Below are 241,423 nucleotides of genomic sequence, written 5' to 3' on the forward strand. Positions count from 1 at the left end.
TGGCCCATGGCCCAACAGGACTGTGCTAAATCCTTGGTTTCTCAGTTGACTTCCCTGGATGCTTGCCATGGGGAGAGAGGGGCATTTCAGAGGATGGAGCAAAGCATTTCCCAAAATCTTATTGCGACGTTTCAGAACAATCTGCCTGTTTGTGTCTGCTGAGCCAAATAGGGACAAAAAGAAGGTGACGTGATGGATTTGTCTGCTCTGCTGACCACTACCATGGTCCCACACCACTTTTGATGTTAAGGTCTGGAAGCACATCACCAACATTTTCTAAATAATCCTCTCATCACCCTTGTAAAGGAATCTTTATCCCTTTCAATTTACAGATTAAACATGGAGCAAAAAACTGCCAAACCCCCCAGGTTAACCCCATAACCCTAAAAACTTAGTTTTGCAACTTTGTAGTGGTTGTGAAATTTGTTCTCCTTGAATAAGGTTTATTTGAGGAATCAAGTACAAGAGTGTTTTCCAGGTTTTGAGTGTTAACAGGTTCCAGTAGTGATTAGTTAAATTTCAATGTTTATGGGAAAAGTGGCACTTCTGCAATAGAAATATTTAAATTGTGCTATTCTCTGTGGCTGTGCCAATTTTCCAGTACTATCAAAATTCACTAATCAAAAACTCTCCTAGGATGACAGCTCATTTGAGAGGTTTCTGTAGACTTTTAGGTTTCCTTTCAATCAGAAGAGCTTTGCAAGATGTAAGATTGACAAAGATCTTTAAAAGCACATTGTAACACCTGGGGTAAATGTGGCAGAGATCCAGGGATGGAGGTGGCATCAGACTGACCATTCCCATATCACATGCCCTGGAAAACAGGCCAAGGGCACCAGGGAACATCTTACACCTGCCAGCAGACACAACCCTAAACTCCTCTTTGCTTTCCCAACCAACAGCCCATGGCAGAGATGGAGAGAGAATGTGGATCTTCAGGCACCATGACTTTCTAAATAAATTCAAAAATATTCACACCACAGGAAGGGCATTTCCTTGCAATCAGAAAGTCATTCAAAGCCTCCAGAATATAGAGCCTTCCTGTGATAATTCTGGTTTCAGGAAAACAGCTCCACCATAAAGCATGCTGTCAGATTCCCAAAGACAGATTCCTTGTTCTTATTAGTCTGGAACAAGGAACACACAGGAAACCAGGCAAGAATGTCACCCCACCTGTTAATCTCATACGCTTTTCATAATGGGTGGCCATATCAGATTTAGTGGAATGGTCCAAACTTGGCCCAGTGACAGGAGTCACCAAAATGAGCTGTGAAATAGTCCTTCCCTGAGTAAATAAAACACTTTTAAAATGAATTCCCATTACTCATTGGGAAAAAAGGCTGGAATGGTAAAAGTTTGCAGAGCAGAAACAGTAGCCAGAACGATTGTTTTTTTTCTGGTAGGAAAATATTTTCCATGGAAACTCCCTCAAGTTTTAGATCCATTTTGGGAAGGGACATATTTTGTAGCTAAGGGAAAATTTTGATATTCAAGATAAAATCTCTTCCCTCTCACTCTCCCTACAAAGAAAAGATAGGAGACAAAGGGATTTGGCTGTGATACTTGTTTAGACCCTCCTTCAGAAAACATGCATCACAGCTCTCCTCCAAATGACTGCAATTACATCTCATTTAAGGCTTGTTTAATTGCTTGAGTAGTTCTGGAAAGTCTATGGATAAGTGCAAACCAGTCCACTTTCCCTACTACTTATCCATCACGAATTTGTTGGCTGATACTGAGATTTTAATGATTATTGAAAAAAAACAAAACAAAACAACAGGTTATAGGGGTATGGTTTGAAATTGAAATAATTTGAGGGGGTTGCTTGGGGAGCGCTTTGTAGTTTCTCCCACAATGTCAGCTCATAGAATCACAGTATATCCTGAGCTGGAAGGGATCCACAAGGATCATGGAAGTCCAACTCCTGGCTCTGCATGGGACAACCCCAAGAATCACCCAGCTGAAGTCAAGAGGCTGCTGAAATTCCTGCGGGTGTGTGTCCCTGAGTGCACTTGCATGCCCTCAGAAACTGAAACCAACCCCTCAAGAGAACAGATTGCAGGTGTAATCAGCTGGCATTTGTCCTGGATTTTCCCTAGTTAGGAAGGAACAGTGTTTGGTTTTAGAGTGGAAGAAGGAGAGGAAAGGCGGGGGCGGCATGCAGGTGGCGTTCAGCTGGGGCTGAGGGAGGAGGTTCTGGCACTGGCAGCAAGTTTTATTGGTAAATACAGCTAGAAAGGAAAATATGAGCTGCTTGTCCTTGTGACTGATGAATGGGAATGACATCTGGAGGCAAAACAATAATCATTGCCTTTGAGTGGCATTTGGCATTTGAATTTAAAGGGCTTGAAATCAGATTTGGAGGGTTTACTCCCTGCAAAGGAGGGCCCTGTTTGCTGCATGTGTTGACAGGGCTGTTCTCATTGCAGTGCTGATACTGGTGAAAGGAGAAACCATCTCTTCTTCAGCTAATGCCAGGGACTACAAAGCCCCCATAGAGAGCAGGGGTAGGCTAGACTCAGATGGCTCCTCTTGGAGAGATACTCCTGCTTTTGCCCAAGTTTTACCTGGGTTTTGACAAACTCTGCAAGCTCAAACATGAAATCTATTGTCACAGTTGAAGGAAAAGACCGATAGGGCCCTGTTTGGGCTCCCCATACCAGCAGAAATTAGTGTTTTTAGCATAGATAGTGTAAGGAGGCACCTGGCCATCAGTGGAGCTCTACTGATTTATCCTGATGCTGAGTTTGGCCCTCATGTTTTGTCAAATTTTGCTTCCAAATCTCTTAAGAAGTGGAAGATAGGTGGGACAGCATTTCCTCAGGACCTTAAGCTTCTGATGGTCTTTTAATTAAATAAAAGGAAAAAAAAACCTACAAGGAATGTTTATTTCAACCCTGCTTGCAAATCCCAAATTGCTAGCACCTCTCACCAGGAATGACCTTCCTCATCTCAAAAAAGCCCTTTGGAATTCACAATGTGTTCATATATATTAAAACATATATACTGCTGCAGTAACATGGCATGTATGCTCTCCTATATTTCCACGGGACTCGGGATATAGACTCAGACATACATGTTGATTAATCCCTTTAATCCTGAAAATTTATAGACACCCACTTCACTTCAGGCTTAATATATAGTAGGAAGAATTCTCTCTCTTCCTGCTGTTTTACTCTCACTGCCAAAGTAGGTCGTACCAAAACAACAGGGTGCAAGAACAACCAGGTGGTTTCCCTGTTAAACAGCACAAGTTCAGGAGAATTAAAGGGTGATTTATCAATAATGTGAACTTCTTGTCTTTTTTTTTTAAATATATATATATATTATAATGCCCTCAATACCTTATAGGCTATATCCTATTTAATTCCACAAGGTGGGCGACAATGAGCTTTGAAAGCAGTCTGCACCTACATCTTTTCACTCTACCAGATACACATGAGACTTTAATTGCTTTCAAAACCACACTTGCCCTCTCTCAGCCCTCTCAGTCCATCCCTGTTCAAGACACAGATGTGTGGTGCTTTTTAGGACAAAGAGGGAATATTTGTTTGTTGGCCAGCGTTTGGTTGGGTCAAACAAAGCAGTTAGCATAGCACCGAAGGAGTTACATTGCTGTTTTTTTCCCAACGTCAATCTTTTTTTTTTTTTTTTTTTGAACAGAAGAAGTAAAAAGAACCCAGATGCACCAAACTGAGTGCTTAAAACAGGGCAAAGAAACAGCTGGGGAGAAGGACGGGGAAGAAGCAGACCCAAAGCCGATGCGGATGAGCGGCGGCCCATCTGCAGGAGTGGGGTTTCTAAATTTGCTCTGTCCCAGCAGGAAGATGTGCAGCTGCCTGGAAATTCAGGTGGAAGAGCCTGGCCCCTGTAGCCAGAAGATTTTGAACTCCCTCCCCATGGTGGATACAGAGAAGGGACAGGAAAGGTACGTGGCAGACCAGACCAGAGCTTCCTTCTTGCTTCATTCAAGGCAAGTCTTGGGCTAGAGAAGACAATGGCCACCTGAAACACCTCCCAGCAATCCCAAACAGACCAGACTCCACAGTCCTTACTCAGGACACAAAAGGAGACCCAACAACAAAACCCAGGAGATTTGCCTGAGTAAGGAGTGCATGAGCAGGCCTCACAAAGCTTCTCCAAAGGGAGCAGGGAGTCCTGTCTGGCATTGCATTCCCACAAGAGACATCATACAATGGTCAGGACATTTAGACAATAAAAGAAGACAAAAAAAACCCCTAAACCCCAGGCTTTCTATCACATGTTTTTCCCTTCTGAATCATCTGACCAGTGGTGACATTTGGAGCAATGAACTGGATCCCTTCCCTCGTTCTAAAGAAAGTTATCCTGGCTTTCACCCACGTGGCTTGGGGCTCAGCCAGGGACGAATCCACCTCGATGGACATGGAACCAACAGCCAAAACTCTCACAGGTGGCAAGGGAAGTTTTGCCTGCAGGAGGATGGTGAAGGCAGCCTGGTCTGGTCTCTCTAGGTCTGGCACAGGTTTTTTCTCCAGGAAAGCAGGGACTTCGGGAAGAGTTGCACGGGAGCAGCGTTGGGTCTATTTTATCCTTTCATATCCCACCTTCGCCCTTTGCATAAGGAAACAGTTCAAAAACCAAAAAAAAAAAAAAAAAGCTACTGTACAACCAAGTAAACTGCAATTATTGTGCTGTCTTAGGCAGTCAAAGAACTTAAAAGGCAAAAACAGAAAGAAAAAAAGATATTTTTTCACATGTTTATCAGTTGAGACACTAGTTTTCCCATGCCTACAAGAGTCCTCAGCAATACCAGCCTCCCAAATAAGGTCCAGGCTATTCCAAAACAGCGTGAGCAAATTTTTCACTGTATTCAGATGGAAGCTGATGACTGAAAGATTAGTGCACATTTAACCGTGGCTGATGAGAGCAACTTTTAAAGAAATTCAAGTATTCATCAGTAATCTGTTCGGTTCAGAAATACTTTTGTCATCTTTAGTTTCAAGTTTTCAGAAACAGCAAGGAAAAGGGAAAGGTCACCTGTTGTGTAAGAAAATAATATTGCAAATAGTGCTGTTACATTTGACCAGGAAAGCAAGGCTGTTCAGTTGGCGCACAATTTTCTCCGTTCCTTGCTTTTGGGGAGAGAAAAGACTTCAAACCACTTTCTCAAGACATGGACCAGCAGTTTTTCCTTCTGCATGTTGTAACCCACCCCTTGACTGCTCATCCCCCACAACAGCACAAACCCAGCAAGAATCAAATTTTCATGGCGCACTTCCAGCACCTCTCACACGCGTTAACTTAAGCCTCACAACACCCCTGTGAGGTAGGTAAATATTATTATACCCATGTACAGATGGGTAAACTGTAGGCACAGAAAGGTTAAATCACTTGCCCAAGGTTACACAGCAACTTCGTGGCAGAGCTGGGGTCGAAACCCAGGAGTACTGTCACCCAAAAATCTGCAATGACTTTTAGACCGTGGCCACTTCCTACGCTCTCTGTAAGAGACCATCTGACAAGCACAGCATTGCACAAATCCAATTAACTCCGCGGATTACAAAGTGCCTGGCTTTCAAACAGTTGCCTTGCTGCATGTGTCCCAAAGGAATGGGGAGGGCACAGGAAGGTTTCTGCTGTCAAATAATTTTTTTCCATTTGCAGGGCTTGGTTTTGGTTCGGTTTGGTTTTTAGGTTCTTAATATAGGACAGGAAAAGCTATCCACATTATTTTATCAACATCATCACTTTCCAATTGGGTTCTGTGCATGTCTGAATATACATTGAGGTCCAGATGGTTTATGCAGATTTATTTTAATAGTCACCAGTTGCCTCCCTCCTCATCAGTGAAGAGCCAATGGAACATATGCAGCGATCTGTCATCTCATTTTCCCATTTTTCTCATTATCCCACTGTCTGAGCTTCAAGTAAGGAACAAGGGTTGAACACAGGCAATACCCAGCACAGCAGGAAAACTCCTCCCTTTCTTCACATCACACCTCGACAGGAAAGAGTAACCACCATTATTCCCAAGTTCAAACACAACAGAACAATGAAGCGATTCTGAACGTGCTCATGGAGAATTAAGTGGATTGCAACAACCTCTAGCGGTACCCAAAGGTCTGGAAATGCGTTCTGCACACAGTGAAAGGTTTGCCCACGTCTATTTGGGATAGCCTCAAATCTCCTCGTTCAAACCAGGCTGAGATTCTCTGCACCAGAATACACCTGAGCTTCAAGGAAAAATAAAACCAGCAATCATAACCTGGGAAAGCACCATTCCCAAAGCCCCCAGGGCTTGAGACAACTGCCAAAAGAACAGCATGCAAAGGGTCCACAACAGAGTTCACATCATCCCTACCATCCTACATCAGCCACCTCAGCTTCTGTGGGGATTGACATAGACCTTATTTTGTCATGGTTATTTGGGTTTTTGTTTTCTGGTGGGTTTTCTTTTGCAGGACCACATTCGATCTGAGCAGAACCCAGAGAAAAACAAACCCAGTAAAAGAAGGAAAAATCCTAGGAAAGTCTGTCTCCACAAATTTCCACTGACTCCGGCAGCTTCCAAATTGTCTCCTGCCCAAGCTGCCCAGCAAGCAGGCACTAAAAGGTTTTGCAAATGCACAGTAGTAAGTTTTCCTTTTCAAAGCACCTCTGAGCTTCAATGAAATCATGCTGGACTAACCTCAGACCACATTTTCTTTAGGAGGTTTTGTCATGCTGCAGGTATGCAGGTGACAGGTGTGACATGCAGGGCCAGGGGTGGGATAAATTGTGAAGTGAATCTTGTGTGTACAAAAATATATCTAGAGAGCACGGGGTGGTTGCACTCTGAAAGTCAATAGTGATGTTCCTCTCGTGAGCCAGGTTTTAGCAGACAATTCACTAAAGCTTGGAATTAATTTTGCCATTTCATCCAGTCAGCTTGAAATAAAAATACATGCAAATGACTGCTGACTTTTGGCAGGTGCACAAAAGGATGGGGTGAAGCAGAGAAGTAGCTCCAATCCCAAACACTGAAAATATATATATTTACACTTGAAATGGGTGTCTCGCTTGCACTTTGGAGTGATAAATATTCACCATTGGCTCCTTTTCTACAGTTCAGGTTGGATTAGCTGCAGATGAAAAATGCCTCGTATGGGTGGCAAAGCATGACAAGGGCATGGGCAAGGACCTTGTAATTCCTGTGTTTCCACCGTTGATTTGCTCTGGTCTGAATGATTCCTGTCTCTGAATTAGCTGCCTATGGATGTGTAACACTATCACAGTAAACATGCCATCCATCTGACATGGATGGAGGGATGGATGGGTTGACATCCGAGCCATAAAAGTGATGCAGTTTGCAAAACAACCTCAGCAAAAGGAACAAAGTGAACTGAAAAATAACTTGTCCATTGAATCAGGCAGAAAACAGAAAAATGCCAGCTCGGAGTTGACGTACTCCACCACCTCCTGCATCCTGGTCTGTGGCATGGAGCTACATCTTTATCAGGAAATTAAGCTCTTTCAGGATCCATTCTGGCCACAAAGTCAACTGAGTAGTGCTGGCCCCATCCTGATTCCGAAAAACTTCCACCCCTGATATGGAGCAGCTGCATCCAAACTGCCGACTGGGGATGATCTCTGGCTGGTGCCAAAGCCTGGGCAAGGTGTTCCTGAGCCCAGAACTCCTTGGAGTGGATCAAAACCATGCCAGGGAAGGTTTGAGCAATAACAGTCGGGATGGTGGAGCCCTGGTGCCTTGGCATTGCCCTGGCATGGCACACTTGGCTGGTTTAGATGATCCCAGGGTGAATCCAGCACCACAAATGTGCCAGAGAACTTGCCCACCAATCTTGTGAATAGATACAGGCTCAACCTTCTCCACAGCGGTTTGAACAGCTCCTCATGCAGTATCTTCTGGCCAGAAGGTGGGATATGGCATAAAAAAGGTACCAGGCAAAAGCTGAGGAGTTAAAATCAAAGTGAAACCAAAAGAAGTTGCTGACCATCCTGCAAAAGTGCACACCAAAAATTCAAAGGGCAGAAAAATAAAATAGGAGGAGAGGATGAGACTCTTAGCACTGGGATTAGTACCAATAAAGGGCTGGGGTAGTTTTCCACCCTGAGCTTTTGGCTTGGCAAAAGGCGCTGTTTGGCAACAAGATCACAGGTAATCCCAAAAGGAAATGGTCACCACCCCAAACTGTCCACCAGGAACATGTTGGGAGTAGTGGCAGAGCACGTGCTTTATGTTAAGGCCGTAATGAAGTCCTGGAAAAAGAAATAGTTCTTCAGGGATGACAGAGGCTCTCCCTGGAAATCCTTTGCTAAATGAAGATGCTGATGGATATCATTCAAAGAAAGGAGAAGCAGAGGCAGAAAGTTTATGCAAGTAGTGAAACAGTCTTAACTCGCAGTGGAGGCACCTGCCTTTGTTGTTATCCACACTACGAGCCACGAAGGAGGAGGGCTTTGGAACAGGGACGTGTCAAGCCCTTGGTTAAGCTGGTTTGGTTGTGAGAAGTTAGCACTGCATTGAGAAGTAAGGACACTTCCAGAGTGTTTTGCCCCTCCACTCCCGGCACAGGGCGGAGGCGACGGCTGTTGGTGTGGTGGTGTGGAGTAAGATCCCGTTCCTGAGGGAAGGCAGGCTGGAGTTGCTCATGAGAGGCAACACTGAAGGGTCTCCTCCTCCTGGCACCTGGTGACTGTGCCTTGGCTCGTTGTCACTGTCCTGGTGGGAAGGGTCCGGCTGTTCAATGGAGTCAGTGATCAGCACCACATTTCCAGACCTCAGGGTTGATGAGTTTGGGGAGCAGGACCTTCTTAGGGTGCTTTTGAAAACAAGAATGCCACCTCCTGGAAAAATGGTCCCTTGGGAACAGCAGGGCTGTTTGCCATCCATTCCTTTCTCATGCTTTTGCCACGGAAATGCAAATGTGAGGAGGAGAGCTCTTCATGCAAGGACCAAGGGGAGCCTTTACATGGGGAATTAGATCAAGATAAGTCTACGTTAACATTAAAGGCAAGTCAAAAGAAAGTTCTGGAAGGAGAAATGCAGGCCTGTAGCTGGAAGATGGGCACGTCCATGTTTTTAGGACTCAGCGGGTGGGGACAGCGAGTTCACTTCACAAATTACCTCTTTTTATGGAGACAGCACACTGATCAGGGGAGAAACAGGGTGAAATGTTAGTAGAACACTTGAGAAGGAACTGGCTGTGGGGCACAGACAATGGAAAAGGGAAATGAAAGCTTTTCACAAATATATATCAGTTCATGTATATATACTATATATGTATTTATGTGCAGAGCAAACAAGGGACTGGGGAGTTAGACAGGGGATGACAAGACCAAATCCCTCCCTTTGCATGAAAATGTGACCATCACATTGGTTGTAATCAGAGCCCAGAAACATCTGCCTGAAATGGAGTTTGACTGGGAATTACAGTACCACTGACAATTTGGCTTTGTATAAACTTTGCCATGTGTCTATAGTTTGGCGTGAAGGAGCCCTGTCCTCCTTGAAGGGGACAGACACCAGTTGAAAGTTTCCTTTACAAAACAAAATGAAACAACTGAAGAAACCCCAACGTTTTCTCAGAACACTGCAAAGGATCACTGATTGAAAAAAATGTTTCTCTTCAGGTATATTCAGGCGAAGAAAGCATTCAGCTTCTTTAAACTGTTATATAAAATTGGTACTAGTTTTTTTAAACACTATCATAATTAAAAAAACCAACTGATTCCTGAAATTAAAAAAAATCATAATCATAATTAAAAAATATCCCTCCATGCTGATCTTCTCATCAGAATAGGTCAGCATGGGAGTTTTGCACCCTAGACAGTTACAGTATTTCTGGAATAAAAAATTGCAATTACACACAGAAAATACTACAGCATTCACTTAAAAATATCTCATTTTGTTGTTGTTGTTTTTCCCCTCCCAAGTAGAGGGATGGTGGGATTGAAAAGATGCCCTGAAACGGGAATATTCCTTTAAAGGAGCAATACTCTCGAAACAGAAAAAGAGTGTCAGATAGACGCAAACCCGGTGATTTAACTCGAAAAAAAAAGCCCCAAGATATTCCAGCACAGAAACAGAATCCGAGAGAGATGAGAATGTTCAGACACCGAGCGGGTTATTTGAAAATGTCAAGACAACCCCACAGCCCTCGGCAGGACCGTCTGGGCTTTGCCAACATCGGAGGTGGCAGCATCTCCTGGTGGTGGAAGGCTAAGCTAAACCACGGCGCTCTCGCTACGCTCTTGGGTTTCCTCTGGTTGTTGTTTCTCGCCATGTACTTACAGTAGAGGGTGACACGAGACAGTTTTTATCAGCAGTTCCCCACACGTAACCGAGTCGAAGAATTTTCTCAGCTAAATCACAACAACAACATCAACAGAAATACAAAGCACCAAATTCATCTCGAGACGTGAGTCAGTTTTACAGGTTATTACCGTTTGAAGAAGTTTTGTTGGTTGTTTTGTTGTTGTTTGTTTTTTGTGTTTTTTGTGTTTTTTTTAATCCCGACTTTTCATGTTTTGTTTTCCTTAAAAACAAAACAGAAACAAAACAAAAAATCAAAACCCAAAAATCCCCAAAATGGAACAAAGGATGCTTTACAATCACTTTAAGGCTCGCACTGAATGAGACATGACAGGTCTTACACGAGATTACAAATAATACATGTATGCCTTTCACAGCCTTAAAATGATACAGTAGGTCAAATTATTTTGCCAGTCACCGATCAAGTATTGTGCCTTTAAATTGACTCGCTTTTTGCTACCATGCTGAGTTTTATTATTACTGAATAATTATTAGATATGTGGAAATGTACTTTCAGATCGCATTTTTGGTTTATAACTTTGATAATTTCACATTTTCCAGAAATCAAGGTGGCAGACCTTATTCTGGGCTCACACTGTTGGTATTTGCTCCACTGGAGACAGTGGGGCTTTAGCACGAGCACTGTTGGGAACAAGATCAGATCCTGTATTTTCACACTGATATGGTACAATCCCACCTTTGTACAGGATCCATTTCCACGAGGAAAACAGTCCCAAGGTGGGGTCACCTTTATAACACGACTCGGTCAAGGCTTGGCCCAATGGTGTTATAAATTCCTTGCCAAATTATCTTACAGACCTGATTTTGTATTTCAGCTGTTGGAAAAATCAAACTCCATTGGGGTTGTCTTGGCTTTGCTTTCTTATCTTTTCTTTCTTATCTTTAGACATTTGGAGGGTTTTTTCTGCTAAATCAAATATGAGCAACAGGACTATTTTTTTTTTCATACATTTCTCTCTTTTTGTTGTTGTTGTTAATTTTTTTTTTTTTAAAATTTTAAAGTTTGCATTTCAGTTGGATGGTTGGTTTTTCTTTTGTTTTTTTTCCTGGCAGACATTTGGAGGGTTTTTTCTGCTATATCCAATATGAGCAACAGGACTATTTTTTTTTTCATACATTTCTCTCTTTTTGTTGTTGTTGTTAATTTTTTTTTTTTTTTTTTTAATTTTAAAGTTTGCATTTCAGTTGGATGGTTGGTTTTTCTTTTGTTTTTTTTCCTGGCATATAATCATCAAAGAGTTTTGCATGAGAAAGGTGACAGTACTTAATGAAACTCAGCACCTAAGGGCATAAGGCAGTTGTAGGTTTGTTTGTTTGTTTTTTTTTTTTTATTTTTCAATCAGCACCAATCCCATAAATAATGTTCTACACTTGGTGTACGGTATAAAACTGATGTGGAGATGCCTTCTTCTCCACCTGTGAATCCTAGGTGTGGAAGTTGAAATACTGTTTCTTGTGTGTAAAAAACAAAAGAAAAGTTTTTCTTTTTGTTTTTACTTACAAAACATAGAGAATATCTTTTTTTTTTATACATACAGCAACCAGAAAGAAAGCTTATCTGAAGGTTTGTGTTTGTTTCATGATCTGTGTTTACCGTAAACAAAAATAAGGTCCCCTCTTTTACTTTTGCTTTAAGGAGCTTTAAAGTGAAGATTCATATTGTAGCAACTCATATAAGAGAGGTCCATCTCTATACCTAATACCTACAGCTGTGGGGGTGACATATTGGAGGATGTTGATAGTTCTTCTTAACCTCCTGTCTACAAAATGAGCATCCCAGGCAGGATATCTTTTTCTTGGGATGTCAATCTTAATGAGAGGCCCCTCGGGGGGGTAGGGTCGCCCAGATGGAGTAGATGGTACCATTGCTCTCACCTGGAAAACGGGCAAGCAAGTGTCAGCTGTGAGTTCCTCCTGTTGCTCCGTGACCGCTCTGGTGGGCGTAGCCTGGGCCCCCCGGTACCCAGGGGTTTGGGGCGCCATGGGCTCAACATCGGGGGGCAAAGGAATGCCCCAGAGCAGCTCGGCGCAACAGGAGCTGGCAAAGATCTTAGCTCTTGGCCCCATGGGATGCAGCACACCATAATATAACAGCATCAAAGCTATCCCAGCAGCAAAGCTAAGAAAGACACAACACAGTGCTGGCACGGCATAGGAGTCAGTGGTGTCAGGATCTCTGTAAAAATACCAAAGGAGCGTCAAGGCAGCGTTCTCCGTCAGGACCACCGTGTAATACGCAAACATTCGGTATCGAGTCCGCCCTTCCTTGACATTAAACCAGCAGAAAATGTACACAATCCCTACCACCATGTTGAAGAGGATCTCCTCCCACTTAGACATGCAGAAATCTGTCCCACCATGGATGATCCAGAAAGCCATGGCACACCAATGGACCACTACAAAGATCCCAAAGTAGAGCTGGAAGATGGAAGCAAAGAGAGCAAAAGAAATAACTCGGGATGAGATGGTGAAGAGGCGCCAGAAGAGATGGATGAGGGCCCCTCTGTAGCTCATACTCTTCTTGTCGTCCCTAGAGTCCCGAAGAAGCTTGTGATAGGAGGCTAGCACCCAAGCCAGGGACATCAGGGAGGCCACAGAGGACACACCTGCCGGAAGACACACAGATCCACTGAGTTAGACAGGAGCTTTGGTGGAAAACATCATCTGCTCACTAAATTATTGCATCTGGGGCAGGCTCTGGAGCCTGAAGGTTCAACTCACGTCAGGTTGTCCTTACAGTCTGGAGGAGAGAAATACAGAGATATCAGTGTGGGAATTGGAAATGGTGCCGTATTCAGGAGTTCTCTGACTCCTTGTCCTTATCCTCTTGAGCCACTGAATTGGCCACCCCACCCTGGCAGTTCCACTAGGGAACAGCCTCTGTGCTCATTCTGACTGGATCCACATTTGAGAGTTTGAAATCCAGATCCCATCTAAATGCTGAAGCCCAAGTGTGAAAGTTGCTTTCTTGGAGAGCAGAATCTCTCTTGGAATGCACCACGGCAAGAGCAGGACACCTGTATTCCCTGCAACTGCTTGGATTCTTTTTTATTCTAAAATACTTTTATTTCAGCAACATTCCCATTGATTCTGCCTTACTCAGGAATCCCCATTTGCATTTGCCTTTTGGAAAAACATGGGTTTTGTCCCATGCAGATAAACACCTAAATCCAGGGAGCATCAAGACTCATCAATACCCTTGAAAGATTACCAAAACAAAGGATCTGATCTCTCCAGCAAATCCCCCGCTTTGTTTCTGGGATGGACCCAAGACCTCTACTGGAGATAGCTCTTCTCCAGTCTTGTCTACTGGCTGGAGCACAAATCCAAGTCACAGTCATGTCAGGGGGGGCACAGCCTGTACTGAGGTCACCTTCAGCTCCCAAAACATCCCACTGCACCCTGACATGGGGCAGAACACCTCATGATATTCCAAAGGGACCTGGGCTTATTCTCCACCCCAACCAACACTTAAGCAATTTATTTCCTCCAGAAGATAAAATAGTGGCCCCACCACACTTGAGAGGCTTTTAAAAATATAATTCCATTGATTATCACAAGGGTAGATTGAACAACTCATGGAGCAAAACATCAAAATAAAAACTAATTGACAGATTCCTAGGAAAAGAAGGAGCTGCTGGCATCTTATTCCTTTGCCCCCACTGCTGCTCACTGGACAACTGTTCTGCAGGTGAGGCAACAGATGATGGACCAAAATCCATATTTGGGAAGCTCAACAATTTGGTAGCTATGGTTGGATTGGGCCTTAGCAAAGATTTATCTGGGAACATCACCTTTAAAGTCCAAAGGCAAAACTGCTACTGGTTCCAAGCAAAAGAGTGAGAAATGCCCCTCCATCTCTGACGTGTAACAGAGTGATAGGTCCAGATCTTACTTGGCTTCTACTTTTTTAAGAAAAATCCAAGGAACATCTTGCTGCAGCCACTCAGAGTAAAAAAGGTAAAATGCCTGAAAAACCTAAATTTTTTCTTCTCCTGTTTTTAATTCTCTCTGCTCACAGGAGCCTTGCTTCCATGGGAATGCAAATAAGGTCCACTGACTCCTGAGACCTCACTCTGTAGAATTTATCTTGGTTTTGAGGAGCCCACCCCACAGTGTGGCTGGGTTAGATTTCCCTCCTTCCAACCCATCTGTGTCTGGAGGAGAGATGATGGAGAAGAAGGCCAGGAAGGATGACAGATAGTTGGAATTCTCACAGCCTGCCCTAGCTGGAATTCTCACAGCCTGCAAAGTCCACCAAAATAACACCTTTTCATCAGCTCAAGTTTACCTCTGAATCCCTTCTCTTTGGGCTCAAATATGCATTCAAATTTCAGACTGAACTTTAAAAAACAGCAAACAGCAAAGCAGTGAGAGCAGTGGCCCTATCCAAGAGGGAAGCTTTAAGAAAATCACTATTTTCCCCAAGTTCTAAGTCCTCACTAAGAAACACTTGCACATAGGACTTGGGGATTCCAGCCACAGACTCACAGAATGGCTGGAGTTGGAAGGAAGCCCTGGAGATCATCCAATCACTCTGCCAAGGTAGGATCACCTGGAGCAGGTGGCACAGGAACACATCCAGGTGGGTTTGGAATGTCTCCAGAGAGGGAAATCCATGCTCTCCCTGGGCAGCTGTTCCAGTGCTCTGCCACCCTCAGTGTAAAGAAGTTCTTTTTCATGTTCAGGTGGAACTTCTTGTGGTTTATTTTATGGCCACTGCTCCTCATCCTGTCAGTGAGCACCTCTGCAAAGAGTCTGGCACCATCCTCTGACACCCCTTGGAGGTATTCATGTAGATTATTGAGATCCCCCCTCAGTCTTCTCCAGACTGAACAGGCCCAGCTCCCCCAGTCTCTCCCTATAATGGATGGAAACTCCTAAATATGAACAGCCTCATACTCAAGCAGATGTAGATTAGATTAATTTTTAACCTACAAGATGAGTTACATTTTTGGTTAACTTTATTAACAGTTTTGGAAGGATGAGTCATGGCACAAAGTTTTGCTATGTGTATAAGTACTGTTTGTTGCACTACCTCTTGGCTATTCAGTTTTAAAACTTTCCATGATTAGCAGAAAAAAGTATGTCATTTATTGCCTTATTTTAGTGCTGTTTTGCTAGAATCTTGTACAACATTAGCTGTACCTGTATGAGGAAATTCAAGCAGCACCAACCCACAGGAGACAGATGTGTCACCCTGGATTAAAAATGTTTCTATTGGGCTCATTTATTCTAGAAAAGAGAGAGGAATAAAATACACCCAAAACAATCCCCCAGTTTGCACATAAAGGCTTTACCTAATGTTTTCAGGGCAGAACCCTCCACTAATCACAGCCTTTGCTGTAAATTGCTCAGAGTGCATGTGTTGAGTCACTCGCACGGCACCCGGGCTGCTGACAGTCATCTGAACGTCTCCTCCAGCCAGCAGAGAGAGGCAGACACCCCCAGAAAGTGATTCAGCCTGTCCTGACATCCGTGTGTGGGACAGGGAGGGGTTGACTCATGCTCCCAAGGTGTCTGACTCCATCCCTTGCCAGGGGACGTGCGAGCACCAGCAGTCAGGCGGGATGAGCCCCCCCATACAGAACAGCTCATTGTCTCTTCATCTGCACCAAGATCTGAGGGAGGCAATGAAGGATCTTTGGGCAGCTTGACATATTTTTGCTGTTGTTTAAAAGTTCACAAGCCTTGTGTTGAATGTGAATTTTGGCACCCTGGTGATGAGCAGGATCTGGACCTGGGTGTGAGGGGGGAGATCTGTGGGTGGATGTCAGCAGGAACTATGGAGTAATGTAAAGACTTTTACATCACTCTTACTGCCACAAGACTATTCCCTAGCTCTTTCATACAGACTTAAATGACACAGCACTTTTGTCATCTTGACCACAAGTTTTGCATTCCCAACATTCCCTGTGACTTCTAGTCCATGGCATCTTCATACAGTTTACAATTCTCACAGACTATGGGATAAATAATCCCTGTTGTTCCTCTCAATTTCTCCAGATATTATGTCTAATCAACTTTAGCATCTCTTCCATTATAACTAAAACAAAAAGTCCTGAAGAGTTGGATCACATGAGCAGTAATTTTTTATTTTGATTCTGACTCTTGCACGTGGTAACTGATGCACCTTCATGGAGCATGAGTAAGTTTCAATTCCCTTCCAATGTTTGTTTATCAAAGGGATGAGGTTGGATAAACACTGAAGTCACTTCCAAAAAAGCCCACTCCCACTCCTCCCACTCTGTTCTCAGCCTTGGGAGTGGAACATCCCCACATGCACAACCCCATCTCTGCAGGCATTCTTGAGGCAGGAGCAAATCAGCTCCTGTGGGGCTGGAAGCCTTGTGGCTGCAGCTCTGGATCTGTATCCCACCTGCCCACAACGAGTCAGACTGGCACAGACTGGGATTCTCCTAAAACCTCTCTGCCCTAGGAAGGCAGAGGCCAAAGTCACAGACCAAACTCAGCACCATCAAGGAGTCAAGTCCCTGTGTCTTGGATGACAGAGCACAAGAAATAACCCCCCAGATTCCTTTAGGGATGAACCCTGAAGCCCTTGTAGTGAGACATCTGCTCACCTACATTCAACATGAGAAGGCAGAGCTCTGTAATGTCCCATTTGACAGATGAAGCACCAAGATTTGAAGGATTTACCCAAGATCTCATATAAAATCCAAGCTAAACCAGGGAGTAGTTCTCCTTCACATCACAGTGTGCTTGACAAGACATTTCAGACAGGATTCAGCTCCTACTGTAGAGACTCACCCCAGGGTGTCCTTGGTTAAATGATGTCTGTTTGCTCAGAGGAGGATCAAAGCTTAGTGCAACCATCACAGGTGGGAATCCAGCAATGTTTGAGATGCTTTAGGATATTCCAGACCACCATGTGGAGCTGGAAGATGTGACAAACTTGCATGCAGAGGACAAGAACATTTCTGAACTGGGAGCTGGGGTGAAGGAAGGCACTCAGGGCATTTCAAACGACACCAGCTGAGACTCAAAAAAATGCTGCCTTTCTCAAAAGAGCTCATGATCCCTCTTCAATGATAAACCTGTGTGGCACAGAGGCTGTGCAACAGAAAACGGCACAGAGAGATGAGAAAGCAGTGGGAATTAAGGCAGGTGTATAAAAGTTAAATTTCTGAGAATGTCAGACCAAGGAATAGATTCTCTGAGAAAGGGAAACAAGAGCTTTTTCTTTGGATCATGAAAACATGAGTGGACTTGAGTACAATGCAGACAGTGATCTGATACCAGAGGAGAGAAGCCTGAACCACTCTGAGTTGAAGGGAAACTGCAGAAGCTCACAGGAACACCCTGAATTTCATTCTGGTTTGGTTTTCCTTCTCTGGTTTCTACCCATAGTCCAGAAAAAGAAAAGGTCATCTCTGATTTGTGAAAAGGCTCTTTGGAAAAAAAAAAACAAACCCATCCACATGAAAGAATCAAAGCAATGACTCCGCTGAAATTGCCATTGCTGCTTTTAAACCTGGGAACAAAAACAGTGCAAGGAAAGCCATCCCTGTCTATCTGGCCTATTCCTGCTATGAAGGGTTTTACAACCATTCTAATGGAAAAAAATCACACACACACACACACACACATGAATGAATATTTAAAATGAACAATACACCCATTTTGACCTTACTCAGTGTTGTCCAGCTGAGGAGAGAGGATTTTCACTAGGGGTAGGTACAGTTTTCTTCACAAATCCAGCTGCAGGTCGTTGGCTGCCCATAATTTGGATGCAGTTGCTGTAGCACATTCCCTGAGTATTTCCTGTGGTGCCTGCCCCTTTAACGCTGAAAATGATGCCTGAACAGTGCTCTATTTCTTTTTTGACATTAATTCTCCTTAAGACTCCACTAAAACAAAATGGGAAGATACCAACATTTCTCCCGGGTGAGCGGGATGGCAAATATTGAGCATGACACGAAACCTTCCCTCAGCCCCTGTGCAGAGGCAGCTCTTGCTTAATGCCAAGTGCCACGTCTCAGTTCATCCCCATCCCTCACTGGCTGCTCAGGCCCCTGTGCTGTGAACCCTGTTATTCTGTTTTCCCCTTTGGGTGGCACGTTCCTCCCTGAAGCTCAGTAGGAGATGAGGAACAGGCTTTCATTTTGATGCACACAGAGTGAAAATGCATTTATACACAAAAGCGATCAAGGCAGATCCTGCTTTTGTAACAACAGGGCCTGAGAGTCAATCTCCCTCATTTTTTAATCTGATTTAATTTGTTTGTGTCAGAGTAAAAGGGGTCAGAATGAGACCCCAGGTCTGATTTTCATTGTTTCCTGATGGATTTTGATGCTTGATCTGTCTTAATTCTTTCGCATCAGAGAAGGGAATGATTTGTGTCTTTTCCCCTTTATTTTTCCCTCTTTATAACATGGAAAAATATGGAACATTGCTAGTATATAAATAATAAAGGGCTGCACTGACCATCTTGCTGTTCATTTTCCTCACTGGATTTCAGGACACTTCCTTAAACAGTTTCTCCAGTGTGCCACCAGCCCAGGATGGCAGATGGGAACTATTCCACCTATTGTAAACATGATGGAAAAGTCTGACCCAGGAATGGCCTCCTCCCATTTATGTGACACCTCTGTGCTCTACTAAGAGCTGGAATTACCAGGGATGAAAATGCAGATCTTGACACTGGGGAGACTGGGAAGAGATATCACACCAGTGTCTGTCCTTTGCTCTTTTCTCACAGAAATGTTTTGGTTTCATTAGGTGAGGGGTGAGTTTCACATCCTCAGCACCTGCTCCTTGCTAGGGAGATCCTCTGGGATCTTCCTCCAAGGGCTATCACATCCCCATTCTCCAGGATCCAGCTCACCTGGACACAGCATCACCATTCCATGAGAAACAGAAAACTGCTGATGACTGGCAAAGGCAGGACACAGAGGTAACTCCTTTCAGGGACAGATTTCCAGGTAGGTCTGGATAACAAGAAAGACTTTGACCACCAAATCCAACTGGAATCCCTCACAAGGCTTGTGCTGAGTTTCTGTACAGGATAGTCCATGTCCAAGCTGGCACAAGGAGAGCTCTTGCACATTACACCAGAGGCACATCCATGTTCCCAAACCTTTCTCTGAGAGAAAATCCATGCCAAGGCAACTCCACAAAAGCTCATTCACATGGAGAGTTGCCCTCCCACCCCTCGAGAGTTAAAGTCAGGCTCATGTCCTGAAATGCTGCTTCCTGAACCCTTTTCCTTTTGCTAAATTAAGATGTCCTTGGTGACCCCAGAAAAGCTGAATCCCTCCTTAGAGGAAGAGCCCACGGGGTCACCAGGGATTGTGTTTCCAAAGGCCTTGCTTTCCTGCCCTTTCATCCTGCTGCCTTTCAGCTGTCCCCAGTGTCCCTTTTCCCTGCTGCAGGAAGAGGTGACTGGCCACACTCATCTGATCTGTGCTCTCATTATCTCTGCTGCTTCTGTCGTGTCTCCTCCTATTCATGTTCTCTGTGAACTTGGGCACTCCAAACCAGCTCCAAGCCTGCAGCCATCGAGTCTTGTATCTCCTCCTGGATGCAAGCCAGAGACTGATCCTGCTGTGGGAGGCATGAGCACCCCGGGCCAAGCAGAGATGGGATAATCCACCCTCAGTTTGGGCTTGTCCTTGAATAACCTCAGTGAAGTGTCAGCCTCCTGCTCAAAATGTTGGCCATCGCCCACCACATCAGGATTGGCAAAGCTTCCTCGCTGTTCTAAAACCCTCTGTACGAAGATGCCCTGTCCATCACGTGCCTCAGTGTTTATTTCACACCAGGAATGCTGTCTGAGACACGGGATGAGCTGTCTGGACAGCATTCTGTCTCTCCATTGACTCTTCCTGGTGAATCATGGAATGGTTTGAGAGGGAAGGATCCTTAAAGCTCATCTCATTCCAACCCCCTACCATGGATAGACATCTTTCACTCTCCCAGGTGGCTCAGATCCCATCCAGCCTGGCCCTGAGCACTTTCAGGGATGGGGTTCAAATTGAAATAACCAAAGAAGAACATGGTGAGATGAATAATAGATAACAGAGGTTTGGCATCCACCAACTCCCCACAAGAGCTCATAGGGGAACACTGAATCTCAGCGAGGAGAAGAGAGGAGAAAGGAGGATTGCTGAAACCTGTTCCTGGCTCCAGGATGAGCAGAATAGCTCACAGTGGCTCCTGCAGAGCAGAAGCTGACAGACCCAACATGATGTGGGCGTATTCAAGTGACACAACACAATGAATTTATACCACTGAAGGCCAAGCAGGAAAAACAAGCCCCCAGCCCCCTCCTGATGTGAGAAGGGTGCCATGGTCAGCCAGAGGACATCCTAGAACAGCCAGACAGAGTTACCAACATCCTCAAGGGGCAGGAGAAAGACAACATCCCTCTGTTACATCACTGAGAAGAAGGCTTGTCTCCAACAGGCCTGTGTGTGCACAGCCCTCATCAACATGAAAATTCATTCAAGATTTTTGCTTTCCATGATAGCCTTGCCCCTTTTCCAGGATGCTGACTGCAAGTATCTCAGGTTTTACCTATTTATGTAGGAAAAGAAGCTCTTCAGAGCTGTACTGACAGCAACTGGGGCAAATCTCAGTCCCTGTATAAGCAGAGGTCCACAAAAAAGCCTCAGCTCACTTGGATTCTAACTGAGGTCTTTGATGCTGTGTGGTAAATTGTTACCACAGACTGGCTCATAAAAACCAGCAGAGAGGAGAAGGATACATGGGAAGAGAACCTGGTGGTGGTATCTGAACCCCAAATGAGAAACAGAATTATTTATAGACCCTGAGTCCAGCTGGCAGAATAATCTGCCATGTCTGTCCTGTTAAAATCAATCAGGATTGTATCCACTCTGCCCAATAGGAATAGTTCCTGGACTATGTGAATTTGTTTTCTCATGCCTGAGAAAGCTTTGGGAAAGGGCTGGCAGGCAAAACTCTACCAGAGACCAATTTAACACAAACACCTGAGTGCCAGTGCTTGGCCTCCAACACAGTTTGTGTTACAGGTATAGACAAAATCTGATCACAGTCTTCTGTTTATCACAACCATGGTAGTATAATCTTTTCACCCTGTTAAAAATAATGTGGAAGACCTTTGGCTCAACTCCTCAATGCCTGGAGATAAAACTTCTTATATTATCAGATTTTTCAGGCTGGGCAGAATAAATTAGTCCAGGTGGCTGCTGTGTCTGGACAGCTCTGGGGAGCCCAGGCATGGCAGGTAGAGCTTGGGTAATGTGTAATACAGATGTGGGCACAGCTTTCTGCCAGAAAAAAATGTTGTTTTATCAGGATAGGGTAATGCTTTCAGGAATCTGGTGTCAGCTATGCTCCCAAAATTATGCCTGAGGAAAATGTCAGCCTGAATCCATTGCTAGAGACAAATCCTGCATTCTGCAGGGCAGCTTCTTCTGCAACATCTCCACCCAGCCACCAGAGCCTCTGGTGGGACTCTAATGGTAGAGTTCAAGGAAATGACAGCACACAAACTCACTTTTCAGGGGGAACAATGCATGGCAGATGTGTAAGAAATCCATTCAGGAATTTGGAGTGAGTTTGGTGATTTGGCTCAGTCCGAAAGAAGCTGGAGGCAATCAGGGAACAGAGAGACACACACAGTCTTACTTTTGGAGTTCCTGTTGGTATGGCATAAATTATATAAAAGTATTTATAACACAACACTATTTATTTTGAAATGGTCCTTCCGTTTTGATGCTTCCCCTAAATGTTAAGAAAATTAAATGGAAAAAATTAACTGTTTTCCTTTCCACAAAAGCAATTTTTTTTTCACTGAAAGAATCCCCACTTCAGCAGAGGCTGCTTTGAGGGTGTTCATGAAGAACAGTTCTTTCCTTTGTGATTTTTGGAATCAGAATTCTTATTAATCCTACTGGTTGTGTTTTCAATATCAGTGTGGGGCTGCATGGATGGTGCCTGCAATTAGAAGAGCTGCTGTTGTCACATAAATTTGGGTTCATGTGAACCAGTAACCCACATTGCAGCAGCAGGGACTCAAGTGCCAAAAACTCTCTAGGATCTTCCCACCATGCCCAAATTCACTTTTTCCCAGTGCATCCTCTGGAGATCATTAATTCCACAGATCCCTGACTCTCAGGTGGACAGGTATGGCACTGCAGCTGATAGAGACACTCAGAACCAACAACTATGTGCATCTCTGTCTTCTAATGAGCCACACACATGAAGGAGAGATAGTCTGTCCTGAGCTTGGTCTAAATCCCTCCAGGCACCAATCACCTGGGTTAATTCTGCATTAGAAATGTGCTGGGAAAGCAGCAGCCAGGATTTCCCGGGCACAGATTAGCTTGTTTGGAAATAGAGCATGAGAACTGCTCTTCGTGTCTATTTTTGTCAAAAGCTGCGTGAATTGCCATTCTTTTCAGGCCGAGGTGCCCTCTGCACAGTCATCACTGTAATTATAAAGACTTTTGAGTTAAATCCATGTTAATCTGAAGCCTTTAAGTGCTGTCTCAGAATGACACTGAAAAAGACCCCACCTGAGCCCCTAAAAGTGAACAGCCACCGACGAGAGGATGTGAAGTTCCTTGAGAGACCCCAAGAGGTTTCATTGGAAATGATCCACCAGGAGATTCTGACAACACCTCCAGCAAGGACAGGATTTAACTCTGTGCAAACAGAGCAAAATCCCTCTTTGTAGGCAGTGGAGTCACACAAACCTGTTTCAACCTGACAGGAGCACAACCATCTCTAGAAACTTCCATTGCTATTTCCTGCTGAGAACTTAGTTTTTGTCCCTTTGCTAATTAAAGTAGTCTTTCTAGAAAAACAGGTACAAAAACCCCACCCCAAACATGGTTACTTCAACTGGTAAGAATAAGATGACAAAATCCAAGAGGGATTATTCTTGGAGGAAAATAATCACATTTCACATTCAACAGCTGGTTCTTTTTGAAGGGCACTTTAGTTACAATTTCTAGTGGCCAATTCTTTGCTAAGATTTTTGAGTGTATCAAATCCAGCAGAGCTCCTTCCAGTTTGAATCCTGAAAATACCAGAAGGAGCCTCCTACACTGAGATTTTTCAGACCTAATGATATTTGAACTCTACTGTTAGGAACCCTTAGAGGAGAAACACACCTAAATGAACTACTGGAATGGTGAAAAAAATCCAAACCTGTTTTGCTGAAAAAACCCAACACATGGCTCCATTTAGCATAAAATCTTTTCCCACCCATTTCTATGAGTAGGGATGGTTGGCATGAAACAGCAGGACTCCACAAACATTTACAATGTATGTGCATTTCAACACTGCAATCTGATATCTGTTACAGCACCTCTATCCTGTCACTCCCTTTGTTTTTAATTTCTGTTTTAGTTTGGATGAGGACTGCAGCCAATGGGAAAGATGTAAACCTGCCAACCACAAGTTGAAGGGATGCTGTAATCCTGCAAGTAGGGGTTAAAATAGTCTGAAAAAGAGAGGAGCAGCACCTCAGTGCTGGAAAGGAAAGCCCAAAGAGTTCCACTGTCAGCTTTGGAGAGCGACCATGAGGATCCCATTTTCTTTAGCACAGATCTGGGGCAGCTTTGGACCCTGCACCCAGAAATCAGCAGCTAAGCCAAGCCTAATTCTGTTGACTGCTAGGTTCTGTCCCAGCCTTCAAAACAGGGTGGCCCAGAGTGCTTGGTGGGAATTGTTCTTGCCATCACCTGAGCCAAGCATGGGAATTGTTTGGGTTGGTGTTGGCTGCCAGGAGCTAAAAATGTGCCAAGGGCTGATAATTGAAGCAGAGGATGAACAAGATCTGGTGGCTGTGCTCATGTTCTGATGTGTTTTGGTTTATCAGCAGGGATGAAACCCAACAGACTTGTCCCAGGAATGGGGAAGCAACATCTCCTGCCAGGGCTTCATGAGGGAACTTCCTGCTGAAAACATCTCCCATGGGCTGTTCCTTGGGGATGAGACAACACCAAGGCAATGCTCCAAAGGGTCTGTGACAGCACCAAACAGGGATCCTGCAAACCTCCTCTGGTCTGTGGCTTGGCCTGGAGGCAGAATACCTGCAGGCAATTAGGGAAATAACTTCATCCCGGCTCTGGGAATGATTTTGGCCTGATGGGAAAGAGGAAGGGACCCAGTTCGGATCACACTCACTGGCCAAGAAAGAGGGCTCCATCCAGAGATGTGTCAGCAGTGCACATTTTGTAACCTTATGGTTTGTAAACCTGTGATATTGTGCCTTTGGTGGAAATGCCTCAGCATAATCCCAGCTGAGGGGACTGGTCTCTGGAAAAGAAGGAGCATCTCAACATTCCTGGAGAGTACACAGGGCTGGCATCAATGAGGCGAGTCTGGCAGAGTGTTCCTGTGAGGGGGAGTGACAAAGTGGCAAAAACGGATGTGGTGCAGCTGGTGCTGTCTCACTGTGGGGTACTGAAGGCAGCAGGGACACTGATTCCCAAGGATAACAGCAGGAAACTCTTTCTCCCTCTGCTTCCCACGTTTTGTACACTCTGCAAGGACCTATGTGATAGGTAGCAGGTCACAGCTTGGCGTCCACACATTAAGTCATGCTCATCCTGGCTTATCTCCTGGGTCATTTTGCCTTCTGCAAACATTTTTGGGACCTTGATGTACATCAGGAAGGGGCTCCTGTGCCTGGTGGCTGTCCCCTCAGTGACCCTCAGTGTGAAGACACGGGTGTTCTGAGGGCACTGAGAGCATGAGGCTGATAAAATGCCAATTAGGACAAAAGTAATTTCAGGAGATTTCTACTGACTCAGTAATTTTGCTGCATGCCCAGACTTAGAACTGTCACCCCAAGCTAATCATTAAAAAACAATTAATAGTTTCTGAAGTGAGACAATTCTTTCCTTCAAAACTCAACAATTTTGAGTTGCATCAACCTGAACTGCTCCACCTCCATCAGGGGTAGAAGCACAGAGTAGTCCCTGCTCAGCAGGGCATCTTTTCCATGTTTTTTTGCACATCCCAGAGCCCACGTGGCACCTTTTCTATGTTTCTTTGCACAAGCCAGAGCCTACATGGCATAATTTCCATGTTTTTCTGCACATCCCAGAGCCTATGTGCTCCCTGTTTATCCATGCTCTCCTAAATGCCTGACAAGAATCCCGCACTAGAGCAACCTGAAGCTAAAAAGAATTGAATTTCACTAACCAACAGCAGCTTTTTCTATGCTCTTATCCCAAACCTCCCATGAGAAGCGTATCTCCAGAAAGCCTGCAGCATGGAGTTACCCAAAAAAGTCTGAATTTCCTGCCTGGAATCTGCTTGACAAGATCCCAAACTTCTCTCCATGCCTCAGTTTCCTGGCTGGCCCCCAGCTCCTGGGAACAGCATGAGCTAATGCTGTTGTAGTGCTCTGATGATGTAACCCCTTCCCAGTGATTACCACAGTCTGACAAAGCCTAAAATTGGCAGCACTGGCCCCGTGCCAGCTCTGTCCCGTGAATGGTGACTCATCTTTCCTGGCTGTGCCGTGTCCTGTGTGTGACGGCGACACGTGGTACGGAACAGACGGGGTTTTTATCAGCACTCCAAAAATAAGAGCCAGAGACATGGCAAGGTGGTGGACAGAGAAGCTGCAGGTGGGGATGGGCGAAGGGATGACGTTCTCTCTTTGGGCTGGCTCCAAATCCCGTTGGAAAAAGAAAAAATAGCTGTCCCTGGCTCTGAAGGCTCCTGGATCCCACCGCACTGGGACAATACGGCTGATGATGGGACAAGCTGTCCCATGCCAGCGTTCCTTCAGGCTTGGTCTGCTCTCAGCATGCCAGAGCAAGGCGTCCTCAGTGCCACTGCCAACTGTGGAGATGGCTTTTTGATGCTGCTGGGAATTGGCCAGGGACCAGCGGCTCCTTTCCAGCAGGGCACCAAATTGCTCCCTGTCATCCGGCTTTGGTGGGAAGGAGGGGAAGGCAGGAACAGAGCCATATGCCCCAGTCTGGCAGAGCACTGGAGTCATATGAGTGGCCTCCCAGGCGAGTTGCTTATGAGTTCAGAGCTATCTGGGCCTCCTTGGGCTGATGGTGAACATTTAAAGGGAAACTGTGGTGGAGACAGGACAAATTTTCAGGGCAGGTCATCCCAGATCCTCCCTGCCCAGCAAGAACACGACTGGTGGGGTCTCTTTCCCACATGGCAAAGAGAAACTGCTTTTCTCCTTGTGCTTCTTCTGTCACAGGAAACCAGGCCTGGGTGATGGACATCTCTCACTACTTTTAATCCCCAAGGAATGACATGAGAAAAAAGGAAAAAAGAAAATCTGCCTTTGGGCAAAGTTGTAGAATCTCTTTTTCCTCATGATCTGTCTCAGAACCTGAGCCAAAGCCCAGAGTGTGGCTCTGGTAGACCTTGTCCCCACCCCATCTCCTGTTACTGAGGACTTCATAAGGCAAAGACTTCTTTAATCATACAGTGAAGTTCCCTTGGTGGATCTCAGGAAAAATGCACCAGTCAGGAAGAGGATTTCTGCTTTGCAGAAATAGGATTTTCCCACACCGAATCTGCAGATGCCATATTGAATTCTGCACTGATCCCCATGGGATCTGGTCCCTGTGTAGAACGAATTCTGGTTTATTTATCAGGTTGTGGGGCTCTGCATAAATGGGGAAAATTTTGTGTTGTGAGGTTGCAGAGATTGGGTTTGGGGTTTGGATTCCTGTTTGAACAATTTGGGCACACCTGTTTGGCCCAGGCCAGCATGAAGGGTCTTGCACTAACTTTAAGTGCTCCTTCAAGTGGTGAAAAGGATGACATTTCAACTCTCATTATGTTCAGGCCAGTGTTGATGTCACTTGAAACGAGTCTTTTTTTCACTTTCACTGGAGACCTGAGGATTTTAGTCTCCTCATTTACGTTCAGGCCAGTGTTGATGTCACTTGAAACTCACATTTTTGAACAACCACAGGCTGAGGGTCCCTTTCTAACTCAGTTGACCAGCTGAGTCTTCTAAACTAAGTGACAGGAAAAATGATCTTTAGTTTGCCCTTGCAAAAAGGAATCATAAATGATTTTAAATGGTCCCTAGACATGGCGCAGACAAGGGAGAACATGATAAAAAAAATAGGACTTCACTTTGAGAGGGACAAGATGATTTGCAAACTCCACCAGGATAACTCTGCAACCAGCACACATCTGTAGCTGAGATGGCTGAAATCCATTTTAATGCTTAATTTGTATCACTCTGCTTAAATAAAATGACCCCCCAAACTCCTAAGTTAATGTTGTTTTTCCTTAAATACATGAGCAGCTTCAGCCTACTTTTGAGGGCTGTGGAGAGTGCACACACCTCCCAAAATCCCAGAGACTCTGGAAGGACCTTGCAAAAGGGAGGCTTATGTTGCTAATCTCTCTCAGATCAGCTGTAGGGTTATCAAGGAGATGGACACAGCATCTGTGGAGAGATGTGGCTTTTTGTGGAGGGAGAGAGAGACTCTGTGCTGAAAACTGCAGCCTCATACAGGCAGAAATCTTTGTGTAAAGAACTTGTGACAAGTGGAAGGATGTTGGGGCTTCTGCTAAATCTCATTAAGTTGTAAAGAAGCCACGTAAAAAAAAAATTAAAAAATTAAGTGGAAGCAAACCTCTTTAAGAGGAGATTTATGCCAGAAAATCTGGAATCCCTCTCACCTCCCTGTCTACCTAGAGGTTGGGTATCTCCTTTAAGCTGGTTTGATCTGCTCCTTCCCACTTGGAGCAGAGGAAGTGGCACCTCTGTGGGGTGAAGGGGGTTAAGGATGGTTTGTTCTGCAAAGGAGTGACGTGGATTATCAGCTGTGAGTGATTATGGAATGAGTATCAGTGTTGCTGAGTCTTTTCTGTTGTTAATGCTATGTTTTCCCCTGCAAACACTTGATTTAAGTCCATGGGAAGTCCTCTGGCCATTGCTGCCCAGGAGTCTGAGAGATGGACACCCTTTTATCCTCTCCTAAACCTCAGACACAGTTAGGCTGACTGAGGAGCAATGCTGCATCCTCTCCAGCATCCCTTCCCCACCTTCAGCCTGACCCCAGTGGTAGGTATAAATGCATCAGATTCCCTGGAGAAAGATGCTGGTGCTGGTGCTGGTGCTGCTTGTTGAGAATCTCATCCCACCTCCTTCAGCTGCTTTGGACATGAGCTGTTCCACGTGTTGGATCCATCCTTATTCCCTCACCTTCTCTTGACTCTGTTTTGGGCCCATCCAGCTGCGGTTGTAGCAGATAAATCCTGCACAGAGGGCCTGCCTAACAACACCAGCTCCTTCCACATGGATATTCCTGATGTTGTTCCATTTGTTTGGTTTCCACCAACCAAAGAATTCCAGCTCAGGCTCTCAGCATTCACCTTCCACTGCCCAGCTGATGGAGTTCACAGAGTTCTCACCTCTTTTCTCTCTGTGCTCTTTTCTGTTGTTCCTCAGACAAGAGGAGCTAAGCTGGGATCTGCTCTGCCTTGTGCTGGGGATATGATGAAGGAATGAATCCTGACTCTCATGAAATCCCAGCTTGAGTCTTGTCCCAAGCTTTACTGAGGCTTGGCCTCAAATTCCAGCTCCAGCACTTCTGCTGCTGGACATTTTCATTTTTGGGTGAAACTCCTCTGTTCTTTGAGTGCTGAAGGAACAACAGACTCAGATCCCACCCAACCATCACATCTCACATCTCTCATGGTCAATTAGTTCTTGCAAGGCATGATGAGTTTTTTCTTTCTTTCACCCACCCAATAGATTGAAACCCAGGAAATTAAGCATTATCCTGGTTATATCACTTCCTACTCATCCTTCCAAGATCAGCCCTTTCTACTATGCTGTGTGGCAGAAATACTTTGAAGGAGATGCTCTAGGTCTGAGTAAAGACCCCCAATGTGTTCACTCTTCTTTCCTCAACAGCTCTCTTAACACAGGAATTAGGAGACAAAAGCAAAACCTCCAGCTAGCCATTCCAATAATTCCCTTTCTAAAGCTCCTTAAATAGAAGTTCACCTGTTAGGGGAGAAATGAAACCTGGGCTTGGCATTACAACCTAAAGAGCAGGGAGGGCTGGGGCTTGGAGGAGGGATGTATGCCACAGGAAATGGTGAACTGACCTTTTCTGGCACTAAATGAATCCATAGGAGTCTGTGGGGATGTATAGAAGCAGCTGGAGCCTGGACACATCAGCAGGGGCTGTACCTGGGCTTTTAAGCCTTTCCCTGGGTTGTTTTTTCAGCGTGCATCCCTCAGGGATGCAGCTGATACTTGTCCCTGCTTAAAGGCAGAACTGGCCCCTTCCTGTGACGAGCCACGCTCCCACAGACTCGATGAGCCAGGAGAGACTTGATTTGATTTTTAAACACACTGCCTTCCTAACAGTATCCATCTCCCTTTGCTTTAAGTGAAAATCTTTGATGCTCTCTTTCACAACGGCTCCTCTTCGCATTTAATTTGCTTTTATATAATTATGGACTGGCTGTGAGGAGGAGAAGAAGGAGAAGGAGAAGGAGAAGGAGAAGGAGAAGGAGAAGGAGAAGGAGAAGGAGGAGAAGGAGGAGAAGGAGGAAAAGGAGGAAAAGGAGGAGAAGGAGGAGAAGGAGGAGAAGGTGAAAGAGAGAAGCACTGAATGGGCATGGAGGAGCTCTAGGAAACCTCGCACCGGAGGAGTCAAGGAGCACTGAGCAAGCTCCGCTGCTCTCATCCATCAGCGCCCGCATCCCTGGCACAGGCGGGGAGGGAGGCAGGGAGAGGATGCTCTGGGGACCCGGCGGGCTCGGCTGCTGGAGCGTGGCGAGCAAAGAGCCCTCCAGGGCTCGGGGAGGCAGGCGGGGACGTGCGCTGCCTTGGAAGAGAGCGCAGCCGGCTCGGCGCGCTGGAGGAGCAGAGGAACTGCAAAGCCGAGGAAGGGAGGGGAGGGGGGATGCTGGAAAAATGATGCAGCTCGTTCAGTGGATTAGGCAGCCGTGCCTGGAAGTGGCAAAGTGGAAGAGCCACGGATTTGAAAGCCTGGAGGGATTATTCTCCCACGTTGTCTGACTCGCAGCGCAACAGAGGCCAACAAACTTCACCCGGCGCTTTCTGCGGCGAGTCCAACAATCTGCAGAACGCCCTGGCAAACCTCCTGGGCTGTGATTTCTGCATTTTCAGTCGGGTTAATAACGTTGGAAGCAGCAGGAAAAGGGGGCTGGCAAATGTGAGCCATTCTAGCAGGAGTTGTAGAAAGGCATATTCATCATGTCAGCACTTTGGAGGCCTGGAGAGCTCGTGATGAGAGGTTTCAAGGAAAGACTGCATAAATAGGAGGAGGGAAGCTTCTATAAACAACTGTGATGGACATGCTGGAAATACAGAGGAAAGGAAGAGTGGCTGGCCTTCCTTGATGCCGTAGGTAGTGGTGACCTTGGCAAAACCAGCAAAATTTAACCCCAAAGCAAATTCCAATTTCAGTTCCCACCTCAGCTCCAAAACCTCCTCAGAAATGACAGGCCCCAACCAGGCTGTCTTTGGGAAGCTGAGTGTCACCCATGGTGCACGAACTGAACAGGGGCTGAATAACCAAGCAGCTCCACTGCTGGTCCTTGGAAAGGATGGTTGTCCCTCAGGCTGGTCACACCCACACTGCCAGCATGGCCATGGGCTGGGAGAGCTGCTCATGCCAGGGCTGGGACAGGGCCATGTCCCTCTCAACTGGGACAGATGCCCCATGCTCAGCACATCACAGCAGTGGTGGACACCAGAACTGGCAAAATATTCCCTGTGGTGGCTTCCAAGCCTCTTCTCATAATTTAATTGCCTTTCCAATTAAACCTCCACTACATCCCTGTTCCTACACAATCCCCTCCACTGCCTTCCCCTTATCTTTTCCTGGGATTGGTGAGAACCATGGTACCAATAACAAGACCTTAACTCCTGGGCACTCATCAGAAAAGGCCCTACAGCATTTAGCTGTTGAAAACCCCCTTTTTTACACTTAACACCATCAGAGCATTGCATAGGCATTGAATCATTTGTCTTCACAACACAAACTCAAATCTGGCCAGTTTTATCAGCCTACTTATGTAAGGAGGGAAACTGAGGCAGGGAATGGTTGTGTTTGCCCAGTGCCAAGCGACAAACGAGTGGTGCCACAGCAGCAGAACCTGCTTGCCTCCTCCTGACACCACCATCATTCCTTTAGCCTGGACTGGGCATGGAAGAGCCGAATCCCATCTTTTCCTTGACACTGATTTTTTTTTTTCCTCCTCAGAGGAACAAGCAGAAATTTTACCCAGCGAACGCAGCAGAGATTTGTCCCAAAGTCGCAGCCCCCAGCCAGGGTGGGAAGTGAGCAACACATCCATCAGCTGCTGGGCACTGGGAGCAGAGACTGGGAGAGGCTGGAAAGTTGGGGAAGAGGGGGCCACTTACATGGTAATGTTTCTGCACGGTTCTTTTGGATCATTATGCAGAGCTGTAGCACCAGTTGAGGGGCGCTCTCGAGGAACGTTTCCAGGAGGCGCAGCATGTTTACGTCTGCATATTCGTACATCATAGCCCAGTAGAAACGCCGCTGGTGTTCCTTCCGCCTCTGGCTCTGGATCCCCAGGTACATTGTTCGGATATACCTGCAGGGAACAGGAGGGAAAAGCTGGGCGTGAGACGTTGGAGAGGCAGCAAAATCTGTTTGTGGGGGAATGGGGTTCTGGGAGACGTTGGGGTTTGCGCAGTTCTTCCGCTCCCTCCTGTCAGATCTGAGGAGGACTTTTAGAATCTGACTAGTCATTAATGTTGGAAAAGACCTCCAAGATCACCAAGCCCAGCCTTAAACTAGATGCCACCCTGAGAATAAGACCGTATAATGAAGTGCATTTGGTGTTACAGGGGTGGGAATACTTTAACTGGTACCACCCAAATGTGAAGCCTGGGAGTAGGAAATGCTTTTGAAACACAAGAAAACAACCCTCTCAGCTAATTTTCATCACAAGAAGAGAACCCACATGAAAAATACCGCTCCTAACGCTTGGAAGTGACTTGACAGACCATCTAAGCCCCCTCAGCACTCTGGTAAGGAGCTTCTCTCACAGACCCCAGAGCTCAAGAAGTGTTTGGACCACACTCTCAGGCTCATTGTGGGATTCTTGAAGTTGTCCAGGAATTGGAATCTGACAATCCTTGTGGGTCTCTTCCAGCTCAGAATATTCTGTGATTTTATAATTTGACCCTATTTCATCATAGGTGGAGCAACGAGACACCACCTTCACACGCAGCACATGTGTGACCCACAGATGTGAAAGGCCACAGTTTGTCACTGGTCAGCTTTGAGACTTTGGGCAATGTTGGAGTAAAAGGAGGTGTCTCGTGCATGGACAGGCACAGCTCTACCACTGCCTCTGTCTCAGGACTTGTGGCATTTAAGAAAAGACCCCAACAGAGTCCTTTCTAATGCCTGTTGATGTCACAGAATCCCAGAATGGTTTGGGTTGGAAGGGACCTTAAAAATCATCTTCTTCCAACCCCCTGCCATGGACAGGGACACCTTCCACTATTCCAGGTTGCTCCAAGCCCTGTCCAGCCCAGCCTTGGACACTTCCAGGGATTGACAATCCAACATTATGTTTTCTTCCTTCTCATCCTGAGCCGTGGCTGTAACCTCATTTGGGATGGGAACCATTTCACCTAACGCCGACCTCAAAGCTGGTCATCTGAGCCAGTCAATCGTCGGAAATATCCCCTCCCGGGACCGTTCATCTGTCCCAGCTCTGCTGCCAGCACGGCAGCGGGATGGAACGCCTTCTGGAGGCTCTGGGAGGGGCTCACGGCACAAGCTGGGGTTTGGCCAAAACGATTAGATCATCCCCTGCTACTCGGGCGAGACTGCACAGCCGGCGAGAGCAGGAGGGAAGGACGTGAGCCTGGAGAGCCTCCGGATCTCCGAGTTACACCCAGGGACGGGGAGCTGGGAGAGAAGCAGAGGCAGCTCTGCGAACCCTGTCCTTCATCCAGCATCTTGTCCTTCCTGCCCGCTCGCAGCTGACTGGCACGGGAGGCGAAAAATCCCGAAAGAGGGACTGCAAGGACACCAAAAAATGACGCAGGAAAGCCACCAGATGGGGCTCGACACTCGAGAAAATGCTACGGCGGTCATACGACACTGGTGACACTGGTGTGACATCCACAGCAGACCCCGAGTGGGACGGAAATGGCCGTGGAGCACCTGCCCTCCCAAATCCACCACCTGCACTTGGCATTTCCATGGAAGACCCCAACTCCAGGAGCTGCAGAGCGACACAGGCATCCTGCCTTCCCTTCACCCAGGAATTAAATAAATGCAGTTTAGCTGGGAAGGCAAAGTCAGGGAGAGTGTCGTGGCTCAAGGAGGAAGCAGAGAAAAAGGAGAATGCAATGGTTTTTATAATGTCAGTGACACAGGGCCAGCAAAAGCCAAGTGGTGGTGACCTTAAGGTGCTGCCCACGGGCAAAGGCACCATCACCTCTGCCAAATTCCACCAAATCTGTCCTGTAGTTCTGGATTATCTCCCCCTCCCCAGAACCTCCTGTTCCTTCTGTACACAAAACCTAAACTCCTCTTCAGAAGGTTAAACCACTCATTTCTCATCACCTCAGCCACAGACAAGAAGAATTTATTGGTTTTCATCCTGCAGCAGTCTTTTACTTGTTTGCACATAGTTGCCATGTAAACCTTTCATTTCTCGAGATTAAAAAAAAAAAAAAAAAAAAACCAAAAAAACCAAACCACAGTTCCAATGAATCATAGAATTATTAAGGTTTGAAAATACCTCTAAGATCATCAAGTTCAATCATTCTCCCAGCACTGCCAAGGCCATCATTAACCCATGTCCCCAGGTGCCACATCCACATGGCTTTTAAGTCCCTACAGAGATGAGGATTCCACTACCTCCCTGACCAGCCACTTCCAATGCCTGACAACCCTTTCCCTGAAGGAATTCTTCCTGATGTCCAACCTGAACCTTCCCTGCTGCAACTTGAGGCTGTTCCCTCTCATCCTGTCCCTTGTTCCCTGGCAGAGGAGCCCAACCCCCCCAGCTGCCCCCTCCTGTCAAGAAGACAAGAAGGTCCCCTGAACCTCTTTTTCTCCAGAAAAAAAGTTCTTTCAGTGCCTTCCCACAGTTCACATTTCCTACGCCTCTACTCCTTCCACACTGCTGTTCCCAAGAGCTGTCTCCACTTTTGGGTTATTTTTAAGGCCATCTTTACTTTTCCCAGCCCTCCAGGCTGGCTGAACCAAACTGCAACAAGGACACTGGGCCACTCAAAAAGATTAGGAAGAAATTATCAGAAGGGACACAATGTCCTGCAATGATTTCTCCTGGGTCTCTGGGATTAGGGTGAATCTCTAGGGATTCACCACCATCCACAGTTTAAGCACAGGTTTTCCTTACTGGCCATGGAAAGAGGATATGACACCAACCCATGGAGGCAGAATGCATGGGAAAATATTCAAATTCATGGGATCGACACAGCGCCCTGATCCTGTCTCCATCAGTGGCAGTGGCACAAACATCAAGTTCTCCCTGACTGCTGAGCCCACAGCCTTTGGCAAAGGTCACCTGCATTATGCCTCTTCCACAGATGGGGAAACTGAGCCAGAGAGCACCAAAAAAGTGCTCTCAAAGGTTTTTTTGCATCAAACCCCAGATCTTTTAGTGCTGTCCCCTGCCTCTAAACACCAGATGAGTGGAGCACAGCCCTGTCAGATGATTCTCTTCCATCCAGGGTGGACATAATTCCTTCATGGCATAAATCCCAGCCCTGCCCAATCTGACCCCAAAGGACAAATCTGTCCCTATCCCATGGGACTGTGACCTCAGGAACCCCTTGGCAAATGTTGGGCAGTGTGGGCAAAGCAGCTCCAAGGAACATTTGCAGCTGAAAGTAAGTTAACTTCATTTTTCTTTCTCTTCAGTCCATGAAAAAATATGGTGCTCTGTCTTCAGCATCCTTCAGACCCAAATCTGGCAAAGAGAGGAAAGGAATGACTAAGATCCCATTCCCTCTTGATGCCAGTGGATTGTGATAAAAGTAATAAAGTAATATTTCCACCTTGTGGGCTTTCAGCAAGCAATAAATACCTACTTAATTCCTACTTAATTAATCAACATAAAATGTCGCCCAGCTCCAACATTGATAATTCTTAACCCTGTTTCCAAACACCAATGTGCAGAACTGGTGTGAACAGTTTTATTACAGGTCATCTGTTTCCTTGTGTTATTTTATTTACTTATTTGAGAGTCTTTCAAACCTTTCCTAGCACTGGTTAAGTGTAGACAACTTAAGAAGAATTAAGAAAAAAAAAAATCAATGTCATTTCACCTGAAATTCATTGTTCCCGGTCAAGCTGGTGGCAAACAGGCTTCTATAATTAGACTTTAAAATCCATATTCAGGCCTGATCTTCAATCTTTAGCAACACGATGCTTCCTCTTATGTCAGTGAAAACCATTCACTGCTCCATGCTTTTGAAAATCAGGCTAATTTATTTATTTAAGAGCTTAATTTAGGATATAGGAGCCTAAATTTGAGCTTTTTTTTTTTCTTTTTGAATGCTGACTATTTTTATATAAGAGTATGTGTGTTTGTGTGTATTTTTAGTTCCAAGTCTCATCACAGCTTCAAGAGATAGAACTAATTTGGGGCTGGGAGGGGGATTGGGGTGATGTTTTTTATTTTTTTTTTTAGTGCACAAAGGATTGGCTGTCCCCTCCCTCTTGGCAGGGCTCCCAGAATTCCTGTTGGTATAATTACCCTCACGCTTATTTACTACGTATGTCACAGCAGCACACGAACTGCTTGGGTCAAAGTCACTGCTGTCCCTGCGCCAAAGTGCCTTTTTAAGGAGCCAAATCCACCAAATGTGGTCGAATAACCTTTGGAAAGAGCTTCAGAAGCCCACCAGGAGGGAAAAGAGGAGATGCTCCAGCTGTAAAAACACAACCCACCCTGAGCTCTGTGGAAAAAGCTGCTCCATGGGGATGACAGGGGGTGGATTCTGAAGGCTGAAGCTCTGGTGCTGTATCATGAGATGAAGCAGGCCCTGGCCAGCTGGCAAGGCTCAACTCTGCGTGGCTACATCCATCTAGTTGGCCCTGGCCAAAATATCCAGGGGCTGTGTTGATAATTTTACCGGGTGAACTATTGCAGGGTCGTGCCTGGGCCTTGGCACGGTTGGATTTGCTGAGGTGGCTCCCAGAGTCACCAGGAAATGCAGGAGGATGCCTCTGGCAAGGGGCTGGTTGACGGGAGGAGGATGTGGATGTGTAAAAGGGTCAGAGCTCTTTTGGGAGTCCAGAAAGGTGCATCAGGACAGGCCCTGGGCTGTGCTTTGGGAGCAGAAGAGTCCTGGTGGCCTGTCCCCCACAGCCACGAGCTGACCAAGGGCAGGAATCTCAGGCTGTAACAGTCTGATCGCTTTTCCTGAGGCCAACAGGCCAAGACACAAGAAATGAGCTCTCTCACCCTCCAAAACCAGGAAACTTCCTCCATATTCAGCATTGGGAATGATTCCTGGCCCTTGCAGATTTCTGAAACCTGCAGAGGTTGTGATGACTTGGGAGAGTCCAAATATGCCTGGAGCATTCTAATGATTATATTCAGATTTTGGCATGGAATCACAGAATATCCTGAGTTGGGAGGGACCCACAAGGATCATTGAGTCCAACCCCTGGCACTGTACAAGGTGTGGTGAAATTGCAGTGCCCATGAACAGGTCTTGAAATTACCTGGTTTATCAGTACAGGTATATGGAAAATGGATTTTTCTCGTGCCCAGCCCTCTGTTGGGGTGGAATGCTGGAAAGACAGCTCTGATGCTGTGGTAGCCAAAACATTGGGGTGTTACCAACACCTTCCCAGCTCCAAATGCAAAGCACAGCAGTGTGGGGGCTGTTGTGGGGAAAACAAACTCCGTCTCAGCCAGACCCAGGCAGAGAATCACAGAATCTCTGAGGCTGGAAAATATCTCTGAGCTCAAGTCCAACCTGCACGCCAGCACCATCATGTTCAACGCTGACCCATGGCCACAAATGCCATATCCACACTTCTTGAACACCTCCAGGGATGGTGGTTCCACAGCATGATGGTGATGCCACAATGTGGCCTAGCCTGAGGCCATTTCCTCTCCTCCTGACCCTGTTCCCTGGGAGCACAGCCCGACCCCCCTGGCTGTTCCCTCCTGTCAGGAGCTGTGCAGAGCCACAAGGTCCCCCCTGAGCCTCATTTTCTCCAGGCTGAGCCCCTTTCCCAGCTCCCTCAGCATTCCTGGTGCTCCAGCCCCTTCCTGTTCCCTTCCCTGGACATGCTCCAGTTCCTCAGTGTCCCTCTTGTCATGAGGGTCCCAGAGCTGTCCCCAGCACTGGAGGTGCCTCCACAGTGCCTGCACAGTGGACAGTCACTGTCCTGGCCCTGCTGGCCACTGTTCCTGGATATTCCAGCCAGGAAGCCCTTTGGCTTCTTGGCCAGCTGTCACTCTGCGGGGTCATGTTCAGAAATGTCCTGTGGCACTTCAGAACAGTGGTTGTGGCAGCAACACACACCACGTGGGTGTGCACCATCCCATGGCACCAACCTTCTCCCTGGTGCTCCCTCCTGGAGGAAGAGGATGGGAATGGGGGGTGTCCTTCAGCTGAGGGCTCACCCTCCTGCCACCTCATCTTCTTGCAAGGGGCCTCGTGCACTGGAGGGTGTTCCCAGATTAAAATCCCTCTCCTCGGAGGGGAGGAAAGCAGGCCATGTGGGACTGCTGGGCTGGAAGGCCGGGAGCAGAGGCTGCCTGAACATCCCCTTACAATGAGGTTACGTGAGGCCAGATCTCAGATGGAGTGAGCTGGCATCCACAGGGCTCTGGCAATTTACACCAGCTGCGGCTTTGGCCCGCTTTTTTAATTTTAATGAATTATTTTCATTCTAACTGATATAAAAGGAATAGGAGATGCAGCGCTGGAGCAACAGGGGAGTAGGAAAGTGAAACACTGTCTGTTAAAAAAATCAAACTCAAACTTAGAGTTGTCATCACCATTAACGTGCTCAATATCAACATTTGTTAGTTGTTTTCTTTGTTGTAATGTCACATGCCAGTGATAAGGATTCACAGATTGTTGTTGTCCCTAGTACAAGTATCAAAATAGGAATTACAGGGTCCCATCCAGGTGCTGATATTCTGCAACTTTTTCTGGCTTCTCCCACTCCTCCAGAAGAAGGGGCTGCATCCAAGCTGTCTCTAGGGATTTGTTCCTGATCTGGCCTGGGCCTTGAAGGATGTGCAGGATTTATTTTCACCACTGCTGGCTGTGCTGGGCCAAAATCATGCTGAACTGGAAAAGAGCACTTTTCACCTCAAAATCAAGAAATGCATCCTTATTTCTGCACAAACTCTAATGCAGCCTCCTCACAGGTCATCCCGACCACACACACCTAAATAATAATTTTGATGGCCTTCATCAGGACCCTGATCTTCAGAACTGGGGTTCTTGGTGCTTTCTGACAGCTTTGGGGGACTTCCTTATACAGTTTATACCTAAAAAAATGAATAAAATGCAACAAAAAGTTTCTTCATCAAGGGGTTTAGTCCTTCTGCCTTGCAGTTTCTGATCTAAGTCTTATCTACTTGTTTCTATCAGTTCCCGTTAAAGAATTAATAATTTGTATTACAAACTCACTTTTTGCCAAATGTGCAACTGAAATTTGTGTTTGAAGGAACGATTGTCCCAGACTTCTGCTGCACAGGAGAAACTGTTACAATTTCATATTCTAAGCCAGTCTGAAGCTGTTTTAAAGCACAGATGGCTTTACTACACACCAACCTCAAAAGATGCAACTGATTTATAAAACTTATGTTGCGAAGGATCATATCGTGGAATCACAGAAGAATTTAGGTGGGAAGGAGATTTTAGAGGTTTGTGGACCAACGCTCCCATTCAAGTGGGGACAACTTTGAAGTTAGGGAAGGTTGGTCATGGTCTGGTGCAGTTGAGTTTTGAAAATCTCCAAGGATGAGGATTCCACAGCCCCTCTGGACAACCTGTTCCAGCATTATACCCCAATCCCTGCAGAATCATGGAATCATTCAGCTTGGAGAAGACCTCTTGAGTTCAACCATCAACCCAGCGTTATGGGCATGACCAAACCATGTCCCCAAGTCCCACATCCACATGCTTTTGAACATTCCTGGGGATGGTGAAATGACTTCCAGCTCAAGATCATTTTCACCACTTGAAAAAAGTTTACATATCAGCCCCTCATTCAAAAAAGTCAATTCCATCAAACAGTTGTAATTAAAAAAAAAAAATAAAAGCATGACACTGTAGTATTTTTAGGATCTGGTTCCAACAGCTTTGGTATTTGCAGGCTGATTTAACCCCTGATAATCTGGGGGTTCTGATACACAAAACAGGGCTCTGTGATTGATGATTCCTGAGTAATGTTCCCAGCTCCTCTGAAATTATTACTTTGGTGGCAGTGCCAGGCAAAAGGGGCATAAACCTACACTCCCTCCTCTGGGGCAGCACTCCTGGTCTTGGTTCAAATCCCTTTTTACTGATGGTTTAAGTGGTTGTTTGGGACTGTGAGAGCACAGGCAGGGCTGCAGGTGTGATTTCATCCTGCTGACAGACACTGGGGTCACAACCTCCAGCAGCTGCACAGGGCAGGAAAGTGGGGCAAGGGCATCACTGCAGATAAAACTCCAGAGGCCAAAGGTGCAGGAGCTGCTCGTGCTGCTCCATCTGGGAGATGTTTCTGGGATTTGTCTCTGTGACTGCTCTCCTTCCTCAGCTGCAGAGTAATTTTCTCTGACTCACAGGCTGAAAGATCACAACCAGAAGAAGAGAAACAAATCATAAGGAAGTGCTAGCCCTAAACAACCCCACTTTTTGGCACTGATTTGTCAATCCTTCCCCAGCCTGGCTGTTACTGAACTATCCTTGCTTAGCCAGAGCCTGTCCAGTGTTTCTTTATTTGCAAAAATAGCCGTGAATGTGTTATTGACATATTCACCACAACCCCAGTTTTGGAAGCAGCCAGGCAGCTTCTCCTTGTTGCATCCCCATGGCTGAGGGGTTCCCCTGGATATCCAGGTTGCAGAATCCCCATTTCCAGGTCTCTGCTCAGTAAATCAATACAGAATCAGAGAATAGCTTTGTAGCAGCAGCTGCCATTGTTTTGACCCAGGCTCCTAGAAATCATGTTTGTGCTTTTTTTCATTTGTTATTTTCTGAGATGTAGAGCTCTAAAACAGGAATAAAAACCCTAAGACCTCTCCAGCACTATGGCATGAATGCCCTTTTTTTATTTCATTGTGGGAACCATCTCCATGCTGCATGAAGGAGGAGGCAGAGCAGCGGGGGCTGCTGGAGAGGGTATCCAAGTGATGGGTGCTGCAGAGACATGTCACAGCATCTATCACACGTGGGATGGTCCTAGCACTGAGCCAAATGCTCTCTTTTATCACGGATTCCCCCTCCAAGTTAGTGATGAATTCTTAAACCCCAGTCCCTTCCCTATTTTGCACATGCTTATTTGCTTTAAGGATACTCCAACACTTGATGCTGTCGCCTCTGGCAAAGCCTTCTGTTTTAAATCAAAGCTGTTAAACAGCTTTACACAGGGACCAGGAAGCTGGACTCACACTGAGTTTTTGCTTCAAGTATGTTTGTGAAAATAAAGTTTAGTGTCAGGACTGTCCTTGTGGAAATAAAGACAGTCCCTGTCCAGCCAGTCCTGCAGGAGCAGCTGAAAGCCTCAAAAGGAAGCAGAGGCATTCTGATTGACTTGTCTTGGTTCCAAGCAAGGGAAATTCCCTGAAATAAAAAAAAATAAAAAAAAAAAATAAAAAAAAAATCCCAAGCAAGTGCCTGAGGACACCCCAAATGTGATCTCAGAGGCACATGGGAACAGTCACCTCACCCTTTGAACAGGATGGGTCACGTTACAGTGTTTTAACCCAGATGGTCTTGAGAAGTGATTTGGCATCTTGTGGGCTCACCAGAACCATGGGATATCTCAGGGGAGGAGAAGATGGCATTGCTCTGGGATACCAGTCAGTGACAGGGACACATCTTCATCTCCTCATGAAGATCCCTTGGTGGAGGATGCAGAGCAGAAAAGGGGAAAGAGATGATTTTTGCTATCAGTGAGTCCCTTGGAGATGGAGACACTTGCGGTTTTAAGGTTTTCTCACTTCCTGAGGGTTTTAACAGTTTGGGGTATTGGGTCCAGAGATCTGAACAGAGACACTGAAGATTGTCTGTGGTCTGAACCCTCAAAAGCCAGTATGGACCCCAGGATCACAGTAACAAAACTGGGAGTTTGTTCCTTCACTCAGAGGGAGATATTTCCATTCCCACACTCTGGCTGCTGGAAAAGACGAAGGGGTCACCTCTGTGGCTGGGAGATCAGATATGGATTCTAGGAGAGCATTCCCTGAATTTACAGTATTTTCTCTCTCCCCAGCCATCAGGGTGACTGACGCTTCAGCAGGACCTGAAATCACCAGACAAGACTTTTCCATGCAGCAAAGCCTCTCCTAACCCCCATTGAGAGTGGCTTTGTAAAGCTGAGGAGGTGGACGCTCCAGGATTTTTAAACAGCATGCCAGAAAAACAGCAACCAGGAAGGGTTCAGAGGGGAAAGGATTCTGCTTAGGAAAAGGAGAGCTGGTTCTTGAGGAGCTGGTGCAGCTGCAAAGAAGCTGCTGCCTGCTGCAGAGCTGCCAGGGTCAGAGCTGTGGCTCGCTGCCAGCTGCAGCACGGTCTGCCCGCCGTTTGCATCCAGGGCTCCCAGAAAATCCTCGGGATGCTGTTCAGCATTCCTGAGCCCACCCCAGCCTCGCCAGGGACTGTCAGAGAGCCGGGACTGTGCCTTCAGCAGCACATCCTTGGCTCCCCTGTGCCGCAGGGGTCAGAGGCATCCCTGGAGCAAAGCTCCCGACGCGGCTGAGACTGTCGCCTTGGCTTTGCCATCCCTTTGAGGAGAAGGAGCTAAAAATTGGGTGAGCGCCTGTGAAATCCTGGAAGAACAGCCTCAGATCGTGGCTATTTTTAGTTCCACAGAAGCTGCGCATACATTAGTGAGGGCCTGCCTTCCTCTCCGGGCTCGAGAAATCACACGGTGTCCTCCCAGCCTGCCAGAAAGAGTTTAACCCTTGTTGTCCCACCACAGTCAGCTCCAGCCAGCTGCACCTCAGCATGGGTTGTGAGGAGGACCAGAACAAGGGGCAGGAAGGTTTTTATGGGCATTTTGGCTCTTGCAAAGTAAAGGAAGAGTGTCTTTGGCCCATGGACCTTATACCATCGTGTGTGGTGGGAGGAGCAGGGAGTAGAAGAAAATTCCAGCACAGAAATGGAAATTCCAGCACAGAAATGGTGGCATCTGACTGCCACCACCATTGGCCCTGGCTGAGGGACAGCCACACTCTGGGCTGAAAGGGGCAGAGAGCAGTTGAGTGCAGAAGCTGAGTTGATTCCTCAACTCTGATGACCTCTCATGGTAGCCAGGACAGGTGACATTCACAAACTGCCACGTGTTGTCTTGAATTCAGCCACCACAGCATTACAGACTCACAGAATGGATGGGTTGGAAGACAATTTAACCATCATCTTGCTCCACTCCCTGTGCCATGGGCAGGGACACCTTCCACTATCCCAGCTTGATCCAAGCCCTGTCTAACCTGGCCTTGGACACTTCCAGGGATGGGAAAATTAAGCACCATGAGCTACTTAATCCATATCTGCAATCTTTTAGCCACACAACCTCCTGGGAAAAAAAACCTCATCACCACACAGGATCCTTGGTGTTGCATCTCCTTCCTCCCACTGGCTGTGTCTCCGCTGCTCCAGACACATCACACCAGGAAAACCATGGCTGGGACACATAAAGGAAACGAGGCCAGGGATGAGCTCACCAGCCCGCTGGAACCATGATGCCTTTCAGCGCACAATTAACAAAAAGTAATTGCAACACTTATTCCTACACTTTTTTCTCGGAGGGATGAGGAGCAAAGCCTGATCCCTGCACTTCACACCCACAGCGCCTGTCAGCTCCGCTGCCCATGCACTTTCACATTTTCCAGCTCTTTAATATTTATTACCTCTGCTGCTTTGTATTACTCATCAGCTATTCCTGGCCAGAGGAAACGTACTGGCGGGTTCTGGAGCGTGCACGTTCCCTGTTCCTCGAGGGGGCTGTGAGTACAACAGCACCTCTCAAACTCTCACTCACTGCTGGGCCAGTGCAGCCTCCCGTGGCTTTGGAGGGAGGAGACTCAGACAAGCCTCACCATCCCATCACTGTCTTTCCAAAGGGCACCAGGATGTCTTAGACCATCAGGAGAGGAGACACAGCTTTTTTTGGAAGGTACAGCATTGTACTTGCAGGGACCCTCGTGGCAGGGAGGAATGATGAATCTGACTCCATGTTCTCAGAAGGCTAATTTATTACTTTATAATACTATTATATATTAAAGAATACTATACTAAACTATACTAAAGAATACAGAAAGGATAGTTACTGAAAGCTAAAAAGATAATAATGAAAACTCGTGACTCTTTCCAGAGTCTCAACACAGCTTGGTCCTGGTTGGCCAATGAGTCAAAACAACTCACACCAGAATCCAATGAAACAATCACCTGTGGGTAAACAATCTCCAAACACATTCCACATGAGCAAAACACAGGAGAAGCAAATGAGATAAGAATTGTTTTCCTTTTTCTGAGGCTTTTCAGCTCCCCAGGAGAAAAATCCTGGGCAAAGGGATTTTTCCAGAGAATGTGAATACCACAGTACAAAAACCCTTCCATGTATCCTACTAATCCCTGCAGAAACATCCTCAGGAAGTTCACCTGAGCATCCTTCCCTGCTTCACTTGCTGTTCTTTTCCAAGTCTCCTCCCAGCCCTGTGATTAAACATAGGTCTTCCAGCCCCTTTGCCTGCTTGCAGGATTTCTCCCAGCTGCAGGGGGCTCTAAATAAGGATATATATAATAAAACTCAGCAAGTCAGGCTGTGCAGGAGCCTGTGGGTGGCAGAACTTGCAGTTGTTCCATTTAACAGGCAACTCTGAGTTAAGACTGGTTCTAAACAATACTAGAAAGAGGACCATCTTCTAGTGGTCATGTTCAGAAGAAAAAACAGCCCAGGCATGGCTCTACCCAGTATCACAGCATTTTTATCTTTTATTTCTTCTCCTACTAATTTAAAAGGAGCTTTCTGCTTGAAGCTTAATAAAAGTGAAGCCACCTGACCACGTCCTTGCTCCACCTGCCTCCGGGTGCAGCTGAGCCTTCTCGTGCCAGCAGCCAGCTTATCCAAGTGACACAAATGAGGTCACAGGAGCTTTCTGCCAGCGAGCAGCATCTGGGAGGTGAGGTATGGAATCCTGCAGCTCAGCCCAAGGGAGGGATGTTCATGCACAGTTAGGTGCAGAAATGGAGGCAGAGAGGTTAAGTGACTTCCCCTGGGCAAGTGGTGTTTGGTGGGGTTTAATTTAGAATGGGATGGGATGGGATGGGATGAATAGAATAGAATAGAATAGAATAGAATAGAATAGAATAGAATAGAATAGAATAGAATAGAATAATTTCAGTTGTAAGGACTCTGCAATGACCATCAAGTCCAGCTTCCAGCTGGGGAGGCCCTTTTCTCTCTCTCCCTGCTGGATGGGCTCCTTTTGGAAGTGCTTAATCCAAAGGGAAGAAAGCCTTTCATTTTCACACACGTCCTTTCAACCTCCTGCTGCTCCAAATGCTTCCCCAGCCCATTTGGATGCCTCTCACACACCTGCTCCAGCCCAGGCAGCTGCCCTGCCCTGCGTGGAGGATGTTTGCATTAACATTGACTGTTGCAGCTGCTTGGACGAGATCTATCCCAGAAGCACCAATAAATTGCTGAATGCATTGATCCAGACGTGACTCAGGAGCCACCACTGAATAATCTCCCTCGGCACCCTCCCCTGGCTCAGCCCAGGCAGAGTTTCTGCTCCCCTCAGCAAGGCAGTGGAGGACTCTTCCATCTTGCATTTCTCCAGGGGCAGGCTTGCTTCAATGACACGTGGAGGCTATTGATTTCTGTAATGAATGGATGGATTTTCCCCTCCTGCACTCACACCTCCTCCCTCTCCCATGGAATAATTCAGTGCCTCTGTCATTTACTGCCCAAATGCCTCTCTGAAGTGCAAACATGCAGCCTTTCCCTGCTGGAATTGTGTGCTGCCTCCAAGGCTTCCATCCAGTGTTTTCTCCTGATCTCCTCTGATCTTGCCTCCAGGAGGGATGATTTAAACCAGTGCAGTGAGGCAAGGATCCCAAGCAAGGAGAACAGGAATGTTTTCCTCTCCAGAAGGAAGGTGTGTGGCCAGAGTGGTTGGGAAAGCTCAGGCTGCAAGTTGGAGGTTGCAGAACTGGCTGGGAAAGGTGGTGGAGATACCTGCTGGGATGGAACTCGAGGAGATTCTCACACTCTAGGGATCTCCTCTTAAACAGGAACAGAGCAGATGTTTTGGTTGTTGAGGAGATGAAGGAATTGCAGTTGTGGGAGGCTGCAGCTGTGGGTTGAAGAAAAACCCACTGGTGTCGGGGTCAGCTGAGAATTTGCTCAGAGAAGCTGTGGACTCTCCATCCCTGGAAGTGCTCAGGACATGATGGATGGAGTTTGGAGCAATCTGGGACAGTAGAAGGGGTCCCTGCCCATGGCAGGAGTTGGAACTGGATGATCTTTAAGGTTCCTTCCACCCCAAACCACTCTGGAATTCAATGAGGGTCTCACCCCTAGCCCAAAATGCCCATTCCCTGCTTCCCAGAGCTCCCCCTTGGAGAACCCCCTCCCACCACCCACTTCTCCTCAGCCAGGTCTCTGTAGCTCATCTGAAGTGCCACAACCCATCTCCTGCTTTTGGGACCCTTCTCTTCTTGTCACCCCACCTTCAAGTGACCTGTCCTGCACCCTGCTGCTGGTGGCTCTTGGCCACAGCCCAGGGGACAGCTCTGCAGAGGAGGGACATGCCAGCTCCCTGTGCACAGGTTCCAAGGAGTCTGGCACTGCCTGTCAGCCCTCCTGCCCCTACAAGTCCTGCCTGGCCCTCCACAGGAGTCGAATATCACAGGATGTGGCATTTGTCACCTCCTACGTTTGCAGAGATTTGGAAAGACCTAGAGACTCAGCTGGAAGGTCTGAGAGATGGCCTGCCCATAAACCTGGAGTTGCAGAGCATCCATGGGGAGCTGGAATTTGACATAACTTCTGCATTACAAACTCCCGGTCTTGCTCAAGTTGCCCTTTGCCTCCACAGCCTCACCAGTTAAAAATTTGCAATTGACTCTGAGCATGTCAGCCCAGGACACAAGTCCTTCCAATCCTAGTCTAAAACTTCAGGTATTTGAGCCCTAAAACTGCAAGTGTTTGAGCTCCTTTAGCAGGTAAGCCATGGCAGGCAGGCACAGGAAGGCCTGGCCAACACCAATGACTGTCCTAGAGATTCCACCAAAAGGTTCATTATTTCATCTTCCATCCTTCTCTGCCTTCAACAGACTATCCACCATCTTGGCCTAGACCTCAAGACCCAACTAGGAACAGTGTCTGAGTGCTCTCTCCTGCCACTCAGGAGAGTGTCCAGATGTGTTCAGAGCCCTTTTTTTTTTAGGTTCAAACTCCTTCTTATGGGTTCAAACTTCTTCTTGTGGATTCAAACCCTTTATTGTAGGTTAAACTCCTTTCTCCTGGGTATAGATCCCTCCTTTTGTGTTCAAATCCCTGTTTTATTGTTTCAAATCTCATCCTGTGGGTTCAAACCCCTTCCTGTATGTTCAAATCCTTTCTTATGGGTTCAAATCCTTTCTTATGGGTTCAAATCTGCTCCCTCTGTGTTCAGATCCCTCTTGTGATTTCAAATCTGCTTCCTGTAGATTCAAATCCTTTATTGTAGATTTAAACCCTTTCTTGTGGGTTCAAATCTCTTTTTGTGGGTTCAAACCCCTTTTTATTGGTACAAATGCCTTGGTACAGGTTCAAATTCCTTCTTATGGATTCAATCCCCTTCCTGTAGGCTCAAATACCTTCCTGAGGGTTCAAATCCCTTCTTATAGTTTCAAACCCCCTCCTGTAGGTTCAAATCCTTTCTTGTGGATTAAAACTCTTTCTTGTGGGTTCAAATCCTTTTTTGTGGGTTCATACCCCTTCTTGTAGGTTCAAATCCCTCCTGCTGTGTTCAAATCCCTTTTTATTGGTACAAATCCTTTCCTGTGTGTTCAAATTCCTTCTTGTGGTTTCAAACCCCTTCCTGTAGGCTCATATCCTTTCTTGCAGGTTAAAAACCTTGTGGGTTCAAATCCTTCCTGTAGGTGCAAATCCCCCCTTGCGTGTTCAAATCCCTTTTTATTGGTACAAATCCTTTCCTGCGGGTTCAAACCCCTTCATGATGGTTCAAACCCTTCTCTGTGAGTTCCAAGCCCTTCTTTGCTACACGTGAAGGCAAGGCTTGACCTTGGCCATCGAACATCCCAGACAAAGCCATCAACCCCCCCGAGCCGGCCGAGGAGACAAAGCTCTCAGGTTCCCGTGTTGGGGCTGCTGGGCAGGATATCCAACACTGGAACACCCCCTGGGACACGGCAGCGTGTCAGGAAGGCTCTCCTCTGCTGGCTCCAAGGGTGGCCTGGAGAGGATTTTGCCGGGGCTCGATTCCCTGCCGTTGGAAATGCTCCCTCAGCCGCGCGGGGTGGCCGGGCGCCAGCGGGCCGGGTTTCCACCGTGGTCTCATGAGGACACTCTGCTGGAAAGAGGATGCTGCAGGCTTGAGTCATCTCCAGGCTCTGGAGGGAATTAAAGCCTCCACCTCCCACCCCCCTGCCTGCGTGTCCTGCCACTTGAGGTGACAGCCAAAAGCAGGACACCGAGCCTGCGCATTTTAAAGTAGCTTTGGGATTGAGTCCCTTTCCTTGTGCTATCCTGGAGCAGCCTTTCTCCCTGCATGCATTGAATATTTTGTGTTCCCCCTCTGAAACCCCAAGCCCCTGGGGTGACCCTGGATGCTCCAGTTGTTCACAGCTTTTTTGTGAAGCTCAAGCTCACATGATTGGAAATCTTTCTGGAGCCACCACAGTTGTCCCAAGTCCCCTCAGATGAGATTTCCATTCTTCAGCTGCTCAAAAATGGGAAAGCTGATCCAAACTCCTCATCTTGGTTCCCTCTTTTATCAACAGAGAGAAAGAGAGAGATTTCCAGAAAGCCACTCATCCCATCTCCAGATAAGTGTCTGCAACACCTCCCACGGATTTCCTGTCTCCTTCCCTTGACTACAGAAGGGTCCAGACGACCGACTGAGAGCTGATGGCTGATACCAGATGTCTCCCATCTCCTTGGCATCATTTCCCTATCAGATGCCTCTCACCTCCTTGCTGTCATTTTGAGAAGTTGTTTTAAGGAATCACTTGTACTTCCCCCATGGAAAAGATCTGGGGGACATGACAACAGGTAGGAAAGGAATTTTCCTGTGGGAAGCAAAGTCCACGCTAAAATGGAATGCATTCCCATCTGACAGCTGGAAATAGAGCTCCCAGAGCTGGCTGGGTTTTTTTTTTTTTTGTTCCCATAATCTCTTAATTTGGGCTTTTTTCCCCTTGTGGAACAAATGCACAGCTGTGGGTAGGTGACACATGCCATGAGTAGTTCTTGTCTAGAACAGACTTTATCCCATAGTTTTTATGTCCTTCCCCACACAGGAGAGCAGTACTGCCTTTCAATGGAATCCCTGTGGAGATCAATCCTGTGCATTATCATAGAATCATGGAATGTCTGAGCTTGGAAAAGTTCTTAAAGTGATCAAGTTCAACTTTTGACCCAGCAGGGTCAAGTCTGCCACTGCCTTGTGTCCCCAAGTGCCACATCCACACATCTTCTAAATCCATCCAGGGGTGGGGAGTCCACCACTGACTGGGGCAGCTGTGCCAGGCCTGGACAGCCCTTTCAGTGAATAAATTGTTCCCAATATCCAACCTAATCCCTCTATGCCTCAAATTGAGGCCATTTCCCCTTGCCCTGTCCCTGTTCCCTGGGACCAGAGCCCGACTCCCTGGCTGTCCCCTCCTGTCAGGGAGTTGTGCAGAGCCACAAGGTCCCCCCCGAGCCTCATTTTCTCCAGGCTGAGCTCCTTTCCCAACTCCCTCAGCCACTCTTCATCAGAGCTCAGTGCTCCAGACCCTTCCCCAGCTCTGTTTCCACACTTTGGAAATGCTCCAGCATCTCCTGCTGGTTTCTTAAAGCCATCCCTGAAGAAGCTGGAGACCAGGGGCAAGACTCACAGGCACCTGGCACTGTTTCAGAGGATATCAAAGATACCCATGGGCTGATGGCAGGTGGGATAGAGGGTATGAAGAAGATCTCTACCCTTCTAGACCCACACCTGAGGGTGCACTGAGCTGCCAGGGCATCTTGAACAGTTTGGACAAGGGAATGGAGCTCCTGGGTCTCAATCCAGAAGGGGAATCTCTACAGCAACAGGCCATGGAGCCAGGCAGGACAACCACAGCATTTCCTCCTCTTCCTCACTCTAGTCATTGCTCCATCCACAGGTTTCTGTGGGAATCTTGCCCATGATGCCCAAACCAGCCATAAAAATCCCTTGCTGTGAGACTGACAGCACAGTCTGCGTGTCCCTGCAAGCCACAGCTACTGGGACCTTCTGTCCTTGCAGCCTCCAGGGCTGCTGGTCCCCCTGTCACCAGCTCAAAGATGTCACTGCTCAGTGCGTAGAGGAGGGGACAGCACCCAAAGGGGCTTTGGGAGCTCCCTTGGTAGGTTTGTAGCAGCAAAGAGCAGAACATGGACAGAATAAATCTCCCTGGACAGCTTTGCTTGCTCTGGGAGCAAATGGAGAAGGCTGGGAAGTGTGAAGGAGCAGGATAACAGTCATAGAGTGGAGCCAAGACACTTTCCACAGATCCTTTGCTCTGGTGTTGGAGCAGTCCTATGAGTAAGTGCAACCCCTACAATTTTTTCCTTTTTATCAGGGAGCCAAATCTGATTCATATTATTTATTCCCAACTGGCTTTTCAACTCTTGCACCCCATCAACCCCACATTAAAGTTAATCATAAACAGATCCTGTACTCCTCAACCTTCTGATCACTATTTCAGACAGTCTTTATTTTAGAAACGTGTCAAATAAACTCATCCCTGGCTTCAGTGCAGGGTTGAGAGACCCAGGCACAGGACCCAGGAGCTCTGGTTCCTGCGTATCAATGATATTTATGTGATGGCAATGTTAAAAGGCTTCTGCTGAGATCAGAGTTGGATTGTGCCGAGTCCGGAGCACACACAGAGTAAGAGACAGCTCTTGGCCTAAAGGATTTACAATCTAAACTGACAAGGACAGAACCACAGCAAAAGAAAGGATGTGTTATTAACAGCAGGGGACCGAGGCATTGAGGGATGCAATAAATTGCCTGCAGTCACATGGGCAGCTTGTGGAGGAGCCTAAACCTGACCCTTGGTTTCCACCAATGCTGCCTTGTCTCAGCCATCAGGGAAGGAGCACACTGGGAATCTGGGAGAGTTGGGAATTTTGCTGATAGGTCAGGTGAGGTCAAGAACCCTGACAAAAACCACAGCCCCTCACAAAGGCATTCTTGCCCCTGCCCCAGCTTTATTTTTGTGTGGCTGGAAAGGAGGAGAAAAACCCCTTCTGACACCACCACCCCCAGTGTCATCATCATCCCAACTGGTTTTTGCTCACTCAGACAGGTCCCCTCCAAACCCTGTTAGAGGGCTCAGGGCTGGGGCTGATAAACCACTCCAGGTACTTTTACAGACTGGCAGGAATCACAGAATCATGGAATCACTAAGGTTGGAAAAGATCTCTGTGGGTGTCAAGTCTAACTATTAGCCCAGGCCATGCTCACCACTAAACCATATCCTCAACAACAACATCCACACAATTTTGAACACTTCCAGGGATGGTGATTCCACCACTTCCCTGGGAAGCTTCTTCCCATACTTTACAACCCTTTCTCTCAATAAATTTTTCTTAACTTCTAATCTAGAAAGGAGAAACTGAAAGCACTTTTCCTTAGAGGAAACTTGCCTGAAAGAGTGGGCTTCAGGGGACACCTGTGTCAAAGAGTGACCTACAGCAAGTTTGCTCTGCTGGCATAAAACTGGACTGAGACTTGTTGGTAATTTCTGGGTCAGAACATCTCAAAGCACAATGAAATTGTCCCACCTGTCTGTACACACCTGCCCTGCAGCATTCCATGTCCACACACCTGAGAGAAAGCACGTGAGGAAAAATAAATTACCTCTGTCCACTTGTACAGAGGCTCCTACAACATTTGTCATGGTCTCAAGCTGTGCCAAAGGAGGTTCAGGTTGAGCATCAGGAGAAATTTCCTCATAGAAAGAGTGGTCAGACATTGGAAATGCCCAGGGAGATGCTGGAGTCTCCATTTCTGGAGGTGTCTAAGGAGTGATTGGAGGTGGCACTCAATGCTCTGGTCTGGGTCACAAGCTGGGGATCAGTCACAGGTTGGACTTGATGGTCTTGGAGGTCTTTTCCAACCTGAGTGATCCTGTGATTCCATGATCTTTGAGATTTTGTTCTGACATAATTTCCTGTGCCATTACCTAGCCTACCAAAGCTCCTTAACTCTCAGGGGTGGATTTGAACCATAGCAGTGACACAAAGGAAACTTCTCTACCATTCAGTGGAATCCTCAGATCTGAGGAGTTTAGGATTAGGTGTGACAGGGTTTGATTTCTGTTGAAAACAATCAGTAAATTTAGGTTCTTGACTCTCCACATCCAGCCATGTCTCATTTAGATGCTTGTTGTCCATCCCTGGTCCATTCCAGACATTTAATCAAGGAGACTTCTACCATTCAGTGGAATCCCCAGGTGTGGTAGGATTAGGTGTGGCAGGGTTCGATTTCAGTTGAAAACAATCAGTAAATTTACTCTCCACATCCAGCCATGTCCCATTTAGATGCTTGTTGTCCATCCCTGGTCCATTCCAGACATTTAATTGTCATGGAATCACAGAATCATTTAGGTTGGAAAATACCTCTAAGATCAGCACTAGACATTTAATTGTCATGGAGTCACAGAATCATTTAGGTTGGACAGACAGATCAGTCTGTCCAACCATCCACCCAGCACCACGTGTTCACCACTGACCCATGTCCCCAGGTGCTACATCTACACATCTTCTTCATCCATCCAGAGATGGAGACTACAAAAGTTCCCTGGGAAGCCTGTACCAAGGCCTGACAACCATTTCGGTGAATAATTTTTTTCATTATATCCAATCTAAACCTCTTCTGGCACAGCTTGAGGCTGTTCCCTCTCCTCCTGTCTCTGTTCCCTGGGTGCACAGCCTGCTAAATCCATCCAGAGATGGAGACTACAAAAGTTCCCTGGGCAGCTGTACCAAGGCCTGACAACCATTTCAGTGAAGAATTTTTTTCCTAATATCCAATCTAAACCTTCCCTGGCACAGCTTGAAGCTGCTCCCTCTCCTCCTGTCCCTGTTCCCTAGGAGCAGATGCACAGCCTGACCCCCCTGGCTATCCCCTCCTGTCAGGAGTTGTTCAGAGCCACAAGATCCCCCCTGAGCCTCCTTTTCTCCAGGCTGAGCCCCTTTCCAGCTCCCTCAGCCCCTCCTGGTGCTCCAGCCCCTTCCCTGGACATGTCATGACACTGGTTTCTGTTCTGAAGCCATATCTACCAGGACTCCACTCCTCAGACAAACATTGCCATGATTTAGGAAATCAGGATAAATTGCCCAGTGTCTTGCATAGCAAAACCCATATGTCTGAGATCACACTATCTTGATCACAGAGTCATCTTCTTGTGTAACTTCCTCCTTTTCTCCCTTTCCCAAGAAACCAAGCTGGATTAGGAATGGTTTTGATATCAATAAATACTTTCCTGCTGTGGATGCTCACAACATCTGCATGTGAACCCTCAGATGCAGCCACAGCAACAGGGAATTCAAATGATCTGTCTGATCTCATCCTGTGGATGATTCCTGTGGATTACTGGTATCAAATCCTGGAGTTCCCATGTGCTCCTGAGTGCAAACAAGCCCTTTCCTTACAGAATATTTATGGAGCAGAAGCATCAGGTGAGGAATGAGCAGTTTTAGGGCTCGTGTCATTTACTTGGCCAGGAAAAGGAATTGTTTGTGGCATTGAGCTTTGTTCCAGTCTCTAGGACCTCATATAAAGTAATTAACTGAGAATTTCAGGGTCAGTGTCTCGCCCTGAGGCCAACAGGAAGAATACGGACACATCCATGCTCCGGAACACTCCAAGCCTTCAAAACCAGGTGGGTACATCCAGATCCTGCAGGGAATGGGATGAGCAGGGTGGATGTGGACAGCAGGGCAGCTCCTCCACAGCTCTGCTCTCATCAAACAGGAGGAGGGATGGATGCAATAACGCCTTGTGTCGATTTATTGTAAACATTTCATATTGTCAGTGATCCATGGGAAAGCAGCTCTGGTGCTGTGAGCCTCAGGCAGTCTGAGAGAGCTGCTGCCTCTACAAAGCCTTAGTCCTGCACAGGACCCTGTCCCAGGGCACTGAGAGCCTGCTCATCCCTGGACACTCCCTGGAGAAGGGTAAAGCCTTCAGGATGTGACCCCACAACTCATTGCTGCGGCTTCAAGAGGTCCTTGGGTCTAGTTTTCATCACAATTAGGCTGATTATCTTGTATTTTGCTTCTGATCCATCCCAGCACCAAAAAACATCGCCTCGGCTCAAGCAGATTTTTGTGTTTGGGCTTTGCAATCTGCCCCCCTCCCTCTCCCCTGGCCTCCCTTGGTGAAAGTTAATTTAGGACAGCAGCCTTTGAGTGAAAAATGGTGTTTTTTGGGAAGCACCAACTGAGGGCAGCTGTCCATGCAGGAAGGGGCAATCCTTGTTTTTAGGAATATCAAGGACAAGTCCCCAGGAGGCAAAGTCATGCCTGAAATTCCTGCTGTTACCCTGATCCAAGTCAGGGAGCTTCTTGGTGATTGCCACAGCACCATCCCCTCCAGAATCATTTAAAGAAAAAAATCATTTAAAGAAATAAATAACCAACAGTAACACGGCTTTTCTTCATGGATCAGGTTGTTCTCAACAAGAAAACATTCCCTAATAACAGGATTCCACCATGGTTGTGTCACCAAAGCCTGGCAATGCCACTCCAGTGCCCCTTATCTTAAATAAGGTATTTTCCTTCCCAGCAGTGAAAACTGCAGTGCCTTCACCCACTCCTCTGAATAATGGGAGTGTTTCTGCAAGCTTGCCATGGTAATTTAAAATCAATTTTACTTTGGTTTCCCATTATAACTTTTGCTATAGGAAATTAACACTTTAGTAAATCACCTATCGCCTGCAAAAACAACAGAGTGCAATAAATGGTAGTGCCTGTGAGGTTTGGTTGGTTTGCAATGAAAAAAAAAATCCCAATGGATATAATAATATAATGATGTGATAATTGAAATATGTATTTTGGTAGAATCAGAGAATAGTTTGGGTTGGAAGGGGTCTTTAAACCACATCCAGTGCTATGCTCCTGATGTGGGCAGTGACATCTTCAACCCAGGTTGCTCAGGGCTCTGTCCAGCTTGGCACTGGACAGCTGCAAGATGGTCTGTACCCTTTGGATCTACCTTTGAAGGAGCCAGCATGGTGAAAGCATCACCCCTGTGTGTGCAGGATGGTCACCAGCCCCACAGACAGTGCTGGGGGAGGATAAAAGGTGATAAATAAAGCTCACTCCAGCCTGTGGCCCAGCAAATAATTTTGGAGAATATCTGAACCCAGGTCTTCTTGCTGTCTCAGTTGGCTTCACCAACTCATTACAAGGTACAGCAGAGGATCCTGTTCACCCTCCTGTTTTTGGGAAATGATGCTCAACCCCCCTGGTGAGGCTGTTGTGAAAGCAGAGCTGTATCTCCCATGGCAAATAAACTGCTCCATTGCTCCTGGAGTTATGGGGCTTATTTTCTGATGGTTTCCTGCCTGTTTTCCCAGCAGTGAGCAGGAATTACAGAATATACCAGTTAACTTCAGCTCTTCCCATGACTACCACTTCAATAAAAACCATGCAAAAGAGATTATGAAGGAAAAAAAAACCTCACAACTGTCTCTGAGTTCCCCATTTAAATTGTTACAGCCATTCAAAAGCAGGTGTTTCCTGCCATCCAAACCCCCAGATTATCCAGCCCAGCTCTTTAAATGCATAGGACAGGAAAAAAAATGTGTTAGGCTGGGCCTTCATCTCCTCTCATGATGATTCCTGCTTTCAGCCCTTGCTGTCAGCAGTCCCCTCCCAGCACCAGCAGAATCAAAGGTGGAACCAGCTCCAACAGGAGGAATAACAAAAGCGCCGGCACCGCTCGCGAGTCATTTGGAAGTTCCTGCCTCTCTCCCAGTTGCACGTTAATGAGCACAGGGAGAGCTGGGGCTGGTTTGGCTCTGTGTTTGAGAGCCTGCTCAGGAGCTGGAGCCCGTTGTTCTGTGGCTTTCACAGGAAAAAAGCTTCCCTTCCAGGCTCCAAAAATCCTCGTGAAAACTGGCATGCGCAGGCGGATCCAGAGGATGGAGATGGAGGACAGATGGGGATGGATCATGGATAGCTCCTGCAGAGCCCGGTGCAGAAAGCCCCTCTGATCTCTCCATGTGTCTACCCTCATTTCCTCTGAGGCATTTTGGGGTGGATGTGTGAATTTTAAGTGTAAAATATCTTTGGGATTAACACCAAGGGTGCAGGGTACAAACAACTAACGGAAAAGCCAAGGTGGATGTTGAGTGTGGGCTTAACAAGAACCTCCTCAAAGGTCTGGAGATCCTGGATGGGATAAACGGTCTGCTTTTCCTTTCTCAGCTTGGGACTCCTTATAAAATAAGGGCCAGAAGGTAAAACTGGGACAGAAAGGCTACACCTACACAGACAAATCTGCCTTCCAGCTCTTGTCTCCCTCTTCTCTGGACATGCCATCATGGTATGGGAGACACACACCATTCCTGATCGACATCCCCAGGCCTTGACGTCAGAAGATGGAGTATGGAGACACAAGACCATCTTGGTCCCAAAATAAAACACTTCCCATGAATCCCAGAATCACAGAATGGGTCAGGTTGGAAGGGATCACAGAGAGTCATGTGGTCCAACCTTCCTGCTCCAGCAGGGCCATCCCAGAGCCCAGAGCACAGGATCGTGTCCAGATCATTCTGGAATATCCCAAGTGAGGAGACTCCAGACAGTCTCTGGACAATCTGTTCAGTGCTCAGTCACTGCACAGGAAAGTTCTTCCTTGTGTCCAGGTGGAACTCACTGGGATCAGTCCCTGCCCGTGGCTCTGGTGCCATTGCTGGGCCCTGGAGCAGAGCCTGGGCCCTGCTCGGAGCCCTCCCTGCACACAGGGACACCCAGGGCTGAGGGCCCCTCTCAGCTGTGTCTCCTCTCCAGGCTGAACAGCCCCAGCTCCCTCAGCCTTTCCTCCTCAGGGAGATGCTCCAGTCCTTCCACTATCCTTGTTGCTGGGCCTGCTCCAGGGGCTCTGTGTCCCTCCTGTCCTGAGGAGCCCAGGGCTGGACACAGCACCCCAGATGTGCCTCACGGGGCTGAGCAAAGGGCAGGATCACTCCCTGACCTGCTGGAAATGCTCATCCTCGAGCACCCCTGGATTACTTTGGCTTTCTTGGCTCCCAGGGCACTGCTGGCTCATGGACAGCCACTTGTCCACCAGGACACCCAGATCCTTCCCCACAGAGCTGCTCCCAGCTTGTGCTGGCACCCAGGGTTGCTCCTCCCCAGGTGCAGGACCTGCATTTCCTTTAACTGAATTTCAGACAGTTCTCTACCCATTTCTCCAACACATCAAGGTCCCTCTGAAAGGCTGCACAGCCCTTTGGGTGATCAGCTGCTACTCCCAGCTTTGTGTCATCATTCAACTTCTTGAGGAAGCACTTGTCCCTTCATCCAATGTTGGTTTTCCTAGCTTTTACAGAGATGGGGTAACTGAGAGGGGTTTTAAAATATTTTATTCTCAGTCTTGATGAATAGTGAGACACAAGAGATGTAAAACTCAACGCCATTCCATCAGAAGCTAACTTATTTTTTGGTTACAATACTTCATAAATGTTTTTTACTTTATTAGCTTTTGCCACACAATGACACTATTCTAACACCAATCACCTATACTTTTTTCTCCACATTGTCTTGTTACAATGCATCTTTCACAGTTTTAATTCTCTAAAATATCTGGTCTTTTTGCAAGGCCATATTTTGAAACTTATTAAAACTTGGTTTAGTTCAATCTCTCTCTCAACAATACCATCTCTATTCCATAACCTTCTTAAGTCAACACACATTATCTCAGTATTTACATATAAATATACAAGACTATATAAACTTTCTATTAAGTTTTAAGAATTCTTTACAAATCCATTTCCCACAAGCCAAGTCATTAATGAGTTAAATGTTAAATAATTAAATAATTAAGTTAAATAAGCAAGTTAAATAGCAATATTAAGCAAGTTAAATAATCCTGAGCCCAATATTGAAACTTAGGGGACACCACAAGTGACAGACCATGTGCCACTGATCGCGACCCTCTGGGCTCTGTTGTTCAGCCAGCTGATGGAACCACAGAACCATTAAGACTGGAAAAGACCTTCAAGATCTAAGTCCAGCTAGTTAGTTAAGACAGCCAGGTCTAGCACTAAACCATGTCCCTAAGCACCACATCCATGGGAGAGTTCTCAGTCCAGCTCATTCACTCTTCAGTCCACATTTCCTGACTTTATCCAACATAAATGACAGGAGACAATGTCACAAGCCCTGCTGAAGTCCAGGTACACAAAACCACTGCTCTCCCCTCATCCATCTAGGTGATTTTCTCATCGTAGAAGGCAATTGGGTTGGTCAAACATGATTTCCCTTGAGAGAATCCATGCTGACAATTCCTGATTGCCTTTCCTGACACTGGTGTTTCCCCACTTGAAGCATTTCCTTTTGACAAATGGGCATCTCCCTTCAGGGGACAGCAAACAGAGTCACTGGAAAATGCCTCCCTTGTGTTAATGAGCATTTTGCAGATGTGTAGGGACCCCCGCCCGGTGGGGGAGAGCACAGTGATGCACTGAGAGCTCTGCAGAGCCTCCTGGGAGCTGGCAGGATGTCTCCCAGACTTCCTGGTGTGCAGCAAGTCCTGTGGGATCGCTCGTGCTATTCCACACCACTACGCAGCTGGATAGACAGGCAGGTGGAGAAGGAAAAGCAGAAATCAATTAAACCTTCCTTGCCCATCCTCTTCATACCAAATCAGTGAGAGGCTGCCAGGGCCTGGGGTGCCACGTCCAAGACAATCACAGCTGACAGTGCCTTCGAGGGACGCTGTCAAAGACTTTTAGGCTCATAATTCAGTGATGGGAAGATTTCCTGGCCAATTTCATGGGAAGGAGCCTCTTTGCAGACATGCTGGGAGTGCCACCTGCAGCCGGTGTGGCTGCAGCCCTGGTTCCCAGAGCCTGACACAGCTCCAGGATGGTGCCACAACCCCTGAAGATGAGGGTTGGGTCACAGGAGCAGGAGGAGAGGCTGGGTGAGGAGCCAGGGATGAGGAGGTCTGTGTGGGACACTTTTGATGGGTGGATGGCAGCAATACTGTGGTGCAACCACAGCTGGTGGGATGGGGAGATGCCCTTGGCTTCTCCTCCTGGTCCGTGTTTTTGTCATGGTTTGAGGACTGCAGATATCGGCAGCATCTCTGGTTTTCTGGGGAGTTGATGCTCACAGCTCCAGGTAATTCCTGACTCCAACACCAGACGTCAGATGGGAATCCTCTGCAGCCCATGGAGAGCAAGGGGCCATTGCAGAGGGTGACTCGTGTCACACAGCCAGTCTCCCACAATGTCATCCTCCGGAGGAGTTGATCTCTGGGATGGGGAGAAGGAGGATGATGTTGGACAGCTTCCACTATCCCAGGTTGCTCCAAGCCCTGTCCAGCCTGGCCTTGGACACTTCCAGGGATCCAGGGTCAGCCACAGCTTCTCTGGTTAACCTGTGCCAGGGCCTCACCACCCTCACAGGGAAGAATTCCTTCCGAGTTATCTTATATATCCCTGCTCTCTGGCAGTGGGAAGCCATTCCCTGTGTCCTGTTCCTCCATCCCTTGTAAAGGGTCTCTCCCCATCTTTCTTGTAGGCTCCTTCAGGAACTGGAAGGCCACAATCATCTCATCTTCTCCAGGCTGAACAATCCCAATTCTCTCAGCCTTTCCTCACAGCAGAGCTGCTCCATCCCTCTGCTAATCCTGGTGCCTCCTCTGGACTCTCTCCAGCAGCTCCACATCCCTCTGATGCTGGAGCCCAGGGCAGCTCTGCAGGTGGGGTCTCACCTGAGAGGGGCACAGGTTGCAGAATTCCCCCCATTCCCTGCTGCCCACACTGGGATCAGCCCAGGACATGGGCAGGTTGGGATGGGTCATGTCCAACTCTCAGACCCCTGCCTCAAGCTGAGATAAATTATGAATTAATTTATGTTAAATACCTAATTGGGAAATCTCTCCATTGCCCAAGTACCAAGTGGGGTGAACCCTGTACTTCTGGTCCAGCAATTCTCTTGTTTAGAAATTGCCTCCATATTCACCCAAATCCTCTTTCCCACACCAGACCCTCACAGCATTTTCATCTTTCCCAGGATTTTGCCCACAAACCTTTTTATCTAATGATTCTGGAATCAATTTTAAGCATTTTTTTTACATAAATGTAAAAAAATTATTTTTTTTACATAAATGTAAAAAAATTATTTTTTTTTACATTTATGACTGCCATGCTGACCAATGCATTCCAAGGAAAGATGCATAGTGAACAAACACACCATGTATATAAATTCATACCTTAAACATAGATACAGCTGCATATTCATGTGCAAACCTATATGAATCTATGGCTTATTTATTCATTTGAGGTGCATATACCTGTATATAGCATATATAAATATATATAAATAAAAGAAAAATATCTGATTTATGAGCTATATATTTATATAAGTAAACCATATATGCTTATATATATCATATATATGACCATATACAGGGTTTATTTGTTCATTTCTACATCTATGCAAACAATGTCCTGCTGGCAGAGAGTTAAAACCAGGAACTGCTGTCTGATGTAAAGATGGGAATTCAGTTTTGAGGTCAAACTGGAGTAAATAAATTAGTATTTTGATGGTTTTGTGTAAAAAACCTTTGGAATCATTTGGAAAAGCCCTTTCCAGAAATGTCACTTCTTGGTAAAATTGTTCTTCCTGGTTGTATCTCCTTTTTTTAAACTTCACATTCAGTGCCTGCCATTAGTAGTGACCCATCTGACACACTATCTGGGCACAATAAATCAAGAAATAACACAAAATAAAATAAATTAAAATAAAATAAAGTAAAATAAAATAAAGTAAAGTAAAATAAAATAAATGTAGCTTCATAGAGATGGCATTATTGCCATTGGAAAGGCAAAGGGTTTGCTCACAGATGACGCAAGGAAGCAGCTGAAGATGAGGAGAAATTTGCTCTATCAGGTTGCTGCTCCACTTGGAGGCATCAGGAGACCATGGCCAAGCTCTCACTGTCCTTTTCCCATCCCGACATTCCCAGAGACGTTATATGAGCTGAACTTCTCTCAGATTCTGGCATCACCCTCCGTGCTCCCATTCCCCCCTGCCTTTCTCTGGTTTCCCTCCCAGGCTGCAGACGGCGGGTCTGGGCAGAGTCTCCTGGAGCCACGGCAGCAGAGATTGTATCTCTGCTCCTGGATGCTGGGAGGGAGGGATGGAGGAGCCTCTGATGCCCTGGATGTGTGATGGGATTGGTGCTCCATCCCTGCATCCCATCCCTGCATCCCCTTCTCCGCCACTCCCCGCCCCCCAGCCTTCGCTCTGGGAGGAGGTGTAGCTTTTAAATTTGACCTAAAAAGAGCATTGAAGTGACTCACTGGATTATAGACAGACCCACACGTGGATCCCAGGCTGAGGGGAAGGAATCTCGTTCACATCAATTGATGAATCCAAGCTCAGACGTGGATCTGACAAACTGTGGTTGAGGAGAAGTTCCCCTTCTGCCACCCCAGCCTGGGATTTAGTTCAGATTTTGATAATCTCAAGACTAACAGGCCAGGGGGGGTTTTATTACAGCCTTGGTGTTTGGGGAAGGGGGAAAGCAACCAGAAATCACCTCCCTGGACCGAGTGCAAATCAGGGCAAAGAGGAAACCTTCTCCACCACGGAGACGTGGGAGAGCTGGGGGATGATACCACAGGAAGCAGTGAATATCCTGCTGTGGAGGAAAGGGAAGGAGCCAGGATCCAGCCCTTTGCCTCTCCTAGAAAATCACTAAAGCAAGCAATAGTAATTGGAGAGCTACTTGTAAGCCGGGCATCTTCTCCCCTGCTAAAAGCTTTGCCTGTAGCGCTGAAGGAGCGGCTTGTGATAAATATATATATATTAAAAATATCTGCTCTGACAAGCGTGAAGCTGGAGAGGCAGAGAGGCAGGGGAGGAGGTAAGGCGGGTAGGAAGCATAAATCAAAATGTTTTGCTTCTCCTAATTAAATCCATCAACCTGTTTGTAACAAAACCCACTCTGGGTCAACAGGAAGATTGGAGGACGTGGAGCTGACACTGCTTGATGGCCACGGTGGCCAACAACTCCCTGAGCCTCACGCAGGAACAGAGAGGCCTGGGAATCCTTACACTGGGATTTGAGCTTCAGGAAAACCTCCAGCCATCTGTGCCAGAGGAGGCAGAGCAGTCACAGCCAGGCAGGGGGAAAAGCAGTGCAGGGAGGGCTGGGAACCTCCTCACTGCTCCACATCCTCTGCAGCCAGACGGCTGCAATGTGCTGCTGCCAGCCCTGCAGCCACCGCGGCCTCTGCAGCTGGGAATGGGTCAGAAAGAGCAAAATTGGATAAAAGAGAGGGCTGGGGAGGGAAAGGGGTGAACAGGGAGCCAGGCTTCTGCTTCTACACTGTCCAGGGTGCTGCCTGCAGTGTGTTTGTGGCCCTCACTTGTCTCCCAAAGGAGATGCAGAGCAAGAAAATACTCAGACATGGATGGTGAAGGAGATCAGGGGGATGAAACAGTTTCTGTATATTCAGGGAATGGTTTGGGTTGGAAGGGACCTTTAAGATAATCTCATTCCATCCCCTGCCATGGGCAGGGACAACTTCCACTATCCCAGCTTGCTCCAAGCCCTGTCCAACCTGGCCTTGGACACTTCCAGGGATCCAGGGGAAACCACAGCTTCTCTGGGCACCCTGGGCCACGGCCTAACCTTCCTCACAGCCAAAAGTTCCTTCTCAATATCCCATCCATCCCTGCCCTCTGGCAGTGGGAAGCCATTCCCTGTGTCCTGTCCCTCCATTCCTTGTCCCCAGTCCCTCTCCAGCTCTCCTGGAGCCCCTTTAGGCCCTGGAAGGGGCTCTGAGCTCTCCCTGGATCCTTCTTCTCTCCAGGTGACCATCCCAAGCTCTCCCAGCCTGGCTCCAGAGCAGAGGGGCTCCAGCCCTCAGAGCATCCCCATGGCATCCTCTGGACTCATTCCAGCAGCTCCACATCCTTCATATCCTGAGGACTCCAGGCAAATGTGTCACAGAAATCAAGATTCTGCAGCCCAGAAAAGGGAGAGCTGATGTCATTCAAGACAAGGAGCTGTAAAATCCAGAGTACCCTGCAATGAAGGATTTCCCTCTGTGTGGGACAGCTGGGTGACAATTCAAACCCAGCAAAAGGAAGGCTCCTTTTTTTTCTATAAAGCACAGCTGAACTGGCCATCTCCTTCTCATAATGCCAAGGATTTAGGAAAAAAAAAAAGAATAACAGAGAAACTCAACCACCAAGGAACATTCTGTTATTAAATCAACAGCAGCACATCCATCTCAGAAGCATCCTGGGATATATCCCTGTGTGCTTGCCTTCTTCTTGCACCCACCTGTTACTCAATCTGCTTCTGGACTTTAAACCTGGCCCAGCATAACTGTTGGATTTTTTTCAGTCCCAAACGTGGCCCATTTTGAGTTTCTCAGCAAATTCCACCCAAAAGTTGAGTTGATACCTGCAAGGCAGCCTGTGCTGAGCCTGATGCTTGTGACTGCAGGAAATTACCCAGTGCCCTGAAATCCTGAACAGGGATGGCTTTGCCCTGGATTTCCCAGGGCAACATCAAAATCTGCCCCAGCTGAAGCAGTTTTGGCCACAGAATTTGTCACAATTAAATTATGTGGCATGATTTATCCCCATCCCACATCCTGCTTGCAAAGGGCATCACAGATCTGATGTGTTTTGGGGTCACCTGATGGTGGTTGGGGATGTCAAAGCCACCTGCTGTGATCTCTTCATCAAGGAGTGGTGCAGCTGCTCCAAATTCTTACAAAAAACCCACAGCTCTTCCCTCTGTCCTGACCTTGCTCTGTGCCTTGCAGTGGTGGCTTCCAAAAGGATTGGGGAATCTTTATGGGGAGTGAATCCCCTTCTAGTGCTCATATGAACTGTGAGTGGAATTCTGCTGAGCTGTTGGGAAGAGAGAGGGTAAAGGAGAAAACTCTGGAGAAACACAGAGGCTGCTCCTGCTCTTCCATCCAGCCAAAATAAACACTGTGAAGTTGCCACAGGTTGGTGGAGGTGCTAAATATTGCTGTGAAGTGGGCAAAGTGAGAGTGACAATTAGATACTTAATAAGGGTTTGTTTTGTGTTTAAGGGTTTATTTGTTTCTTCGAGGATGCATGGCGTGGGAGGTGGTGTAACAGGTCAGGAATGAGCTTTGGTGTGATTTCCCTTAGCACCTGGGATGGGAGATTTCACTTGAGAATGCCATCGGATCCCTGGATTTGGCTTCCAGAGCAATCCAAGTTTGATTTATCCACACAAATAATGGAAGAAGAAATACCCACAGTCCCTGCTGGTGATTTGTTCCCATTACTGCCTTCCCACGCTGTTGGAAGACGTGGAGCTTGTTCCAAGCTGGAATTTGACTGACATCCCACTCCAAACACTGGAGCTCACTGGGTGATTTTATCTCCTCCACAGAGCAGAGATTGCCTTGCTGAGGGTGAGTAACCAGTGGTGCCCATTGCAGGAGTGACTGTGCTTTCAGAAATCAAAGTTCACCCACTGGGCCTGTTCTGACTCGGGAGACAGGAGCCATGGGAACCATTGTTAGCATTTCACAGGAGAGTGGGTTGATATTTTTTAATCAACATTTGCATTCTTAAACTTCGCTTCTATTTTATTTTTATCCACCTCCTTTCTCCTTGTACGTTTTCCAGCGCACAAAAAAGAAAGAAAGGAAGAGAACTTTTTAATTAAACTTTTGAAGAAAACTACAGCACAAATCTGCTCTTTATATTGCAGGAGATAAATCACTGCAAACATTTGGAAAAGCCCAGGCTTTGGTGCATTGTACCAGTGAAATCACACATCAGGAATGATCTGGGGTCCAAGTTTGGCCCCTGGTTGAAGGGGCCACTAAATTATCTTGGTTGTCACTGCTTATCAGGCTAAGGGACCAAGCCAATGTGGTGCTGGACACATCTTGGCCAAGCTGGATGGGGCTTGGAACAACTTGGTCTGGTGGAAGGTGTCCCTGCCCATGGCAGGGGGTGGAACTGGATGAGATTCAAAGATTCCCTTAATTGCAAGGCACTTTTAAATAAGCAAAATGCTAAAGCTGAAAAAGCAGCAAGAAATGAATAATGCAATGAGCTGAGCTGAGCCTTAGGTGAGTAAAAAGTGCCTAGTTCTGAGGTGCTTGCCCCAGGTGCTTCCTGTGGCCAGCTGGGATAAATCCATTTGTGCTCCTTTAGGCAAAGATGTCCCTCCATTAACTGGGAAAGAACTCAAGGGAATGCTCAGAAATGTGTCTCCATTTTGGAGATTTCCTTCTGCTAAGGTGACTCTTGTTTTCCCTTGAGTCCAACCATGAACCCAGTGCTGCTGTGTTCACCACCAAGCTGTGTCCCCTTTGTGACACCTTCTGGACACTTCCAGGGATTCCAGTGGGGATTTCACCACTTCCCTGGGCAGCTGATCCAATGCCTGACCTGTCCCACTACAGTGTCACAGTAGAGCTTCTGTCTCTGCTCTGCCATCAGTGATGGACCAACTCAATCCACACAAATCAATGATGCAGGGTTATAACAGCCTTAAAGAAGGATTTTTTCAGGGGAAAACAAACAAGGGGGAAAAAAGCCTTTCACTCTAGATAAGGCTTCCTCAGCCCCTCCTGAGCTGGCTCATTTAACACAATGAACTGTCAAAATATCCCCCCTCTGGTTCCATTAAGCTCTGGTCCTGCTTCCATGGACTTTGGAGCAGCATTTTGGTCTCCAGACACAATTCCCTGAGCAGTTTGGCAGCAGTCAGTCCAGCTCATGGGCAAGAGAGGGAGGGATGTTCCCCTTCCACACTCTGGCTGGGAATATCCCCGGATTTAATGGCTCATATCCTGGCCTTGTCCCCCTTGTGCAGGGCTATCTGGCTCTCAGATGGATCATGCACCCTTGTCACCATGTGTAAGGTGAGCTGTGACAAGCCCAGGATCCCATAAAAGCTGTCCTCAGCTCTGACAGCCAGGATGATTTCCCACCCTGTCAGCAGCAAAGGAAAAGAAAGGAATGTAATGGGGCTTTCCCAAAGTGTTCCTTGGGCTGATCCTGCTGGCAGAAGGGCAAGGCAGGCCGGGGAGGGGCAGGATCAGTAACAGGGTGCAGCTTGTGATGGCATCCCTAAGTCCCCACAGCTGAACCCTCACACCTTCCTTTGCTCAGACACCAGCTTTGGTTGATGAGGGGACTGCAAAGCTCTTCTGTCACACACTGGGCTTTGTGCAGGGCAATATTCAGGTGGAAAAGCAGATATCCTGTCTGGTTGGGGTTGCAGAGAGGCACAGAAGTATTGAGAAACCTGGAGGTCTCTGTGACCACCGGTGGCCACCACCTGATGGGTCAGCCAGGGCTTGGCAACATCCACGATTCAGGGTGAGCTGCACTGGGAGGGGGGGAGTCTGCCTGCTGAACATGGAGAGAACAGCAGCACTTAAAATTGTGCAGTAAAATCAGGGATGGATCCCTCTTCCTCCAGGTTTACTCCTGGATTTCCATCCGTGCTTGAATTCAGCAAGATGTGGGTTTGCCTCTCTCCACGCTGCAGCCCAGCAGCAAACCAGGAGTTCAGAGACCACAGCAGGCATTATGTCATCCTGCGAGGAGGAGCTGGGCAATCCTGCAACGACTTCTTTCCAAACCCTTTCATGCAATCCCTCCTCTAGCAGCATTGCTGAAGAACTCGGGGGAAAAAAAAAAAAAAAAAAAAAAAAAAAAAAGGGGCCGGCCCCCGGGGGGGGGGGGGGAAAGGGGGGGAAAATGGGGAAAAAATGGGGAAAAGTTGGGAAAAAAATTTCTCAAGGCACCGCATGGACACACACACATGGACAACGCTGCCTGCTCCTGAGCCAGACCCAGCTCAGTCACCACAGTCTCAGCACTGCCAGTCAGCAGCAGGGCTGGAAGGGCACCTGTCCCCACAAGTGACAGCTGACACCTCTTGTGACAGCACCAGGAGCCTCGGGGCTGTGCTGCCTGCGAGCCACTCAGACCCAGAAAGCTCCTCTGAGACACAGCCTCCTGCTTCCCTGGGACTTCCAGTCCTGCACAGAGAGTGCAGTTAACCCCAGCTCCTGGAAAACCTTTCCCTCTGCAAATGGATGGCACTGGGAGTAATGCCATAGATTTTTTATTTAAGTTTTGAGCTCACAGGCACTACTTGAACTGCTTTTCTTAAGTGTGACGGAGAGAAACACCCCTTTAATGGAAGCAGAGAGTCTCCAATGACAATATGATTTCAGGATGCTGGAGCTTGAGAGAAAACCACAAATCCTGAGTGGTGATGACATCCCAGGAGCAGAAGTTACTGGCTGTCACTCAGCCCTGTCCCTAACCTGGATGCTGTAGCAGTACCGTGGGTGTTTCTGCCTTCAGTGCTTTGCAGAGTCAATCCTTGGTGCCTGTGCCCAGGGCACAATTAACTACTCCAATAATCTAATATCAACTTATAGATCTTTCAATAGTCATCCAGGATCACGGTCTAATTAAGACTACAAATGAGTTAATCATGTGTGATGAAGTCTTCTAAGAAAATTACACCCAAGACTTCCATTCTGCCGGAGTGGCAGATACTTCTGACAGAGCCCCAAAGCAGAGACTAAGAGAGTGATGATTAAATGGAGTGATGGGCATGAAAAAAACAAAGCTTTGTAGGTTTCAAAGAAGGAGGCTACCTATAATCTGCAGCTTGGAGTGCTGTATTATCTGAGAAAAAATTGATTTGACTGATTCTCTTGAAATATCTGATAATTTTACACACCACTCAGTGACCAGCAGTTGAAAGAGACCTATTGACTCTCTCCCACTGGAGGAAAATATCTAATTTTGAGCAGTGGGGCAGTGAACCACCCATGATCAGAACCAAGAAGGGCCAAGGAGAAGTGACAAACTTTTTGAACCTCCAAACCAGCAACGGGAGCGACCCAGGCCTGTAAATAATGCGCGCCTGACATTCCACAGGGTTTGAAAGGTCTGTGCCTTGGCTTCATCCCGTGCCATGGATGCATCATTTGCTGTGCTCTCACGCTAGAAATGACTGCAGTCATTAGGAACAATTTATGCTCAGGGAAATAATTACGGTCATTAATGGGGCTGCAAAGCAGAGGCTCTCAGGGAGCAGGAGTGGAGCGGTGGCAGTCGCCTGTGTGCGCGCCGTGACCGATGGGCACTGCAATTATGGTGTTCCCAGGACTGGGCATCCCAAATAACTCAAATCCAGGCTCAGGAGGCAGCCAGTAACTGATAAGTGCAAGAGGTGTTTGGGAAAATCCAGTGGGATCACAAGAAAAGCCACAGCAGTGCCTGGGAGAGTTGGCTGGACACAGAGCAGGGGAGAGTCCCCAGAAGTCACCACTGACCACAGCTGGCAGTTTTAAATCTGATGATAGTGATTAGTGAGTGGTGACAGTGCTGTTAATGAGGTCATGTCTGGCTTTTGGACCACAGCTTCACAGAAATAGAGCCCAATATGGAATTGGAAATGTTTGCAAATGTCTACAAAGAGGTTCTGAGCTGGATTCCCAAGTCTTTGAGGCAGCTGATGGCACAGGCAGGACTCAGCTGTGTGGAGGAGATGGCTCATCCTCTGGATGGAGGAAAATAAAGGTTGGAGGAAATCTGGAAGCATCCAATGGGAATGACATTTTCAGGGCAGGTCACCTGATGTGACCCAGGGAACAGTGATCTAAGGAAATCAATGAGAACAGGAGGAGCTGGACTCCTCCAGCTGATCCTTGTGGGTCCCTTCTAACCCAGGATATTCTGTGATTCTGTTTGTGATTTCCAGGAAAGTCCTGCCTGGATTTCCTATTTCTGTGCAAAGCACAGGATTATTGGCAGTTAGCTAATAAAGTTCATTTGGATTGTCTGGACAGTCTCCTAAAGATTTAATACGTTGCTTAAAAGAGTGGATTTGGAAAGAACACTGGTCAGTGAAATTGGCCAGTGGTTGCTTGATAAAACACAAATATGTTGATTGATAATACAAATATGTGCTATATTCACTGAGACCAACTAGGAAAGGAAGTTTAACCCAGCCCATGGCAGTTCCTATTTAAGGAAAATCTCTTCCATCTCCTAAAAAGGAGCCTGAAATCAGCCTTGCTGGGCACTCAGGCCACAGCTATGAGTTTCAAACCATCTACACCCCTTGGTGACCAAGTTACACCCTTGGGGACCAAATTCTCAGCTGCCTTTAGAGGCAGACTGAAAAATATCTTGTTTCTTCAGCAGAGAAATGACTGATCCTGTTTGTGTCCCCATGTTGCTTGCAAGTTCCTGGTCCTGCATTGACTTCCAGGCTGAATTTTGCCAACTCAGCAGCTGGGATCTTGTTGTGATTGAACTTGATAAATTAAGCAGCCTTTTTAGGGCAGGGGATGTCCCTGGTGTTTATTTAGTGAGCCAAACTAAATCAATCCACGCTGTTGTACACAAATGGGGAATTTCACTGTCCCTGCTTGCCTTGGGATTCCCCTCGGTGACAGGCAAGCTGTGACCAGAGGGGGAAGCACACGAGCAGGGGGTTGGTGGGGAAAGAAGGGGCTAAATCACCACAAAATATTATGTCCTGCTAAAATTCCCATGTGGCTGAATTAAACAAAATTAACTAACTGGTTTGAGAATGATGGTGTTGTGGCCATTTGTCTCCAAGGCTCCTTGGGTGGGAATGAAGGACCAGCAATATTGTCCCACCTTTAGTAACATCCTGAGTGCCAGGAGGATGAATATATTAATATATGTATACTAATATTAATATAAATAATACAATAATATATGCATATGACTATATTAAGTATGAAAAGTGCTCAGATGTTTCCAAAATACAAGAGGTGGTGCTTTCAGCTGCAGGATGACCAGAGAGGAGGGGAATTACCACACTGTGGTAAAACAGGACACAGAGGTTATGTGGCTTCAGCATTTCTCTAAATTGCTCATTTAATAAATAGATCTTTTGGTTCTGGAGCCCCTCCCTGCTGCATTCCAGCAGGTATTACATGGAACATGGTGGCAGGAGGCAGCATGGCCAGGCAGGCAGCACAGAAATGCCTAATTAACAGGGAAACATCCCAGCAGCCAGGAAAGGGAACCAGAAGAGGCAGCATGGGGAGATTAAGGCAGCCAGGAGACTGCCAGGGAATCAATCTATACAGGCATGGGAAGAAGAACTGAGGCCAACTGCAGAGATGAACATGGATGGTAATGATCACAGAGTGGTTACAGTTGGAAGGGACCTTAAAGATCATCTCATTCCATGGGCAGGGAACCTTCCACTGGGCCATATGTGAGGAAAACACACATATTTTTATCCCTGCATTGTTGGGGACAAAGTCACACAGGACCTGAGTAGGAGTGGTGCCAATGGCAATTCCCAAGCCACACCTATTTGGTGACTTTGAGACTGAAATTAAAAATGGGGGAGTTGATTGAACAATCTCCTGGGGGCCTTTCCAAACTGAAATCCTCCACGACTCTGGGAAATGCCTGGAGTGGGGAAGGCTGTGTCCAGTCAAAGCCATGCAGTCCAAATCCAGATGGAAATGTGGGCTCCAGGAATCCCTTGCAAAGGAAAAGGCAGGCAACCCTGCTTGGAAAGAGTGTCAAAAGTTTGACAGCAAAGATACAATGCAGAGAAATTCCACAAACTTGCTTTCCACAGGGGATTGGGCACCAGCTCAGGAGGAAGGCTGAGAAACAAGACTCTCTTTCCCCTGGAGGTTGGTCCCTTGCAATGTGGCCACAGAGCGGGACAGTCCCCAGGAGCAGGGAAGAAAAAGCCAAACCAGCCAGACTGGCATCAACAACTTCAGTCTCTCCAAGCCAGGAAAAATATCCAAATGGGAAGATAAAAATACAAAAAATCACATGAAAAGGAGAGGTGTAATAGCCCACATGGAGCAGAGGAAGCCAAGCTGCAGACGGACAAAGTATCCTAAGGCTGTTTCCCTGCCTGAGGCAGCAGAGCTGTGTTCACCCTGGCTGCCCTGCAGAGGATGAGTTTAGGGCTGAAACTGTTCCGTTTTAGGAGCATTAAAGGCTTTTGCAGTGCTGGTGCTCAGGGCAGAGCAGGTTCTGGCCCTGGGTCTGTTCATGCTCACGGGGCCAGGTGGAAGAGGCATCTCCACAATCCCTGCGGGCAGCGGGAAGTGGGTGAGGCTCCTTCCCTCTGCACTCTGCTCCTGCCACCATGCAAGGAGTGGGAGGCAGGATGACCTACTTGTGTCATGCCCTGAAAGCCTCTTTTTGCTCCAGCCAAGGCATCTCCATGCTCCGAGGCTCCTGCTCTGCCTGTTGGAGCTGTCTGAAAGGATTTTGTTACTCCCCTCTTCACTCCCCTCCTGTCCCCCTCCCGTCCCCTTGGCTCACCTGGGGCTGGGAGGGCTGCAAAAGCATTTTGAGAGATGCAGTAGGAACAGAAAGCAGAAACTGGATTGTTTTCTTCCCATGGTTTTGCTGTGGGAGGGGGAGATGTGGTGGAGGAGCATCCCTTGACATTGCATTCCAGAGAAACAGGGATCCAGGTGCTCTCCTTGATGAGAGATGTAAATCCATTGGTATCATTTGTGTCCCTCCAGGCTGAGGGCAGGATTATGGAAATCATCCTTTCCTCTCTCCCCTCAAGGAAGGATAGGAGAACTGGGCTTTTGGGGATATGGATATTTTTTTTTTTTTGTGAAGATATTTATTTATGTACCTTCTTAGCCAAAAATATGTGAGGGATGAGCATTTCCAGTGCTCTCAGAATCAGCAACTCTGCTACTTCACTGATTTTGGAGGTATAACCCTTGTAGACATCAGTGGGAGCTGAGATAGCCCAGTTTTGCAAAACTCAACACTGAAAGTGTAACTTCTATTAATCCTTATTTTTAAATATTTTTATAAAAACTATTACCACACACATTATCACAGGTTTTTGGCAGAGCCCCTACAAAACCAAAGACATTTTCACTGCACCTTGTGAGACACTCATAAAGAACCTACTGCCTCCGTTAGTGAGCTCTCAGAGATATTTCTTGGTCCTTTACCTGCAGCTGTGGCCTCAGAGATGTGACAGATTTCATTTAAGGCCCTTCATTTCCAGCTATGATGTGCTCTCATTTAATCAGCCCTGTCCACCCCATTTCCCACCTTCCATGTGGGAGGAAAGCTGCTGCTGGAGCTGGGAGACACAAATCCCACAATTAGAGAGACAGATAATGACATTTCCCCTCTCCCATGGGTGAAGAGTGGTTGTCACATTGGCTTCCCTGAGGAATAGGTTGAGGGAGCTGGGGGTGTCCAGCCTGGAGAAGAAAAGGCTTCAGGAAGAGCTTAGGGCCACTTCCAGTGCCTAAAGGGCACTTAGGAAAAAAGGGAGAGGGACTTTTTATTTGGGAAGGTAGTGATAGGATAAGGAGCAATTTAAACTGAAAGAGGAGAGATTTAGGTTAGATGTGAGGAAGAAATTGCTCCCTGTGAGGGTGGTGAGGCCCTGGCAAAGGGTGCCCAGAGAAGCTGTGGCTGCCCCTGATCCCTGGAAGTGTCTTGGGCCAGGCTGGACAGGACTTGGAGCAACCTGGGGTAGTGAAGGTTATGCCTCAGGTAGCTTTTGTATTTTTAAGGTTCTGCACTGCTTTACTGTGCAGTTCTGAGCTTCATATTAGGGGATGGTGAGCTCTCTGCACAGAATAGGGAGACAGAATAATTCCTTCTCTAGCTGGGGACCAAGGAAAAATGATCCAAATTTCAGGCCCAAGAGCATAAACAATGTGGACTGAAGAGAGAAAAACAAGAAAGATGGGACTTCATAACACAAAGCTGTAATTGGACAATTAACTCCAACATGCAAATGGACCAGAACTTATAAAAGTGAAAAAGCTCCTTGTCCACTTGTCCATTTTGTGACCATTTTGGTTCATCTTGGGTGTAGTCCTGGGCTCTTGAGCTGCCCAAGGTGGATCCATTGAGGCCTTTTAATACATCTCTGCTTTATTCTTTCACTCTGTCCAGCCTCTGTTCTAGGTCAGCCTTCACAAGGCATCAGAGGTGTTGTGGTTGGAATACATCCTTTAACTTCCCTTCCAACCCAACCATGCTGTGATCCTGTGGTTCCCTGCTGTTGAGTTTTCCCTGGACAGAAGTAGTTGAACACACTGCACACCTGCCACTTCCTCTGGAAGCTGCTCTGCCTTAGGATGGGTCAAAATGGAGATGTTGTTCAAGCTTTGTCCACTTTTTGTCCACTAAGACAAGGCCTTGTGACAAGGTCACTTGTGCTGCCCCTCAGAACACACTGGGAGAGGGGCCACGCTGCTCAGGATTGTGTCTAGATGGAATTTAATAATCTCCAGGGAAAGAGACTCCACTGAAAAACTCAAGGAAAAACCTGTGTGTGGCGCTTGAGCAGGATCACATCCCTCCTGTGCACTGATGCCTTGAGAAGGCTGCCCTAGAACAGAGGCTGGACAGAGTAAAAGAATAAAGCAGGGATTTATTAAAAGGCCTCAATGGATCCCCCTTGGGCAGCACAAGAGCCCAACCAGAGCTCCACCCAAGATGAACCAAAATGGATGAGTGGTGACAGGGTCTCTCACTTTTATAAGTTCTGGTCCATTTGCATGTTGGAGTTAATTGTCCAATTACAGCTTTAGCCCAAGAAGTCCCATCCTTTTTGTTTTTGTCTCTTCAGTCCATGTTTTTTATGCTCTTGGGCCTGAAATTTGGATCAGTTGTCCTTGGTCCCCAGCTAGAGAAGGAATTGTTTTGTCTACCTACTCTGTGAAGAGAGCTTCCCTAATACGAAGCTCAGAACTGCACAGTAAAGCAGTGCAGAATCTGAAAAATACAAAAGCTAAAACCTGAGGCATCACCACGATCACCTTGTGCTGTGAGGTGCTCAGAGACCCTTGAGGAAGAGCATCCCTCAGAGGTGGGTTCCCAGCACAGCAAGGTAAATTTGCATTTCCTGGGGAAGAGCTGTGGCCTTGCCACAACCTCGGGATGCTCCATCCACCCAACACCTCCTCCCACAAAGAGCAGAGCCCCTCTCCTCGCTGCAGACCTGGCTGAGAAAGCCTGGCCAGTGTCTCCACATTAACATCATCACCACAACCATTCCCCCTGGGAGCACATCAAGAGGAAGTTAATGTGAAGGGAAGGGCCTCACCATCATCTGTTCCAGAAGTGACAATGATGCCTGGTCAGCCTGATCTCGGGGGCACTCAGTCCCACAGCCCAAGGGTGGCTGTGCAGGAGGTCTGACCCTGCTGCACTCCAGGAGCTCCCCCCAGGCCACATTAGTGCCAGCCTCCCTGGGGACCTGAGCTGTCTCACTTGGTCACATCACAGGGGCAGCAGACAGATGATTTACAGAGAGTTCCCCTCTCTAACTTCATTTATTTTATATTTCCCTAATCCTGGTGCTGTTCCAGAGCTCTCTGAGTAGTGCAGCTCCTGCTATTTCTTAGAGCAAAGCCTGGACTGGGCTTCAAACCATGAAGAAACATTTTCCTCTTGTGTCCCAGCACTCCATCATTATCCTTGCCCTGTGCTAATTCCAAAAGTGCTCCTGGGAACCACCTGAGTCAATGCTACTGGCCCAAAATCACACCCTGGCACTGCCTAATCCATCCATACATCTGGAGTCTGCAGGTGGGCTCGAGGAAATGCTGGAACAGCTGATATCTCAAGCCACTTTCAGGCACTTTTAAGACTTTCCTCTCCCTTTTCTTTCACCTTTTTTTTCCCCTAAAAGCAGAGTGATTTTCTTAATATTACTCCAGAGCTGGAAACCTCTGGGATAGAGCAGGGAGTTCTGTGCTCCAGCACTCCAGATCAGTGACTGATGGGACCTCTCCTTTCTCCATGAACAAATCAAGACTCTGCTTTCCATCTCCACTGGGAATGTCCAAAAAGCCCCTTTCTTCAGGAATTCTCAGCAGAAAGCTCAGGCAGGAATTCTGTTTAATTCACGCCAGTGGGGAATTTCCAAAAAAAACCCCAATATCACAATCCCATCAAGCTGAAGAAAACAACAAGAAAGGGAAGACCCCCTCCCCACAGGAGTGTTGGAGACTGCAGATGATGGAGAGTACAAGGTCTCTCTGCCCAGGTCCAAGCACACCTGAGGCAGCATCAGAGAAAAGAGGGGCTCAGCACTGACATTTTGGGTTCTGTAAGTTAAATATTCCATAGAAAACATCCAGTTATCCCTCGGATACCCAACCTGTGTGCTCCCCAAACAAGAAGTGAATTATCAATGACCCAAAGAAATCCCCAAATATTCACTAACCCCAATAGAGCTCAGATACCCCAGGATCCTCAGGCAGCTTCCACAAGGAAAATGCATGAAACTGTTGGAATGAGTCCAGAGGAGGCCACAGAGCTGCTCCAAGGGCTGGAGCCCCTCTGCTCTGGAGCCAGGCTGGGAGAGCTGGTGGTGTTCACCTGGAGAACAGAAGGATCCAGGGAGTGCTCAGAGCCCCTTCCAGAACCTAAAGGGGCTCCAGGAGAGCTGGAGAGGGACTTGGGACAAAGGATGGAGGGAGAGGATACAGGGAATGGCTTCCCACTGCCAGAGGGCAGGGATGGATGGGATATTGGGAATTAATTCTCGGCTGTGAGGGTGGGGAGGCCCTGGCACAGGGTGCCCAGAGAAGCTGTGGCTGCCCATGGATCCCTGGAATTGTCCAAGGCCAGGTTGGATGGGGCTTAGAGGAGCAGCCTGGGATAGTGGAAGTTGTCCCTGACCATGGCAGGGGGTGGGACTGGATGATCTTAAAGGTCCCTTCCAACCCAAACCACTGAATCTCTGATTGTACCAATCATGGAGCATCATTCCTAAACAGGCTTCTTTATTGTATGTCTCTTTTGGTTTTTGTTATTTGGGGTATTTTTGGTCTTTTTTTTTTTTTTGCTTGTTTGGTTTTGCATTTTTCAGTTTTGTTGGTTCTTAGTGTTTCTGGTACCTCAGATGAAATTTCTTGTTTGTTTCGAATTTAAAAGTTCTTCAGCTTTAGGAAAAGAAATAAACCAGTAAAAATGAAGGAACACCAAATTAGTGATTAGTTAAAATCATACACTGAGTAGTAAAAAAATGGATAAATTTCAGCACTGTGCCCAGAACAAAGCTCTCCCAACTCCTTGTCCCAGTCAGGTTACTCATCTATGAAATCTTCTGTGCAGATTTATTTTTAGGGGAAAAAAAAATCACTCTGGTTACAGCAAGAATAGAGTTTAGACTAGAATTGCTATTTCCCAGTGGTGCTGGGGGCTCTTACACTAAATCACATTACTACAATTTATAATACAACCACACATCTGCTGAGGCTTGGGTATTGCTCACATGTGTGTTTTTCAGTCCAAGGCAGGTATTTTTACGTGGATTTTTTCCTCCTCTCTGGGATGTAAAATGAAGCTGAATTCCTTTTCATTTTCCATGGATTCTCCTGCCTATCCAGTAGGTTACCAAAAAGCTCAGCTGCTTTGTGCTAATTTCTTAACCTGGTTTTGTGGCAGGGTCCCAGGTGGATTGAACTAATTTGGAATAAGGCGTGTCTGATTCTGGAATAAGAGCATCAACACAGGGAATTAATTATGAACCACTAATGTCAGGTGCATAGTCCAGAATAAGTCCTTGGATAGATGAAGCTTAAGGCCATCATCTCTAATTTTTCTCAAAAGCAAATTATTTTTTTCCTTGTCTGTCTCTTGATCTGCCTGTCAGGAAGGAGGTTCCCTGCCCAATACCAGGGGGGTTGGAACTGGAGAATCTTTAAGGTCCCTTCCAACCCAAACCATCCGGTGGTTTTTTGGCTATGGAATGGTCACACAGATATTTTGCCCTCACCACATTCCAACCCCTGATCACTCAGCATCAGCTCTGTGATTGGGGTGCTCAGTGTGTAAAGTCCTTCCCACACTTAGGGCTTGATCTTGGCCTGGAAGTCACCAGGATTATTTGTCTAAAAACTTACTCAGATCACAGTCCCTACCTTATCAGAGTTCAGGCAAATACAGATCATAGAATTCCAGAATGGTTTGGGTTGGAAGGGACCTTAAACATCACCTCATTCCAACCCAAACTCCTTCCACTATCCCAGGGTGCTCCAAGCCCCATCCAACCTGGCCTTGGACATTTCCAGACATCCATGGGCAGCCACAGCTTCTCTGTGCCAGGACCTTACACCTTCACAGGGAAGAATTCCTTCCAAATATCCCATCTATCCCTGCCCTCTGGCAGTGGGAAGTCATTCCCTTCTTGTCCCATTTAAAGCCTTGTTTAGCTCTGGGTGCAAATTACAGCACCTCCTGTGCAGCAGCTTGAGGAGGTCAAATTTAAATCCAAAAAGCTTTCTTGTCATGAAAACCTTGGATTGTGGATGTGTTGGCTGACAGAAACCACCCTTTTATCCTGGGACCTCCATGTGCTGGATTTCCAGAAGTCTTTTCCAACTCCTTCCATCCCTTCTCAGAGCAACCTGAAAGGAATTTTCCACTCTGGTTCTCCAAAATCCTCCTTGTTCTCCTTGAGAAACTTCACACCTGCAGGTGGCTGCCATGAATGCACAAACTTGCTTTTCTCAACCTCCTCTCACCATCCCACATCAGCCCCCAGTGGCTGAAGGACAACAACCTGGGACATGGCTGTGACCTTAACCAGCCCCACTGGGCACTTCTACAAAGATGGGGACAGCAAAAATTCATCAGTCTTAGCTGAAAATCCCTGGAAACGGAGGAATCCTGAATTTGGCTGTGAATTCTCCCACCCTAAGAACTCTGCAAACTTTGGATTTTCCTTCTTTGCGTTAACCCCATCTTTTTCTGGGAACGAAAAAACTGATGGAGCTTAAAAAGATGAATTACCTGATCTGCATATTCAATGGAGCTCAAACGCTCCATAAACGCGACATGAGTTTTAACAGTATTTAATGGTTTGCATTAATTAATAAGTCTTTAAAGATGTCAGACATTTGTAGATTTAAAAACTTTATAACTCTCAATAAATTCAGTGGGACTTAATGAATTCCTGCCAATTTACACAGCTTTGGAAACACACTCCCTCTCAAACAACATCACCAGAGTCTGTGATTTTAAGAGACAGGAAGAAAGACAAGAAGGAAAAAAGAAAAAGAATGGGGAGGAAAAGGAGGCAATTTATTATGTTGTGATTTCCTATGAAACATTTTTCATTTCATTTCAATATTTTCTTACTCGATTGATTTTTTTCGAGAAATTCTCTGAAGAACTGTTGATGCAATGAGGGGTGGGGAGCTCTGCAAACCTCCGTGTCTCTGTACACAGACTCAAAGGATCATTTAGGTTTTAAAAGACCTCTGAGACCATCCAGTCAAACCTGTGACTGATCCCCACGTTGTCACCAGCCCAGAGCACTGAGACATGAACACCTCCAGGGATGGGGACTCCAACACCTCCCTGGGCAGCCCCTCCAATGCTTGGCAACCCTTATCAGGAAGAAATTCCTCCTCATGCTCAATCTGAACCTCCCCTGATGCAGTTTGAGGTTCTGTCCTCTCATCCACTCTCTGTTCTCTGGGTGCAGAGCCAGACCTGCCCTGGCTGTCCCCTCCTGTCAGGAGTTGTGCAGAGCCACCAGGTCCCCCCCTGAGCCTCCTTTTCTCCAGGCTGAGCCCCTTTCCCAGCTCCCTCAGCCTCTCCTGGTGCTCCAGCCCCTTCCCCAGCTCTGTTCCCTTCCCTGGACACTCTCCAGCCCCTCAATGTCCCTCTTGTCCTGAGGGTCCCAGAGCTGTCCCCAGCACTGGAGGTGCCCCAACAGTGCCAGCACAGGGGACAGCACTGTCCTGCTCCTGCTGCCACCCCAGAACTGGCACAGCCCAGGTGCCTTTGGCCTCTTGCCCACCTGGGCTCATGTTCAGGAATGTTGACCAGCACCACCAGCTCCTTTCCTGCTGAGCAGTTTTCCAGTCAAACATGTCCATGTCAGTATCTGGATTTGTATGCATAGCCACACAGCTGTGCACACACACACACAAACAAATATATATTTAATATCTAAATTTTGCTGGTATTTCTGAAGGAAACTACTCCAGAAATCCAATTCCACACGAGTATCCTAAAGGTCAACTTCTTACATCCATTTGGGATGAACACAAAGACTGGATATTCCAATTCCTCCCCACACCTTTGGTAATTACAGATTTCAGAGAAGCTCTTTGCCCAGAGGGAAGCAAAGTGAGAGGCAGGGGCAGGGCTGAAGGCAGAGCAGGGGGAGGAAAGAGAATATTACTCATCCTCATGGGTGGCATATGTGTATGAATGGGCTGGGATTTATCCTAAAACAACTTCCTGTGCTCATGATGGAAGAAAGACAAGAGGAATCATAAAAACAGTGAGTGCAGAGAGGGGAATGAGCCTTGGCTCTGGCTTGTACAGGGAATTCTTCTCCCAGGCATCTCACCAGCCTTCTAGTCAGGATCACTCATCCCACTCCTACACACTGGATATACAAATATCAGGAAATGGTCGTTGGAATGCTGTCCCTGCCTTTGGAAAGGCCACTCCATGAAGGATGAGCAGGGAATGCCACAGGACCTGTTGGCTGCTCTCAGGTGATGGGGCTGGGGAACAAATCACAGAGGGGAATCACTGCAGGTTCCACAGGGTTGGCACTGCCTTTTCTTAGTCATCATCACCACACAAAAATCAGAGCAGAGGCCCCACAAAGAAATGGGATGGTGCCAATGCACGTCAGGATCTTCCCACAGATTCACCAGCAGGAACATTGAACAGGTTGTCCAGAGAAACTGTGGCTTCCCCATCCCCGGAAGTGTCCAAAGCCAGGTTGGACAGGGCTTGGAATAACCTGGGATAGTGGAAGGTGTCCCTGCCCACGGCAGAGGGTGGAACTGGCTGAGCTTTAAGGTCCCTTCCCACCCACACCATTCTAGGATTCTATGATTCTTTACCAAAGATTTCTCATTTTTAATGATTTATCCACATTCTCCACCCAGCTGTGCCCAGCACCACACAATTTCAGCCAAAATGGACCACGCTGGTGCTGCTCATTTCCAGCACAAAGTGCCCCCCTGTATTCTGAAACCTCCTCCCCTCATCTCATTTATCCCCACTCCTGTTCATCCCAGCCACAACAAACAAGGATCAAAGGCGCTGCAGGGCCATTATCTCAAACTCCTTATCCTATCCTTAAACTCCCGCTCCTTATCCTCATTATCCCCGCCATGGCAGGGATGCTCTCCCCCACTCCCGGCTTTGGCAGGACCCTTTGTCCAGCAGGCAGCGGGAGGCTCGGTGCCTGTGACGGAGCTCGCAGGGATGCTGCCCATCCATATGGAGATTTGGGGACGTGCTGCTGCCTCCGCTCGTCCGACGGATCCCGGCTGTGCCTCTGGCCCCATCCCGCCGCTCATTTGCTGACACGGATCGGCTGCTTGGACTGGCAGCATCCCGGGAACTTCCTGGCTATGGGCTTGGCTGGGCAGGAGACTGACAGAGGAAGAGCGTGTAATTGCGACAGAGGGGAAAGCTGCGGGGGAGTTTGTCTCGGGATGACGAACAGGAGCTGGAAAGGCTGAGGGGAAGGGGATGAGCAGTCACGAGGGTGGCCTGGCCTGCTTTGAGGCATGGCTACAGCCAGGAGAAGGGGATACAGATCCCTCTCCTCGTCCCCGAGCTGATCCAGCAGCACCAAATGCTGCTGTGACCACCAAGTTGTTATGAATAAAAAGTTATCTATTTTTTTAAGGTTGCAGAGTTAAAAACAAGTCAGACCAGTTGCTGTTAAGTTAGCTTCATTGTTAAGAGTTCTTCTTCAATTACCTGTTAATGGTTGGTGATTAACCATTGTCCCCCTGATGCTTGCCAGGGACCCTGCAGGTACCAGGAGAATGGGAGTGGCATCAGAGCTGGTATGCAGATGAGAAATGCATTGCACCAAATTTTGCAGTTTTCCAGGAAAACCCCTAAAAATAACGAGCCAACATAGAACTAAGTGACCTAAGTGATGTCTAAGGATGGGAGTGTAGTCCAATACCTGCTTGGATCCTTTTTGCTTCTCACCCTAACCTAAAAGATGCTAACTAGAAAGAGGATCTGAGATGTTGGACCGAAAAGGTGGAATCTCCTAATCTCCCGTTAGGACGTAATCCCCAGCTCTGCCTTCAGACCAGCCGACAAAGCCTCATCACCTTCCTCCTCCTCTGTGCCACTCCTGGGAGCAATGGTGGCGTGGGCGCGACCCGTTGATTTCTCCCCACCTGAGCTGATTCTTTTTAGTAAAGGCATTAAAAAGGAGAAAGATCTCCTGCCCATTTATTTCAAAGTCATCACACCTGTGCATTTCAGAGCTGGACTTGAACTGATGTTAAAAAAGGTCTTGCCAAGGCCAGAGCAGCCTGGTGGACTCTGGTGGCTTGATAAATAAGCACTAATTAATGTCTGATCTGTGTGGCTGTATCAGAGCTGTGCACTCATGGGCTGACGTGACCTGCTGGGTCTATGAGCACTGGGAAACTGAGGCACGGAGCAGTGACCAATTCAATCACGGGATCACAGTGACCACTGCAGGACCACTGGCACCACTGCAGGTCCTCTAGACCGACACCCCTGCTCAAGTAGGGTTCCCTAGGGCAGGTTACTCAGGGCTGTGTCCAGACTGTTTTGGAATATCCCAAGTGAGGAGACTCCAGGAAAATCTGTTCAGTGCTCAGTCACTGCACAGGAAAGAAGTTCTGCCTTCTGTCCAATTAGGACCTCCTGAGCATCATTCCCTGTTCCTCTGGTGCCACTGGAGCAGAGCCTGGGCCCTGCTCTGAGCCCTCCCTTCACACAGGGACACCCAGGGATGAGGGCCCCTCTCAGCTGTGTCTCCTCTCACCCTTTCCTCATCAAGAAGATGCTCCAGTCCCTTCACCATCGCTGTAGTCCTCCACTGGACCCTCTCCAGTAGCTCCATGTCTCCCTCCATGATGAGTTCCTGAAGGAAATAATCCTTCCAGGGCGTGTGGGAAAGCACAGGACTCTCCCAATGGAAACACAGAAGTCCTGATCCCTAGAAACACCACAAACTTCACCTGCCAGCTGCAGCTGGACAGCAGACTGGCTGGTTTGGCATCACTTATCTTGCCTAAATCCAAAGGCAACATCCCAAGGCAACAGAAGTGGTTGGAAGCACCAAAAAAAGGAAAATTTGAAGAGCTTTTGGGAAAGAGATTAAAATTTTCTTTCAGCGCCGCCTTCTGCCCTGTGTCCCTGGTCCTCCTTGAAGGTTTGGGAACTCGCTGTTCTGAAGCTGGGGTGACAAAAAAAAAAAGTCTGTGCCCTTTTTGGATAATGTAATAAAGACTTAGATGCTTTTCGGACGTCAGCTGCCGCCAGTAATCAGCGCTTCGCAGCTGCTGAGTCACAAATAGCTTGAAAAATATTTCCAGTCCTTGCTCTCCTGAGAGCTAATCCCAGAATGGGCAGTCATAAAAAACCATAAATCCCCAAATTACCAGAATGGCCCCAGAAATCTCTTTTAAGGCGATTAGTTAGATGTCGGTTCTGGATTGTCTTTACCTCGTTGGTTCTCCTCTATGTTCCTCTCTCCTCTCTTTTCCCTGGACATCCCCACGTGGCTGGAAAAGGTCATTCCTCTGTCCCTCATTTTCCAAACACTCCCAAACAGCTTGGGGTCTGTTCTCTACTGGCATGGACTCTGTGCCCCCTCCCACATCTGTCCTGTCCCCTCTGTGTGTGTGTCCCTGCCAGAAGATGAGATAAAACACTAAGCACAGAGAGATTATTTTTCTGGGGGTTTTGGGGGGTTGCTTTTATCATTTATGGAGAGAACAGAGATGTCCCCTCGTGGGCTTGTCCACAGATTTTTTACCCTTCAAACCAAACATGAACCTTTGCCACAGCTTTCTGCAGGAGACCTCACCCTGCTGTCCAAAGGGCTCCTCCAAGTTTGTATATAGCTGGTTCAAAATCACTTTATCCATTATTATGAAGAAGAAAAAGAAGAAATAACCGTGTCCTTCATGGCACTTTCTTATAAGGGAATGCCAGGCACGCTGCAAGAGTCGTCACCATTAATTAAGCAGAAGAAAGGCCAGCTGAAGCCCACGTGAGCGTGTCCATGCAGCTGTTGGCATCATGTTAAATAAGTAAACATATAAATATAAAAACTACACCAATTCTGTAGAAATTTCTATTTTTTTTTATTATTTTTCAATATATATGTTTAAGTGGGTTGCAGAGGAGGCCATGGAGATGCTCCAAGGGCTGCAGCCCCTCTGCTCTGGAGCCAGGATGGGAGAGCTGGGGATGTTCCCCTGAAGGGAAGGATCCAGGGAGAGCTCAGAGCCTCTTCCAGGGCCTAAAGGGGCTTATGAAAAAGAGGAAAAGGTACTTTTTACACAGGCAGTTAATGATGGGACAAGGGGGAATGGTTTTAAACTAAAAGAGAGGATATTTGGATTAGATATTAGGAAGACATTCTTCCCTGTGAGGGTGGTGAGGCCGTGGCACAAGGTGCCCAGAGAAGCTGTGGCTGTCCCTGGATCCCTGGAAGTGTCCAAGGCCAGGATGGACAGGACTTGGAGCACCCTGGGATAGTGGAAGTTGTCCCTGCCCATGGCAAGGGGTGGAATGAGATGATCTTCAAGGTCTCTTTCTATCCAAATCATTCTCAGATGTGGCAGAGGATCAGGAAGCATCAGGTAATTCTTGTCAGATAAGTTCTTTTGTAGGACGATGATGTGGTCAGATGTTGATCCTATCAGTTTGAAGCCACTCCCCTTGCCACTCCATGTCCTTGTCCCAAGTCCTTCTCCAGCTCTCCTGGAGCCCCTTTAGGCCCTGGAAGGGGCTCTGAGCTCTCCCTGGATCCTTCTTTTCAGTTGAACCCCCCAGCTCTCCCAGCCTGGCTCCAGAGCAGAGGGGCTCCAGCCCTTGGAGCATCTCTGTGGCCTCCTCTGAAGGGAGGTGGCTGTACCCAGACATTGTGGGAGCAGTCACAGTCCCTGTGCCCTGCCTGGGCACTGCTGGGTCAATGCTGGCTGTCCTTGGCCCATCAGTGCCAGGACAAGGAGCAGTGCAGGAATGCAGACCCTGTGTCAGGGTCCCAGCACTGCTGCATTTGCTGGTGCAGACTTGCTGTGTCTCTCCCTGCTTTACCCTGGCTGCCCCACTGCTCCTCCCCTCTCTGCTGTGACCCCAGTTTGGGACATCCTCAGTTCCCTAAATCTCATTCCCCTTCCCTTCCCGAGGACTCAGTGCTTTATGTAAGAATGGGAAGACAGGATACATCCACGCTGAGACAGCCTAAGAGGAGCACAAGCCTCTATCACTCAGCAGAGAATATTTTTAACATTAACAATAATATCCGGGTGGCCTGGCCTACAAAATGCTGCTCCAGGGCATCCATCCCAACGTGGCAGCGTTCCCAAGTGGCTGCTGGGACTCTCTGAACCGAGTTTAGCCCTGAAATGAGCTCAGACCCCTGGCTGAGGTCTCTGACTCGCGGTCCCCTGGCTGAGCCCGTGGAAGGAGCTTTGCTGCTTCCCCTTCCATCCCTTGGCACCGATGGCTCCCTTGCCACGGGTGGCTCTGCCTGTGCCAGCAGAGAAGACGTAAATGCACCCGTGGGACGAGGCAGGGACACGTCACCCCCGTGGTGACAGCACCAGGCTCTTCCTGTGCTGAAGGCTCCAAGGGCTCAGCGGCTGCCCTGGGTTGCTCCCTGCTCTGGTTTTGGCTTTGCTCTCCTCCTTGCCACGTGAAACAAAACCCCAGGGACAAGGTGGGAGGGTTCCTGCCACCAAGCCTGGCAGTGTGGCCTTGCAGGACCCTGTCCCGGGGTCACAGCAGCACCCAGCCAGGAGGAGATAGCCAGGGAAGGGCTCTGATATTCCCTGGGTGCTATCCCAGCATCACCCCGGGTGTGGGGTCACCCACGCTGTGTTTGTCACCCCATGGCTGCCCTGATTGATTTTTCCCCAGGGAGCTTCCCCCCAAATCCTTCCCCTGCCGCAAATGCAATGGTCAGAGCTGAGCCTGTCCCCCCTGTGAGCTTTGCACAGACCAAGAGGCCTTCAAGGACATTTTTACGAAGTATGATGTGACATGGATAATAAGGAAATAAATAAGGAATAAACTGGGGGGAAAAGCACCCTAGGAATCTCAGAGCCACCACTAGGACTGTGCACGGGCACAGGGGAAGGAGGGGCAGCGAGGAGCCAGCTTGCTATTTTAAGGACAAGCTCCAATAGTAAAGTAATCATCTCCCGAGCAATGCTATTTTCTGGATCCGTGCCCTCGAGTCAGCACGAAGCCACCGTGCTTTCTATTCCGGTCACACCGAGTGCTTCCCACCAATCTATCCATCTTAATCCCGGCCCCGGCAGCCGCACAGCCCCACCGGGGCCGAGGGGAGCCCGGGGACGGGGGGTTTGGAGCTGGGTGCATCCGTGCCAGCCCATCCCTGGGCACAGCGGAGCATCCTCTCCATCGCCTTTCCTCCGCGGCGGGATGATCCTTTCATCTGCATCCTCGCTGCTGCTGCTGCTGGTGCTGCTGCTGGACAAAATGCCTCCCACGTAATCAGTTCCCATCCTCCCTCTCCTCCTCCTCCTCCTCCTCCCTGCTCCGTGGCTCTCCTCGCTTCATCCCCTCCTCTGGCGCACCGCGGCTACGGATAAAGGGATCGGTCCTGCGGCGCTGGGGTCATTTCAGGAGCTGTCGCCGCTGGGGCGGCGGGGCTTTGCACGCACAGAATTCCCGTCCTCACTGCAGCAGCGGCTGGGCACGGCACCGCCAGCATCCTTCACCCGAGCTGCGCACCCGCATCCCTGCTGGGGGACACCCCGACCTGTGCTCCGTGCCTGCCTTGTCCCCTCCTCATCCAAGAGGGGTGTGCTGGGCACGGAGACACCGCAAAAAAGCTCATCCATGCCCTCCAGGACCGTCGCATCCCCGCATCCCATCCCTGAATCCCATCCTCGCATCCCATCCCCGCATCCCTCCCCGCACCCAGGGCATCCAGATCACAGGATCACCTCTCTCTCTCTCTCTTTTTTTTTTTTCCTTTTATTTATTTTTTTTAATCGGTGTGATGAAGCAGGAGCTGCTCTTCCTGCTGCAAGGATTTCCCTGCGGATTTCACCTTCAAAAGCACCGAGTCCCCAGAGCCCCCGAGGCGCGAGGTTTCCTTCTGCCGGGCGCTAACAAGTGGTCAGGAGCTTGGGGTTTTGGTGCTGTTCCCTAAATAGAACGTCTCCTCAGAAGCCCAAAAGATTAAAAGCTCAGCTGACTCCCAGAAAAATGATGTTTATACACAGCACAACAGGATCTGGAGTTTAAATATATATATTTACACAAACACTTACATAAGGACCCTCCTAGACACAAATTAACCTCCAGTTATGCTTTGGGAGGAAATTTTCCCTGGGATTTTGCATTTTCTCCCTATCCAGACAATTCCCAAACACTGGCCATTGCAATAAAAATACACTGCATTGTAAAGCCTGAAAAATGTCTGATTTTGGTACTTTTTGCTCACAGACCTGGATTTGAATCCTCTTTTTTTCCATCAGAGTGCTCAAAAGCCCTGAGCTGCAAGAGGTGTCTCCCTCTGTGCCTCAGTTTCCCCAATTTAGAAACAGTCCCCACACTGGACAAGTGACACTGAAGTTTATTACATGTTCAAGACTTGTTTCTGATAGAAAAATCTACTGCAAATCAAAAGTCAAAGCTGAGAAAATGCTCCAGGCAGGATGGTTGGAGTTTTTGGAGGAGGGAAAACATGTTTTGAAGTTTGGATTTTTTTGAGAATTTTCTAAAAACTAACATGATCTAACAAAACCAACCAAAACCAATCACAAGAGACCTGAAGTTTAAACATGTGACCTCATAATTGTTCCCTAAACCACAAAGCAGCTCAAATAGGGGCATTAATCAAGTACATCACCAAGAGATTTGCAGTCCACAGATGACTCAGATTTGGTCTTTACTTTGATTTCCTCATTCTCATTTCCCCAGTTTGCATTTTTTTCCCCTTCCCACCCCTTCTGTCTCCAGCTCAGCACAGCCTTTAGCAGGGCTATGCACTTTAAATACACTGAAAAATAAATATTTATTTCTCTATATGTTCAGTGGGTGAGTTTGGGCGAATGAAGCTGAGGAGGAGACGATGGGATGGGATGGGATGGGATGGGATGGGATGGGATGGGATGAGAAAGAATGAAAGAATGGCCATTTGCAAGGGGCTGCACCAGTGTGGGAGATACACAGATATAGAAATTACATATATATATATATATATATATATATATATATATATAAATACCCAAACCCAGAATTTGTGAGCATTTTTCCCTGCCTGTAAAAAGGTAAGGGGGAAAAATATAAAGAAGAAAAAGAAGGCAGAACAAGCCCAGTCCTCTAACAAAAATAACAATAGGATCCTGCTAAGGAGTAATTCCAGGTCTCCTGGACTAAATTGCAGCAGGCTCCCAGGAGTCAGCAGAGAAGAGGCAGAGTGCTGCAAGAGCCAGTCACACACCCTGCAGCTGGCAAAATAATAATAATAGTAATAATAATAATCAGCCATGTCCAATCAGCCCTAATATCCATTACCACCATCAGGTTCAGTGCAGGATTAAGAACTGAAAGTGAATAAATATGCCTGTGATTTCCACTGTGTTTAGAGCTGATTGGAAGTCCCAGTGGAGGGGTGTTTTCAGCCATGGATGCATTTTCCAGGCTGGGGCTGCTGTGGCTCTCTCTTGGCTGCACTCTTGACTCCTGACACCCTGAAATCCCAGAATGGTTTGGGTGGGAAAGGACCTTAAAGCTCAGCTGGTTCCACCTTCTGCCACGGGCAGGGACACCTTCCACTATCCCAGGTTGCTCCAAGCTGGCCTTGGAGGCTTCCAGGGATGGGGCAGCTACAGCTTCTCTGTGCCAGGGCCTCTCCCCCTTGGTGTGGGAACACCTGTCCCAAACCTGGATAGGAATTTATTCCTCGACTTGGCCAAGATTTTGAGTTGAACCCACAAATAAGACTTTGTGCTGCCCTTTCTGCAGTAAATGTCCCACTGTTTAGGCACCTCCTTGTCACCCAGCCCCTGCTGTGAGGACTTTCAACCTCACAGTTAAGGAATAAGATCATAGAACTTCACTTCCTCATGGTCATCCCATGCACTCTCCTAGGAAATGAAATTCCCTCACTTCACCTTCTACTCACAGACCCACTTGCAGATTTCAGTGTCCTGCCCCCAAAATAGCATGGAAAGTGATGGGAACATCCTCAGCAAGGCAATGTAGGTGTGGGAAGGTCTGGAGAAGCTGAGCCATGTGGGGGATCTCACTGAGGAGTCTCATCCTCCTCCTCAGCCATGTGGCAAGAGCCATTCCTGAGTTTCTGCCATGCCTGTAGGACCTGACCATCCCCATCCCAAACTGCTCAAACAGCCCTTGGCACAGCTCACAGCAGCCCAGACCCAGCCGTGCCTGAACCTGGGGGCGAGCAGAGCCCCGAGGATGCCCCAGGGTCCTGTTCCCAGGGTCACACCATGGACGCAGCGTGGAATTCCCTCTGCACACCCCGATGTCCACGTGTGAACCTCTGCTCCGTGCCACTGCCACCCCTGAACCACAGCCAGACATGGCCTTGGGTGACTTCCCCAGGGTCTCCTGGGGGAAGCCAAACATCCCAATGGTCAACAGAGTCACAGAGAAGGATGGAAAAGGGACAGAGACCCCCCCCACCATGGCCACGGTCCTGTGTCCCCTCCATGGTGTCCCACTGCTCAGAACTCCCTGAGGAGGAGCAAGGAGAGGACCAGGCTGTTTTTTTTGGGGAAGGCAGAGGGAGGAGTGGCTGTGTTTGCCCCAGAGCACTCAGGGGATGATGGATGATGCCCCATTATTGGTGCCTTCCAGTGCCACCCTGCACAGAGGAATCACAGGGGAATTCAAAGTTCCTCCTCCGTACACCTCTGGATCCTCTTTCTTTCCCCAACTTTCCTGCTCCTTTTAATTATTTTATCTTTCCTCCTTTTCCTGCCCTTTTTAATTCTTCCTCTCTTTTTTGGTGGTACAGGGAGGAAGGGTTGGACTCGGAGAAGGAACAGTGAAGAAAAATCCATCAACTCCAGTGAGGAGGAGCTGAGCCGGCAAGCTCCCAAAAGCAGCAAGGAGACGTCTCTTCCTTGGGGGAATCTCTGCATGCAGGGATGATGGGAGAGCCCCTCCGCCTCCCTGCATCCTCCGCACTCTCGGCATCCCCTCTCCGCCTCCTCACCAACTCTCCGGTTTCCGTGACAACGCTTGGCTCACACGAGCCTCTCCATCGCCCAGCACAGCACCAGCACGGCCCACGTGGGGTTCAGAGGGTTCACCAGCAAGCAACAACCTCGGGCTGGGTGCTTGGAGGAAGCTCCAAACTGCAGCTGGATCTCGGAGCGGGGAGGAGGCTGCCAGGCTGGGGATTGACTCTTTGATCCAGCTCCCGGGAATGGTTATTGCAAGAGGTGGGTGCTGAGAGAGGTTGGGATGCAGGAAAGGCAAAGGGGAAAAGCCTCACAGTGCTCAGGTCAGAGCTGGTCATGGAATCAAAGAGTCCCAGAATGGTTTGTTTTGGAAGGGACTTTGAAGCTCAACTTATTCCAACCTCTGCCATGGGCAGGGACACCTTGCACTATCCCAGGTTGCTCCAAGCCCTGTCCAGCCTGGTCTTGGACACTGACAGGGATCCAGGGGCAGCCACAGCTTCTCTGGGCAACCTGTGCCAGGGCCTCCCCACCCTGCTCACAGCCAGGAATTCCTTCCCAATATCCCATCTATCCTGGGAAGCCATTCCCTGTGTCCTGTCCCTCCATCCCTTGTCCCCAGTCCCTCTCCAGCTCTCCTGGAGCCTCTTTAGGCTCTGGAAGGAGCTCTGAGTTCTCCCTGGATCCCTCTCCTCTCCAGGTGAACATCCCAAGCTCTCCCACCCAGCCTGATGCTGAGGTTACTCCTCCACAATAAATCCATGCTGGAGCCTGATCCCCATCCCTGAGACCTGGCCATGTTCACACCATTAACCCTTCCCACCCTCCCAAAGGCAGTGGCTGGACCCCAACCACCTGTGCGGGATGATCCCTGGCCCGTGCCAGCTCCAGAGCTGAGACAGGGATGGTTTGGCTAAATCTGAGGTGGCCAGGGCTGAAAAGGCTCTGGGGATGGCAGCGAAAACAGAAATGTGAAGGTTCAACCCCAGCCCTTGTGTTCTGACTCTGTTCCATTTACCACTCACAAAAATCCATCACCCAGCCCTGGCAGGGCCTGGGCAAACCTGAGTCCATGTGCTGGCAGTGCTCCCAACCCATCTGTGCCCCACTGATGTCACAGCAAGTGCCCAGAGCAGCAGCAGTGGCTTCCACCAAGGACTGGACCCAGAGGGTGACTCACAGAACCCTCTCAGGTCATTGTCCCCTGCCCCAGGGGACAGACTCAAACTCTGGTTATTTTGGCTGAACTGTCACCAAGGACATGAAGCCACCTTGCAGAGACCCAGAAAATGCTGGGAGTGTTTGCAGAGAGCAAGGGCTGTGCCCAGGAAAGATTCACAGGGTGGGAGTAAAGGGCAGGAACCATTTAGAATAATAGAATCACAGACTGTCCTGAGCTGGAAGGGACCCACCAGGATCATCCAGTCCTACTCCTGGCTGTGCACAGACACCCCAAAATCCCACCCTGTACATTCCTGAGAGTGTTGTACAAATGCTCCTGGAGCTCTGGCAGCCTTGGGAATGTCACCATTCCCTGAGAAACCTTTTCAGTGCTCCACAACCTTCTGGGGAAGAACCTTTCCCTGATATCCAACCCAATCCCAAAATAAGCACAACTGGTTTAGTTGTGTTGATAATGGTTGGTAAATTTGTTATCTCAGTAACTTGGAGCACAGAAAAACAAACAAAAAAAGGATCCAAACCCTTGCAGGTTTTCTCCACATGCTAGTCCTTAGCAGGGTGTGGGGAGGACCTTGTTTCCAGCACAGCCTTGGCACAGACTAATGAATGCTGCTCCAAATTGTCCCACCATATAAATCCCAAAAGGACTCAGGACCAGTTGCTGCACAGAGCTACCACTGATCACAGAATCACAGCCTGGGCTGGAAGAGACCTTTAAAGGTCATCTAGTCCAAACCCCTGGAATGAGCAGGGACATCTCCAGCTAGGTCAGGTTGTCCCCAGGACCAGTTGCTACACAGAGCTACCACTGATCACAGAACCATAGCCTGGGCTGGAAGAGACTTTTAAAATCATCTAGTCCAAACCCCTGGAATGAGCAGGGACATCTCCAGCTAGGTCAGGTTGTCCAGCTGATAGGCTGTCCCCTTTGGTTCTGGTCTTACACCCTCACAAAAATCACAATGGGAGGAAAAGAGAAGGATATTATGACTTCTTTTCCTCATTCCCATGAATCTGGGCAAACCTGATCTGAAGGCAGGATCCCTCTGCTTTCCAGGACTTAGGGCTGGCCATGAGCAGGGAGGGAGTTCCATATGCTGCTGCCTGCCCTGGCTCATGGAAATAAACCACGGTAAAACACAGCCCAGTGTGAACCTCAGACTGTGGGAGAGTGAGCTAATTACCCCTCCTGAAAAGAAAGGAAAAGGCACAGCACAGTCACTGCTGGAATTTTTTTTGCCAGACACTTTTATCAATGACAAGAGAAAGGCAGCTCTGTTCACTAAAAGGCAGCTTCCTGTGGGGTGAGATCCTCCTGCTTCCAGCTGAAATTGTTCCTCAATGGGACCCAAAGGTGATGGAAATGTTATTTACAGGCAGTCAAATTCCCAGGAAGGGACTGGCAGGGGCAAGTCTTGTGTATCAGGTGGAATCATGTTTTAACTCTCGGGAACAGCGCCCACTCCAAGCTCTGGACTCTTGGTTTTGGTGGGAATTCTGGCACCAGCTGAACATGGGGTTGTCCTCTTTGACATTGAGAAGCCAGCTGAGATTCCAGCTGCCAGAACAAAGGCTGAGGAGCTGTGTTTAACAGCACGAGGACCCAGCTCTACATTACACACACACACGCACACGCTGAGCTGTCCCCAGCATTAAAATTTCATTACAAGGAGTGCACCAGGAATAACCATTATCAATTATATATTACACGCTGCTTTAGTCTAAAAGAAATCTGATGGCTCGGGGGTTCTGCTGTGAGAAGGAGGCTCTCTTGCAGGCTTTGGAGCTGGTTGTGTGGTGGAGCTTTGTGATTCACCACACAATTCCCACTCTCCCAGCCCCGTGTCCTCATGGTGGGAATATCCACTCCAGCCTGGCTGGCTGTTTGTCCCAGTTTCATGCAGGTCATGCTGGGTTATCACAGAATGGTTTGGGTTGGGAAGGGTTCCAGTCACACTTTCCACTGTCCCAGGTTGCTCCTGTCCAGCCCAGCTTTTAACATTTCCAGGGATGAAGCAGTCACAGCTTTTTCACTGTGATATTTTATGAAAATCCTTTCTCTAGGATTTTCTCCTGAGGAACTGAGAAGCCTCAGAAAAGAAATCTAAACAATAACTATCTGCTGGCTGTGGAATGTGTCTGGAGGTGGGTTACCACCAGGTGCACCTTTGATTGGTCTCATGTGAGTTGTTTTTACTTGATGACCAATGGTGGTCCAGCTGTGTCGGACTCTCTGTCACGAGTTTTTATTATTCATTCCTTTCTAGCCTTCTGATGAAATCCTTTCTCTATTCTCTTTAGTATAGCTTTGGTTTTTATAATTTTTTATTTTTTTTATATTTTTTAATATTTTTTTATATTTTAATATAATATCACAATATAATAAATCAGCCTTCTAAGAAATGTGGAGTCAGATTAATCTCTTCGGTTTTTATATTTTTTTTTTTTATATTTTTTAATATTTTTTTAATATTTTTAATATAATATCACAATATAATAAATCAGCCTTCTAAGAAATATGGAGTCAGATTAATCTCTTCCCTCATCCTGGGAGCCACGAACACAACCACAAAGCTTCTCTGGGCAGCTCTCTGTGGATGCCCAGGACAGGACAGGGATTGAGGATTGGATCTTGTGGCTTTTGTAAAGAACTGGCTTTGCTGTCTGGATAATGCCACCATCAGGAGCTGCTTAGGTAACTCACTTGGTCACCTGAGATGTCACCTACAGCCATGGGTGCCTCCATGGGTGGCTGTCCCTGTGTGTCTTGGACACCTCTGATGGGTGGGACCACTGGAGGTGTCCCCACTGCTGACAGAAGGTTCTTTGGTGGCCTCAGTGTCCTCTTTCAGATACTTTGGTCTAAGCACCAGAACCTCACCCACATCCCAGAGCTGGGGTGTCCATGGACTTGTCCTGTGCCATTTCCCTGGGACAGCAGTGACAGACACCCCTTCAGTGTCTACAGCACCCAAATCTCCTCTTTCCCCCAGTGCACCAGGCCTGAGGGCTGAGCAGCTTTTAAAAACCAAACCCAAAAACTCTCCCATTCTTAAGTTGCTCCTCATCCCCACCCTGAGCAGCCTTGGCTCTATGGAAAATCCACTCCCATTTCTTCATGTTGAGGAATAATTGTTGGCACTGTCTGAAGGCTTTCTAGCAAAATGATCCCCCCCATAGATGGCAAACAATGAACAACCCCAGATCCTGACAAGGACACTAAGAAGTGATGGGGTGGAGGGAGGGGATCTTAAAGGGTGTTTAAGTCTTAACACCGATACTTCAATCCAATTAATGCCTCTGTGTGTGGTGCCTTAGTATTTTAGTTTTTATATTTTTCATATATTTGTAATCCTGCAAATTCTTTGGTGCTTTACTCTGAAGTTCCACAGACTGTCAGCTACTGTCCTCCCATTTTATTCAGACAAAACAGTTCCTCTCTAGGCCCAGGACTCAAGGACATCTCACTCTCTCAGGCCCCAAAAAGTATTAAAAAAGCAAGCTGGGGGAAGACAAAAACTGGGAGTATATGACTTCATTACCTGAAGCTGTAATTGGAGGATTAATCTCTGATATGTAAATAGACCAAACTTAAAACTCTATGAAAAACTGGTGACCATTTCCCCCAAGGTGTACTTATTGAAGGCCTTCAATAAACACCCACTTTTATTCTCTTAATTTTGTCTAGCCTCTGTTTCAGGCAGCCACTCCAAGGCATCATGTGCACCAAAGTACAGGATATTGTGGAAACATCAGCAGCTGGGTGGGGAACAGCCAGGTGAGAGGGTCTGCAGGACTTTGTCCTCTCCCTCAAAGCTTTTGGGAGGAGATCCTCAGGCAGATAGAGAAAGGGCATGGGGGAATGGTTTTTAAACTAAAAGTGAAGAGATTTGGATTAGAATTTAGGAAGAAATTCTTCCCTGTGAGGGTGGGGAGGCCCTGGCACAGGGTGCCCAGAGAAGCGGAGGCTGCCCCTGGATCCCTGGAAGTGTCCAAGGTCAGGCTGGACAGGGCTTGGATCAACTTGGGATAGTGGAAAATGTCCCTGTCCATGGCAGGGGGTGGGATGGGATGAGCTTTAAGGTCCCTTCCCACCCAAATCATTCTGTGATAAAACTACAGTGGACCCCACATTTCTTTGCTGCCAACAAGCCCATGGCTGCACTTTGAAATCCTTATTTCCCTTTCCCATCCAGTGGATCGTGCCTGAGAAAGTGATTTCTCAGGATGCAGATTAAAGCAGAACAGCAGAGAGCCTCCAGTGCAATTATGAAAAGGAAGTCATAAAAAATAGTAATTAAAAGTCATATTTCTGCTGGGTAAATGCCTGGGCAGGGCTGGGAGCTGTTGGAGAGAAAGATGCCTGAAATACAGAGGATGCAGCAGAGGTAGGGATGGGACAGAAAGGCTTTGTCTGTGCCAGTGAAGGGAGCAGGGACTGGTCTCTGCTGTCACCTGCTGTGACTCAGTTTCCTGTTGGATAAACCAGGAATTGGGTCCTTTGGTCATTCTGTCTTTGTGGATGGTGGGACACACGGCATTCCAGCTGCTGAAATGGAGCTGGGGAAAAGCAAAGCAGCTTGGGTTGGGTGGAAGAGCTTTCACTCGCTGAAATGAAAACATGGGCAGAGTTTTATTTTGTTCAACCCTGAACTGAGCACCTTCGACCTCCCAGAGTGGCACAGCCTGAGGGCATCTCAGGTGGCTTTTGGCACCGGGGGAAAAACTAGGAAAAAGCAACATCTATATATATAAAATATCCAGAGCTTCTTCTCCAAGATCCTGAGGTCTTGTCCTCAGGCTGCCCAAACTGCAAATGCTCTTCTAACTCCTGATCCAGCAAGGATTTACACCTCAAAGATCCTGTACCTCCTGCACCCCTGTGGATGTGGGATCATGGGGTCCTTCTGCCTTTTCCCAACCCTCTCAGACCTGGCCAAAACGAGACCTCTGAGCTGACTGCTTGCCAGGTGATTGAAACCTCAACACCTGGAAACCTCAACCACACTCCTGCCATGGATGTTCACCCAGGAGAAGATGCCAGTGGGACAACTGGGATGAGACCTTCCAAGGAAAGTCTTCCTGCACCACCCATCATCCCATTTCTGCTGTGGGGATATTGGTCCAACTCCACAGGCAACAAATGAGACCCCAGCTGAGGTGAACATTTCAGGAAATGCTTAAAAAACCCCTCTAAAGGGAAAACCCTGGAGGCCAGAGGAATTTTTTGCCTTCCTGCTGCTGAATCACCAGTGGGGAGCAGGAATTAAACAGAAGCAAGTAAGAATGGAGCAGCAGTGAGGGGAGATTGTAAACACAAGCCAGATTAAAAATGTAAAGGGTCTAAGCAGGCACTGGCGGTGGGAGAGAGAGGGGATGGCAGGGAGGGGAGGCTGGTGCTGCCTGAAAGGGCTGTGGGAAGCTCCAGCAATCCCACTGCACCCAGGGGAAGGGAAAACATGCTCTGGAGTGGGAGTTGGAAGAGCAGTCACTGGGCTGGGTCATTCCCAAAAGATCATGGGACATTTGGAGGGATCAGGTGGAAGCTCAGGACTGCCACCATCCCAGCTCTTGCTGAGGTCCCAAGGGGGTTTGGGGCAGGGGTGGGGTGAAGACTGATGGAGGCTGTTTGAGGGGTGATGGGAATTCGTGGATCTAAAGGAAGAAAAGGTTTTTCAGCCCTGTGTAAATGTGCCTGGGGCAAAGGGGAGACGGGAGATGGAAATCTGCCTCCTCAGGTATTGAATTAGGAGGAAGCCCAGGCCAGCCCAGGATGAGCCTGGTGGTTGAAGATGCAGAAGGCTGAGGCTCAAATCCCAGTTCTTGCAGTATCCCAGGGTTCAAACAACCCTGCTTTTCCCATTTGCCTCCCAAAGTTTTGCTTTACATGCTCCAACACGAAATCCCATCAAGATCTCTCCCCACACTACAGCTAAGAAAACAAATTGCTCTGTGAGTAGAGGAGAAAAGTAAGGTTGGTTTCCAAGGGATGGTGGATTTTCCAGCATCCAGTAAAGAACAAATTCCAATGAAAGATTTACCCAAATCTGTGACACTCATCAGATTTCTCTGATGGATGGTTTGGCTGGAGTTTAGGAGGGAATATGGTCCAGGGGTGCTTTTTCCTCCACTAAGGATACTGATTCCTATTCTCTTTCTACATGCCTGATTGTGTAAAAGTTGAAGGATTTATCCACTGAAAAATCAGTATTAAAAGTTTTGACCTTCTGTCCCCATGTAGGTCTGGTTTCTTTAGGAAATAAATGTAAAGCTGTGGTGAAAGACTGCCCAAAACCAAACAGGACAACTTTGTAAATAAAATTTTGCATTTCTCAGGCAAAGAGAAACATTTAAAATGTCTTTGAGGTGAGGTTTGACTTCAAAATTTTCCTCCAGGCTGTAACACCTGAGGGGGAATAAAAAATGATGAAGAAATGGAATGCTGATGAATTCTTCTCTGCTTGCCTGGATTTCAAACCATGGAACGATAGAATCATTTGGGTTGGAAAAGACCTTTCAGATCATCATTTTTGTTACTTTTTGAGGGCTTGGTGTGCATCTTGGAGAGCCTGAGATTGGCAATGCCTTAGCTGGAGCCAGTGAATTTCAGGACATGGGGAAAAGAGCTGTTTGATCACAGCAGTGATCTGGGCTGCAGATGGGGCAGGAACCCTGTCTGGTGGCTCAGCAACCATGTCCTGGTGCTGGTGTCCCCTCTCTGCTGTGCCCATAACCCCAACCAGTCTCTGAAACCACCATGGAAAAGCTGTGGCATCCCACAGAGCTGAGCTGAATCCTCCTTTTGGACCTTCCCTGCGTGAATCACCTCCTCGTGTCCTCCTCCAAGAAGGGACCACATTCCTGCATGGCTGCCCCTGGGAAGGGGTGCAGGATGCTGCCTTGTCCCAGCAAGCACGTCACTGTGGAATCACAGAGGGGTTTGGGTTGGAAGGGAAAGTGAAGCTCATCTCATTCCACCCCCTGACATGGCAGGGGTGCCTTCCACTATCCCAGGTTTACTCCAAGCCCTGTCCAGCCTGGCCTTGGACATTTCCAGGGATCCAAGGACAGCCACGGCTTCTCTGGGCACCCTGTGCCAGGGCCTCCCCACCCTCACAGGGAACAATTCCTTCCCAATATCCCACCTAACCCTGCTCTCTGTCAGTCTGAAGCCATTTCCCCTTGTCCTGCCACTCCTGCATCCATGGAAGTGCTCCAGAAGGTCCAAGCAAACCCTTTCCAGGCAGATCCCTGACTTGCAGGTTGACCTGCAGCACGCCAGGCATTAACCAGCAGTAAGGGGATCCCGCCGTGACTCATCCTCACCGATCTGACAAACCCTTGATCCCATTGATAAAAGCCCTGGAGGGTTCTGGCTCCCGGCCAAATCCCTCCACTTCATTCATGGAAAAGAGGGACAGGGCTGGGCTCGGGTCCAGGGAACAGAAGCACAGGCGGATCTGGCCATTGCAGAGTCCTCCTATAGCCATGGATGGAGGCCAGGGCCACGGGAAGGAGCTGCAGCCAGCCCTGCACAAGGAGGCTCCGGCCAGGAAACAGCAAGGCAGCAGAGTCCTGGGCCAGAAACTCACCTTGGGGGAGGCAGGAGGAGCAGACCCTTCAGGAAAGCCCTGCTCCTTGGAGAGGTCATGTCCTTCTGGACAAATCCCTCCAGTGGCACCATTAACCTGAGCAGTGTGGTTTTCCCAGTTGGATCTAGAGCCAAGCTCCAGTCTTAAACACCAGCAAGACCTTAAACATCAGCAGGAGAGGTGAGGACAAGGAAGGGACAGTCCCTGGGTGCTGTGGTATGCAAATATTCCTTGTGCAATCCCTCGTGCATCCACATCTTTTTGTGTGCCCACGGATCCTTCCAGTGTTGGATATTAGTTATGTTTCTCACAGCTTTTTCCTAATTGCTGCTGGAGATGAAAAAGCATCCAGGTATTTGAAACTTGGTGGTCTTTAAGGTCCCAACCCAAACCACCCAGTGATTTCACAGAATCACAGAATAATGAGGTTGGAAGAGACCTCTAAGATCATTGAGTCCAGCCTAATTTGATGGGATACCAGAGCATTCATGCCCACAGGGACACCAATAACAGGGGAAAAACCTGTAAATAATAACCCCTAAACAATTCCCTGATCACCGGAGTATCAGTTCAGAGGGATCATTCCTGATGGAGACATTACTGGAATAAGCACCTTCCTAGAAAAAGAACATACTTTTTTGGCTGAACTGGTATTTTCCAGCAGGGAAACAAAAGTTTGCCTTGAGAAATTCCTAGACACCTTCCTCTGGAGATTCATAGACTCGTCAAGTCATTAAGGTTGGAAAAGCCCTTTAGGATCATCGAATCCAAGTGTTCCCCCAGCACTGCCAAGCCCACCACTGAGCCATGTCCCCAGGTGCCACATCGACAAGGGCTTTTAAATCCCTCCAGAGATGGGGAATCCACCACTGCCCTGGGCAGGGAGTGACTTGTGCCTCGGTGCAATCTGCTTGGAAAAGGCTGCTGAAGAGGCAGGAAACCCTCCATGGGTTTCAGATGTCAGGCCAGGAGACCTGACAGCCAAGCCCAGAATATTTTAAGCCGTGGGGATAAGAACTGAGCCACAACCCTCCCTCAGAAGGCACACAGAGGAGCCAGGCAGGGACAGGCTGGACACTTCCTCCTGCCTCCACTGATTGCATCTCCAGGTCTTGGGGATGAACTGCAGGGAGTGACAACCTGTCAAAGACAAAAAGAGTCTTCAATACGACCCCACCTGGACTCTGATCCCCAGCCAAGCCTCTTGTAAGGGAGAGGTGATTGCTGGTTTGCTTCCAGAGCTGCAGCAGTGGCTTAAGGCAGGGCAGCCCCCAGCCTAGAGCTGGATTAGTCTCACTCCAGTGCTGTAATGCACCTGCAAAGGTTAAGAGCTCACTCCTGGAGGTGTCAACCACGCAACGGGGCCCTGCTGGGAGGGGAAGCAGAAATGACAGCTTGAAAGCAAGCAAAGGGAAAATGTAGGGGGTTTAAGAAGAGCATTCTGCAGGGAGAGATGTTGGTCTGGGGGGCAGTGCCTGGGAGGGAAGGGGTTCAATCTCACCCCCCACTTGGGGCTGATCACCGATCCCACAGAAGGGCAGCGAGGTGGATTTGGAAAACAGGAGTCTAACACAAGGCAAAAGTGCAGCAGCAAGGCCAAAACATCTGCAGAGACCCCGACCCTGCTCCTGGACGACATCCAGCAAACCCTTGGAGAGGAATCCACGCCATCCCCTGTCCCGAAATCACTCCCGAATTTAGAATTCAGGGAAGCAAGCACCTCCTTAAGCACTGACTGCCTCAAGCAGGGAGGAAAATGAGCACTTTGGCTGTAGCATTAGTCACGGGCTCCTGTGCGTGAGGGAAGTGGATCCCAGCGTTGTGCTCTTCCCACACGAGCAGTCCCATTGAGATCCAGAGCTACTCAAGCAGGGAAAAGTCAAGCGAAGTGAGGATGTGTGGGTAGCTCTCACAGTGCTTTTAAGGCAACGTTTGAGGTTGCCGTCCATTTTTTTTCCCCCTCTTGAAATTCACTGAACAATTTTCTCCCTCTTGCAAATCTTTTTTTTTTTCCTCAATTTTTTTTTTCTTCTTTAAACCGAATCCACGTTACAGAGAAAAATGGCAAGAAAGTGTAATTGTAGAGGAGGGGAGGGAATGCAGAGTAGGGAGAGGAGGCAGCTGTATTGACCATCTGCTATACCGCTAAAAACACCCACTTAAGTGTCTGTTTACAAATCAAGTTGCCCGTGTCAGGAGAAACAGAGGCACTTCTTCAGCAGGATCAGATGATTGGCTGCCAGCACGCTGGGTTTATTAGGGAGCAGGCTGGGTCTGGGTGAAAATGTATGGTAGGAGAGGAATGAACCCAAAATCTGTTCCCAACAAGGAAATACCGAGAGGCACAAGGCAGGAAAAAACAGTGTCTGCAAGGAGCTGTAAAGTGGGCCCACCCCTGAGCCAGGGAACATTCTTAGAGGGATCTCAAGCTTTCCTGAATATGAGGTTTATCTCACAAAAAGCCCCACAAACATTCAGCTCCAGCTTTGGCTTCATTGTTTGCCAAGGGCGATGTCACAGAATCATGGAATCACAGGTTTGGGATTGGAAGGGACTTTAAAGACCATCTCATTCCACCCCCTGTCAACACCTTCCACTATCCCAACACTTCCACTTGCTCCAAGCCCTGTCCATCCTGGCCTTGGACACTTCCAGGGATCCAGGGACAGCCACAGCTTCTCTGGGAAACCTGTGCCAGGGCCTCACCACCCTCACAGGGAACAATTTCCTCCTAAGATCTAATCTAAACCTATTCTCTTTTAGTTTAAAAAAGATCCCTACTGTCCTGTCACAATTTGCCTGTGTAAAAAGTCCTTCTTCATCTTTTTTTTATAAGTCCCCCTTTAAGATGAAGAGAATTCCAAGTGAGACCAACTCCTTTTCCCTTCCTTCCCCTTTGGACAGTGCTATATCCTTCCTCCAGAAGAGCCTGCCTATCAGACAGCATTGTTTGGCATTTCACATCCATCTTACACAGAAATATTAAACAAAAATCTGCCAAACACTTTTCCAGAGATGTATTTAATCCCAGCAGGGATAATGAAGCATCCTGACCCCTCAGATGTCAGGTCATTGCTCATAAGTGCCTAATGATGCAAACGAAGCTTTACAGATGCATTGCTAACTGATTCCTGCTTCCATTTCCACCATCCTTGGGAAAGCAGGTGCAGGAGGATCCAGCTGCATTTTGGGAGTCTGTACACACAGCTGAGGCTGCCTCTGTTCCAGAAACCAGGGGCCCTGAGCTTCTGGCACAGCCACCTCTCAGGTGATGCCCTTCAGAGAACCTGAGCTGGGTCTCCAGGGGCCACCTCACCATCCCATTCCACCCTGAAAAGGATTTGGGGGCAACGGGAATTTTAGGATAACCTGGTAACGATGTCTTTAAGCCAGCTGGGAGAAACAGCTTTCTCTGATTGTGGAATCCATGAGATAGCACTTAGGGAGGAGGGAATCATGCAGGTAGAGTTGCCTTAAGACTTAACTGCACTCAACTTTCCCAAATCCAGTTCCTGGGATTCTATAGAGTCAGAAGCCGGGTGTTTGCTGTGTTGGAAACTCATGCAGCACAGTCAAAGAGTCCCAGGAGAGGGAAGTTTTAGATGCCAGACATCAGTCAAGGAACCTTTAAAGGGATTCCCCTGACTGCTTCCAACCCTGACACTGCTGGGCACACGTGGGAATGAGATCATGGAATCACAAGATTGGCAAAATTGGGAAAGACCTCGGAGAACAGAGTCCAACCATCGCCAAATCCACCCCTAATCCATGTCCCCAGGTGCCACATCCACATAGATTTTTAATCCTTCCAAGGATGGGGACTCCCCCTCTGCCCTGAGCAGCTGTGCCAGTGCCTGACTTCTTTAAGTGAAGAACTTTTCCCCAGTATCCCATCTAAACCTCCCCTGGCACAACTTGAGGTTGCTTCCTCTTCAATCCGAGCATTTCCACAACTGTGGATCAACGAGTGGCCCTGATGTTGGTGCCCAAGGCATCCACAAATCAAAGCTGTCCCACCAGGGTCGCTCAATTTGCATTTCTTTACATCCATGGAAAGCCTGGCTTGTATTCCAGCTCAAGCACGAGCAGGTGTCCAAGTGTGACTGTAAAAATAGTAGTGGGGACACTTAGAAATGTTAAGGCAGATGGCACAGCTCCATCCCAACTCCTGCCTGCAGAAAGCCCTGGCAAACTCCTCAGGAGCCCTGGCTGACCTGTCTGCAGCCACTGGCCATTCCAGGCTGTGTAAAATCCCAGCCACGTGCCAGGGATCTTCTCCCTGGCAAATAGTCCCACCAGAAGCCCAGCACACCTCTGGAGGAATGCCCTGCCAGCCTTTCCTCCCTTATGCTGCCCTATCCAGTATTTTCTCTCACTGAGGAGCCCAAGGAAGAAGTCTCCCGTGCAGGCACAGCAATTTTTAGGACGCAGCCACAGCAGAAAGGCAGCCAGGCCTCTCCTGCAGCCTGTGGTCAGCTGGCAAGGCTGCATGAGAGCCAGATCCAGGCAGCTGCCAGCCCTTCCTCTCCTGCAGGAGCTGGTATTCCCTGTGCCTCTGATCAACTGCACGTTACCAGTGAGTCAATGGAGCTGATCTGCTGATCAGCTGTTAATGCTCACTCCAAAGATGAAAACATTTAACATGAAATGAGATCTTAGAGGATTTTTTTTATTACTGTTATTATTTTTATTCTCCCTCTCTTCTTCTTTTTTTCTTTTTTTTTATTTTTTTTATTCCCTTCCCTTTTAATTCGCTCCTTTATCTTCCAGGCCTTGATAGTGTCAGGAACTGACTGATGACTACAGTGTTAAGTTGCCTCTGGTTAAATCAAACACTGCTTCAAGCAGAGAGTTTCTGGCTGGGAGCAGTTCAGGAGTGACGTGGAGCAAGGGAATAAAAATGCCTCTTTGATGGGTGGAGGGAGCCACGCTCCTGGATTGATGGAGAGAGGAAGAAAATATCCCTGTGCTGGTTTATCCCTGTCGTGTGGCACACACAGGGAGGGTTCACATAATTTGGGCAGCAGGGCAGGGGAGCATGACTGTAGGAACAGGAGCTCACAAAAGTGACAGCAGCTTCCCCTCAGAGGGGACAGAGGACCTTGTGCTTTGTCTCCTCACAGAGATATGCACCAAAAAAAAAGCCCAGTGCCTCCTGCAGAAGTGAAGCTCCACAGCCTCTCTCCCTGCAGGAGGGAATCAGTGGAAATGTTAGTCCAGGGACTCATTTTGCCTCTCAGAGGGTTGTTCAGCCACTGAACCAGCCCCATCCACTTGTGCTTCCAGGTGCTCACCCTGCTGCAAACCATTCCCCTTATGCCAAGCAGCCTTCCCAGCGGCTCACAGATGTCCCAAATCTGAGCTGAGTTTCCTTCAAGGTCAGTTCCTGCCTCTGCTCCCACCAGGTGAAGCTTTTCTAGAAAGCTTTCTCCTCCTGCTCCACTTTGTGCCATTTTGCATTAAAATCAACGTCACTAGGAGCAGCAAAGCTCTGCTCTTTATTCATTCAGCAGGGCTGCTCATCCCCCTCATGCAGATGAGCACCAAATACGTCCTGGGAGCATCCAGGGAATCCATCCCCCACTTCAAAGAGCCATTCTGGTTAACACAGAAAGCTGGAAAGTCTGGAGAAAGGGGTTGTTTTGTTTTGTTTTGGTTTGGTTTGGTTTTTTTTTGTTTTGTTTTGTTTTTTTTTGTGGAGCACATTAGGTATGACCCAGGCTCCCTGCGGGGAAGGCTGCATCTCTGTGGATGTGTCCTGGGGGATGGAACACGTCACCTTGGTGGCCAGATGGAGTTTCCAGCATGGCTCTGAAGTCACACAGCAGCTGAGATGTTCTCTCTGGGATATTTAAGTCCCTTGGAGCACAAACACTTCTCCTCCCAAGGCCCTGCCCAGCCTGGATGTGCTGTGCACTAGAGGTTGCTGAGCTATCCCATAATTGAAACATCCATGAGATATCCAAGTTTGGGACCCAAGTGGGGTCCCAAACCCAAACTCCCTTGAATCAAAGTTGGATCAGTTCCTGTAAGATCTCACAAACTGCTCTGCTGGGTCAGACTCAGCCATTTTCTGGCTCAAACAATCATCAATATCAGATTCCCAAGGAAAGGATGAGAATTGGGTAAGAAAGATGAGAATTTCCCACAACTCTCCCAGTCTGCAGCACTCTCCACATTTGGTACTACCAGAGAAGGGAACGGAGCTGGGGAAGGGGCTGGAGCACCAGGAGGGGCTGAGGGAGCTGGGAAAGGGGCTCAGCCTGGAGAAAAGGAGGCTCAGGGGGGACCTTGTGGCTCTGCACAACTCCTGACAGGAGGGGACAGCCAGGGAGGATCGGGCTCTGCTCCCAGGGAACAGGGACAGGATAAGAGGGAATGGCCTCAAATTGCATCAGGGGAGGTTTAGATTGGATATTAGGGAAATTTTCTTCATGGAAAGTGTTGTCAAACTCCAGAACAGCTTCCCAGGGCAGTGGTGGAGTCTCCATTCCTGAAGGGATTTTAAGGCCCTGTGGATGTGGCACTTGGGAAATGGGGCAGTGGTGGCCTTGGCAGCGCTGGGGGATGGCTGGACTTGATGATCTGAAAGATTGTTCCCAACCTAAATAATTCTATGATTCCACCTACAGAGGAGTATAGTTGGTTTTTGGGGGGTTTTTTGCCTTTTTTTTTTTTTTTTATTTCCCTTATTCTAATGAGTTTTGCAGTTATGTAAACCTCCAGAGTCTACTTCCCTCTCTCAGCAATGAGTTCCATGAAGAACTGGCAGGATCATAGAGCCACAGAATATCCTGAGTTGGAAGGGACCCACAAGGATCATTGTGCCCAACTCCTGGCCCTGCACAGGACACCCCAACAATCCCATTCTGTGCCTGAGATCAAGGTGATCTTGGATTGGATGAGTCCTTCAGCTCCCCAGCACATTTTTTGCAGCACCCTGGTTCCTGACAGTGCTTTTGCCCTGATTTGCACTGCCCAAACCGGGCACCCACATCCAAACAGCACCTCTCTGGTGAAGATTTCCAGAGTATGGACCCAGCATCTGGATCCTGTGGGCTCCTAGTAGGTCAAACAAATCCTGTGCCTCAGTTTCTCCTGTGTTTTGACTGCTCTGGATCTGGGGCTCTTTCTCCTTGGATGCACAGAAAACACTGGATGTTGGATTGCATCACAGGTTTACCAGGAAGAGGGGGCAGTCAGTGGGGTTTAATTCTCCCATTAACTGCCCCTAAAACTTCCAGACACCTGGCAAAGGGCAGCTCTGCTTGCGGAGCCTGACAAATCCAGAGCCTCTGGTCCCACATCCCTGCTAGGAAATAAAATGGGTCAGGGCCAGTTCTCCGAGGGCAAAGCAGCATGGCACAGCTCACATCCATATGGACAAACTCTCCCGTCCTCCAAAGCAGGCTGGCATGGAGCCTGCTGGAAAATATCCCTGCTAAACCCTCAGGCACACCCAGATATTGTCTGGGAGAGGGGTGGTTGGTCTGGGCCCAGCCCCTGTTTGGGATCATGGTGTGGATTTAGTGGCAGGGATGATCCCAGAGGTGCATTCAGCCTCCTGCCCTTGCCCTGGGTGGTTTGTTTGATGTGGTCCTGGGGAGCTCTGGGCTTTCACACACAGATTTTACCTGCCAGGACCCATCACCTGGGCAGCAAGGCCAGGCCAAACAGTGCAGGACCCTAAAATGTAGCACTGTGGATAATCTGCTCCGGAGTCCAAGCTCAGGGTTAAATTTGCTGGTACAGACAGACCCTCCCCACCTGGATACATCCTCCCTCTGCCCACCTCCCTGCCCACAGTTTCCCAGGAAAAATCATCTGAACAGGCACTCTTGCATCCTGCAAGGTGCTGAAGGGGAAAGTGCCACATGTGGGCAGGGTTTGCTCCCACCTGGAGTCATCCCAATCCCCCGAGAAATGAAAGACACAAGTATTGCAAAATAGGGGGAATCAGAAAATCCTACAAATTGGGTTGGAAGGGAACTTAAAGATCATTTCATTCCACCCCTATGACACGTGCAGGGACACCTTCCACTATCCCTGGCTGCTCCAAGCCCTGTCCAATGTGGCCTTGAACGTTTCCAGGGATGGAACATCCACAGATTCTCTGGGCAGCCTGTGCCAGTGTTTTATCACCCTAATAATAAAAAAATTATTCTTTATATTTAATATAAATTGACCTTCTATTAATTTAAAACCCTTTGTCTACCACTACAGACCCTAAAAAAAAGTTTGTCCCCATCTTGCAGGCCCCAGACCTGGATCTGTGGCAGAGCTGGAACCCTGGCTCTGTCAGGCTGCTCCTGGAGCAGGATGCTGCTGCAGGAGGAGACCAAGTCTCTGCCTCTCCATTGCAAACCCTAATTATCTCAGAGGCACAAGATAGGAAGAGGGCAGAGATCCGAAATGTGGCTTTCCATTTGAGCCAATCATGGAATCTTTAAGGTTGTAAAAGTCCTCTGAGATCATTGAGTCCAACCATCAACCAGCACCACCCTGTGTCCCCAGGGGCCACATCCACACATTTTGAACACTTCCAGGGGTGGTGACTCCAACACTGCCCTGGGCAGTCTGTTCCAATGCCTGACCACCCTTTTGGTGATGAAATTGTTCCTAATATCCAGCTTAAATCTCTCATAGCACAACTTGAGGCTGTTTCTTCTTGCTCTGTCAGTTGTTACTTGGAACATTCCTCTTTCTTCTTTTGCCAAACCCAGTCAAAACCAGGCTTGAGTCTCAGCCTTGACTAGCCAGCTGTTTATGGCCTACAAAGCTGTAAAACAGATTTTTCTTTCAACAGTTTTAACAGCAGGAACATTCACACTGAACCCAACTTTAGCTTGCACCACAAATGCATTCCTGCAGGAATTAAATTATTAAATCCCACAGAAATGTGACGGGGGGAAAAAAGTTAATTTATCTGCAGAACGACCCACTTTGCTTGGGGTCTTTCCAAAATGATGATATTAATGTCCTTAATGCCAAGAGATTTAGAGGTTTAGTGAGGATTTGGCTTTATAGAATAAAAGCATGCAATGGAGGAGATGCTCAAGGATCATCAAGTCCCACTCCTGGCCCTTCACAGAACAACCCCAAGGATCACATCATGTTTCCCTGGAAGTCTGAATCCATGCCAGCCTGCCTGGAACAAGAGAGTGAGCTGAGTGCACCCAGGAGGAACAACGACCACTGCCCAGAAATCAAAAACTTCCTCAATTCATAAAAATGGATACATATTTCCCACACAGAGAAGAATTAGCACAATTTCCCCAGGAACATGGAAAAAGCCTTGTTTCCTGCTGTGTTTAAATGAAGGTGGATTTCCTTCTGAAACACCCTCCTTGGGCTTGGCTGAGGGTACTTAAAGTGGCTACTTTTGACTCAAAACCTCAGAGCCAGCTGATCCCAGATATCACAGAATCACAGAATGGTTTAGGTTGAAAAAGACCTCCAAGATCATGGAGTTCAATCATTCCTTCAGCACCACCACATTCACCACTGAACCTCATTCCCAAGTGCCACATACTCGTGTTTTTGAACACTTCCAAGAGATGGTGACCCCAACACTTCTCTGGCCAGCCAGTTCCAATGCCTGAGCACCTTTTCAGTGAGGATTTCTTTTCCCTAACCACCAATCTTTGGATTTTAGGCTCTTCCTAATCCCCTGAGCGTGGCTGGGAACTCTTCAAGCTGGCTTGGTTCAACTTTATGTGCTTTGAGTTTGTTGTGCTCCTTCCCAACAAATAACACCATGCACGGATCCACTGCTTGTTCTGCAAGCAGAATCCATGGCAGGGGGTGGAATGGGATGAGCTTTAAGGTGCTTTCCAACCCAAAACATTCTATAATTCCATGATTTCTCTGTGTCCTTCATCACCTAACTTCTTGTTCACATCCTCTGTGGCTCTGCAACAAGAGCTTCCCCTGCGAGTGGTCCTGTGCCCTGGCTCCTTAACACATCTGAAAGGCTCTGAGCCAATCCTGAGGGGACATTCATCATTACAGCTTTCACATTTGGATTTTTAACCTCCTTAAGGGCTTTCCAAGGATAGCCAGAGGAGGGATCCTCTTTTAGGTGCATGAAGCAGATTAAAAAACCCACCAAATTAGCACTTAGTGCATTTAGCAGACTGGCAAGTGTTTGATCTGATCCTCAGGTTGGAAAGGGTTGGATTTCCTTGTGCAGAAGCCAGACAGCATCTCCTCCTCCCAAATCAAATTTCAGCCTCCATCACCAGCCCCTCACAGGCTGTGGTTTCAGGGGATGTTTCCAAGAGCTGGGAGCACGTGTTAGGTGAACACACACGGGGCAACATGGAAATTGCACCAAAAAAAAAATCCCTTAATTCTGAGTGGAGGGGCTAGAAGAGCTCCAGTGCATCTTGGCAAAATGTTAGGAATCCAAACTTGCCACAGCAGCTGCTGCAAGGAGCTCAGGGACAGACTAAGAGCCCTTGTAGGAAGGCGCCGGGTGCTTTCTGCACGCGATCTTTTCCTGGCAGGGAAGTGCTGTCAACCCTAAAGTGTTGGAAGTGCAAAAGGAGGTGGGAAGTGTCCCCAAAGACAGCCAGGAAGTCGGGCATGGAGGTGTTTCTAAAGCAGAGGGCATTGCCCTGTGACCATAGCAATCCCATGGACTCTGAAGTGATGGGATGGATCATTCCATCCAAACTACCTCAAAACCTGCTGAAAATTCCTGTGTTTTTCTCCAATCCAGCTGAGACAGAGGGAGGGTTATAAGCCAAGGGACTGGAAGAGATAATATTTTTATGCCTCATTTTGGGTGTTGGTCCTTTCTCCCAAGTAACAAGTGACAGAACGAGAGGAAACAGCCTCAGGTTGAGGCAGATGAGGTGTATGTTGGACATTTGGATCAATTTCTTCACAGAAAAGGTTGCCAACACTGGCACAGCTTCCCAGGGTAGTGGTGGAATCAGCACCCCTGGAGGGATTTAAAAGAAGTTTGGATGTGGTGCTTGGGGACAGGGAATAGGGAATGGTTCTGATGGCAGCAAGTGGGGGATCTGCCTTGGGAAGAGAACCCAGAAAGGAAATTATTGTATGGGTTGGTATAGAATTATAGAATTGTTTAGGCTGGAAAAATCCTCCAAGATCAAGTCCAGCTGTTCACCCAGCACTGCCAAGGAGGTGGCAGCTGTCCTGGCGAGGCTTTGGCCATCCCAGGGTGTGATTTAACAAAACCATTTGACCCATGAATTCATCAAGTTCAACCCTTGGGATCAACCCATGCCAGGTTTCCTTGCCATGATCCAACACAGGGACACCTTGACCCCCAGGCTCAAGGCACAGAAGTCTCCTTGCTGGTGTCTCCAAGACACAGAAAGCTTCCAGCTGCTGCCCCAAACTCCTTCTCTTATCACCCCAGCTGATCAATTTGAGATGGTTGGAAATAGATCACAGAGTCATGGAAAGGTTTGGGTGGGAAGGGAATTTTAAAGGTCACGTAACCCAACCCTCTCCTCTGGACTTGCCTCTGAACTCTGCCCAGTCCAGCCTGGACTCACCCTGGGTGTGCCAGGAACACCAGGAATGGGGGCCAAGATCAGATGGGATCAAGCTGGTCCAGAGACATTCCTGATCCCCCCTCCTTGCTCCACTTCCAGGCTACATTTTCCACCTTGTGACCAGTCCACACTGGGTTTTTCTTTGTGTTTCCTGCTGTTTCCAAGCCAAGCTCCTCCACCTCAGCACAGTGAGCCCACCAAGCCCATGTGCCCAGCTCCACCTGCTCCACACCTCTCTCCTCAAAGCCAGCCAGGCTTATCTGACATCTCCCTGCTCCCCTCTCTACATGGCAGGGCATGGCAAACCCAAAGCCAGGTCTGGAAGCCAACCTAAGCCTTGTGGGGGCAGTAGAAATAATCCCATTAATGTGAATTCCCAATCAATCAGGTCTTTGTGCTAGACTTCCCATTTCTAACCAGTAATTCCAGTTTAATTTGTAATACAAGTGCTTTTTGCAGCACAGCATGTGCCAGCTCCTGCAAGAAGAGCAAAAAGAGCTGCAGCAGCTTCTGGGAAAGCACCTGGCTTCTCCTGGGATGGGGCATGTGCTGGTGATTCCTCTTTGGAGCAGGGCTGGAACCTCCTGCTCCTTGTCCTGAGTGACTCACAACTTGTGCAAATCTGTTGCATTTTCATTTCTCTCTCCTGCTGAAGCTCTGCTCATCCTGAGCTCCTGGAGCACAGGGACTTTCTCAGAAAAAATACATTTCACAAGCAAAGATCCTTAGGAAAATGAGATACTTGATGAAAAGCTTTCCCTTTGCCTTCCCTCCCAATTATTTTTTAAGAACTATAGGCATGAAATAAAATATTTTTTATTAAAATGTCAGCAGGCAAACAGAAAAAAAATCTGACGAGATATTCCACAGCAAAGCCAAAACCAACTCTGAAAAATGACTCAAGCAGAAGGGTTAACCCCCAGCCTGTAATTTCTTTCCCAGGGAGACAGCAAATCCTCTTGAGTTCTCTGTACAGAGGGACTCCTGCAAAGTCTGGCATTATTTGATTTTATTGTTTTCTGAGTAATAACAACCCTTCTCTAAGGCTGGGAACTGGATTTGTCCTTATAAAATGACCTTTTTGTAGCCTACAAGTAGTGACAAAAGGACAAACTGGCAGAAAATGGACGAGATCTGTGGCTTTCTGCTGATAGAAAGTCAGGTTTTATCCACCCCCAGCTCTGAGCCACTCCAGAGACAAGAGTGTGGAGATCTCTGTTATCCCTTGGGATCTGTCATTTCCAGAGCTCATGGAAACCACGTCCACAATGTGGTTTTGTTTCTTTTGCAATGGTTGAGCAATCCCTCCTGACTCTTGGAGCAGGTGGAACCCTTTCCCACTGTTAGTTTTCCTACAGATGCCAACAGCCTTCCTGCTCTTCTTGTGGCATCATTCCCTCTCCTGAAATCACACCCACCCTGTCCAAAACCAGTGTTTTTTCTCCAAAAGCTGAAGGAACCATGATATGCTGGGACATCCAAGTGCTGCTGTTCAGGTTTATCTATCCAAAGTCTTTCAAGTCCCTGCCAGAACATCACAGAACAAAACAGAAGTTTTATTCCTCATTCCCCTGATGGGATTTTATCTCTTCTGGTCAACTGCTTCTTCATCTCCACTAAGAAAAGATGGGAACAACTCTCTGTCTGTTTGGAAGGTGCAGAAGGAAAAGAAAATGGCTAAATACTGAAAAAGGAGGATAAATTGCTTCCTTGGGTAGATCAGAGCAGGCTGGTCTGCACAAAACCCACCCCTGTACGCAGAGCTGCTGTGAATCTTCATTTTCAAACCCTCATTTTCAACAGAGCTACAAGGAGAGGGAATGAGTCAGATGACAGAAAGTGAGTGAGGAAGCATGAAGACCATCCCAAGCAAACCATCTGGGCCTGAAATGTCAGGCAGATCCTTCCTGGAGGAATCAATCAGAGCAGTCTTTCTTCCAGCGTGCACATGAGTGAGCCAGTGCCGCAATTACGGCTCTGTGTTCCACTGCACATTGACCTTAAGAGCTCAGTGCTTTATAGGAAGGAGATTAATTCAATTAACACACCCAGGGGCTTCCAGCCAGGCTCAAACTGACCTGCTGACAGCAGGCATTGGAAGTAGCACAGGGCACTGCAGTTCAAATGTCCCATCTTCCCCTGCTTTCCATCTGCAGCCAAAAAAAAAGGGACATCGGTGGCACCACGAAGGTGGGGTTTGTTTGAAAATCATCCCAATGGTTTGGGGTTTTATTGTAATTTTAAAGGCAAGGCACTGAGAAAAGCCTGAGCACATCCACTTCTTGATAGGATCTGGCATTGTTCATGCAGTTTGGCCAAACTGGGAAAATTGTGACCAGCAACTTGATATCCTAAAATCCCAGAATGGTTTGGGTTGGAAGGGACCTTAAAGATCATCCCATTCCTGTCCCTGGATCTTCCAGGGATCCAGGGGCAGCCACAGCTTCTCTGGGCACCATGTGCCAGGGCCTCATCACCCTCACAGGGGGGAATTTCTTCCTAGAATCTCACTGGAATCTCCCCTTTGTCAGTTTAAAACAATTCCCCCTTGTCCTGTCACTCTCTGCCCATGTAAAAAGTCTCTCCCTCTTTTTTTATAAGCCACTTCTAAGTATTCCCCAGAGCATTCTCTTCCCAAGCTGCTCTGCTATTAGCAATCCTGTTTTCCTTTTGACCATGTGAATTCCAACATTTCTTCTGGGAAGAGGGAGGGAGACCTTGCACTCCACAAACAAAGTCACTTGATCACCAGAGCATCTGCACAAGGGACATTTTCTCTCTCCCCCATCCTATCAGAGGATGACTTGAGAGGAGAAGCAGTGTTAATCCTAACCTGGAATACCAAATTCCACCTCATTTTAAACCAAGCTTTTTATTTTTTTAAAATCCCCAAGTCTGTGTGCAGGTGTTTTTCTTCTTGAGGTGAGAAAAGAATCAGAGAATCATGGAATTGTTAAGGTTGGAAAAGACCCACACCACCATCGTGTCCTCAAGTGCCACATCCACAATTTTTTTGAACACTTGGATGGTCACTCCACCACTTCCCTGAGGAGCCTTTTCCAGTGCTTGGCAACTTCTTCTGTGAAGATTTTTTTCCTAATATCCAATCTAAATCTCCCCTAATGGAGAGAGTCAAAGTGGAAGATCCAAAACTTTTGAAACACCAGTGATGCCACCAGCTCTGTCAAACCACTGGCTGTGCCCCCCTTCTCCAACCAAGACATGGATAATGCTGCATCCTTGGACAGGATTTGGTGGCTTTTATGGTGTGGCCATCAGCACCATGTACCTTCAGCTTTGCACAGCATCCCACCGGCTGTGCAGCAGTGCTGAAAGCAAGAGCAGGAGGCAGCAGAGATCCCGAGGGAACTCAGGGAGAGGGGGAATTGCTGAGGTGCACGCGAGCTGCATACCCGGAGGGATGGGCAGAAGGGGTTAAAACAGGAAAGATTTGAAAACCGGGGGCTGGATCCCAGTGCTTTTGCTCCGTGGATTGCAAGGGAGCACGCCTGGAGAAGCACCGACAGCTCTGCTCCTTCTCCAGGGTATCTCAGAGCTGCGGGGAAAAAAAAAATACAGGAGAAAAACCGTCCAGCGACCTCACTGAAATTAGAAACTTAACAATGAACACGCTCCACATACAACTTGCCCGTCTCTGTCGTCATGGAGACGGGTACAAATCTGTGTCAGCTGCAATCCGCTCTCCAGTCCCGAAAATTTAAACGAAAAAGGAGGGAGCGCGGGCTGGGAGGCGGGAAGAGGGAATTCCTCTGCTCTGCTTGGCTTTGATGTGCAGCACGTTTAAAGGCACAGGGGATTATCCGAGCCCGGTGCCGGAATGAAGCGGCAGCCGTGGAGCAGCTGATGTGTGCTGGCCACGTTTGCCTCCAGCAGAGCATCTCCCCAGATTCCAGGACAGCATCTCCCCAGATTCCAGGATAGCATCTCCCCAGGTTCCAGGACAGCATCTTCCCAAATTCCAGAACAGCATCTTCCCAGATTCCAGGATAGCATCTCCCCAGATTCCAGAACAGCATCTTCCCAGATTCCAGGATAGCATCTCCCCAGATTCCAGGACAGCATCTCCCCAAATTCCAGGATAGCATCTCCCCAAATTCCAGGACAGCATCTTCCCAGATTCCAGGACAGTAGCTTCCCAATTTCCAGCAAAACATATCCCCAAATTCCAGCAGAGCATCTTCCCAGCCTCCAGAACAGCATCTCCCCAAATTCCAGGACAGCATCTCCCCAGGTTCCAGGACAGCATCTTCCCAAATTCCAGGACAGCATCTTCCCAGATTCCAGCAAAACATATCCCCAAATTCCAGGACAGCATCTCCCCAGGTTCCAGGACAGCATCTCCCCGAATTCCAGAACAGCATCTTCCCAGATTCCAGCAAAACATATCCCCAAATTCCAGGACAGCATCTCCCCAGATTCCAGAACAGAATCTCCCCAAATTCCAGGACAGCATCTTCCCAGATTCCAGAACAGCATCTACCCAAATTCCAGGACAGCATCTCCCCAGATTCCAGGACAGCATCTCCCCAAATTCCAGGACAGCATCTTCCCAGATTCCAGGACAGTAGCTTCCCAATTTCCAGCAAAACATATCCCCAAATTCCAGCAGAGCATCTTCCCAGCCTCCAGAACAGCATCTCCCCAAATTCCAGGACAGCATCTCCCCAGGTTCCAGGACAGCATCTTCCCAAATTCCAGGACAGCATCTTCCCAGATTCCAGCAAAACATATCCCCAAATTCCAGGACAGCATCTCCCCAGATTCCAGAACAGAATCTCCCCAAATTCCAGGACAGCATCTTCCCAGATTCCAGAACAGCATCTACCCAAATTCCAGCAAAACATCTCCCCAGATTCCAGGACAGCATCTTCCCAGCCTCCAGGACATGATTTTCCCAGGTTTCAGGACAGCATCTCCCCACCTTCCAGCAAATCATCCCCCCAGCCTCCACAGGGGCTGCATGGAAACCTCCTGGAGCCCAGGATGAACCCAACCCCACGGCATTCCCGGGAGGACACGGAGCATCAGCAGCACCCTGCAGGCAGCAAGATGAGGCAGCATCCCAGAGGGGATGGGAGGACTGGGATGAGAGCTGGGAAAGGAGCATCCCAGGGGTCAGTGGAGGTGTTCAGAGGGAAAGCACCCAGCAAGGAGGTTGGTGGTGTCTTCAGGGCAAAAAGGGCAGAGTCAGACAGAAATTCCTGCTGCTGGCGTGGCAGGAGGGAAGATGAAGCAGGAAGGAGAAAGATGGGACCAGAGAATTGTTTGTCCTGGGTTCAGAGGTCACAGCTGGGATTTGGGGCGTGAACACCCTCCATGTTAGGTGGCTAAACAGAACAATCATGGAAAATGGCCCTTCCAGCTAGGAAAGAGCTAAGCCAGGGATACAGGATGGTAAAAATTGGAAAGGAGCACAGTGGGGTCTTCTGCTTTTCCTTTTTGAGAAAAGCCCTCCAGCAGGGTCATCCCAGAGCACAGAGCACAGGATTGTGTCCAGATGGTTCTGGAATATCTGGAGACTCCACATCCTCTCTGGGCAGCCTATTCCAGTGCTCAGTCACCATACAGGAAAGTTCTTCCCAAAGGGAATGAAGAAAAGCCACTCCACAGACCTTCCTGGAGAAATTCTCTTCTGTCTTGGCAACTCAGACTCCTCCTCTGACAATTCCTAGGATTTGGGTCAATTTTTGTATGACTGGAGGGAGTTATTGGCCAGAAATTCAGGAAAATGGAGCAAAAGCCACCTAATTTCCTCCTGCATTCATTTCCCGCTCCACCATGTTCCCATTAATATTAAAGAGAGATTTAGGATGGATAGGGTGGAGAAATGAGAAGTGACCCAACAGGAGAAGACTCTTGGGACACTGCCCCTTGGGCAAGGATGCGAAACAGAAATATATCTCACAGTAACTGCAGTAACAGAGACACCATAAATTCCAAATTAAATAATCCCTTCAATGAAATAAGCATTTTTCCAACAGGGGTGGAGTTCCCTTGCTCATTGTGATGCACTGTTCAATATATAACCACTGGATTAAGATCTAAAATGTGCATGGAAGATTTGCTGAAATGGTCTCATTTGCTGCAAAGCAATTAATTAGAGATACATTCCCAGCCAGGTATGTTTTCAATGCTATCTAGAGAATAAGGCTAAAATAAAATTTAAAAACAAACAAACAAACAAACAAAAAAAACCCCTAAAAAAACCCCAAAAAACAAAACAAACAAAAAAAAACACCAAAAACAAACCCAAAAAACCCAAAACCAAAATAATAAAAAAACCCAAAGAAAGAAAGAAACAAACAAAAACAACAACAAAACCACACCAAGAAAAAAGAAAATAAAAAGGAAAAATGAGTTTAAAATTAGTTAAATCCATAAATTAAACACATTAGTGTGACTCCTCTTCCTAGAACACACACATTTTACTTTTCCTTTTTGAGAAAAACCCGTCAGAAGGCATTTTTCCTGAATTTTGGATTTTGCCAATCAATGAAGTACAGCTGAAACCAGAACTTATACTGGAAGGAGGGAATGAACAGGAACACGTGTTGAACAGAGCTCCATCAGCACCCCACCCTGACCAATTAGCAGTGCCTCGTTATGTGCACTGCAGTAACTCCCCAATTAATTCGTTCCTATTTGCAGAGCCATTGCAGGAGACAAAGCATTAAATATGGATGCTAAATAAAAGGGAATAAATAGCAGGCACCACTTGGCTCTCCAGGTTTCCAGGCCCCATCAGTGGGGACGTTCCCTCCCTGCCCAGAGCAGGCTCCTTAACTAAGGCCTGGAAGTGCATTATTAATTTTTCAGCAGCATCTACCAGACATAATGAAGACACAGTTACCCTGGGCATGAGGACTCTCCCCAGAAGAGCTTTAAAATCTCCAGCCTTGTGGCTGGAAGGGTCAGTGCTGCTCTGCATCCCAGCCAGAGCATGGGATGGGAAATGGGTCCAGGCACAGAGAAGTGACCCATTTGCAGCCAGGAGAGCTCCTGATGCTCATTTTTGTGTTCCCAGGACACCTCCCACTATCCCAGCTTGCTCCAAGCCCTGTCCAACCTGGCCTTGGACACTTCCAGGGATCCAGGGGCAGCCACAGCTTCTCTGGGTGACCTCCCCACCCTCAAGGGAAGAGTTTCTTCCCAATATCCCATCTAAATCTCCTCTCAGCTGGAAGCCATTCCCCCTCATCCGTGACACATTTCTGCACATCCTCCGTGGTACCCAAGATCCCAGCTGAAACCAGGCCCTGGTGACCAGCAGGACCCTGCAGAGCTCCTCTTCCTCAGTGAAGGCTCTTTGCAAACGGTGTTTTCTACATCACAACATCCTTGTTCTGATCCCACTGGCACTGATGAAAGAGAAAAAATAATCCTGTCTTCAGTGAAAGCTTGAACAAAGGATTTAAGTGCAACCCAATGGCTCTGAGAGGCAACAAAAGACACCCCTCTATGAAGGTATTGGTGGAGATGGCCTCTTTCACAGAATCCCAAAATTATTTAGGTTGGAAAAGACCTCCCAGACCATGGGGTCCATCCTGTGACCAATCCTCATCACCCAGCCCAGAGCACTGAGTGCCACATCCAATCATTCCCTGGACACCTCCAGGGATGGGAACTCCCTGACTTCCCTGAGCAGTGCCCTCCAATGCCTGACCACGCTATCCACTAAGAAATTCCTCCTGATGTACAACCCGAACCTCCCCTGGTGCAGACTGAGGCTCTGAGGACACAGAATAATGTGGAAATGAACCTGAGAGCTGGACACCTCTTGGAAAGGATGTGATCCCAGTCTGTTATTTGGTAACTCAGAGGGAATTTCAGCCTGAGCCTGCATTGGCTGTACTTCTAACAAAAAAAAACAGCACCAGCAGGTTTAAGACACCTTAAATTCAGACAGGGAAATCACCTCCATCACTTGTGGATCTTCCACAGCAGCCCAGAGCTGTGAGCTGACCTCCAGACGAAATTAACAGCTTCCTGAAATCCATCCCCAAAGCACCTCTGGCTTCCCAAATCCTTCCTTCCACCCCCACACACATCATCCACTGCTGTTTCATCACTTGTGATGGTCAGGGGACAGCATTCAAAAAAAAAAAATCTTCTTTGCATCTTTGCATGCCCCACCCCAAGCCTGCAGGTGCTGAGAGGACAGGTTGATAGTCTGTGCACTCAGCTGGTGTGTTCCCTTGGTTTAGGATTACATCAATTATCCCTATTTTTAGGCTTGAGGGCACAGTGCTGTAGACCACAACAGAGGCAAAATGACTCCCAAAGAAAAGGTATAAACATATCTTTATATTCCAGCCTTTGTTAAGCTCCATGAGGGATCCATCAAGAACCAGAAGCCTACCAATTTCCAAAGCCTGGAGTATTTCCAGGAGTCAGTTCTGCTCCAACCCAGCTGGGATTTTTCCCCCCTTAGTTTTCTTTCCTTGTTCTCTGCTATCCGTGGGAGTTCATTCGCCTCAGAGTACCTTGTACTTGGTTGAGCTTGTGCCATTATTATCCTCCCTGCAGAAATCCTTGTGTGGGGGGGGTTTAAAACACCATTTCTTCATTTGGGCCCTCATCCCCATTGCAATCAGCAGCCAGAAAATTTGGTATCACTTTATTGGAATTTTCTCTTTGATTGAGCCAATCCTTGCCAACCTTGCCTCAAGAATAGAATCACTGAAGCATTTGGGTTGGACGGGATCATCCAGCTCCACCCCCTGCCATGGGCAGAAACACCTTCCACTATCCCAGGTTGCTCCAAGCCAATTCCAACCTGTCTTTGAAGCTTTCTTGCCCCAAAGCTCCTCGTGCATGTCTTATTTTTCAAGGCATTATAATTAATTTGCACAAGCGCTGTGGGTTCTGTGGCGGACGCCACACCACAGAGGTGATGCACAAGCATCAAGCAGAGCTGGAAAACCTCTGAAGGATGCTCTGGACTCTTAACACCCTCCTTTTGGCCACTACACCCCACAGCACAGGATTTGGGGGCATGGCAAGGCGGGTTATGCAATGAACTCCCCACTCTCGGGTGCCAATGTGACAAGGAGCTTCCTCGAGCCTCCACCTCTCCTCCATGACATCATTTTGCCTTTCAAGGGTGAGAAGCAAACAAAAGAGGTTTTTGAGCCTGTCCTGGCTTTGTTTCCCCAGCCTGTGTGACACGGCAGCTCCCAGCAGAGAGGGAACAGCAGCTGGAACAAAGCACTTCAAGAGGTTTTGGACATCCAGCCTCCAGTGCTGTGGAGGCTGGGGACAGTGACAGGCCCTGAGCCACCACAGGCATTGTTATTCCCAATTGGAGGCCGGCTGTGAAGTGGGACAGGGGAGCAGGAAGGTCGTGGCTGGAAGTGGCTTGGGACATCTGCCTCAGGAAGGGAGGAGGGATTTTCTGCCAGTCCCTTTCCCTGCTGAAGTTGTGTTCACCAGCAGAGGCATCCCAATGAAGTTTTCATTTAGGAACCTGCTCAATGGGTTTTAAGTAAAATAAGGTACTCTAGGCTGCAGGGCAGTGGTTGCCCAATGTCCACTTCTGTGCTTTGGAACTCCACAAACAGAGAAATGGAGAAGGGTTGGAGGGAATGAGTGGCACAAAGCACAGCCAGGGTCAACAAACAGGAGTTCTTCAATGTTTTGAAGTTTCCACCTAAAATGTGGAAGTGATGCTGAGATGGAGCACAGGATTCATGTATTATATTCATTTAAAATAAATCTTACATTGAAGAGAAGGCCAACATACCCTTGTAGTGGGAAACAGTTTATTTAAGAATAATCATGGAATCTTAAAATGGTTTGGGTGGAGGAGACGTTATAAATAATTTAGTTCCACCCCCTGCCATGGGCAGGGACACCTTCCACTGACCCAAGATGCTCCAAGCCCTGTCCAACCTGGCCTTGGACATTTCCAGAGATCCAGGAGCAGCCACAGCCTCTCTGGGCACCCTGTGCCAGGGCCTCCTCACCCTGCTCACAGCCAAGAATTCCTTCCCAAAATCCCATCTATCCCTGCCCTCTGGCAGTGGGAAGCCATTCCCTGTGTCCTGTCCCTCCATCCCTTGTCCCAAGTCCCTCTCCAGCTCTCCTGGAGCCCCTTTAGGCCCTGGAAAGGGCTCTGAGCTCTCCCTGGATCCTTCTGTCCTCCAGGTGAACGCCCCCAGCTCTCCCAGCCTGTTGGAGCCCTGCCCAACACCAGATCAGGAGAGAGGCAGCTCTGGGGATGGATGAAGCCACACATGAGGCTCTGGAATTCCAGCATCTCCTGTGTTACATGAGCCTGAACATGAATAAAGCACCAAGTCACACTTCAAAGGGCCCTGATAGACCTCCCACTCCTACCTGCAAAACTCTGTAGACAGTTATTTAACACAGCTACAAAAATAGCACCCAGACTGCCCTGCTGTGCCAGACAGAGCACAAACATCTGGCAGGCAACAGATCTCGTCCCCAAAAACTTAGCAGGAGGTTAGTGGGTAGCTCAGTTCTAGATCCATATGTCCCAGGACCCAGGGAAGTATTTTATCCTCTCTTCAACACTGATTCTCCCAGTGGGAAAAGCTGTTCCTGCCCGCAAAATAAGAGGGCAAGAATTTCCAACTCAGGAAAGCACAATGCCCAGCCTGGCTTTTTGTACTCGGATCTGAAGAATCACAGGCTGTACCCAACAGTCACGAGTGACACTGTTAAGGGGAAATTCATATTAAATAAAAATGCAAAGCAGCCCTTGGAGTGGAAACAATTCCTGGTGTGAAAGGAAAGTGGAGGCTGCACCGTCGCTCAGCTGTCTCTGCACTCACAGCTCCTTTTGAATTCAGTGTTGGTACAAAAACACACTCCCACCTGGGACTCGCTTCCCCCACGTCTCTCCCTCCCTGGGAGGCTCCCAAAACCCTGGAGAGCCTGCACAGGTAATGGGATGTGCATGGTTTCCATGGGATGTTCCTGCCTTTGCTCTGAAAACCTCATTGCTCTGCCATCTATATCCATCATGGGATCATGGAATGTTGGAGTTGGAAAGGACTTTATAAATAATTTCGTTTCAGCCCCCTGACATGGTCATGGACACCTTGCACTATCCCAGGTTGCTCCAAGCCCCATCCAACCTGGCCTGGGACACTTCCATGGATGGGGCAGCCACAGCTCCTCAGGGCATGGACGTGTCCTCATGGTTGTGGCTTCATCCCAGATATAATTCCCAGCCCACCAAAAGGGGAAGGTATCCACACCCAAGCCTCCTCTCCAGGCTCCCACTGCAGCTCCTGGTGAGATCTCCAGGCAGAGGCTGCAGTGGTTTTCCCCAGGAGCTGCCTCCCACGTGTGGGTGTAGGAGGAGCTGAGCACAATCCCAGCCAGGTGGAGCCTCTTCCCTATCCTTACTCGACCCCTCAATTCACACACAGCTCCTGCTCTGGGAGGTCTCCTCAGCTGCTCCCTGGCCTGTCTGTGCCGTGGAGATGCCTTTTTTGGGACTGTAGCACTTTCTGGGATCACAGGAGGACAGAGCCATGGCTGGCGTGCTGGTGCTGAGGGCACCCGGGGGCTCTTCACGCCTGATGGGATTTCCTCACGGAAAACAAACACTTTGGTGGAGGGCAGAGGTGGGGACAAACACCTGAGCACAGCAGCTCCTCTTGCAGCAAAAGCAGTGGGATCAGCAAAGGTGGGAGCTGGATCCCCACAGAGCTTCTCTGAGTGATGGCTCTCAAATTGCATTAGCGAGTGAGATTGTCCCCAGAGGCCTCAGAATGAGGAAATGCTGGAAGTGAAGGCACCACAGGGACCAAAATCCACCTGGCAGCTCGCTGACAGCTGCACTCGCTCTGGGGCACAGGCTGGGAACTCCTGCAAACTCAGCTGGAGGCTGCTGAACCCAAACATGATCCAACATCTCACCCAGCACAGCTGGGAAAGGGGATCAGGAGGGAGAAAAGGAGGCTCAGGAGAGACCTTGTGGCTCTGCACAACTCCCTGACAGGAGGGGACAGCCAGGGGATGTGGGGCTCTGCTCCCAGGGAACAAAGGACAAGAAAAGGGGAAACAGCCTCAAGTTGTGCCAGGGGAAGTTTTGGTTGGATATCAGGGAAAAAAATATTCAAGAAAAGGGTAATGAGGCACTGGAACAGGCTGCCCAGGGCAGTGATGGAGTTTTCATCCCTGCAGGGATTAAAGAGCCCTTAGGGAAAAAAATATTCAAGAAAAGGGTAGTGAGGCACTGGAACAGGCTGCCCAGGGCAGTGATGGAGTTTTCATCCCTGCAGGGATTAAAGAGCCCTGTGGATGTGGCCCTTGGGGACATGGGGCAGTGGTGGCCTTGGCAGAGCTGGGGGAATGGTTGCACTGGGTGATCTTGTAGGACTTTTCCAACCTTAGCAATTCTCTGTGCTCTAATGAAGGAATCTGAGGTGTTTCCCAGCTGTCAGGAGCACTTTGGAGCTCTCCTCCAAGAGGCTGAGCATCCCAGCTCTGCTCTCAGCAGCGAGAGCCCACGCTGGTTTTCCTCACCAGTTCCAGGTCCCACACACCCTGCTTGGCTGGAGCTCCACAACTGGGACTCAAAGTGGCTGCACGAGGTGACACCAGGAAATTCTCCCTCCTGCCACCCTGGCCAGTAGTGCTCGTTCTCTTAGAAGCCTTTGAGAATTTCACCCCAGGAATTGGTGTTTACTTATTTATTTATTTATTTGAAAAAAAACTGGCTTTTTTTGAGTGGACAGAAATCTTCCTGCCCACACACAAAGAAACAGAGCTGCAGGATGTTTTGAAAGCTGCTGCTCCTGGGGTTTTCTCCCCAGGTTTGGGTTTTTACTTTTGAAAACAAAAAACACTTTTTTTTTCTTTTTCTTTTTTTCTTTTTTTCTTTTTTTCTTTTTTTCTTTTTTTCTTTTTTTCTTTTTTTCTTTTTTTCTTTTTTTCTTTTTTTCTTTTTTTCTTTTTTTCTTTTTTTTGAAAGCTGCTGCTCCTGGGGTTTTCTCCCCAGGTTTGGGTTTTTACTTTTGAAAATAAAAAACACTTTTTTTTTCTTTTTTTCTTTTTTTCTTTTTTTCTTTTTTTTGTGGCCAAAGAAACACACAGTGGGAGTGTTCCTGCAACAATGAAGATCAATTTAATAATCACATTTGGAGTTTACAAAGCAACTTCTTGGAAGTATTGGTTGGAAGGGACATTAAAGAGTGTTGCACTCCATCTCCTGCCATGGGCAGGGACATTTTCCACTATCCCAGACTGCTCCAAGTCCCATCCAGCCTGGCCTTGGACACTTCCAGGGATCCAGGGGCAGCCATAGCTTCTCTGGGAAAACTGTGCCAGGGTCTCCCCACCCTCACAGGGAAGAAATTACTCTAAATATCTAATTTAAATTGTTTCATACAGCAGATCCAGCCTGACCCCAGTGCCTCCATGTGCTTCTGAAACTGCTGTGATCCCCACACAGAGCCTTGGATTTCTGTAGCAATCAGACTGGGCAGCTCCAAATGTCACAGGTGCTCACAAAGGGAACGATTGCACCTTGAAAGCATCTGAGTAACCATGAGAGTCATTCAGTTCAGAGAAGAGGCTGATATTTAAGCTACAGATGGAGAAAAATTATGTCAAGTGCATGGTTCAAACCACTGCAGTTTAAATAACCTCCTCCAGGCAGCTTTGGTAAACACAATGCCATAAAGGAGCCCTTGTGCTGCCCACGGAGAGCTCTGGAGGCAGTAAATGACAGTGGTGGGTCACAGGGACTCCTCTGCTCCTGCTCTCTCCTCTCATAAAGGGCTGCTCACAGGGAGCACAGCCTGGCTGCTACTCCTGATCCAGGAAAATGCTGCTGTCAAGGAAGGGTTCCTCCCTGGGGCAACCTGGGGGAGTGGAAGGTGTCCCTGCCTGTGCAGGGGGTTGGGCTGGATGGTCTTTAGGGCTCCTTCCCACCCAAGCCATCCTGTGGTTCTATGAATTGAGGCTCAGGTCTTACATAAAATGTGCAATAACCTTTAAGTGATGGTTAATCCCCCCCTCCTCTCAGCCCCTTCGTTTTTCTCCTGCAGACCAGAAGCTCTGCAAACAGAATCCCAGAATGGTTTGGGTTGGAAGGGACCTTAAAGCTCATCTCATTCCACTCCCTGCCATGGCCAGGGACTCCTTCCACTATCCCAGGTTGCTCCAAGCCCTGTCCAGCCTGGCCTTGGACACTTCCAGGATCCAGGGGCAGCCACAGCTTCTCTGTGCCAGGGCAGACCTGGATGCACTCCCTGGTCCCCATAAAGCCTCACCTCAGCCTCGTTAGCTCCAGCATATCATTATCCTTTTAATTGCCCAAACCTGAGTGCTTGTAATACCTTTATTAGATTGCACTCATCCCCCAGTGCCAGACACAGCCTGATTTAACAGGTCCAGTGCTGCATTTATGAGCAAACCTGAGCACAGCCTCTTTCATTACTGTCTGAAGGTAATTCCTCTTGATCCAAAACTTCCCGTGGTCTGGAGTTATACCCGGGAAGGGAGAGAAGGGAAAACTGCCAGGCAGGTCAAAGCACCCAGCTGGGGAGCTTGGAGCACTCCTGCCCTGTCCTGGAGCTCCCCACCTCCACCAGAAGCAGCCAGAGGGAATTTGGGAGACTCCCAGACACAAAACCTTCAGCAACAACTCTCACCTGCCTCAATCTTTGCAAACCAGATCCCAAACTGAGGTGGTCTGAGCTGCCTGATGGTGTTGAACAGCCTCCCTGGCTCTCCTCTGCTCCACATGTGCAGCAAATGTTTGGATCCTCAGGGCAGGGGAACCTTCCTGGTGTGGGGATGGTGCCTGGGGGCATTGGAGGGAGTTTGAGGGGGAGTTTTGACAGCCCATGCAGGGGAAAACAAGATTTAAAGGCCAATATCTTGGTCAAGTTGTGATTTTATATTTGGAAAATAGAAGAGGGAAAGGATTCTCCACACTGGATCCTCCACTTCTAATTAAGGGCAGCTCTGATTTCTGCTCTCCACGAGCAGGGACAGGACCCAGGAATGGCTGAAGCTGTGTCAGGGGAGGGTTAGGCTGGATATTGGGAAAAGGTTCTTCCCCAGAGGGTGTTTGGCCACTGAACAGGCTCCCCAAGGAGCTTGGGGCAGCCTGGGATACTGGAAGGTGTCCCTGCTCATGGCAGGGGTTGGAATGAGAGGAGTTTTAAGGTCTCTCCCCCACCCACCCAAACCATTCTGGGATCCTGGAACAGCATCCCAGTTTTTCAAGGCACTACAACCTCAGCATCTTCAGTATCTGAAGCAAACACCACAGGCAGTGTCTATTTTAGACCATATTATTCAGTTTCAATACTTTTCAACGATGGTTTTCTTCCTTTTTAATTGCAACTCCACCTTTGGGATTAGTGATTTTATTTTATGATGGGATATTAAGAGTAGGCAGCCTTCTTTTTTCTTTTCTAGTCCAAGCCAGTATTTAGAAGGAATAGCTTAAATTATTAAATACACACAAGCACAGGAAACACAGGAAACTCTCAGCCATTATCCTATGAAGACAATGCCAATGCAAACACTGTAATAAAATATTCTTCACTGAAATCAACACTAATTTTCCCAGGCAATCAAATCCATCCCTGTGATCCCTCCTCCCAGGGAAAACAGCCAGCACAGCTAAATTCAGATCTCTGTGGCTCCATGCTTAAATTTGGCTCAGACACGCTGCAAATCAATGACTCCAGAAAGGTTTTCTAAGGAAAAAAATTCCCGGTGGGCAAAGTTTGCTCCAGCCCACGGCAGCTCTCCTGACACAGCAGCAAAGAGCCCGGGGCTGCATCGATCTGGGAATCCAGGAAGGCTGAAGCTTCCAGTTGTGAACTTGTTGGGGTCACCACTGTTGGGACATGGCTCCTGTGTCCAAGGGGACAGTCCCCAAGGACAGCTCAGCCATGAGGACACCCCAGGGGATGATGAACCAGCAGCCCTGAAACAGCACGAGTCTCCCACAATCTCCTTCATCCACCCACAGTGGGGATGAGGATGGGATGGAGAAAGGGATGGAGCAGGTCTGGTCAGCACCTGCCAGCTCAGGAGGAGAGGGCATGTGACAGGGAGCATTTTGGGTTGGGAAAGGCTTTTAAAGGCCTTCCAACCCCCTGCAGTGAGTGGTGACATCTTCAACGAGATGAGGCTGCTCAGAGATCCACCCAGCCTGATCCTGAATGTTTTTTTAGGGATGGGGGAACCAGAACTTCTTTCCCCAGCTGTGGGAAATCCGTAGATTGTCCATGCCCAGGGCTGTGCTTGTGTTCCACATGACACCCAGAAAACATCATTTTCTTGTCTCCAGAAAGTGTTGGTGCCTCTCTTTGATGTCCCTGAACTCTTACTCAGTAAGAGGATGAATAAATGTTCCACTGAGGTACTGTGAGTGCAAACCCTCCATGATTTCTTTAAGGATCTTGCAACACCTTGGCCTCAAGACCACGACAAAATAACACAATCATGGAAGATCAACCCTTTCCCAGCACTGCCAAGGCCACCACTAACCCACGTTCCCCACGTGCCACATCCATGTGGCTTTTAAATACATCCAGGGATGGGGACTCCACCACTGCCCTGGGAAGCTGTGCCAGGGCTCAGCAGCCCTTTTGGTGAAGAAATGATTCCTAAATATCTAACCTTAATCTCTCCTGGGGATCTTGAGGCTGTTCCCTCTCATCCTGTCCCTGTTCCCTGAGAGCAGAGCCTGACACCCCTGGCTGTCCCCTCCTGTCAGGAGTTGTGCAGAGCCAAAGGTCCCCCCTGAGCCTCCTTTTCTCCAGGCTGAGCCCCTTTCCCAGCTCCCTCAGCCTCTCCTGGTGCTCCAGCCCCTTCCCCAGCTCCGTTCCCTTCCCTGGACATGCTCCAGCCCCTCAATGTTTTGTCTTGTCAGGAGGGTCCCAGAGCTGTCCCCAGCACTGGAGGTGCTCCAGCAGTGCCAGCACAGGGGACAGGCACTGCCCTGATCCTGGGGGACACACATTTCCTGGAACAACCCATGGGCCATTGGCCTTTTTGGCCACCTAGGCACGTTCCAGCCCCACCAGACCAGAGCTGGAGTTTTACAACAGTTTTGTAAAACTGGACCAGAGCTGTCCAGCTTTTACAACACCCCCAGCCCTGTCCCAGTCTGTCCCCCCAGTCCAGCAGAGCAGTGATGGTGACAGTCCCTGTGTCATCAGGCTCAGAAACAGCCCAGCACCAAACTGACAGAGGCTGAATCATTTCTCCTTCCATACCCACGCCCCAGGATCAATTAAACTCTGCCATGGCTCCTCCTGTGAATCACTTAAGAGGGGTGAAGTGAAACCACTTCATAGGAAGCAGTTTTAAAAATGCCCTGCTCTGCATAAGATGAGTTTGCCACAGAGAAGAGGGGAAAAATATTCAAGCATGTTCAGCATCTTATAGATTAATCCTAGGCCTAGAGCCAGGATAATTACTGCCAGAAGGAATAAAAGTAACATAAATATAGGTTAACACACAAAGGGTCCCGTTTGCAAGGTTTTACACATCACCAGCTCACAGGCGGATTTGTAAATTTAATTATAGAAAGATTTATAAAAGCAGGTAATACCCAAAGGGTCGTAAAAATAATTTTACTACAGTGACGAGAACAAAAAAAAAAAATTTTATAAAAAAATAAAAGAAACTCCAAACATTTTAAATTAAGTAGGGCATCTGATGGATCTCCTGAAGCCCTTCCGCAGGATTCAGCCCAGACTGCGGAGCAGCATCCGCCACAGCCTTCCAGAAATGCCATTTCCAGAGGAGAGCAGATAAGTCACTCTGACAGCCTTGCAACCTTCCAGAGCTGATGTGCTTAAAAAAAAAAAATCTTCTTTTTTTGTAGAGGGTGCTCCTGGTATGGTCAAAGCCTTGTTAGGATGGGGGAGGACAATTCCAAAACATCTTTGCTGCAGGGGTGCTGTGAAATCCCTGGAATTGCTGGTTCCCATCAGAATTAATGGTGTTGTTCTGCCAAGGACAGCTTTGGGGGAGGAGGATGGCTCCCCGTCCATGGCAGGGGGTTGGAATGAGATGATTTGAAAGGTCCCTTGCAACCCAAACCATTCTGTGACTCCATGATTAAATATCACTGGGATGGATTTAGGTTCTCAACGAGCTGCTGCCAGTGAAGGAAAAAGCAGGAGCAGGGTCTAGCCAAGCAACTCAGCATGGAAAAACAGGGATATTCTCTGCCAACCATGCTACAAGGAGAGTGTTAAAAACTCTCTCCTTCTATGAATGCTTGAAGAAAAATGAAATACTGTTACTAAGTGCCTATGAAAGGAAGGCACAGGGAAGAGAACTCCATTCTGGGATCTCTTGGGCTTCCCACTAAAAATTACCCTTAGAAACTTGATATTGTAATTCTTACCTACAAACCCCATTTTTGGTGTATAAACCACGTTTCTGACCTATCCAGTGCTTTCTGCTCCAGGAGGCACTTCCTGAAAGATCCCTGGGAGTGATGCAGGTGCTAAACCAAGCTTTTGTCAGTCCAGCAAAACCTGCTGTCACTTTTAAATGCATCTTTTGAGGACTTCAAACACCTCCTGGCTAGAATGCTCTGCTACCCCCATGCCTGGTGTGTGTGTGAGTATAAAATGTTCAGGATGCTGAATGCCTGTAAATAAAACATTTCAAAGGATCACAGACAAGGAATTTTTTGGCCTGAAAATACACATTTATTAGAAGAAAACTTATGGGTTACAAATATCATAAATAAAATGTAGTGTGATAAAAATACCCTCAGGACTGAGCAGCAAATCTCTGGAAAATGGGGACGGGACCCTCCAAGATCACCATCAGCTCTGCACAGGTGGCTCTTGGAATCTCATTTCACACCAGCTGTTTCTGTGCACAAAGACCCAGGCTGGACATTCCAAACCCTTTTTGTATGTAATTCCTACAGCTCGAAAACCTCCACACAGGACACCAGAGCTGTGGTTTAAATACACATCAATGTGTATTAATGTAGGTAGTGAGCACCCAAAACAGCACGGGGAGGGTAACAATCCATCTGCCTTGGGAAGGCCGATCCCAGGAAGCAGCAGGATGGTACAGGATGGAATGGGATGCAGTAATGGGAATGCAAATTGAATCTCTGTATCAAGGAAGTGCCACTAAATCAGAGGCTGCAGCAGAGGCAGCCAGGAGGAGCCCGGTCCCCCCGGGCCGTGTAAAACTGGATTAGGTGTGAACTTCAAACCCAGTGTGATGTGGAATAATCCTATGCTGGCAGAAAGGGATCAAAGCTAATTTCTATAACTTGCTTAATCTTCTGCAGAGATGTCTGAACTCGGGAGACACAGCAGGCTGGGAGTTAAAGTCCTGCTCTGTTGGAGGGTTCAGCAGGGGCTGAGGGAGAACAGAGCACGTTAAAAATCCTGGGGAGTGGAGTTGTTTCTGATGAGCTTTTAGAAAATCAGGGAAACACAGCATGGACTGGGTTGGAAGGGACCTTAAAAATCATCTCATTCATCCCTGGAAATGTCCAAGGCCAGGTTGGATGGAGCAACCTGGGATAATGGAAGATATCCCTGCCCATGGCAGAGGGGTGGAAAAAGATGGGATTTAAGGTCCCCTCCAGCCCAAACCATTCTGATTTCATGATTCTCTGTCTCTGTATCTGGATCAGCTCTGCTGACATAAAATTCCAGAAACTTAAAGTAACCCAACCAAACAACAGGGGAAAAAACCAAAACACTCCTTCCCACATTAAATGAAACAGATTGATCCAAGCACTGGAACATCTCACCACCCATAAAACCTTTCATACCTAAAAAACAAAAAAAGAGAAAAGAATAAAATTAAAGAAATAGTAATGCTCAAATCTTAACTAAACCATTGTTGATCAATTAAAGCTTAAATGGTGAAATAAAAAGAGGATGCTCAGGGATCCCTGATGAGGTGGCATCATCCCACCAAAGGTTCAGTGTCTGAGGTGCAGACCCAGTCAAAACTGGAGTCAAGAGGTCAGGATTTCTAGGAGAGGACACATGGCAGTGTCAGTGACTGAGGGAGCCAAGACCAGCAGCTCTGACTGGGCACCTCGCTTGGAATCACTGAATCTTTAAGGTTGGAGAAGTCTTTCAGGTCATTGAGTTCCCCCAGCACTGCCAGGGCCACCACTGGCCCGTGTCCCCAAGTGCCACATCCACATGGCTTTGAAATCCCTGCAGGGATGGTGATTCCACCTGTTCCAGTGCCTGAGCACCCTTTCAGTGCAGGGACAGAAAAATGAAGTCAGCTGGAATAAAAAATGGTAACTTAACCATTCCAAAGCCTTTAAAAAAATAATTTTACAGGTGGATGCCAATTGATTGGTAGTTACACTTTAAACTGGGACAGATATTGGGATTTCTGGTTTGGGATGAGATCCTTCCACACTCAGTGCTCCCTGTGTGCTGCTAAAAGGATGCTGGTAACTGATAAACCCAGAGCTCCAGGAGAAATGGTCTACTTTGAGGTGTAAATCAGCTCTTACACAGCAATCTACAAATGATTCTGCTGGATAAAAAGCACAAAAAATTAAGTACAAAGAGGCTCAATCACCTCAAATAACGATTAGCCATAAGTGGATACATTACACCACAGACATGTCTCTGCTCTGTTAAATATTAATTTAAATGGACACATTTTAAAAGACATATAATAGGGATAAGCACTTTTTGTTAAGGGAGAGCAACTCCTGTTAGTGAATAAGAAAGGAACAGCTCAGAGGAGAGCAGAAAGATTTCAAGCAAGAACAGCCCAAGGATAAGAAAAATATAGGTACAGTAACCTGATACAATTATATGCATGTAAACATGTGCATTCAGCGCAGCTTTTCAAAATAATTCCTTAAAATCTTGAATTGCAAGCTAAATAAGGTAATATATTGCTGATCTCCAGATCTGTGAGATCATTCAGCTTTACAAGATGACTCCAGAATGGAGTAACACTGAGCTAAAACACACACAGAGCTGAAAGCAGCCCAGCTTTGGCTGCGACTCGAGGCAACGTCAGCAGCTGCTGCTGCAAAATGTGCAGAGAGCTCTCTCCAAGCTTCATACACACCCCCTAAATAAATCCTGTGCCAAAACACAGCAAATACTCTCTGTCAGAGACCAAGCTGTAAAGCTGTTTGGCTTGGTTTCTTTGCTTCCTTAAGTTCCAGCTTGAGGAGTGCTTGGGAATGCTCTGACATGGGAAGGGAAACAGCCTGAGCATGTGCCCACCTTCTTTCCTCCACTGGTGACATTATGATATTATGATATTGTTATATTATGATATATAAATTTTATGGTGATAATTTACTGAGAAATTTGGTACATTTGCCAATTACCTGTAAACACAAAACTTTATTTCATTCTTAGTTGTGGAACTATAGCATCACAAAATTACGGAATCAGGGAATGGTTTGGGTGGGAAGGGACATTAAAGCCCATCCAGTTCCACCCCTGCCATGGGCAGGGACACCTTCCACAATCCCAGGCTGCTCCAAGTGCCATCCAGCCTGGCTTTGGACACTTTCAGGGGCAGCCACAACTTCTCATGCAATTTTTGGCTTTGTACAATGCTGCCTAAACTCCCCTCTAGCTCCCAAAGCCCTTTTGGGGGGAATTATGGGATATCCAGGATTATTTGCAAGAGGAAACCCCATGGAAAAGGAAAGAGAAGCTTTGCAAAGCAACAGAAGTTGTGTCTGAAGACAAGAACAGAATGACAGCACAACAGAAGCCTTTCTTGGTCTCATTACCATTTTGTTGGAAGTTTTCCAGAGCGCTGGTCTCCTACAGCTCCTTCTATGATGGAATCAGGTGATGTCAAAATAACCCAAATTCTGCCTTAGTGCTGCGTTCTCTTTGGTTTAAGCTAAAAACAAAGACACACATGGATGATTATGGAATGGAAAACACAAGAAAATGAAAATAATGTTTTTTTGCAGGATTCTGAATTGCCATGAACGGTGAAAACAAATAAATAAATATAAACAAAGAACAAAAATGCTTTATCTTAAACAATGGGTACAATGTATATACATTAAAATATATATACATTGGAATAAAGGGATGAGAATTACAAGTAAGAAACCACATGGTGTTTGCAGCAGACGATAGAAATGAACAGAAATCTGTTTACAGGAACTAAAAACACGCTGCCACGGTGTAGTCCTGACTTTTCTCACCACTTACCCAGCTGCAATTACCATCACCTCAGCCACAAACAGCACATCTGGGGAGGGAGGGAGGGGGATTATTAGGGGCTCCTTTGTCACCCCGAATTACCTGCCCTCTGTGTGTACACAAGCTTAAACATTCAAAGGAATTTGCCTCCAAGAAAAGTCATCTTTATTGTCATTGTCCCCAATTTCACGGCCAGACCAGCGACACAGCCCGGCTGTGTGTCAGCACAGCCCCCAGTTTGAGGAATCCACACTGACACGACAAGAACTAATCCTATTATTTCCTTAACGGCATCTGAATAGGCATTTTCCAAGTCCTGCTTCTTATTGTAAGTTTAACCCATGTGTTAATTCTCTTACTGAGATCTCAAGCTGCTTTCTCTAGAATCGGGGATTTAAGGGAATCAAATCCCTTCTATTCAATTTGCTACTTAAGAGACAAACCTTTCAAAATTAAACTTGCAGGCTGTTTGCCTGAAAAACATCTCTTCTCTTTCCAAGGAAAGTATCTCTAAAACCTGTTTTAAGCATACAGAGAAGAAGTTTTTAGCACATCTCAAGTTTAAACCTGACAGCAGCTGCCTTGAAGTAAGAACCAGAAGGGCAGAAATTCATCGGGGGAAAGATTTTCAGTTTATTTTAATACCAATTTGATGAATGAGCAACCAAGCAGTGCTTTATTTGAGTAAATTATTTCCTGTTATTGTCATTCTCCTCCAGTAAACCACAATCACAGAATGGTTTGGGTTGGAAGGGATCTTAAAGGTCACTTTGTTCAACTCCCTGCTATGGGCAGGGACACCTTCCACCATCCCAGGTTGGTCCAAATCCCATCCAAGTGGCCTTGGACACTTCCAAGGATCCAGGGCAGCCACAGCTTCTCTGGGCAATACTCAAAGGTGATCAAGGGGGGAAAGACTTGAGCAAAACTCAACTCCTCGCAGACACTTCCTGTGGCTGAAAAAAATTTTGAGCACATCATGCTCAGGGGAGTTTTCCTTTCTGTAATCAAATATTAAGCTATGAAGCCCCATGAAAACAAATACCTCACTCTACACACACACACAGGCACGTTCTGTGCTTTCCAGCAAAGCCACAACAACAGATTTGCTGTGGGTCTGCAAGAACTTATAGGTAACATATTAAATATTGATTGAAAATAAATCCAAATAATTAGGCTTAAATTTTAATGCCCGTGTAAGTTTCTCTATAATTCATGATGAACGGCATTTTCTGAGGTTCCACGAGAGGCTCTGGGTTTAATTTTAATTATGCATTTATTACATAATTCACCAAATTCAGTAATGTGCAGTGAGTCTCCCAGCCATTGAAGTGAGTAACGAGATTTATCAGCCCAGTTTGTCACACAACAAACAGGATTCAGAGCCTTATAAAGGCGGGTGATGAAAGATACATAGAGGGAGGGAAGAACCAGCAGCAGCTTTATTTCCATGTAATAATGCTAATAATATGCAAATAATTCCCCATCTTAATGAATACTTCAGATGAATGCCACGTTCCAAGCGGGGATGGCACAGGGAGGGAGGGAACTCAGCTGCTGGGAGTGCTCAAAGCTCTTTGGAAACCAGAAAGTTACAGCTGTGGGTACCACTGAGCTTCCCTTCTCCCCCCAGAGGGAGGCTGGACACTGGAACAGCTCCCCAGGGAATGGGCACGGCCCCAAGGCTGCCAGGGCTCCAGGAGAGTTTGGACAACGCTCTCAGGGATGCACAGGGTGGGATTGTTGGAGTGTCTGTGCCAGGGCTTGGATCAATGATCCTGATGGATCCCTCTGAACTCAGGATATTCTGTGATTCCAAGGATGACACTGTCACGTGGCAGAAGGTACCTAAGCTCCTCAAGCTCCTTACATCCTGTTTTTAGACAGTGACAGGCACATCAAAAATGTGGATATTTTTCAAAATAGGCAGGGATGCACACACACCCTGTAGGGATCTCCACAGACAACACTTTATAGGCCTAAACCTCCAGGGGGCTGTGACCTGGTCTCCTAGATACTTCTGGAGACTCTTCAAAATCCCATCTGGAAGTTTCCCCTGAATCCCTGCAACTGTTGCTGTCCTTTGGCAAACATTCAAATGGATTTTTTTTATCATTTCCCAAGCTTTTGCAAACTTCCCCCCTTTCAGCGGGAATCACCACCCCTGGGACACTGGGCATATGCTCAGAAGCCAGTGGTATCAGGTATTTTCCTTGCTGTTCTTTTCCCTTATTATTTTAGCCTCAAACATCTTCAGGGAACTCAAATATTTAAAATTTACAATCTCCTCACAAAGCCAAGCCAGCATTCCTTCCCACGTTCTCACTTGAAACCCACATTTTTTCAGTCCTCCTTAGGCATCCCTTTCATTCAGCTTCCCATACCCACACATCCTCTGGGATTTCCACTCTATCTCCTCTCTCAACAAAGTGTTAGGGGAAACAGAACCTTTGTGGGAGGTCTCCTCCATCTCCAAGAAGATCCCCCTAAGCTTGCTCTTCTCCAGGATGAGCCCCCCCAGCTCCTTCAGCTGCTCCTCATAGGACTTCTCTCTAGACCTCAAATTCCCATGGAACAAAAAGGCCCCAAATCCCCCAAAAGTTCATCCTGATGATGAATAGGGTGGTGGATCCTCCTCTATGCTCATCCTTGGGAAAAAAAGAAAGTGTACATCTCCCTTCTCAGGCACTAAAGGATCTGCAGAGAAAACAGAGACCTTTAAATGGCACAAAACCTTCCACTAATTCTCTGAGATTCCCCCTGGGTCCCAGAGCAGCTGACTGTGAGACAGAAAAAAACCCCAGGACACCAGGCTTTGTTAGGTCTGGCACTCACAGCACTGCTCCTGGGATATCCCAAGAAGACAACAAAACCTCCCCCCATGGAATCTGCAGCTCCAATGCTATCATAGGACTTGACTGTGGAATCATGAGCCCTTGAAATATTTTGCTTATTCTGACCTCAGACACCAAGGGAAATCTGCTGCTTTCACTGTCAGGTGGGACCAGCAGAGAAATAATTTCTTCAAGGTCTGATCCAGCACCAGCAGAGCTCATTGCTCACCAAGTGCAGAGACACTCTCTGAACTGAAAAATAAACTCAATCCTCACCTCTGCTGAAAGGATGCCCTCAGACACCAGATGACAGTGGGCTGTGACCAGGGATTTACTGTAAAATATCAAAGCTGCTGCAGGAATGAGGAAACCCAGAGCTAGAAAAGACACAAAGACTGCTGCACCCACAGAAATTAAGCGTTCCCAAAATAAAGGTTTTCCATTTGACACCAGGAACCCAGAATGGTCTGGAATGGAACTCAGATACCACCTCCAAACCCCTGCCAAGGGAACGAAAACCACTCAACAGACACTGCAGATCCAAGACCCATCCAGCCTGGCCTTGGACACTTCCAGGGATCCGGGGGCAGCCAGAGCTTCTCTGGGCATCCTGTACCAGGGCCTCACCACCCTCACAGGGAACAATTCTTTCTCAAAATCCCATCTATCCCTGCCCTCTGGCAGTGGGAAGCCATTCTCTGTGTCCTGTCCCTCCATGCGTTGTCCCCAGTCCGTCTCCAGCTCTCCTGGAGTCCCTTTAGGCTCTGGAAGGGGCTCTGAGCTCTTCCTGGAGCCTTTTACTTCTCCAGGCTGGACATTCCCAGCTCTCCCAGCCTGGCTCCAGAGCAGAGGCTGCTCAGGGAAGACACCATCTGAGACCAAAACTGGACAAACTACACATCACTGCTCCTTTTCCATGGGAACACAAGTGTGAAGAAGAGGAAATACTCTTCCACCTCTTAAACATTCGGCTCCAATAAAAACCAGCACTGCCAAGTAGAGGCATCGTGAAATTATTCAGATTCCAAGTAATATCACAAATTTGCAATAACCCACAAAACCCTTCATTCTTCCCCAAATAATTTCTGAGTAGATCCAAGCACAGAAAGAAAAACAAGCAGGGAAGGAATGAGAGAGTGACTTTTTACATGGGCAGAAAAGGGATGGGACAAAGGAGGAGAAGGAGAGAGATTTAGATGGGATATCAGGAGGAAATTCTTCCCTCTGAGGGTGAGAAGGCCCTGGCACAGGGTGACCAGAGAAGTTCTGGCTGCCCCTGGATCCCTGGAAGTGTCCAAGACCAGGTTGGACACCAGGGCTTGGAGCAAGCTGGGACAGTGGAAGGTGTCCCTGCCCATGGCAGGGAGTGGAAGCCTTGCAGCAGAACTGTTCCAACCTGTTCATTGATTATAGAATCTAAATAAAATAAAGGAAGATGGACAAAGAAGCAACCAGAGCAGTACATCTGAGCTCCCAGGTGGGGAAACATCACTTAATAAGGGAATTTTGTGGGCAGCAGCACCAGAGCTGGAAACCTTTATTCCGGCCTCTACAATCAGCACTTGCAGCACTTTGTTGACACAACAGAACATGGCTCAATTTCAAGCACCGTTGAGGTTGAGTAATTTCAAACATCTTTTAATGTTTGTAGAGAGTCCAGAGGGAAGCTGGTCGAAAAGATCTCCAAGGCAGCCACGTGGAAATAAGATACAAACCCCTTCAAATCACTGCAGTGCCAGGCAGGAGGCGGGAATGGAGACAGAGGAGGGAAAAGGGGAAAGGTGAGGATCCACACTTCCACCTAAACTGCTTAAAGCATTTATTTATGTCCAGTGGCTCCATTACAAGTTCACAGTGTGCCTTGGGGAGCAATAACAGACCAATTCCATGAACACAGATTGGTGCTTCAGAAGTAAAATTTTAAGTGTAATCCGTACTCCTATTTCTTCTCATGGCAGGAACACTCCTTTAGAGGGAGGTCGTCCTCCTGTTCTCTTATAGGTACCAAAAATTGTGCATGAGAGATCAGATAAGAGATGAATACAGCTGGATTTAACTTGAGTATTACACACTAGGGCATTGAAGCTTTTAATGAAAATCTGGGAAAGATTGCTGATAAACCTGAGTTGGGAACAATGACAGAGAAAATAGGCTAACACTCATCTACAGAGCTTCCCCTAAACTTGTGAGGTCAAAGGAGAGCCCTTTGAAAGTCTAAATTAAATTTACAAAGGACAAAATTAGCTGCTCACTGTTGGTATTAGAGCATTTTTCAGAGCAGGATCCAGCAGCAGTATCCTAGCCAGGAATTTCAGGATAACAAATAGTAAATACAAACCAGCACTTAGGGCTTGTGTCATTTTTTTGGTCACTCGTATTATGATGATTCAAAATAAGAAATTCTGTCCTGAGAACACTGAGGGACACACAGCTCTTTAGGATGCCCTAACAGAACAGGAATGCCCTGCAGATGTGTCCCTGGAACGAGCCAGCAGTGAAGGATGTCAGGAAAAACAGGAACACACCTCCAGCAACAGGACAATGCTCTGAGGTTGGAGGATCCATGGCTAAAATCTGCTCGAGGCCTGCTGGCAGCTCTAGTTTCCTCTGACCTTGTAAATCCATGCACAGGCTGTACCATCCACTGCTCCAGAGGCTGGAGTTTAAATCCGGCAGCAGGCAAAACCAACCAGGGCCACAAATGGGCCCAGAAACCCTGAGCCAAGGTGTGGAGATGATGGGTGCAGAGCGCTCCATCTTCCTCTGGCTGAGCACAAAATCCCTGTTTCTGCTTTCAGGATCCTTCTGGGAGTGCTCAGCACTCTTGGAAGTTAAACCAGATGTGAATGGCAATGAAGTGGTGCCCACAGCACTCCTGTCACATCTGGAGTCACAGAATGGTTTGGATAGGAAGGGGTCTTAAAGACCATCCCATTCCAAACCTCTGCCATGGACAGGGACACCTTCCACTATCCCAGCTTGCTCCAAGCCCCATCCAGCCTGGCCTTGGACACTTCCAGGGATCCAGGGGCAGCCACAGCTTCTCTGGGCACCCTGTGCCAGGGCCTCACCACCCTCACAGGGAAGAATTCCTTCCTAAAATATCAAATCTAAACCTACTCTCTTTCAGTTTAAGCCATTCTCCCTTGTCCTGTCCCTCCATCCCTTGTCCCAAGTCCCTCTCCAGCTCTCTTGAAGCTTCTTTAGGCAGTGGAAGGGGCTCTGAGGCCTCCTTGGATCCTTCACTTTCCAGGCTGAACACCCCCAGTGCTCCCAGCCTGTCTACATGGGATATTTTATATTTTTATATTAGGAAGACAAACAGCAGCAGGACTGTCAGGTTTGCTGTGGAGCCAGTGATGGGGACAACTGTGCAGCCTCACCCTGAGCCATGGGACAGCTGCTGTGCAGGTCTGACATGTGCAGGTCTGCCTGCTTCCACCAGATCCTGCTGCATCTGCCACTCCTGAGCACCTCTGGCAGCACCACTTTTAGAGGAAAGCCAAGTTAAATCCTTCCTGTCCATTTGCTTTCCTCAGGACATGATTCAACCCCTTGCACAGATGCACACAGCTGTCCCAAAGTGCATCAGGATGGTTTAAGTTCTTCTCTGAGTTTTATGATTATTCCAAGGGTGAAGAATGAAAAAAAAACCTTCTCCCACATCACCTCAGAGAGCAGAGAAAGCCTCAGTGGCACCAGCAGCTGCTGAAATTGCTCCTTCTAAGCCTGTCCTGACACCTAAAAACCTGAAACCTTTTCCTGAAGGAAGATTTTTCTCAGTGCAGCACCAGCTACTGCATCAAGCCTCAATTAATTTGCCATTTGCTCCTACCCAGCAGAGGTAAGGAGTAAATCAGCACCTCTGTGGCTCTGTCACAGATGCCACAGGATTTTCCAGACAGACAGACAGACTGTAAGTGCTGCCCTGCTGGGACACTGCACGCCACGGCACCAGCACATTAAGAAGACCATGATCCAGCATTAGCTGTGGGAACACTCCCAATAAATAGCTATTTTTTCCAGCCTGATTGCTCCAGCTTCCATCACTTCACATTTTGATGCAGATTCTTCCTGTGAGCAGACTCATCACTGCCCAGATAACTCTGTCCATCCGGCCCAGACACCACATTTGTTCACACAAGGCTGTGGCATATGGATTTTTCCTTCAAAAATGAGGAGTGTCAGCATTTTCCTATCATTCTTATGGAGCAAAAGTGATCTTAACTACCCCCTCTTAAAAGCTGGAGCACATTTCACGAGAACTCCACTTTGTCAGGCCATGGTGAGGTCACAGATCAGTTGGAAAAGAAGGTTTAAATGTGTTTTTAGGGTCACCAGAGGAGGATCCCTCATCCATTTGGGTTTTTCAGCAGCTCTATACTGCCTGAATGCAAAGCAGTCTCAGCTGAATTTCACTAATTCCTTCAAAGGCTCTCTTACACTCATCTGCACAGATTATGCAGTAAATACGCTTTAAGAAAGCACTCCCTAACCCCAACAAGGCTATTCAAAAAATAAGGCTTAACCAGCTGACCTCTGATTATCTTCAGCAGTTCACCCATCTGTCTCCAATACACAAATTCCAGCTTCAAAGCAATGCTTCCTTTAGGTGTCTGAACTGGATCTTAATCATTACAGTGCTCTTCAATGAAATGGTGACATGAAAGTGTCCAAACTGTCCCCAGAAAAGCTCAGTGAGGGCTGTGAACACTTAAACCCCTCTTGAAAGTCACCACATCCCAGGCACAGGACGCTGAAGCAGCATTTCTGCTCTCAAGGGACACACCAGGATCACCCCATGAGGATCTGTCCCCCATTCCACACTCGGACAAGATGAGCCAAATGAAGTGAACCCAAGTCCTTAAATGCTGATGAACTCCCACAGTGATTTTGGGAAGAAACCTTCCCAGCAGCTTGGCCTTTTGTTTACAAAATTTGGGAGCTGTGAAGAAAACTGGGATTGCTCAATGGCAGCTTCCATGAAGTGCAGCAGGATGCAAAGCAAGTGACATTTGAAGCTAAAAATTAGTGAATTATTGCACAGAGGTGGAGCAGCTCCAAGGTGGTGGCATCATGCTCCAGTTCCTTTATGGCCTTCTTCTCCCTGGACACCTCTGTTACCATTCCACAGACATGGCATCCACCCGGAAACTTAAAGAGTTATCCCAAACCTCCTGGGCTAAAACAAACTTCAATTTTCCCCTTCTGCCTCAGGTTATTTTGAAGTTTCAGCCACCTTTAACTGCAGCCAGGAGCTCACTCTGTCACCAATCATGGCATGACAGAATGGCCTGGCTTGGAAGGGACCTTCAAGATCATCCAGTGCCACACCCTGCCATGGGCAGGGACACCTTCCACTATCCCAGTTTCTCCCATCCCTCTCCAGCCTGGCCTTGGACACTTCCAGGGATCCAGGGCAGCCACAGCTCTGGGCAATCCATGCCAAGCTCTCCAGATGCTGCCACCCTCCCGATGTCTGTGGACTAAGAGCAATTTCAGCCACTCCAGCTCTCTAAAAGTGGTGTTTGACCCTTTCCAGCCAGGAATCCAGCCTCTTTAACATCCAATACGGACATTGTAAGGAGCTTTTGAATTTGAAGGGTTTCCACTGAGTGCATTTTACAAGTTAGGTCTCTTCAGGTCCAAATCTTTCTCACAGTGCATTTGAAATCACCCAGAGAAATCCTGATCCTGGCAGGGCTTGGAGATTGTTTTGATTACAAAAGAGAAAAAAAAAGCACAAATACATCTTAAAGAAAGGGGAAGATGGAACAGGAGCTTTCAAATAGATGCAGCTCTGCTAGAGGCAGGAAAAAAATCACAGGAAATGGAAACCAGGGAGCACCAGTCTGGGAAACAAAAGACCTGCAAGAGGCTGATTATGGCCTTGATTAACAACCCCTGCTCAGGGCTGGGGCAACAGGAGCAGGAGTGGGCAAAGCCACCCCTGGGAAGAGGTGAAGGAAGGCAGGAGCTGCTCTCCAGAACTGAGCTAAGGGACTCTTCAGATCCCCATTATCCATGAGGGAAGAGCCCAGGGCACTTCCCATGGAAATGAAACTTGGCTCAGGAGTGAGACAGAGCTTTGAGAGAGGAGGAAGCACCCACACCCAATTCCCCTGCCTTAACAAACCTCAGAATAGATAAATATTTTATCACCCTGACTATTTGGAGGGTTTTTCATTTCAGGAGAAAAGGAGGATGCAAAACCACAGCAATGCATGGTGGGGCACCCAGCTGGTTCAAAAAGATACCTGGACCTCATCTTGCACCTCCAAATTCCAGGGGTGCAGCCAGACTGAGGACACCTCAAAGCTCATGAGATGTTACCTCTCAGCCTGAGGCCACCAGAAGTGTAAGAGGGGCACTGGATGCACTTTTAACCTGAATTTATGCAACGAAATTCTCTGCTCTAACTCATCATGTGTCATCCTGTAAAAAACACTGTGCAGAGTGTAGGTTTAGATGGGATATTAGGAAAAAATATTTCCTTGTGGGGTGTGGTGAGGCCCTGGTATGGGTTTTCCACAGAAGCTGTGGCTGTCTCTGGATCCCTGAAAGTGTCCAAGGCCAGGCTGGACAAGGCTTGGAGCAACCTGGGATAGCAGAAAGTTCCCTGCCTATGGCAGGGGTTGGAACTGGATGAGCTTTAAGGTCCCTTCCAACCCAAACCATTCTGTGATTCTGTGATATAACAGAGCAAATTCTCTCCCTTCATCTCAAATTAAATCTAAACATGAAGCAAAAGCAGCTGCATTTGTGTAGCGATACATGAAAGTGTCTGCAAAGCATTTTAGGATCCTTCAGGAAAAATGCTAAATATCTGTTCTATAATTCAATGAATGTTAATATATTCATCACAGATTTCGACTCTTCAATTGCACGGGAGAAAAACAAGAAAATTGGTGCTTGTTGCAATGTTACGATGCCAAGGGATGGAAGCGGTCCAGGGTCTCGGAATATTCAAGTTCTGTGTGGGATGCAGGCAAACCCCCCATGAGAACACAGCCTGTCTGCTGCGCAATGAGGAGTGAGGTCACACTCAGGCACGCTGGCTTTGACCTCCAGAGCCACAAACCAGATATTGTTTGACCTTTTTGTGGCTGCCAAAATCAAACCCGAACCTGCCTCTGTCTCACACCGAGGGCTCTGCTCCTGCTTGCCTGGCAGAGCCGGGTGAATCATTCTGTTTTTTACTTTGCACCCTTCTAAAAATCTCTACCTGAGATGTTTTCCTGCGCCGGCAGCTCTTGCCTGACACGACCTCGACCTGGTGAGGACAGGGCTCCAGACCACAAAGGCAGAGCACTTGCCCTCCTTTTCCCAGGCACGCCATTCACTGCTACTCCAAGGTATTTTTGTTCCCTGCTTGGAGCGACTCTGAGCCCGTAACTGCCCTCCTTTGTTCAGGCTCTTCAACAAGAGAACCCACTGCTTTTGCAGTGTGCTCAAACATAAAGGCTCTCAGCAATACTATGTTTTTAACCTCGGGCTATTTTAGCATGTGCTAAATTAGGGGAGTGTTTGTAATGCACTCACCTAAATGATCAGTGCTTACACACCTCCTGCTTTTACACCTAGGCGGAAAAAACAAATCCCTGCTGCGGTGAGTCCACATGGGAATAAGCTCCTCTGTGGTCCCCCTGCAATTTTCCCAAAACGTCCTGCCATTCATCTTCTCCCCCAGCATCCTGGGTGTTTCAGTGACCATTTCAGCAAGTCACTTCAGAGGGCTGGAGCTCCTCTGTGCCAGAGCCAGGCTGGGAGAGCTGCGGGTGCTCACCGGCAGAAGAGAAGGATCCAGGGAGAGCTCAGAGCCCCTTCCAGGGCCTAAAGGGGCTCCAGGAGAGCTGGAGAGGGACTTGGGACAAGGGCCTAAAGGAACAGGAAAAGGGGGAATGGTCTTAAGCTGAAAGAGGGCAGAGTTAGATATTAGGAAGGAATTCTTGGCTGTGAGGATGGGGAGGCCTTGGCAGAGGTTGCCCAGAGAAGTTGTGGCTGCCCCTGGATTCCCTGGAAATGTCCAAGACCAGGTTGAACAGGGCTTAGAGCAACATGGGATAGTGGTAGGTGGCCCTGCTGATCACAGGGTGTTGAAATGTTATGATCCCTAAGGTCCCTTCCAACCCAAACCATTCTCTGATTCTACAGCTTTTGCCCCCAGCCCTGTTACAAAACTTCTCCCGTTTTTCTCCCAGTAATACCCCTCATACTGACAGCTGGAATGGGCTGGAGTGCCTTTGCAGGAGGGGCAGGAGAAGCACCTCAAAGTGAGGGTATTATTCTCCTTTCCTTCAGCCTGGAGCCACAGCAACCCTTCCGTTCCCCTGATTTCCAACAATCTCCCCCCCCTGCTGCGTTTAGGAAAGGCCCGACGCAAAAATCAGCCCTTAAAACGTCAGCAGTTTTTAAACCCTGCTAAGCTGTGCACTGGAAGGAGGAGGGGAACAAGCTGGCCCCAGAGGCAAACTCCAATCCAGCTCCATTCAGCCATAGAAACTAAAATGTTAAAATAAAATCTGTGTGCACAGTGGTGAACCCCTGAGCTGGCAGGTCACAGGGTGGGCAAAACACAGGGTGTGCTGGCAGGGGCTTGGAACAATGTGGGATAGTTGAAAATGTCCCTGCCCATGGCAGGAGGCTGAAACAAAATCAGCTTTAAGGTCCCTTCCAACCCAAACCATTCTGTGATTCCAAAAAATACAGCAGGGTTACAACACTTTTAACATCTAGTTACTTTTGGATGTTATTCTCGGAAAATGTTTGCAAAATGGCCATCCAGCATCTCATCTTGATTATCTCAATGCCATCAAATCCACACAGATTTTGCCTCGTAGTAAATGCAGAGTATAATATTTAGGCATTTTAGAGTTTCAAGGCTGGAAAAGCCATTTCAACCTAAAGAGCCTCAAGAAGCAATAAATCATAACAGCTCAGACAGGAGTTGTTTTTGACTCAGTATTACTGAGGTAAATTACTTGTAGCATTACAGAAGAGTAATTCTGTGTGTGAGAAGCGAGCAGCAGCACTTTGGTGATAAGGTTAGAGAGATATTTGTGCTAACGAGGAAATTTAAGCTCCATTTCAACGCAGACTCGCTGCAGCCGTAACTCCGGAGCCGTCAGCGGTGTCTCCTGCCTTTCTCCAGGGACCAACTTAGTATCACTCTCACATCCTCTTCTGGAGTGATGAAAGCACATTATAGGCTGATAAAGGCAAGCCGTGGTATTTCTTACAGGTCTCCAAAGATCAGCAATTTATTAAAAAGCGCTTTTCAGGAACTGGGCAAAAACAAAACATTCTTCATCAACGCCTCACACCGAATCCACCTTGCCTTAAATAAATTCCCAGCTCTGGCAATACAAACTCACTCTTCCCTAATTGCTGCTGTTCTACATTTGCAGATTCCAAGTGGTGATGCTTCTATGCTTGTCAGCAGAGATTTATCAACCCCACTCCATGTCCAAAGGTCACAGGAGTAAATCTGAGTGTGTTCTGAGCAGGAATCTCTCCCTCTGCTCCTGAGCTGTCCCATCCACAGCAGGGCACAGACCCAGCATGACACAAAGCAAAATACAACAGCTTAAATTAAAAACAAAATGATAATTATCAAATGAAGGAAAAAAAGCAGCTCTGAGACACAATGAGCTTTGCTTTGCTTTATCCTCCCATGACTTATTTGCAACAGGTCTCACAGGCTCTGCTGAGAATTAACAGCAATGAAGGGATGCTCTGGGGCTTGGTTAAAGGCTACTGCACCCAGCTGTTCATCTGTCATCAAAACACAAAGAAACCACCAGAAAATTGAAGGTCTGAATCTCACTTCCCACTTAAAACCACCCTGGCAGTGCAAATATGGGAATAAATTATACTCCTCCAGCAGCAGCGTAAATGAGCTGTAGTGGAAAGGCAGATCCAGCTGAAGATTTCGAGCTAAAAACTAAAGCAAATCCAAGTACAGATGTTCTGTATTCTCATGCCTTGTGCAAATGCTGCTTTTGTGTGTGCTGGAGGTGCTCAGATCCCCTCTGAACAGCACCTGGGAACTGTAGTGTCACATCAGACACTAAAACCAGGCACGGAAATGCCCAATAAATGAACCATCCAAAAATTTCTTTTACTGTTTCTGCACCTTCGCTGGTATCAAAATCTCTCTCCAGCCCACCTGCTGCCATGGAGCTCTTTGATTCATCCCCACAGCTGAGAAAAGCTTAAGCCAAGCCCCTGTGTGTGAAATCAGGGGAAATCGGTTAAATCAGCCAAGTCAAGTGGAATAACCAGGCGGGGAGCTGCTCCTTACAGGAGGATCCTTATCCATCGTGGGTCACACTGCTGGAATTCAGGCCTGTTTTTTCCCAAGGCTCTCTGCACACAGACTGACACCTTCAGCTGTCACCACCCAAAAATCCACCCCTGGTAGCTCAGTGTCACCCCCAGAAGCCCAGCAATGAGGGGCTGCCAGGGACGTAGGACACCAGGGCAGAAGTCTGGCACAAGCCCTGGTGTGTTCCCAAAGGTGTTTGTTCCAGGACCTGGCTGACCCTGACTTCAGAGTTAATACCATTTTTCCATGCTGCCACTTTTTTAAACAAATAAGACTAAAATTGGAAGATGTACCGTGTGGTTCAGACACAACCTGCCCTGACAGGGGGACAAGGTCAAGTGACCCTGTGATTTATTGACTCTGGGATGTCTGAGTCACAGAATTATAAAATCACAGAATCACAGAGCCTAGCTGGAAAAGACCTCTGAGATCATCGTGTCCAGCCACCAACTCAGCACCACCACCATGTTCACCACTAAACCATGTCCTCAATGGACACCTGCACACACTTTTAGAATGTTTCTAGGGATGATGACATGGACATCCTACTCTGAAAACCACAGTTATCCAACTTTACAGTCCATAAAACCTTATTCTCCTTTTTATTCCAAAATTCTGAGGGATTCTGCTTCATCACTGAGACTCCAGAATGTATCACCTAAGTCTGTTATAGTGCACTGAAGGCAGAAAAATTGTTAAAATACACATCCCAGGCTGATACTACCAAAGTGAATTGGGTGAGGTCAGAATATTTTGGTAGGGAATGATTTGAGCAGCTCATTTTTCTAAATTACACTGCGGTGCTGAAAGCAAGCGGCACTCAGTGTTTCGCTCCAAGCCTAATTCAATTTTACTCTGTCTCAGAAAAAGAAAACAGCACATTAATCCCAAATCCCGTAAACACAGAGTTGTAAACACTCCCCAGCACCCTCCCCACCCATGCTGAGGAGGGCAGGCCTGTTTTCCAAGCCTGTGTGAAAGCAGATGGCAGCCACCTAATTCGGATTCGGTGCAATCTGTTGCTGGTGAGGAAAAAAAAAAGAAAGATACTTTACTGCTTTTCCTTATAAATGTAAAACCTGGGAAGTTCAACCCACTCCATAGTTTTGTGAGATGTTTGGTAGCAGTTTTGCCAACAGAGCCAGTTCTGCTCGAGAAGAACACATGCTTCTTGTTCTCAGCCTGAACTCTGCAGTGAAAAACCCCCTCAGATCATTTTGGGAAGGGAGCGTTGTCTATGGGCTCAGTTCTTACTCTGACTTTGCAACCTGCAAGTGCACCCATCATGACAACATCATGATACACTGAGACACCTTATCTACCTCATTCTTCATCACAGCAATGAAGATCTTTTTGAAAATAGAAATATATTACAGCAGATAAAAATGCTTTTTTTGTCCAAACACCCCACGCTGTCAGCCACATGGTGAATCCCCTCTAGTTCAGAGAAGTACTTCTTACGAGGCACAAAACTGGATGTGGAATTTTGTGTGTGATCAGCAAAGGGGGTCAGGTCACTCCTTTTTTGTGGTTGGGCTCCTGTTTAAAGAGCTTGAAATGCTGCTGATGACGTCCCTTTTCTGGGAAGGGAACAGAGCTGGAGAAGGGGCTGGAGCACCAGGAGGGGCTGAGGGAGCTGGGAAAGGGGCTCAGCCTGGAGAAAAGGAGGCTCAGGGGGACCTTTTGGCTCTGCACAAGTCCCTGACAGGAGGGGACAGCCAGGGGGGTCAGACTCTGCTCCTGGGGAACTCCTTCTTTGCCTGCACATGCCTAGAAATTTGTTCAAGAGGACTCACCCCACAATTTCTTCAGGGGTCAAAATGGAGCTGACTGCCCTGTAGCTCCTTGGATTTGTAGCCTTAGGAAGATGGGGGCAATATTTACCATTTTCCTATCACCTCCATGGATTTTCAGAGTGGCTTTGTTTTGACACCAGCCACCTCTCAGCACCCAGTGGAATCCATCAGGTCTCATGGATCTGAAGGTGATCCCTCACCTCACTGTTATCCACTGCTGATGTTCCTCTGTGGCTCAAACCCCTTTGCTCTTTGCTCATGGCAGAGGTCAAGGAACACAAGTTGAGGATCATGGAATCATTTAGGCTGGAAAAGCCTTCCAAGATTATCCAAGTCCAACCATTCCCCCAGCACTGCCAAGCCCACCACTAAACCATATCCCCAAGTGCTACATGCAGACAACCTTTAAAAACATCTTGCTCTTCTTGACATCCCCTTGCAAGCATCAGCTGTGAGTTCTGGCTTTCCTGACACAAACCAAACATGCTGGACCATGTTTAAACCTTCACTCTTGTAGCCAGACCCTGCTACTACCTCCTGATTATTGTGTTTTTTTGCATATTGAACACCAAATGAACCCACTGTCTTGTTGTGCCTCTAGCAGAGGTCACAGCACAATGCCTCAAAGTGAAAAACCTCTTCGACCCCACTCAAACCTCAGGGCTTTGATAGTTCTTCTCTCCAAGCATGAAAAACTGCATAATGCTGCCAGTGATTAGTTAAACCCCTTCACAGTCAGCCTGTAAATAACCCTGGCTTGACACAAATGCCAGTGGTCACAAAGCTGCAAAGTCCTTCTTCAAAACTGGCCGATTTTATGTGACTGGGTTTCTCCGCGCAGGAATGAATCTGAGAGGTTGATTCTATGTGATACAATCAGGATGTTTTAGTTCCTGGAGATAAGTTGACACTTCTCCTCCTACCCACAGCTATAGACTTGAGAAGCATGACACAGATTTCCTACAAACTTACAAATGTTTGCTTCGCTGTTTCAGCAGCCTCAAAGTGCCTTAACTGCATTTTTTTTTTGTTAAAAATAAAAATCGCTAAATGCTGAAGTTACAACATTTCTGTCATCCCTGATGTTTATAAACATTAAATGAAGCTTTCAATGAGCATGTTCATGCTGTCAACAGCACAGAGCTGCCTTGCTTTGCTTTTTGTCTCCTGAGGAGAAATGCAGCTGTGAATCCTCCTATCCAAGAGTAACAGGAGAACCTGGACACCAGCTGGTGAGTCAGGTTGAGCTGGGATCTTTACTTGAATAATGGGAAATGTACCAACACACAAGACTAGAAAGCTTTCCTGGTAGTTCTTTCTCTTCATGGAACTATTTACTTAAATTCCTGCATTTTTTTTCCCCTGATCTCAGTACAAACAATGCTTTTCAACACTTTGGCATAAAAACTCCTCCTATTATTGCTACCATCAACTCTTCATCTAAAAAACATCAGGGATGAGGTGATATGGGAACACTCTTCCATATACTTGATGCATTTCCTTGGGGAATTAATCCATCAGACCAACAAACTGAAAGGGAGGAGGCTTAAATTAGATATTTTAGGAAAAAATTCCTCCTGTGAGGGTGGTGAGGCCCTGGTACAGGTTGCCCAAGGAAGCTGTGGCTGCCCCTGGATCCCTGGAAGTGTCCAAGACCAGATTAGATGGGGCTTGGAGCACCCCGGGATAGTGGAAGGTGTCCCTGCCTGTGATCCCAAAATATCAGACCAGTCACCCACCTTGGAAGATGTGCAGCCTTTGTAAGAGACAAAAACCCTTCAGGAGATGGCAAAAGGACCAGCCCACTCCTTCCACTTCCCTCTGTGGACAGCAATTACCAGAAACTGCCCTGCAGCCTGGGAGAGGAGCTGGAGGAATTTGTTCCTGACTTGCTCCTGTGCTAAGGCACAAAGCCTTTTTAACCCATTTGGAATCATAAAATCACACCAAGATTTCTCCTCTGCAACTTCAAAGAGCCTCAAGGCACCCAGGGCTCAAGGAGTGTTTGGACAATGCTCTCAATCACTGGGTGGGATTTTTAAGGTGTCTGTGCAGGGCCAGGGGTTGGACTCTTGCTGGGTCCCTTTCAGCTCAGGACATTCTGTGATTCCTCCTGATAAGCTCCTGGGTGAGCAGAGTGAGAACATCTCTCCTCAAGCAGTGCAAGGTTTGGAGTTTCCCACCTGCTCTGTCTTGGAACAGCTGCTGTGGCTGAACCTCACCCAAAATCTGCTCTGCTGGCAAAGCAGCACCATGGTACCCCAGCCTCGTTCACTGCTGCTCGCCCCAGATTGGGAACTCTGGGGGCAGAACCCGAGGCAGCAGCTGGCACAGATGGGACACACCAACACTGAATAAAGGAAGGCTGGTCTCAGGTGATGCTGCTCCACTGCCAAAACCACTCTGGAGACTCTGCAGTGTGACCAGCACTGGAAGAGCTGAACCAGGGTCTGCCTTCTCCTCTGGAGACCCTGGACCCCTCCAGGATCAGCCTTCTCCTCTGGCTGCTTCACTTGGGTTCCAAGTCACCACTTCAGGGCTGCCATGAGATGCTGGACCAATGTCCACCCTCAGGGTCCATCTGTGTGCATCAGTTCAGTCCCTGGCAAAACAATCCTGTACTAAACCCAGCTCAACTCTGTCACACCATGGGCTTGGAATTATGGGCAGGCTCTCAACCCATCAGGTTCTCTGTTAGAGGACAGCAAGACCAGGGGCTGAGTTTTAGTGCCCTGGAGTCAACCAAGAGATTCCCCTCTGCCTCTTAACAGTGTAAATTCACAGAATCCATCTCTCCAGAGGTACTCCTGCTCACTTTAAAGGTTACAGACGTGGTTTCACAAGATTTATTTTTATGAAATGAGACTTTTATACTCCTTTTTATAAATCATCTGATCTCCCAGTATACTTCAGCTGTGATACTAATTGTAAAACCCACACGTAGCCAGGCAGAAATGTTAAACAGGGAATGCTCAAGAACTGGAGAATTATATGAGGGATACAGAAGGATGCTCAGTGCAAGGGCAATCCAGCATCCTGCTGAGAACAGAAGATAGGCACGTGCAACCACCTTTCACTAATCATGTGGAAAAAACTTTGTGAAAGATGAATAAATCCAAGGGATAATGAAGAGGGGACTGTTTTTGAGAAGTGAACTGCATGAAATGTGGAGAAGGATGTCAACACTTTGTTTTAACACCGCCTCCAACAAAGCCTTCCACTTTCAGCCTCTGCCACACTGTGTACATCAGTTCTCTTTTAAAGCAGAGTGGAGCTCTCCAGTCTTACACTACTTTCAGTATATTGATTCTGAGCATGCAAAAATCAGCAGCCATAATTATTATGTGTTTTGGAAGCAGCTGCTTTTTTGTAACTTGGACAGAAATTACACCTCAGCGAGAAGTAGGTGAGATATTGTTGCACCTACTTAGCCTAGATAGTAACAAGTCTGTGTGTCTGTAGCAAAACAGGGAAGACCACAGTTGTCCAATAAGAATGTAATTCACTGCCTCAGAATGGAAGTTTTGGCCAGATCCTAATGCTGTAAAAATCACATTTGTTTCAGCAATCAAGTCTCCCTCTCATCACTTCACTGCTATCAGGCTTCTGATATAATTGACATGATCACTTTCAACAGGAAAGTTTCAGAACAGTCAATCTTGTCCTCTTTTTCTGTAGTACTTTACGCTTATCCATTTATACAACCAGATTTTTTTCCATACTCCCCTCTAGAAAAATACATTCAAAATTGTTCCAATGTCCACCTAATTAAGAATACAAGCAGAGTGAAAGACACAAAAAGGGTTTCTAAAGAGATGAAACCTCTTCCTTTTTAATTTAAGATGATCAGGCTTCCTAATTACTTCTGTCCAGGAAAGAGCCTGTCCCCAACATGGTGACACAGAGCATTATGTGCCCCTCTGAATGCTCTCATTCACACCTGGCTGTCCCCACCTGATCACAGCTCAGGTCAGGGATGTGACAGCCCAGGCTGACCTCTCCTGCTGAACTCTGCTCTACAAACCCTTCTTGGTGATAAAACTGATTTATAGAACAACTTCTCCCAGCGGTGAGAACAAGGCTGTTGTAAAGTCCTGTCCTGCCACCAAACAGTTCTGACATAAATCATCCTCTGCAGCACCCGAGGCAGGTAAAAACCCTCCACAGAACCATGGAATGGGTTGGGTTGGAAGGGAATTTTAAAGATCTCTGTGTCCAGCCCCCCTGCCATGGACAGGGATGTAAAGTTGCTCAGGGCTCCATCCGATCTGATCTTGAATTTTTGTAGGGATGGGGCACCCATGGTGTCAGTGTTTCACCACCCTCATCATAAAAAATGTCACTTTTGTCTACTCTCCTATCCATAACTGCTGTGACTCCCGGCTTCTCTCTGCACAAACTCCTCTTCCCTGGGATTCTCTCACTCCTGCAGGAGTTATCCCTTCCTCTGTACTTGCAGACCTACTCCTGCACTGCTCAAAACCCGGCTGGCTGAAAAGCCAAAAAAAAAAAAATCCCTAAAACAAAAGAACCTAAAGCTTAGACGCCTGGAATTTCCTCTTAACACCTCTTCAAGCATTCACTGTTCACTGAGCCTTTCATTTCCTTCTCAAATAACCTCCCACTGAGTTAAACCAACACAATCGAACAAAATCTCTGTAACCAGGCCAACACACAGAGCTCCCAGAGATCCAGGGAACACGTGGAGATCCAGCACACCCCCTCCCGTAGTGCCGGGAGCCTGAGCTGGGATCGGCAGCTTCAGGAGGAAAAACAGAACCCTGGCATCAGATTATGGCATCACTGCTCCCAAAGATTTACCTGCAAAAGAGGAAAGACCTTGGAGATCGACAGATAGGAGCAGAGGAGTGATGAACTCGGTGAAAAATAATAATAGAATCATTTAGGTTGGAAAAGAACTCTGAGATCACTGAGTCCAATCTGCGACTGATCCCCACCTTGTTAACTGGAATAATTGGTGTGTCCTATAAATTCACTGGTGGATGCTCACAAACGTGGCAGCTTTTACTTCATTGGACCTTTAATAGGTTTTTCTCTCCCCTCTGTTTTCAGGGACCCAGCGACCATTTCTGATCTGAAAAATCTGCACTGAAAACTCTGGTTGAAATGGGTCAAATTCAGAAGCTACCACAGGGGCAGGCTCTGTGTCTCCTGCACACGTGGAAAACACCACAATAAGGATCAAATAACTTCATAGATCATACAAGGGTTTGGGTTGGAAGGGACCTTAAAGACCATCCCATTCCAGTCCCTGCCATGGGTTCCATTAGCCCAGGCTGCTCCAAGCCCCATCCAACCTGGCCTTGGACACTTCCAGGGATGGAACAGCCACAGCTTCTCTGGGCAACCTTTGCCAGTGTTTCCCCACCTCAAAGGGAAGAATTCCTTGCTAATATTCAATTTAAATCTAAAATTCAAAAAAGCCTAATTATCCAGTGCTTTATGCTATGCTTTTTCACGATTCAGATGCTCTGATTTCATAATTCAGGACATCAGGAAAAGAAGCTAAAAATCACTATGGAAAACACTAATCATGTTTTCTCCAAAGTTTTTTAGAAAGCAGCATAAATACAACCACTATTTCTTCTTAACCACCCTTTTGAATAAAACTCAGTAAAAGTGACACACTTTAGACATCTTTTTATTTCACTTGACCACAACACCCTCTTCTTCTGGCTTTTCCAGACACTTCCAGGACTTCCCCACTCCAGCTCCCTCTCTGCCCCAAATCTGGGGCTCAGCTCTGTCGTGTATCCTTCCCCACACTCCAACTTGTGATTCCTTCACTGTTTACCTCCTCAGGAACATGATACCTTCCAAGTGCTTATTTTAAGCTACTCAGAATCTGTTCAGATCCATGGAGAGCAGCAAATCAACTCTCTGCCACCCCCTGCTTCAGTTTCTCCACCAAACTGGGGCATCCTTGGGATCTGTGAAGGGAGCATGGAAGATCCCACCTCCTCCCCTTGGCCTCCATCCTCCTCCTGAACTTCTGGCTTTCTTTAAAGCTCACACTGCCAAAAAGGACGCCTCTCTCATGAGACAAGAGTTTTCTTTCCTTTCCTGCAGTCTTCAGGGTGGCAAAAGCGAAACACGAACATTTTTGTTTCCTTTATAGTGAGAATTCCCAGGTTTTACATTCATAGCAGAAAAACACCAAAGTTGGAAAAAACCGGTTGTTCCTGAGGAACAGATATTCTCTCTGTGGGAAGGGATGTGCTGTAAGCCTGTTCCCTTCCCACAGGGATGTTCAGCACTTTCCTAAGTGATCAGAGACATCCTGAGTCACCCTGTGTCAATCAACACCATCCCTTAAAATACAACCACCAGACTATTTTCTCCCAGCACATCAAAACCAGGTACCACAGAATCAATCATGGAATTATGGAAGGGTTTGGACTGGAAAGGACCTTTACAGACACTCTCATCCCACTCCCTGCCATGGGCAGTGACACCTTCCACTATCCCAGGTTGAGCCAAGACCTGTCCTGCCTGGCCTTGGACACTTCCAGGGATTCAGAGGCAGCCACAGCTTCTCTGGGCAACCTGTGCCAGGGTCTCCCCCCCCCATGGGGAAGATGTTCTCCTAATATCTATTTTAAACCTACTCTTTTATTTTGAAACCATTCCCCCTTGTCCTGTCCCTCCAGGTCATGGTAAATAGTGTCTCTCCATCTCATGGGGAAGATGTTTTCCTAATATCTATTTTAAACCTACTGTCTTTTATTTTGAAACCATTGCCCCTTGTCCTGTCCCTCCAGGTCATGGTAAATAGTGTCTCTCCATCTTTATTATGGGGTCCCTTCCTGAGGGATCAATAAGGTCACCCCAGAGCCTTCTCTTCTCCAGGATGAACAATCCCAATCCTTTCAGCCTTTCCTCATGGGAGGGGTGCTCCTTTCCCCTAGGATTTACCTCCAGGTATAACTCCTCTGCAGTTTTCCTGCCTTCCTCCCACCCCACAGATCCACTGAGGATTATAAGTGAAAAAATTCTAAATCCAAGATAAACCAGTGATGACAAGGCCCAGATCTACTGGAATAACAAATTCCTGTTCTGGCTGCAAGGTCAGCACATCTACAAGACTCTGGACTCTGCCAAGACAACACATGGATATCACAGGGACCCTGACACAGACATTTTCCTTAGATCCTCTGCCAGGTCTCCTGTGTGCCAGAATATTCAACCACCTCCACCCCCATCCCTGAGAAAACACCCCCAGCTCTGCCTTACCCTAATCCATGGACGAGATCAATCTGCAGGACAGAAAGCAGCAGCTCAGGTGATGCCAACCTGCCAAGGTGCTTTTTATTTCAATTTTCCCATGCTCTGGAGTGGTACCTGATGGCTGCTGAGCCAAACCTGCAGAGCCTGGCATTAGGAGCTGCGTTTTGTGCTTCCTCAGAAAGCCAGCAGTTAATGGCATTCAGGCTGCCTCCAGAATCATGAAAATATCTTTATTAAGCATGTCAGGAAACGCAGCAAAATGCTGTGTCGAACAATTGGCCGTAGCAATGCTACTCAGCTCTGCAAAGCGAGTCTGGATCACATCTGATGTGCTACATAAAATATATGTCAGCATTTTCCTGGCAATAACAATAGAGCACTTGCTGAAAAAACCTTAACACACTGCAAATAAAATATTTGGAAGTGTGGTCACTGCAGAGCTTAACACACTCAGCTGGAGACTCGCACGTCTCAATCGCCTTAGAGGAGAGCTGAATAAGCCCAACTTTTTCAGGTATATTTAGACACAGTGTTGAGTCTAAGGGTTTCTTATATATTTCAGGTATAAAAGACATTTTTATTTAGCCCTATCTATGCTTTCCTGCATATAGGCATATGACCCAAGGGGGAAAAAAAAGAGATGAAAGGAAGAAGGTAAGGCCAGTGTAAGGAAGGAGGAACAGGCAGAGAAGTTTTTTATGAGGCTTGAAAACTGCTGTGCTTAGTCATGAAGGAAATCAGAAATATTAAAAAAGAGGTAGAATAATAAAATGTGCTGAGTTGGAAGGGACCCATTAGGATCACAGAGTCCAGCTCCTGGCCCTGCACAGACACCCCAACAATCCCACCCTGAGGCTGGGAACGTTGTCTAAGCAATTCTTGAGCCTGACCATTCCCTGGGGAGCATGTTCCATGACTGACAACCCTCTGGGGGAAGAAGCTTTTCCTAACTTAGGAAAAGCTAAACCTCCAACCTAAACCTCCCCTGGATGATTACGTAAGGACAAGAGAGAAAACACTAAATCCAGGGGATGGGAAAATTAAAATTAAAAAAAAAAAAAAGAAAGCAGAAACAAGCAAAAAAATCCAAACAAACAGGGAACTGACTTTTCAGGAGTTTTAGCATTGCCTGGGGGTCTTAAAAGAGTACCAGGAGTGAGGAATTTATCCTCAGAGATCATTAAACACGTGATTTCTGCTGGGGACTCTATCCATGTCATGATTTTATGATTATGAGTAAAAATCCATCTGGCACAACAAAAATACAAGAACAAAATTCAACTTAACCTGAAAAGTCCCACGCAGGCAGTGACTAAACACCAGTTCAGACTAAATTCAGCGTTTCTTGTAAGTGAGGAAACTCCCAAGACTTCCCATGGAATATCCCAGGATCATCAAGTACTCAAGGCTGGAGCTTTTCACACTGCAATATCCCAGGATCATCAAGTACTCAAGGCTGGAGAATTTGGAAAAGGAGGAGCTGTGCACTGGATATCCCCAGCCCTGGGCACTGGATATCCCCAGCCCTGGGCACTGGATACCCCCAGCCCTGTGCACTGGATATCCCCAGCCCTGGGCACTGGATATCCCCAGCCCTGTGCACTGGATATCCCCAGCCCTGTGATGGATGCTCTGAGAGGAGCAGGACAGGGCTGGTGGCTTTGCTGTGCTTCAGGTACCTTTGAAGAGACTAACACCAGCAGAAACAAAGCACTTGCCTTTCGGTGAGTGCAGTCATCCCAGGAGAGCACTTCTGAAAGGTTTAGGAAGCCTTTTGATTAGAGGGGAAATTGGAAATCCTAGCTACAGATCCTAGCACATAATAGGCCAAAACCTGCTGTCACCAAAACTACCCATTTATTTTTTTTTTTCCCCCACAGCTCCACGAGAAAAGGAGTTACACAGAAAACAAGATTAAGGGGAAGGAAGAACAGAGAGGGCTGTGAGTGTGGTGTCCCCATCACCTCCATGGATGATTACTCCTTCAGGTAATTCCAGCTTTGTCCAAACCTACCACAGAGAAACCCCTGTGCTCACCTATTTTATCTGTGATTTCTCTGTAGAAATGACATGACTGGGTGCTAATTTTGATGCATCTCGACATCTAACAATGCTCTTGATCTTACAAGTAGTGCAAGGTGCCCTTCCCAGCCTTTCCAGCCCTCATTCTTCCTTGAAAATCTACAGCAGACAAGGATTTAGCCCTGATCCCAGCAGTTTAAAGTAGTCATTGTGCCACTGAGGGATGGTGCCCACACATTTGGTGGTGGAGGGGTTAAACATCACCAACAGTCTTTTGCTATTGCCATTTAAAAAAAAGGAAAAAAAATCCAAATCAGTAGGAACTGGGCCAGTCTTGAGCCAGAATTGAGTGGCTGATCCTTCTCACAAGTACTGCCTGCAAGGATTTGCAGCAGGGGACACAGGACCCACCCCACAAAGATACTGGGATGTCCTTGTGCAAAGAGAGCAGATTCCAAACCTGGCTGTAGCATCCTGGGACCTGACAGACCAGGTGAGTTCCAGAGGCAGAGAAAAAAAGGCTTGAGGAGGCAAAGCTTTACAGAAACAGCAGGGTGGGGAGATCTGGCAGGCCCACTGCAAATGCAAATTTGCTTTTCTTAGATTATTTAGGGTCTCCCCCTAAATCTTCCTTGGCCCTGCCTTGTCTAACGCTGGCCCTGCCAGAGACACTAATTTTCCCTGCCCCATCTGTTTGGATTTGCTTACTTCCTAATTTATCCAACGCCTAGCTCCATGGTGGCTAAGCATTTTAATCACAGTGATTAACACACTGAGCAAGAACAAAACAAAAATGGTTAATCAAATGCTATTAGCAGTGTTTGAATGTCTAGACGCCGTTTTACACATGAATGCTGGTTAACGATCATCTCCCCAGAACGTTCCCTGATTTATTCCTTCCCCTGCCAGCTCCACAGTTTGCCACCACCACGGCAGAGATTTTGACCCATTTGGCACCAGGAGAACACAACACTCTCCTGCAGGAAACACTCAGGCTTTTCAGGCTGCCTGAAGTGCTTCACACCACCAGCAATCTCCAGCAAGGGGAAATCCTCAGCTCCATCCCTCATCCAGTGGGATGGAGATGAAATCCACTATGCTCTGAACTCCCTGTGCCTCCAACATAGAGAGGATCCTTCCCAAATGGAGAAGGAAATACCAAGAAATGTCTTTATTAAATGCACAATGTCTTGACCAGTGTTTGTCACACTCAGTATTATTTATTGCATGAACATAAGTAGTTTGGGATTAATTAATAAAAGCCTGGGTTTGCTCCTACAGCCCTGGGTGTTGAACTTTCCACACCAAAATTACTCCCAAAAAACAGAGCCCAGTGCCCAGCTGGGAATGAGAACTCCCTTGGGTGAAGGCATGTCTGTCCACAAAAAGGCTCTGGCTTGAGGATTGTTCACAGGGATGCACAAGGGAAGGAAGAAATGCCCTAATACCTGGACAGAGCATTCATTTAGGAAGCCCAGACCTCTAAGAATGAGTTATGTGGGCAGGGAAAGTGTCTTATCTGTGTTTGTAAAGCCCTGTGTAAATTAACAGTCTTGCACAAACAGGATTTAAAACAAAAATACAAGTGCAGCAACAGGGTTTATGGCTTTAAATACATCTCCAGTGGTTTAGGCTGTGAGCACAGTTATTTATGAGTCACAGCAGCTTCAAGTAAAGCAGAACTGTAGGTTTGTTGGGTCTTTTTATAGTTAATACAAATAAAAACAACCAAAAAAGCTTGGCCACTTTCAATTCCGCTGTCCTCAACTGGTCCTTCTGTCACTGAGCTTTTTCTGAGGTCCCTTTGGCCATGTAAGTTTTATTTTTCTTATAAAATAAGCCCCACAGCTGCAGTACTGGGCTCTGGGCAGGTTCTGGGTTCAAAAGGCTCCAGTAAAAGCTGAGTGCTGGGTGAATCACAGAGCCATTGAGGTTGGAAAAGATCTGTAAGATCATTGCTTCCAACAGTTAACCATGATAACCATGATAACCAGTAAAGTTAAAAATGCTACAATCCCATACTAGCACGCACACAGTCATCTCCCTCAGGATAACAAAAGTTTATCTGGTGGTAAACTGGAAGGAAATGGACAAGGAATTACCCTTCTTCTACCCAGATTTTTACCTCCCTTTTCCAGCCAATCACCAATCATTTTAGCTCAATCTTTCCCTTCCTTGGAAGGGTATGTTTACAGCAAAATAGCAGTTTTGGGGGCTTTATCTCTGATTAAATCCTCTGAAAACACCTATCCAAAGTCTCAGTGCTGTGCAAAACAGAAGAGGCATCTCAAGAGACGATGGACCTCAATTAGCTCAGTCAAACCATGTCTCCAGTCACTTAAGTCCCTTAAAACAGCATTACCAGCCACAGGAAGCAATAACCATGCTGAATCTGCACATTAGTGATTTAAAAAGCCTGGCTGGTAGATCCTTACATTGACCATCCCAGCTTTCCACCAGTTCTACTCCACTGTTGACTGTTTATTTATAATTTACTATCCAGGTGTCTCTGGGACAACTTAATACACTGTGATAGTCTCTCATCTCTTCCCTGCTAATGAAGGCAATAAATAACTACAGTAAGCATTCCAATCAATATTACACTCTGCTCACATCCCAGAGAACACGAGGTCTGTGGCCTCCAATCCTGCTGGAGATGAAAAGTCTCCCTGGGATCTGCTCAGGGCTCAGGCAGAGCAGGGGGATTAGCAGCACAGGGCTGGGGTCTGTGTTCTCCAAAGGGCTGGGAAGGCACCTGCAGCTCACGGCTTCACGTTTCAGGTGAGATACAAGAATGGTTTTAAACTAAAAGAGGAGAGATTTAAGTTAAATGATAGGAAGAAAGTCTTCGACAGATTGCCCAGAGAAGCTGTGGCTGCCCCTGGATCCCTGGAAGTGTCCAAGGCCAAGCTGGAGCAACATGGGATAGTGGAAGGTGTCCCTGTCGATGGCAGGGGCTGGAATGAGATGATCTTTGAGGTCCTTTCCAACCCAAACCATTCCATGGTTGTATGAAGAGACATCCAAGTTTTATGCACTGAGTAACTTCTGTGAACAATCCTAAAGATCCATTTCTGATTTGAGAAAATAAATTAATTTAATGGGAAAATGCCATTAACTGCATGAAATGAAAAGGCTGCAGCTGCTTGGAATTTTCCTTCCTACAATGCAGAATCACAAAAAACTCTCGTGATCCTGAATTCTACTGCTTTCTTCCTTTAGTCTCCTGCCCTTACAAACTCAGAACTTCACACAAGACTTCATGCTGCCTCTTGCTGAAGCAATGATATTCCTCAATTCATCCACCAGCTCTCTACCTTCTCCCTGAGAGAGATGCTATCCAGAAGCTGAAATCAGACATGAGCTGTTATTTTCAAACCATCCCCTCTGAGATCAGTCATTATTACACCCCTTGGTACCCTCCCAGGAAATATTTAGCCAGGCTATCTCCTTGCAATGCCCACTCTCCCTTCTCAGTGCTTGCCCCCTTCCAGGATCTTTCCTCAAATCCCACTGTACATCTCAGAGCCGGGATCACAATCTGCTGCAGAGAAATCTGCGGGGACCAATTCTCCCCAGAGCCTGCAGGGAGTTACTCCAAGTGGTAAAAGATGAGAAAAAGGAGAGAAACTCCAAATAATGACTCATCTCAGAGACGGGCTTTGCTGCTGAAGCTGTTCCTGGTGTAAAATCACTTCTGTTCATCAGCATGAGCATCCCATGTAGGAGACAGGATTTCATCCAAAGAGGGTCCTGTTTTCCTTGGGTCTCCCTCCTCTTCACAGCTCAGCTCTCTGTGCACCAGCTAATGTGCACAGAGAGCTGTGCACATGTAAAATGCAATTTTAAATGCGATTTTACCTTCTAGAAAGGCGTCCCTGCCCATGGCAGGGGGCTGGAACTAGAGGAGTTTTAAGGCTCCTTCCAACCCAAACCATCCCAGGGTTCTATGATTCAATAAAATCCTTAATTTTACCTTCTAGAAAGGCATCCCTGCCCATGGCAGGGGGCTGGAACTAGAGGAGTTTTAAGGCTCCTTCCAACCCAAACCATCCCAGGGTTCTATGATTCAATAAAATCCTTCTCACTAAAACACCCTTTGACTGCAGAGTAAATAACACATTCACACTAAAAATTCTGACAGCACAAGAGTATTTTCTCTATACATATTTCCAAAGTCCAATACACACAAAACATAATTACCCAATAAAAATATCATTGAATCCAACTGTCAACACTGACACCACACTGAAGCTAGAAAACTGACTTTGGAATATTCAGTACCTTGCTTCACTAAAAAATAGTGTCCACAATTAATCTATGGAAAGGTTTTTGTTGCATTTTCTCTCTCTGCAAGGGGCAGAAACTCACCCCACTGCTTTCAGTTCCTCAGGATAACTTACTATGTGTAAAGCTCAAGTAATTCCTATTCCACAGAGGAATCTGCATGAAAACAAACCAAACTCCCTCAGAGAAGCCCCAGATAAAAGAACTTGTCATTGTCCCACTCTCAGTATTTGCAGGAAAACAGTTTCATGCCCTCAGAATTCACAAAATCATCAATCAGAATGGTTTGGGTTGAAAAGGACCTTGAAAATCATTCAGATCCAACCCCTGCCATCAGCAGGGAACCTCCCACTAGAAGAACCATATGTGGGAATCTTCCTAATGAAAAGAGCAAGGAGACACCAAGCAAAGAAAAAATTAAAAAAAAAATTGCCAAACTCCAAAACTCCTCAAAGGACTAAAGTATCCATCATGGGCTATTAAACACACACCACCTCCTGCTCAGGAACTTTTAAAGCCACAAATGCCAGATGATGGCGTGAGAATCTGGAGAAAACTCAGAATGTACCTGCCCAGATCCAACCCCTTTTCCTGGGCCAGCTGTGCTCTTTTCTGCTCGCCATCACAAAGAAGATAATGAGCTGCATGGTGCTTTGGACTGAGATCTCTGAAGGTACTTTCCTATACTGCCAGAAAGGCTCTTTCAAGCATTGTGAACCGTTTTCAGTAACTGATAAAGTTCAAAAAAAAAAAAAAAGTATTTTACACTTAAATCAGAGCTACTTTAAAAACACCAAACATTCATTGCTGCTGCTCTGTGGTTCCTTCCTTTAATTCCAGCAGTTATTACAGATCACAGGGAGCTGTGCACAAAAGCTGGTTATCCCTGTCACCCTGAGCTCTGAACCATTCAGGACATGCAGTTACTTCTTTAATTCACCAAAGGCACGGCGGAACAAGAGCAGGACACCCCAGGAAGGGCCTCCATCAAAGGCAGAGCAGAGCCGGGTCGGGAAGGACAGCGGAGCAGACAGCCTCATTTAGATAATCCCACTGGTTTGACCCAAAGAGATACAACTTTATCAGTTAACAGAACTCCTGTTGGGGGCGGGGGGAAAGAGTGTGAGATCATAAACTGACAAAAGCTGACTTTGCTGACTGAATCCAGAGGTTTCAGATGTATCTGACACTTCACTGCTGTGGCTGAATGAGAAAGTGTATAGAGGAAAATAATGGCTATGCCACAGAACTGGGTAAACAGTCTCATTTAAAGCAAGAATTCTTTATTCTAATTCTATATCTATGATTAGGAAGAGTAATAGATACCCTTTAATATGTAAATAATTTCAGTGTTATCATGAGAATCACGGGCAAAAGGATGTGGGAGAAAATTTTACATCCTGGATGGTGAATTTTGATGGTCATTCCCTGTTCCTGTAAGGAGGCTTTTCTGAAATCAAATAACATCACTTTCAGTAAAACAATCTTTGGTTTGTCAGGCCTTTAAGTTGCATTTCTATTAGGAATCTTGTCTTTTATTAAAAAGCCAAAGGTACCCAAGTTCCAAAAACCTGAAACTTTCTGAGGTAGGTCCAGCAGATAATGCTTGAAGAGCCAGCCTTGGACAGGTATCTAATTTCTTAGGAATTCTTCAATTCAATTGAATAATTGAATTTCTTCAAGAAAATTGACACAGATCAAAGGAAACTGAAACCTGAACTACCTGACAGGAGGTTGTGGACAGGTGGGGGTCCATCTCTTCTCCCACATAACAAGTGGCAGGATGAGAGGAAATGGCCTCAAGTTGTGCCAGGGGAGGTTTAGACTTGAAATCAGGAACTATTTCTTCACCAAAAGGGTGCTCAAGCTTTGGAAGGGGCTGCCCAGGACAGCAGGAGTCACAGTCCCTGGTGCTACTTAAAAGCTGTGTGGATGTGGCTTTTGGGGACATGGGTCAGTGGTGGCCCTGGCAGCGCTGGAGGAACTGTTGGACTCTATGATCTTAGAGAGCTTTTCCAAGCTTAGCAATTCTCTGATCCTGTGGTTAATAAAAAGTTGCAATTCCTGGGTTTCTGCCACTCAGTTCCATAAATGCAGTGAGCAGCCCAGCCCTGGAGACACTCAGTTTAAAAGCAACAGTGACCACAGCAACTCAAGGCACTGATTGCACAGAAAAACCCTGGGTTTGGGGAAAAAAAAAAAGAGTCCAAATAAAACACTTCAACCAACTCCAACAATACTGAACAAAACAATACCTTCCAAGCTGGGAAAGGGTCTGGAGCAGTAGTCAGGTGAGGAATGGCTGAGGGAGCTGGGAAAGGAGCTCAGCCTGGAGAAAAGGAGGCTCAGGAGGGACCTTGTGGCTCTGCACAACTCCTGACAGGAGGGGACAGCCAGGGGGAGTCAGGCTCTGCTCCCAGGGAACAGGGACAGGATGAGAGGAAATGGCCTCAAGTCACACCAGGGAAGGTTCAGGTTAGACATCAGGAAGGATTTCTTCCCTGAAGGGATAATCAAGCATTGGAAGGGGCTGCCCAGGGCAGTGGTGGAGTCCCCATCCCTGGAGGGATTTAAAAGCCACATGGATGTGGCACTCAGTGACAAGGTGAGGATCAGTCACAGGTTGGATTCCGTGATCTTGGAGGTCTTTTGCAACTTTAGTGATTCTATAATTCAACAATTCTGTGAAAAGTTGAACAAACTCCCACAGAAGGAAAAGGGTAAAAGCAGAAAACAGATGAGGGGCAATGCCAAGGGAGGAGGACAGGACACACCTCATCTCAGAGCTTTTGACAGGTGTCAGAGAGTCCCACCTGCCTCACAAGCAAGAAAAACAAACTTGCTCTCAGAGTTAACACAGATTTAGTGTCCTACTGAAAGGTTTCCTCTTAGAAAAAGAACTGGAAGAGAAGAAAGTACATTTAACGGAGTCTGATCAGTAAAAATGTCCAGTTTTATGATGGTGGAATTGTTCCTAAAAATGCAGACTCCTACTCTGAGTGACTAACACATGTTTTCAGGAAGGATTTAGGACTGCACTGATAATGGCAGCCTAACGAAGCTCAGCCCTCAGTTAATTCACACAACCAATTAATCCTATATCCAGTGGAAAGTGGCAGCAAGGCAAGGACCCTTTCGCTGACCATAAGGAGCAGTGCTAGGCAGAATATCCACTCTAAATATCATGGAATCATAGAATGGTTGGAAGGGAACTTAAAGATCATAAATATGTGCATTTACATTCTTAGTTAGGGCTGTGGTCTTTTATGAGCCTCACAGCAGCAAACAAGGAAGGACACAGCACCAGATCCCAACCAGGCACCATTCCCAGCCTGGCTCCTCCAGCAGTCAGGATCCTTGAACTGCTTTCTGCTCCAGTGAGACCCATATTCCATGTGGGAATTTGCTCTAAACAATAATTTTTCAATAAGTATATCCTCATATTCCTACTTAAAATTCCTCAGCAGAATTATTCCAAAATAAATACTCTAAATTAAAAGTATTATTTCTACACCATTCCCCCCAAAAACCAGTTTCAGGATGGCAAAAGCAATTCATTCAAAGTAAATGGAGGAGGTGTGAACCACCCAGTGCCTCAAACACCTTTGTTAGGAGTGCTGCTTCACAAATAAATCCCCTAATCCCCTGAAAAAAGGGGGAAATAATCCAGTCCCAGGCAAAGAAGTTGTCAAAGCCACCAGAAATGCAACTTAACCCCTGAATTCAAATTCTCCGCTGCAGTTATGCATCTCCTGACAATTGCAGGAAATATGAAAAATTGACATTTTTTTCCTCTCAGAACACACTTAAATATCAACCAGAAAAATAAAAGAGTTAGAAATAATTTGCCCTCGCTGATAAAAAATTGGTCACTTCCCAGGAATGTCAAAGAGCCGTTTCCCAGTGAAAGGAGCAGCAGGGAATTACAGGGAGATCTGTGTGTTCAAACAGAAAATTCAGTGGTTCGTCGCAAGCAGAGCTCGATCACAACCAAAAAAAAAATAATGAGAGCCTTTAACGAAGCTCTAATTGTGCAATAAGCCATACCAGGGAGAAAAGAAACAACAAAACCCCAAATGTTTTGATAAATGGGATTATGAAAGTCCAGAGCAGTAAAACAAAGACTAAGAACACAAATGGTAATAAGGCATCATTAAAGGTGCTGTTTTGAAGCACTGCTGAAGCACAGGTAAATGTCAGGTTACCCAGGAAGAGTTTTAGGACTCAAAAGCAATGTTTAATCTGATTTTTTTGCTCTCATGAATTTCTGAATGGAAGGTATTCCCCTTACTGAGGGATAATTTTTCTTTTCCTATGAGGATATGTGGATTTTTTCAGCCCTTCTGAGACATGGGGCGCTATGAGAAAGGACCAAGCACTAAGACCAACCCTACAGGGTCATTTGTCCCTTTTGTTCACTGCCTGACAGACAGATTTCAAACTGGGCTTTGCATCCCCATCAGAAGATCCACACCAATCTTAGAGCAAGCCAAGGAAATGCTGGAGGATGTTTGAATTTAGGGACGCCAATATTTTCCCACAATAAAACAGGGGCAAATGAACCATAATTTTTTGCAAAATTATAAATGACACCTGAAGTCCTGGCTGGCTTCACCTACTGAGGGATGATTAAGCTGCAAATCTACAATTACTTCTAATCTTAAATAACTGATAGGATTTGAACTCCCAACATACAGTAGCTCAAATGTGATATTACTGGGAGCTTTTTGAAGCCAATCAATAACTATTAAAGCTGGATCCCATCAGCTACCACCAGGTATTAGCCACTTTCTCAATATTTCAAGGATTCAGTTATTCTTAGCTACAGTTAAAGTAGTAAAATGAAGTGGTCTCATACTGACACTGCGATAAATACGAGATTAAATATAGAACAAATTTATTACTCCCCGAAGTCCTACTGAGTGTCCTGATTTTTTTCTTTTTTCTTTTTTTTTTTCTGTATCCACAACAATCTGGTTTACTTTGATGTTTTATTATCCCAGATCTAAAGCTCACGATTGAAAAGCAAAGCCTGCGCTGGTTCAAAGAACCCAACCCCGGCCACGCCGGGGGAAGGGAACAAATTCCAAAGGGAAGGTGAGGATGGCACAGCCGGCCCTGTGACAGCCGTCATGCCCCACTTGGAGCAAGTGGCACTCACAGGCGAGTGATTTGTGACACTGAGCGTGTGTGACACGGCGCAGCACCCCTGGAGTGCCTTGGGCTGCCAGAGGATCGTGCCTGCAGGAGCCGACTTTTCCTAATACCCCGCGCTTTGAAGAAAGCGGAATAATCAACCCATTTTTAAAGCACTGGTTTGAAGGGCTCCGAGGAGTTTTAAAGGAAAGCAGTTAATTACTTGGCTCGCTTTAAAAATAAATTAACCCACAAATTAGAGTCGGGATTGGGGCTGGGTGATGGTGGGTGACCCCAGAAGTGTGCATTTTTGGCTCGCTGCATGTCCTGAGCTCCCGGGGATGATCCCAGTTTAACTCCAGAGGGTCCTCCCTGAGGAGCAAAGCACTCTGGAAAATTGTGGAAGCAAAGAACCACGTCTTCCTCCAGCAGCATCCCAGTGGGATGAGTCCACGGGGACATGAGTGTTCGGGTCTCAGCTAAATTCCCTGGAAGTGTTCAAGGCCAGGCTGGATGGGGCTTGGAGCAAGCTGGGACAGTGGAAGGGGTCCCTGAACATCGGGGGGGACTGGAACTGGATGAGATTTAAGGTCCCTGCCAACCCAAACCAGTCTGTCATTCCATGATTTATGGCATGTCCAGGCATTTCTCCGCTCTCCTCACCTGAGATTCACCACTAAGCATCAATTCCAAAGTGGCCCACTGATTGTAACTCTCCCAAATATGACAGTGATAATCTAATCCAATGAAGTGATTTGCCCTCCACTACTGGTGCACACACAGGAGTAATAAAATAAATTTAGTCCCAAACAGGTAAATCTGATGGCTGCATCCAGAAGCTAGAGGTGGATTTTGCTGGAGACTCTGACAGGCTGGATACACCCTCATCAGCTTTGAAAAACAAGTTGATACTCTCATAAGAAAATAAAAATTAATGCTAAGTAATGGGAACATTTTCCTTGTGATGTGTTGCATGCTTCTGGGCTCTTCCTTGTCTACTAGGCAGGGATGCTGCTGCCTTCAAGGCTCAGCCAGCACAGGATCATCCCTGGGACCTACAAGCCCTCACCTCAAGAAGCACCACCAGAACCATTTCCAGATGGCATCCTGGAGGCAGCCACCCTCTCCCAAAAGCCAAGAAAGCTTAATGTGACAGAATCAGCCATGCTGTGCCAGACCATCTCAAATCCTGCCACTACCAAGAGGAGATGTGGCCACTGAGTATGAACTCCTGGCAAGTGGGATGAAGAGGGCTCTATCCCTGACCAGTGCACATGGTTGGACTTTGAGATGGAACCACGGAAGGGGAAAGGTGTCCCTGCCCATGGCAAGAGGTTGGAATGAGATGATCTTTAAGGTCCCTTTCAGCCCAAATCATTCTGAGATCCACTGAAGGGCTCTGCTATCATCCCAGAGCGAGCTGCATCACATTTGGGGCTGGAGCCTTTCCTGGCGTCAGTGGCACAATGCATTTACGTCAGCGTGTGACAACGGGCCCGGAGTGACAAGGACTAAGGTAAGATTAAGCATTCAGGAGCAAAGCATGTCCTTCACTAAAACAAGGGCGCCGAAGCCTTATCGCGCTGCCTTTCGGCACAGCCACGTGCCCAGGCACAGCCTCGACCTCCAGCTCCGGCCCCGGCTCGGATGCACATGACTTGGCAAGGCGCTGCTGCGGCTTCTTTCTCCCAAGGAAATCATTCCTTCCCCAGCCCAGCCGTGAAAAACGCTGGGAAATAAAGCCCCGAGACAACCTCCTGCAGCACTGCCGACGTGTCGGCGTGACAGACTCCGTGTGGTGACTTCACACCCCAACGTGAGCGCCTTCCCTGCATTTGTGAGTCTTCCACGAGGGAGGAACTGATGGATTTCTGCAGCTGGTGGTGCTCAGAGAGCCGTCGGTGCACACTGTTCCAAATTATTTCCATTTCTAATTAATATTCATAAATGAGCCACAATACTGCGCCTTCCATCAGCCGTCACACACCACCCACGCTAGATGAAAGGACAACTACACGAGATAAGCAGTTTATTGGATCAAAAGTCCCCTTTAGATGAGGAGACAGCTACTGCAACAGCCTCCAAGTGATAGCATCCCATCACATGGAGGGAGTATCAGCAAATCTCCCTCTTTAAACCCGAGATTCAGCACACGGAATGCACAACACAATTATTATGTTAATTTAGCTGCATTTTCCTGCCTGCTTGAGGCTTGAGCTGGAGGGAGGAACTTCGGTTTGAAGAGCTGCCACTGAAAATGGCTACTTCAAAAAACTCAACTGACACCCAATTATACCATCAGCTGTCAAGTTTAATCCCTTTTTGTCCCTGTTGTCAGCACCACTGCCTCACCTGGCTGGTTTTGGGCGAGGACTCTGCCCTTCAGCTTTTGCCTTTACCAACCATCTACATCTTGCTCCAGCAGGACCCTGAAGGTGCTTTACCTGCCCTCCTGCCCAAACTCAGTTTAGGTGACAGAAAGCAAGGATCTCATCTGCTTGCACAGAAGATGGCCTGGAAATAACAGCTGTTATTGTCCACTACCCCTGCACTAATTAAGAAATTAATCAGAAATACACCTGACATTGACATCAAGCCCATGCAGGATGACAGAAAACTCTGAGACTGTAACATCGCATTCCCCTCTCTCCACTGATGGGAAACAAATGTTTCCCAGCTTTAAACTGAAAAAGAGTGGGGTTAGATTGGATATTGGGGAAAAAGTCTTCCCTGTGAGGGTGGGGAGGCCCTGGCACAGGGTGCCCAGAGAAGCTGTGGCTGCCCCTGGATCCCTGGAAGTGTCCAGGGCCAGGCTGGACAGGGCTTGGAGTAACCTGGGATAGTACAAAGTGTCACTGCCCATGGAAAGGGGTTGGAACTGGAAGATCCAGAGAGTCCCTTTCAATCCAAACCATCCCAGAATTCCATGATTAAAAAGAGCAGAGGAAAGTGCATTGCCCACTGCTCTCCAGAGCTGTTCTGCTTCTCATCCACGAGGGACCCAAACAGTCTGCCCAAGAAAAAGCATATTTACACCCATTGCCAGAGAGGGAAAGTATAAATATTTCCAAAGCTTTATGAAGGCTGGTACTTACAGTCATGCTTTGAAAGGGAAAGAATAAAGCAAAATATTCAATTAGAAAAAATTACTATAATTGCAGGTTCTATTTTATCCCTCCATTAAAGCAATAAAGTGCCTCGAAATATTGCTAAGCTGGGATACAGAGCTTAGTGCTACTTAACATATTAATATACATCCAGGGGGGTTAATTTAATTTAAATCTGCATGAGGGTCTTCTCTCCTCCCTGGCCCCCATCATCTCCCCCTACACTTCCAGCTGGATATCCATGCATGCTTCTCCCCCATTCCAAGGGATGGACATGCAATGCTGAGGCTGGACATAAATTCTGACACGTACCACACACCTCTGGAGCCAGAGGACATCAAGAACATTCATGCACAGCTCCACACACAGAGATTCCAAGCTTAAACCATGTTTGCCTGCCCCTCAAAGCTCTGATGTCTGAGTATTTGATTTTCTGTTGGACGAAAACATCCAATTCCTGCTCTCTGAACATCAAACAAAATCCTCTTGGAAATGTAAAATCATCCCATTTTGCTCTAATAGCACATAAATCCCATGGGAAGGGATTTGCTGTTGAAAGTCACTGAGCAAGGAACTGCTGAGGCTGAAGAAGGGGCTCTTCCTCCCAGCCTTGGCTCTCTCCATGCTTTCTCCACACTACAGTGCCATGAGCTGCAGTTTTCCGAATATAACCTCGCTCTTCCCTGCAACAGAAGATAAGTGAATCTTATTTTAGGGAGCCCTTCATCCTTTTAATTAAACAAATTTATATCACTTCTCCGTATCTCATAGCCTCCATTATCTTTTGTGAACTCCTACAATTCTGTTGTAAAGATATATTGAAAAGCGCTAATTGAGATAATCTCTGGAATTCAAGAGTTGCTGTATTTTTAGCCATGTTTTAAAACTATTTTCCCTTTGTTTCTGGAATGCCTCCCATCCTTCCTCCCATGCCAGACTGTTTACATTATTTAAATGCCTTCTGCTTATACCACTCTTTACAATTTTTACTTCAACAACATCGGCCTCCGTTGCTCTTTTTTCCCTCGCTTAGACATAACTGGGATGAATTCCAATCCCAAACTCAAAACCACTCCTGGTGCTTTACTGCTGTCTTCTGTGTTTGGTAGATGAGGCAAGTATTTCTGCCATCCTGTCATCCAGGGCTGCCTGTGTGGGGGATCCAAGCATGAGGAGTTAAACTGATCTTTTTTTTACAAGAGAAAATGGGAGAATGGTCATTTTCCCAGAGACTGGAACTCTTTAAACTCACAGGGATGTGTGGCACGTCCTTGCTTTAGGAGATGATCCTGGCCACCCCACTGCCAGCATGAGGCAGCTCATCTCTCCTGGGTTTTTTTTTTGGAGAGTTGTGATGTCAAGTGTCTATCACAGAAGCAAAATATGATTCTGCTCCCTTCCCCTGCAGAAAACCCCACAGAGCCCCATGAGCTGAGGGAGGTTCTGGCAGCTGGACATGATCCTTCCCCACTCAGGTTTGGGTTTTTCCCACAGCTTTAATTAGCAAAGTGATAAAGGCAGCTCCAGCTGCCAGAGCCTTTTGCATCCTGGCTCCTGAGGAGTTCTGCCAAAATGGTGGGGGTTTTATGGGAAACTTCTCCCACATCAAGCAGACTCGTGAAGGCAGAAAAGGTGATGTAGCTCAGCAGCTGATAGGAGATTTCCAGCATGAGCTGAGACCTCTTCAGTGTCCATTTCTGTGTCTGTTCACAATAGGCTTGGTTTTCCTAGTGTCCATTCACTGACCATTTACAGGGCACTGAGGCAACTTTTAGGAGAGATTCCTGTCTTAGTCCTAGTTCCCACAGGGTTTTGGGACAGGGAGAAGATGCCTATTCCCTCAGCCCATCCTGTACAAAGGGGGGTACTTAAACAGGGTGTATAAAAAAGAAGAAGAGTGACTTTCACACAAACAGTGATTGGACAAGTGGGAATGGTTTTAAACCAAAAGAAGAGAGATTTAGGTCAGATATGTGGAAGAAATTCTTTCCTGTGAGGGTGGGGAGACCCTGGCCCACGCTGCCCAGAGAAGCTGTGGCTGCCCCTAGATCCATGGAAGTGTCCAAGGTTTGGTTGGACAGGGCTTGGATCAACCTGGAATGGTGGAAGGTGTCACTGCCTGTGGCAGGGGATGGGACTGGATGGTCTTTAAGGTCCCTCCCAACCCAAACCATTCTTCTATGACATGATTCCATTCCATAATAACACAGGGATATTTCTTTGGGATGCCAAAATCCTGCTGCAGGTAAACCAAATGAGAATGGAGCAGAGGAAGAGGAGGTCATGATAAAGGCTCTGGGCTTGAATACAGAAGGTTTCAACAAAGCTGCCAATTCTGCAAAAATCTTCTGTGCAGCTGAAGTCACTTAAGGACAGATTGTGAATATTTCAGAGGTGAACCTGAGCTCTCACAGATTTCCAAAAAAAGGAGACGTGAGGAGCAGCACAGTCTTCAGGTCCCATTATAGTTTTGGGGACACATTTGAGATGGTCTTTTGCTCTATTTTTTTTGTCTCTTGGCCAAGATTTGAATTTCTTACTGGTTCAAGATATGGAAGTAAGAATAAAACACCCATTTATACTAAAATAATGAAAGTCCATCAGTGAAACTTGTTCAGGGATGGACAGATAGCAACTCCTGAGACTCCTCCTCAGCACTGTGAATGTGGTTCCTCTGATACAGCATTTCCATATAACCAAACACAGGCTGAATCTGGAATAGAGAGTGGTTGGAAATGGAAATCCCAAGCAAAAAAAAAAAAAAATCCATCCATGGAGAGATGCAGTGGGCTGCTCCTGGGACACAGTTAAATGCCCAGTCCCACAGTCCAGAAGATTTTGGGAGCATCTTTGACACTGCAGCTAAAGGACATGGAATGTGCCTGCAAAGATCAAGCAATTCCACTCCACAGGGTTAAACCACAAGGTATTTCTCCCTCCATCAGACTGCTGCTAGGTTGGAGGATTTTCTAAAGATCCTCCTCCCATGGAAAGCTCTTTCCCCATTTTCTTGGGATCCCGTTTGGAAAAACACCCTGGTGCCCTAAAGCATCAGCACAGGCTTGGCCATCATTCTGAATTCCAGCACATCAGAAGAAGGTGGGTCAATGAAGTGACAATATTTGGCACGTGTTCTTTGCTTACGCCTTTAATTACAATTTAATTTTCTCTCTAGTAAAGCTTTACTCTGACTCACAATTCCTTCTGCCTAAAAGCTTCCAGGTGTTAAAACACTGCCATGTACTACTGCTGATTATCACTACGGTCAGGTGCTAAAAATCAAGTCAGGATTCAAGGGAAATAAAACAAAATGAGTAGAGAGTGAAGTTGTGTGAGGAATCCAGACTTTTCCACAGGCTCACCTTTGTTCCCCAAGGAAAATTATACATTTGACATCCCATTTCTTCTCCTTGCATTTCTGCTCCCAAGGCAGAGCAAGCAGCTCTCCTCCAAAGCAGCTCTCCTCCAAAGAGATGCTTTATCACCATCAGTTCTTCCTCCATCCTTTTCATTAAAAGAAATGCTCCCTGAATAACCTACATTTGTTCGGAGAGGAGAACCACTGCAAGGAATAAAGCTGGCTCAGTGCAGCTGAAAGCAAAATGGAAGTGTCTGGAAAAGGTGGAAAACACAGAGCCTGGAATTTTAACACATAAAAAATGGTGAGCCATCTTTCCCTCCTTCCCTTGGCACCCTGCCTCCCCTCCACCAGGAAAGGCACTGTCAGGCTGCCACTGGCATTAGAGATAAAGCCATAGGGAGAGTGAGAAAAAAACAAACAGCTGTTTTTCATGGAGTTCAGCTTGAACAGCTGAAAAGGGATGCTGTGGTCAAGGACCGCATGGGGGAAGCATTTAGGAAAGCAGCCTGCAACCCAGCTTCAAAGCAGTTGGGTTCCCTTCCAGTTTTTGGACTCCTGGAGATGCTGTCCCCAAAATACCTTGCAATGGTGTCTTCACCTTGAAACCCATGGAAATTTTATGCTGGTTCCAGTAAGAACTAAGTCAGGTCACCCAAGCAGTTCTGCTTCCCTTTCCTCTTCCCCAAAAACCAGGGCAGGGGGATGATGAGCTGCTGTCACTGCCCAGCCACAGAGCACCACAGAGCTCTTCCTCAAGAGCATCCAAGAGCAAACCAAACTCCAGTTTCTCCTCCAAATCCAACTGCCCACCTGCCCAAGCCATGCTGTCCCTGCAGAAACACTGGGCTGCATGGGAAGGGGAGTTCCCAGCAGGTCAGGGCAGGATATTATTTCTCCCAAGGAAAGGTTTGGAGAAATCTCTGCCCTCCCAAGGCTGGCCCAGCAGATCCGCTCCAACATCTGTGGTTGGACCCCCTCTAGTGGGAACCACTCAACAAGACACGGAGCATCACCACCACCCACCACCCATGGAGACCCCACTCAAGGGATAAAGCCCTTTCTCCATCGTTATTATGATTATTATTATTATTTCCACTCTCTCACAACCTACATGCTCTGTAGATGTTGTTGGACCTCCACACCCACAGCCCAGCACTTCCTTATGGAGATCCTGCAGAAATGGGGGTGGAATGGGTAAGTTTTTTGAAAGGGAGAACAACCTCACTGGAGAAAAAAAATATAAGAAGTTATACCCCAGACCTGATTTTGCAGGGAGAACATATTTATCATCTATCCCAGAATGTCTTTCCTCTGCCAACTTGTCAAAAACTGACAAAACTCCATACTATAAAAGCAAGCTGTTAAAACTTGGCTAAAAGGAAAAACTCAGCTGCCAGACAAGCTAACCAGAAAAAGCTGAAAAAAATATTCCAACGTGCCAAGGAAGGCAGTAAATTTACAGAAAGGCTCTACAGAGCTGAACATCCCAAACCAAGACAAGAAGGCAGCATTAGGTCAGCAGCTTCTGGTTCATCTGCTGTTTGACAAGCAGATGGTTTCCACTTTGAGGGATTCAGGCAAAGAACTTCAGAGTTGTAGTTGCCTGTATTTCTAAACTATCCAAAATAATGTGTCTCCAACTCACAAAGTTTATCCCAGACAAAGTATTTTAGGAGAGTCTGAACCCACTCAATACAAAGTCATTAAATGCCACATATTCCATTTAAACCCATTGATTCATCCTTCCACCTCCAAAGATGAACAGCTCACAGATTTGGTCTTTCCACTAATAAAAAAGATGCCAACTCTCTGCCTAAATGTTAGGAATTTCTCACCATGTACATATACAAGATAATTTTTAATGTCACAACAGTGACAAGGGTTGTTGTGGTTTGCTGGGGTTTCTTGCACAGAATGTTTTTTCTCCTAGATCTGTATTCAAATCTGTTTTAATAACAAACCCCATAAACAGAGCACATTCATGCCCCAAAACTCACCATGACTGATAGTTTAACAGACACAGAGAGATTTCCAGCTGGTCAGCATTCATTTTAGCTCAGCTCCACATCCCGTTAATCCAATGGAATCCAATAATGTTTGCTTTAATAGCAACGCAAGGGATCGGACTTTCCACTCTAAACCCCCTATTCCAGGGCAGCATCCATGACCCAGTAACCCACTTCCAGCAGAGGTTAAGGAAAGGTACATCAGAGAGGGAAGTTCACTCCTGTCATTCATACAACCTGTGCAACTACTCAAGATACCAAAACTTCTACTTCTGCTGAATTTACCCGGCTGAACAGCTCCAGCAAAAGCAACAGCCCTGTCTTGACCCTGTTTCCAGCAAAACCACGGCATCCCTCCTCAAGGAACAGCCCTTGGCAGCTTGCACTGCAGCACCTCTATAATGAGCATAACGTGCCCCAACTGGCATCCTTCACTTTTTGGATAGTCTGGATGAATTGTTTCAAGTCCTCAAGACAATCTAAGATTTGAGAGGAAAGGGGAATATTGTATGTTTATGAAGGTAAAAACCCCAGGAGCTTAGCTTTATTGGTGTGAATGGCACTGGAGATCAGACTACTGGCATCCATTTGAGATCAGACTACTTCCAGCAAGAATTCAAAATATACGTATCTGTACACACACATATGTTTTTACTATTTTTCCAACAGCCACTACAGACAGACAGTATTAACACATCCTTCAGATCCCAGCTGAACTAAAAAAAACCACAAAAACCCCAGGAATATCACTAAGTACCCCCTCAGCACTCGCACTGCCCCCTCAACCCTCCTGCCTGGTCACGATCCACCCTCTGAATACAACACAAACAGACAAAGCCTCCATCCAGACTGCTCCAAAACAAGCTCCTTCTCCCACAATCCTGACAAAATGAAGAGACAGCCTTGCTAAAATAAGATCCCGATGTATATTTATATTTCTGCCATAAAATGCTATTTATTCACCATCTTATTGGCGAGTCTTCCCAGTATTTACGAGAAGAAGCCGCCACAGGAATTGTGTCATCCCTCAAAATCCAAACGCAGATTTACCTAACGCATTCAGGATGAGAATTCCTGCACTACTCCAACCTGCCCCCCTCCAATTCTCCACGGTTTCGCTCCCAGCTGCTGAGCAACACCCACGACATCCCCTACGTAAGGTACGATCCCAATTACGCTCCATGCAGCGGCAGCACGGATCCGTGATCCCACGGGAAAGGAGGCTCGGAGCATTACGCACTGAACTTACGCTGTCCTAGGTTTTCCTCCTCCATCCCCACGTCTAAACTTCTCCCCAGCACGCAGCGACTGCGCTGCAGGCAAAGGCGGCCAAACCAGCACGTTCCAGTATTACTCCCATCACCGCATCCGAGATTAATTTTAATGGCGTTGGCAATAGCTGTAGTGGGAATGGAAAAAGGCACCCTCGTGGAGGCTGCTCCACAGATCCCAGGAAGTTAATTCTGGCTCTGGTCAGATATTGGGAGTCGGCTCCACGTTGTCCAGCGTGCCTTAAAGAGAGGGAGCTGGGTGCTGGTGGGATTAGAGATCAACAGGAGAGAAAGCTCCCTGATTTCACCTAACGTGATCCAGGCTGCAGCACTCCTTATCAGTCCCCTTTGGCATTCCCAGCCCTGCACAATCTCAGAAGCAGATGTTTTTCCTCTGCATTAGCATAGCAGGGAGAAGTCTGGGCAACTTGAGCTTTGTTTCTTCCTATTACCCAAAAATCAGCCCCCTACATGCATCCCCTCTGTCCCTGCCGGCATCACTTCGGCATCCCCCTCCCCATGTGCTCACTTGAGCGTGCCATGGCATAGGGTGTTTGTGCACAGCTAAAACACAATCATTTCTTCTGCCTGACTCCAAGAAAGGAAAAATCCAACTTGCCAGAGGAGCATCTGCATTGAGAACCACTTTTGCTGATGGGATCAGCACTTGGGAGTACCAGGGGAAGCAGCAGAAAGGGTCGCGGACCAATTCATCATCCTTGCAGGCACCACCCGCAGACATCCCCCTCCCGCCACCCCCCAGCCCAAATCCCGGCCATAAAAAACCCATAAAAATAGAATAAACCCCCAAGCAGAAGTTGAGAACAAATGTGCTTTGAACGCTGCACAAATGACATTGAAGATGCAGAAGAAATATGTATTTGCTGTTGCACTGCATGATTGCATGGGCTTATTTCCTACGTACACATCTCACGCACCCTTCCCACGCAGATCCCCTCCCCTCCACCCCCGCGGCTTCTTCAAAAAAATTTGGGAAAATAAAAATCTTTGATCCCTAAGGATTATTTTAAAAGCTACAAACGTCAAGCAACCCCCATCTGGAGCCTCTTCCCTACAGCCTGACCCATCCATGGTGTGGAGTGGGCGCAGCCACCACCCTGTGACACAACCCAGAGCTGTCCCTCTACCCCCACCCCAAATCTCACACCCCTTCCACGTTACCAACCCGCGCCCCAGCTCAGAGGATGCTGGGCCATGCCGGGTTTTTACAGCTGTCCTTACACCACCTCTTTCCGTAAGCCCGACATCTCTGTGGCAGTGTTTGCATCCACAGGCTTTCATCCTGGAGAATCCCTCCCTGCCTCCTCCCACCTCTCTTTTTGGGAAGGATAACGTAATTTCCAGCTCGCACTGGAGGATGTTTTTTTATTCCTACCGAGCCCGAGGTCACTTCCCAGACTCGTCCTCTGGCCAGTGTCTCCTTCACCCCAGGACCTCTCCCTCCGGCAGGGAAGAGTCCCTTATCCCTGACCTTCAGGCTCACACCGGCAGCCCCACCGCCGCCGTCCCCACCGAGGAGGCTTCTCCTTTCTCCAAAGCCACAGCCGAGGCATCACGCTGCGTTTTTCCACTCCCACCACCCGCTCCTTCGGTTCACGGGGACTCAGCGAGCCAGCAGCTCCCGCTCTGCTGGCTGGGGAGAGGCTCTCGGGGATGGATGAGACCCTCACCCCTCATTCCTGCGGGATCTGTGCCAGAAGGACATCAACGCTGTGGAACCAGCACGTCCCAGTGCTCGGCAGCCACGGGTCCATCCCCCCACAGACCCTCTCTGGAGCAGCCCCTGCATTCCATGGGGTCTTTTCCTGGCTGCCCCCTGGCTCCAGGAGGGGGATGATGGGGTGAGTCCCCTCCAGGGACACAGGACCTGCCTCTGCAGCGCTGCCACTGCCAGGGTCACCCCCAAGCCTGGGCCTGTCCGGAAGGGAAGAGCAGCTCCATGACTCCCCTCCCAGTCCTGCCCCATGTCTGTGGAGCACCATCTCATTCCCACGGAGCTAGAACCCCTTCCATCCCACACCATGGGGGGCACAGAACTGTGTCCCCTCCAAGCTGTGAGGTGACAGCAGCCCTATTCCCCTCTCCTCAGCCCCACATGCTCATTTTGGGGGGGGATCTGTGCTCCCTTTGGGGCTCTTCTCAGTGAGGAAGGGGTCACCCCAAATCTCCACGTGGGGAGCACCATCTCATGTCTTGCTTGTACCAAGCAATGCCACTCCTCCCACCTCAGCCCCACAGACATATTTTGGGGGAACTTCTCTTCCCCTCAAACGTCCCCTCAGCACAAGGGGGACCTTGACACCTCCTCCATCGTGGGGAGCACTGGCCCCTCAGACCATGAGGTGACAATGACCCCCATGTCCCCCACCTCAGCCCCCCGGCTCATTTTGTGGGAATCACTCCTCCCTTTGGGTCTTTTCTCACTCAAAGTTGGAGTAACCCCCAAATCTCCCCTCCTTCTCCACGTGGGGAGCACTGCACTGACCACCACCACTGCAGACCACGAGGTGACACTGAGCCACGTCCATCTCAGACCACAAGCTGACAACAACCCCCATCTGCCCTACCTCAGCCAGGGGCAGTGACCCATGTCCACCTCAAATCATGAGGTGACACTGACTCCCATCGGTCCCACCTCAGGGGACAGCGATCCACCTCAAGCCATGAGATGACACTGCCCCACGTCTGCCTCAAACCATGAGGTAATAGCAATGGCCATCTGCTCCTCCTCAGCTAGGGGACAGTGACCCACCTCAGCCTATGGAGGTGACACTGATCCCCATCCACCCCACCTTGTCTAGGGGACACTGACCCACATCAAACCATGAGATGACACTGATCCACCTCAGATCAGGAGGTGACACTGACCCACGTCCAGCTTAGACCACGAGCTGAGAGCTGCCCACCTCATCCAGGGGACAGTGACCCATTTTAAACCAGAGGGTGACACTGACCCATGCCCGTCTTGGACCACGAGCTGACAGTCACCCACATCCGCCTCAAACCCGACAGCACCCCCTCCTCGGCCAGCGCACACTGACCCACGTCCACCTTGGACCGCGAGGTGACACTGTCCCCGTCCACCTCAAACAGGAGGTGACACTGTCCCCGTCCACCTCAAACAGGAGGTGACAGTGCCTCACATCCCCCTCGGGCCAGGAGCCGACGCTGCCCCACGTCCCCGCTCGCAGTCCCCGCTGCTCCCGCCCCTCCGCGGCCGCGCTCCCCGACCCAGCGCGCCGCCCGCCCCGCCGGGGGCACGGCGGAGTCCCCGGCCGCCCCTTACCTCCAGACCTGCCCCATCTGCAGCAGGTGGATGACGGACTGCCAGACCCAGACGGAGATCCTGCAGAGGCGCTGCGCCCCGGGGGTGGCGGTGCCGCCGGCTCCTCCTACCCCGCCGGCGGGTCCCCCACGCCGGCCCGCGGTCCCCCCCATCATGGGCGGCCCGCGGCTGCTGAGCCCCTGCACGGCGCCCAGCCCGCCGCCCGTGTAGTCCTGCACGAACCAGCGGAAGCTCAGGATCTGCACCAGCACCGAGGGCAGCAGCACGAAGGCCAGGGTGAGGCCGCACCACAAGTAGTCCCGCCGGCCGTAGTGGTGCAGCGCCAGCCACAGGTCCGTGCCCACATCCCCCAGCAGCACCAGCAGCGCCAGCACGATCCACAGGCAGTCCAGCCACGGCCGCTCGGCCGCCTCGCCGCCCTCCGGCGGCCCTTCGGCGGCGGCGGCGGGGGGGCGCGGGGCCAGCCGCAGGCAGGCGCTCCGGCAGCCCCAGTAGCAAGACGACGTGTTGCAGCAGTGGCAGATGTGCAAGGAGCTGCTTGCGCCCGGCTCCTCCGCCACCTCGGCCGCCGCTGCCCCGACGCCGCCGCCCGTGGCCGCCGCCGCCTCGTCCAGGTTGTGCAGCTGGGCGAAGCCGCTGCCGCCGCCGCCGCCGCCGCGCGGGACGGGCCGGGGCCGCCTGGCGGCGACAGCGACCGGCGGCGGGCCCGGGAAGGAGCGGCAAGGAGCGGGAAGGAGCGGCGACCTCCGCGCCCCGTGCCGCCGGTACGGACAGCGTCCACCGCGGCGGGGTGCTCCGTGCCCCGTGCGAGCTGGCCCGGGGAAGTGACAGGGATGAGGCCTGGAGAAGGGGAGGCTGAGGGGAGAGCTCCCTGCTCGTGAGGGGGAGCGGGCGCCGGGCTCTGCTCGGTGCTGACAGGAGACGAGGGAATGGCCTGGGGTTGTGTCAGGGGAAGGTGGATACTGGGAGAAGGTTCTAATCCCGAGGGCACTGGAACAGCTCCTCAGGGAATGGTCACAGCACCAAACCTGACAGGGCTCAAGGAGCGCTTGGACAGCGCTCTCAGGCACGGGGTGGGATTGTTGGGGATGCTCCTGTGTGGGGCCGGGAGTTGGACTGGATGATCCTTGTGGGTTCCTTCCAGCTTAGCTTATTCTGTGATTCTCTGGACAACCTCTGCCCTCACAGGTCTCTGTGCCCTCACAGGGAAGAATTTATTCCTAAAATCCCTTCTAGCCTTGCCATTTTTCAACTTAAAATTATTCCCCGTTGTCCCATCACTCCATGCCCTTGTCCAATGTCCCTATCCAGCTTTCTTGGAGCTCCCTTACAGAATTAGGTTGGAAAAGACCTCTGGCATCACTGAGTCCAACTGTTAACCCATGGACATGATCATGTCTAAATTGTATCCCCAAGTTCTACATCTACACACGTTTTGAAAACCTCCAGGGATGGGGGTTCCACCATCACGTTGCCTTGGGCAGCCTGTTCCGTTGCCTGACCACTCTTTCCATGAAGAATTTTTTTTCCGAATATCCAATCTAAACCTCCCCTGGTGCAACTTGAGATCACTTCACAGAATCACAAAATCATTTAGGTTGGAAAACACATCTGAAATCATCGAGTCCAACCTATGACCTAACACCACTTTGTCAACCACAGCAGAGCACTGAGTGTCAGGTCCAGTCATTCCTTGAATAGCTCCAGGGATGGTGACTCCACAACCTCACTGGGCAGCCTGTTTCAATGTCTAATCACCCCTTTTGTGGAGAAATTCCTCCTAATGTCCAACCTGAACCTCCTCTCCAGACATGTAAGACCTAGGCTCCAAGATCTCCCCAGGGCTGTCTTCAGGCTGAACAACCTCAGTTCTCTCAGCCTTTCCTCACAGGAGAGGTGTTCTATCTCCTTAGTCATCTTGAAATCACAAAATCTACGCTGAATCATAGAACAGTCTGATTTGGAAGGGACACAGCTGTCCAACCTCTGACCTTGCACAGGACCCCCAGCTATCCCATCCTGTTCCTGAGAGCGTTTTCCAAAGGCTCCTGGAGCTCTGGCAGCCTTGGGGCTGTGCCCATTCATGGGGTGCCTGCTCAGTGCCCGACACCCTCTGGGGAAGAACCTTTCCTTGATACCCGTCCTAAGTCTTCCTGACACAGCTCCAGCCATTCCCTGGGTCCTGTCTCTGTCACTGGGAGCAGAGATTGGAGCTGCCCCTCAGAGGAGCTGCAGCCCCCAGCGAGGTCTGACCTCTGTCTCCTCCAGCTGAACAAACCCAGTGACATAATTTGCTTCTCAAGTGGCCCCTGAGACCCTTCACCCTCTTCCTGGCTCCGCTCTGAACACTTAAAAAGTTCAATTTGCTTCTTCCCCCAAGGCCCGAGTGCTGACACCACCACTCCCCAGACCAGCCTCAGCTGGACCCCCTTGTGCTGACCCCATCCTGCTCCCAAATCAGCTTCCCAGTCCAGTGCCAACTGTCCTGTCCCTGCTCAGCCTCAAATCCCAGGATCACCACTCAGTTCATCCTCAGCCAAGCTGCTTTCCACCTTCCCACCTCCAGCATCTCCCAGGTCCTTGGCAGATCTGAGACCTCCTCTGGGTTTCTTTTTGCCTTTTCTCTTCTCATGGTGGGGAATGGTGGGGAAGGGGGGATCCTGTCTCACCCCTCTCTTGTACTCAGAGGGTGGTGGAGCTGTGGCTTCCTCATCCCTGGGGAAGTTCAAAGCCAGGTTCAATGGACTTGGAACAAGCTGGGATAGTGGAAGGTGCCCCTGCCCATGGCAGTGGGTGGCATTGGATGAGTTTTAAGGTCTCTTCCAACCCAAACCTTTCTGGGATTCTTTCTCTGTTGATAACAGCTCTCTCCAAGCACACCTTGGCACCCTGACCTGACACCACCTTATTGCCTTCTCAAATCCCCCACCTTGGTGTCTTCCTGTCCTTCTCTTTCTAACACAGGGATTCTCCATCCCCTCCTCTGCTCTTTGTCATTCCCTTACCCACTTTGGGGGACACTGCTCTTCTCACCCTGTACTTACAGAGTCGGGCAGACTCTGCAAGGGCTCAGCTCTGTGCTGGAGAAACCTCTGGCAGGCTGAGGAAGCAGCTCCCTTCTCTGTTTTTGGGATCTGCCTGGAGCTGAGCTGCACCCCAGGCAGCTGTTTTACTGAAGGACCCACTGGCAGTCTGGGAAAGCCAAATTCCAGGTCCTTTGCCCCCAGTTCCATGTTACACATCTGTTCATTCATCATATCCATCTTTTCTGAGCTGTCTTGTGCTGTCCTCTGTAGGTAACAATCTCTTCTCTTTTCCATGTGTGTTTTTTTTTCCTCACCATGCAATAAGAAGACTCCTTCCAGATGCTCCTTCTCCAGTGCTTGTTTCTGCCTCTTCCTGTGGGAGTTTGAATTCTACCCTTTCTCCCTTTTTTTTTTCCTTTAAATTGTATCAAAATATCAGGACCGAGAATGTCAGGATTCCAGAACTGGCTGAAAAAGTTGCTGCTTTGCAAAGTCTAAATTGCAACATGGAGAAAAGTAGCTCCAAGAAGGTAGAAAAATGTGATGAAGTGCAGATAAATGTTTTTTTCAGGGAGGAAAAATTAGTTTAATCTTGAAGAAAAAGTGGGAGGACTTTCATGTATTAAACAGGCTATCTGGGAAGGGTGTATTTGGTGTTTCTGGGTGATGTCAAAAGAACTGAAAAGTTTTGTGAAGTCTGAAAAAAATGCTGCTGGTTTTCAAGTGGTTGGATCCTCCTGTAGCAGAGAAACAGAAGAAAGGGAGCAGAAAGCAAAGCTTTGGGCATGATCCACGTGAATGCACCTGATGCACACCTGGATGTGGACAAATTTCACCTGGAGTGAAACTCTGGTCCAAAGTTCCCCAAAGGGAGAAAACTGCTATTATGTATAATATTATTTAGTGGGATCAGGCAAAACAGGATCCCACAGATCCCCATCATAACACATTCAAAAGTTGAAGATATTCCTTTATTTTCTGCCGACTTCAGCTATTACAAGAATATGGAAATAAATAAGAGCAAAACCAGCCCTCGACCAAATTACTTCATGTGCATAAGACTTGTATAAATATAAATATATATATATATAACTTCAACTCCCTCTCCTGATAGATACTTTCAAACCTAAATATGGCTGTTAATTCTCACAGCAGTAAGCAATAAGGACTCTGGAACCCATATTTTTGGGTGAGAAGCACCCAGATTAAGCTTCGACTTCTGATTTGCAGTATAAGGAGATATAAATGGAAGCATCCCTCATTCCCTCAAACTTTTCTCTGTGGCAGATTTGCTACATATGATTAAAAAGATTAAAAAAATCCCCCAAAACCCAAGACAACAGAGAAGTAAACAAATTATTTCATCTTATTGCTTATATAGAAGTGTAGGTGAACCAGTAAGGGGGCAGACGAGTCATCTGTTTTGATACAAAACCAACCCAAACTTGTTTGATGAGACATTCGGGTGGGAGAAGGCAGCAGTTGAGGATTTCAGCGTTGGCACGTGGAGTAAAAGAAGCAGCTGCTTGGGCAAGGGATGACACAATGACAATACCCTGCTGGCACTGCCCCCAAACTCCTTGGTGCAGCTGTGGCCACCTGTGCCCAGCCCAGGAAGGGTGAATTCCAGCTGCAGGGAAGAGCTAGGTGTTGATCAGAGCTCAGGACAATCTGTCTTTTCTCCTCCGGACCGAAAGAATTTGGCTTGTTTAGTTTAGCTAAAAAATGAGGCTGGAGAAGGAATATGTTTTCCTGCCTATAAATACATCCTGGAAAATAAATGCGAGCGGAGGGAAAGGCGTTGGGACACTGAAGGGCAACGGTGGAAAAGTAAATGAGTAGGAACTGGCCATGAATATTTTTAGCCTGGAAATCGGAAGATCTTTCCAGTAGGAGTATCGGAGACTGAAATAAAGAAGTAACTCATTTAACACATCACTTCCTGATTTTATCAAGAAAAAAAGGCATACCAGTGTGGAGGGATAAACAGCTGGGATGGAAGCCCTTTAAAGGTCTTCCATCCCGGATCATCTCTCCTTGGAAAGATCCTGTCCGTTTTGATGCACGGTACGCTACGTTCCTTCCTGCACCAGGGGATGAGTCATGGCTACATGACTCCGTGGGTGGCCAGAAGTGATATCTCCACCACTTACATCTTAATTCCTGATTATCCCATGATGTTCTCCAGCTCCTGCTCCCTCACTTAGCACACAGCAGAGATGTACCCATGTCCCAGTCTCCCCACAACCCCCTGATGTCCCTGTTTCCCACAGCTGCTGCTGTGGGGTTGCTTTGGCCAAGGACGTTGGGATGATGCTTTGCCCCTTTAGTCCACAAGAGCTCCCATTCCTTTGTAGTCCTGGCCCTCACAGAGAGCCAGAAGTCATTGCTCAGCGCCTGTTTCTTTTATTAGCCGACACTCTGTATTTTTAGGAATTTTTGGAAGTTGTGAGTGTCAATCACACCCGTGATGAGATCTCTCAACTCATATTTTTGAGAGGAGAAAGCTTTTCTTGGCACTCAGCAGCATCCCACACTTCCATCACGCTGGAGGCGCTTGTGTCCGGAGGTTTGGGTAAACTCTGGGTGACCCCAAGATCTGCAAGTATTTATAAAACATGTTTAGCCAGGGTTTTCCTTCACAGCTCTGGGAGCTGGTTTCTGTGCCTTGCATTTTGTGTTCCTGCTGTTCTCCAGGAGCACCAGGGAGGCACTGGGAAGGGGAGGAGTGTTCGGTGCTCCAGCAGCACCCCGGCATGGGATCACAACCTCCTTGTGCTGCTTGGTTAAAGGCTTTTTTCATCCTGATCAATACCCTAATTGAGCTGTGTGGTCTTCCATCTTCCAGGCATTTATTCAGATCGAGGGAACAAACACTAAATATAGAGAGGTATGTAAGCCAGAATCAGAATTGTGTAAATCTGGAGCTACCTCATTTAAATATCTGGGGGATGGATCCAACTGAGTGTTTGGTGTACATGGGGTACAGATAATTACAATTAATGGGGATTTACTTTAAGCAAAGTAGGTCAGAAAAAAATGACATCTTATTGTGTCATTAGTTTCCATCAATTACTTCCATGTTGTTTGCTCAGTTCCCAAGTCAAACGAGTGTGGGCTGACAGCCTCGCAAGCTCAACTTGGTATTGTCTCTAAAAATCAAACTGCATTATTTCTGCCTCATGCATCATCACTAACAATAAAGCATCCACTGCTGGAATATAGCAGGTGGCTTTGTTATTCATGCATGAGGCAGAAAAAGCTCCAACTTCCATTGCCACAACGTTCATGTGTCCACAGGATCAAAAGTTGGATGTGTTGGTAAACTTAGTACTTATTGTGTGAGCTTGACTTAGAAGACTCACTTAGGCCAGTCCTTCTGTTGATTAACTTTGTTAATTTCTATAAACCTCTTTGAATGCTACATGTATATACCAGGGGAAGATCAACAGCATGGTGCTTTTGCTGCCACTTGTCTCCCTCTGGCAGCACTGTCATAGAATTGTGGAATCATGGAATGGTTTGGGTTGGAAATGATTTCTTAAAGCTCATTCTGTTCCAGTGGCCTGCCATGGCCAGGGACACCTTCCACTATCCCAGGTTACGCCAAGCCCTGTCCAGCCTGGCCTTGGGCACTTCCAGGGATCCAGGGGCAGCCACATTTCCTCTGGGAAACCTGTGCCAGAGCCTCACCAGCCTCATTGTGAAATATTTATTTCTTGTATCTAATCTAAACTGACCCTCCTTCAGTTTTAAGCCATCAATTCTTGTCCTTTTTGTCCCTATCTGTCTTACAGGCCCCCTTCAAGTACTAAAAGGCTGCAATAAGTTCTCCCAGGATCCTTCTCCAGGTGAACACCCCCAGCTCTCCCAGCCTGGCTCCAGAGCAGAGGAGCTCCAACCCTTGGAGCAGCTCCATGGCCTCCTCTGGACTCTCTCCAGCAGCTCCATGTCCTTCTGCTGTTGGCTCCAGGGCTGGGGCAGCTCTGCAGGTGGGATCTCACCTGAGTGGGACAGAGGGGCAGAATCCCCCCTCCCCTGCTGCCCACTCTGGGGATCAACCCAGGGCATGGGGAGTTTCTGGGATGTGAGAGCACCCAGCTGGGGCATGTCCAGCTCCCACCCACCACTTTGTCACACTGGGCTCTCTAGGAAAGGTGCAGAAGGTCCCAAATGTTCCCTATTGAAAATCCAGTTCACAGCCATCATAAGAACTGCCTCTAAAACAGTGTGAGGAATGTTTGGTGAACCTTTCCAATTCCAGCCCTTCTCTTTTGTATGAGGACTTCATTTTTGAGTTTCCAATTGAGTGGGAAATGATATTAGTGACTGCCAATAGTGTTAGCCCTTACTGATCATAAAATCATGGAATCACTGAATGTTTTGAGTAGGAAGGGACCTTAAAGACCATCTTGATCTATTCCCTGCCATGGGTTGGGAATCTCCCACTAGACAAGGTTGTTCAGAGCCTCATCCAGCCTGGACTTGAAACAACTGAATGTGGTTTATTCACACAACTGGACCAGGTGCTTCACTTCCAGTTCCTTACAAGTCCTTGAAACATGTTCAGGTCGTCAGGTGTACATGAAAAAACCTGGATACCAATTCCCCACTAAATATGAAATTATATGAATCCCAAACTTGTGTCTATTGGACAGAAATGTTACATTTAAATCACTTTACACCTCCTGACAAATTTAAGAATTAGTATGGTCTTGATACGTGTGCATTAGCAAACTTCATCGTTCCTGTCATCTAGATCTTACCTGTGGTGACAGGGTTTATTCAGCTCTCCTCAGGCTCCCTTTAATCTCCTGAGAGCTGCAGCTGTTTTCATTTATTACTGTGCATCAAAAGGAACCTGTCTGCTCTCTCTGCTTCCCCCAAAATGCCTTTGTGGGACACCATTTCAGTGCCTTCAGCTGAACCAGTGATGTTGGATGCCTGGTCCTGGGGCCACCTGGGGAGTGGGGCTGGCCAGGAGAAGGTGATTCCAGGATTTCCATACTTCCTGCTTTTTCTGGAAGTACTCACATTTTTCCCATTAAACCAAGAATGGGATAATCCCCTCGAGGAGTGTCCTGCTCCTCATGGAATTTGTTACACAGTAGGAAGGAGCAGCATGACTTCATCAGCCAAGGAAGGTGGTGAGCAGTGCAGGGAACTCTGTTTCTCCCCTTGGAAAAGCATTAACAGCTCAGGCCTCCAGTTTGATGGACTTGCTCGGTGCTTTTCCAAGCTGGGATTTAGGAAAAGTGACTACACAGCATTTCCTACTTCCCCCCATGGGATTCCAGTGATTTAATTGGCTCTGAAGGGCAGGGATGTATCTTATAGAGTAGCTGGCTGCTGTTGTCACTGTGCCACGCTGCTCTTTAAAACTCAGTGAAAAATAAACTTATCAGGCAATTCTTCCCCTTCCAAGCTGGGTGAAGGTTGGCCCCTGTGCCAATGGGAAGTGTGGGTAACATCCAGTTTTTCTGTTCCTCTGGGTCACTAGAAAAGCCAATGTGGAGCCATGGACTGTGGGAGGAAGTGGAGCTGATTTCACACCTTAACTCACGTAAGGTAAATTCCTTGTAAAATGATTCCCCTTCCCACAGTTCCTGATGCTTGTTTTTTTTTATAACTGATAATCACTGAATCACTGAATTGTTTGGGTTGGAAGGGACCTGAAAGATGATTTAGTTTCATCCCCTGCCATGAGCAGGGACACTTTCCTCTATCCCAGATTGCTCCAAGCCCTATCCAACCCGGGCTTGGACACTTCCAGGGATCCTGGGGCAGCCACAGCTTCTCTGGGCACCCTGTGCCAGGGCCTCACCACCCTCACAGGGAACAATTCCTTCCCATTATCCCATCTATCCCTGCCCTCTGGTAGTGGGAAGCCATTCCCCCTTGTCCTCTCCCTCCATCCCTTGTCCTCAGTCCCTCTCCATCTCTCCTGGAGCCCCTTTAGGCCCTGGAAGGGGCTCTGAGCTCTCCCTGGAGTCTTCTCTCTTCCAGGTGAACACCCTCAGCTGTCCCAGCCTGGCTCCAGAGCAGAAAGAACCTTCAGAGCATCCCCATAGCATCCTCTGCACTCAGTCCAACAGGTCCATGTCCTTCTTATGTTGGAGGCCCCAGAGCTGGAAGCAGCACCTCAAGTGAGGTGTCATGATGCTGTATACCTCCCCCAAACCTCTGAATGTAACAGAATATTTTTCTGGTATTTAACACTGTCACCACAGAATTGTTAATTAAATGCATGACCTTTTATATCAACCCAAATTTAGACAGGATGGTGCACAAATCCAAACATACCTGAGTTTCCCCCTGGAAAAAAGTCATGGAAAAGGTGACTGGCAGCTTCTTCCATTTCCCTCTGGCTGAAACATCAGCCCAAGCATTGCCTCTTTCCATTGTGGGCTGCTACTCCTTGATGTCTTCACTTCTTCTCTTGGTCCTTCCTCCAGATGAAGTACTGCAGAGAAATCACCTCCTCCTGATTCCCTGCTGATCATCTGAGATCCTCTATGGCCCATTTTCCTAAAGCTCTGTCCACACCAGGTCTTCTTGCTTTTCTCTCCTTTTTCATCCTGAGGGCAGAATTTCCATTTAATTCCTGTTGTTTATGGTGTGAACCTTGGAGTTGTGCTGTGCAGGGCCAGGTGCTGGATTTTGATGAACCTTGTGGGTCCCTTGCTGTTGTAGCCATCTCTGGATGTTCTTTAATTCTGTGTTGGTGACACCTTTGCAGCCCTTCTCCCCATGCATCACAAAGGATTCTGATTTTTGTGTCCTTTTGCACTCAGTAAATCTTTTCCCCCTGCCTTGGCTCTACTTCAACTACCTTTTGTGACACTTTGGTCCTGAGGGGGAACGCAGAGTCTCAGAAAGATTTGGGTCAGAAGGGACCTTAAAAATCATCTAATTCCAGTCCCTTACCAGGGATCTTCCCATCCCATGACTTTGTCCTCTCCTAGGTCAGCTTCTCTTGGCAGGAACAGGCTCCAGTTTCAGGCAACAGCACAGAATTTTTACCTGTTTGGGGGAAATCCATTCACCTGCCTTTGTCACTTGGCATTAAGTGTAAGGAGATGGGGCATAAAGACTGTTTATTCCATAATGGTGCAAAAATCTTTTTTGTAGGAAAACAAACACTCTCTTTCTCTTTCTTTCTTTCTTTCTTTCTTTCTTTCTTTCTTTCTTTCTTTCTTTCTTTCTTTCTTTTCTTTCTTTTCTTTCTTTTTCTCCCGCCATATTAAAAGCATCACCAATCCCTCTTGTGTGTTTTTAAATGCTTTTCATTAATTTGGCTTTGCACAGGTCATTTAATAACTCAGGGGACAAATGAGATTTGCCCAGCTTGAAATGGATGCTGGAAGTCTCTCATCTCTATGGCAAAAATTATCACGTGGCTGTTTCAAACAACATCTCAGAATTAAGTCTGGCTATTCTGAAGTCCTGGTTCAGGCACAGTCTGTGCTTTCTGATATGTGCAATCACCAGCATTTCCAGCTTTGCCAAGTGCTCTTATCAATTCTTCCATCTGCCAGCACACACAATATTTCTGAATCTGTTAATTAAGGAACTGAAGTTTTGCCCTGAGACACCAGAGCAACTGGTTCAGTTTCTTAGCAGGGAAAACTGATGCCTGCCTTGTCCATAATTACCTAAATTGTTGAGAAAAAAAATTATTCTGCTTTCATGTTGATTCACTTTTGTAATTTCATTGCTGGGGCTAAGTGTGGCGCCCATTTAAATTATCTCCTGCTCTCATTTTACTCAAGACATGTTATTTGCTAACAAAGATTCAATATGGAAAAACTGGAAGGTGACAACTACCTCCTTCATCAATGCAAATGACAATAATCTCCTCTCCTCCACCGTGTAAATATAAACACTGAATCATCCCAGACAGAAATACCCTCCTGCATTTAGAAATATGAATGTGCAAAGGAGGCACCTGCTCTCATTTATGGAGTCATAAAACTCAAGTTACCCAGTGATTCCATGGCAAATCAATCAGGAGATCAGCAGCAGCGTGGACACAGACTAAAAGTGTCCCCAGTGTTTATTCCAAGAATATGGACATTCTTCACCCTTTGGTTACACTTGCACTTGGAAAGAGAAGATTAATTTTCCTTCTTGTCAAATTATTGGAATTATTTATTTTAAAAACCAGCCCATACAATTCCACTGTAATTTATTTTTTCTAACAGCTCTTTGATATTATTAATAGCTTCTGTATAGCTTCTAAAGCAACATCAAGCCTTCCACAAGTGATCACCTCTTGCACTAAGTGCTGTTGGGTGTGCAGAGGCTTCTGCTGAAGATGATCTCAGGGTGATGCTCCTTTTGGTCAGAAACTCAGCTGATGGAAAAGCACATGGAAATCTTTGCCATCAGACTTCCAGATGTTCAGTTCTGTAGCTGACAGTACTGGAGTTCAACCATAAAATTCCAGAGTTTTTTGGATTGGAGTGGAACATAAAGATCATCCCCTTCTACTCCCTGTCATGGGCAGGGACACCTTCCACCATCCCAGGGTTCTACAAGCCCTGTCCAGCCTGTTCTTGGACACTTTCAGGGATCTAGGGGCAGCCACAGCTTCTCTGGGCACCCTGTGCCAGGGCCTCAGCACCTCTCAGGGAATAATTTTTTCCCAATATCCCATCTAATCCTGCCCTCCTACAGTTAAAGCCATTTCCTCTTGACCAACATTTGAAGATTATTATGACGGTTTGTGACTTCCAGAGGATCTGTTGACTGCAGCGACCTCTTTCCCTCCTGAATCTCCATGAATCCTCTCAGTGGCACTGGGCAAACTTCACCCAAAAGTGTATTTAACAGGAACATTTCAGACCTACAGCCCCCTGCCCTCTGTGACAGACCCTGCACAAGAGGAGCATCCCCAGGGCTCAAACTTTTCTCAGCCCCGCTTGGGTCTGTTGGAAGAACCCACAAGTGTGGGCACCTTTGTGGGGTCTGGGTCTGAAAGGTATTTTGGTAGATGTGAGGGTCCAGCTGTGGTGTAGAACATCTCTGAGGAGACAAGGATGGAAAACTTTTGTCAAAATTCTTGAACAAGAGGAGAAAAACCTGTCAGAAAATCTCCCAGGATGGGTTTGGCTGCATTGTGCCGTAACCCAGCACAGCAGAGCACAGGGGCAGTTCCTGCTGAGTTACTTTTTGCATGAGAATATTAAACCCAAATGCATAAAATCATACTATCCTTCTTCTCAGAGACTGTATCATAGAATCACAAAATGGTTTGGTTGGAAAGGACCTTGAAAACCATCTCATTCCAACCCCCTGCTGTGGGCAGGGACACCTTCCACAGGAAGGCAACACTTCACTCACCCTGCCGAAAATCCAAATTCTCCAAGCTCTGCTGGCTTCTCTTTTCATTCCTCCTCATGCTTTGAGCCATTCTTTTCTCCACAAGAATGGGTGTTTAGATGCTTGCCTTCTAATCAGCCACAATTATAGCCTTTCCCAGGATCTTCTGCTGCCAAATTGGAGGGGGAGAAAGAGAGAAAAGGTTTTAAAAAATAAGAGAGAGAGGCTAATGCTTGCAAAGACATATGTGTTTAGTGTTGTTGGCAGATTTGTAAACTTATTAGTGCCTCCACACACCATGTAATTAAGATCTACTGGTAATTAGTCAATAGTTAAAAATAGGGGTTGGTATTGTGCTGCTGAAAACGCCTACAAAATAATGTGTTCTCTGCTCTCAAGATGCAGTTAGTGTCTCCAAAAAATGTTAATTTTAAAAATATGTATTCGTTGCAGAAGCAGATTTTTCAGCAGAGGAGATTTCGGCGAGTTTGTGTGTGTGTGCATGTGTGCATCCAACCTATTTATCTTTCAACATTTCTGTGTGTTTGTGTGATGTCCAAAGAGCCTGACTGCATGTTTTGTCTTGGATAAAAATGTTAAGCTACAAAACTGCAGACTCGGCACAGCCGTGGAGAGGGAACGGGAGCTGTTCTCATTTGTCGATTTCCATTGGAATAAACCTGCTCATCAAAGGAAATTGTTCAGAAATCCATGGGAATGGCAGATGTGCAGCACCATGGGGCAGATGTCTGCTGTTTGGAGAGCCGTGTGTGTATTTTCTAAATATTCAGGGATTACCTCAGTCTATGGATATAATCCTTTAGTAACCTGGAATGTCAAAGACAACACAAAAGCTCTAATGCCTTGTAGCAAACAATTTGGCCCAGCTGCCCTGGAAGAGCAGGTTAGAAGTCACTTGTCTTTATCCCATTAAAGACCCAAAAGAGGTGATGTGGTTTTTTAAGATTTCTTAACTCCTGCTGTATAATGTGCTCCAGAGCTGTGAGAGTTGCTGGTGATGTTCTGAAAGGACGTCTCATTTGGCTGTCATAAGCAATCTGCAGTGATTTGTTGTGCAGACAGGCATTTGTCTCAAGTAATCCAAAGGGCTTATTGTGATTGCTTGCTAGATCCAAGGAACGTAGAGTCGACTCGATGGGGGATTCATTTATTATGCTCCCAAACCTCTCCTAAATCTTTCCTTATGTCATGTCAATGGAATTGTCAGGCCACCCTCAGACACCAGCAATGCACTGGTGAGGGAGATTTACCTTTGCCAAGCAGAGTTGGTTGCTCTGTTGATAGAGCTGCTCCTGAAGTGCCTGTGGAGAGAGGAACTCTGCTCCAGGAAAGAAACTGGACTTTGTTTCGTGCTCTGGAAAGAAGCACCTGTTGTTGACCTTAAGAGGAAAAAACCCTACTCCAGATCCAGGCTAAAGCAGAAAAGATCAAGCCTGGACTGTCCTATTAAGGACAACAAAGTTATTTCATGGGTTGTTCATGATACCAAATGAGTTCATGGAGTCACAGAGTAATGGAATGGGTTGGGTTGGAAGGGACCTAAAAAAACACCTCACTGCAACCCCCTGCCATGGGCAGAGACAGCTTCCACTATCCCAGCTTGCTCCAAGCCCCATCCAGCCTGGCCTTGGACACTGAGAGGAATCCAGGAGCAGCCACAGCTTCTCTGGGCAACCTGGGCCAGGGCCTCAGCACCCTTGCAGGGAAGAATTCCTTTCCAATATCACACCTAATCCTGTTCTCTGCCAGTGTGAAACCTTGTCCTGTCTCTCCAGGCCCTTGTAAATGCTGTTTCTCCAACTTTCCTGTTGGTTCCTGTTAGCCACTGGAAGGCCACAATTATGTCACCCCCCAAAGCCTTCTCTCTTCCAGGCTGAAAAGCCCCTACTCCCTCAACCTTTCCTCTCAGAAGAGGTGCCCCATCCTCTGGTCATTTTGGTGCCTCTTTGGACTCACTCCAACCTGTGTTCTTCCTGTGTTGGGGTCTCACCTGAGAGGGGCAGAGGGGCCAGAATTCCCCCCATTCCCTGCTGCCCACACTGGGATCAGCCCAGGGCATGGGGGTTTCAGGGCCAGGGCATGTCCAGCTTCTCACTAGCACCCCCAAGTCCTTCTCCCAGGATTGTTCTTGATAGGTGACATCTGGAAAACCCTCTGAGCATCCCTGTTACCCAGACACCTGCCATTGTTGCCTTTGAGTTCACAGTAGGATTTATAGTAATGTTTCTTTGATGCTGAAAATTAATTTCAATTTCATTGTGTTCAACTGTGGCATTTATAGAGTGAGTTTTCTGCTAAAAAACCTGAGAAACTTATTTTCAAATAGTTTTTTCAGATATGAATGTGTCTTTTGAATCCTCTCACTGTTTCTCAAGTCCTCTTTCCCTGGTTAAGAGTGACAGATAACCACCACTTGGCAAATAATTTGGGAACATCATAAAGTTCATTGAACAGAACTCATGAGTAGAACGATGTTCTATGATGATAACTAAAATGTATAGATGCATATTGGGGATGCAGTTTGCTTTACCAAAATCACTCATTGGTAAGAAAAAAATAACCCAAATTATAGAATCACAGAATTTGGGTTGGAAGGGACCTTAAAGATCATGTCATTCCATGAGCAGGGACACCTTCCTCTAGATGAATTTGCTCAAAGCGCCATCCTCAAAGCCCATCCCCAAATAAAGTGAAACCTTATTCCTTTGAATAAGGAGTGGCTTTAAAATTTCCTTTCTTTGGGAGCTGTGCCTGTCATCTGCAGCTTCACCTGGGAGAAGACACTGATAGGATGCCTCTTGTCTCCTTGGAGTCTAACAGAAACTGTTGGAAGGATGAAGGAATTGTTGGAGCAGACAGGAATAATAAAGACACAGAAAATTAGAGATGGGCACTCTAAGGGTGTGATCTTCCCAGCCTTGTTTCCTCAAGAAACTAGAAAAAACATTAAAAAACCCTTTATTCCCTCAGCTCTTTTCTGCTTCACTTCTTCCAGCTCTTTTATAAATCACCATTCCCAAATCTCACTTGGGACTCAAACACATCCTGCAGCATCACCTTGGGGTAGGTGCACATTTCTCCTGGAGCAAATCTCCATTTGCCAGCTGATCAGCCACCACTGGGGAGCACCAGCTGATCCCCTCTCATGCCAGAGCTTGGGAAGAAATCATTGCATGAGAATTGCTGGGGTGTGAGGACCTCTGGGACACGCAGCTGCCGAGGCTGGACAGTGACAAACCTCTCCAGAGGGACTTGAGACATCTTCACAGCCTGCAAAACCCTGCAGGACTGGAGGACTGGGAATAGAAAACAACTGCTGGTCTGTTCCAGAATATGAACTAGGAAGAAAAGGCCATTTGAGGCAAACGGCAACGAGTTCGAGGAGTCCTCTGGGGTGAAAATGTGTGGGAAGTTGAATTATTAAAGACAAAGAAGTGTTTTCCTTGATCTTACTTTTCTTATAGGACCTAGCTAATGGCCAACAGTGGGGAGAAAATGTGAGGTGAATCCTTGATTTCACAGGATCATACGGGCTGGAAAAGTCTTCAAAGGGCATCACGTCCAAACTTGAGACCACTTTGTCAACTAAACCAGAGCATTCAGTGTCACTTCCAGCTGTTTCTTGAACACCTCCAGGGAAGGTGACTCTACCATCTCGCTGGGCAGCCTGTCCCAATTTTTAACACCCTATTTTGTAAAGAAAGTCTTCCTGAAGTGCAAAAACCTGAAGCAATCCTCTAATGCTCCTGGTGCACCCTGCTCCCCAGGACGATGCACAGGACCAGGATGGCCCAGGGTGAGGAGAGGCTGGAGCAGCCCCCGTGCTCCTGTCCCTGCAATACACAGCCCATCAAGGTTTGCTGCCCAGTGACATCTTTTCTTCTCAGTTTGTAGTTTTGCTTTGAAAGGCAGTTCTGGTGACTCTGATTTGTGATGACAGTAACTTCAGTGGCATTTAAAGAGACTGGAAGGAAGAGATAAATAAGCTTGAAGATTGCTTAATAAAGCAGTGGAAGAATTGTTCTTCCCTGTGAGGTTCCTAGACACGAAGCCAGGTGTGGGATTTTGTCTCATCTTGTTTTAGCCATGTAGAAGTTGGACATCTTCCTTGTCCAAGCAGATCCTTCAGAGTTTCTCTGGAGGATTTGGAGAGGATGTCAGCACAACTGGAAGGCAATTCCCCTCCCTGTTTTAGGCACATATTTTGGAACAGGAGGAAGCATGCTGTGGAGGTGTCCAGCCTTTCTCTGCTGACTCCACAGAAATTTAACTTTTAGAGGGATGAAGTTAGGCAAGGGCAATCCAGACCAAACAGAATGAGAAGAACCTTGTTGAGAGATAGATCCTTTGATTAGGTGACACTTTGAGTCTTGCTCCTTGGGTTGCCAAAGAGCCAGGAAAGGTGAGTTTGATCTTTGGGAAGTGTCACAAACTGCTCCTTGTGGCATCTCCCTTGGGAAACCCAGCCAGAACCAGAGACACCCACCTCATGCTCTGCTCAGGGGATGGGCAGTGCAGGACAGAGGGAATCCCATGGAGGTGAAGCAAAGCTGGAGGACAGCAAGGACTCCTCAAAGAGAAGTGTGAGTAGCTCAGTTCTCTGCTGGTTAGGCTGATCAGAAGGGGCACGAGGGAGTCTGCAGCACAAATGCTCAGGTTGAGTCTCAGAGAGGATAACAAGCTCTGGCATTTTTAGGGCAGAATGGAAAGAAGCTCTTAAGAAAAAAAAAAGGAAAAAAGAAGCTGAAACAGCAGCAAACAATAACTCTTGATCTAAATCTTACAGATGACTGTAATTTCAGTGGGGCAACTGTCCAGACAAACACTTCAAAACTGGGCCTGTTGAATGAGACCTACCTTGACCCAAAAAGTTCTTAATTGTCCTTCCACCACCAGCAGAGATTGTGCAGGCTTGACTAATCACTCTGCAGCACCTGTAATATTTCATCTTAAGAGATAAAAGAATTCCCATTCCTCTGAGACATTCCCATCCCTGTCTTGTTGCTGTGGACTCCCTATCCTGGAGAAGTTCAATACCAGGCTGGGTAAGGATCTGAGTGACCTGGTTTAGTGGAAGGTGTCCCTGCCCATGGCAAAGGGTTGGAACTGAATCTTCTTTAAGGTCTCTCCCAACAGAAAACATTCCATGATTCTATGATTCGATAAAGAGAGACTTCATTCATAGACCTGAACATGAGGAACAGTCCTGGGAATGGCAGAGGGAATGGTTTTAAGGTAGGAGAGGTTTAGTTCAGAGGTTAGGAAGGAATTGTTCCCTGTGAGGGTGGGGAGACCCTAGCACAGGCTGCCCAGAGAAGCTGTGGCTGCCCCTGGATTCCTGGAAGTGTCCAAGGCCAGGCTGGACAGGGCTTGGAGCACCCTGGGATAGTGGAAGGTGTCCCTGCCCATGGCAGGGGTCAGACTAGATTAGCTTTTGAGTCCATTCCAAACCAAGCCATTCTGTGATCCTGCTTAGGTCAGAAATGCCCCCAGGCAATCTCCAGATGAGAATGGCACTCATTGCTCTTTCAAATCACTGCTGCTCAAGGTGCTGTGAGGCTGCAGCATGCCGGGAGCGTGGCTGATCATTCGTTAACATTCCAGGGAGAAGCCGCCGGTTCCACTCCCGTGAGCAAGTTTCCCTCCTCGGTGTGACTGCAGCTCCAGCTGCAATCCAGGAGGATTTGGTGCAAGGTGGCCAGGCCAGCAGGGTGTGAGGCAGCAAACTCCTGTTTTCAGGAGCTGGGGTAGTGTTGTGACACTCAAGGGGCAAGCACACACCCTGTTCCTTGCTCCAGGTTTCTCACAGGGAGTCCAACAACCTTGGACTGCTCATATGTGCTTTCAGGATATCATGTACAGCACGGCTTCCATCTCCTTGTCAGCAGCTCTTTTATCACTTCTTGATTAAACAAAACATTTAAATACTTATCCCTTATCGTGTCTCAATCCTGAATCGTGTCTGTGTGGCAGAATATTCAAACCAGCTCCCAGTGCCACTTTTCTCAAGGAGTGCAGATGGGCTTCAGGTTAATTTTAGGTGTAATATTTTGCTGAATCAGGATCTTCCACTGCAAAGGACAACGTCCTAGGTATAGAGAGGGCAGTGCGAGGAGACATCCCTGTCACTGCAGGAGACACCTCTCAGTGCAAGTCTACCTTGAATTGCTTAATAGGGGTGTTGATAGAGGGTGACTTGGGAGCTGGAGCTCACCTGAGGGTCGATATAGAGAGGATAGTGGTATAGAGAGGTATAGAGAGGGCAGTGCCAGGAGACATCCCTGTCACTGCAGGAGACACCTCTCAGTGCAAGTCTACCTTGAATTGCTTAATAGGGGTGTTGATAGAGGGTGACTTGGGAGCTGGAGCTCACCTGAGGGTCGAAGCCATTACAACCATCCAGCTTTAGGAGGGATCTCAGTGTTTTCAAGTATTTGCCATCCCTGTTGTTCATTTATGCATCCAGGCTGTGCGTGGGCCTCAGTCAATCCAGTCCTTGGATTTTTCCTGCCAGAGGGGGATGTATTCACTTCTGAGTTTCCCATCTAAGGCACTTGAACCACAGCTCATGTTTCAACAGGTGAGTTGTGCCACAAGCTCCTTTTGGGGGCATCACTGTTGGGAAACAGAATCATAGAATCATGGAATGGTTTGGGACAGAAGGGACCTTAGAGATCATCTCATTACAACACCCTGCCATGGGCAGGGACACCTTCCACTATCCCAGGTCACTCCAAGCCCTGTCCAACCTGGCCTTGGACACTTCCAGGGATCCAGGAGCAGCCACAGCTTTTCTGGGCAACCTGTGCCAGGGCCTGCCCATCCTCTGAGCAAACAGTTTCTTCCTAATCTTCCCTCTGTCAGTTTGAAGCCTCTCCACTTGTTCTATCACTCCATGCCCTTGCCAAAATCCCTCTCCCTCTTTTTTATAAGCTGCTTTTAATTATTAGAAAGGATCACAATGAGTTCTCCCTTTCCAAACTGAGCAAACACTGCTTTTTCAGCCTGTTTTCCTAGGGGAGGTGCTCCAGCCCTCAGATTATCTTTGTGGCCTCCTCTTCACTGACTTCCCAGGACCTCTCCTTTTTTCCTCAGAAGAGCCTGGACATGGCCCCAAAACCCTCTCCTTGAGTGGGCTGTGTGGGTTTTGTGGACAGACATGATAGATGGCTCTCACAGCACTGCAGCAAAACCTGTTTCCCGTGGTTCCCCCTCTACTTTCCCCCAGAGCTCGGGGGATTGTGGACGTGGGTGTGTTTGACAGTGTGAAGGCAGAGTAACAGTCTGCCAGCTGGGCTCTGCTGGGAAATCCTGTGCCTGCCTGGTGCAGGCTCCTGATGTCAGGGAGCTGCAATCATGGCCAGAGGTGATACCCTCATTTCCAGGTGCTTCTGCTCTTTCAGCTATTTGCCTCCCCAAAATCACTCTTTATTGCTACGTGTGAAAACCTCCACCACTGTGTGAAATTACTGTGGATCAGATGGGAGCGGATCCCTGGCGCTGGCTTTCAATAGGCTATTTCACAGCTCTCTGCTTGCTGGGAAACATCCATTTCTTCTCCAGCCTGTGCTGACCTGCAGAAATCACAGCTTTCACGGCCTCCTGATGCAGAGCTTGGGCCCTGTAATCAAAGATGCAGCCCCTTGGAGGTTTAGGTTAGAAGGGCACTAATTCGGGGTCCCCTGTACCCCCACAGTGGGTATTTTTGTCTGAGCAGTTTTCATATTATAGCTGGATGCACTTTTTTCCAAGATGCTGCTTGTCTGTGCCTTCTTCTTTCTTCCAAATATTCCAGGAAAATAAATTGTTCCCTGAGAGGGTGGGGAGGCCTTGGCACAGGTTGCCCAAAAAGCTATGGCTTCCTCATCCCTGGAAGTGTCCAAGGCCAGGTTGCATGGGGCTTGGAGCAACCTGGGATAGTGGAAGGTGTCCCTGTCCATGGCAGGGTGTTGGAACAAGATGGCATTTAAGATCCCTTCCAACCCAACCCATTGTAGATGGGATTTTAAGAACTCTGCAGTGTCTGTTTTGTTTTGGTTTTTTTCTCTTTCATATGTTGGAAATCTTAGTTAGGGTGGGACTACACAGGTTCTTGTTTCCCTGATTTATCCTTATAAATACATTTAGATCCCAATCCTCAAGCCACATCAATGCACCCATCAGGGTGTTATGTTTCCTCTCTGGTTTGCAGTAAAACCATAGAATATCCTGAGCTGAAAGGGACCCACTAGGACCATTAAATGAAACTCCTGTCCCTGCACAGGACACCCCAAGCAGTGGTAGCACCATGGCTGGGCTTTTCATTGACATGGAAACCAGTGGCTTGTCATGGGAGGAAGGACAAAGGTTCAGTGTTTGCTGAGGATGGAATTATAGAATCACAGAATGGTTTGGGTTGGAAGGACCTGAAAAAACATCTCATTTCACCCCCTCTACCATGAGCAGGGGTACCTTCCATAGACCAAGTTTCTCCAAACCCTGTCCAACCTGGCCTGGAGCACCTTCAGGGATGGGGAGTCCACACCATCTCTAGGCATTCGTGAGGGCTCCTCCATCACTCCTCACTCCTGAACTGGGCAAAGTGTCATCTGCAGTCTCCCAGGATATTTCAGACTCCATTTCATCAGTGCCCTGTGGTGCTTTGCCGACGTTCCAGGCCAGGCTTTGCTGCTGGGGCGATCTCCAGCCACGGATTCCCCGTGCACAGTGACTCACTGTAGCACACTAATCACACCCGGCCCCTTCCGTGATCTCCCCAGCTCCTGCACAGGAATTGCCATTCCCACTTAGACCACCAGCTCATCAAAGCCCCTTTCCTGCCTCGGGCGATGGCCAAAACCGGAGGCTCCTGAGGTTGCCTCCATCACACTCCAAAGTGTCTGCACGGTTCTGGGTGTGCGGGTGGAAAAGCTCTCCCCCGGCTGCTGCCCAAGATCCACTTATGCGCTGGAGCATGAGATTTGATTACCTTTATTACAGGATCTTCGCATGCAGAGCTGCAAATGTTCGTGGTCATGCAATTATCCAGTCACAGCAGTTGACTCGGTGACCTTCTTTAGCAGTGAAGTCCATAAATTGGCTTTGCACAGTGGAGGGACCTCTGAATTCCTCCTCCTCCACTGAACTTCATCTTTACCAAGTGACATCCAGTGACTTGTATTACACAGGGCAGGGGAAAATGGAAACAGGGTTTCATGCCTGTGGTTTTCTTCTCTTTTTTTTTCATTTTAATATCCTAAAACTCTTCTGTTGTCTATACAAAGCATTTTTGGATTTTTGATTGTTTTCTTTCCTGAATGAAGATAAACTTGTGCAGCTCTTCAGGGTGTTCTGGCACCCTGGAGCACAGGTGAAGATCACCCATGAAATGTCCAACACATCTTTTGGCTTCTCAGGGCAAAGATTTTATGTATGTTTAGGAAAATACACAAATAATTATGGAATCCCACAATGCTTTGGGTTGGGAGGGACATTAAAGACCATGCAGTCCCACCCCCTGCCATGGGCAGGGAAACCTTCCACTGTCCCAGGCTGATCCAAGCCCTGTCCAGCCTGGCCTTGGACACTGACAGGAATCCAGGGGCAGCCACAGCTTCTCTGGGCATCCTGTGCCACGGCCTCCCCATCCTCACAGCCAAGAATTCCTTCCCACTATCCCATCTATCCCTGCTCTCTGTCAGTTTAAAGTCATTCCCTGTGTCCTGTCCCTCCATCCCTTGTCCCAAGTCCCTCTCCAGCTCTCCTGGAGCCCCTTTAGGCCCTGGAAGGGGCTCTGGGCTCTCCCTGGATCCTTCTCTTCTCTAGGTGAGCATCCCCAGCTCTCCCAGCCTGGCTGCAGAGCAGAGGTTATTCAGCCCTTGGAGCATCTCCATGGCCTCCTCTGGATTCTTTCCAGCAGGTCCATGTTCTTCTTCTGTTGGCCCAGGGCTGTTGGCAGCTCTGCAGGTGGGGTCTCACCTGAGTGGGACAGAGGGGCAGAATCCCCCCCTTCCCTGCTGCCCATGCTGGGGGATCAGCCCCCTTTATGCTCTGGAAGGGCCATTCCCCTCCCAGCCTCTTCTTGTGCCTGGGATTGCCCACACCAAGGTGCAGGACTTTGCAGTTGGCCTTGTTGATCCTGATGAGGTTCACATGGACCCACCTCTCCAGCCTATCCTGGTCCCTTCAACATGATCATGGCTGTGTCACGTCCAGCTCTCATCCACCAGCACCCCAAAATCTTTCTCTCCAGGACAAGTCCCATTCCCCATTCCCCTCCCAGCCTCTTCTTGTGCCTGGGATTGCCCAGACCAAAGTGCAGGACCTTGCAGCTGGCCTTGTTGATCCTGATGAGGTTCACATGGACCCACCTCTCCAGCCTATCCTGGTCCCTTCAGATGGCAAAATGCAAGGAAGGCCATTTCAAGGTCTGACGCCATCTGAGACCCAGCAGAAGAGGGCAGATAATGAGTTCACCCCTTTGTATTTCAGAGGAAATTGAAAGACAAGAATAAAGTCAGGGATTCCAAGTAGCATTTGGCCAGAGCTCACATTTCTCAGTGAACATGCACCAGGTATCACAAGAAACAGGGGAAACAGCTATTCAGGGAGAAGGAAAAAAATGTTACTTTTAGGGGAAACAATGGCACAAAATAACATTTAGCATCTCTTCCAGCACATCCTGCTGCAGCCTTGAGTGCAAGGAGCTGTAAAAGTGAGTAAAGCAAGAGTCTCCAGAGCGGATTGCTCAAGTGAAAGGAAGCTGGGATGAAATGCCAGCCAGCCCCGTCGGTCCCTCACCAAGCACTGCTCAGAAATGCGTGATGCTTTCTGACTGGATAGCCAGGCCTGGAGTAATTACTCACTTCCAGCATTTTCACTTTTAAAGTGAAAAAGAGGCTTCTTATCTTTGCATGAGTTACAATTTTGCCTTGTGCTGTATGAGCTGACACTGCTGGTGAAGGTCTTTGCTTCTGGTTTGCTCTGCTCCTGGTCCTTGTGGCCACGTGGCCACGGTCCTACTCCACCCTACTGGAATTAAAATCCCTGGGGCTATGGCTGCAACTGGGAAAGAAACTATTTGGGGCACAGAGAGTCACCCCTACTGCTGAGCTGCTTGTTTCAGCTCAGGTGGGACGTTGGCTGGAATGATCTGGGAAGTTCAGGAGTTCACATGGACAAGGGACCATTCCCAATGGACCACCTGGAGGGATCATCCTGTTTTGAAGACTGAGAAAGTTTAATAGCAGATCCAGCCCAACTGGCCACTCTGTCTTGGCTTTGGGGTATGCACGAGACCATGTTTAAATTGTAAATCTCTTAAGAAATGCATAAATCTCTGGAGAGAATCTGGGTGCTCTGAGGTGCTCTGGTCTTACATAGTAATTATGGCTTGGGGTCATTATAATATTTAGGCACTGAAGGCCTGAATCCCCTCTCCAGGGGAATAGCAGGAGGTGGGTGTTGACTGCTGGGTGATCCAAGTCAAGCTCAGGGCAAAAATGCTGAAAGAGCCTTCCCAAGGATTCTGGAAAGGCTGTTGGGCCACGGGTTGGGCTGGAAGATGCCCCAAGACCTGTGGGGTGTGACTCTTCCCTTCCAGTGACACCCAGGCCAGACCAGGTGGTGTCCCTGGATTATCTCTAAATCCTCTTGGTCATACAGGCACTGCACCCATTGCCTTTATTCCCTGGCATCATTCCTCCATCCATTTTTCCCCTCTTCAAGCCACAGCTCCAGCACCTCACCAGCCTTTCCCTGTGTCAAATCCTGGGATCCTGATGAAGCCACCACATGACCTTGGTCAATGTAACCATTCCCTTCCTAGTCTCTGCTCAAGTTCTGGAACATCTCAAGTTCCTGGAACTCCCCCTGCCCACATCCCTCCTGCCCTTGTGGCCATCCCACTTCCCTTCCTTCTTCCACACCTCCCTTATGCCTCATGCTGCTTCCCAAGGATTTTTCCTGCTCTCTCCCAGCCCTTGAAGCACCATGGGAGCCGAAGGACTGGCCTCCAAAACCTTGGGATTCCCAACACCAGGGGGATACCCACATTCCAGCTGAAAAGCAGAACAGTTTTTGGGGCAATAGCATCACTTTGCCTCTTTTTCAGCTCTCTATGGAGCCCACGAGTCCTTCCCTCCTACCAGACCACTCTTTCCCGAGGGGAATCACAGCCATCAGCCTCCATGACACTCTAAAACCTGGCATTGCTCAGCCATGGTCTATTTCTCCATCCCAGCCACCTCCCCCACACTCTTTCCTTCTCTAATATCCAAGGAGCCACAGCTTAGGAGCCCCAGCTTAGCATCACCTCCTCTAATAGCATAAGCCCTGGATGAATTAGGGCACAGGGTGTTACTGGAATTCCTTGCCTTGTTCCAAGTGCTTGGGTCTTTTCTGTTATTTCTGTGCTGGATATTCAGAGCATAGGAAGATGGGTTATTATTGGGATTTTAGAGTCAGCATTTGTTTTCAGAAAAGAAAACGGGTGCAGCAGAGGGGTCTATGTCGTACATCCTCAGGAGGCAAAAACTGAGTGACAATTTAAAGGCATCATGATAAAAAATTCCCTTTAAAAAAAGTATCACAATTCATACAGTTTGGACCAAGTATTCCCAGTATTGGTCAGCTTGATCCTCCTCCCATGCCTGCCAAAAATAAAAACAGCTTTAGGACAGTCACTTTATTTGAATTTGATGCTTTTTTTGGGTCTAGGTTAAAGGTCACAGCTTGGTCAGAGGTGGCAGGGAGGACAAACAATGGAGATGTAGAGCTGACAGGCATGTGGGGGTGGAAAATCCTGGAAGCGCTGGGTGTGTTGGCTCTGATTTTATTTGGGTTTTGTCAGGCTAATTAGAAAGTGCTGCACACTCATGCATTGGCAGATCCTAAACATTGTGGTGTTGGCTGGCTGGGTAAACACATATGGGATTGGAAGGAAGGGCATGCTTCTGGATATCCTGGAGAGAGGGAGCAGGGTGGAAAAGAGGAAGAATTGGGGATTTTCTTTGGCTGTGCAGTGCAAACAACTTCCCTTTGTCCACAATGGGGTAAATTCCTCACTCCTGGAAAGGAGATGAGCAGACTGGAGGCACAAAAGAGAAGGAAAACAGATGAGGTATCCATAAGAAACACTTTGGAGTGGGGGCATAGCAGTGGTCCCAGCAGGAAGCCATTTATTCTCACAAAGGGGCTTTGCCCAAGACATGTTTAAGCAGCTTATGGCCATTAGACAAATGTTTAATCTGCAGGAAAGTGGGCCACCAGGCAGGCAGGTGCTGGGATGTTTTTTGAGCCATGGAGAAGCTGGGTCTGGGAGACAGGGCAGTGCAGGGGACCCTGGGGACAGGGAACCAGAGGAGGGCAGGGTTTGCACCTCAGGGCTTGGCAGAGCAGGTGTGGCCACTGCAAATGCCAAAAGGCTTCCTATGGAAAGGTGAAAGGAGCCCCTGAAATCTCCTGAGAGCAGCAGGGATGGGCAAAGAGACCCCCGAAAGGCTGTCCCAAGTCTAGGGGCACCTCTCCCACCTGTGTGTGACCTGCAGCCAGGTGGTTCAAATAAAACTCTCCAGATGTGCACCCCACAGAAGCAGCCACTGAAAGGCATGGAAAACCAGACGGAAAATCAGCTCATTCCCACATCTGATCCCAGTTTGCCCTAAATAAAGACGTGGATCGGCCTGCGGGAGGCACGAGAAGAGAGGGAACAACTTCATCCTGCCCTTCTCTGAGAGCAAGGCTGGAGCTGGCATCCCTGGGTGCCTGAGCAGCATTCCCAGGCAGGTGCTGTCGTTTTGCACTTATCCAAGAGATGGCAGCCTTCCCTAAATCTTCTCCGGGCTCTGACCACGGGCACGGGTTTCACCTTGAGCCCGGCACGGCGGCTGGCACAGCCCGTGGGATCTCAAGCTGCAGAGAGCTGCTAAAAGCCGCCTTTCCAGCTGTGCTGCCGGGATTTTCCTGGTTCCTCCCTGCAGCAGTGGTGGTGGAGAAGGGATTTGGGTTTTCTCTTGGTTTTACATTGTGAAAAATGCGTATTTTATGATTTTTGCAAATATTAACGTGAATATTGTATGTGTTGTGTTAGAAAGTTATGCTGTATTAATTTTCTTAAGTAGTGTGTTAAATATAGTTTTAGGTTATAACATAATGTTAAAATATAAACTATGCTATATAAGATATTTTTTAAAGAGAGGACTTGCACTGAGATAGCAGGCACAGGACACCTAAATCTTTAAAGAAAGAGAATTTACTGCCCCATTATCAGAATAAACTAACTTCTTCCTGCCTTGCTCAGCCAGGAAGACACCATTAGGATTAAGAGGAAGAAGTTGATGCTGACCAGACAGAACCCTTTGTTTGAATGGAATTTTTGCATCATGTATGAGATGGATGAATATGCAACCAGTTATTGTTTTTAAGGGTTAATCATCTGTTAATGGCTGTCCTTTTTCAGGCTTATTTTGCCCAGAAAAGGTACCCGGACCATCCATAACTCTTTGTTCTCATTGTCTTTTATTGTCCTAATCTCAATTGTTCAACCTTTTATTACTCTAATTATATTGCTGTTTTTATAACCATTTTGTTACTATTAAATTTTTAAAATTTTAAAAATAAGTGATTGGCGTTTTTCACATACATCACCCAAAGTTGCCTTCTCGCTGGAGCCCCAGCATCCCGGGCTGTTCCTCACCACCCGTGGTGCCTGGAGCAGCTTCTGTGGGAGGGGGTGTTTGGGTTGGGAACTCCAGGGGGAAGTGTAGGAGCCAGTAATGCACTGGCCTGGGCTCTCAGCTCCCTGTGATCTCTATTCCCAAACTGTTCTTCCCTGCAGAAGGACACAACGAGATTGTGGGGTGAGCTCTACCTCCCAGTGCCTTTGCTGTGTGGCTGTGTGGTCACCCACCGACAAAATTCCAGCGTGTCCCCTCAAGAAATCACAGAGTGGTTGGGTTGGAAAAGGCTTTAAAAACCTTCTCAGTCACCCTCTGCCATGGACAGGGACACCTTCCACTATCCCAGGCTGCTCCAAGCCCCATCCAACCTGGTCTTAGACACTTCCAGGGATCCAGGGGCAGCCACAGCTTCTCTGGGCACCCTGTGCCTCAGCCTCACCAGATTCTCATCTTCTTCCCCAGAGATTTTACTCTTCCTCAGCGTTCATTGCAGGAGCCCATCAGGATTGGAAATTATGTCCCCTTTATGCACCCATCTCGTGCATCTCTGTTCTCCAGACCTTGGAAGTGGAAGATGAAAACACAAATATAAACCCCATTTTTTTTCCAAGCATCCCTTTTATCAGTTTGCTCTTCTTCCCACATTATATTTGCAGCCTGTGGAAAACTACAGACACCAAACTACAAACACAAACCCTCAGCTCTGTTCCCCCTCCACGGTTTCCTTGAGCCCGCCAGTCCTAGAGAAAGAAGTCACACAGCCTATTCCTGGCTCTGTTCCCGTGGCCTTGGACACTCTGGAGGTGTCTATTCCAGTCCATTAAGCAGTGCCAGGGCCTGTTTGCTGGGCCTGAGGCCAGCTGGCATCACCTGGCCATGTCCAGACTGTCACTGGTGTGTGAGCAGCCCCCATCCCTGTTCCTTGCTGGTGAACACCTTTGCTGTTGTCCCCACCTGGCACTTGGACTGACACCTGCACCAAGTTAGGACTTCAATAGGCTCTGTTCATCCCTGTTGATCCTAACCTCCCTAAAAGATGAAACTGTCACTATCCACAGTGCATTCTCTTTTTTTCCTCAGGTAAAACTGTGGTGATCCATTTTTTAATTTGAGTTTTTAAATCCTTTCCCTTTGCTGTGCACTAAAGCTGAGTAAATCATGATTTCCTTCCTCTCAAAGAGAGAAAGGGATGCCCTTTCCTCTGGGTTTAGGATAACTTGGAGGTGCCATTGGGGGTGACACTGGAGTCCACAGCTGAGGACATTGATGGGAATGGAAGGAAAAACTGGCCTTAAAATCTGCAGAAGACAATTCCCTGAGCCCTGGTGAGCTCTTCTCCAGGAAACCCACCCCGTCTCCCCCAGGAGCCAAGTGTAGTGGCAGCACAGTCCCTGCAGCAGGGACTTCCAACTGCTCCTCCTGGAGACATTAGGAGGAAAGTCACAGTGACAAATGGGAACTGGGATCAGCAAGTCATGAGGCTGATTTGGGTTTGTCTGTGCTTGGTTTTCCAAGGACATGGTGAGCAAAGAAGAGCCCTAGATCATGGAATCACTGAATTTTTGGAGTTGGAAGAGACCATGAGGATCATCTTGTTCCAATCCCTGCCATGGACAGGGACACCTTCCACTATCCCAGGTTGCTCCAAGCCCTGTTCAGCCTGGTCTGGGACACTTCCAGGGATCCAGGGGCAGCCACAGCTTCTCTGGGAAACCTGTGCCAACTGCAGCTCTGCTCGCACCAGTGAGTCAGGGATCACTCCCACGTTCATCAGATTTTTCTCCTTCAGGTGTCCCCAGTGATGCCCAGAGATGCTCCCTCAGCTGAGAAGGAGCAGCTGGAGGGCATTCCCCATGCTGTGTCCTTGGGAAGAGTCTCTAGGAATGCCATGGGCTATCCCCTATCAGTTGGCTACCCCAACTCCAAAACAGGGCTCAATGACACATAAAAGGACAAAACTAAAGTCTTTCTGGGGACAAAACTTAATTATTGGTGGCAATTTTCAAATTCAGAAGCCACAGTGCAGTTTTTAGGCTGCACTGGCCCTGCCTGGATCCAATCTGTTATCTGAGATTGTGCCTCTCCCCTCCTGCTTCACCCTCCAGCAGCTCAATCTCGAGGATCCTGTGCCTTCTAAGTGTTCCTGTGCTACCACACAGAGCTGCTCACACAGCCATGGTCCTTTCCAAATTATTGGCAGTTCCAGGGGTGAGGACTGGAGCCTTTCTGCTCTGGAGCCAGGCTGGGACAGCTGGTGGGGGTTCAGCTGGAGAAGAGAAGGATCCAAGGAGAGCTCAGAGCCCCTTCCAGAGCCTAAAGGGGCTCCAGGAGAGCTGGAGAGGGACAGGGGACAAGGAATGGAGGGAGAGGACAAAGGGGAATGGGTTCAACTGGCAGAATTTGCATTTGACCACATCATCTCCATGAACAAGGACCTCTCCGGCAAGACTGGCTGGATTTTTCCTGGTCCTCTGCACCCAACTTTTTAGAAGACAACAAACCACACAGCACATTTCAGGACACTTTTTTATTGAAAGGAGCAAAATCTATTTCCATCAAGGAAAAAACAAACAAACAAACAAAAAAACCTAAACAAAAAACAAAGAAAGAAGAAAACAAAGAAGAGACAAAATTTTTCCAAACAAGAAGAAACCACTTTAAGCATCACTTTCTGTCCTCCTCTTCTACTTCCTTTTCCTGTGTGTCAGGCAGCAGTGCATGCTCCCGCAGTCCTCAGTGTGCTCCTCCCTCTCTCCTTTGCCACAGGTCCTGGAGCAATGCCCTCTGCAGCTCCTTTTTGGCTGGCTCTTGGCTGTGGAAAGAAGGAAAGATCTGCATCTACACTGATTCCTCATGGTCACCAGCAAGGTCCAGTGACCATGGCTGGGCCCAGTTCCCATGAAGACCCACAGATGTTGGATGTCTAAATTTAGGATGGGGTGATTCTGGAGCTGAACTCCACTCCAAAGTGTTTTGAACCAAACCCAAATAATTCTCCACGCAAGACCCACCCACACCTACTTTCGTGCAAAACTTTTTTTACATACAATCCCAGAGTGGTTTGGATTGGAAGGGACCTTGGTCCACTTCCAACCCCCTGCCATGATCAGGGACACCTCCCACCATCCCAGGTTGCTCCAAACCCCATCCAACCTGGCCTTGGACACATCCTGGAACACTTTCACCTTAATTCCTTTATGGTTCAGTCTTATCTCTCATGCTGCTCCCCACAATTTCCCACCTTACCTGGGGTGGCCATCAAGGCCATTAGGAAAACAGCAAAGACAACGTAGATGACCCTCATGGCTGGATATCCACCAGGACCACAGCAGCTCTGGGATGCAGCCTAGCAGGGAGATCTTGCTGCGAAAAAGGCTGGAGACCCTGATATTTATAGACATTTCCTGACAGACAGGACAGCACTAAGAGGAGCATGACTTTGCTGGTGCCCAAGCACACATTGTTTGCTGCTTAATGGGACCTTATGTCACTCCAACCCAGTGGCCATGTGGCAGTGAGACCTCCACTCCGTGCCCGTTTGGCTCTTTGAAGGGCTCTCGTGTGCCCTGTGCCAGTGTCCCTCCCATGAGAGCTGGGCTCCTCTCCGTCTGGCTGCCAAGCACAGACAATTGTGACTGTCCCCCTGTTCAGGGGACTTGGTGCTGGCTTGTAGAAATGGTTGGGGGTGATCAGTGCTAAAACAATGAGTTTGGAAGCTCTTTTCCTCCCTTTCCAAAGCAGAGGCCTGAGAGGATTGGTACTACCCTGGCCAATCCCACCCTGGGATTCAAGATCCTGACCCTCTACCAGAGAGTCCTGAATCCTGTGGCAATGGACAAGCAAGTTGTGACCAAGCTGAAATGCCTTTCTTTTGAGAATAGCCCTCTGGCTGCCTGAAGGTAAATTTTACACATAGATTAGTAGAATACAGCAAAATGCCAAGGGCAGAGATGGCCAGAGCGGCTCAGGCCTCTACTGCCCTCCCAAAGTGTCCTTCACCACAAACTGAGAAGAGTCACAGAATCACAGAATGGTTTGGGTTGGAAGGAACCTTAAAGGTCATCTATTGCCAAACCCCTGCCATGGACAGGGACAGGGACACTTTTCACTAGAGCAGGTTACTGGCAGAAGAAGCAGAAATCCTGGCATTTACATTTATATCAAATTGTGATTGATGTGTGTTCCTTCCCACATTTCCCTCTCCCTTGTGGAGCAGCAAAACAATTCCTTCAGCACCTCCAGTCCAAGGAGAGGCTGAACCCAAGCAGAGGCACTGCAGGTTGTGTTCCTGGCAGAGAATGGATGTTTGAGCCTGAACAATGTTGGCACTGTGCTCCCTCTGGAATGGCCTGACAGCAGCCTGGGGCTGCCTGCCCTGGGGAGCAAAAACTGGAAAAGCTCTTACTCCCAGTGTGTCCACGTGAAGGGACTGGGGACAAGGGGCTCCCTTCCACATCCAGCTGGATGTCACAGCTCTAAGGTGCTGGATGGATCCCAAGCCCTGTGGATTTGCTGCTGTTCTCTCTCTGCACTGAATGCTTCAATTGCATTGCAAGGTAAAAGCAGGAGAGAAATAGAGAAGATAAACAGGATTAAACTGCCCCAAATGTTCCCAGTGCACCCCTCTAGCCGTCCTTTCTCTAGATGGGAAATGATCCCTCAGACCCTATGGCTCTTTTGGTCCCTTTTGGTCCCTGACTCCTCCACAAATTCCAGTTTGCTTCAGGATGGATGTGCCACTGGATAAGGCTGAGCCCATCAGCGACAGGGGCAGCACCTCTGGGATAACAGAGGTAAGAAAAGAGGGGGGGAAATGCAAAGCAGCACCTGGAGAGAGGAGTGAGAATACGTGAGAGCAGCCCTGCTCCAAGTCCAGAGCAGGAGCAGGAGCTGCTCCAGGCACCAGAGCTGAGATTCCCAGCCCAGGGTGCAGCCCAGGAGAGGCAGCTGGGCCCCTGCAGCCCCTGGGGGCCCAGGGGGGAGCAGAAATCCACCTGGAGACCCCACACTGGAGCAGGGGATGCCTGAAGGAACCCTGGGGGAAACCCAGGCTGGAGCAGGGTCCTGGCAGGACTTGTGACTCCATGGGGGACCCACGTGGAGCAGATTATTCCTGAAGGACTGACCCCATGGAAAGGACCCACACTGGAGCAGGGGAAGTGAGTGAGAAGCCCAACCCCTGAGGAAGAAGGAGCAACAGAGACAACTGACCAGAGCCCCCCTTCCCTGCTGAGAGGAGGAGGGAGAGAATTCAGGACACCCAGAATGGGAAGAAGTAGCAGGCAGGGAGGGCAGAATTTTAATTTTTTTTTCCTTCCTCATTTCCCTCCTCCAACTTTCATTTTCAATAAATTATATTCAATTTCCCAAGTGGAGTCTGTTTTGCCCATGGTTGCTGAGGGATCTCCCCCTGTCCAATCCATTGCATGGGACCTGTGAGGGCCTTGTATCTTCTCTGTTTCCCACTTGCTGAAATTTTCATGGAAAGAGGGCTGTCTTATGCCCAAGAGGAGACATTGCTGAGCCAGACACTTTTAAAGACATTTGCAGATAACCTGTGACCTGAAAAGCAGCAAGGAGCTAAAAGAAACTTTAGAAACTTTCCTGTCTCCAGAGGGCTGTGTAAAGGGCCATGGAGAAGTCAAGAGGAAAAATAGCACCTTATTCCCAAATCCCCACCCTCTCAGACCACTGGCAGACCTGCAGCTCATTGTCATTTGATTTTCAGACTTTATTTTTGGTGCTGCTGAGACTTTAGGCTGGACTTGGGGAGCCTGGGGACACCAGTAACCACACCACACACGCCAGAGTTACATCTCCTTTTTTTCTTTGTTTTATTTATTAAGAAGAGGGGATGGCAATGGGATCAGACAGTCCCTCCTCTGTTCCCCATTTCACCATTTCCCCACTTCCCCATCTCTGTTCCCAATTTCCCCATCTCTATTCCCCATTTTCCAATCCCTGCTCCCCATTTCCATGCCCTCCCACCCCCTCCCAGTGGGCAGCAGGATCAGACCCTGTCCATAGGGATGTCCTGCTCCATTCCCTCACATGTCCAACATTCCTGTCCAAGCCCAGCCTCAAAGCTGGAAGGGACCTGGAGGTCACAAGTCTGAACAGCTCCTTGTGCACCTCCCTCCCCCCATCTTTGGAAAAGATGCTCCCATGCCTAGGGAAGCAGATCCATTTCCCTCCTAAGAGATGCCCCAAAAGCCAAGTTCCTAAAGATGTTCCCCTGTGCCCACAGGTGTTCCCTTCCCTTGTATCTCTCCTGAAAGGATCATTGTTCTCAGAGCAAAGCAGCAAAAACCACGTCAAGGATGCTGCAAAGGTCTTCAAATTGGTCCCACAGCAGCCTGGCACTACATATTCACCATTAAAAGGTTAAAAGTGAGCCAAGAGAAAGACTTGCCCCAGGTGGTTGATAACTGACACCTGAGGGGGAGTTCTAACACCCTTTTGGGAGATCTCAGCCCAAAATCCCCTCTTGATTCCTGAAGGGGGACCAGAGAGCTTCAGAGTCTGAGAAACAGGGAATAACAGCAACAGTTGTATAACATCCATAAACCAAACATAGAATCATGGACTCATGGAATGTTTTGGCTTGGAAAAGACCTTAAAGATCTCCTTGTTCCAACGCCCTGCCATGGGCAGGGACAACTTCCACTATCCCAGGCTGCTCCAAGCCCCATCCAACCCGACTTGGGCACTTCCAGGGATCCAGGGGCAGCCACAGCTTCTTTGGGCACCCTGTGCCAGAACCTCATCACCCTCACAGGGAAGAATTTTTCCTCCTATCCAAATTAAATCTACCTTTTCTCAGCTTAAGCCATTAAACACACACAGGACTGAGTTTTGACAGAGACACTGAGCTGCCTGAAAAGCACCCCAGCACTATGAAATTCTCCAAATCCCTGGGAGAAGTGGCCACATCCAGACTCTTGTTTGGAATTGTCTGTCCTGGGCTCACTCCTAAACTGGATTAACCTCAATTATTCCTATACAAACCTCCTTGACACTATTCTCATTTTATTGTCCCTTGAAAGAAGTCATTGAAGTACCTGCCCAGGTGATAGCAGCCCTCTCAAAGGGTAAGAACTGAGCTAAAGTTATTTTAAAAGAATCCCAGCTAGCAAAAAGCTCATCCCACCCCATTTCCCATCTTACCTGGAGTGGCCAGGGAGAAGAGGAGGAAAAGAGCGAAGACAAGGTAGAGGAACTTCATGGCTGGAGCTGAGCTGGGATCTCAGCGAGGCTGGAGAGAGGAGAGCCAAAGACCTCAGAGAGAGGAGGTGATGTACAGGCAGGCTGGAGCTGCTGGGTTTTATAGAGAATTTCCCTGAGGAGCAGAGGATGCTGGGGACACTCGGGAACTCATCCAAGTCGTGCTGTTTGGGGCTGGGCGAGCAGTGATGGCACAAGAATTCCCCAAATGTGCTGGCAGGCACCTCCTGTCTGCCCCAGATGTGGCTGCCCAACATCAGATAGGATACCAGCACTGATGGGAACACAAAGGAATAGGGGATGCTGATATCTGGGTCCTTGGGATGGGGCTGTGGGTCAGAGGCACCTGATGGAGATCTGTGGATGCAGCAGGGAGGGGAGAACAAGATCAGTATCACAGAAATCCAGCCCATTCCCAGCCTCTGGCAGGGATGCAGAGGGATGCAACAGGGCCACCATGCACTGATAACTCTGCCTGCATTGTCCAGGCTGATCACCATGTGGGACTGACAGCCTGGAAAGGATCCCTGCTCCCCGTGTCTGCAAAATCTCCCTGATAAACTCAGCGAATGCTCAGGGAGGTGCCTCTGGCTGTCCCCTCTGATGGGTGGGTGGGAGCTCTGGGGCTGGCAGCTCCGGGGAGCCTGGAGGGGACACTTTGATCATCACCTCATCCCCCCCAGACAGTCCTGGGCTTTCAAACAAGAGCCAAACTCTGTGAGGTAAATTTTCCAGCCCCAGCTCACTGGGCTGTTTAATAATTTGATAAAGAGCCAGGGAGAGAAAGAGGCTGAAGGGACAAGAAGCTGCTTCAGAATTACTCAATATCATCAAACCTGAATCCTCAGAGTGCAGCAGGTGAATCTTACAACACAACTGGGCAGCAAAATGACAAATGCTGAATCAGTGAGAATTTGGAAAAATCTGTAATCTCTGTACAAATGGAGGGGTCTGAATTACCTAAAGCCAGTTGGGAAGGAGGTTTGGGCATCCTCCATCCCCCTGTGGGATGTCACTGCTCAGCTCCCATCCCAGATGGCCTTTGGTAGGGAAAGAAGAGGTTAAAGAAAAGTGGCAGAGCTGGGCACTTGTTTTCACAAAGTTAAATATACTGGAACTTGTCAGCTCAGGGTAGAAACTTAGTGAAGGTGTATCAGGACCTGCAAACATTTTAGAGGCCTAAGCAGGACAGAACTACAGTTCTGCAATTTTCCTAACCCAAGAAATAGGTGGGATATGAAGGTAAATCACGTATTTATCATAAAAGTAAAAAAAAAAAGTCCTCTTTCACACTGAGGATAGCTGAAATGTGGAACTTGAGCAAGAAATGCCAGAAGTTAAAATGCAGTGAAAGGAGAAATGTATTGGAAAAGCAATTTCTAAATTAATGTAGCAGCTAAAAATTTAAAAATTAGGTGCAAAATCTCCTTGGAGAATTTGCCAAAGTTCATGTCACTGACTTCTCATCCTGGCCACCAACAGATCCTCTTTCCTGGATTTCTGTGCTGCCATGTTTTCCATTTCATCTCTTTCCTGATCATAACCATTCCACTTGATTCTTTTCATTTTTTTCTGGCAGGACACGTCTTAACTACAGAATCCCAGAATCATTTAGGTGGAAAAAGCCCCTCTGAGATCCAGTCCAGCCATCCCCCAGCACTGCCAAGGCCACCACTGAGCCATGTCCCCAAGTGCCACATCCACATGGCTTTAAATCCCTCCAGGGGTGGGGACTCCACCACTGCCCTGAGCAGCTGTGTCAGTGCCTGACCACACTCTGGGTGAATAAATTTTTCCCAATAGCCAATCTAAATCTCCCCTGGTGCAACTTGAGGCTGTTCCCTCTCATCCTGTCCCTGTTCCCTGGGAGCAGAGCCCGATCCTCCCTGGCTGTCCCCTCCTGTCAGGAGTTGTGCAGAGCCACAAGGTCCCTCCTGAGCCTCCTTTTCTCCAGGCTGAGCCCCTTTCCCAGCTCCCTCAGCTGCTCCTGGTGCTCCAGCCCCTTCTCCAGCTCTGTTCCCTGCTCTGGACACTCTACAGCCCCTCAATGTCCTTCTTGTCCAGAGCTGTCCCCAGCACTGGAGGTGTCCCAGCAGTGCCAGCACAGGGGACAGGCACTGCCCTGGTTCTTTTGGGTGACCTTGAGCCATTTTCGGAGCCCCTCTGAACCCCTTCCCTGTTTCCCTGGATGGATGCACTTCCCAAGGGCCATGCCATGGGTACAGCCTGTGTTTTCCAGACCCAGGTCTTGTTTGCACCTGTAGGACAATGGGTGCTGCTTTCCCAACACCTGACTCGGCTCCTTGGTGCCTGCCTGTGATTTACTGCCTCACAAATGATCCCTGCACAACTGCCCACAGCCAGAAACTCCTTGTTCTCTGTTTTCCAGATCATTATCCTTGTCTGTATAGACAAGGGAACTTCCACTATTACTTAATGTTTTTTTAACATTATGGTTTTGGCATGAGGAGAGCCACTGGATCTGTAATCCTGTCCCCCAATGCTTTGCAGTCCTTTTCAACCTCTTATTTGTGAATTTTTGAAGGATTTTTTTCCAGAAAATTGTGGAAATTTTTAGGCAGGATAGCGCTGGAATCACAAGAGACTTCACAACCCAAACTATTCTGGGATTCTGTTCCGTGACTCTTCCATCCTCAGTGCCAGAGCACTGGTCAGGGTTGGATGCTCCATAAAACCACCGGGGAATGGATCTGACACCCCATTGTGCCTGTGCCTTGCAGGCAGCACCCAGAGCTTATCAGGAGCCATCCCAGGCTGAACTCCAGCTGCCCTGGGAGCAGCTGTGCCGTGGGCAGCCCCGGCTGGCACTGCTGGAGCCCGGCCGTGCCCGACAGCCGGATCTGGAGAGCAGGAACGGCCCCACGTGCCCATGGAGCACGGCCTGGCTGCCAGGAGCCTTTGTGAGAGGGCCCAGCGGGGCAGGGTGACACTGCACAGCCCGCAGAGCAAACAACAGCCCTCTGCAGGTGGCTTTGCCCAGGGCTCTCCTCTGGCCGTGCCGCTCGTGGCCGGAGTCCCTCTATAAAACCTCTGCCCTCCGACACCTCGGGCACTCAGATTTTGTGTGCCAACATCCCCCCCTGGCCTCCAGCCATGAGGGTGCTCTGCGTGGTCTTTGCTGTGCTCCTGCTTTCCTCCCTGGCCACCCCAGGTAAGACAGGAACATGTGGAGGTGGAGAAACCGGGGTGACCCGTGTCCTGTGCAGCCTCAGGGCACGGAGGGGTTCATCTGTGGGGCAGTGGGGATCAGGGCCCTGCTGATTTACCCAACAACGGGGTTGGGATGGGGTGGATGCCACACTGCAAATCCCCTCTCCCACCCTCATGCAGAGGGATCCAGCATGAGTAGAGGGATGGTTTGTAAGTGCCCAGCTCAGCGGGGACATGAAATGCATCCTGTCCTGGGTGGGTCTAACCCCAGAGCCACCCAGAGCATCAGTACCACCCTGGAACCAGCAAGGAGACAACTCCAGGGGCTCTGCCCTCCTGCATACCCATGATTTGCTCTATAAATCCCCTCTGTCTCTTCTCATGGCAGGGCACGGGCAGCCCAAGGGCTTTTGTGACGGGTACTGCTCCCACGCGTGCGACGAGACCGAGGAGTGGTCCTTCAGCCCCGACTGCCAGGAGCTGCACTGCTGCATCCCCTCTCCCAAAAAGGGGAAATGACCCTGGAGGAGCCCAGCCCCGCAGCCCTGGAGCTCCCGGAGCTGTGTCCAGGGCGTGGCTGAGGCGGTGCTCAGCGCTTTGAAGTAAAGATGGGCAGATAAGATGATTTCTGTGTGCTGTGATAAGATAATTTCTGTGTGCTGTGATAAGATGATTTCTGTGTGCTGTGAGGTTCATTTGCCACCAGAGATGGGACAGCCAGGAGAGGCTGGCAGCCAGAGCTCCCTGGAGAGTGGTCACCACACACCCCTGGCAGCCCCAAAGCCCCGACTCCAAAATGCCAGCCAGGAAAAGCAAAGGCTTTGGGGTTTTCAAAGCAGAGTGGTGGAAAAGGCTGGGAGGAGGCTCACTGCTTAATCCAGTGCTTCCCTCCTCCACAAACTGAATCCTAGTTTATTTGTAAGGGGCACAACAGCCCCATCAGTCCATCCAGCCTCTGCACTGGGGCCCTCAGTCCCACAGAGAGGTGGGAACAGGAGACAAACAGCACCACCTTCCCCCTGCACCCCAAAATTCCACTCCTGGGGCACTCTCAGAGCAACCAATGTACCCACCGAGGCTTTGGGGTGCTGTGATTGTCCCGGACACCCTCACCAAGTGCCTTCTCAGCAGAGTCTGTGACCAGATTATTCCATGGGGGTCACCAAGAACAGGAGAGCACAGGAGGATTTCCTCAGTGTCCCCTTCCCTGCCCCATCCCCTGTGGGACAACCCAGTCACTCCAGGTATTCTGCAAGGGCACAGGGATTGATCCAGTGTAGGGTGGCTCAGAACACCCCACAAACACTCCAGAAACACTGGAGGCTGGGATGTTTGTGTCCACAGGGTAGAAATCAGCTCTATTTCTCTGAAACTCTGCAGGAAATAAATGAACTTTCCGGCCCCAGGGCCTTGCAAGAACAGAAGAAGGCTTTGCATGGGTGTTTGTGGGACTGGAAGGTGCTGCAAGAGAAAAGGGGGGGTACAGACCTCTCCCTCTTGTGGAATGACTCCCAATTTCTGCAGGAGGAAGGGCTGTGTCTCCTCTCCTCAGCAGCATCCTTTGTGAGCAGCAGAGATCTTGGCACATGGAGCTGGAGGTAAAAGTGGTTTCTTCCTCAGAATAATTTATACATTTGTCCAAAATTCCCTTTTTCCACGACCTGCTGCTGTGTCTGAACATGCAACCTGAGGTGCTCCCAGGGTTTTGTGGCCACCCTGGTCTGAATGAGTGTCCCTGGAAATTTTGGGGTAGACAGGTAGGAAAAAAAAGAGCAACAGGGAAAAAGGACCAAACTTATGCTCCTTTATTTCATCTTTAGGGTAAAATTTTCATCCTTAGGATAAACTGATAACCTGAAACACTTTATCAGCTGAAAGACTGACCAGGGATACAGGAAACCTGATAAGGCTGGGGGATTTCTTAGGGTACAGACAAGAGGACTGAGTCTCTTCACCGACTGGGTGAGATTCTGAGGGTGGTTAAGGTCCAAATTATAGAGGCTGAGGGCTGGCAGCAGGTAAAAAATCCCATTTGGTACAGGATGGCCCATCAAGAGCCACAGATTTTGTCAAGATTCACCTGAGCCTGGACAAAAGGACACAAAAGATGGAAAATTCACCTAAACCAGCCCTGAGTTGGTGACACTTCACAAACACGCAAGGCTGAAAGTTTGATTAAAGGAAAAAAATTCCAGAAAGAAACATGAAAAAAATGTTAACACTTTTTCTGGTTTGGAGTTTTTTGTTGTTTGTTTGTTTATTTGTTTGTTTGGGTTTTTTTTGGTTGGTTGGTTGGTTGGGTTTTGGGGTTTTTTGGGTTTTTTTGGGTTGTTTTGTTTTGTTTTGTTTTGTTTTGTTTTTTGGGGTTTTTTTCTTTTTTAAATTGTGTTTGTTTGTTTGTTTGTTTGTTTGCTTTGGAGTTTTTTTGTCGGTTGGGTTTTTTTTTCCCAATTTGGGACTTGTGAGATGAGTGTGAAAAGAAAAGCCACATGAAAGTGAATGAACTCTAAAATGCAGTTTGGAGCAGCCTGGGATAGTGGGAGTTGTCCCTGCCCATGGCATGTGTGGGATGAGATAACCTAAAAATGCCACTTACAACCCAAACTATTCTGATATTCCATGATTCCAGCTATGCCAAGAAGCAGATTCATATCCTGGAAAGAACCTTTCATAGGAGAAATTATCTGAATATCTATTTGTTATACCCATGAATTACTGGATTACAAGGGTTTCTCATATTTACAGGGAGAAAACATCAGCTACTGGGCTTGTCCTCTGCAACCCAGATCCCACAGAACTCACACTCCACAGCTTTCCAGGGCAGAGGGGATGGAACTTCTGCACTCAATTTCAATAAGAAAGTGATATAAAAATGAGGGAATTGTCAAAAAGGAGACAAAGGCTGCAGCTAAAAGAGTTAAGTGCTTGCAAATAGATTCTTTGCAAGCACCTGGGGAGGTGTTTAAGGCCACTAAGAAGGAGACTCAAGGAAAATCGATGACAGGTATTAAAAATAGTTTTTAAAAAAAGGCCTGAGAAAGAGCAAAAAGGAAAAGGTCACAGCAGAACTGTGGGATGAGGGAGGTTGTTAGAAAGGAAAAGCTGAAATTGTGGCCAAACATGGAAAATAGAAAAGATAATAAACTGGGCCTGACAAAGTATAAAACACAATAAGGCAGCTCAGCAGAGAATTACAGGAAGAGCTTGAAAAATGTGAGGAAACCTCTTCAAATCAGTCTTTTTTTTTTTTTCCAAACAGATAATGAACATGAAGCCTGACAGAAAACATGGTCAGGGAAATAAAGTTAATTAAAGCTCAGGCCACTCCACAGGAGCTGAATGAAATGTTTGCTTTGGTTCTCACCTGGCCAGAAAGAAGGGAGGCCTTGATGCTGAGCCCTCCTTTGTGGGGACTCATCAAAGGGCTTGTCTTAAATGTAAAAGCGGTGGAAGAGAAGGAAAAGCAGCAATAAATCACCAGCACCCTGATCTTTTCCCTCAAAAAAAAAAAAAAGTGTTGCCATGATATTTTTATGAAAAATCCTGTCCATAGGATTTTCTCCTGAGGAGCTGGGAGCCTCAGGAAAGAAATGTAAACAATAACTGTTGCTGTGGAATGCAACAGGTGCATCTTCCATTGGTCCATCTGGATTATTTTCACTTGATGACCACCTGTGTCGAGGCTGTGAGCAGTCACAAGATTTTTGTTATTCATTCCTTGCTTTTTCTTTCTAACCTTCTGATGGATCTTTTTCTCTGTATTCTTTTTACTATAGTTTTAGCATAGCATTTTAACATAATATATATCATAATATAATAAATCAGCCTTCTGAAACATGGAGTCAAGATTCTCATCTCTTCCCTCGTCCTGGGACCCTCGAACACAACCATAAAAAAGTCTGAATGGACTTTAAGGATGAAACTTGCAGCCACTTCTGACTGCAGTGTGTGATCTCTGCAGCCTGGAGAAAAGAAAATTCCAGGGTGAGCTCAGAGCCCCTTCCAGAGCCTAAAGGGGCTCCAGGAGAGCTGGAGAGGGACTGGGGACCAGGGATGGAGGGACAGGACACAGGGAATGGCTGCACACTGCCAGAGGGCAGGGATAGATGGGATATTGGGAAGGAATTGCTCCCTGTGAGGGTGGTGAGGCCCTGGGACAGGGTGCCCAGGGAAGCTCTGGCTGCCCCTGGATCCCTGGAAGTGTCCAAGGCCAGGCTGGATGGGGCTTGGAGCAGCCTGGAATAATGGAAGTTGTCCCTGTCCATGTCAGGGGGTGGCACTGGATGATCTTTAAGGTCCCTTCCAGCCCAAACCATTCCATGATCTGTTGCTCAAGAAGGTTTTGCTGTGCCAAGATGGGAGATGGTAGTTTGATAAAGAAAACTCTTAAAGCGTCCTATGGGATTGCAAACCAGGATTTTACCAGTTTTAAATACAATAACAAGGGGGAAACACAGGAAATCAGGAAAATCCTGTCCTAAAACCAAAGGACAGGGCCCAGCACTTTGGGGCTGAGCTGCAGGAGAGGGGGTTGAGAGGAGCATTGGGGAGGAATCACTGGTGGGGCTACAGCAGGAAATTTGATCATAAAAAATTCTGGAAAAGGGATGGGAGGGGATGGAAAGATGCACTGTTGAGGGTAATAAAGGTGATGACTGAAGGACCTGGGTTGGGTTTGGGGGTGTGACTCCTCCCCTGGCTGGTGAAATCCAGGTGGATGTTGTGAGGAAAAATCCAATTTTCCGTGTGGAGTGAATGGCTCCCTGTGGGTTATTTGATTGTAGAGACTGGGAATGCAGGAGCAAGAGAGAACAGGGAGCATCAGCAGCATCATGCTGAGCTGTTTGCTAAACCTTGGGAATTCCAGCCACACATTCTGGGACTCTTTACTTGCTCTGCCTTTTATTTTTTTTTTTTTTTAAATTTTCCCTTGTGTTTGCTGTTCCCATGTCAGTGAATATCCCTGTGAAAAGAGAAGGAAGAGCTGGAAGCACCTTGTGAGCACTCAGGGAGTGAAACCTGGATCTGCTGAGCCTTCAGCTTCCGTTTCACCAAGGAAGGATCAGCTGGAAAAAGCCCTGCTGAGCCCTTTTAAAATTTATTTTTCTTGCTGTTTACACAAACTGCACACATTAGAAAGGTCCTAATGTTTAAAAAGAGGCAGTGCAGGCTCTGCCCTGCTCGCTGTCTGTGGCTGTGTGGGGGTGGCAGTGACAGGGAAGCAGATGGGCACGTTAGCAGGAATCACTGGGCCAGACACTCCTGTTCCTCTCTCTCCCAGGGCAGATGCACTGACTGTCACCACAAGGAAAAACACATCTTTAAAATGTATGGCACCAGGCAATATGGGAACTCCAGATCTGTAGGGAAAGCAGGTTGTTTGGTTTTTTGTTTTTTGGGGTTTTTTTTTTTTGCTGCTCTTTGTGGCCTTTCCTTTGAAAATGTTTCTGTAGAAGTCTTATTGCACAGAAAATAAGATATAGAGCTGTTTGGTTTTTTGTTTTTTGGGGGGTTTTTTTGCTGCTCTTTGTGGCTTTTCCTTTGAAAATGTTTCTGTAGAAGTCTTATTGCACAGAAAATATTGTTTGGTTTTTTGTTTTTTGGGGTTTTTTTTTTTGCTGCTCTTTGTGGCCTTTCCTTTGAAAATGTTTCTGTAGAAGTCTTATTGCACAGAAAATAAGATATAGAGGAAAACAGAGGGGGGGAAAAGACCCTTACAACCAGGATCCAATCAATTGTCATGAAATCTTGGAGTGGTTTTGGTTGGAAGGATCTTAAAGCTCATCCCATTCCCACCCCTGCCATGGGCAGGGACACCTCCCACTATCCCAGGTTGCTCCAAGCCCTGTCCAGCCTGGCCTTGGGCACTTCCAGGGATCCGGGGCAGCCACAGCTTCTCTGGGCACCCTGTGCCGGAGCCTGCAGCTTCTAGAAACAGGACTCAGCAAAACACCTTTTCTTTTAGAGATGCAACTTATGGGGCTGCTTTAATTGATCCTCATCACATCTCAGGCACCTCTCAGGTGGGATTTTTGGGGGTGTCCTGTGCAGGGCCAGGAGATGGACTGGGTGATACTTGTGGGTCCCTTCCAGCTCAGCATAACCTGTGATTTTATGAACATTTCTCAAGCTACTCTGTTCTCAGGTGGGATTTTTGGGGGTGTCCCGTGCAGGGCCAGGAGATGGACTGAGTGATACTTGTGGGTCCCTTCCAGCTCAGCATAACCTGTGATTTTATGAACATTTCTCAAGTTACTCTGTTTATGTCAGATAGGAAAGACAAAGAAGTTTTGGATTTGGTTTGTTGATTTTTAATTTTTTTTCCAAATAACTGTCCTTTCCAGATGTGGAACACCATGAAAGCAGTGAGAGGAGTGAGTAAATGACTGCTTTAAATTGGTGCAGTTTTAGCTGGAACCCCACAGCAATTCAGGGTCACTTTATTCCACTCCTGCACTTGTTCCACTGCTCTGCACAGCTCCTGACAGGAGGGGACAGCCAGGGGGGTTGGGCTCTGCTCCCAGGGAACAGGGACAGGATGAGAGGGAATGGCCTCAAGCTGTGCCAGGGGAGGTTTAAATTGGATATTGGAACAATTCCTTCACCAAAGGCTGTCCAGCCCTGGCACAGCTATCCAGGGCAGTGGTGGATTCTCCATCCCTGGAGGGATTTCAAAGCCATGTGGATGTGACACCTGGGGACACGGGTCAGAGGTGGCCTTGGCAGTGCTGGGAAAGGTTGGACTGGATGATCTCAGAGGGTTTTTCCAACCTAAACAATTCTGTGATTGCATTGATGTCAATAATCATGAGGGTATCTCTGCTTTCTCGTTGGAAATTATGGTTTCTTTTCCAGATTTATTTGGACCCCAAGTCTTAAGGATTTTTTGTTTTAATTTTATGTTTTATCACTTTTTTTTTTTTTTTATTAACTTGCTGAATTCAGTGGTCAAAGAAAATGTATTAGAAGGGAAATACAAGTGGTGACTGAGGGGGATCCCTCTGCTGAAATTTCTGCAGTGACTTCAGGGTACCAAGACACAAAAATAATTCAAATACGTGGGCACAAACACACCAAATCCAGTCCTGGACCAGTGGCACAGAGAACATCCTGAAAGGGGTTGTTAACAGTGCCCTAACTCTAAAATTCTGACATTCCTCCAGAACTGGCGAGAAGGGATTTTGGAAATACCAGAGCCACTGGGAGGTCAGAGCTGCTTCCAGAGACATGCTGCATTCCCCAAATTGTGTCTTTTTTAGGAACAACCAAGTGGGAAACCCAAACCTCTGGTTTTGAGCCCCTTTGCTCACCTGCTGTAGAGATCTTGGTTCTGTGTTTCTCTTCACCTTTCCCAGTATCCATTCCCCATCCAAGATGAGCAGAGGTGCCTGGAAATTGGGTTTACTCCATGTATTTTCTGGAGGACAAGGAGATGGGATCTGCCCCGTGGCCAGTGAGGGTTAATCCCATTTTCAGGAGCTTCCTGAGCACCTTCTGGTCATGCCTGGGTGGTCTCTCCATGCTCTCTTAAATGTCCCTCTATTTATATTTTCCCCTTTCACCAATCCCTGCTTTTTTTCATCATGTTGCCTCACAATTCTTGGGTTTCTCCAACCTGTGGGCCCTTTTTCCTCTTTTAAATGAGGAAGATGCTGAAGAGAGTTGGAGACCTTGTCCCCGTCCTTCCCTCTCATTCCCCCTCCATGCCACAACACTTCTGCCAGGATCTCAAATAAACCTGGAGCCCCAGGACTGAACCAGGGCTCCTCTCACCCATGGGATTTGCTCTGAGGCTCAGTGGGGACAGGGACAGCCGGGGGGGTGTTGTTCCAACCACACCTTTGTCACCCAGCACTGCCTGAACTCCCTGTGGGAAACAGAGGGGGAAACTCCAACTCTTTAACACTTCCACTATGAAATTTGTGGAAAAGAACAATGGGACATGATGCCAACAGGTCTTTGTGGCTTGAAGAACTTGTCCTAATGCTTTAAATAGGATCATGAGCACACAACAAACCATATCTTGCTTTTTTCTTTGTTTTATTTATTAAGAAGAGGGGGTGGCAATGGGATCAGACAGCTGGGAATCTGCTCCCAAGGCCACCATGGTGCCTCCTCTTCCCCAGGTGCTCCCTTTTCAGCTCCTATTTCCCCTTCCAGGCAGTTGGGATGCAGCAGGAGTACTTGCAGTCAGCAGAGGTGTATTTCAAATCCATCACACGACACTTTGGGGAGCAGTACCCCACAGGAGCACAGGTCTTCCTGAACTTCCCATAGCCTGGAAGTGGGGAGGGAGAATGGTTATTCCTCATTTCTGTTCCCCATTTCCCCATTTCCTCATTTCCCTATTTCCTGATCTGTATTCCCCATTTTCCCTTTTTCCCTTTTCTCCATCTCTATTCCCCATTTCATCATTTCCTCTTCTCTGTTCCCCATTTCCCCATCTCCCCATCTCTGTTCCCCATTTCCCCATTTCCCCTTTCCCCATTTCTGTTCCCCATTTCCCCATCTCTGTTCCCTTTTCCCCATTTCTGTTTCCCATTTCCCCATTTCCCCGTCTCTGTTCCCCATTTCCCCATTTCTCCTTTTCCCTATCTTGGTTCCCCTTTCCCCATTTCTGTTTCACATTTCCCCATTTTCCCATTTCCCTATTTCCCCGTCTCTGTTCCCCAATTCCCCATTTCTGTTTCCCACTTCCCCATTTCCCCATCTCTGTTCCCCTTTCCCATTTCTGTTCCCCGTTTCCCCATTTCTGTTCACCATTTCCCCATTTTCCCCCATTTCCCCATCTCTGTTCCCCTTTCCCCATTTCTGTTCCCCATTTCCCCACCTCTGTTCCCCTTTCCCCATTTCTGTTCCCCATTTCCCCATCTCTATTCCCCAATTCCCCATTTCTATTCCCCATTTTCCCATCCCTGTTCCCCATTTCCATGCCCTCCCACCCCCTCCCAGTCGCAGTGGGCAGCAGGATCAGACCCTGTCCATAGGGATGTCCTGCTCCATCCCCCACATGCCCAACACTCCCTCCCAAGCCCAACCCCAAATCTGGAAGGGACCTTGGAGGGCCCAGAGCAGCTCCTCGTGCACCTCCCTCCCCTTCTGGTGGCCACTGGATGACCCTGGTGCACTTTGGGACAGATGGGAGAGCATCCCAAAACACCCCAAAACCAAAACTCATAAAGATATTCCTCAGGGCAAGGCTTCACCGAGTGCCAGGCACCAGGGTGAGAAGCTGCTGGCCTGAAATAGCTGGGAAATGACGCCCAAAGTGAAGGAATATTGGGATGGGAACCTTCCTGAGCCCCAAATCTCCCTTTCAGTCAGGGAAGGGGAAGAACCAGAGCAGAAGGGATGGCTGAGCACTGCACATCAGAAATGCCAAGGAGCTTGACCCTGAAGGTATTGCCAGAAGTGGTCTGGCACAAAAGGTGGCATCAAGCAGAAGAAAGTTCCAGAAGGCTGATGTCTCTGAAAAGGACATCCAGCACTCGCTTGGTGCTTCATGATTAAAACAATTACACCAGGGCCCAGCTCACCTTAACTTAGGTGTCAAAAACACCCAAAACATCCTAAATGTGCCTCTTACAGTATTTTAAAGTTGTTTTTTTTTTTTTGGCAAAGACTCATTTGTATAAAAACAGATCCCCACATAAGCCAAGCTGGAGTAACCAAATCATGTCACAGAATCACAGAATCCTAAAATCACAGAACCACAAAATCAGAGTCATGAAATCGTAAAATCGTGAAATTGTAAAATCGTGAAATTGTAAAATCGTGAAATTACAGAGCTATCAAGTGGCTTGGGTTGGGAGGAGACACAGATGCACACCCAAAGAATCAGGGGCATTTATGTGGCTGGGCATCAAAGCCACAGCTCTAAAGCCACCAGGACCCAAGTTTTCCCCACCTGCCTGCGGCCCAGACTGACCCTCCTCATCCTGCTTTTCCCCCTTATCCAGCTCACATTCCCACACAGTTCCCCCTCTTACCTGGGGCAGCCAGGGAGAGCAGGAGGAAGGCAGCAAGGACGAGGCAGAGGAACCTCATGGCTGGAGAGGAGCCGGGATCTCAGCGAGGCTGGAGCAGGAGGGTCCGAGGGAGCCGGAGCCGGGCGCTGTGAGTGCCATCAGGGCATCCTCACGTTTATAGGGCAGAGAGGAGGGTCTGGGGGAGGTCCTGCTGCCCATGGGTCACTGCACGGCATGGCCACCAGCCCCTCCACCCTGCTGGCAAAGCCCTGCTCTGCCCAGAGCTGGTACCAGCCCCCAGTTCAAAGGGAAACCGCGCAGTGCGACAGGAGCAGATGGAACTGATGTCCTGGGGCAGAGGGACCTCGCAGGGAACAAGATCACTATCACAGGCCTTTCCCAACCTTTGGCAGGGATGCAGCAGGGCTGGGATGTGGCCAGGATGCACTGACAGCTCTGCCTCTGTTGTCTAGGGCTGTATCCACACGGGTTGGACACGCTGAGGGGACCTGGTGTCTGTGTGTCACCCTCTTGGGAGCCATCACTGCATTACCCTCTGGTAAATTCAGCAAACACCACATTCCCTGCAGCCTGATCTCTTGTCCCCTCTCGCCCCTCTGAAAGGCTCTCACCTCTCACCCTGGAGCTGAGAGCCTTTTCCCAGGAAGATCTGACCACTTGCAGACACTTTGATCAGCCCCTCTCCCTCACAAACCCTCCAGGCAGCTCCGGGGCCTCAAGTGTGTTCAATTTCTGGGGTGGACATGGCCTGATCCCGGCTGTCAGGGGTGCTCTGGTGCCCACAGGAGGTTATTCAGAGCAGGGAAATGAGAACTGACTGCAAGGAGTCTGCAGGCAGAAGGATCTCAGCACTGAGTGGCAGCTTCAGCAGATGGCAAAGGAGACTGGCTCAGTGATGGCAAACTGATTTTCACCTTCCAGGAATGAGACATCCTCAAAGAGCACTCAGAAAAAACAAAAAAACAAAAAAACAAAACAAAACAAAACAAAAAAAAAAGGCATGAAAACTGAGTGCTTAGGTTTGCTGGAATGGGTGCTGATAGAAATTGGGGTGGTTTTGTGATACTTTTCAAGGTGTTTCATGCTGCAAACTGTGCTGGTGTCCCTCTCTCTGCACATGCAGAGCAAGAAAAGAGGTACAAAGGATGGCAGGGAGGATGGTGAGAGCTGGGGACTTATTCCCAAGACAGTAATTAGACTGGGAACTTCCACTGCAGAGGAAGAGGAGTATGTGGGAATGTGTGACAGCACTGTCAAAAAATGTCCTAAAAAAGAAAGAACTCTGGTTTTCCCTTTCCAAAGCCAGGGAAGCAGGTGACACACAGGAGTTTGATGCACTGAACAAAGGAATTGTTCTTTCCCACTGCCCACAGCAGTGCAACTCACTGTGCCACTGACAGCATGAGAGGAAACAGCCTCAAGCTGCACCAGGGGAGGTTTAGATTGTGTATTAAGAAAGGTTTGTTCACTAAAATGGTGCCCAGAGCAGTGGTGGAGTCCCCATCCCTGATGAGATTGAAAAGCCGTGTGGATGTGGCACTTGGGGACATGGTTCAGTGGTGGCCTTGGCAGTGCTGGGGGTGCTTGGACTTGGTGACCTCAGAGGGCTTTTCCAGCCTCAATGATTCCATGGCTGCCACAGATATTTTGGAACAGGGAGCTGTAAATGTCTTCAGAAGGCAACTGGGCAGCCAATCTGCCTTTGAAAGCTGCTCTGCTGGACCAGGTGATCTCCAGAGCTCCCTCCCACTCTGTGTTACTCTGTGCTTCCATGAAATCCATTAAATCCCCCTGAGAGGCATTCAGCACAATAATATCCATCCCTATCCAGCTCAACAGCCCCAGACATCAGACTGCTGGAACTGGGTGGGTTTCCAGCCTCATGCTGCTCTCTGTGGCTGTGCTCTCCCACCCTTCTAAGCATCAGCTGTTTGTCACTGTCACACTGGGGACACCTGGCTGGATGGGGATGTGCCACACAGACAGCAACAGAGCTGGGAAGAGGCTGGAGCACCAGGGGGGGCTGAAGGAGCTGGGAAAGGGGCTCAGCCTGGAGAAAAGGAGGCTCAGGGGGGACCTTGTGGCTCTGCACAACTCCTGACAGGAGGGGACAGCCAGGAGGGATTTGGCTCTGCTCCCTGGGAACAGGGATAAGACAGGAGGACATGGCCTCAGGTTGTGCCAGGGAGGTTTAAACTAGATATTAACAACAATTTCTTCATGGAAAGGGTTGTCCAGCCCTGGCACAGCTGCCCAGAGCAGTGGTGGAGTCCCCATCCTTGCAGGGATTTAAAAGCCACGTGGATGTGACACTTGGGGACATGGATGAGTGGTGGCCTTGGCAGTGCTGGGAGATGGCTGGACTTGATCTTAGAGATCTTCTCCAAACCTAGATGATTCTAAGATCCTGTGACTCTGATTCCAAGGCATGGTTTACCCCTCTGTTACTGTCTCTTAACAAATTGACTGTCCTGGCACAGGAGCTGCCTCTCCCTGTTGGTAAATTTTCAGCACAACCTTGGCCATGCTTTTTTCTGAGGCTGCTTTACACATCTGCAGCACATTTCCCACTGCACCTCCTGTGTCTCCATGAGACAGGCCTGATTTCCAATGGGACCTGGTCACCCTGCTTGGAGTGGAAGGGATTTCATATTGTGGATGTCAGCAGCGTGTGACCCCTGATATCAGGGACAGGGAGTGGGGCATGGAACTGCTGCAGCCATGGAAATAGTGTGTGTTATCAAAAATGCATGGAACCACAGTGTCCAAGGAATGCCACAAAAATGCTCCAAGGGCTGGAGCCCCTCTGATCAGGAGCCAGGCTGGGAGAGCTGGGGGGGTTCACCTGGAGAAGAGAAGGATCCAGGGAGAGCTCAGAGCCCCTTCCAGGGCCTAAAGGGGCTCCAGGAGAGCTGAAAAATTACTTGGGACAAGGAACAGAGAGACAGGACAAGGTGGAATTTTGACTTAAACTGAAAGAGAGTAGGTTTAGATTTGAGATTAGGAAGGAATTGTTCCCTGTGAGGGTGGGGAAGCCCTGGCACAGGGTGCCCAGAGAAGCTGTGGCTGCCCCTGGATCCCTGGAAGTGTCCAAGGCCAGGCTGGACAGGGCTTGGAGCAGCCTGGGATAGTGGAAGGTGTCCCCTGGCAGAGGGTAGGAACAGGATGAGCTTTAAGGTCCTTCCAACCCAAACCATTGTGTGATCCTGTGATCACAAGCTCAGTTATTCCAGATTTTTGTTATAGATAATTTTCTTGGTCCTGTAACCTTCTCAGCCCTCAGCTCTCTCCAGCTATTCCACCTCCCCTTGAAGCCTGGTCCTCTTGGGAGCAAACAGCACCACCTGGAATTCTAATTCAGAATAATAAATGAATTAACTGACGTGCCTGACACGTGATAAACCTGGTGGTTATTTTTATAGAAAGAACACTTCTTGCCTTTTCCAGAAGGGAACAGGATGATGCTGTCCCAGCCTGTACACCTTGGTGCCCACTGCAGCCTCATATCTTTCCTGCAGAATCCCTGAATTGCCAGATATTGTTTATTCCAGGATCTTCACCAACTGTTCCTGTCGGTTCCAAAAAAGAAAAGCCAACCCCAGCACCCTCCAGAACAGAGCAGCTCCTTTCAGCCTATTTGCAAATTCAGAAAGGAGCTTTATTCCATTATGGAATTTTTTTAATGGAGACCTTGGATAATTCAGGACTTAGAACAGCCTTCTGAGATGTCCTACCATCACCATGGCGACTGGAAATTTATTAACTTTGCTCATAAACCATTTTTTCCCTTCATTTCCTTTAGGCCGTGATCAATACCTGAAAAAAATAAAAATAAAAAAAAAAAGAAACAAACTCAAAATTGAGACAAAACACCCAGAAAAACGAATGTGATGAAAATGTGTTAGAGAATCACATTTGGGAGAGGCCCTTGAGAGTCTTCAGTGCCAGAGCACTGGTCAGGGTTGGATGCTCCATAAAACCACCGGGGAATGGATCTGACACCCCATTGTGTCTGTGCCTTGCAGGCAGCACCCAGAGCTTATCAGGAGCCATCCCAGGCTGAACTCCAGCTGCCCTGGGAGCAGCTGTGCCGTGGGCAGCCCCGGCTGGCACTGCTGGAGCCCGGCCGTGCCCGACAGCCGGATCTGGAGAGCAGGAACGGCCCCACGTGCCCATGGAGCACGGCCTGGCTGCCAGGAGCCTTTGTGAGAGGGCCCAGCGGGGCAGGGTGACACTGCACAGCCCGCAGAGCAAACAACAGCCCTCTGCAGGTGGCTGGAGTCGTCTCCAGGCACAAATGTTTCTGGGTTTTGTTGTTTCGTGAGCATCGTTCCGTGCTGCCGGCGCAGCAGAGCTCCCCTGGCCTTGCAGCCCTTAGATTGGATTTTGGGGGAAATTCCTCCACTGGAAGGGTGATTGGCACTGGAATGGGCTGCCCAAGGAAGTGGGGGAGTCACTATCCCTGGAAGGGTTCAAAAAAAAGCATCTGAAGGTGGTGCATGGGTCAGGGGTGGCCTCGGCAGTGCTGGGGAATGGTTGGGCTCGATGGGCTTAGAGGGATTTTCCAGCCTCAGTGATTCCATCAGTCTGTTTTCTACACTGTTCTGCTTTTCCCTCATTTTCCTCCATGTCCAGCAGCTGGACAGGATGGAGAGACTTGGAAGGACAAAATTAGGAATTGTTACCTCCAGAGTCACCTTTTTGGGACACCCCACAGTGAGACATCCTTGAAAACAAACTCCACTGGCCAGAAATTCTCCAGAATATTGTATTTGTGGGGTGCCCCAATGAAGGAAGGAACAATGAGTCTGACTCCATGTTCTCAGAAGGCTAATTTATTATTTTATGATGCTATAATATATTAAAGAATACTAAACTATACTAAACTAAAGAATACAGAAAGGATATTTACAGAATGCTGAAAAGATATTAATGAAAACTTGTGACTCTCCAGAGCCCAGACACAGCTTGGCACTGGTTGGCCAATGAGTCAAAACAATTCACACCAGAAACTAATGAAACAATCACCTGTTATTAAACAATCTCCAACTACATTTTAAAGGAGCAAAACACAAGAAAAACAAATAATTATTGTTTTCCTTTTATCTGAGGCTTCCCAAGAGAAAAATCCTGAGTGAAGGGATTTTTCAGAAAATGTGAATGTAACACCAGGAAACTGGAGAAAGTCTCTTCCCACCCTTACCTCTGTCACTCCTTTACCCCCTTTCCAGATTTCTCTATTCCTTCTTTTTTTTTTTTTTTTGTGTCTCCATCCAGCTGTTGTCCACATCCAGTTATTGTAACTACATGTTCATACGCTCTCAGCTTCCTTCTTCATTCTTTGCTTTTTCCTTTTTCTTTCCACTTTATATTTTTCTGTTTTCCATGACCACTGCAGGGAAATAACCCTGCTCATTTCTGCTGCTGACCATTCATAACATTCCTTTTAGAAGGAACCATTCCTTTTAGAAGGAATAATTCCATTTACTGGAATTCTGAAGAAAAATAAATCATTACACTGATCATTGCACTGCTATTGAACAGTGGAGGTTTTTTTTCTTCTTGACATGAAACGGTGGGTTTTTTTAAGATGCAGAGTTTATTTTGTAGATATTGAATGTGTTTGTTCCTACAAATGTTCAGCAGGGAATCCCTCATTCAAGCTCTTCACATCGAAATTCAAGCAAACACCACCAATCGTTGCTGTTGTGGCCTCATCATTTCTGGATTCAACTTTTCTGAATGAAAATCAACAGCTAAAATCTCCTCCTCTGAGTTAAGGCACAAGGAGCAGAAAGGATGAGTCTGGATTAGCTGAGAAACACCCAAAAACCCCCCAGTGCTGGGAGGTGCTGAAGCCCTTCACACCACAGGAGGAAAAGCAGAGCTGGAGAAAATCCAGCAGAGGAGAGGAAGGATCTTTTATGTTCCTTCACAAAAAAAAAAAAAATTACTGTATTTTTTTATGGGATATGATCCAGCTTTGATGTAATTTGGGGGTTTTTAATCCCAGAAATTCCAGAGGCATTTTCCCCCAGGCAGATCTGTGGCTTTGCACAGATGTTTTCATCCGGCTCATTTCTTTCCCTGGTGCACGCAGTGACCTCTGTGGTGCTTGTGCCACTGACACGAGCTGAACCCTGCACCAGCAAATTAAATATTTTCAAATATGGCAGCAATAAATGTCTAGTCCATCCTCCTGATGTAAATCTGGGATTATTTCCCCTCATTTGTCACCTTGCAATTGTGGTGCCCCAGGGACCTCCCTTTCCCACTGCTCTTGGCAGGATTACAGGAAGAAAGAGGAAGAAATGGAATCAGAACTCCTGGAGTTCAGAAGTCATGGAGCTGCATTTGTGGTGAAAATTCTCCCTGGTGAGAAATATTCAGTCATGAGTTGAAAATCTCCAGGCAGTGAAGACATCACCACTTCTATTATTATTATTAAATCTCACTTTTAATAACTGAAATTTCTTTATAGAATCATAGAATAGAATCATAGAATGGTTTGGGTTGGAAGGGACCTTACAGGACGTGTAGTCCAACCCCCTGCCATGGGCAGGGACACCTTCCACTGTCCCAGGTTGCTCCAAGCCCTGTTCAACCTGGCCTTGGACACTTCCAGGGATCCAGGGCAGCCACAGCTTCTCTGGAAATCTGAGCCAGGACCTCGCCAGGCTCACAGGGAAGAATTTTTCCTAACTTCCAATCCAAAGCTACTTTCTTTCAGTTTAAGCCATTCCCTTTTGTCCTGTCACTCCAGACTCCTGTGAATTGTCCCTCTCCACGTTCCCTGTGGGCTCTCTTCAAACACTGGGAGGGCACCCAGGTACTGGGCTTGGTGGTGGACACGTGGGGCTGGGTCAATGCTTGGATTCAATGATCTTAAAGGGCTTTTTAAACCTTAATGATTGTGAGATTCCATTAAAAAAAAAAAAAAAAAAAAGAGAGTGACACAGGACTGCAACAGCAGCTCTGCTTTGTGTCTGATCTTACAGGTAAAGAGACTTCCCAGCCCTGCTGCTGAGCTCCAGCACAGCTGGATGATTTTCCAGCACTCGCTGTCTCCGTGTCCTGTTTGATTTCTGGAATGACAAGTCACAGCTCTAAATTTATCCCTCTGCCTGAAACTGGGAGTGGAACAAAAGGCATTTCAGCTGGTGGGAGCATCTCTGACTCTGCTGGGCTGCCCTGGCTCTCATCTCTTTGTCACTGGTACTTTGGCCACTTGTTCTTTATTAACTGGGATCATTAATTGGATTCTGGAAGAAAAGATTTTCAGTTCTCTGCATCCAACAGAGAGGACATTTAGTCCCACACTGAGAACACTTTTTTACCCCCAATAACAATGGCTCATACCTCAAGCTACTCAGGAGACTCAGCCTAACAAATCCTAACTCAGCCTGTTCATATTTGATCTTAAATACTCAGCACAACCTCAGCAGTCTCTGCTGAACTGAAAACACCAGAGGGTGGCTCCAGCACCATTTAAAACCATTTTTCCTGGTTGTGAGCCCAGGCTGGACAGGGCTTGGAGCAATCTGGAATAGTGGAAGGTGTCCCTGCCCATGGCAGAGGGCTGAAACAAGATGAGCTTAAGGTTCCTTCCAACCCAAGCCACTCTTGATTCTACAAAGTTCAAGTCTCCCTGCCCACTAAAACAAAATTTTCTAAGCTCCATCAGGTCGGGGAGGGTTTGGTTTAGGAGATGTACTGATTTATGCTCTTGAAGAGGCAGTTTAGGATTCAGCTTTCTCAGGAATGATCTGGCACTTTCCCAAAGTGGGTCAGACCCCAAGAACCCAGTTATGGAGTTGTGAGGAGTTACCCCAACATCTGCAGCTGCCAGGACAGAGTGAACCTGAGCCAAGTTTCATTAAAAAGCAGCCCAAATTATGTTTTCAAAGCACCACAGGTTCTAAATAGTAATAATAAAAATCAGTTCATAAACAATCTATCACCTCACATTATTCCCATTTCCCTTTTAGAAACAGGTGATAGAACCTGGTTCTAAAATGACAAGGCCTGGTTCTTGAATGACAGAACCAGAGAAATACGGAATAGTTTGGGTTGGAAATAGCATCCAGTTCCAACCCCCCTGACATGAGGAGTTTGTAATAATGCTTCCTTGTAGCCTCCAAAGAAATCACAGTTGTCTCTATTGCAACCTGTAGTCTCTGTATAAATATCTGTTTCATTATCTTTCAACTTAAACCCAAGTCCAGGTGAAGATAATTTCATTAATGCACCTTATTTCACATTCCTGTCCAATGCGAATTTGTAACACAGGTTTCCCTTCTCTGTCACCAAATTCACTTTTTTCTATTTTTCTCCCTCCAGAGGTCTCCGAGCCCCCAAAGTCAAATCATATCCAAAACAAAACTCTCAAAGCCACTCACCTAAAAAATCAGACCACGGTACAACACCACATTAAATATGTATCAGACCCCTGTGCAGTGCCCTGAGTTTCCTCAGAACTCAATGTTTTTTGAATCCATGAAAAGGTTGGAATTTCCTCCCTGAAAATTTGAACAAGCCAAGTACAGAGATGGATATATAGATCTGATGTATCAGATATCCCACCCTTCATACTCAGGTCCTGATAAAGGGAAGGTTTTGGGGACTGTTTGTACCTGGGCAATTGTTCTTACTCACTCAGAGTAATTCCAAACAATTCTGGCACCAGGCTGTGTACTCTGTGTACTCCAGGAGCACAGAGACCTGGAGGTTTGTCCCTGGGGAGTGCCTGGAGATTTCCATGGCAAGAGAAGATTTTCATAAAGTGAGAAGGAGAAAATAAAAAATTTTAAAAAAGGAAAAAAAAAAGAAAAATACAAAAAGCTTAACAGAAAAAAATGTTAAATTTAGAATCCCACAATGGTTTGGGTGGAAAGGGACCTTAAAGCTCATCCCATGGGGAGGGACACCTTCCACTATCCTAGGATGCTCCATGACCCATCCAGCCTGGCCTTGGACACTTCCAGGGATCCAGGGGCAGCCACAGCTTCTCTGGGCACCCTGTGCCAGGGCCCCACCACCCTCACAGGGAACAATTCCTCCCCAATATCCCATCCATCCCTGCCCTCTGGCAGTGGGAAGCCATTCCCTGTGTCCTGTCCCTCCATCCCTTGTCCCTCTCCAGCTCTCCTGGAGCCCCTTTAGGCTCTGGAAGGGCCTCTGAGCTCTCCCTGGATCCTTCTCTTCCCTACAGGTGTCCAGCTCTCACCTACCAGGACCCCAATCCCTTTTCCTCAGGAGCATTGCACAGTGTATTTCTCATGACAAAATGGAAAAGCTTCACCAGAAACTCATTATTCCCTGGAGGGAAAAAAAAAATTAAAAAAAGGAAAATTAGCTAAAAATAATTAATGATGGAATCTCAGCCCCGAGGAACACTCGTGCATGAGGTGTGGGGTCCATCTGTCTGTCTGCCTCCTCCTGCAGTCTCACTTCAGAGCTGCCCACTCACTCTCTGCTTGTCAAATCCCCGGTGTGGCCTTGCTGTGGAGTTGGGAATGCTGGCTGGGAAGCTCTCCCACACCTGCAGCTCCCTCCTCCCAGCTGCCAGGAAGGTGGGCCCTGCTGGAGGGGTTGAGGGAGGAATTGTGGCTGGCAGCTCCCAGGACATGCCGTGAGCTCAGACATCCCTGTGGATGAAACGTGGAAAACAACATCTAAATCAGCTCCAGCTGGCTTTCCTGCTATTTTAGCAAATTTCCTACAAACAGGATGATTTCTCTGCTTCTCCATGGAAGGGTTTTTCTCTCTGCCTCTTTCTCCTCCAGCCCCTTGGCTGGATCCACACCGGTGAGTGAAGCAATGCCAGGACCAGGCTCAGACATAAAATTTCCCCCGGGCCCTGGCAGACTTTTGGGTCCAAGGCAGGGCTCAGGAGTTAGCGCAGACACCAATCCCCAGCGAGCTGTCCACTGTGGATCCCTTTTTGGGGCAGCCAGGAGATCTTAGTGTCCTGTCTATGGCTTGTCCCTTCCAGCTGGCCTTGGATTTATCCCTGTGGATGTGGTCACTGCACTCACAGATGATTCTTGACAGCCACAAACCTCCTCTGCCTTGTGTTTGCTGCTCTCCCTGGGAAAACATCAGAGGGTGAAGCAGCTGGGAGTTGGGATAATGGGATCACAATCTATTTCAGGAATGGAAACAAGGACAGAGCCCTAAAAAACACCAGTGCTCGTCCAAGAGGCAAATGGTCACGGGGCTGCAGCATATGGAGGGTGATCCTCTGCCATCCTGCAGCCACTTATTCCTTGGATTCCGCAGGCAAACCCCTGCTGGTGTCAGTGCACTCGTGGTGGAGGAGAACTCGCCCTCTGGAAAGCCCAGAATTGTGGGAATTGCTCCAGATTTGGGACATGTGACCTCAAGGGTGACTCCAGAGCAGGGAGAGGAACATCTGCTCCCCAGGGTCTGCCCCAAGCCCTGGGGTTTTTCAGGAACAGACCCAGACAGTTCATGATCCTACTTTCCAGGCAGGAGAGGAGGACATGAGAAGAGCCCTGACTCCTGCTGGGGACAGACAAGCTTTTGGCAGAGCTCTCCAGCCCACATTCTGGGGCAGAGGGAAGCAGATTTAGGGCATTTAGGGCTCTGGCAGGAGAAATCTCTGGCCCTTTGGCAGAGGGCACTGATTTATAGCTGCATTTCCTTCTGCTTGGACAATTTCTGTTTGTGCTTCTCCTGCTCGTGGGGTTTCTTAGGAGGCTTTGTCAGAGCAAGGAAAAGCAGCTGGTGCCTGGAGCCACCAGCAGCTGGAGAGGCCTCCTTGATCCATTATCAGTTCTTATGACCCAAATCCATCCTCAGAAATACCTGTGCAACCCACAGACCAGAGAATATTTAGGTTGGAAAAGCCCTCTGAGATCAGTGATTCCAATAGCTCTGTTGTGGTTGTGAGGGTCCCAGGACGAGTGAAGAGATTAATCTGACTCCATGTTCTTAGAAGGCTTATATTATATTATATTATATTATATTATATTATATTCTAAAACTATACTAAACTATAGAGAAAAGATACATCAGAAGGCAAGAAAAGAACGAATAATAAAAACCTGTGACTCCTCAGAGAGTCCGACACAGCTGGCTATGATTGGTCATTAAGAAAAAAAAATTCACATGCTGGATAAACAATCTTCATATTGCATTCCAAAGCAGCAAAACATACTCTGAGGTTTCTCAGGAGAAAAAATCCTGAGCAAAGAGGATTTTTCAGAAAATATCATAGTGACATAGCTCCCCCCAGCACTGCCAAAGCCACCACTGACCCATGTCCCCAAGTGCCACACCCACATGGCTTTTAAACCCCTCCAGGGCTGGGGACTCCACCACTGCCCTGTCCCAGGGCTGGACAGCCCTTTCCACAAAGAAATTTTCCCTGATATCCAACTCAAATCTCCCCTGGAACAACTGGAGGCTGTTTCCCCTCATCATTTTTAACTGGGATAAGAGACCAAGCCCCACCCAGCCACCCCCTCCTGACAGGAGCTGTGCAGAGCCATAAGGTCCCCCCTGAGCCTCCTTTTGTCCAGGCTGAGCCCCTTTCCCAGCTCCTTCAGCCCCTCCTCATCGTCCCAGTCGTGCTCCAGAGTTCTCTGCCTCATTTAGGGCGAGCCTGTGCCCCAGCCATGAGATTTTCCTCAAATTGTTGGCACTCACAGCCCAGCCCGAGGGTCGGGAGCTCTCCCATCAAGGGGGAATGCAGGACAGGATGACACGAGCAGCACCCAGAGGTAAGGCTGGCCAGGCAGCCGTGGTTTAATGCACAGGGGCCGTGTTGCTCCCTCCCGTGGTTTATCGCACAGGGGCCGTGCTGCTCCCTCCCGTGGTTTATCGCACAGGGGCCGTGCTGCTCCCTCCCGTGGTTTATTGCACAGGGGCCGTGCTGCTCCCTCCCGTGGTTTATCGCACAGGGGCTGCGCTGTTCCCTCCCGTGGTTTATTGCACAGGGTCCGTGCTGCTCCCTCCCGTGGTTTATCGCACAAGGGCTGCGCTGTTCCCTCCCGTGGTTTATTGCACAGGGTCCGTGCTGCTCCCTCCCGTGGTTTATCGCACAAGGGCTGTGCTGCTCCCTCCCGTGGTTTATTGCACAGGGGCCGTGCTGCTCCCTCCCGTGGTTTATCGCACAGGGGCCGTGCTGCTCCCTCCCGTGGTTTATTGCACAGGGGCCGTGCTGCTCCCTCCCGTGGTTTATCGCACAAGGACTGTGCTGCTCCCTCCCGTGGTTTATTGCACAGGGGCCGTGCTACTCCCTCCCGTGGTTTATTGCACAGGGGCCGTGCTGCTCCCTCCCGTGGTTTATCGCACAAGGACTGTGCTGCTCCCTCCCGTGGTTTATTGCACAAGGGCCGCGCTGTTCCCTCCCGGTGTCCCGTACATCCCCCGTTGTTCCCGAGATCGAGACAATGTTTGCTGACTGATATCAGGGCTAAGCCATGCACTGTCACAGCTCCAAATGTTGATTTTACAGGACTGAAAACAAGGCAGGATGGGTCTCCCTGCCGTGTTCAGGGATTCCTCTGGGAGAGGTGGTGTCCAAATTCAAATTCTTGGGTACATTATATATATCAGAATAAATCACACAAAACTCTGTCTTCTTCATGGTGGAAAAATCCCATTCTTTATTCACATAACTCTGTTTTATACAGTTTTACAGACCTCATGTGTGACTCCAATTGGTCAGTAGCTTTCTTGCTAATTACTTTATTGGTTATTAACAAGTTGTTACCCTGTATTGATTGGTCACTCAAACCCCCAGTGTGTATTTGCAGGGAAAGTTGTTTGTGAGAGACAGTTTTCATTTTTCTATCTAACGGTGTAAAAACAGTTTATACAGTTGCTGGTTGTTTTTCACCCAGGAATAGATTGTTATGTTAACAAACTGCTCACACCAGGATGGCTTTTAGAAACCCCCAGTGTGTATCTGCAGGGAAAGTTGTTTGTGAGAGAGTTTTCATTTTTCTATCTAACGGTGTAAAAACAGTTTATACAGTTGCTGGTTGTTTTTCACCCAGGAATAGATTGTTATGTTAACAAACTGCTCACACCAGGATGGCTTTTACATGAGAACTTGCAAAGTGCTAGCTTCCCTTAGAAGAAATAACAGAGCAGGCCTGATTTTATGAGGCCTTTCTTTATGATTTTTCTACCTTACTGTAACACATGTACAAATGAGTACAAATCTCATTTTCCCTACAGGACAAGGCAAGACAAAAAAAGGCAGGCAGTGAATTCCATCTCAGTGCCAGCCACTCCTCTTCTCAGGCACGTTCCTAGTGCACCTCTAACTCCTTTTTCTCTGTGTAATATCCGATATATCCCTGACTTGAGGGCTGTATGTGCTGGGTTTTTCTCTGAGCTGGGTGATGATCCCCTCCGACACATCCCCTGGGGATTGCAGAGCTGTCAAGGCCAACACTGGGGTAACAATCAGTCCCTTTGCTGCCAAAATTTTCCTTTTTCCTCCTTCACAGAGGCAGCAGTGCTGTTTCCCCACTGCCCACGGGGCTGAAATCCTTTGTTTTCTTTTGCAGCCACTCCAGTTGTGGCTTCCCCACCCCTGGAAGTGTCAAAGGCCAGGCTGGACAGGGCTTGGAACAGCCTGGGATAGTGGAAGGTGTCCCTGCCATGGCAGGGGTGGAACTGAATGAGTTTTAGGGCCACTTCCAACTCACACTATCAAAATACACCCAGAGACCCCTCTTCTCTCTGATGATTTGGATCAGTGCAAACCCCCACAAGAGGAGAATTAACATCCTTATTACGCATCTTTGCCTCTATCTACGAGATTAAAATGCCATTAATTAGACTTTTAGATCATTCCCAGTCACTGGAATCACCAGGACTGCCAGCATTAATGAGATAATGGCAACAAACCAAACAAACTCAGGCTGAACTCAGCAACAGGGGCCAGCATAAAAATTCAGGTCACCAAATCCAAACACCTCTGCAATTCTTCCCAGGGACAACTGCCCAGGACAGGCTGTCAGTCTCTGCTGGCATCCAGCCAGGCTGATCCCTGGACAGCCTTGGAGCTGGGGCAGGGCGGGCAGGATGGCACCGGGAGCCACCCGTGCCCTCCAGAGGGAGCGCCAGAAGTGGCTGCTGACCCGATTTCCTCCCTTTGGCTTTGCTCTTCGCCAGGGATAAAGCAGGTGGAGGATGAGGAGATGGAGCTTCTATGGTTGAGTGAGATCTCTGGGATCTGGATCACATCCTGGATCCCATTCTCTTCCAGCAACCCCAACGGCCAGTGCAGACAGCAGAGCCCCTCTTCAGGAAAAATCTGGAATATTTTTTTTTTCTCTGAAAATCTGGATGGTCCTTCTGTCACCCTGACTTTCTAAGATTTTCTAAGCCTTTTGATGGTTACATTCTTGAAACAAACTTTCTCACACACTTTCTGTAAATAACTTATTGTTTTGCATTCTTTTATGGAGGAGGAGAAATTTGATGGACTGTTGGTTTGTCCAGTGTCATTGGAGAGGTGGCACTTTCACCCTCCAACCCATTGTCACTTTTGGAAATCTATAAATGTCGGAGCCAGCAGATAAACTTCCCTTTTTACCTTGAGAACAGAAGTGTGTTCGAGTCATTTTTTCATGTCTTATAGTGACATTCTTCATCTTTTTCCCACTCCCTAGAACTTCACTTTTCCTGGTTTGTGGCCAGCCCTTCTCTCTCTCACACCCTTCATCTTTTTCCCACTTCTAGAACTTCACTTTTCCTGGTTTGTGGCCAGCCCTTCTCTCTCTCTCACAGATATTCTCAGGGTGAATGCTGGATTTCAGCATCACCAGCCCTGAATTTGGTTTGGAATCATGGGATAATTTAGATAGGGACCTTAAAATTGTCCCATTCCACCCCTTGCCATGGGCAGGGACACCTCCCACTGTCCCAGGCTGCTCCAAGCCCCGTCCAGCCTGGCCTTGGACACTTCCAGAGATCCACATTCCTGCTCACACCTCTGCTAATAAATTTGATGCTAAGGTTTGGGTTTCAGCTGTGCTCAAGCTCTTCCTGAAAGGGCTGAACTTTACAGGAATAAACCATGGAAAAGAAATTGAGCTTATGCACCCCTGACCCTGCAGCCTCACCGCTGGCTGTGGGGTGTTGGCAGTGTCACAGCTTCCAGGGCCTAAAGGGGCTCCAGGAAAGCTGGAGAGGGACTGGGGACAAGGGATGGAGGGACAGGACACAGGGAATGGCTTCCCACTGCCAGAGGGCAGGGATGGATGGGATATTGGGAAGGAATTGTTCCCTGTGAGGGTGGGGAGGCCCTGGCACAGGGTGCCCAGAGAAGCTGTGACTGCCCCTGGATCCCTGGAAGTGTCCAAGGCCAGGCTGGATGGGGTTTGGAGCAGCCTGGGACAGTGGAAGGTGTCCCTGCCCATGGCAGGAGGTGGCACTGGATGATCCTTAGGGTCCCTTCCAACCCAAACCATTCCATAATTCCATGATGGAAACAAAAACCCGGCGCAGGAAGGGCTCTGCTGCCACAGCTGGGGGGCTCTGGAGAAGAACCTGGGGGGGATTTCAGAAAACACTGCCTGTGCTGTGGCCAGGCTGAATTCTGGGGCTTTTCCCCAGTTTTTGCAGGAGCGGGACGGCGCTGGGCTGGGGTCACAGGGACCTGGCCGTGTGTGCCCAATTCCTG

General features: G+C 47.8%; 2 protein-coding genes across 2 annotated transcripts; one reads left to right on the plus strand and one right to left on the minus strand.

Moving 5' to 3' along the window:
• Positions 1–11,959: 11,959 nt before the first annotated feature.
• On the minus strand, positions 11,960–180,258 carry XKR6 (XK related 6). The gene is made up of 4 exons (XM_039697634.1): positions 180,231–180,258; positions 178,342–179,152; positions 31,689–31,885; positions 11,960–12,924 (listed from the first exon to the last, which is right to left on the minus strand). The coding sequence occupies exons 1-4, from the start codon at positions 180,256–180,258 to the stop codon at positions 11,960–11,962; spliced, it is 2,001 nt and encodes a 666-aa protein (XP_039553568.1).
• A 35,449-nt stretch (positions 180,259–215,707) lies between these two features.
• On the plus strand, positions 215,708–216,283 carry LOC120496812 (small basic protein 1-like). The gene is made up of 2 exons (XM_039697595.1): positions 215,708–215,765; positions 216,153–216,283. The coding sequence occupies exons 1-2, from the start codon at positions 215,708–215,710 to the stop codon at positions 216,281–216,283; spliced, it is 189 nt and encodes a 62-aa protein (XP_039553529.1).
• The last annotated feature ends 25,140 nt before the right edge of the window (positions 216,284–241,423 follow it).

Source organism: Passer montanus, unplaced genomic scaffold (genome assembly GCF_014805655.1).
Source record: "Passer montanus isolate IOZ18808 unplaced genomic scaffold, ASM1480565v1 scaffold119, whole genome shotgun sequence".
Classification (NCBI taxonomy): domain Eukaryota; kingdom Metazoa; phylum Chordata; class Aves; order Passeriformes; family Passeridae; genus Passer; species Passer montanus.

Bases quoted from the DNA above. Each gene is read 5' to 3' on its own strand.
- LOC120496812 (XM_039697595.1), top strand. From the start codon at position 215,708: ATGAGGGTGCTCTGCGTGGTCTTTGCTGTGCTCCTGCTTTCCTCCCTG. The intron at 215,766-216,152 runs GTAAGACAGGAA...TTCTCATGGCAG, and splicing joins TTCCTCCCTGGCCACCCCAG to GGCACGGGCAGCCCAAGGGC.
- XKR6 (XM_039697634.1), bottom strand. From the start codon at position 180,258: ATGACTAAGGAGATAGAACACCTCTCCT. The intron at 31,886-178,341 runs GTAAGGGGCGGC...TGTTCCCTGCAG, and splicing joins CAGATGGGGCAGGTCTGGAG to GTATATCCGAACAATGTACC. The intron at 12,925-31,688 runs GTAAGTGGCCCC...GTCTTCCGGCAG, and splicing joins CCGTGCAGAAACATTACCAT to GTGTGTCCTCTGTGGCCTCC.